Genomic DNA, 288358 nt, shown 5'->3' on the forward strand with positions numbered 1-288358 from the left:
TCATGTGATCGTTTAGTGAATGCACTTTGAATAACAAGCTATGGCAGAAAATGTTTCATATTCACAAGAATCAAAGTAAGTGGATTTATGGTCGTGCAGATTCCTCTTCTATCCTTAGATTAATCTACATCATGAAGGATTGCAGATTAATAATTGATTCCTTTTGGAGATGCACTAATTACCCAAACAAAAACGACTGACCAGCGTCGGCCTGAATTCCCTGTTTGCACCAGCCAGTGACTGATTGAGCTTTGGTGTTGCTTTATCCAATATATTTTTATGTGCTCCCACTGTGTTAATAACATGAAGTTTATGGAGTGTGCTCTGTAATTAAATAATGCAGGATGACTTTGAGGGGAGCACAGCGGATTTTTTTTTTCATGTGTCCTGCACCACGGCCCACTTGCGGCTCTAATGGGATGCAGATGGTGGCCAGAGTTTTGGCCGACAGGCGGTCGGCACCGCAGACTGCGACCAGCGGGGAGTGTCCTGAAACTTCTTCACCACATTACTGTGCCCCCACATGCCATGCCTGGAGCGTGTGTGTGTGTGTGTGTGTGTGTGTGTGTGCGTGTGCGTGTGTGTGTGTGTGTGTGAGAGACTTCTATTCTAACACCAGAATGTGGCCGAAGAAAAAAACATAGTGGCACAAAACCAAACCTTAATCTGAGAAAATAAAAAAATCAAGTGTCACATTATATGGATCAGTGTTCTTTATTGGTAAATATCATATAGTGGCACTCCATTAACCCTTCTTTAGTTCTGTCAAAGATAAAACAATTTCTTTCCATCACTAAATAATAACTGGTTCCCCTCGAGAAATGAATACCCTGGTCTCCCTCCACTTCCATCCCACCTCCCTGGCCTGGAGCGAGGCTAGACCATTAAAATATATTGCCACAGAAGCATCTGTTGGGTGGAAGGCATTAAACACAAACAACCTGACAGTAAAAGAGCCAATTTATCTTGAAATCCAGGCTACCTTGCTACTGGGACACAAACCTGAGCTCCAGCGGCGGAACACTCCCTAATTGTTAACCTATGACTCCCGCTGGTTATTCTGAGATTATCCAGACTGTGAGTTGGATTTTTTGACGAATGCCATGCAAGAAGCACATATATTGAACGAGGTATCATGAGTCTACTAAAGAGATTTAAATATTTCTTGCAGGATTTTGATTGATACGATTTGTACATGTTGCAGTATATTGTAGGATTTGCCTGCAATGACTGACTTTAATGGCAGAATGACTCATTATGATGATGTTTTTTTATCAGCAGCAGTAATTTGAGAAAACCCTACTCTACTTTTATTGTATTATTTTTGGTTTACGACACTGAAATCCCCACCAACTGTGTAGCTGAAGAATAATGTGATTGTTTCTGAAGCACCACAGGCCCCTAACAGCACCAGCACATGTAGGTGGTACTGTCTATGTGAAGGTTTATGAGGTTTCCCACTTATTTTCTCTCTGTCAGTGCCTACATTATTTAATAGCCCACAAGTGTTGTGGAGGCATGAAGTTAATTTGTCGCATCGAGTTGACTCACGGTGAGACGGTGCCTCGTTTTGGGGGACACAGCGGAGAGAGGGGAAAAGCCTCTTTGATTAATCATACAAATCCTCCTCCGAATGCTCCAGAGGACTGATGAGATGTGGCGTTTCAAAAGATCCCTGCAGGTCAGAGAGCCTTTGAACTTTGACCCCTTGCACTGTGGCTCTTCACAAAGGCCCGGGGGGACAAAGAGGGGGGGGAGCAAAAGTTGCACCTCCTGCGCTTGCACAGCAGGAGCCTCGTGGAAAACAAGAAATCAGACATTTGGTGCACGAGGAAATAAAAGCTTGGGAAGGTAGAGCGCCAAGAAACTAAAAGTGCTGCAGCATCAGATGCAACATTATAATTTTGACATTGAGGCTTTGATGGGATTATATCATTAACTGAAATGATGAAAACATATTTATTAGGTAAATCCTGTTCATGTCAATCGTTGGACATTGGATTTCTTAGGACTTTATCCTCGGAGGCCAGGTGGAGAAAGCCTGCAGAAACTGTTTTAACACATGCATCTTCTCCAGAGAAAATATGGAGGTACTGTGGAGTTCCGTGCATGTCTGAAAGCAGCTCTGGAGACAGCTCCTGTTTGATTGGCCATTAGCCTCTGGTGATGGAAGTCACAGTCGGAGCGTCACTCTCTTTGATTACAGCACAAGAGAGCGCGCTGGAAGAATACATCTCCCCAGCCAATACACATCACGTCAGGGGGCTGATTTGGCTTGTTGCTTTTTCACTCCTAGTCATGTTCTAATCAGATGTGCTGTCGTTGTGGAGGAAAAAAAAAATCCCCCAATGATTCATAATTATACATCAACACGATAAGTACAGTGAGAAGTTTTGAGAGGAAGGAGGATGAGAGATGCTGGATTCCAAAAAGCATCCTAATGAGCCAATAAATGCTCCAACTGTTTTTAGATGATGATGTGGAGAGAGGAAATTGACTGATAGCTTTACACACTGGGGGTCATTTTCATGTGGGGGGAGGCCAAGGCATAAATCAAAAAGTCGGGGTGTGAGAGTGGAAAAAAGAAGGCAGGCCTAAACAACAGAGCAGATGAGCTTTTAGGGACCTGCCCCTGCTTGATGCTACACGGCAAAGCAACATTTTTACGACGCCAAGGACTTTGTGTTGACTTAATAAAGCTTCCCCCGTCAAGTAAACAGAACACTTGTGCCAAAACAGACAGAAACGGCTGATTATTTTCAGTCGGGGCTGTTTTCAAGAACACTTTACTTTATCTCAAGGCTTCGCTCAGGATAACGACTACAAAAAATGCATCCACCCCCCTGACATGTTTTTGAAAAATGACAATAACTCCCAGCCACCTCCAGGGTCACTGCTCCATGCTCTCATCCTCCTGAACGAGAGAGAAAGAAGAAAATTCTCTTCAGGGCCTTGGTAGAGGAAGCTCATTGATATAGAAAACCATAATGAAAACATGTTGTAATTTTTTTTTTTGATTTTGACTGACAAGTGCAAATGAGAACACGGCAAATGGTTCGTAAATGATGCATCAATGTTGACGGCACCTGAGGTAAATCTTTGGCATGTGATCCCGTCCAAGATGGATTTTTTTCTTTCTTATTTGGCATTCTTTATACTTTGGGAGAAGTGCAGCGCTGAGCACAACAGCTGGCAGTTCATGCCCCCTGCTATTTTCTCTCCAACACACCCCTAATTTCTTTTTGGCTCCCCCACCCCTGTTTCATGCTTGACTTGCAGCAGCTTTTGTCCAGTGGCAGAGGGGCTCCTCGGTGAGGGAGGGGGGAGAGGATGGAGGTGGTGCTGGGGCCCACTAGCTGGACAGTGGAGGAGGTGGAGGAGGTGGAGGAGGCTTCCCGGTGCTACTCACACCACCTTCACATGTGCAATCGACACAAACATGCACATTTAATCTTGAGGCCTAGAAATCTAAACATCTGTTGGCAAACCCCTGAGGTGTTTCCCTCGGCCCCTCATGCTTTAACTTCTACCACTTCTTCCAACTCATCCTTTTTCCTTTAGGGGTACCCTCCTCTCTACATTTACCCTGTTACACACAGAGAAATACCGTCTTGACTGCAGTAAATTCCCAAATTAAATGGATGCAGAATCGTTGCTCCACGTCTGTTCCATCCACCATCTGCAGTCCCTACAGATTCCCTGGTGTGCATGCTTGTGTGTGTGTGTGTGTGTGTGTGTGTGTGTGTGTGTGTGTGTGTGTGTGTGTGTGTGTGTGTGTGTGTGTGTGTGTGTGTGTGTGTGTGAGAGAGTGTGTGAGTGTGTGACATGATAGCCTAAGGGCTACAAGGCTGACCATCAACTCACTAGATCTCCTGAGGCATTATCTTCCAGGGTTAAACAACCTGAGTCCTGAGGACCACTGTCAGTCTTTACTGGTGAGATGATCTCCCTGCCATGCTGCTCCACCTATTGCAGTGAATTAAACTTCCTAATTTAAATAAAAAATTCTATATTTGCTCTTATATGGAAATATCTTTTCATTAAGGGTGAAAATGCCCTGACATGTGATTGTTATAGGACAATATTGCTAAACATTTACTGAATATTGCTAAAGGTTAATAGTATTTGTCAGTAATCACAAAATAAGCTGTTACTAATGGAAATGTCTTTTCTTTTGCATGTATGTGTATGTGGGGCTCAACAAAGTCAGTAAGATGCATCGTCTGGGAACCACGAATGTCTGGACAAAATTCTGGGCTAAAAAATATAATTGTCGACGTAATTTAAATGTTGAAAACCATATTTTCAACAATTTCCTCCTCACAGAAATGATTATAATTATAATTATTGATAGGTTCATCCCTGGAAACATCCTGCATTGTTAATATTTTTCATGGTAAAAGACAAACACAGATGAAAACATCATCCGGTGGAGGTAATCAGTTGTTGAATCAATCATCATTACAATTTCAAATACCAATCAGATGGTGCTGCCAAAGAAAAAGTCAGACATTTACCAAAGAGCTGTCATCCTCTGGGGACCATGAACGCCTGTATCGAGTAGTTTGTGAGTAATTTCAGAGTGAAACCTGTCTGAGCGACTGACCAACTCTGACTTTCCCAAAGCCAGGCCACTATAATGGCTTTGAAAATGCATTAAAAGAAAAGCTGGCTACAAACGGGACGGGAGCGAGACAGAGGAAACGGTTGGGGCGTTTGTGACCTGCTCGTATCAGGGATCACGGAGTCAAACGAGACTGTAAAAGTGCCCGTCTTTAAAAGCTGGCGGCGGCAGCAGCAGGACGTGTGGCTGTTAAAGGAGAACAGCCAGGTACACACATGCAAAGCAGCACGCACGCAGATGTACTGACACACACTGAGAACGTGGACCGCATGCAAATGGGCCGACTTTACACCCCCTCCCCTCTACAGCAGGCCGGCCACGTGCTTCATCCCCACAGCATTGTGGCTAATTCCGCCATTGACAGCCAGCGCGGCATGCTAAGCCATTACTAGATGGTGGAAATTGATTAGTGTGCAGAAGACTCCCCCCATGGTAATGAAGTTAGAGCTCCATCAGCTAATTATAAAGCATGTGACATATGTGTGTGTGTTTACATGGATGCAGACAGATGTGTGGATATTGGCAAACATTACATGCGCAGACATGTTGATGTACACGTATGCTTGGACGTGCACGCACCTGAATGCAAATATAAAAAAAAGATTCCACAGCTACATGATAGCGGCTAAAAGAAATTCCATCGGGAGCAGAGCAGGAGGCTCAAAGTCACGTCCGCTCTCACGCTCCCCTCGCTGCGTCATTCACTGTATATCTGTCCACACATCTCTTTCCTTCCCTCCACTTCTTGTACCTGTTTCCCCCCCCCCCCCCTTCCTCTCCGCCTCGGCACAGGCCTGGCCGTCCGTCTCCAGTACTTTAAGCCAGTCAGCGAGGCGTTCCACACATCCTTAATGAGCTCACAGGGGACGTGACGTGACTATGGCGACAAGCGCCCACTGCAGCCCGAAAAATCAGCATCCAGCTGCTCGCGTCTAATTGTCAAGTAAGTGGCAAATCATTGTAATGTTGCAGACAGTGGGGAACCCAGAATTTTACAGGTACACACACAGGCTTTCACATTTAAAGGAGGAAAGGAAAATGACCTTGTTTCCTTGATTATTTAAAATGTATTTATAGGTTTTCCACATCAGGTGCTGCTTATTTGCCATAAATTAATAAAAAATAAAATCTTCCCCGGTGCAAATTACAACCAAAGCTCATTTCTTTTTCCCCCCGATTAAATCACAGTGAAGAAATCTGTCGTCACAATTCTAAGAGGCTTCTATAATAACTGAGACATGATTTGTAAGCTAAAACAAAAATCATAAATTTTTAACCCAATTCCAGAACAGCTCTGACACTGTACTGCTGCCTTAGTCTTGCTGCCCTGTTTCATTGAGGCTTTGTTTTTTGTTTTTTTCTGCTGGATGCTGGCTACGACTGGACTGGTCACCATGGCAACACAGTCATAATTTATCATAACCAAGTGGCTAATATGCCCATAAGCACTGGGTGATCTTTGACCCCACTCTTACTGGCTGAAACACTTAATATTCCCATTCCATTGTCTGCTAATTCTACTCCCCCCATCGCTCTCTCTCTCTCACTCACGGGCTCTCGTTAAACGCATGTAATTGCCTAATTCAACATGCATTAGAAATGTAGTGTTTAAATAATCATCTCAGATAAGATTGGGATAACATTTCAATTACCTTGTCGGTGCGTTATCTTTGCCGCAGTGTACATAACAATTAAATAATCAGCGCGGCTTGACAGCAACAGCTGTTCTGTACACATCGCATGTACTCGCATATTCATAAATCTCATTTTATGGGATGAACTTAGTAATTTTATCATTTTTTTCTTTAAAAAAAAAAGTAACAGGAGTGAAGTTTGAATATTAGAAGCCGTCGATCAGCTCGACTGAGAGAAGTGCACCAGATGCTGTGGAATTCGATTTTGACAAAATAACTGTCAAAACAAAGAAACAAGAAATAAACTTCCTACGTGGTTGAAATGAATAAATAAAAAAAATCTCAGACAAAGGAAGTCGTTGGATTTCGGTCGCAGTCCCTCGACAGGAAAACGTCCTGCTGTTGAAGACGATCTTTCCAGAATGTAGTTCCCCTTGAACTTGATGACTAAAAGCTGCACAGACGACTTGCAGAAACAGACGCAGATGTTTTCTGTTTAGCTGGGTTAACCCAAAATAAGCTTGGGTTGCCACTTCCACTCCTTCCCTGCCTCAGCTATACGTTTTATTAAAAGAACATGTGAGGAATGTTGGCTGATGACTCAAATCTTTCCTCTCGCGTCTATCTACAACCGGAGCTGAGCCACCTGCAGATGTTCATATGAACTGTTGCACTGCAATGGCATTTTGATAAGGCAGCAATTAAACCCCCACCTGTTGCACATACAGATGCGCACACACACACACACACACACACACACACACACACACTCTTTATGTGGCTCAAAAGCAGCTTACAGACATGCACTGAAGCCATTTTTCTGGCTGTATGTGAGAACGCAAACATGCGACTCAGTTGCTCCAGACATTTTCCAGAACTTTTACTACCAGCACTCTTAAGTGAAATGTAAGACGACAGCAGGACAATTCACAGCAAGCAAGTGGGCATGTTAATTATGTTTTTCTAAGATACAGAAAATGTCCAGACCCACTTTTCTTGCCTGAGTTCTTGCCTGAAAACAGCTAAAGAAAGTTCAGAAGATAGAGCAGGAGCGGTGCAGAAAGATGAAGGGATATAGATATGATGGTAAAAATCTTTATGCCAGTATGATAAAACCAGCACATCCTCTAAAATAATTGTTTTTGCCGAGCATGTGGGTCGGGACGGTTACAGCCAGACATCCACTTCGACTTCAAAACCTTTTCTTGTTTGTTTTTAACATGCCTGAGAGACAGATAGCGATCTGAAACTGTTCACTTACAACTTCAAAGACGCAGGAGATGGTTGGTATGAGACGCTTGTGATGTTTATTCTGAAAAGGTTCAGCCGCGTTGTCTGTGATCGCGGCATCAGCGCTGGAGTTATCAGGCAAAAAAAGCCCATGAAACCCAAACTGGAAATAGAGTGGAAGACTGGGTCAGCAGATGTGGGCAAAAACACTGGTTTTACTGTTGACTACAAATTGGTAAAAAGCCAGAGAGGAGGTTCTATTTCTGGATTGACAGAAACACACACATGCCCACGTGTTCACTCATTTAGATTGTATCAAAATGTGCTTGGTATTGTTATGTGTATGGGGAAATTAACAGACTTTCATAAGACACAACTGCACATGACTTCAGGGACATTTGGCACAATCGCAAAAAATTAGTCAAAAATAAATAAAACATCGTTTGCTTTACCTCTTTATAAATGAGTCGCTAATAGAGAAGAATGAATCATCACTTAATAAAACATACGATAATTATAGGAAACAGAGGATGTCCTGAGGAGGAGAATATGTAAATGTTTTCTCCTCTCAGAGGAATCTTTTCTTTTTTCTTAATTATGAAATCTAATTTGTTGCACTGTTATATTTAGATCATGATCATTTGCTCTTTGACTAGTCTTTATCTTTATATTTGACTCAGCCAAGCTTAGTGTGAATTTGAGATAAGTCAATTTCAGAACAGATAGCTGCAGGTTTAAAAAGGTGTCCCCGTATGTTCTCAGTGTTTTTATGTTTGGCTTCTTATGAGCGTCAGGCGCAGAGGAAAAAAACACACAGCAGTTAGTGGGTCCGACCACAAACTTATATTTAGATCAGGGAAACCACACTGTCTTGTTTCTCAACCGTCTCTTCTTCTCTCACATGCACCATGGAAAGAAATGTGCCCTTCGATACATCGCAGCGCTCTTTATCTCCCTCCATTTGCCACCCTCCCTCACTCCCTCTCTGTTTGTCTGTTTCCTTCTCAAACAATCCACCTCTTTTTGTTCTCTCACCTTCATGGACTCTGCGCGTCCTCCATCTTCACATCTTCGCTTCTCCCTCGCTCGTCGTTTCTCTTATTTCCTTCGCAGAGCCGTCTTTTCTTTACCCCTCAGGTCCCCTGTTCTTCCTCCATCTCGCTGGGCTTTGTCATCCTATCTTCTTCCTCTTCTTCCACAGCTGCGTCTGAAATGAGCTGAGGACATCTGCCTCCGGAGAAAACAGGAGAAAAGGAAAAAGAAAAAAAGAAAAAGGTACAATACTCGAGGGTCATAGCCCCTGAGGGTTCATCACAAACTAGACAGAAAGCATGAAGGGCCTTTGACTTGAAACCTACTGTTCTCTGGCCTGTTTGGGGGGGAAGCGTGTGTGTGTGTGTGCACCTTGGGCAGAAGCTGAAAGACAAAAGGATTTAAGGGAGCACATTACCTTAAAAGGAAGGAAATCAGACATGTTTGACCTGTGAGAAGGTGCAACGTCCACAACGCCTCCTTTCCCCATCTTTCAACCTGTTTTTGTAACATTTGCTCTCACTCTCACAGGCCTGAACGCAAATCACTAACAAATATGCAACTGTACAATGTAATGATTTTTCCAAAAGGGGGTGAGAGATGAGAAGAGAGTGAGAGAGGCAGAGATGGGGGAGGGAGGGAGGGAGGAATGCACATGCAGTGATCCCATGATTTGCTCGCAGACAAGCTCTCTATAGCTCTTTTCAATGCAGACACAATGAGCACTCTATCGAGGAGCTAACCAGCCATGTCAAACCATCGCCTGTTTGATTAAAGGGCAAGAAAGAGAGGCTTTATCTGCTAATGATCGGGGGGAGAACAAAACTTATTCTGTTTTCGACTGGTATGGATGGGAGGAGGACTTTCACTGTGCAGTTCTTTTTTTTTCTTCTTCTAGTCATGCATAAGGAGAAAAAAAATGTCAATGTTTGACCCGATGTTTTCGGTGGAAGGATATCGTGGCTTATCCGCACAGAGGTCAGCGCACGAGCCCAAGAAACGTCAATATGAGATACGGAGATGTATGCAGGCATTCAGCCTTAAGGAAACATGCTAGCGGAGATAAACACACACAGACCCCTCAGAGTGCACAGTCCAATTCTGCCTGGCTGCCCCCCCCCTTCAGTTTTCCCTTTTAAAATACTTAAACCAATGCATAATGTTTACACCACTTATGATGATCAGGTTTTCACAGGGTATTTCCACTCCAGACAGAACAGCCTGGCAGCATGAGGCTCCCATCAAGCCACGTAATGACACTTTATTATTATTTCTTTATGTATATTTTCGAAGATTAATAAATCGTTGTCCTGATCTCGATTTGTTAAAGGAATTTTTGCACTCTATGGCTCTGTATTACTAGGCCATGAAACGTACACCTGCCTCCGTAATTCAAAAGTGATGTGACAATGTCTTATCGTCAAAAGCTCTTAATTTTCCGAGTGAACAGCTTGCATGCGTCATCTTCTCTTTCTTTTTTTCCAGTATTGAATCCATTGCATGTTAGAAATGTCATCAGCTCACCCACCTGCTCGCTGTGAATTTTCTGTACATTTGAAATCTCACATCACTTCTGGACATTGCATCAGGGGACTGGCAGGAAAAGATGTGGAAAAATGTCCGGAGCAACTGACTCGGACGTTTATATATAATATAAAACCCCCTGAGAAATTCAGTGCAGCTTCACATTTGGGTTCCTCTTGTTGTGCATGCGGCTGCACTCTCTCCCTGTCATGGCTTACTGAACACTTCTGTAATTAGTCACATCTGATCTCTTCCTATTACAAGTCAAAATGTCAATTGCTCAAAGACACTGACACATCTTTTAATCTGTTATTACGAGCTGACATTTTGCCTCCCATGATGAGCGCTGAGTGTCTTTACTGCTCCGACAGAGACCTGAATCTTTGTAATTAATTACAAGCTCTCTAATCTTAATGGGACCTTTAACTAGAGCCTTGTTAAAGACAGGTGCAGTGGAAAGGTTGCTGGTCATTTAGATGGAGAGACAAATATATGGTATATTTGCTCTGGATAGATCAACTTCGAGGTCACTGCTGATTAAATCCATGTTATTTTGATTCAAATAATATGTTTTATTCCTCACCTAGTTTAGGTATTTACAAAATGCACATATACCTCCAATATTCAGAGTGAACAAGTTGCAAAAAGTATATTTTATTAAAACTTTTAATGTCCACAAATGCATGGGGTAGAAAATAAGCAGTGTCTTAATATAAAATGCAGACACACACTTTTCAAGAACAACCCATAGATCTCTGGACCTGAAGCGTGTTGCGACTGCATGCAATATTAAAACCACTCTTAACACAGCGATGCCCCTTTGCTCTGCAGTCAGACTCCTCTTCCTCTGCCATAGACTAAAATGCCATCTCCTCAGTCTATAAATCACGGTCTCCGACCTCCAGCCTTCCGACTCCTGCTGCATACATTTCCCTGTGCTCTTAAGTTCCCTCCACTCCTGCAACAAAAGCACTCTGTATGCTATGCACATAATTATCCTCGGGCTGTGTCAAAGCTTCTGCCTTGAAGATAAATGTCTCTAATGTTAGGTATGAAGTTCTCTAATGTTCATCAATACCAATGCAGAGACGCATCATATCAAACATTAGCTACAAGAACAGAGGAGCCGCTCAGATGTTAACAGTCGCTTTGACGATCCTCAAGCTGCGTTTTTAAAAAAACACCCAGGAATGAATTTTAAAATTTAGTCCGCAATGAGAATGGATGCATCGGCTTTCACTCCCGGGTCTAAAGACTCTTCTGTAAACGCAGCTACAGCTCTGAACGACAGTGATGGAAACATGTGACCCGAATGAATGCGCTAATTTCTTTTTCTTTATTGTGACAGTCTAGACACTCCCTCTGCTCCTTTTCCGCCATAATGTTATGATGCACGTTGAACTTCCAGGTGTTGGCACATAAATATACAACAGTTGTGTACTTACTGTTTTTTACATCTTGGGAACGTGTAACAGCTATTTTCTCTTTGTACTGTGCAAGATGCAATACTGGCAAGACAGTGTTGGTTTCTGACCATTTTTTCGACAGGTTTTATTTTGATGGGTTGTTTTTCGGCAGGATAGTTTCCGATCGGTTGTTTATTGTCGATGGGTGGGTGTCCTGGGGGAAAAAACCCGAAAGGCAGACTCCTCTTCTGACAATGGGAAAGGAGTCACCTGCCTTTATGAAGCATTTTTACCTGCAGTAAAAATAACCTTAAATATTTTTTACAATTTTGGTGTCAAAGAAGTTGTCAGCTAGTAGGAGCTCCCTGACCTGTGACATCAGTCACCTCAGAGTGTTTCTGTGGCCATTATGACAAGCTGTGATGCAGAGGTTTGACCTGAAGGTCAATCCTCGGGCAAAAGCCAAACAAAAAAAAAAGGACAACAGGCAGATTGATAGGTTTGTTTCGGTCTTCAGTTCACGTGAAGAAAACCCACCAACTTTCAGATTCTCTGTTTCATTGAAGTCACCACATTCCTGTCAAACGCTCCAGTAAGTGCGTGCATGCGAGAGAGAGTTTATATGTCGTGTGTGTATTTGTGTGCCTGGGCTATAATTCATAGTCTACTCACACGCATATATTTATGTCGGTGAGTCATAGAAATGTAAAGTCGTCAAACTTAATTCCTAAGAACAATAATATTTAATGGCATCATATAATGTCATGAAACAGTCAGGACGCATCAAGCTAGATGTGTGTGTGTGTGCGGTGCAGGTAGTCGCGCCTTGCATTTCATTTTCCTTCAGTTTATGTGTCGTGAGTGGCACGTTGAGGGAGTCCTATAAAGAAAGGCAGTTTTGAAAAAGCCTGTTGGCCTTCGGGCTGCTATCATAACCACGGTGGATGTGTAAACACTCCTCTGACTTCCTACTGAGTGTTAAATGCTGCGACGTCGCACCAGTGTGAGTAATGACACAACATCTGAACTGAACTTAGTGTGGTTTGGTAATTATGGAGGATAGATTAGAGGATCATGGGGGAAAGAGGAAATTGTTCTAAGAGGAGTGTAATTTAAATATATCTCTGATTCAAATGAAATCAACATGAACAGGTTTTAATACACATATTGAAAAACAACATGTCAGCAGAGGTCACATTAGCTATATATCTTCCTGAATTAATGTTTAATTTGTGATTTTTGTTTTCAATAATCAGAGAAGTTATAACAGATTGTCCACAGACATCCACTCTTATGGTTGTCCTGCTAACAAAGGACTAGTATTATCATAATTGCACTAATAATGCTTGATATAAAACCTCATCACGTCATGCAGCTAAAACATTAAGTAAACCTCGACTGCTGGGCTAATATGCCTCAGTGTATTCATGGACTAGCACCATTGAAAAAGAGCTCACTCTTCATGATATGGTTGAGTGATTTCAGGAGGCCACGTGGTTCTGCAGCCGCTGGTTTGTGGGTGTATCTTTTGAATGAAGCCATAGGGTGCTATATTTTACAAGCTGTGCCACTGGAGAAAGTTTTTTGTGAAGAACGGGGCCGCTCATTTGCATTTGAAACGGCTTTGCCCTGCCCCCTTTTTTCTGCCTCTCACCCTGCCTCCATGGCCCTGGGCTAATGCTCTCTTTTCTGTCCAGAGCAGGCCTGTGTGCACCTGTGGATCATACACACACACCCACACACACACACACACACCACACACACACACTCCACACACACCACACACACACACACACACACACACACACACACACACACACACACTCTCCAGGGTCCAGCTGTGGGCTGAAGTGCACCGCTCGGTTTAGCTAAGATAGTAGTCCAGGCCTAATGATGCACGACGGGCCATCTGTGATCCTCTGCCTCCGTGTGATAGGGAGGAGATGGAGGAGAGCAACTGGTCTTCCACTTTATTTAAGGAAGCTCCTCTAATAAGGCCTACAAAACAACTGGTGAATGTATGTCTCTTTGATACATTCACATTTGATAATGTCGGTAAGGACGCTATGTTTTCTTCGGCGTTTGTTAGTTAGCAGGATTACGCAAAAACTAGTTGATGGATTACCACAAAACTTAAGCTGTTTCTTACATGACCTCTGGGTAAAATCTGGAGAATTGCCTACAGACTTTTACCCACAGTTTGCCTTTCACACATGCACAACACAGCGGGAGGTTCTCTGCACAGACATGTTCACAACAGCATCAAATACTCACCTCCGCATTATTGAGGTGAGAGGTGGAGCAGCTGGGTGCAGCAGACAGAGGCAGGAAGTGACCTATTAACTCCGCTGCAGAGATCATGTGATCATGTTTTCATCACCCCGACACCGTCATCAGCTCTTATCACCACAAACTGAAATCTTATGACATCGTTAGAGTCATAAGATTTCGGTCATTTGCCTTCACACATGCAGCTCCTCCGAAATTCATGGATCTTGATGTGAAAAATCCAGATCTGGTGAATTTAACTGTGGTTTCATAAGGGGACTGTTGGGCCTTGGCGGAGGTGTGCACGCGTATCTCCAGTGGTTATAAATGCAATTGGTAGTTTGGAACTGAATAAAATCTGTGGGGTAGAAGTATCTCATTCATGACACATTGCAAAAAATCACGTTATAAACATCTGATTTTCACCATCATGATCATCTGAATCCCCTGGTCCAAAATGTACTGCAGCCTGAACACAGTCATCACTAATTATTTAAATCAGCCATAACTTTGGCAAAACTGCCCAAAGCCAGACTCATAGAGACCATTAAAACACAAGCTCTCCTGTCCACTCCATCAAAATGAACTCATTCACTTGAAGGGAAATGCTCTCTGTGTCACACGCCTGTACTTTTCCTCACTGACACTAATGTAATTCAGGAGACCACCTCACCGCGCCAGTTGTCTGAGCGCCAGGCAGATTGGCACTTAGGGCACTTAACCATTTAGGGCATTGGCATGGCACCTGTACAAAGGCCTCTCATCCATACGTCTTGGCGCTTGCTGCCACTTGATGAAGCCAAAACACAGGAGCCGGCTCCTTCAGGATGGTGTTTCTGCTCCAGTCCATTTAAGGAGAGATTTATTCAAAGCTTTCATCCACAAAAAAGAGGATCTGTCCTGTCCTTGCACTTTTCCCACTGAATCATTGAAGTGTCTTTATCACTATTATTCCTTCACCAGTCTATCTCCAATGAAATTGAGCTTCATGTATAGTTGTTAATTGAAATGCTGTATATTTTCTTTTCTAAATACACACGCTGCTTTCACAGCTTATTCTTTAAAAAAACTCATGAATGGAAGCGTCAAGCACTGAGAGAGAGTTCATGTACGGTAATTACTTTTAAAGAGATGATCTCACTACACCATCTTTTCTTTCACTTTAATGATTTCTTTAACTTACTGTTGCAAATCAATGGCTTTACATATGGGGTTTAAAGGAATGCTTGGCTAGATATGGGATCATCTACAAGAGCCCATGTGACAAAGATGTCAATTAAGAAAGACAACAAGATTCAAGAGCTTAAAACTTTTGTGGACAATTTCTGAAGTTCGTGTCTGAGAGCTGCTAATAAAACATGCAGAATTAATAAATTGATAAAAATACAGTCTGCACAGTGGCAGGATGATGGCTGTGGGCTGTGGGAAGGTCTGGCCTATATACACACAAGTGCCTGCTGACACACACACACACACACACACACACACACTACTCTACTTCATCTTTTCTCTGTCACTCTACACGGTGCTTCTACATTTCAGACAGTTGATATCCAAGTGCTTACACATTCTAGAGCAACAGGAGCAGGTCTGGACTGATGAATGCTGCAGAAAGTGCGAGAGAGCTGCTGCCATGTTGAGCTCCGGGCCCTGAGGGAACGTCAGGCCACTGCAGGGGGCAAGACAGGAATCTGCTGCTGCTTCACTCCGAGGCTTTTCTCCACTTTCTGTGAGTCTGCAAAGCATAGACAGCCAAAGTAAATGACCAGAACACGAATTTCTGCTTCCCCTGAAAAAGTGAAGCAAATTATGCTAAAATATCCCAAAAGATTTCTTAAGATTTATTGGCCTAAATAAACCTGAAAAGTACACGTCTCGTTTTAATAATGGGATTGGGGAATATGGGACAGGACTATGGGACAAGGAAATAAATATTTAAACATCTTTCATGCTGGTCTGGATGAAATATTATTTGAAGCATAAAGTTTACAGCAACTCAGCTGGACAGTTCTCTCAAGAGAAGTCCGAAATTCAGAAGTCTGAATTTCTACTTGTCGACTCGTAGCTGACTTGTCTTCCTGTCAAGTTAAGAGAACAAGCCAACTACTGCTCCCTTTCTCTCTGATCATTTTGGAACAATTATCCAGAGAAGTTGGAAGTGTAGTGGCACTATGATTTAAGCTGCCATCAGTCACCGGGTCTTAATCTGTTGAGTCCTGCTCAGTATTCCTGTGGGAGAGAAAGCATATTAGATTTCACTGATCTGATCTCTCACAGTTACAGGAATACCAATGAGCCGACTGGGATTTCCAAAGACCTCTCTCTTCTGCTAACACGTTAGAGCCCTGAAGTCTTTTACATTCCCAGACATATGCGCAAGAACACCTTCTCTCGTTCATACACATACATACATGTGTGCGACGGTGCTGTGAACACAGCCGAGCCGGCGTGTTATGGCTGAACAGCTGTACTGAAGTGACGGATTCTGACTCGTGTTTTACGGGCTCAAAACTCAGTGTGAAGGATTATTTCTGCTTTAATGATCTATGCACCGTGGCCTTACCAAGTGTATATGAAGTGCAGAGCTCTTATTGCAGTCATGCATGAAAAGCCGTCGCTTCAGATCTAAATGAGGGTCTGGTGTGTATCAGCTTACACTTCCTGGCTTCAGCGCAGTGGTCATCCAACCACCAACCTAATCCCAAAACCCCAAAAGCCTCAGCCGCTCCCTTCAGGGAAGGTCACAGGCCAGAAATCACTCATGCAAGACACAAACATGAGCAGTTTGCTTCCGCTTAACCACCACTTCTTCAGGCCAGACTTTTTTTTTTCTCATGTGAATGCGTTAATTTTTGAAAAAGAGAGAAACTGAACTTCCTGTCAGGAGAGTGTGCTTGATGAATTATTAAAATGAAAATATTTAGGGCTCCCCCTCTGAATGCTCTGTCACATTTGCATCACTCCCCCATTGGGCTGTCACAAAGACCAATGAAACTGAATGAGGGCGTGTCAGCGGGACAATGCCGACCCCAGTCCATTTATCTCCATACGTCAACAGGGCTGGTAGAAGAGAAGCTTTCAGTCAGCCACATTCTGGTCAGTTTAAAGAGTTGGCTCCAGCAGACATTAGTTAATGGGCTACTGATGGACATTGAAAAGCAGGTGTTGTTTTTGTTGGCTGGAGCTTTGGACAAAAAGCCAAAGACTACTTCCAGACTTAAAGCTGTAGCACTCGCAAAGAACTGTGCGATCTCAGGAGATCCACTGAGTGGTCCTGTTTTTCAAACATGTTATGGTGGCAAGAATTGATTTTTGAATGTAAGTAGCTAATGGTACATATGTTAACAAAACATCTTTTAAATGTTTTTAAATAAAACCAAAGAACATTTTCATCTGTAGCTTTGTTGTAAGGTGACGGCTGTAAGGGCGGGACAAGCTGGTGACGCAATAAGACGACCAGACCGCCTCATCTTGGTTTGGCCGACACGGTCTACCCAGCCGTTGGAGGATGCAGCCGACGTTTGCTGCGTAAACCGGGTCCTCTGAAGAATGCGGCCTCTGAATTGAGACACAGCTTAGCCATTAATTCAATTGAGAGACCCCTAGTGGCCAAAGTTACATATTTTATTGAAGTTTAAAGTGAAAAAAATCGTATCTTGATGGTTGACATGTAGAGCGAGATCAACGTGGCTATAAATATCACCACATGTTAAAACTGTAAAATGACTGTGAGGCAGTGGGAACAATTCCCCAAAAGTCTGATTGCACATCGCAATCATCACAGTTGATCACACAGTTACGCAATGCACTAAAACTCAATCCAAGATGAAACAAGGAAACTGCCAAGACAATTTGCTAACAAAGACCCGGGGAGACTAACAGACACTGATTTACAACAGAGAGAACAATTAGTGTTGAAAAGGCTCCAATTAAAATGACTCCCTTTGATCGGCAGAGGGAGAGGCTCCGCCGCACACACCATCTGCAATTGCGCAGTCAGATCAATCTGAAATGAAATAATTATGGCAAATTAATGGGTGTAAAAGTCACCAATTGATACGGCGAGGGTGATTTCATACGTCTAATTGGGCGAGGGAGGAGGACGTGCATGAGCAGTGAGACATTTTACAGGATTAAGGAGACGGAGGGGGAGAGACTTTCAAGAAATAAAGAGAAAAGGATAGATGGATAGACAGATAGATAGATGAGAGAAAGAAAGACCCCTCTCCTCCTCAGGATATGTCTGCAGACAGAACAGTGAAGGATACCAACCCTGTCACCGCAATATTCCATAAAGGTGCGATAAATTCATTATGTATTCAAGAGAGGCTGTAATGCTTTCAAATCATTCCCAATACTCCCGTGATCAAAACCAACAGCCGCAAATCAGATTTGGACCAAATAACTGTCAAGAGACGCAGATTAATGAACGCAATACGAGCCCTTTGACGTGAAACGATACAGCGCGAGAGTTAATGCTGGAAAAATATGTGTTCATATCTACTTTGGAAAACAAAGGAAAAAAAATACAGCAGCTGCCAAGGAGCGTTATTGGCTTGTATATTTCTGCTTGTGCGCTCACCTGAAAGCTGTGTGACAGTCCTGGTCGATATTCAAATGCAGACGCTCAAGCATTCTTCGAGGGAGAAAAAAGAGAATAACTGAATAGCTAATGCACCTGACAATGGTGTTGACTTGTTTTGTTGCTTGCTTTAGACACTGAGAAGAAAAAGAATCTGGAAAGTACGGCTGGGAAGAGAATGAATGCACGGTGAAATCAAACTGTTCAGACGAGGAATAATCAGCAAATGAAAACCAGATTTGTACAGTGTATTTACATTTAATGCATTCCTGTCATTTCTGATCAAATTACTTCAGTCTCAGAATTCCACGCTTCCTATTTCTGGAATTCTCTCTGCGTTTTCCCGCTCGGCAGAGATGTACGGGAACACCTGCTGACTGAACAGGTGTAGATCTTTTAGGAGAAAAGATAAATAAGTAAAATAAGCTCCAGCACGCTTCCTCTGAGGAAAACCCAAACACCCCGAGTAACTGAGGTGTTAATTAAATAGAAAAGGGAGACTGTTAAAACAGAAGGAAAAACACCCGCTTCCCCTCTTCAAGTTCAGCTTGGCTTGGCAGACGGCTGATTCGGGACGGGAGGTTCATGCTAATTGTCGCGGCCTTTCATTTTTTTCGGGGGGGGAGGCACGTCAGAATCCTCAGTGGAGGCTAATTTGTAACTTTCCCTCTGAGTACATTCAGTCTCTCCTGTTTTATGTCATGTCACTTTTTTTCCCTGCCTTTCTCGATTTCCACAAATAGCCCATAGAGAGCTGTGATCTATTACGTTTCTGAATAAATGGGAAATTCTAAGATGCAAAATCTTAAACCTCCTGGATTTTCTCAAAGTCAACAGTTTTTCTCTAGCTTCATCACTTCTACTCCTTTTACACTAAACTTAGCTCATATATTCAGCTTTATAAAAAACGGCCTTTATTTATCGTTGCCAAGAGATGAGATTTGCCTTCCTGTCGCAAACGTCGCAAATTTGTCAGAAAACATGACTGTGACTGTGCACAGTTTCTTCAGTCTCTTCAAACTCAACTCTGACTGAACGAAGTTAAAGCGCTGCATGAACAGAGAGGTTTAATCTGCTGGGGGCCGATGGGTAACAGTGGATTACATAATGATTTCTAACTAACTGCCGAAGATGAAAAGTCAGCGAAGCATTTTTTGTCACTCTGACAGTTTCTTCTTTAGAGTTCGGAGATGTGCCAATTGGAGCAAATTCGAAAAAGAGTAGGATCTGAGATTTTTTGACACTTTCTTAAGTGTCAAAAAATCATACATATTTAGAGGACTGGTATCTATCAGTGTGTACAATTCAGTGCAACTTAATTGAATATAAGGATTGAGGGATAGAGAGAATGTTGGGCCTTGGTGGAGGTTTGCACTGAGCACCATTCTGTCCATATCAATATCACATTCATGTATCTGGTGGTATCATGAACCACTATGATTAATAAGCACTTAGTTGCAAAACATTTAGCATTTTGTTGTCACTTAAACTTGCCTAAACTTGCCACTGTGGCGTCAGTGGTTACGTTACCTTCAGCTTCACAACGTGCACAACATAGGTGCGCTCCAGTGCTTTCACCAATAGCACTGCACCTCTGGAAAGGGGCTTTTGATAAATCACCACAGTGCTTCGTTTTCAAGCCAAAAATTCAGCATGTGCAACCGTGGAGACAATTATTTGCTTAGATGGAGAAAGAGCTTCATATGGTCGAGCCATGTCCAGCTGTCAGGTGATTCATCATAATGTTTGCAGGGTGGAATTTGGAAAAAGAAAAAGAAATAGTGCCAAGTAAAAAAAATGAGAAAAGTTTTTTTGGGGCAGCTGTGATGAAATAAGGCCCGTGAGTAAATGAGGCATATGCGTGAGTGTGAGTGTGTGTGTGTTGGAGAGGTGGGAGGTTGACATCATCAGCGTCACAGAGAGGTTACCACGTTACTCAGCAGCCGGACTCTGCATTTCATTCACTTGAGTACTCGGATCAAAACACACACACACACACACACACACACACACACACACACACACACACACACACACACACACACACACACAAGTCCTCCACTAAAGGAGTTCCATCATCAGCGATGTGGGAGGGTTGTGTGAGCGTGTATGTGAGTGGGTTTGTGGTGAGCTGAGTCACTCATGCTCACATGGAGGCAGGTACACACACACACGCGCGCACACACACACACACACACATAATGAGTGTTATAGCGTAGTTAAATTGTGGTCGTCATGCACCCCACCCCCCACCCCCCTCTCCTCTGTCTGCCTCCTGTTTACTTTAAGCTCATGTTTTCCTCTGTGGCTTGTTTGAAGGGGGGGAGGTCTGCCTGCAGAGCCTCTCTTTACCCCCAGGAGCATGCGTCTGATGTGGCCTGTCATCCATGTACATGTCCTCATGTGTGAGTGTGTGTGTGTGTGAATATGGTGGCTTTTAATGGAGGTTATAAACATCACCTCAAATGATTTTCCCCCCGCTGCTTTGGAGTGTGTTAACTCTGCCGTGTGTCTCTGTTTTCTGTCAACTTTGGAGAGCAGGCAGTCGATGTGTCATTTAATCCTCATGTATATTTCTGTTGTGTTTAACAACAGAGGACAAACACAGACATGGTGGCCAATCATCCCAGTGAAAGCCTGCTCACGCTTCATATATCCTAGAATAAAATTCGTTTTCAGCTACAAAACACAGGCAGATTTGTGTCTTTTCCTGACAAACTGCTCATGAATGACACCGCTCTTAAATATCAGTTGGATCAAATCATTCAAACTTAAAGAGAGAGAATAGTGTTTGTGGAAACTTCAGCCAGGTGGTGGCAGCTCAAGATGCGCCCTGCCAAACATTACCTTGCTCTATGTGTGCGTGTGTGTGTGAACCCAGAGAGTCACACAAGCCTGTCAACAAAATAATGTTCACACACAATTAACCTCTTTTCCAGAAGTCCACTGTGTTGGCAAATATTTATAGATTTAGCATTGACCTATATTTGTTAATGCAAGCAGAGTAACAAGGCTGTTGCGTGGGGGCTGCAGGAAGTACATCACACCAAAGATCAGGAATCACAGTTGGGTTTAGGCAGGAAATCACTTTCATTAAGGTGAGATAAACTATACCACCTTAAACCATACCACAACCGTATATAACCGAGTCTCTAAACAGACCCATAAAATGTGTAACAATGCTTTAGTCAGGATATTGTAAAGTAATATCACTGTCTACTGACTTCCCCGTTGGTTATTTCTCCAGTATAGAACATAACCATAAATCAATATATATATGCACAAAGAACTGTGTAACTATGTACAGATAGGTTGTTATTAGCTGTGGGTCCTTCCAGGATAAACAACATATCTTATCAGGGTTTTCTGAGGACTCATGTGGAAAAACAGGTGTTATCTGTCAATAATTACTGTGTACACCACTTCCTCTCACGTCTTTGTGTTTGTGTGTGTGTGTGTGTGAGTGTGTGTCTGTGTGTGTGGTCCAATATGGTTTTGATGGCCATTTGGATGAGTAATAACATGCCAAAAAACATAAAAGGAAAACAGCAGGCCTGATGCATTCCCTCATGGGCTGTTTTTTGCAAAGTGCAATTTTATCTCTCATCCAAACTAGTTTGTGTTGTTGCCCATTGTTGTTTGTATGTGTTTGATCATGTTGTGCATCTCTGGATTGTAAGAAGATGTCATGAGAAGAAGTCATGACCTCATCGCCTTAATTCCTTAATCCTATTTATCTAATACGATACAACTTATAAAATGCATTAGTTGGGAATGATTCACTATAAATCCTTTAATAACTTCACAAATACATGTTTCGGCTGGCAGCTGTAAAATTCTAATAAGGTAACCAACGTCAGGTCAGGCAGCTGAAATGTGAGCGCACCCGCTCAACAAGTGGAACCACAAGCATTCCAAAATGACACTAGGCTCTGAATGCAGCGCTCAGAGTTGAGTGCAACTTTTTTATGGTTTTGCATTGTGTTTGGACATGCACACTTCCTGTAGTAGTCTCTCCAAAACAAAGGCAACAATGCTGCTGCTGGTACAACCCCACCTCTGCCTTCCACGTGTAACAAATACTTCCCCTGGCGGACTCTCCCTCGGTGAACACAATCAAATAAACAATACAGCTTCTTTTACTGAAAACCAGAGTGCCTATTAGAGAGAGCAAACGACCTGATTGTTGATTGTGTTAGCATGTCTGAGTGCCTCGCTAAATTGCCCACAAGGGTTGAACGCAGGAGAGTGAGTAGGTACAGGAGGGAGCGGAGAAAGAAAGAAAAAAAAAACAACAAAACTCTTGACTTCTAGATGAGAGGGAATAAAACGAGTGCTCATTTTTCGAGACACAGGAATAGATTAGCCGGAGTTGCGGAGTTGGAGTGTGATTACAGAGCTATTGTTGTTGTTGTTGGAATATATCATATCGCAGCGTCTCCTGCAGCCTCGGCTAAATAAATCTGTCGTAATCCCCTCGGTGAGCCCCGGCGGCTTCGTGCGCGCCTACTTAACCAGGCTAATTAAAACTCTTCCCTGTCTCGCTCTCCCTCAAATTTACATGCCAGCTTCTGTCTGTGAGGTTGAGGAGGCTCCATTGGTGGGATGCATCTTATGAAGTGAAACCCCCCCCCCACACACTTCTTTGCTCGCTCTCACGCAGGAAAAAAATGAGGAGAAACAATGTGATGTGAAAACTTGCCAGGAAAATGTGCAGAGGAATCGTCCCTGTGTGATCTAAATATGGGGCATTTCATTGATGACCCACTTTATCAGGAGGCATGAGAAAGACACACACACACACACACAAGCACACTATCACTTCGACAATTATTGTCACCGGGCTAATTATGAAAGGCAATTAGTACTGCTTACATGGCAGGGGGGGGAGATGGAGGATGTAAGAGAGGCATGTTTTTTCATCCTCTGCACAACATTTAAAGACGTGCATCTTGACAATTGGATGGTGAGGAAGCGTCAGGGTTTCCTGGGAAATAACGCATCCTCACGTGGGAGTGCTTGTCACTTAATCATCTGGATTTGTTCAAGGTGACATGGCGACGCACTTGGGAGACCATGGTCCAATTCCTCCTCTGGGGGCCGAGGGGCTTAATGAATGGATGTGTCCTCCGGCGACCTGCGAGTTCCACTCCTCCCACTATGAAAGATGGATGAGGAATTTTATGACATTATTTTTTTTTCTTAACTTATTACATTGTATACAGTGGGGAGAGACGAGGAAAGTGGGGAGATAAAGAGGATGACATGTGGCCAAGGTTGTGTTTCAGGTCTAAACTCATTGGACTGAAAAGGAAACTATCTGTCGTCTCTCATCAAGCGATCCTGACCTGATGGGGGAAGGGATTTTGACCCCTTCAGTGAACATAATCAAATTTTTGGAATGTTTCTACTGTTAGAAAAAGCAATGTGTATGATTTTATTAAACACTAATATGGATTTTAAAAGTTGTGTTGCTGCCTGTAGGAAAACGGCACTCAACCTTCACACACTGTCAGGAGTGGTGAAGTTTTAAACTCCTGCTGCCGTCTGACAACAAAGTAGAAGAAGATGCAGCAGAGAAAAACTGTAAACGTGTGTTCAGCTTAACTGAAAGAGTGATCACAGACAGTTGAGGATTTAACCTGCTGAGAGTAAAAGCCTTTTTCTGACTGTGTTTAAACAAGGGGTGGCGTTAGGGTAGAGCATGCAAGAAGCAGGACATGACGTATAAGTTCCCCTGCAGCAAAACCTTTGACACCTCGTCTGTCCTTATCAGCAAAAGCTCTCAAACCTTTCGTCTTTTTAAGTTTGTCAGCTTCTTCTGCGTGTACGGCACCTTTTTTATCCTGAGATATATGTATGTTATTTGTTATTTGTCGCGTTCTAGAAACTTCATCAATACGTCCACTGGCTTGTGGTTATCTCTCCAGACATTTTATTGGGGGGCTAGCAGGAAAAACTCTGGAGAATGTCTGCAGCAATGGACTGAGTGATCAGCCCCTCCAGATAATTTCAGGAGACTGTCCAGAGTTCAGTGCATGGCTAAAAGCAGCTCAAGTGGATTACCCAGCCATGACCGTCACGATACTGTGTGCACAGCATATATTGTGTTACTCCACACAAACGTCCCACTAGAGGCTCTGTCTTGATGTTTTTTGTGAGCTTTATATTAATGGTGCTTACATGTCATCATAAAAGAGCCACAGGGAACAAATGAACACACATGAGCCGATTCTCTCTCTTCTTTTCTTCTATTAATCATCTGCACTCTTTATTTAAAAAGTGACTACGCAGCCTCAAGCTTTATAAATTCTGTTGATTTGTTATTGTGAGTGTACAGACAAAACAAATACTCACTGCCCCATTAGATCTACAGTTATTTACAGCTGCAGTCATGCTGCAGTCATGCTGCACATGTGTAAATGATTCCTTCATGCACAGAGGTATTAAATCTGGACACACAAGACAACTTTTTCTTTCTGTCTGTAATTTAAATCGTTAATCTTTAGCTGAATAACGTCTCTGCAGACGCCGGAGTATGTGTCGCTCTCCAGAACAGTAGCAGACAGTCCTCCTGCAGTGAAAGACAAGCACAGACTAAACATGACAATGTTGATTGATTGGACGATAGATCCTCAGCTCCCTGCCAGCTCTTCATCTGCCCGACCCCATTGTGTTGAGACCGAACAATGAACCATGATGCAAAAAACAGGGCAAAAACAACACCGTCACCACCTGATCTGAGCAGACATAAATAAATAAATAAAAGAAAGCTGGCCAGAGGAACTGCTGTGCCTCAGTGGAGCGCCTGGCCTAATTGGAGCAATTGGAAATGGACACTCTCCACCATCAATCACAACACCTCGGACGGGTTTCTGGAAGGATTTCAACGAGGGAAGAGCGACGGAGAGAGACTTAAAGGCGAAGCTCGGGCAGTCAGGTGTACGCGTTTAGTGTTTGCGTGTGCAGAATGTGCGGCGCAGTGGGGGCCGAATGTGATGCCTTGCCAAAGCAGGATTTTCCCTGGATGAAACCTGAGACATTTGAAACAGCGGGCTGCAGAGTCGGCAGGCCTGGAGGTTTTAGGGTCGTGGTGTGCGCGGAGGCTGGGGGGGGTGGGGGGGTGTAGAACTTGTCATCTGTAATGGAGGAATGTGGGGCCGTCTCGCTGGGGCAGGGTATTCCCTTTCACACTCGGGCTGGAAAGAAAAAGGAACAGGCAGTAGGAGAGGGAAGGGCTGGGTGGAGCTGGGCCTCTTCTCTCAGACATTTGAGGGGCGGACGTTGTGTTCCAGTGGCCTATTTTCAATTCCTAGAACCTCGCTGCAGACAAGCTGCGTCCGCTCAAGGATACACTGCTGAACAAACTCCTGACTAATGCAATCTGAGCCCCGACTACACATTCATTTAAATCTGTTATGGCAGATTTGGTAAATTAGACCCTGTTTGGTTTATTCAAGTCCAGTCAAGTTTAGTCAAACCTGATTAATCAGTTGCTATCCAATCAGTCAAATACAGACTACTGCAATGAATGTGGTCAACATTTGTACAATCTATCCAAAGCAAAGTGATTAGAAATGATGCTTTGACAATATTAATAGAGTAAGTTTGAAACAGGCAATCACTACATTATTTTTCATTTATTTCATCTGGTGCAACCCTTGAAAAACCTCTAAATATTTCAAAACCTTTGCAGAAAAAATGCAGCTCACTGCAGCGAGAGTAAAGCTACTGTCTGTGCTTTCTGGAAGAGGCAACTTCTAATTCCTCGATCGTTGCTTCAGAATCGTTCAAACACACACACGCACTCGGCCTCAGCTGCTGCTACGGGACAGTGAAAGTGCAGCTTGAGGTTTCACAAAAGATGTCCCGCAGATGTGAGCCCACATGTGTTTTTTGAAGGATGTGTAAGCGTCAACAGCTCGGGATCGGCTCCAAATGTGGAATGCCATTAACAAGATCAATGCCTTCCTCTGTGAATATGGCAGGTTTTCATGTTTTATGGTTACGGGTTTGAAGATGGAAGTGGCGATGTCAGGTTGAGTGCCAGGTTGTGGCGCGGGTTCATCTGTGGTTCATTTAATTTGAGGCTTCCTCCTGCGCCAGTGGCTCGGCATGACTCTCGTAGGTATGTGTGTGTGTGTGTGTGTTTGGCTGTGGGTGTGTGAAGGGTTCCAAGCATGATTCAGTGTTATCTGTTGAGCCTCTGTATCTCGATATGCCCACTCTTGCTTTGTATCCTGCGTCACACACACACTATCCTTATTAGGACTTTGCATTGACTTCCATTCATTGTTGATCAATGCCTTGTCCAGCCGATTTTCCTGTAACCTATATCTGCTCAACCTAGATGCCTAAACATTTTGGATCCACCTGAGAGGCTGATGAGGAATGATATATGTCGGCCAGCGCGTTGCCTTTGGCTCCACATTCCCACTGCCCAGTCAATGGATGAGGCAGGGGGAGTCATCAAGAAAACTGAACACTCCTTAAGTCTACCCCTAATGCTAACCTAACCTTATCCATGACCAATTCATGCCAAACTCCAACCGTAAGAAATTCAGTTTTGCCTCATTACGACCAAGCTCTGGTCCGCATGAGGTCTGCTGGTCCTGACAAGATCTGTGTATATACTGGAAAAGGAAAAGAGGTTACACAGTACACACACATACACACAAACACGCACCTCTCTCCTTTCACCGTGCTCTTTTAATTCTGCATGATTCCTTTTTAGATTAAGATAAAGATAAAATACACAATGAAATGATTAGAAACTGTTTTTAACATGTTTGGAAGAGCAAACAACAACAACAAACAAAGTGGATTGGAGACATTACAACCTTTGGACCTGGCATCTGTTTCCAAGATCAAATGAGAAACTTAAGAAAAATCCAAGCGAGTTGTATTTATTTTGGTGTAATCATTAGGATTAAGTCGGTGCAGAAACGCATTCATTCCTAATCCCTCCCGTGTCCCCTCTCCCTATATCCCATCCTCTCCCTTGTTCCCTCCTACTCTCCTTTCTCCTCCTCTTTCTTCCCTCCCTCTCTCGCCCGTGCTTTACAGCACCAAAAGCTTTTAATTTGTCAGGGAGGGATGGAGGAGCCGGGGTGGTGGGGGTCTAGTTAGAGGCACTCGTTCAGAGCAGCTTTGAGCCTCTGCCAAGCTCTCGTTCGCATTGTGCTGCTTACAGCTGGGCTTGCCCTCCTTCCCCTCTCTCTCTCTCCCTCCCTCTGTTCTTCCTCTCCCTTTCTTTTTTTTCCCCCTTTTCTTTTTGTCTGCTTTCCTTGATGGTTTCTGCTACAGCGAGTCGGGGAGAAGAAGGGGGTCACTTGTCATGGGGCCAACTTTCAGGGTTTCCATCCCCTGTGCACGGACAGACAAACACACACACTCTCATATACACACAGACCAGTGGCAATAAACATCGGGGAGGCAAGATGGGGAGGAGGGACACGGGCTGAGGAGAGAGACAGAAGGGGGGACGAGGGAGGTGAAGGGGGCAACATGGCACACTCTCTTTGAGACGGCAGCTCTTCTTTCACTTTCCTTACTTTCTCTCTTTCCTCTTTTGTTGCTTTCTCACTTCCCCATATTTTTAGAGAAGTTAAATGGACTGTGGGAAGCATAAAACCCAGAGAGGAACAATCTTAGACTCAGATTAAGTTTGAAAATTAGAGAAAGACAATTTCAGAAATGTCCAGAATATAGGACGAGATTGATTTTTTATTTTTTTTTACAGCAGATCGACACCTCCTCCGGCCCTTATTACCAGATGCTCTCGAGTCTTTTTGTGATTCGAAGTTTACATTTTTGTTGATGTCTTTGCATCCATCTTGTTAGAAGCGCCTTCAACAACTAATTTACTACATTGATTACACTGGTTATACCCTCTTGACAGTTCCCATATACACAGTACATTGGTAATTTCTTAAATAGTGCTGGGTATAGATTCTAAGGCCACATTGGCTGTTGTAAATTATTCCACATTTGGCCCAACTTTCCTTCAACACCCAACTGGGAAGCCATTGATTTTCATTTTCACTCTGGGGCTGGCAGGAGATGTTCCGGAAAATGTTCATTTGCTTTCTCACATATCTCTCCTCTAACTCCATTTCAGGAAAATGCCCAGAGTTTACTGCGTACATCCACCAATGACATGATCGGAGGATGAAATAAAGTGAGAGGATGAATGAAAGAGGCAGTTTATCAGAGACAGGAACGCTATGGTAGAAAAGACGAGATAGAGGGGGAGACGGATGAAATAAGAGAGATAAAGAGGGCAAAACGAGACAGGGAGGCAGCAGAGAAACTCCAATAAAGGCCCGGATCAGATAACAGTGTCTCTGAGGACTTCCAAATGTCCCTCTATCTCGGCAAGAAAATACTGATATTAAAAACCAGACGAAGATAGCACTCCGTCATTTACTGCCTTTACCAAGTACTGAGTTATTACTGTAAATTGGATCAGAGAAACACTCATCGGGCCTCATTCCCAACACAAGCAGTGACTAAAGTTTCCTCTGCTGACGTCTCATTGTGTCGTTGTAGCAACGTATTGTAGCTCCGGAGGAAAGAGGCCTGACACATTCGCGGGTTGAAAACCACACACTTAGTCAGGGTTTACTGACTCATTCTGTGGGCTGGTTTGTCAGTCAGGTTATCCCACTGTATCAGGTGTTTACTCTGTTGGATGTGACGACACGTTTAGATCTGTTGTTAGAGAGGAACAGAGGAAAATGTGTTATGTCAGAAGAGATTATGTCTGATTCAAAGCCCAATTTACTGGAAAATCTTTTGGCTCTACGGTTAGTTAATGGTCTAATAGGTGAGTAATGATTTAGCGCATGATGACCCAGGAACATTTGAATAGTCCAACGATGCACCAGTTTATCTTTTCTGTAAAGTCTGTGAGACTTTTAATGTCTTTAGTTTTCAGCTGTTTATTTTACTTCTATATCTTTACATGAACTTGTGTTGATTTAGAGAATACGTTTAAGCTCACATGACAATATATATCTCACTATAGCTGTTCAAACATGAACTCTGGAAAATTGGGTCCATACATTTGTTCAGAATTTTCCTTTCACTTATGAAGAAAGCAGCATTAGAAGATTGTCTGGGTCCGACACCTTCACATCAACAGTAGCATTTCTGGAACTTTCAGGAGAACCTGCAGGAGGCGGGATATGATGTATAATTTATGCTGCAGAAATCATTTGTTTTTGTTGATAGCACATTGATCTTCGTCAAAATGTTCTACTTTCATTCTTCCAGTTTTGTGTCTGTCGCATTTTGCAAATGTCGTGAAGATACACACTGAATTTTCGCAGTTTTCCTGCAGTATTTCTCACATGGGCTCATTCAGACATTTTACGAGGAGGCTGGCAGGAAAAGCTCTGAACAAAGTCCAGAGCAACTGACACCTCCGAAAAATTCAGGAAATTGCCCAGACTTCAGTTCTTGAAACACACAACATAGCCTGTGCCCTTTGTAAAGTAGAAATTCTATTTTACACAATCTTTAACATTTTCCTTTGCAAAAATCAGCAAAAACAGATGGCTACGAAACAGGAACAACATACCGTGGGAGTGACACAGTGGCACGCTGTCACTCAAAGTGATGAATTCCTAAATGTAATGTCTTTACACCAATCAGCTGGTGTAACACATGCAGCACAAGGTCTGACTGCCACAGCAGAGGAAGAAAAATCATGGATTCATTTGAATAACAAATGAATCAGTTTCGTGGGAGTGCAGCAATTTTCCTCAACATTTGTGGATAACCATCTGACTTCCAAAGGGGAGTCAGGTAAAGGTTGCATTACCATGACAACTTGAGGAGGCGGCAGTTAGAGTGTAGGTGCAGATTTCCCTGAACGCTCATGAAGACTCATGAGAATCAGCAACGCAGGACAGCGTGGCTTCACATGTAGACCAGTGTCAGTCCAGACATCGAAAACAAACAAGTTTACAAGTACACAAGTAAGAGAAACCTAACCTGACTTCTTTCTGCCTCACACTTTGTCTTACGACGTAGCCACAGCTCACACATGTAGCGGCACATAGGCCTAATCAACGACTTCACAAACACGCACCCAGCAACGCGTGGGGGGAGTCAAATGAAACAATGTGCTCAGCAGCTACTCGCATGTCAATTTTTGGCTCAGGTCAGCTCGGAACAGCTCAGAGAAGTCCGGCCCTTCTCCTCTCTGTCTCGCTCTCACTCTACTTCCAGCCTCTTAAAAGCGCAGGAGGAAACATGACCGTGCAGTGACTCCTCCAGGCTTACACTTCGCTCTAATCGCCTGGGAAAACAGGAAATTGCGGTCTTGGAAAATGTAATGTTTACACTTAGGTCACATCTATACGAGAGCCCCCCCACCCCCACCCGGAGCCTCCTTTTGTTATATTTCTTCGTCTTCTTGTTCTGGTTCTTCTCACTTTCTTTTTTTTTTTTTCGGGTGAAATATGCCCCATTTTTTTACTACCCTACAAAAGTTGTTAGAAACCAGATTTAAGGATGAAAGGACATAACTTTGATTGCAGCAGATGCATCTAACTACAGCAGTAACTTTGCAGAGGAAATCAAATAATCCCCTCTAGCTCTGCTTCTAAATGAACTAAAAACTTGCAAAGTGAAACCTTAGACTTCAGACATGATGCTTCACTGAGGTGCGAGAGGCTCAGCCTTTCATGCAAACGTATCATTATTCAGCAGAGCATGGTTCAAACCTGTTGCTCCGCTTTGCCATCATATTTTTCATCCTCTCAGGTTTTATGCTTCCACGAGAGGCTTCAGCTCCCATGGCCAGAGTTGGCACACACCCAGTCACAAGCTTGCACTGATTCTCTGGCTACCTCCACACAACTTCATTTTTAGTTTTTTAAACACATCAGTTTTTCGTCTGGCATCCTGAAAGCTCCTGAAACAAGAAATACTGCAGGTCTCGTTACAGCTTGAAAACTTGCATTCACTTCCTGACTGGTTCTTATCAGTCACATCTCAACTGAGAGTAAATGCAAAGCGTTGTTAACATTTAAGATGCTTTCAGACAAGAATTGAACTCTGAAAATGTTGGGAGAATGTGAGAATACAGTTGGAGATTATCCAGAGGATTCACCACGAGTGAGTGGGCATGTTGTTGATGTCTCTAAAATGCAACAGATGCCAAACTGAAAAGAACAAAAAGAAAGCAAATATCTCAGGATGAAAAAGAGGAGTCCACACGTAGAAGACCCCAATGAAGATGTCAACTTGGAAGGACAACGAAATTCAAGAGCTTTTGGTGATGAGGTCTGACTCGAGTGTCGATGTGTTGTAAACAAAAACACATGATCTCCGCTGCGGAATTTGTTCAGTATGCCCTGCCTCCTGTGTGCGGCGCCGCCCATCGCCTGAACACTCTGGAGATCTTGCTGTTGTTGTGAACACATCTGACTGAATCTACTGGTGCCTTCTTTTTACGTGAAAGGCAAACCCTGGACAAACTTTCTCGTGCTGACCTTTTCGGGACTTCATGTCTGAAAATGGCTTAATCAACCAACTGCAAATAGATCAGCTGCTTCCTGTTTACACCAGCACACGCTATTTATTTGCATATTTGGGTATGTAGCCTGTGGTTCTGCTGTTTCAACAATCTCCATTAATGTGTAATATTTTACTCTTACTTCTATTTTTTTTCTCTCAGCCAATACTTTCAATGAGCCTGTTTTCATTTCTTAATCCAGATATTGTTGCCCATCTCTGCCCATATCCCGCGGCTACCTGTAACACTACCTGCACCACTTCCTGATCCCTGTCATCAATCATGCCGCTCCCTTCCTCTCCACAGCTCTCACATTGGCCCAAAGCCCTTACTCCCCATTTCATGGATCATGGACCTTCTGCGTACTTGCATGCACTGTTGTGCGCGTGTACGTGTATTTGCATGAATGATGAGAAACAGAGAGAGAGATTGTGTAACGTGATCTGTGGACATCTTGAGTGCCTTGCCTCCGTTTTGTTTTCATTGAGGGGATTTGAATGGCAGACAGGTGAACACACCTGGAGCCCTGTGGCACGTCGTGCACGCACACACACACACCCTCCCTATTCCCAAGCCAGCTCTAAAGCCTCTCTTAAAGCCCTGCAGTTAAAGGGCCAGTCTCTTTGGTGTCTCTTTTACAGGGTTGTGAAGTGTTGACAGTTGCACATTATGGAGACAGATTGAGGCCCCGAGTTTGGTGTGTCTCCAGACGTCGTAGATGGATGTTTCAAAACACTCCGAGGATAATCTAGATGGAGCCTCAGACTTTTCGGAGGAATCTCTCTTGGCTCACAGAACGCTGGAATGACAAATGATGACATTGATATAAAAACATCCAAATGATTTTCTCAGAACAACAGAAAATACCGACAGTGATGTGGAGCCTACAAACAACAAGAGAGGGCAGAAAAAAAAGAGAAGAATCAGAGCGAGGGCGATGACAAAACTCAGAGTGAGACTGTAGAGCGGCAGTGAAAATACAAATCCTTTAGTTTGATATATTAATGTAGGATTGAGGGATTTTTTGGCACAGAAAACAGACTGTCTGGGTGTTATTTTTACTTGCATGGCTGAAATAAAGTGGGGCTGACTACATGGTGGTCAGGTGGTCCCCTCACATTTGCATAAAAATACAGAGAACATTTTTGTGTCAGTGGCAGGGGGTGGACGAGGGTTAAGTGGTCGCGCCGTGTTGGTTTACCCAGCGAGCCTTGATTTAGTCTGTGGCAAAGGACAAAGCTATCATTAGGAACTCACCAGGCTCACCACCACTACACACTGATAATACACCAGTCTGCAGGAGAAGAGCTCAGAGCGAGTGTGTTCAAACGCCACAGAATTTTACATTAGAGTCTGTTTTTACACAGAAGAAGAGAAGGTCACTAAATCTTCAGCGGTTTCACTGCTGGAGTTTTTTAATAGGCCTTGTGATGTTTATAGAATTTCTATTTTCACTTCTTTTTTATTTTTTCCCATAGTTATCATTTGAATCTGCTCATCCAACAGTAAAACTAATGATTTCTTTCCAGTATTTGCTCATAATCTACATTTTCAAAGTATACTTATTTTACAGGTTTACAGACAAGCAAATAAAAAGTAATGTGTTAAAAAATCAAATAATTAGATTTGTTACATTTGTTTGATCGTCTTTCATTTCTCAGATGGTTGTTTAAAAAAACTTCAAAGAAAGTTGTGTTAAATAATTTATTTTACTTTTGAACAGACAGAACTGGTTTCTAGATCTTTCTAATTGTGCCTCAGTGTCTGTGTGTGTGTTTTCATTAAAGATGTTAAAATCTAAGGGGGGTTGCACTTTCGTTAGTAACAAGTAACTATTTAAGGAAGAAACCAATAAGATTGAATGAACAGCAGTTAATTATTTGTCAATAAGTTTTATCTACAGTATTCAAAGCCAGAGCTGCGTGTGGATTACAATTAAAGCATTGCACCTACGTATGCGAGCAGCACATTGTGTGTGTGTGTGTGATGTGTCTGTGATGTGTCTGTGATGTGTGTCTGTGCATGTTAAAGGACATGGAAGAGCTTTTTCTCTGCCCTCTCGAGCACCTCTCTACCTTTGTCTTGCGTTTTTAGAGGGGTTCAACCTCATCGTCGACAATAAACACTGAAAGAGGGTCTCACCATGGCCCTCCCTCCCTCTCTCTCTCTCTCCCAAACACACACTCAAACACACACACACACACACACACACACACACACACACACACACACTGCTTCTCAAAAGGCATAATTTGAATTTAAATAGACGTGTACAGTATTGTGCACTGGTGAGTAAAGTGCATCATCCATTAGTGAGGACATCCTTAGGTCTCCTTTAAATAACCCTTTGCTCTGCCATCGCCTGCGCTCTCTCCCACTCCGGCTTTGTTAAGAGATGACAAGACAACAATGAGAAAATTATCACAAGCCTTATTCAGGGTCTTTTTCTTTCCCCTCTCTCTACTCCGCTCTCTTAATATTAGATTGTATTAAAATAATTAACCTGGGCTGGTAGAATTAAACAATAGTCCCTTTGGAAACAAACTCTGGCTTTGAACACGAGGCCCGAGCGTTGATTTGAGTGCTTTCACTCAAGCGTCACATGTGATTTACATCATCACTGACTCTAAACTCGACTGAAACATATGTGAAAAGCAGTAACATCACAACCTTAATTGCATATTTATTATTCAAATAATGATAAAGGTGGTGCCTCGAAGCTTCCATGTTGCCGTTTATATGGTCGGTACAAGTTGAACAGTATCCTCTTTGAAAATGAGATCCTGCTATTCTACATCGAGGCGGACCCCTCATTACACCACCTTTACTTGTTTACACTGAACCAAACAAAGCCAGCCCCCCTACGTGTAATTTTCGATAGCGTGCCAGCTTTAGGATTAAAGACGTATACTGCATCAGCATCTGTCCTGCCGTTTCTATACAATAGATGTATCTGGATCTGTGAAAACCATAGCTGGAATAAAAATGTCCTTTCCTACTGTGTTCATACTTTTTATACACAACGGCAAGGCAGAATAGAAGCAATCCATTCCCGTAAAAGGGGTGAGAGAGGCTGATATTCATAAAATAATATTACAAAAAAACACTGGATTATATTGCATGGATCATTGGCTGTGAATCCCCAGTGCACAGATAATTAAATTGAATCCATTTCACAGTTGGTGCGGACTCTGCCACTAAACCAAGTATGAAAACTATACCAGAGAGAAATAATCACAGGATTTAAGCACATTTAATGGGTATTGCTGATAAAATACTGAAACTCATGTAAAGTAGAAGGATTATAACTTTAAATATACATAATGAGGTAGTGGAATAAAGCATTGAGTTTAACTGCATGTTGTAGTCTATATGCTCAAAGTGTTTGGACCCTGTTCTTGTTATTTTCTATATGTTTTTTACTGTCACACTTCCAGGATGTTTTCAGTTCAGGGGCAAATGTTTTAAATCACCAGAGAGAGCACAGCTGTCTTTAACTAGAAATGAAAAAGACCAGAGTCTGTTTCTTACCCATCGGCCAAAAACCCAAACCAGAAAACTGTACATGCCTCTTTGTTTGAAGTGAATCACATCAATGCTCGGACAATATACTCCAGATTATAATCATTTGTTTAAAAGCCTACATGCACGTGTAATTTCTGCACTGCGCTTACTCCCCCCCCCCCCCAGCCGACCCAGATTGACGTTCTGTGGCTAAAATAATGTCAGGGACAGGAAAAAGCTGTTATGTTATCTTGTCAAAGCACAGGGGCCGTGCAACAATGGCGAAACGTGTCTGCTGCCAAAGGAAACGTTTTATACGTAAATTGGGGGTCGATGACACATATTTGATGACCGGAAACGGTTTGAACTATGAGCCTGACACTTCAAAGCGATCGGGTTTCCTCACAAGTTTATTTCCAGTTCCTCTCTGCAATGAGTCTTTTAGTAGCGTGGGCTTGGCTGAGGGAGAAAGGGAAGGAGAGGGAGATTTTGCACACGAGGATGGACAGATGTACGCTCACACACACACACACACACACTCAAACATGCATGAGAGCTTAGACAGAGTGCTTGCACTTCAAACAAATGGGACTTCATCAGTGTACATCAGTAATGGTTTCAAGCTGCACCAACAGCTCTAATCATTTCCAGAGGGAGACATTGAACGAGAGAGACAGAGATTTTTTTTTCTTTAGCTAAAACCTCTGTTGCGTGTACCTTGAGCGAATCAAAAATTAGAACATGTGATCGTAGGATGAATTGTAGCGAGCCAGCGGAGACATGTGAAGGACACTGTGAATAGAGTGTAAAGAGGTGTGATTTTTTTTTCAAGGCATGCACACTGCAGAGCATTTTCTCCATCTGCGTGTTGTGGTGTACTTTCAACCTGTGCAGGATGCAAGGTTTTAAAACATAATCATCCCGGTAACTACAAGTTAACCTCATGGTAAGTCAGGTAAGTCGTGCAAACAAAGAAGAGGTTACATTCAAGAAACCGCAAAGGAGCTCATTGCTGCGAGCAGCTGGCTGTGTGCGATTCGGAACAAAGTGCTGTCAGATTTCGCCTTGAATAGGGAATATTTGATCTAAATCCTACCAAGGCTGAGACGTCCTTTTCTTTATGTCCAAAACAAACACAGTGTTTGTCGTCCCTGGGAAAGTTAATGTAGTGTGACTATCCAGAGCAGGATCGCTGTATCTACAACCAAATGAAGCTATAAATGACCATGTGCTGTAAATACAAAAAAGACATGTCATCGCTCGAGTCAGTGTGGGCTGCAAACAAAGAATGTGATCGTGTTTGTGCACCTGTGTAAAATCTTTTATGAAGGACACACTGTGGTCTTGAGTTTTAGAAAAAGAGGAGAGTGGGATGTCCTCTCACTTTCATTCAGGCTGTTGGGAAGCAGAGAGGAAGGCACAGGAGAGATCTGGCAGGATTCGTCGCCATCAGGGGAGATTGTGCAGCTCGAGAAGCAGCAGATTGAACCACTTAAGCATCTGAGGCACAATATGTAGGTACACACAAAATGTGCATGCAGGATGAAAAGCAGGAAGAGGATTTGGCTCCTGTTAAAATCAACTTTTTAACTAGAGGAAGTAAAAAAAACTGCAGAGGATAAATGGATGCATTGTTTCGCAGACACAAATGGACAGATTTGAAAGAGAGAGAGAGACCATGTGTAGTGACAGTTGGTCCCGTCATGTGACGCCCCCCTTGGCAGAGCAGCGAGATGTGGGCGTGCTGGTTGGCTGGCATCACTGGTTCATGTCTGATTGGACAACAGTCAACGACACAGCCACACCCCTCTGGGAGAAGGCTAATTTGTAGGTAGCAGGTCCACGAGATAGAAGAGTGTGAGGATAACAAGAGAGAGAATAAGAAAGATAGGAGCAGTGGAAACTTTCTTATCTGCACACGCATACACGCACACAAATGTTTTATCTTCTACACCCCCCCACATTCCAGTTGTCATCCATCCACATGTTTGTGGTTACAGCTCCATCACCGTAAAAGTGACAACATAGAACAGTTCTTGACAGTAAGTTATTTTCTCAGCTTGACAGAAGAGGGAGCAGTGAGTGTCATCAAACAATGGCCGTGTACAGTGAGCTGTGTTTAAGGTGATGTACCACTCAACACAATGTCTCAGCCATCATGTCTCAGCTTGTTCCTCTATTTGGTTTCCAGGTTTGATTTCAGTCCAGCTCGTCTGTCCCCTTTTTATCCGTAAATCCTTTCTTTTACATTTCTCTATTCTCTGTCATGTCCTTTCTTTTCCTTAAAGAACCAGATGACAACGTGTGTACATTCCTTTTGTATATTGTACAAGGAAAACTGTATGTTTTTCACGTGTCACAGTTTTGTTATATACATTACGTTAGCGATGTTGAGATAAAGCCTTGAACGCCTAGAAAGCTATAGAGCCTTGAAAAACAGCAGGAAATTCACTGAAAGCATTTTTTTCTTTTCTTTTCTTTTCTTTTCTCTTCTCACTTTCTTTTGAGAACACAGAAAAACTAGAATGCCACTCATTAGAACTTATACCTCCACCAAGGCCCAACAGTCCCCTTCGATTCAATCAAGCTGCACCAAGTTTCTCATAGTTCCCCAAACATACATGAATTAGTCCCTGGAGAATTTTCAAAGTGAAAACATTTATTCTGGATCTGCATCAAAACTAAATGGTTTCTTTCCTAACACTTATTGGATCCTTCCCCCGAGTATCATGGTAATCCATCCAGCAGTTTCTGTATAATCTTGTTTACAAACAAACAAACAAACAGATGGGGCTGGAAACATAAGCTAATAAATCCTTGTTGAAGAGTTTAAAAAAATCCAAAGTTTACGGCCGTTAACTTTTGTTAATGTACAGTGGGCTGGTCATTTTGTTGACTGGCCTACATTGTGATTAAATTGATTGTTTCTTAACATCTGGAATGGATTCAATGGAAAACACAATATCCTATTTTATCTATTAAAGAAAACCTGACACACTGACTCACGCTGTATTTGAAGCCATCAGGTTTCATTTCGTATCTTCAAACTGAGAAACTCATGTCCAATCTCTTCCTCTTTCTCTGCCACAGCTCCTACTTTCTTCATCAATGCCACTTCCATCACAACCTCCAACTATATTGCTAGTGTGTGTGTCATGCTTGTCACACGCTCTCTGACACGTCGGGCACGGCTGCTTATCTGGCTCGCTCCTGAAATTGGCCACGATGCTCCGATGATGTGGTCGGACAAGCCGGCTGTGCAAAAGACAGGCAGGGGCAGAAGGCGAGAGAGACAAAGAATCAGAGTGAGGAGGCCTGTTTCCTGAGCGGAGTATTGATCTTATCGTCTCTGCCTCCGCTCCTCCAGCTCCAGCTCCTCTCCTTGGGCGGCCGGCGGAGGAGGAGGTTGAGTGACAAAGACAGGGGGAAGAGGATAGAGACTGAGAAAGAGTGGAGGAGACGGCGAGGAAGAGACAGATAAGGGGGTGACGGCGCCACAGCACTACTCTCTCTCTCTGTCGGGCCCACAGTTCTGCACTATGTGATGGCACAGGGAGGCAGATTAATAATATATCCGCACAATCTCTCAAGTGGTGTGGCTCCCAAGCACTCCATTACAACCACAAGTGCACAAGCTGCAGTAAAGCACTTTAGTCAGCAAGCCCTCAAAATTGCTCTATCTGTCCGTCTAAAATGCACACCCCTCCTGCTCAGGTTCATCTCTATCACTCACGAACTGGACCAGAGGAAACAAGAAGAAGAAAAAGAAAGAAGTGCATTTTAATTGATGCTTCCACATCCATCCTTCATATCCCCGCAGTGCAACTATGACGTGATGTACAATCTCATCGGGAGGAAATTAACCAACTCAACAGGCCCCGTTTGGTCCATCGAGACAGACCAAATGAATATCCTGAGCCATCTGACCGATCGAATTACAGCGGCCAGCCCACTTCCTCTCACTCTCTTCCCCTGTCCTCCGGGACGGGCAAACAATTTAGTGCTGCGAGGGAGGCAAGTGTACACTCTCAATCATCTTTATAGCAGCATTGTCAAAAGGATGAGTGTACGGCATTTGAATCATCAACTTTATTTTTCCTGAGATAAGTTTACATGCAGGACGGTGATAATGTGAAGTTTGCATGTTCTCCTCATCTTCTGTTAGATTACCTGGAGCAGACATGAACTCTGCCTTTCACGTATGAAGAACTTACCAGGAGATTGTCCAGGTCAGACAGGTTCACAACAATGACACCGGCATCAGCTCTTAGCATCAAAAGCTCTTGAATCTCGTGGTATTTCCAAGTTGACGTCTTCCTTGGGCGTGTTTCTACATATGTAGCAAATATGTCATGAACACGCTCTCTCACTTGCTGTGAATTCTTCGGACAATATCCTGCTCATGTGGACTCACTCAGACATTCTCTGACGTTTTCTTGGGGGAACTGGCTTGGACATTTGCCCCTTCTAATAATTTCAGGGGAAAATCAGGAGTTTTGTACATGTTCAAGTCTCCAAAAATATGTCTGGTAAAGATTTGCACACAGCAGAATTTTGCAGAACCGTCAACATATCATTATAGTTTATATTTACTTTCACAAAAATGAGTAGAATTAAACTGTCATATCGATTTGGAGAAAACACACTTGAGTCGCGCACCTTCCAGTAACTTGCTTTTTTACATTTCCTCCCAGAGGTCATGCAACAGTGGTCGGGCAAAAATGTAGTTTACATTTAAACTTATGTTTCACAGGAGGAAGAAAACATGTTGGTTGGACTAAAGTTTGAACATGAAAAACGACACCTAAAGCTGCAAATACTTGATTTTTTTAAACGAGAACTTACGATTTAAAGTTTTAGACATAAGATACAAGCGTGTATGACAACTTACATGTAACTACGTTGAATATTCTGGCTGAAAACAGGCTGCAGGCTGGGTTAATCAGACCCGACAGGTTTACCGGCACATTTGGTGGGGCCAGTCCTCCCTGCTATCAATGCCCCTCGCCCACTGCCGCCTCTCTGAAAACCTGAGCCTGTCCCCCTGCTGCTATTGGCATGCATGCTGCTAACCTGTAAACAATTCATGAGGGCCCTCTCCATATTTCATGGGGCGGAAATGGATGTTTCATGTCAGGAGTGAGGGGGAGAGACAAAGCAACGAGAACGACTGAGGGACCGGCGACAAGATCCTGAGCAAAGAAATGAGAGCTGAGAGAGAAAGACGGGAGGAATGAAATTGGAGGTGGGAGAAAAGGTTGGACAGAAAGAGAAAAGGAACTCGGGAATCTGTACAATCTGTGCCATTGATTCCCTCACAGCTCATCTCAGATCTCACTACAATTAACTTCCATCTCACCTCATTCATTCACCGGCCTACCCTTGACAAGTATGTGGAGCTCCATGGACTCGCTGACACTGGCATGGTGGAGGAGCGAGGACGGAGAAAAATAGCAAGAACGAAACAAAGGCAGAGAGGGAGGGGGAGAAAGAGAAGAAGAGAGACGGAGATGGAGAAGGAGTGGGACCCAATCACTCGGCTCAGCTAATGAATGTATGGCGGCGGGTGGCGGCGCCTCCACAGGGAGCTGCCCTCATAACCGACAGGGCCTGGCTGGGTGTAGTAATTGAAAGTAATGATAATTAATATCATCGGCATAATCACCATTCGTTATTACAGAGGGGATGTTTATGGCTTCTTCTCTGAACGGGAGGAATAAGGCACAGTTTGTTCAAAAGAAGGGAAGAATCTCATTAACCTTTCAGCCGTCCTAATCTTGTTTAATATCGGGAAGCGAGGAAAGAGGTGATGGTTTCTGCAGGAGCGGCGGGGTTGTTATTAATAAAGCTTAAAAAAATATAACATTAATTCATATCCAAGTACTTTTCCTCTCTGTTGAACTGAGAATTGATGTTAAATCTGGATAAATTGGGTTTGATGTCATGGATAACAAATTGGGATTAACACACTCAAAGATTCGCACCGGTGGAATATGCATTTCACAGATATAGGCGGGCGTAACATCACACAGCAGAGCATTTGAGAGGCAAATTATGGCAGTCAAATATAGGAGATAAGCAGCGGGCTGTGACCAGGAACAGAGAAGGTCCTCAATAACTGGTGGCTCCGTGGTTGGTGATGTATCAGCCTCACTAATGTTGTCGGAGTCTCCGCGGAGTCGGAAAGGAGAATGTCAAACTTAGTGCAGAATAAGCGAATGCATATCATGAATACATTTCCATTTGTTTGAGTCAGATATATTATGTATTGCCATGGGAAACATGAAGGCAGATTAGTAACATTATGAATTCAGGGGAATGTGATACTGGCCGTCAGTATAGTTAGCACATGTGAGCAATTAAGTCGACTCCACTCACTGTATTTTTCACTATTGCCAGGAACCACCCGAAGAGGAAATGCATTGTGATTGATATCCCACAGAGAGGATGGCACTCAGAGCTTGAATCCAGCATAGAAAAAAAAATCTCTCTCCCTCACGTACCCTAAAAAAAAAACCTATAGTTATTCAGTTAGTTCAAGTACAATTACGTGCCTTTCAATTGCAAATCAGAGCAGACCTGTGAATCCGAATAGACAATCAAGCGAGGTCGCTTCCAAAAACACAAACCTCGCGTTAAGCCAACTCCAGCCTATTAGGGAAGGGACATATGTAGCTAAATTACACCGTGCACCCCGGGGATATGCAAATGTGCAGGACCTCCCGCATGACTTACCTTCTTTTTCCTTTTTTTTTTTATCATGCAAACCACGTTGGCGTAATAAGCCTCCTATGAAAGCGCACAGGGATATTGCCGCACAGTCTGCAGGCGAACGTTTCTCTTTTGTGGGGTTATCAAATGTTTTCCTAATAACTGAGGCACGCTAACATTGGTGATGCCAAATTCAATTACATTGTTCAGATAACAGCAGCTTTTTAAATGGTCACTGCAAAAGCTGGGGAGAGGAGGTGACAGTGATTATAGGACTTTCAGTTTAGTTCATGTGAGCGTGTGGGGAATAGAAATAGTAAATTCTCTGTTCAAGCAAAACAGAAGAAGACAGCTTTTACAATCATCTTCCAATCTTTAGGTGTCGTCACTGATTTTAAATATTTAGCAATTTGTAAAGTGACTTCCTGTGCCTTTTGAATTACACCTCTTCCGCTAATGAGGCTACTGGAGCAAGAGCTTCTTGGAATAATTAGATATTGACAGGTATCGATTTGCCATAATTGCAGGGATAAAGGGAAAACTCACAAATAGCTTCTTTCCCTCAGCTGTTTGTCATGCCTCCTCCTTTTCTTCCTCCACTCTACTTCGCGGCCTCTATTTTCAATGTCGCTATCCTAACCCGAGCCCTCTCTGTGTCTTTCATTCGCACTCATTTCTCCTCAGTTCACACCCTCTCTCTCTGGCTCTCTCGCTCCCCCTCGGACCACCCAGACAGCCGTCCCTGTGTGCTCCAGCTGTTCCCCTGCTGTGGCTCCAGTTTGTGTTACTTTGTTTCCGCATGGCTACGATGGAGGCAGTGCACGCCCAACGCCCCCCCCCCACCTTCTCTCACCCATCCAACCCCATTTCTTTCTCCCCCTTTGCTCCTGTTCTCCCCACGTCCCTTTCCTCTCTCTCTCTCTCCGCTCATGCCCTCGAAGAATTGGAGAGCGATGGCTTTTGTGTCCGGTGCAGGTGTCCCCGGGCGGGTGAAAAGGGGCGCCGGGGCTGCGGCTGCCTACTGTCAGGGAGGGGAGGTTATTCAGCCCGGGATCCCCCACCTGTGGCAGGTCCTGACCCACATGAGTCAGCCAGTCTCTCCTGGGCTATTGAACCTTTGTGGCTGGACGCTATTACTCTCTGTGTGGCTAGATACACACAAGAGACCTGGCAACGCTGCAGCGCTGCCTGTTCCTCATGAGTGATTTATGCTTAGCTACTCATCCACGCCGTATACTCCAGTCCAGACTGGTTTTAGGTGAGAGAAAATGGAACGAGAGCGTTGAATGATGTCAAACTGAATGGTGAAACTGGAACTACAGTGGAATGGATGAATAAATGCAGATGGTAAAAAACATTGTGCGTGAACGAGAGCCACATGGTTTCAAAACACTGTATAAGTAAAACAATATTGAGGCATGAACTAAATTGATATAATAGAATCAGAAATTAGATTGTTTTTCTTTTTACGGCCCAGGAAAGTGTTTCTGACTGTCTGGCTCGTTGGCATTAATGTAGTAACATTACCTAGAGGTGTTGCTCATAAAGACAAGGACAAGGCCATGAAGACTTTGACAATGTTGTTGAAGAAAAAGCAACATATTATTCCTTTACACAACCTGATCAGCATTTTCCAAGAAGTATGCTAACTAATCCAAATCAGTTTATGTCGGCAGTTTACCAGGTTCGTCTTGTCCAGGTGTGCAGTCACAAGGTGAGCTTGTGGAGCGCCGCCTCATTAGTACACAACAGCAGCCTTGGAGACAGAAATAACAGCAAGTCGTCCCCTGACTCTGATCTTCACACAGTTTTTGCATTTAGCTTCCAGATGGGTCAACTTACGGTGCGGCGAAGTGCACGCTGAGCCTGGTAACGTGCCCCGAGGACAACTTCACCCTGGAGCCTGAGGGCGTGGATATTTCTCCTGCTGATCGCTCCCTGCCACACCACAGCCGCCGCAGCTCAGGAAGTACAGACGTTCAACATGTGAGCGGAATTAGAACGAACCACCGCCAAAGGGGTTTTAGTGTATCTTTCAAATCTGGAGCCTTGTAGTTGAGGTTCGACCGAGCCTCGGTCTGTCTCCTTCTCGTCCTCGCTCATATTTGACAAACTTGATGTGAGTCTACGTGGCTGGTGCCGGTTTTGTTTTGGCAGGGGATTTCTCATGCTGGAGGTGTCCAATTATCCATGGTAGTAGAGTGGGGACTCTCCAGTCCCTCCAGAAGGGGTGGTGTACATCATTGTGCGTGTGTGTGGGCGCAGGAGTTGTTGAAAATATAAATTGTGTTTGTGATCTCAATGAGTCCCTGAACACTGCATCAGGAGAGGTGGGTGGGTGTGAGGTGGGGGTGGCTGTGGAGAAGGTTAACCTTGCTTTAATGAGAGTACTTACGAGATTCAAATTTCAGCAGAGTAATTTAAAGCCACCATGACCCCCCAGTCTGTCTGCCTACCATCACCAACACTGCAAAAAAAAAGACATAAAAATTACTTAATGTGTTGATGCAAGGATAATATGAAGCCTCTGCAAAGCACAGACCAGAAAAGTTGTTTAAAATGCAGCTAGAAGTTTAGAAGTGTATTAAGAAGGATTCTCTTCCTCTAGATCTTCCTCTTAAAAAATGTATTTCCCAGAATTTGAAATGAGCCCATCATCTATTGGTAATAGCTCTGAATGGCAGAGTTTGTAGAGAAGCAGACAAACACGAAATATTTATTTCCATAAAATTTTTTGGACGGTTTTTATCAAAATACCCCTTGTATCTATTTTAAAAACCAAACAAAGAGTGACTTATGAAGTTAAATGTCTAACACCAGGCATGTACCTTTTATTCTCAAAACAAGTACGACATCAATTTAAATCTGAATATCCGCCTTACTTGGATGCATAGTTTTGCAGTGTAAAGCTTTATTCTCTCACTTTACATTTGCTCTCTCACTTTCTTTCACATATACGCAGTATTCAATATCCTCAGCGCTCGTATTACTTAAGAGTTTTAACAGGCGCCGTGAAAAGGAGAGTGTTCTTTAAGCCACGATTTTACTGCTTCCTTATCCACCCAACCTGCCCTGCCAACACTGAGGCTGGCTTGTCCCACAGTATCACACTCTGCAAGTTAATTCCATCGCCCACACATACACACACACGCACACATACACACATATACACACACACCTTTCCTGTTATTGAACAATAAACATAATTTTATGAACCCAGTAGACAATAAGTACACTGAAGAATAAAAATCAGGACTGGATTTCATGACCTCTCCCGTAAATGCTATATTCCATTTCATTTGAGTTGTTCTTTTATTCTATTGCTGTACTAACATCTATAGGAACATTTGAACTTCAAGAACTTTTGACTGCAATATAAAGATTTTCTTCTATTCACAGTGTTATAAAAATATCTTGAACAGCTTGATTCCGTAGAGTGAAGCTATTGTTTTTGCGGTGTAAGTTCATGGGAACTGATGAGTGATTAAAACATCAGGTCATTGTCAAACTAACCCAAAGGAAGCATCTTCTGAAAGAGGAAGCAGAATTTGCTGAAAAAAAAAAAAAAAAAGACACCAAACCCTGTTAATTACTGCAGAACATAACAATAGGTGACTGGGAATTTTCCTTTCTTTAATTCTCCTTTTATTCTTGGCAGATGTGATTACAATCGCTTGATTTTTTTTTTCTTTTGAAGGAAACTCCTTTGGGCTTATCAATGTGCAATATTTAACCATTCAATCTTTCAACATTAATTTGGGATTCGTTGTCCCCCTTCCCATCCATTCTGCTCAGTAAATCAACCCCACCCACCCACCGTCCCTCCCTCCCTCCCTCCAGCACACACACACACACACACACACGCCCTGACTCCCCCTCTTCTTGGCTATCGGACATCAATCTAGCCAGCACCGTCTGCTAAGCCTCACTGGGCAATTAACCACATTGAGAGTGAAAGCTCTAATCAATCCCTGGCCTTCTCCATCACACACATTTACGCACACAAACACACACACATACACTTAAATTCATTGGCGTAAATGTCTTCATCGCTTTTACACAAGTGTGCAGCAGTCTAAACAGCACTCGAGAAACCTGCTGTCCCTTCAAGGACACACATAAAGACGACAAGGTGAAAACCAGTAGTGTTCGGCTGGACCATGTATGGACATGTGAGAAATTGAAGATCAAACTATTTGTAAATTTGTCCTCATATGGGCATAAAGCTGTTATTGCTCAGTTATGATATTACAGAGCGTCTCTTCTGCCGGGGCTGCCGGAGGACACGTCACACTTCCTGATGATGTAATAGTAACTGCTCAGCTAGTCAATGCTGTATCATCCTCAGTTTCGGCAAAATACAAACACACACACATCAATCTTTTGTGGTTTTTACTTGCTTGGATTATGAATTAAAACAGGTCAGCCATGTAAATCCTCACCTCCAACATGTTTAAAGTTCATCATTTACTCCACACATCAGACTCTTAACATGCCCACTGAGTTATTTTACCCAGATACTTAAGCTATTTTGATGTAAAATTAAAATTTTAAAGGTTTCACTAATGGTTTTGATTTTGTCAGTGCAGAAAAACTGGTCCTCTCCTGTTATGTTTTACACCCTCTGCACAAGAGGGATTCAGGCTAAAATGTCTTTAATTCCCTGCTTTTCCCTGCACATGGTGTGGGCTATCTGTGAACCATGCAAGGGGGGTTATCTGCAGTGAAATTCCGGCATCCCTCCACAGCTTGTCTCATTGATTCATGTGGGCCTAAATGTCAGCACCAGCAGGGCAGAAGACCCTGGCAAACCCCCTGAGAGCACGGGGTGATGGGGGCTAAAGGCAGCGTGTTCCACTGCGTCGTCTCAAAATAGCCTCCCTGACTTCGACACCATCAGAGGACAAGACATCATTGATTAGAAGCAAAAAGAATATGCTCATATTAAAGGGGCTGCAGAGATTTTACAGTTTTTTGAAATACACTGCCCATGTATTTTACCACACATTAAACATGCAAAAGATATTGACCCGCCTATTGATTTGGTGCCTTTGTTCATGCATTCATGGGTAAGTTTAGTGCTTTGATCATTTGCCGCGTTATGCTAAATCTACATCAAACACAGGGGAGCGATCGATAGCTCTTCCTCGTTACAGGAATGATAATGAAATCAGCATGATTGTGCGGATGCTGGTGATTGATTGTAGGAGTCTAGCTTTGAGGGATTCAAGGTGATGCTGAAGCTGCTCTTAAAATTTCTCACTCATGCCTATGAGCTGGTTTCCTCAGAGCAAAGACGTGGGTGAAATAGCTGTGACTGTTGGATGTGAGTGTCCGGCCTCCGCCTCTCAGCCAGCGTGAGCTGCAGGGAAGCTTGAGGGGGCTAAACATCCTCAGACTAATAAAGAAGCAGACTCACATGAGAATGTGATTTCAAAAAACTAAGCTTATGATGTTCTAGAGGAAAAGTCAGGGACTCACCGAAACTCTGTAGGTTTGATTCTCTTTGGATCATGTCTGTACATTTAATTTATGGTGTATCCCCGTGGATTGACAGACAGACTGTCTGGTGTTTATGGATAGATTGAAAACTTAAATACAGTTTTTCACAACAACTTTGTAACACGCACACACACACACACACACACACACACACACACACACACACACTGCCATATCTCAATGACTTTATGTTTTGGGGACTTTTCTTTTTTGTCCCGGGAAGTACCACCAAGGATACACATGTCTTAAAGATGTCAGTTTGAGCTATGATATTCTAAAATATGTGAATATATAATTGCAGTTGAGTAAGGGAAATAATGCCAACAAGATTCTCCCACAGTCATTTATTCCTTGTTGGATGTGTGAGAACGTGGTGGGAGAGCAGATCAGTTCAATGGGAGTAAAGAGGACTGAAGGTGTGTAACTGAGCTGTGGATCAACATATTTAAATCAGATTTAACAGTTTGTTCATTTTGAAGCAAATTGGGGTGTAGATACCACTGGGTGTTCTCCTGTCAGCCTCCATAGGAAAGAGATTAATCAGATTCTTACTGAAACAGGAAACAAATGTATAAGAATTACTCTCAATTAATAATTAATTATATGGAATTCAGGCAAAACTATACCTAACTAATTTAAGTGTTCTATGGTGAAAGATCCCTGAAAGCACAGCCTTTCTCCAAATGCAAGTCTCTGCTGTAATGTGTAACCACATGGTTAAGGTTTGTGGGGGTGCATTGTGCGGGGGTTGGGATTGGACATTTACACAAGAAACCTCCACTTTTTGTATGCCTTTTGTGTTCCTATAGTTTCTTCTAGATATTCCTTAACTTTTTTACCTCTTCCAAGGAAGTTTTGTTTTTATCTGTTTGTCTGTTGGTTAGCAAGATTATACAAAAAGTACCACAAAACTTGGTGGAAGGAACAAGAACCCGTTAAATTTAGGTGCAGATTCGGATTTGGATAAATTAACATTATGAGATTTGTCAACATTATCGTCGATAGCTCATAGAATAATTCATGGAGCTTGATGAAAAAAAAATCCTTTTGAGTGTGTACAAATCAGAATCTAGTGTAATTAAATCTGGTTTCATCAGGGCCTTGGTGGAGGTATTTGCTCATAGGGTGCAAAGATATGTCCCTAACATCCGTTGGTGATCAGTAGCATCCGCTCACATCAACTGTTGGTATAGGTATTAATTAGCGCGGTAGAACATACAAGGGATATTCTTTATCTTGTCCTATGTTCTAAAAGGGGAGAGTGTTTACCACATGGCTTTCACAGTACTTTCATACCAGCCAGTCAGATTAACCTTTAACCTCAGCGTACCCTCAAATTTGGCCTGTATTGTTGATTACCAAAACACGGCCAAAACACTTTATGACGCTATGGTGCACAACTGAAGTTGTGTCCCTAACTTCTGCTGGGGGCCACTAACACCGGCTAACATCTACTGCTATAGTTAGTATTTTAAATTGTCCGGAAGAACTTTAAATTGCTGCGTGGCTCCAGAGGAGCAGTAGACATTTGTGTAAATTACACTGTTCTGTGTTTGAATGTAGGGGCTTCCAGACACTTGGATGACACCACAGGAGCAGTATGGAGCCATTTTATGTTGTTTTCTGTAGTTTTTTTCATCTTTTTTAGGTCATCATTATTTCAGTTGTATTGTATTTGGCTGCAGCACTGTTTACCCCTGAAACTCCAAAAGTGTTTTGTGGACTCAACCACTTTAACCACCCCTCTATTGACTTAGTGGTGAGTAGATAATAAGTGAATTTTCATTTCTGGGTGAACTATCCCTTTAACCTTAAAAGCTGATGTTATATCTATATTAAATCTGCTCTTTTCATGTGAGATCACTGTACTCAGTGTATTCCAGTTACCATACATTCAATATAAATGCATGAAGGAGCAGGGTGAGGGCAGATTATGTGGTGTTCAGTGTCAGACGGATTTTGAAGTTGCCGCTGAGTGGTGCAGGATGTGATAGGCTGATGGGGGCCGAGGCTGGGGAAGAAAGGAGCTGCTCTCCGTCAGTAGAGCAGTGCCGCTGGAGAGCTCTCTCCCGTCGACCGCAGGCTCCAGCCCCAGAAAAAAAACAGAGAGAAAGAAAGGAAGGAACGCAGAGACGCGAGCTTTTTATTTTTTAATTTTTATTTATTCGTTTCTCCTCGCAAGATGTAACTTGTTGACATCACGTCGCGCACATACATGCATTTGAAAAGAGCCGGGAGCGAGTGCGCAGCGACAAGGGGAAGAAGAAGAAGAAGCCGCCGACCGAGCCGCTGCTGCCCCGGCGCATGGAACTTATTGTTGTGCGTCCTGTTTTTGACTATGTTACCCCCGAGTGAGTTTGGGTCTGTGCTCGCCGTCGTCGATCCTTAAATTATTATTATTATCTATATTTTTGTGTGGGAATATAGTCGAAGGAGAGAAAAACGCCGAGGGAAGGACTGCGCGAAGCCAGCGAGCTTTTTTCCTACAGAGCCGGGGATTTAAATCGTCGCTTGTGGCTGGTGGTGCTCCGGGAGAGAAAAGGAAAAGACATTCATGTGGCCATTCTCTGTTTATTTTAAACTCCTGGGGATTGCATGATGAGCAAGGAAAGACCTAAGAGGAATATCATTCAAAAGAAATACGTAAGTACCCAACACCTATATCCGTGCAAATGCGCTCGCTCGATTCAACTTTGGCTTTTTCGCTCGCCTCGGTGAAAACGCGTAAACTTTGATCGGGGGGATGTGAAGGTGACCACCACCATCGCTTGTGCTCGATGTGGGTCGAATACCATTTTCTCTTAAAAAGACAAGTTCAACGTGCTTGCACTTACATGCCTTTGATTTAAAGGGACAGGAGTGTTTATCCAGTGCAGCGTTTCTTCGACACCAGACATGTTTTAGGCTATTTGAACATTAGGGGGGGGGGGGTTGATGAGGCTATTTTGACCCGTTTCTACAAGATGTGATGTCGGGGTGGGGGGTGTGTGGCCCATCGTGTATCTTGGCTGCGTGATAAAGCCACGCAAAGGGGGTTTGAAATGAAAGGACTTGGCAAAGTGTTAACAGGAAAAGGGGCTTTTGTTCGCTCCCCCGCCGGTCCCTTCCCTGTTCACGGCCGTGAAGACGAGCCCATGTCGGCCATGGCTCAGCGGCGTTTTCGGCTTCCACCTCGTCCCATTCCGGAGGTTTTCCTTCTACAGACACACGCATTAAAAACCCAGCCTCACGTTGCAGCTCACACCTCGAGTTCACGGGAGCGCTGCGTGTTCGTGTCTTTCCCCCGGTGCACCGACATGTTTCCCGGCTCCTGCAGGCAGAGCTGGGACGAAGGGGGTCAGGCGATTCAGCACATCCGTCCAGTTTCCACCACACGAGGGGGGCGGGTGGGTTCTGTTGTTGTGCGTTGTCTTTGCACCTTTTTAGCCCCACGAGGGTCCCTAAGATTTCTGTTTGCAGGTGACCGCTAGTGCAGCAGTCCTCTGAGGGGATAACTCCATCTTTTTTGGGGGGGAATTAGCTCTCACGCGTTTGGGTCTCGTCCCTAGTGAATTCACATGGTTGCGAGAGACAGAGCCACACGGTTTCTTAGTGATCAGTGTGCAGTCGCATTGCAGAGGCTCATGTATGAAGCGATAAGCCAGAAGAAGAAGAAGCGACCATTTTCTCTCTGCAGACACATTCACGAGGAAAGGGGTTTGTGAGATTAAGTAGTCCCGGCCTCATCCGGGTTTGAATTGTAGTCTCGGTTCAGGTTTTGGTCTGGTGAACACATTCATCCTCCGTCAGGAATTAAAGACAAATCAGCACATTGCTTCCACTAAGTTGCCATGTATCGTTTTTTTTTGTCACGAGGGGAGTGGGCTCCGTGCTGGGCCTTTAAAGTTTCTTGGACCCCTTTGATGTTCTTCTAAAATTGTTACCCTCACGCGCCCTCATGGACACATTGTTGTGTTTTTAATTGCAGGAGGCACCCCCCCCCCCCTTCACCAACACTACCTACACATGTAGAGCCTCTTTCAAAAAGTGTGCTTCTCCTTGTAGACACTTACAACTGAATTGTCCCAAAGCAGAACAATATATCTATCTATATATATCTATATATATTGCTAAAATTAAATTATAAAAAAGACAAAGGGAGCAACAGGTTTGCATGAGCAAGCAAACAATAAGAATTTATATAAAGAAGTTTGTCTTCATGTGTTTAATCTTAATTTGCCTGGATTTTTTTCTTTTTCTCTTGTAAGTCAATACATTGCGGACAAATGCAACCTAATCAGTACTTCTGCTAACAATAATCAACATAGCATTTGAAGTTTCCACATGGTTTCAGCCTATAATATTTTACCAGGTAAATTTACAGTATATCAACGGCATCAAAGCACATCATTGAGATTTTAATTGACCACTTTTGTATAGTTTCTCTGATTCACTTCCTATTATGGTATCATTTTATAACAGAAAAATCTGCTCCACTAACAGGAAGCAATTTAAATGCATCCCTCATGCTTCCAAATACACTCTGTGTATAAATAAATGTATGAGCATCAACATTTATTTGTTGGAGAGTGACACAAATGTAACTCACTCCAACAAAGACACTGAACACGGCACGCTGCATCTCTCCAGTCTCTCCATCAAGTGTCACTGGATATGTTCTGCTATAGACAAACATCCTATAGTGTTCCTAAGTCATCGTCAGCAATTAATTTTTTTGTTCAACCATGACAGTAATGTTTTTCTGGTCATGACCAAGAAGTTTCAGTTTAACCCAATATAATTTCCATGCATTGAAAAAGTGGATGGAAAACTGCAAAACTTTTGATCCTGTCAAGTTGTTTTTAAGTCTTCATCTGAATTGAGGAAACAGGATGTGCCATAGAAATAATGACTAACTGAGACAAAAGTCCCCATTTTAAATCGAGCCAGACTACGATGGACAACAATGTCACTCGCTAAAACTAGATGGTTTTTTTTTCTTTATTTGTTCTATTCATAACTTGGTTGTAAAATTAGAACTGGAGCCAGAGAATCAGGGTTGGGGAAACGATGTGTCTGTGTGCCCTATTGCAGGATGCACGTTTCTGTCATCTGTGTGTGTGTGTGTGTGTGTGTGTGTGTGTGTGTGTGTGTGTGTGTGTGTGTGTGTGTGTGTGTGTGTGTGTGTGTGTGTGTGTGTGTGTGTGTGTGTGTGTGTGTGTGTGTGTACGCATGTGTGTCACATCTGTCGTGTTTTCGGCAGCTGCAGCTGATGCATTACGTCTGTTCTGGACCAATAAGGCTCACAAATGTGCATTTCTACAACCAACCTGGAGGAGTCCAGATCCCCAAGCCCCCCCCTCCAGGCTTTGAGACAGGACTCTTGGCCCCTACTGATCCCCCCTCCCCCTCTCCTATCCCCCTTTAATTAGCGTAAGACAATTATACATGCTTGGCTTAACCATTTCCCCTGAAACATGGGTGTGAGTTGTTACCCCCTCCCCACCCCCACCTCATGCCCAACAAACACCTACTTTCTGCGAATGATATTAAAATCCATCAGTCATAAAATTATACAGAAGAAAGGGGGAGGGGGTCCTTAATAAAAGCAAACAAGGCGAGGCAATTGTCATTTTCCACTAGGATTGATTCATTGTGAACAGAAAGTAAAGCCAAATTGCTCTGTCAGGTATATTTTTCTCAAAAGATGCTTCGTCACTAACGTCCATTGAAGAGAAACTCTGAGCCCCTTTTTTGATATAATAAATAAATATATATTTTCGTCTTTTGTTGATATTGGTTAAGGGGAAGATGCTGTGTAATGGCTGAGGTACCATGAGCTAATGTGCAGCAGTGTTGTTCTGCCTAATGAAACATGACACAGTGTGTGTGTGTGTGTGTGTGTGTGTGTGTGTGTGTGTGTGTGTGTGTGTGTGTGTGTGTGTGTGTGTGTGTGTGTGTGTGTGTGTGTGTGTGTGTGTGTGTGTGTGTGTGTGTGTGTGTGTGTGTGAATGCGAATGCATGTAAGCGAGAATAGCAGAAGAGCACGGCAGAGTGCAGCCAGGGCCATTTTGTGCAGAGTCGGCTCTTCCTGTAGGCCCCAGCTGGGGCTAGGCCTCTGATTCAAAGGTTGTGTGAGTGTGTGTTTGTGTGCATGCATGGTGTGTGTGGGACAAGCACAGCTGCTGCAGGGGCCTTTACAAATGTAAAGAGGCTGTCAGTGTTTGTTTCATCAGGCGCACAACTGATGAGGGCCAAGTTGAAAATCCATTGCACTGCGAGTGTGTGCGTTGAGCATGCACAAAAAGAGGAAACAAAAACAGAGAGTGGGGGCAGAACGGGGAGTGCAAAAGCACAGACTCTCCCCCTCCACTCCTCCTTTTTCCTCTCTTTATCTCCCTCTCTCTCCCCCGTCTCTCTGTCTCGCTCTCTCGTTCTTGGGCTGTCCAAATGAAATGTGGGCCTCATGTAGGACCATGAAGAGAGGGTCACAGGGTTGTTTTTTCACCGTGCCTGGGCGTCAATGCGCTTCATTTAACCTTATGTTTCAATGCAAATTCGTCTTTCATAAGCTCCCCTCTCCTCACGTGTGCAACATGGCAGGGTTCACTTTTCAACCTCCCCGTCACTATGGCTACCAGGGCAAACCAAAGTGTACTGTGGCAAAAGCTCTGTTTTACTGCCTGTTTATTTGACTACGTCCATTACAGTTATGTTCCACGTGGCACCAGTGAAAGACACCATGGTAAAAGATAAAGTGCTTGTTTCTCAGTGAGAGTTTTTCCATGAATCCTCATGGAAAGTTTAAGGTGATGAGTGTATTTCAGGTTTTGAGAGACGCAGGATGAAGCGAGACAACAGGTTTTAATTTGAAAGAAACATCAGCCAGCTTCGTTGTTTTTATTTTACATTTCAATTGGTGGGGGGGGGAATCAAAGCAGAGCTACTTTGATTATGTTGCCAAACTGTATCGGTGAGTAACTGCCAAGAACATAAAAAGTCCTCATGAAGATTGCCAGCAGTTGAAACACAATGGAGCCGTTTCTGTGTCACACATACTGCAGAGAAAACATACTTAGTCCACACAGTGTGAAGTATAGTAACACACATAAGCAGATGTGTTCTGCTGCCTTACATCTCAAAGTACTGAAATTTGCCTAAGTAATTAATGATTGCCAGGCCTCAGTTAACGTCCCGACCTCACTGTTGTGTTAAAGCACGGAGGAAGCCGTCCTTCCCACGCTGCAGGCACAACCTCACGTCCCCCCGGCCTCATCTCTCCTCTCTCTGGGCCTGCCCACTTGACAAGCACTGCCTCTGCGAGCCCAGCTTCTTTTTAATTCAGCCGTATTTATGTATTTATTAAGTGCTCAAAGGATGAGATGGGAAAGCTCTTTTTTCCTAAATAATGTCTGCTTTGCCAACAGAAAGTTTACTGCATCATTACAAGCACTCTGAGAGCTGCCTGTTGCAATTTGGAACGCCGATGGATGTTCAGCGGCCAAATGCATCAGCGCGCAGCTTCTTTTTTCCCCTTATGACGTGAATACAGACTCTCTCCATGTTTACCCTTTACCGTCTCTGCCTCGCTGTTCTTCTCCAGAATTATGTCACATACATGCCACAAATTCCCTGTTATGCAATATGACCTTTTCCTTTATCAGCTGTTGGCACTGAGAAACCATCTCCGGCATTTTGCTGGCCCCAGCGCACGCTCACACACGGAGGCAAAGGTCTCTAGGTGTATACTTGCCGTCAGCAGGTGAGATAAACCGGTTTAAAGTCCAACCTCTTGAGCTGTCAGCAGCGTAGGTTCAGGACATAAAACGGGGGTGTGACTGTCTTTGTTGGACCCAGCGTGTGTTTCTGTCTTGAGCAGTTTGTGTGTAGGCCTGTGTAGGTGTGTTACAGCATATGCTCCTAATGTTGGACACAAGGCTTGGTTGGACCCAGTGCAGGAGTGGGCGGCCAAAGCAGGCGGATGTGAGTGTGTGTGTGTCACGTACACCACATGCGCTCCCTCCGCGCTCGTCTTAATTCTGCCGAGTGATTTATATCCTCCTGCTCCTGTGGGTTTGGATGGAGATGGGGGAGCAAGACAGCTGGTCAGGCTCTGTGTGTGTGTTTGTGCATGTGCATGTGTGTGTGCGCAGCTTATCCGTTCAGGATCCCTATGAAGCTGAATCAACACTTTAGCTTTGTCATTGGTTTGGCCTTGCAGGCTTTATAAGGTCCAATGAAGGACATTCAGAAGTAGAAGACAATTAACAGTCTCTTATTATTTACTGTATCTTTCTCCAGGCGTTTTGTAATATTTCTTTTTGTTCTGGAAATATACACAAAATAATCAGACCAACGTTTAGGTACTGTTGTTCGTAGCTCAAATAAAATTTCAGCTTAGCCCCTGGCTTTCCTCTAAGCTCTCTAAAGCTGGAATAGGAGGCATTAAGTTGTTTTTGTTTTTTTTCCACTCGTATTTTTTTTTTGAATCACCAACCTATTGTAGCTTAGACTGGCATTAGCTTTTAATGACCATTATGTACATGTTTGAGACAACCTCTTGACCGATCTGTGCTCGGCTTTCCCCCCACTCTTCATCTCGGCTACATCAGTTTAATAAACACTCCTTACATTTTCATCCTGTGGTCAATCCCATCTGATCCCCTATTGTGACACCATCGTCTGTACACATCCAGTGAATTAAGCCTCGAGGGATGAAGCAACAGCGCGGAGGCTCAGTCGGTATTGATCCTCCATTACTCCCTTTCTTTCTGCCTGGAATACCACAGTTTCATCGTCAAACGTATGCCGACAGGGCTTTGCAGGCAACATCCTTAAACATCTGGACTGTGCTGCTAAGATTAGTAAATCTTTCTGCCATTTGTCTTCTCTGGAAAAATACTGATTTATTTGGATTCTACCAGTCAGTGTACGTTCATAACTGTTCTTGTTATACATAAATCCTTCTTGTTATGATGCAGTGTTTCTCCCTGCCAACAAGCCACTGGCCACTCCTCAGGTCCTCTTGGCTGCCTCATTTAAAAGGGTATATTTTTATATATTTAACTCATTATCCCTCTTATTTTATTGCTGTCATTTGTTACTCTTTAACACTCATTGGCTAGTTGTGGAACAGTGACCTCCCTTCTGTAAAAGAGCTCTCGAACAAAACCTGTTTTTTTTTCACAGGGCATTTGGCCTCTTGTGAGTGAGACCCCCCCCCTCCCACTAACAACGGAGTAATGAGCCAGCGGAGTACAGTGGTTGGAGTGACCACTGTTGCTGCTGGAGTTCTACTTTTCATTCCCCTCAAAAAGTTAAAATGGTGTCATGGTGTAAATAGGTTATATGCAAAATTTGTTGATTCCAGGCGGCATGGCCATTGTAAATCTTGTAAATCTGAATACAGAGAAGGTGTTAACTGATTATGCATCCCAGACTGTATTTACAGGACTAGTCAGGAGCACGTTTTAATGCTGAAACATAGTACGGATGGGGGGGGGTGGGTTAGCACTACTGCTGCTGAGTTGTCGAATGCGCCGGTTCACATGTCAGCTTATATGTGAGAAAACAGGAGGTGGTGGTTGGTGGTTGTGAACTAAGAGGCAGAATAAAGGCTTTATTTGATTTGCAGGTCAATATATACGCGTTCTGTTTGCATCTATCCCACACCCCATCCTCCCTCTGCCATGAGAAATGCATCAACCCCCCACCCCAATCTTGTGTTGTAATAGAATACCAAGTTTTTTTTCCCTCTGTTGCACTCTATCTCTCTCACCTCCTCCCGCTCAGCTCTTTCACTCTATTACTCAGCGCAGCTACAAAGTGAGGCATAGGCGTTGGGGCTGTACTGTGGGATAGCGCTGGAAGGAAGGAAGAAGTGGGGCTATTTTCTCCTTGTTGAGCTGCAAAATTGACTCGGTTGCGGAGGTGGAGCTTGTGCGTGATCAGCACCTGTTCCCTTGTCTTTGCTTTAGTTTTTCCAAACGTGCGATAATTGTTTTTCTGAAAGATCAGACTGCTGAGCGACATGATTGCTAGTTTTACAGCTCTCTCTCCTCTCGGTCTCGTCGCACTCAGTGGGCATCTTTGATTCTTTCATCCGTTTTGTTTTGATTTTGTCCGCCAAAGGAAACTTTGGAATCTCTCTCCAGTTTGATCTTGCGCAGCTGTGTGAATTAACCCCCTCTGCCAACACCCTGCAAGACACACACACACACACACACACACACACACACACACACACACACACACACACACCAGAACATACTAACATGCACATGCATAATTTAGCCCTCTGTGGTCATTTTCCACATGGGAAACTACTCTCCGTTCTGATGCATCATTGCAGACATTCCATTTAGTGTTAAATGCCTATTTTCTTGACATTATCAAACATGGTTTGCTGTGATCTTCTTTTTCATCTTGTGTGATATACTTTGGTGGTATCCTTCCCTTTGTTCCTAATCTATTCATATAAATGGAAAGCAGTATTAAAAACAGTATGAGCTGACAAGAGTCAGTTCAGTAGTATTGATTTTTCTGTTCTTTTTTGCCTATCGATTTTTCTTTTTTTATGAGCAGTAGGTGCTTTTAAGTTTTTCCGTAGAGAGAAGCAGAGTGAGTCAAAGGTATTGTTCCCCCCGTTTTTAACCTCTGCTCTATGGATGAGGGCTTTCACTATTCTCCTGGCTGTGTGATTTCCTCCAGGCCTCACAGCAGGGGGCTAGAGTGCATGGTACACTGAGGGAAGGGCGCCATAGTCTGGGCTGAATGTCTGGCCGGCCTCCCCTGGCCCTGGATCAAACATCACAAGGCCCAAGGGGGGAAGAGGGGGCCAGGCCTAGAAATCACAACCTGGGATTCAAGAGGATAGAAATAATGAAATTAGGCCCCATCTCAACTGAAATATCCACGGTGACGGCAGTAAAGGCGAAGCCTGCCTGCTGATGATCTGTGGTTGTAACTCTCAGTATAGAAAGCAGCACATGCACATCTCAAAAAGCTCACAATGGGAATGTGGACAGGAAACAAGGTAACCACTGGTTGATTCAGAGCCAGTACACGCACGCTCACTTTCATATGTTTGAAATGGGTAATGCAGGTGTTGCGTAGCGATTGAGAGAAAATTGAAGCAAACTTACTGTAAAGCTTACTATAATTTGTAAGCCAACTAGCAAGAAGTTACCATGGTGACAAGAAAATACCCCCCCCCCCCTTCCCCATCCTCCAGCCACTTTACTCTCTCCTCTATGGCGATGTTGTGTATGTGGGATGTGAGTGTGTGTGAGATTGAGACTGACAACATGCTGTTGACAAGGTTTCTGAGCGAGTGGAACAGCTATTCCTTTTTGTTTCAGCTCATAAGGGTGTGTGCAAGCGGCAGATGAAGATTAAAGTTTTATTGTTGTTGGAGCATCTGGCTCCCGGCTGCTTTCTGGGGAAGTTACTAGATCTGATTTCAAATCACGCCAGTCAGAGAAGTCAGGTGTGAGGCAGTGAAAATGAAAACTGAGAGAAAGCAGAAAAGGACATTTTCATGTTCTAAAATTAACCTCCTGAATTTTAAATAGAAATGTACAGATTCAAGACTACATTAGAATAACAGAAAAAGGTTATTGCACTACTTCTTACATGTCATTCATTTCTAGAGTCTCTTCAGAGAAGAGAAAATTTGCCGTATGAGGCATTGATTGTGAATATTGACTGTAAAAACAAAATTGTATTGATTTAATGTGCATTTTTAATAATGTTGTTCTGTATTTAGCCACCAGGTCTCCTTGTATAACCTTGCTGTTGTGACCGCTCTTAATTTTTTTGTGAAAGCTTTTGTGATGGTCATCTTCATGTTTGGACTAACACCTCCACTACTCTGAAGTCAAGTTGTGGAATTTCATATTACTCAAACACTCAGTCAGAGATGACAGTTGATTTTAATCTGGGTTTTAATTCTTGTCTTGTGCCTGAGGAGGAGATGTGATGCATGAATTAATTACATGTCATCCACTAATGCATTAACAAATATGAATTGGAACTGAGTAGTTTAAAAGTCGTTCTAGTGATTAATTGTCGACTGGTTTTTAACTTTGGACTCAACCAACCTTACGGAGACTGCTTGGTCTAACTTTTCTGAACGTTTACTCTGAGTCAACTTCAAACTAATTGAAACCCTGTCAAAAAAGTCATCCTTGTGGCTGCAGTTACGATGCTGATATGTGTGAACATATCAGAACTGGAATATTTGTACACACTGTAAAAATGTGGTCATGAATAAAATGGCAGGCATTTGCAGGAACAGGTGCAAGCAGTAAACCTAAAGCAGTGACCACAACCAGGGTGGGCTGCAGGTCTGATGAGGAACCAGAGCGTTGACTTTTGAGGTTTATTATAATGCATGATAAACCGTTGATAACACAGAATGAATGAGACCAGTGTGATGTGTTTTGGTTTTAGACACTCATAGAGAATATGCACTTCCCTGTAATGATGTTAAGTAATTCGTAGATCTACCAGTAAGCCAAGTGACTCATTAACAAACCAGCGACTGCTACGTGTTGCTGTCATCAAAATATCTCAGAAGTAAAGATGAAGCTCTACCTGTCCGAGCCCTGCAGCTCCAGCTTCAGTTGTTCTGAGGTTGACGTGTTTTTTGGAGCAGCCTCTTTCTTCTCTGAGCTTGGACCTAAATTAATTTATTTCACTTCCAATCGTGCTGCCCTTTGTGGTCAATTACCAGTGATAGAAGTGCTATCGGCATGTGAGCACGTCTCTCTCATCTTTAGGTTGCTAGCTATACACGGACACCATCTAATTGCCCCTCATGCATCACCCTCATTCTTCATCCTCGATGAACTGAGGCCATTACTCACAGTTTTCTCATACTCTTTTGCTTTCCAATCCACTTCTCCATACACTGCATGTTTCTTCGCTTTTGCAATAAAACTTGTCTCCCTGCATTCATGCATCCAGCTCTCTTCTTGCCATCTCTCAATACCCTGTATCCCGTCAGTCTCGACCCCTGCCTTCTTTCTCCGGGCCCCTCAGGCACCAGAGACTTTGCTTTTGTGTGCAGTATAGTGGAGTGAGGTGGGGTGAAGGTACGAGGGTTTTGTCCCAAGCTGCGAGGTGAAAATCATTTCTTAATTGCCTCTTGTCTGTTTTTGTGCCGGTGGCTGTGCCAGGGAATGGACTCCTGCAGTACAAGTCCCTTAACAGAGGAAGTCCCTCGCCTAAGCCTTGGCTTTGTTTCATAATGTTCTCTGGCTACACTGTAATCTGCCGTCACACACACACACACACACACACACACACACACACACACACACACACAGAGCTTTCAAAAGGCTTAAGATGTTGGACACAACAGAATACAGAGAAAATAGGCTTTGGATGTAGCACTATGAGGTCTAGGTGAGATGTAAATGAACAGTTGTGCTGCTTTGTAAATGGACTCCAGTGGGAAGCACAGTGTTTATAGGTGTGTTAGATGTTGAGTTGGCAGTTTGAGTCTTTTGCATGGTACATTTCAATAATGTCTGGGATCCTGACTAACACTTGAGAACTGTTGCTGATGTTGTTTTGTGATATTTTGTTGCCTGTTTGATTCAAGAAGATGAATGTATATTGTACAGCAGCAGCAGCCTGGCTCTGACCACAACTTCTTTCAGATATCCAGTTATAGTATCTGCAGGTCTATTTGTCATGGCTTCCATCAGTGATTTCGTTCTCTGTGGACAATTGTAATCTGGTTTTAAATCTAGACTCAATGTTTTAGGCCCTGTCAACATGAATGTGGATATTTAGCAAAACTAACTTTTTCCTCTGCATTTGGGTCTCTTCATACTGCCAATGAAAGTCTGACGTGATTTGTTTCAACAGTTTTGAGCCATTGATATGTGACAGGTTTTATTTAAGGTAGTTTTACTTCATATTGTAATGTCCCTGAACCAAAGAGAAACTCACTGAAATGCTATTTAGCCGTTCCAACTCATATTCTCCCATGTCAGGCAGATGGTTGTCGCTGTTGCTCTTTCACATTGACTACAGAGGCAGGTTAAACTCTTGTCACTGTAATGTTCTAAAAGTGAGCATTTTTTGTGACCATGCTTTAGGCCCTGCTCCTGCTTTTCCTGTCAACTGTCAGTGCAGAGCCGCGGTGGCTTCTGTTAACCACCAAACTAACTTGTAATCTTATCTCTCTGACAAAATGCATTAGGCTCAGCCTGCTGCTGGTTAACCCTTTCTAGGCCACAACACGTACACAGTTTTTCCATTTCGTCCAGAGTGATGCAACAGCGAGAGGAAGCATTGTCGTTTTGAGTTTAAAGTTTAAGTCGTCGAAGCGACCCAAGCTTCCTTTGATTGACAGGTTGCGCTCTGCACAGGATCAGTCTGTCATAACTGCTTGGACATAGAACGACTTTATCTTTCTCCTGAGTCATCCTGCTGTCAATCCCATAAAGAGGGTGTATAAATTAAAGGCAGGCTACTTGCTAATTTCAGTGAGCAGCAATTTACTTTAACCACTTTATATTTAAGAAAATCACTTTAATTTCACTTGGCTGCAACGTGCCACCTAGACCCCGATTGTTGTTTTCTGAGCACAGAGGCAGTGTTGTTGAAACATAATCATTTAGTCTCCCTCCTGTTGTTCTGGCAAACTACACGGCGAAATCTACCCACTGCTCATTTTTATGGGGAGCAAATTCACCGCAGCTACTGTGACTACTGCTGGCTCGCCTTTTACGCCAGATTTTCCAGAGTAGATGGATATCTCCCCCCCTTGCAAAACATTTGAGAGACGACACATGTTATATACTCGTTTAATATTCCCCCAGAGGTCATGCTCGTGAATTAGATTACCCCGGCTGAAAAATGATGGTTGTGATATCGAGTGACTTGGCCTATATTTAATTTTTAATCTCAGTGTCAGCTTCAGCTTACGTGATGCGTCGTTTCTCCTGATCCGTGCAGCGAAAGGATTGTTTAGCAGCCTAATTTTTGTTGAATTAGTGTAGTTACACATGACAAGTCAAGCGTTGGCTTTTAAGGTTCACACGCAACTGTCGTGTGGTGTACATTGTGGTGTCGTGAGTGGAAACTACAAGAGGTTGTTGAGGTGATAATGTTTTTTTTCCCCCGCTCAGGTCAGACTTGTTGACCCTTGTTTGATTCAGCAGAGCAGTTTAGCCTTGTGACGCATCATCTCGAGTGGAACTAGTGGCCAAGGTGGTATCATGGGAAATGAAACTGCTTGAATACATTCGTCTGCTCGCTCCTTTTGTGTGCACATAAATCCAATCTGCCTTTTCCTTAATTTGTCTTTTCTTCCTATGAACATACAACCCCACGCAGTCGCCTTTCCGTTCCCTGTGCATGACACTAAACTTATGTCAATCATCCGACCGAACGCACACTTGCACGGCTCTAAATTTCTCATTCACTTGTCTTGTTATTGCGTCTGTAGCACAAGCTAAATCCCATTGATTACTCCTTTCACTCGTGTCACAGACGGGGGGCGCCGTGCGGAGAGAGGGGAAGCCTTGATCGATTCTGGGGGGCCCAGAGCTGCATGAGAGCCCTGTAACATGACAGGGATTAGATGTTTATTGTTTTAGACCTGGAGTGAGCTGTTGACATGAGGCCCAGAGATCCTAGTTGTGCCTGTGGTTACGAGATCATAAGAGTGTTTAAAATCTATTTTTCTCTAAACTCTGCTGCAGCGCAGAGAGTTAGATTCAGTTTATTTCAAGAAAAATTTAATGTCGGTTTGAAAGAGCGGGGGGGAACTCATGAGACCCCTGACAATGGGCACATGCTTTCTCCCCCTTAGTGGGCTTCCTGTGTCTTGGGCCGGTGTGTGTGAGTTGTGGTTGGAGCTCTGTGATAAGGCCTTTGTGTGTCTGGGAAGCACCCCTCTTCCTCGCTCATGTTCACCTGTGTTAGCTGCAGGTGTCATGGCACAAACAGTTGCCATCAACCAGCTTTGAATCCATGACGGTCGTAAACCGCAAGGCCATTGAAAACATAAAAACACACCACAGCTGCAAAGTAACACGACTCTACATTGATTTAGGTGGAGACTTCATAAATATCAAGTTTTATCTGGAAATTACCTGGAACTCCATGTTTAACCTTCAGAAGCAGAAGGTCCATCCAAATACCGCTTAACTTTAAACGATGAAACCTGACACATAGGTACTTTTCTCATGTTGTAAGTCAAGCCAATTTTCAAGGACTTTCCAAAAAGAAATATAACCATTGATCTGTGGGTTTCTTCTACAGCTCTGTATTAGAGAGCAGATAAAAATCATTTCAAAATAATATTCAGGTTCGGGTCGGGTAGTGCTACTTGCTTAGTCTTTTCTCAGTTGTGCTCTAAACCACGCTCTTCCCTGTATTGCCGCACATTTCCTGAAAGTTGATTCACAGAGTCCCAATTCAGTTTGACTGCTTGGATATGAAAGATCAGTTGAGAGTTGTTTGTGGAAAGACCATTTAGTACCTAAAATTTCAGTTTCCGGGTGTTAGTCAGAACCTGCAAACAAACAGACAAGTGGACCTGAGGCCCTGTACAAACCTGGTATTAACATGTGGTCGTCCTCTGAGCAGGTCGAATGTATTTTTTCACTTCTCGATGATTTGTTTGAAACCACCACCACAATATCAACACTGATCACCACATAATGATCAATCTTTTTCTTAAGACTTACCTGACTTGTCTTTCTACCGCTCTTTCGCTCGCTTGTGCCAACACACACACACACACACACACACACACACACACACACACACACACACACACACAGTGGACCTGTAAAACTTGAATTGCCTCAAAACAGCATTCTTTGTTCTTAACTAACACAAATGCCTTAGAGAGGTGAAAACAATGTTGTTCAAGCTTGAATCAATTTGAGCTTGATATCATTTGGTGAAGAAGAAGCAGGAGACATAGCGGCATTGGCAGCACTATAGCTCCTTCCATCAAGAACATTTTCTGTTTCTAAAGGGAATCCCTAAAGTATGGCAACAGAAAAAGCATGTCAAGGCCGTTTGTGGTCTCAAGCAGTCTGCAGTGGCAAAGAAAAGACTCTCGCAGTAATTGGAAGATCATAAGATAGAATTAAAGATGAACTCCTTAGAAAATGACAAAATGGTGACATTCATTCAGATTAGCTGAAAGTTTAAAAGGTGCCTGTGTGATAATATTAACACACTCAACTCCAGACGTCTTACTGCCTCATTTTTAAAACTCGTATCCTTCCATTCTCACTAGCAGACAAGATGGCTGCTGGAGGCTGTAGCTGGCTGTTAACACCTCCAGTCGAGAGAGGGGGGGGCTCTTTTTGTTGCTGACTCCTCGCCACAGGTTAAAAAGGGGGGGTGGGGCTGTGAGGTTAGGAGGCCCCTCTTGATCCTAAACATTCACACAATACACACAGTGGTCTTTAAAGCAGAGTTCGCGTTGAATGTGAGTTTGCCCAGTGTTTGCCCCTGAGTGACAGTAAAGAAGTAGGTCAGCGAAGAGACGCCGCTCAACTCGAGCTGAGCCGCTTGTGAGCGACTGCATATATATGTGTGTGTGTGTGTGTGGGCATGTGTACTGCAGTGTGTAATTTGCTTCCTTCCGCCAGGAACCAACCTGACCTCCCCCAGCTTCCAGTGTTTGTGTGTGTGTGTGTCTGTATGTGACGGCTGAAGCCCCGGCAGAGCTCTGTTCAGTGTCCCTGTGAGAAGCGGAGTCAGCAGTCATATGCCGACTGACAGCTGAGGGAGCAAGGGGGCAGAAGACGCTGGGCTAGGGAAGCTCTATGTTTGCGTCAGAGCGAGTATGCATGAGAGAAATGCAGAGAAACACAGCAGGTCTCTGGCACAAGCGGCGAGTGAAGAAGTAAAATACTGTTGGAGGCTAAACTGGACGAGCAAATTCTCTCCGTCTCTCGCTCACTTTCACAGCACGCTGCTGTTGTTAGGGGATGGCTGAGCTGCTCCACCCCTTTCCCCCCCACGAGCCAATCCACTATCCTATTCCTCCCCATCCTGCCATTTCATTGGTGGGCTGTTGGAGCCTTTGGAATAAAATGGGATTGATGGGTAATCTGGGACCGGAGCAGGGGAAAGAAGGGCAGAGGCTCGGGGCAGGGGTATGGTAACACTGACTTGGGTTAAGGAAAACAGGGATAAGACCACATGTGCAAAGACACTGTAATACAAGATTAAAAAATAGCACGAGTTAAATCTATAACATTAATTTAAGGGTTTTATTTTCATTCAGTAAAAGCGTATGATCCCTCTGCCCTCGTGTTTTCCACAGGGTCACTAAGGTTGGAGGTTGAATGCTTCCTTTCACACATTCTTTAAAGAGCGAAGAGAATGTATGGTAATTAATTTAAGTAAGACATTTAGTGAAGAATATCATCGTCCTGCAAAGCATGCACGTTGTGGAGGAGTTGGTGGGGTGTATATAAAGAGAAATGACTTCTGCGACGGCCTTTACAGAAGTAAAAAGCCAGGGCTGCACTGTCTTCCCCCCTGGGTATTGTCATGGCTCTGAATGGCTAATGGGAAGTGAAACCAGAGCTGGAGATTGCCCCGTAATGGCTGCTGAGCGTTCCTTGGGTATGTTGTACACTCTGCCAGAGCTACATTTTGTTTAGCTGTGTTTATTAAAGCAGAACAGCGTATAAACATAAGCAAACATTGTGTAAATGCACGGTGGATATATGCTGGAATTAAAAAAATATTTTGTTTTCGTACACTAGAAGAGGTTTCCATCTTTGTAGAAGTTGGTTTGTTTCTCTAAGTGTTTCTGAGTGCAGCTGTGACCACAACATTTTTTCTCCTTAAGATGCTTTAAGCGTCCAAATGAATATAGATGAGCACGTATCGAAATCAATAGTCCGCTAAATACAATAAAAAACTGCTGTTCTTGTGTCAATAAAACATAGATTTGGAAATGCTGGTGCTTTGCTGCAGCTCTTTACTCTCACCTCCACTTAGTGACTGAGGGTTAGGAAAAATTTGAATTTGTTTGCTTTCACTTACTTGAATGGAATTTGCTATGCTTTGACAACAATGAGGCAAGGCAGTGTCTCAGGCCTTCACTGAATCTTGAGTGTTGTCTGTCTGTCACCAATTTTAACAAATATTGAAGGTAGAAAAGATTTCCATAACTGCACGTCTGCTTATGTATATTTGTCATCATATATGTATAATTCTCTTTGCCTATACCTTGATCTCAAAAAGCACATTTAGTGGAAATCCCCATGTTTTGTGTTATAACAGATTAGAGAAGCTGTGCATCATCTTGTCTTGCAGAGGGAGCCTTTTCTCCTTTTAGTTTCTTTCTGAAATGACCACAAACCGCAAACTTTCACACCCTGCAGACGAGAAAGTGTGTGGTGTGCACAGTCCCATAAGAGCTGGCACCGTTTCCACCCTGTTTTTAGCCAAGAACCTGGAGGAATTAAAAAGGGTGAGTCAACGGTCCAGCAACTCTGAATGAGCCCAGAGGATAAACAGGCCCCAAGTTAATTATTCAAACCAGCAGGAGAGATGCCTGGCACGCAAACATGCACAGGGTTTCCCCACTAATGGGGCAGGGGCCTCCTGCTCGGCCTCCTGTGGTTTGGTCATGCAAAAAAGTGCTGTGGTAACCCAACAATGCACATGTTGTATCTTGATCCCTCCTTTTAAGGGTAAACCACGTGACAGATGTTTTCAAAGGGAAAACCTCTCGCAAAAATTATTATTTTCAGATTTTTTTTGTCTGAGTCATCTTTACGCTTCCACTGAACCACCTCCTCCTCGGCTGTATTGACAGTAAGACTGCCTGATTTCAGAGGAGTTTCATTATGACACGACTGGCAAGAAAAGTCTCCATCACCCAAAAACATCAAGAGATTAGTGAGGGGAAATACTGCAACACGTCAATGCTGGTTTTCCAAAAATCGTCATATCCACGGTCCACTCATCTCTTCTACCCTCAGGTTCCGGGAAAAGGATCCCGCACTACTTTTAATTTTGGCCACTTTTCACAGTTCTTATCAAATAAAATGAAAACTGACTGTGACAGCCTGTTTTTAACAGATAGTACTGTACATCCTCACACTGTTTTTGGGCAGTAGCTTATAACGGAACCCAGCATTTTCCCCAGTATGGTTCTCCTGTCTTTGATCTTACCCATTCATAACAAAGGAGAAATGGCACCATGCTGGTTCCATACAGCACACAACATCATTATGTCTTGTTGATGGTAATTTCAGAGGACTGCTGTTTGTGCGTGTGAGACGGAGTGAGTGACAGTGTGTGCGTAGGTGTGTGCGAGCAGGGGGACTGGTGTTTCTTCACTGTATAGGCCTCGCTATGACTTTGGGAGCTATTCGCTTTACTGGGAAAGTGGCGGATGTAATGGGTGGTGTACCGAGGTGTGGGAACATGCGAATGCACTGACACGTACTCCTCCACTGTGATGAGTAAAGCTGAGATGATCATAGCCACACACTCGCACGTACTTCTCCATTGTGATGAGCTGTACTGATACAATTCAAAGAATCACAGCAGAGACGCTGGGGAGTTTGTGTAGGTGCTAATGTGATGAAATGCTTGTTTACACAGGAAAAAACACACCAATCTGGTGTTGCATCTAGAAAGTACAGCTTCTCAGCTTGACAGTCATTAAATTGAAGCATATTTTTTTTCATTGCTTCCCAGTACTGCAGCATATTTGCAAAGTACCTCCTAAGCTGCGTCTCAGTTCCATATTGTATAGTATTTCTAAGCAGGTTTTAAGCCTGTCATTCATCCTTGTGTCCAAAATGCAAATATGCAAAATCCAACGATGCATAATTTCCCAGATTGTTGAGTCTGCTGCTGATTAAAACAGTTGTCTCATGATGCAGTGCACAAAATAGATGAAGAAACTCGGCTCACAGCTGGAAGAACAAAAACAGACTGTGGTCCGCTCCAGAAACAAATAAAGTGATAAATCTTTCAAAAATTGTGCTTTCTCTTAAGTTTAATTGGCTTAATTGCTGTTTGTTTGACATGCATCTGTGCCATAGCTGCAAAACACCAATACTTAAATAGCGTGTTTTTTATATATATAATGTGGATTCAGGACACGGCTCTTGTCCCCCCAGTCATAAGAGCGTATCTGTATCTGCTGGCCTAGAAGCACGTGTGGGTGGCTGGCTGCCTCACAATGGCTTCAGTGTACCGGCCTCTTTTTCCCCTACTGAGTTCTTACTGTACTGAGCGCTCACACAGAGAATTTCTGGCTCTGTCTGACAGGATACCATCCTCCCCCACACTCTGCAGCGTTAGTGGGAAAAACGAGAGATCGCAAAACTTGGGGGGGAAGCCCTGACGATCGTCAAAATTCCTGCGTCTCCCACTTGACGGTCACACGGAGGAAAAAGAAAACACAGGTCTCCTGCGATTCGCATCATTCTGCCGAAGCGCACAGGGATCGACTGTGTGGGAAAACAATCTTGGGAAGTGGAGCAGAGGACAAAATGGGGCCTTTTCATGTTGTGCATGTGGTTTGTGTGGCTATCAGTAACACAGTGTCAAGGCTACACAGAGTCAAATAGGCTTCCTCACCACACATACCCACCACTTACAGGGGGAAGGAGGGAGGTGAGGAAGAAGAGAGGACTTTTAATTCAGCGTGGAGTAATTTTTTTTTTCTTTGCCCAGTGGTTGAGCTGCTGACTGACGTAGCTTGGCAAAGACAGACGGGGGGGCAGAGTGAGTGGTGTGGCAGAGGGGAGAAGGTGAGAGAGAGAGGGAGCAGGTGTGAGGAAAGGGAGGGAGAGAGAGGGAACAGATGTAGAGAGGGAAGGAGTAAGAGAGGAGGGGAGGGAGAAAGAGGGAGATCAATGGCTGTTCCCTAAATAACGGATGTTTGGGGCGGCAGTCTTCCGTTGTGTGCAGACACTGGCAGTTAACCTGTCTCCACTGCACAGGAACACACACACACACACACACACACACACACACACACACACACACACACACACACACACACACACACACTAACAGACACTCCCTTGTGGCCTTTCCTGTACTAATTCTGCTTCGCTCCCCTGGTTGGTCTGGTTTGAGACCGTGTCAGCTCCCGACTCCCAGCCTGCCCCTGTGGTCAATAAATCCCCAGAGACTCCTGGGAGTTGTGGTTTTAAAAGGCCAGAGTCACAGTGCCCCCCCCTCCTTAAGCCTAGTTTATGCTTCTGCGTCACGTCGACGCCGTAGCTACGGCGTAGACGCAGACCCCTACGCCGTAGCTTGACGTGCGCCTCCCAAAAATCCTAACTACGCGGACGTCGACGGGGACCGTAAGCGCTGTGATTGGTCCGCTCAGAACGTAAGTTCCGGCAGTTGCTTTTCCGGTCTTTCTTCCTCGTCGTAAAAACCAACTCCGCAAACGTTTTCTTTGTAGCTTACGCTTCAACATTTGCAATATAAGCATTTGTTCTTCGTTTTTGATGAGCTCCAACAACAAATACAGCTGCTCCACCTCGGCCGCCATTGTTTACTGTTGTTTACTTTACGGAAGAAAAAGCGAGGATTCGGCTATAACCACACAAACACACCGCTACACCCCCTAGCGGCATGGCGGTGAATTGCAGAGCAACGCGTTCCCTCGACGCAGAATTTCGAATGCTCAACGACCTACGGCGTAGGTACGGCGTCGACGTGACGCAGAAGCATAAACTAGGCTTCACCCTCACCCCTCTACTCAGAGGGTGTGTAGAGTTGATCCCCAGCCCAGCAACATTGCCTATAGCGGATGTGTCACAAACAGATTACTGGTACGTCATTGCTTGTTTTTATTGGCTGCCATCTCGTGAAATACCTTCCTGCTCACCTATTCTTACTCTCCACTGTCGGGTTTCTCAGGTCAAAACCAACGCTTAGCCTCAGGAATCACAGGAATGCGGGCGTGCAGACGTTGACAGCGCTGCGCAAACACACGCTAATGCCACGTCATTGTCGCCACAACACATCTCTCTCCTATTGATTCAGTGCTCCTCCCTCTCCCTCCGTCAATGTGAAATGAAAGGGACACGATAGATTAAGATTGATTATTTTTTTTCGCAGAGATGAGGAGTGTGAGCATTTTCCTTTCAGTGCCACGCTATGATTGATTGCTGTCTGTGACCCCCCCCCCCCCCACTTTCGAGGTGCGAGTGGGTGTGTGTTGTGTGTAAAGGTGTTAAGTTTTCAGGACGGGATAAATGCGTCGCAAATCACCGTGAACTTGTTACTCCTGTCCAGCCGAGATAAGGATGTGCACAACGAAAAGTCATCCAGGCGCACGTTTGATTGTTTTATTACGTGCTCTTTGCTTCTTTTTGCGTAAGATGTATGAATGGCAATGTGAAGTTGACCCCCTCCATGACGAGAAGAGTCATGGCGGGGGGGGGGGGGGGGGGTTACATCTGGGATGTCTTACTTCTTGGGGGAGAGCAGGACAAAACTGGAATGAAAGTGCTCTGTCTCTTCTAGCTATCATAACCTGCTTTCAGACATTTTCCGCAGGGGCTGTATGTAAAAATGTGAAAAGCCAAAGTAAGTTGTTCCAGAATTTTTTGGAACTTTCCCTTACAGCATCCGAGTATAAACTCATGTGACAGACGCATAACAAAAACATCATACAATACAAATATCACAGGATGGAAAGAGGTGTCATAAACATAGAGGATGCCGACAAATATTTCAGCTTTGAAAGATGACAGGATACGAGAGCTTTTGGAGATCAAGGCCAACATCAGTTTACTGTCAACAAAAACACACGATTTCCAGAGTTCATGTCTGAGAACAGTTAGAGAGTACAGTAAAATCTAAAGCAGAATTGACTACAACCTGTCTACTGTGGTTTTAGTCCTGTCTTAGTCATTATCTACAATAATCTGGCAGCAGTGTGCATGACCAGTGGAATATCTTCTCTGCACTGAAACCTGTCAGCTCTGTTTCTCATAGCTTGATGACGACATGCCCACACAGCAGATATTAGCACAACTTTTTTTCCCCAGCCTTCTTGATGCAGTTCTTTTCTCATGTTATTTTTGCTTATTCCATCATCATCATACCCCGACTCGACCGCACACAAATATTTCCTTGTGATAAACCTCCTCTGGGTTTCATTAAATAATGACGCTGACATGAAAGAGTGACTCAGGGGATTCTGACTCAGACCTGGATTCTCCTATAACCCAAAACTGCAAGTCGTTTTCTCTGTGACTTTTTTTTTTTTTTTTTTTTTTTTTTTTAAATAACCGGAACAGGTCACTGTGCCATGTCCCTGACCCAGATTTGAGTCAGTTAAACAATTTCCTGCATGTGCCGCAGCAGCTCCTTATCCACACTTCAGACATCAGGCTTTGTTGTAGTCGTGGTAATGGCGTCATGTTCCTGAGACGAAACGCGAGGAAACCCCTGGAGGTATTTCCCCGACGCTGCATTGGGTCGATGACGTAATGGTGACACACTGTGACGTTGTTAGACAGAAAGTTGCGCTGAGACAAAACACGAAACTCTGGCTTCGGTTTTCAAAATGTGTTTTCTGTTTTCATTATTATTAGCTCTGCAGTTTGTCATTGTGGTTTGACCCATCCTCCTGAGTATACAGTTTCCCAGCTGAAGACAGTAAAAAGGCCCGTCATGGGGTGGGCTGCACCAGTGGGGACAGAGCGGGGTAGAATTTCAGTGGAAGCACAAACACAGCCAAGTTTTTTTGGATATTATACAGACTGTTTTAGCTCGGTCTGTGGTGAATATCAAAATCTCACTTGTGGTTCGGAAGGCTTCTGTCTCTCATAGCTTGTCTGAGTCACAGCAACAACTTTGTTTCAAAGTTGAAGGCGGAGATGACACCCACTATTAATCCTTCATGGAAAGATTTTGTTCCTCCCTTTAAACAGTGATACAAAGTATGTGAGAGAGGCAAAGAGACTGAGCGGAGTCAGGACACCTTGCATATTGAACTATCGCAGACTTAAACCAGACACTTCATTCACCCTGTGACACGAACCTGACCTCACACACCCTCCTCTCCCCTTCCCCGGCTGGTGTTTCTCTCAGCCATATCAAAGCACGGCCTCATCTTACTCACCAGTGACACCGCAGACATCACATAAGGCCTCTCTCTGCCGTTTCATTAAGAGCTCATTTGGCTGGAGTCATTTTGGAGGCCCAATAAATTGTCCACATAAATTGAGGGGGGTTTAATGTGGTTAGGACGCCATTTGAAGTGTTTTTATGACAATACGCAGACAGCCAGGGGTTGAACTGGTGAGCTGCCCTCTCTGTTACTAGTGTGCTCTCCTCGTCTTCCTCATTTATCCCCCCCAGTGCTTACACATCACTCACCCGACCGTGCTCGTCCAGTTATTTAGGTTCGTCTATGAGCTTGCTTTGATCCTGCCGCGTAAACCCCCACCCGCTGCACATGGCCGATGATTAAATCAAGGGTCACAGAGTTTGGTCGAGGAAGTTGTCTCTGTTTGTCTAAGAGTGTTTGTGAGCACGAATTTGTGTCAATGCAGGGGTTTGAGGCGGATGATGTTTTCTAATAATAGCCTTTGTAAATCTGTTTCAACAAGCCAGTCGGGCAGTAAACAGAGATTTGCAGATATCTGGTGAATATGCCCTTCCCAACAGACCGTTGAACAAGATAGAAATATCTCGACACTGATTCCATACCGGGGGGGTAAAGTGGAGATGGATGGCCACAGCTGGAGCCAGTGTGTCTTGTCCACGTTTTGTAAAGTGGGGACACTCTGAGGTCGGGGCTGGAATGCAGTTTACACTATGGTGCGGAAGCGCTGATGCTCTTATATGGATTTATAGCAGGCAGGGGAGCATTGAGTGCAAAGAAGGGAGGATTATTTTAAAGCTTTTTTTTGGCTTTGGAATGTAAAATGTTTGGATCACCTTCTCTCTGAGCTGCAGGGGAGTTTGGAGTGTCCTTTAAAACATGCATCTTTCTTCAAGGATGGTAAATCAGGTAGTTGCAGAAAGTTAGTCTGCTTTGAGAAAAGAGTTTTGTGAAACAGATATGAGTCTTTGACTGAAGCCAGGAATACAACAGGGACAATGAAACTGATAGGTCTGACATTTTTTATGCAGCTGCTCCCAAAGTTTACAGCTGGAAAACAGTCTGTACCATATGATATTAAAGTGTTTATAGTGTTTCAAAGAGATCTGGTGAAATAGACCAATAAATGACAAGAATTCATGGGGAGCCATCTCTGTATTTGTTACTATATATATACTAATGTCATTATCAAGCCCTTATGACAGAGAAATGTAATTTTATTTCTTTTACCATCAACTGTGATATAAATAACACAACTATTATAAAAAAACCACAAATACAACAAAATATATAGAAGAAAAATAAACATAATATATATTACGGTCAAATGTGCCAGCTATACTGAACTAAGGTGTACAAGATTAAAAGAGTAATACGATCAGAAGAGATAATCTGGTGTGTGTGTTTTAGTGTGGCTATCCGAAGAGTTGTGTACTTGCTCAGTTCTGTTGTGAAGAAGCCACATTTACTGGCTGCACATCAAGATCACTTCTCCCTCGCTCAGACCCGATTCCTCTCTGTCTGTCTGCTTGTCAGCCTGACTCACACGGGTCCCCAGCACAGATGCCTTGGCCCACTATGCATGTGTGCGAGCATGTTTGTGTGTGTATGTGCGAATGTGAGTGTGTGTGAGTGCACCTCCTGCTAGCTCTCAGCAGGACTGCCAGTCAGTTTGTGACTACACTCCCACACATCTTTATCTCTTCTGCTTTCTCACCATTCCTCTCCCTGCCTTGCTTCCTTCTTCCCGCCTGTCCTCTCGCCGTCTTTAATATCCCAATGAAAGCCATGAATCACGCCTTCCACGCTGACAAATGAGGTTATAATTACAACGTTCTCCATCTCGTCTTCATTTGCATGACTTCTAACTGCAGCCTAATCCATGTGGGTTGTTGTTTATACTCCAGTGAAGGGACGGGAGTTTGGGATTTGGATGAGGGCCGGACAGAAATGTGTGAACCGTTCCTTTCTCAGGCCGCGCCTCATGATGTAATGTCTGCCACACTTACGAAGAAGCTGTGAGATTGTGTCTGTATCAACTCGAGCTGGTGTTTTTGGGAAGTTGATGCAGATATGAATGTCTCTCTGAAGCCACATCGTGAGCACAGCGTAGGTCAGCTATTCAGTCCGCCGCCTCCTGTCAAACCAGTGCATCCACACTCTTGACACTGGCGGGTGTCTCCCAGTAGAGACACTGTCTCTGCTACTGCTACTGAGTACAAATAGACCGGCAGGACCTTGCCCACTCACACACACATGCAGCATTCTCTCTCTCCCTCCCTCTCTCACTTTGTCTCAGTAATGCACTATCGACCTCTCCTCTACTTTGCAGACCTTGGGCTCTCCAGTGGCCTCAACCTGTTAAGTACACAGGCGCGCACACATGCACGCCATGACCACACTGACCTTTCAGCTCGCAGAACGAGACTTGATTTCCAATATGGGTTTGTCTTACAGCACTCCGCTCCCTCCATCCGTCCTCCAGTCACTGTTAATGTGATTAGGCTTGTGCGCCTGCTTCCGCCATGTTCTTTCCTTTTGTCTTTCTGTCTCTCTCTCTGTCACTTTGTCTCCTTCTGCCTCAGCCGCGTTCCTCCCTTTTGCCGATAAAGCTGAGGTAATGCCACACTGGGGTTCTTTGCTGTGCACCTCTGCTGTGTGCTAATTCACTAATTCACTTTATCAATCCCTCTCTTCATGGTGGACCATTCCCTCCGTTCTTAATCTAATCTTGTTCTTCCCTCTCCCCCTGTGGTCACTCCCTTTCTCTCTCAACACTCCTCCACTACTGGTAACGCTAACACAATGTAATTTCCTGTCTGAATTCGGTAAACGTGGCAGGGCCAAAGGAAACGCAGCATGCTCAATGAAGCTTAGAGGCCACTTTACCTGATAGAAGCCTGAGCTCTTTATCCAAGCGTTATGTGTATGTGTATGTACATGTACATTATATTATTGCTTTACAACCTCGTATTCCCCTTTGTTTACTTACCAATGTGATATATACGAGTCTATTATAAGTTAAGAGTGCTGCTGAACATGTGATGTGAGGTGTGAGGGCCCTGCGAAAGCGGCTCACCAATTCTAGTCCTCGCACTGTTTGGCCGCACAGTTGTCGTGACCTTTAAAAAGGCACTTGCAGGAGGCCCGCTCCCAAGTGTGGCTCATTTGTGATTTTGCTGAATATTTCCTTTTTCCGCCACACATGAAATACTACCAGCAGTCGGTCGACACCTAATTTATCAAAAAAAAAGAAAACCCACGGCTAAGATTTTCAAAAGCGGAAAAGAAGTTTATTGAAACCAAAATGGTCGCTTTGGCTTCTGAGCTCATTCATCGCCTCCAGCATTCCCAAATCTCATTAAGCAGCCGAGGCCCCCCATGGTTGGTGGGAGTAGTAGTAGCATATCCAGCTTTGACACGCAGAGAGGAAGGTTTCTTTTTTAAAGGGGAGCCTTGTCAGGAATCGCCTTAGCTCATGTTAAGCCGCCGTTATCTTGATGTGCCGAGTGGGAATAGGAAGAGGACATTAAATGTAAGGTGGGACCGACCGAGATACGGTGAGAAATGACAACTGGGGGGGAAAGGTGACCTCACTTAGGACTTAGGCCACTGTGGCTGGCGCCTCCTTGATGTTTCTGTTTGTTCATCTCCCTTTTCCTCTGCTTCCTCGCTCCAACCTCTGGCAGCAGGCGCCAGGCTGGCAGACTTTGTGTGTGTGTGTGTGTGTGTGTGTGTGTGTGTGTGTGTGTGTGTGTGTGTGTGTGTAACACTGTACCTATATTCAGTCACAGGACAGGAAATTGTGGGCAACTGGAATCCCCTGCATCTCCTGGACCCAGGGGGGGGGCGAAGGTAATAGCGAGAGCCTGGCAAGAGATGGAAATTTCTTGCTGTATTTTCATTTGGCGGCTTGATCATTTACCGGCATTGTTACTGCAGGTAGCACGGTTGTATGTGTTTGTGCTCCCTGCCAGAGTGCATGTCAGAGAGAGTGGAGTCAGATGGGGAAGGGCATGTGTCTGGGTTGGAGAGGGTGAGGGAGAAACAACCCCTTGCTCTGTGAGGGCCAACAGCCTATTTGGCCCGAGAGCTTCAGGCTGTTCCTCGGCCAGCCGCGCCTGCCTACAGCAATATTTACAACCTTTTTTTGGCAGGTGAGAATAATTGAACAAGCATTTGTTATTTGGCAAACAAGCATCTGGCTGCCACGCCGTGCTCAGGAGAACGCCCCTCATGTTGTAGTTTTTAACACTCCGCTAATTGGGCCGCGTTCAAACAGTGGATGTAATGTGTTTTAAATGATCAGATGTAATGTTTTACTGCTGAATGTTTTGCTACTGGTGGAAATGTGACACTTACGGCCCTTTTAAATATGCAATTTGTCACATTTGAGTTCTCTCATATTTCATTTAAACTGACAGCTGATGTTGTTATTAATATGCAGGAATTGTTTTATGTCGGATGTGGTCGATTCATGAGTTTCAACGTGACTTTCTTGGATAAAATTTCTTCTTCTGGAGACGATGGAATTGCAGAAACAAGCGTTTCCTGAGAAAAGAATCTAGGTCAACTTTTCCACTTCTTGCCTTATTCTCATCAAATGCATGAATGACTCAGCTGAAATATTTTTAGGAGAAGTGGCAGGGAGTTATACCTGCACGAGAGCCTGCCAATATTTCCTTGTCGTTGTAGATATTAGTAATGATTGCAAGGCTTGTGCACAGTAGGGCTTTGCTTTGACTCACATGTAATAGCTTAAGGCACCACACACATATGGAACAGGTTTAAATGTTTTTTAATGCCATATTATGACTTAATTCCTTTTTCTTCTGCACAAATTTAAAGTTGTGGTGTGTAATTTTGCCTTGTCATTCCTTTGCTTCTCTGCAGCGCTCCCTTCTCTCTCACTCCCTCTTCTCCTTTTTCAATCCACACTTAAAAACGACAGAAGAATTAAAACCATTGACGGCTCCTCACTTAGCTAATACAGGAAAACGATTGTGAGCATTTGCTAACAGAACACGGGCTTAAATTAAATGGCACATTTTATGAGAGCTCAGTAAATCACGCAACCAGAGCTCCGGAGATGTAAAAACACAAGCTTTCGTTTAAATGGTACATTGGGCACAATTAAAGGTACTTAACTCTGATGGCACCTTCATTCTGGGAAAGGTGGTGGATGGAAAACTGCTCTTTATGGCCAGTCAGCCAGAAGTGAAGTATATTGTGACTCTGTGTGTTGTTAACAGGAGCCTTGTCCCTCGTAACGTGTCTTCGCTGTTGTGACGGTGAATGGGCCGTTTTATCATAAGCTCCGTTTGTGAGAGAAAGAGGGAGACGGGGACGTGAGGACAGGGTGTCACTGTGCCGTGAAGCCACCAGGCTGTGCGGGTGAACCGGGCCAAGAGCAACAGCTGACCCACATACAGCTCACAAAGAACCACACACACACTCTCTTTCACCAGCTCGAGAGGAGCGTGGTTTTCTGCTGACATAATTTTCACGTGCGGACCCACATCAGCTGCAACTGTCTGTCCTCTTATACCCGAATGCTTTGTGCACTTCTTTCTCGCTCTTGCATCTGTGTGTGTCGGCCACTGTGGCACTGGGTCTTCAAAGCCCTGCATTGTTCTCGCTGCTCGTCGGCTGATTTCATGTAACAGGTGCATTCCTCCGGGTGGGGTAGAGCTAGAGCGTTTTTATTAAAACACATTAATCAGTTAAGAGGCACCGCGCTGTGGGGCACAGGGACGTATGCACACTCTTTCCTCCTATGTTGAATCCTGACAGGAAATGAGCCAGTGTCAATAATGAGCAGAGCAGGGGCTGGTGAGTATCGAGACTGGGCGTGTCGTGCATGGCTGGGTGTCAGTTACCAGCCTGTCCAGTGATAAGTGAGGTTGCCATGGTTGATACTGTGGGTCTGAGTCATAAAATGAGGTTTGGCAAGATGAACAGGTGATACAGGAAGGCTCATGTCTACATAACGCCATTATCTTGTGAGAATTCATGGTCGGTTACTAGCAGAGGCGTTCCAGGGAAACTGAGGTGTTGTTGGCAGTTTCTACTTTCTAAGAGCTGCAGTTGTGCCCGTGTGAAAAACGATATCGAAAAGAAAAGAAAATTGCAGTTTTATCTAGGTGAAACTAATATACTTTAAAGATGTGGTATCGGATCATTACATAGATTTTCGGTTATATCTGAGGTATAGCACAAATGCATAGTCAGGAATTTTTTGTCACAGTTGTGTTTCCATCTGGACACAGTCAAAAACATCAATCTGAAACACTTTCCTACTGAGAAACACATGCACTCGATGCAGCGCTGTCGACTGCGAAGAGGGAAACGTTTTAAAATCTAAGGAGAGATTAGCACGCGGCCTAAAATCTTTGACTTAAACAGATATTTATTTCAAGGAATATGTACTTTTACAGGTCACAGCGTGCACGCAGACATTTAGTCCTTTCTCCTTCTCTTCCCTCCCTCCCTCCCTCTCTCCTCTCCCCTCCCCTCCTCCTGCTGGGTCTGTGGCAGGTTAATAAAATAAACATACATCCACCAGTGGCGGTGGCAGGCATGTCAGACTCCCTTAGCTGTCATCAGCCGTGTGCGTGTGTGTGCATGTGTGTGTTATTTGATGTTTGTGTGTGAATCTATTTTCAACACAGACTGTCACTTTTAGCCGGGGCTTGTCTGTCAAAGCCTTCTCTCAGTTAGCGCCCCTCCCTTGGTGCAGCGGAGCCCATATGGGACCGGGCATTAGCTTTAGCACACTGTGTACCAGTCCAGTTAATGGCTGTTCATCTGGGTTCACTGCTGTAATTCTATCCTGGTGGGTTAAAGACAGTAAATCTTCCTGTTGGAAAATGATGTGTTCCCTGTCATTTGATAGCTCTGACTTGGAGTCGTCTACTATCGTGCCTTTTCGATGAGTGTTTTTACAAATCTTGTACATTATGCTTCAAATTGAATATCCTGAGTGTATACACATGGGGTATGAAATGAAAAACTACCTGCAATATGTGTGTGAAGCTTAAATGTGTTAAAGTCTTGTGTTTTTTAAGGTAGATGCCGAATTCTTCCTGAATATTTTCTAGTTTTCTTGGTTTTCTGTGACGGGTGATTTAATAATTTGTGGGCTTTTGAACTCTCAAAGCTCACCTTGGGCATTTTCCCCCAATTTTATTTCATTCCACGGACCAATAGGGAGATTATTCAGTAATGGAAATAAGTGTTAGTGGCAGCCCCGGTGTGTATTGCTTTGCACAGTGTCGGATTTGTTGTAAATTGATCAGGTCTTACTGTACCTAGTTACTCTTTCTTTGGAGATTAACTGCGGAGAGCATGGTGAGGATTTGAAAGAGTAGTGTATTTATGTGTGTGTGTGTGGGCCCTTGTCCTCTAAAGGCTTTATGGTGTGGGCCAAGCACAACACAGCTGCCCACCCACCCAATCTGTCTCTCACACACACACACACACACACACACACACACACACACACACCACCTCTCTCTCTCCCTCGCTCTCTTTGAAGTTCGTCCCAGTCCAGTAGAGTGGTACAGGGTCAGGATGGAGAGGAGGATTAACGAGGCCCCTGGTATAGACGGATGAAAGGATGGCGGGATGAATGGTCTTTTTAAAGTGTTAGATGAGAGGAGCGAAGGCCAGGTGATGACGGCCAAGAGACTTTGGTTCTAAAGCAGACATGGCGATAGAGAGCCCACATCTGAGGTTCAGATTAGAGGTGGGATCAGTCCCGACAGAGCTGATATCAGCACAGAAGCCTGATGTACTTCTCTGTGGTCATATTTACAGTAATGTTTAACACTTCTGTTTCACCTCCGGCTATCAGTGGATGTCACAGGTTTCTTTGTAGGGTAACATCTATCATTGAAACTTTTTTTTCCTGCTGCCTTTTAAGGTGATGGACTCAAATATCCAATTAGTTTGGATGAAGATGACATGATTGTGTCTTGTCACCAAATACAACAGTGAAGTAGTCCTATTCATACTTTTTCTCAGAGAAGCTGCGGTGTGGTTTTCACTGTCTGTTGGGTTAGATTCCTTTCTTCTGGCGTCCGTTTCTTTCTGTCTTTCATACGCTCAAAAACAATATGCAAGCCGCAAACTTGAACGAGCACACATTCCTCAGTGCCACGCCGCCACTCGCCTGCGCGGCATTAAACAGACAGTGATTGATCTACGGTATGATTGTTTATTTTGCAGTGCTGTCAGTGATGGATGAAGATTTGCACGCGTTTCATATGGAGCAAGGAGAGCGGGGGGGTGGGGGTTGGGGTTCAAATTCGACTTCCCCCAAGGAGAAATCCCAGCGGGCCTGTGGGACAACCTGCCATCGTACCCTCACCTCTTTCTCAAATGAAATGCCCCCCATAGTGCAGCGGTAAATCAGCAATTGTTATTTTAATAACTGTAAAGGATTGTAAACGGGTATTTGTCTTGTGGTGTAAATTGTCACAGAGTGTCAGAGAAACCAGCTGAGTCTGTGGGCGTATATAGTTTGTCATAAAAGCTCAGCGATAAGTCAGCCTGAGTCTTAATTTCATACCAATAGTCTTTCATTCCAATATCAGACTATAGGCAAATGTGACGGCATCCTCATCACCAAAGGACTCAGTTGTTCCCCTTCTCTACTGCTCAAAAAACCTGCTGACACTCGCTAACATCTGGCTTTAATCTGCAATGAGAATGGATTCAATCGCCATTCACTCCCAGGTCATATGACTCTAGAGTGGACATAGGTTTTTATTGGCTCCAGCTCTGAACGCTGTGATGGAAACGTGACACCTGAATGAACGCGCTAATTTGGCAAGACGGCGAGGTGAGAGAGTGCCTCAGGTTTCTGTGCATTCGTGACATTGAACAAGACCCATCAGGGAAAACAGAAAGGCGACTCGTTAATTGGCCATGGGATTGGAGTCAATCGCTTTTATGTTGCTGGTTTGCCCAGAAATTTAAAATCCCCATGTACACCCGTTAAATTTAGTGTGAAAGAGGTATTTTTGTCTGTTTATATCATAATGCAGCCCTGGGTTTTTCAAACTAAAACAGGGCCAGGAAAATGTCCAAACTTCTCCTTTTTGGTTGCTCCAAAACTCCAGAGTAATGGAGGTTGGGCCTAAACATAGCAACAGTGATGTGCTTCAAAACTAAAATGTATTGTTGTGATGTTGCCTATATGTGTATTGGAATTGCTGCAGCATTTTAACATACACTCAGCAAGCACCCCATGTCTCTTTAAGTCCTCTGTCTATTGATATTCAGTGGGCCCTGTTGTCTTCGACAGATGCCAGTTGATTGCATTCCTTCATCCCTACACAGAGCACAGCAGACAAAACGTCCCTGTCCACAGACGAGAGCCTCCAAGCAACAAGACATTTCTAACACCCTCTTCAGTTACCTTCCCCCAAGAGGCCAAAAAGGAACCAGGGTGAATGAATAGAAAGGGGAACTCGAGGCACAATGCTTACCTGTCCTCCCTCCCTCTCTTCCTCTTACCAACTCCCCTGTGACAACCCTTCTTTTCTTCTTTTGCTGGCAGAAAATGTCGGACTCCTCTGATTCCTTGGCTAAGGTTTGGCAGATGGCTAGCTCAGGAGTTTCTCCAGCCCAGACTCAACAACAAAATCAAACCCCAAATCCTCCCTTCTCTCTATATTGATATATTTCTTTTTTTTTTGTCTCCCATATTTTACTCATAACAGACGCCTCATTTGTCTGCCAGTTTTTGTAAACCATGGAAACCAGGCTTTCCCTTTTCTCACATTTTGTTTCTCCCTTTTGCAAAAATGTCCGCTTTCACGTGCCAAAACATCTCTCTGAATCCAAGCTCATATGAAGACAAAAGGAAGATGGTTTGCGTCTGTTTTCCTGCCTTGTTTTTTGAAGCACCAACAACTTTTAACACATTTCACATCATTAGCGAGGGTGAGGTTCAGAGCGAGGTGAGTGCGCCTGCAACTGCGAGCTAAATTTGTAACACGCTATAGAAGGAGCTCTGAGTTGGATGTTTACAGGGACTTGGTGTAATTGGTATCTAGTGTCCTGAATGTTTGCTGTTCCAATGATCGACTCAGATTTTTCAAACCTTAACTGCCTGAAAACTAAAGAAATAAAAGAATAGTTTTAAGGACATTGTTTTCACAGCTTTAAAGATTAGAACCAATGATGCAGGACAACGTTGCTACTTTCTGATTTAGACACTTGATACGATGCTGAGCCATGAAAACCAAAGTTCCCATTCCACCTTTCAGTTTAAAATGAGAACCATGTGACCATAACCTCTTGTGGGCAGAGGATTTGCGCCCCATCAGCAACTGAAAGGAGCCTCTTTCTTTTCTCCGTGCGGGTCTTCGACTGCACTTTGTCATGTAAAGAGGCCCTTATCTGGCTCCGGTTGGGGGTAAAGAGGCCAGGGAGAAATAGCTAACTGGATCCCCGGGGCCAGCAGAGATCGACGCATGATAAATAAGTGACTGTGATTGACGGGTCCTTTTGGCAGAGTTGCTCAGGCCCGCCCACCCCTGTGTCTGCTGGGAGGTCAACTTTGACCCCCCCTCCGGCCACCTGCTTGCCCCTGACCCCTGACCTTTAGCTGGACTTCTCTGCTGAAAGAGCCAGGATATCCTTTGATGAGACATTGGGCAGTTGATTTGCAAGTAAAATTTGCTTTGTTTTACCATATATACATTGACCATTATAAAGCATAATCCATACCTGAATTCAGCTTATTTGTATTTCATTCCTTCTCCTCTCAATCCACTCCTAAGTTATATACTTTTTCCACCTGGAAATATTCACATGATCTAATTTTGCTGCTAAAAACACTGATCCATTTCATTGATTTTTCTTATTCGGCTCAGGTACCCCACCTCACCCCCACCCAGTGTGCTGCTATTTCCGCCCATGTCCTCTGGCTTTCCGCTGTGCTCCTCCAGCGCTAACATTTGTTTCGCTGCGTCTCATGAATAGCCGGCCAACAATGACAATTTAATGGATGAAACGAGGGCCGGGAAGCGTAGTGATTTCACACGGCTTTGATTTAATTTCCCTCATTCGGGCTAAATTGGGCCACAGTGATGGGGTAAATAAACAGAATGCGTCTGGACTGCAATAAAGGGGCTCAAACGGTGAGACGCTCTGTGAGTAAGAGGTTGTGCCTCAAATGTAGCTTTTTCCATTCCCCTGTGAACGGCTATTGCTTTATTACATAGTGCTTGTCTTGCACTTTGCTCGTGGACCAGCTTAGCCTTTTTGAATGGCGCAGTAAATAAAACTGTATGTGCTGGTGTGTGTGTGTGGAATTGCTTGTGAGCATGCTTGTGTATCACTACCTCTCATTACTCATTGTGGTTTGCAGCTTCATCTAACTTCATTGGCTGTGATTGGTAATTTTGGAAAGCTTGAAGTACATGAGATTATTTTGGCTGCGCGCCACTTTAACACACTCGATATATATTACCTCTCATTTAAGATTTTGCACACCAGTCACAGCTGCCTTTTTATAATGTTTAATACTGAGAAGACATGAGGTGGTCTTTGCTGCCAGTTTGTAAGAAACCCTCATTGTTTGTAGTAAGGATTGCAGAGGTCATAAAGCAGCCATTTTGTTGAATAAAACACTCGGTCATGTGTCTGTGTTCACGTGTGTGTATACACTCCTGCACTCGATTGTACTGTTTGCACCCATTCAGGATGAGTGATATTTCCATACTGGGGCATTAAAGACAGGATGAGAAACATTGTGTGGAGACGTCACAGAACTAGCGACATAAAACAAAAGAGCATTACGACACTCACACCCTCCCTCCCTCCCTCTCCTCTCTTCCCTTTGATATTAAATTAGCTGAATGACCATGAGAAGGAACAAAGTAATAACAGGCTTTTTACATTTGACCCTCCCCAGAGTGTCCCTGTAGTTCCTTCCCTGAATAACTCCGCAGACGTCAGCTCCCCCTAGTTCAATGCAATGCTCAATGTCCACATGGAGTCTCATTTCCATAGGGACACGTTCAGTAGACTCAGAGCCAGAGAATAATTATTTGCTGTGTTAGATTAAGATAATTAACTTGTCACCCAAAGTGAAATTTGTGGCTTGTTTGCAACAGTTTGATTCAGCCCACCCACCCCCATGTTTAGCAATGGCAGATAATTGCGTTGTCTATGAAATAATAGTTATGTTGCCCAATTATTGCTTTGTTGAAATGCTCCCATCAATCTGGCATGTTTCAGAAAACATTGAATTGTTAAATGCATTTCATCAACTTGCCAAGATTTTCAAGAAACATATAACACATATTCTGAAATAGAGTGTGCACTTTGAGTTTCTTGGACCCGGTTTCAGACCTGGTTTTAACATCTGTACTGCTTGATCGGATCTCCAGTGGTCAGTACAGGTCTTAATGCACACAAAGGCGTCCCCAGATCCGATCACAAACACCACATTCCCAGGTGGTCTGGGACATGTGTGGCCACATTCTTTGCTTGTAAACGCCACATGCGAGGGACCGCCTACTCAATGGATGTCCATTTTAAAGCCAGGTGTGAAAATAATACTTAGCGCAGACTTCTTGTGATCAGATATCTCAGAAGGGATTTTAATACCAGGTCTGACTGACGCCTTGGTGGATGAGGTATCTTTGGAAATATTCCTCTTCGTTGCAGTTAAAAACAATGTTGTGTAGGAGGCACACATTCTCGTCTCAGGTCTTTTGTCTCGGGTTTGATTCAAATAGAAGGTATATACAACCCAAAGCTATAAGTGTGTGTTCACTTTCAGACGTTTACGCACATGTATAGCACTGAATTGTCAGAAGTAGCTGTAAGGAGCAGGGATGGATATGCACCGCTTGGCCCTGACTGTGTGTGTACATGTGTACGTAACGGTGCACAGTCTGCCTGTAATGATCCAGACAAGCACTTGTATAGCTTGAGCCTTTAAGTCCTTCAGTGAGAGCTTGTTGTATCTTTGTGTAATATGTGTGTGTGCAGTGTAGAAAGAGCTCCGTGTTTTGATGTGCTTGTTAGTGAGATCGTCAGCCAGAGAGAGACTTGACCTTACATGGGCTCTACAAGCTACCCTGTTGTTGCTGTCATCAGCCCGAGTCACACTGGTGGGAAATGGGTCTCTTTGCTTTTAAACTAAGTTGTAACATTGCTATTGTGTTTTTTTGGAGGATTACATTAATTATATGCCAGTGTGGGATGTCAGGATTTAAGTATCAGTGCCCAGAACGACTCAAATTCAATTTTAAATAGACAAACTAGCTTTGACTAACTGATATTGGAAGGAATTAAAGTTTCTGTGAACTCAGAAGTCAGTTATGCACTAGTTTTTACCTTCATTCAAACAAAGCTTGAATGTTGAAATAGAGCCTGGGTGTCTGGCCTTTTGGGAGATAATATCTTCCATTCCAAGGTTATCCACAGGCTTGGATTTTTGCACTCAGTTTTTAAATGGGATTTCTGGAGGGCCAGCCAATATTTTGTCATGTTCTCATCTGGGCTCGGTTTTGGTTTGTTTATGGTCTGTATCGTCACACCATCTTCCACTGAAATAAGCTGCATTTAGACACACACACGCAGCTGGAGCATGTGCGAACAGTTGCACAAAGTCAGACTAACCCTCAAATGACTTACCCACAAGTGTGCACATGTATCATGGCCAACAGAGGGCATCTCGGGACACACACACACACACACACACACACACACACACACACACACACACACACACACACACACACACACACACACACACACACACACACACACACACACACACAGCACTGCCCCACCTCCAGCCTGGCTAGTTGTCACCCGCATGCCCCCACCAGCCGTCTGCCAACAGGCGGGTTAATATTGCCACCAGCTGCAGAGGGGGTGATGCCAACCATTGCCAAGTGGGAACCAGTGCCAGTGTGGCCACACAGGAGCCACTGTCTCTTCTCTTCTCCATGACGTTGCCTTTTTCTGCTTGTTCACTTTTTTTTCTGCTATAACATACATCACTGTGTTTCATATATGGGGCAATGTGAATGCATGGATCCAGGTCATCTGAGGGCAGTCATCCATCTCATTGAACAACACTGGACAAGTGTATTGCTTGTGTGTGTGTGAGAGAAAGAGGTGCATTAACAGAGAGGCAGGTCCTCCATTTCTCTGTGTATGTGGATGAGCTGCTCTTGGTTTTTGTTTGGGAGATTTCTCTTGTGCTTTTCTTGAAAATGTGTGTTTTTCTGCCTCGTCATTGTTCTCATGTATTTGTGTAAAAACCACAATATCTTGTTGTGTTATATTTATCCGTTGCGGAGGTTGAGACATGCTTCTGTTTAACAGTGCTGAAATATCATTGAGTGGGTTGCAGATGAATAAATATGCACACACCCAATATTTCAGTAACAAGGATAAGGATGTACTGAGGTTAGGCCAACACCCAACATAAGCAAAAGCCCACAGATAAGACATTTCTCAATCTGTTCTAGTTCAACATTCACATCCATGTACAGATCAAATATGTGGAAGTGGTCTTGTGCTGACAGTTTATATTGAGGATGTATTATAGCTGATTTGAGTGGATGCTAAGTGTAAAAGTAGTTGGCTGACACTTCACACACACCTCCAAGTCAGAAAGTGTCTGTGAGGAAGTTCTCATTCATGGTCAGTTTATCCAAATGACGTCTGTTGTTCTCAGGGATTTTCAGACGTGAGGACCCACCTGTAAAATCGGCAGAGCAAGAGAGAAAGAGAGATTTGATGGGGGTATAAAGAGAGGGATTATTTTGTTTATACAAAAACAATATATAACTTTGCTCAGTGGCCTGGCCAAGACTTCTGCTAAAGTGCTGCAGCAGCTCACACACTCACACCGGTTCTTATAAATCTTTTAAACCCATAATTGCCCTTGCATCAAGAGACGCTACCACTCAGTGTATCTGAAAAGGATTGCACCGAGATTGAACTTTCATTAGGATGTGAGCGATGTGAGGAGGGTGCAGGAGATGAGAGAGGGAGGTGCAGAGGCCAGAGTTCCTCCCCTCTGCGTTTGTTAAATCTCAACAGAGGCGAAGGGAGGATCTAAACATTCACGACAACATTTTAGTCATCTCTGCGGAGAGATGCTGCTGAAGTGGCTCATTTGCGTTGCTCTAACTAGTGTCTCCCAGTGCTCCGTTATTTAGCTCTTCTCTTGTGTGGGCAAGGGGTGGCCTCTTTCACACCATCACTATTTTTTTTTTGTTGTGGAAAGGAGGAATTAATGAGTCTTTCTAGGAAAGAAGCTTTGTCTGCGCTCGTGCAAACGTCTGCAAGGGGTAAATGAGTTTCAAGCCTCAGGCGATGCGTTGTTGTTATTGTTTGAGTGTGTGCTGGTGCTCGTGCGCTTCTTCCTGTCTGATTGTTTACAGCTTCACCTAACTGCATTCCACATGTAATCCTACAGTCAGTGTGATGAGTCTGACTATCCAAGGCTAACAAGGAGACTGTCTAGAAGCCCCTCTGAGGCGTTTACCCTCACCACAGCTCCACATCCATACAAATGGCACCTTCCTCTTGTAGCACACTCGAGATGCTGCATAAACTGACCAAGTGGTTTTCTGTATATTCGTACGAGCCTGCAGGCGGTTCCTGTCAGACGAGGCACGAGGCTAATGAGGTTACTCTGTTTCCTGTTTCTACTTTCCTGTCCCCCTTGTGTTTGTGGGAGGGGGAGGGATTTAGTTCTGTGCTGCATTATGTGTACACAATACATAAGTTGGACATGTTTTGGATATCCTCCTCAGCATGCCCCTTTCGTTCTCTTTCTATAACTCTAGAATGATATACTGTATTTTCCAGTCTTATTAACCGGTCAAAGCACTTTTACAGTACAAGTTGCCTTCACCCATTCAAACACACATTCCTTCAGCTCTTCTATACACAGCACATCCTTCACGCACTGTCAGAACAGCTGTCAGGGGTTTAGTTCCTTGCCCAAGGACTTGAGACTGGAGGTGCAACGGATCGAACGATCAAACCGTTTGTCGATGTAGAAGACCAAAGCTTTCAGCTAGAAAAGTTATAGTATAGTTTCCACCTATTTATCACTGCTGGCAGGAAGTAAACTGGGGGAGCCCAGTTTCTTTGTTTTTCACATTCAATATTTCATTCTTCTACACAGCTCATAGATTTTACATACTAGTAATAAATATGAATATGACAGATTTAAATTTGACTACCGTAACTTTCTTAAGTTGTATTAATCTACTGATGTTTGAAGTCCTATGTTATATTGGTCTTTATAGAGCAAGAAGGTTAGAGAAGCAGTTGTGTTAAGAAGGAGCACCAGTCCACAGCTGCTGAGGGAATCATAGAGAGGCGTATGAGCCATGATGAATGATAGCATAGTCAATCAGAATGTACTGTGCACATGACCATGGTCAGTGAGTGTGTGTGTGTGTGTGAGTCAGCCCTCTGGTGAGCGGCAAGCAGCCAAAGTAAAGATGACGGGGTTTGAATCACAGTGTAACTCACAATATGATACAATACGATATCACAATACAGTGATGTAATCGATGTATTTCGATGCAGTTATACAATTATACATTATTTGTCTAACTGAAGAACAATTAAAAACAACACAAAGAGGTAAAGTTCAGGATTTGTCATCATATTGAGACCTTCATGTCAGTCTCTTGTAAAACCAGACGTGGCCCCGAACTCTCAACCTGCCAAATGTTACAATAGAATATGAAGATTTTCCCTCAGCTGAGCCCTAAAAACCATGGCAACGAGGCTGCGAAACTTGACTGAGACACCGTTGCAAAGCTAATGCTGCACTGTTACATTTAACATTTGACTTCATGAGAGAAAATTCCCTCAACAACAATCCACCATCGTCTCCTCGCCTCCGTTGCACAGAATGAACAGTTGCTTTGAGCTCTGGGTCTTTTTGCTGTAACACTCTGGTGCTGTGCGCCCTGAGAAACCTTCTGAAACTCCTTCTCCGTACTGTTAGATAATCTGTAAATGCTGCTATAAATGCAGCCAGTGTTCCAGCTGTGTGATAAAGTCCAGCCGCTCAGATCAGGAAGGGTTTCAAAAACAAATTGTAATCAGTCTGGGTTTCATTCCCTTCTTTGTTCTCTTATTTTTTGATTCACAAATTGAGTCTGTTTTTGAATTCTCAAAATGAATAATAGTTTTGGTTTAAATTTGATTAATAGATGACTCAAGTTATCAACCGAAGTTAACCAAAGTTAATCCGGGAAGTTTGTAGTGTTATAGTGGCCTTTTTAAGTGGTTTGCTGCACATTCCTGTGGTTGTGGAAAGGTCAGGGTTAGGTTGATGTCTTTCAAAGTGATGGCGAACCATTGATTTGATTTATTAAAAATTAAACAGAAAATACAAAATACTCAGGATGAAATTCTTTAGTTGGCGGAGAATGAGAGCCTGTGTGTGTGTGTGTGTGTGTGTGTGTGTGTGTGTGTGTGTGTGTGTGTGTGTGTGTGTGTGTGTGTGTCAAAGGTCAGAGCTGAGGTCAGTTGGTCACACAGCCAGTGTGGGTGGGCAACCCAGTCAATTTAAATCCCTAATTATGCAGCCAGCTGGACCTGTTCTGCACATACACACACACTGGATCTTCAAAGCATTGTGACATTTATTTATCTCAGTCAAAATAAACTCGGTCACCGTTTTAATTTAAAAGCTCTCTCTCTCTGTCTATCTCTCTCTCACTTCCTCTCTCTCACACTCTCTTTGTCTCTCTCTCCACGCTCCACTTTTACCAGGCTGGTAGCGTTTTATGCTCCACGGGGCTGAATGGCGCTGGCAGTCTGTCACTTGTGTACGCTCAGATAGATTCAGACGGCGTGTGTGCGTGTGCAAAAGCAGACAGCTGATATGATTGACAGCGGAGACACGGGAGGAAGTGTGTGTGTGTCTGCGTGTCTGTGTGACTGAGCTCGGCAGGAGAGACCATCATGGCCAGGTTGCAGACAGACGGCATTGTTCTGAGAAACATTTATCTGCCTCAAGTAAAGAGGTTAAAAGTGAACATGTGGAATGTTAAAACATTACTTGTTTGAGATGGAGTATCCAGAAAACATCACTGTCTGGTTCCATCATTTTTTTAAGTTCTGCTATATCACTGTTACTCTGAGGAAGTTGTGCTCAGCAGTATTTCCGCTTATGGAAAGTTTGGCTGCATGAAGGTACCTTCAGCCCATGTGGCGTTCCTCTCCTCTCCTGCACATGGAAATGCTCTGGAGCTGTTGGGGCTATCCCAGCATGTCTCGTTCAAAGGGAAGGCCCTGTGGCTGCACATGCACACATGCAGTCCAATGCACTGAGCTTTCGGTGTAATGAGGAGATTATATAGGGCCCCTTGTCCCTGGCAACCCCACAAACCCCTTTTCTCTTCGGCTTGTCTCTTGAGCTGAGCATCCGGTCTATACTCAAGGCTGTAAGGGACATGGGACCAGGATGTAGTTAGGATTGGAATGTGAGATTTGTTGGGCAAACCCGTGCTTCATGGTCGAGGAAGTTTGGCCTTGTTTTACCTCGGTGCTCAGCAAAAAGCATGGTCCTGTTTGTGCTGCTAAAAGCATTTGTCTCTTGTTGATACTTGTTACACCAGTGTGGTTTCTAGGGAGCAGTAAACCATCATTTCACCAAAAGTGGGCGTTGAATTTGGAGATACTTTGTTCTTTACTCTTTAGTTTTACATGCACAGCTGTGAAAAAGTTCCTGTCAGAATTCTATTCTATTTGTGGGCATGTTCTCGTGTGTTTAAAACCTGCATTTACCCACTAATTGTGGTGTATAAGAGGTATTAAATGTAATTGTTTGCATTTCAACCCTCAAGTTGCGTTGAAAAGCCCTCCCTCATTGTTGTGGGCATAAGTTGGACCTCTTCAAGGCTTTCTTTAATACATTGCAGTTGTTTTTGTCTCCGCAGCACCATAATAAAGCTGTCTTACATGTTTCTAATCCACAAACGGCCGGTCATGACCCAACGAGAGGGTACACATATTTGGCAATTAAATAATTGTTATCACTGTCATGTGCAGCACTTGGGAACCCTGAGAAGTCATATCCTCACAGCCAGTCATCTGGGACCCATGTGTCGGTGAGACCGAGTGAGCGAGGGATCGAGTGTGGAAGGAGGAGGAGAGGGGGTAGTAGTGGGATAGAGAGCGTCCTGACCACTGGGTACAATAACCCAGGCTTTATTAAAACAACATCTCTCCATCCGTCCCTCTCTCCATCCCTCCTCTGAAGGGAAATGTGTGTTAGAATAACAGATTTTGGGCCGGTTTTGTAGAGCAGATCGCAGCTGGCGCGTGGCCCACATTCCTCTGCCATGACATCCTCTCAGTCGGCAGCAGCGCGGCGCTATTTTTAGAGCAGCTAGTGTGAACGCTCACATAGACGTATATACACACAAAAGTATGTATATGCAGACGTGTGTGAATCTGTATGTATACGTGCGTTTGCTTGAAGGATTTGCTTTACATACGTTTGTTAATACCACAGCAGTGATAGACACATACCAATATTTCAACGAGTTGCTGCTTTGTCATATTTGTGCCAATACCAAATTTAATATATCGGACAATTAAGAGAAGTACACAAACTGAAACACAACAAAACAAATGTGCAGTTCACTCAATGGATTATCTTGCACTGTAAACAACAGCACGTACACGAGCTGCAAAGCTGATGCTAGCGTGCTTTCTGTCACGCACACACACACACACACACACACACACTCTGATGTTCTTAAAGGCACAGTGTGTGTGTTTTGACTGAATGCTGTTCAAAGCAGTTTCACACATATTTTCACAGTTTGTATTTTACAAAATGCTGCAGCAGTACAGCTTTAGATTTTCAGTACGTAGGTGTTTTTATACTATAACCTTGGAAATTGATGTGGAAATCAAACCTATTGTGCATGATATTCTACGATGGGACTTTAACTTAGTTTTAGAGGGGCGTTGTGTTTTTTATTATTTCCAGTGGTCAGATCTGATTTTGATGGTAGCTTCTTTGTCTCAAAGTTTTAATAACTCTATATCACCCCCTTTCCCTTCTTCCCTTAGTTCTAATCCTACTTTCAGGATCTTTTTTTCAGCATCCACTGTTTCACACAGCCAGCGCAATCCACTTGTTTCTTCATCAACCATCAGGGTTATTGGATTTGCCTGCTTTGCAGAGAGGAATGTTTGAACAAGGCGGGGGGTTATGAAGTGGAACCAGCCCCACTTTTCATCCAGCAAGATGAACAGATACAGATGCAATGATGGATTTAATCCTGCTCAGACTCTAGACCTTGTTTTTCTTTATCATCTGCACATGGAAGCGAGCTGCTCAAATTTTTATTTACTCCTTTGTGCTGTTTTTCATTGATGGCAAAACTCTAGCTGAGATTAGATGTTTTTCTGGGTTTTTATTCGGCTCTTTACTTAATCTGTTGTGTATAGTCTCTATGTCATCTAGGAAAGGACTCATTAAGAGAGATGACATTTATTTTGAAGCACTAAAGCCTTGCTATGAATGATCCAGTAAAATGTAAAAAAAATTTGAAATGTAAGAATAAATAGAAGCTGTGATGAAGTTTTTCTCCCCTTTTAGATCATGGCTTTTTAGCTGATCATTTATTGGGGAAAAGTTTTTTTTTAGAAGCCCTCTGGGAATGATATAATGCAATTTACTGCACATTTTAGATTTATTGAAATGTGTTTGACAGACACAGTATACCTATAGATGTCTGTATGTATTTATGTGGTTTTTGCAGGTTGATTTAAGAGGAATTTGTAGGTTTCTGCTGGGGTCTGCAAGCATTTGCCCAAAATGCAGCACCTCTGACTGTACGCATCAACTGCACATGCTCCAGGTACAATATATTCACCTGCTGGAATGGAATGTGGGATCAAGTACCATGAGCATGTGACAGGAACAAATAAGCAACTCTCGGCAGACGCGGAATGCGGAAAGTATGATTAACCCTTTACCTGTGTAGTCAGGTGGAGTTGGGGGGATGGGTTTTTATAGGAGACAATGCAGCCACACAGCGTTCCTGATCCATCTCTTGGTTACATACACAGAAATGGTTCTTGCACTCATTAGTGGAATTCCACCAGCCCGATGGAAGCTGCTGTCGATGTGTGTGCGTGTTGGTGCCAGGTAGTGCTCGGCTTGTATTGCTCTCTTTCCAAGAGCTCTGGCAACATCTCAAAAAAACACACACAAATATAGACACACACACTGCAGCGACGGTATGAGAAACTGAGACGCAACCCAATTTGGTTTTATTGCTTATTTGAGTAGATGTTTCCCTTCCTCTGTCATGCTACACTTACCCTCTGGCAGGCAGAGAGATACAGTGGGAAATTGCACGCTGCCGCTGTCCATCGCCGCTCAGTTTTACACCTTGAATCTTCAGACCCATTCAGAGGAAGGAGCCTGGCTTTTGTGACCGAAAATCCAGTGAAAGGAGCAGAACGCCTCGGCCAAAAACAGATTTCAATCCACCTCTTAGGTCAAAGAAACGGTTAACCTGCAGTTGAGCAAAGGTTGTGAAAACCCATTTAAACGATCTTCTGAAGAATGGAGGACTATTGAGGCGGTATAAAGGTGCAGCAGCTGTAAATGGAGCACGGCTTTAGTGCTCACTCTTTTTCTCTCAGCTGATGAAAAGTCGGTCAGCATTTTTTTTTTTTTAACTTCCCAGACCTTGTTGCTGTGTGTGTGTGTACACAGCTCAGGAAATATCTGTGGCACGCAGCCAACGACTGGGAGAGAACCAGAGAGAAAGTGAGAGAAGTGAAATGTAGATGAACTTTAAGGTCTGCATTCGGAGGGAAGAAAATGTTCAACTTGTTTTCACTCTCAATACGGTTATGTGTTGTGTCTGTGTGTGTCAGGTAGAGATATGGATACCATAGAAGCTGGACGTGTGAGGGTTTGTAACCCTTGTGTGTGTGTTGGTGTGCGTGCGTGTGTTGCTGTGCTGTTGGCCTTGTGCCACACCACGAGGGAAAGAATGCCAGTGAACTGTCTAGGTAATTGGTTCTTACCTGGCAGGCTTGCACGCACGCACGCACGCACGCACGCACGCCCGCCCGCCCGCACAGAATGGATTAGATGACATTAACTACAGGAGAAAATGGCATAATTGTACACTTGCTCTCTCTCTCTCTCTCTCTCTCTCTCTCTCTCTCTCTGTCTCTCTGTGTGTGTGTGTCTGTGTGTCTGTGTGTGTGTGTGTGTGTGTGTGTGTGTGTGTGTGTGGTCATATGTGACAGTGTAATGAGGGACTGCATACTACACACAAAAAACACACCCTATCAACCTCTGTCAGAGGCTGCAAAGCACCGCTGCACCGAACAGTCCGCTCGCTTGAGTGTGTATGTGTGTGTGTGTGTGCCAGCACCAGCATGCCGGCTGCATGCAGGCAGATGTGGCTGTCACCTGTCAGCTCCATCATGTGCAGACACCCAGTGTTTAATCTTGCCCCACCCCCCTTTTTTTTTGGTGAGTGCTGAGGAGACCTGGGAAATCAAAAGCTTATTCTGCAAAAGCTTATTTTTATCTGTTAAAGAGACGAAAATAAGAAAAATACAATAAACAAGCAAAATGTCCAGCCTTGTCAATATTGTCAGAACAAATTAAGAGTTATAAACTGATTCCAGTGAGTGAATGAGGTCGTGCCAGTTTTGTTGTAATTACTGAAGTGTTTCATTTACATTAGCTGCTTCCAGACATTTTGCTGAAATTTTCCTGAAGGGCTGCACATGCTTTCTGAAACTTTTTCTGCCAGGCCCCTTGTAAAATATTTGGGAAAATGTCAGAGTAAGGTCATGTGAGAATACAGCAGGAAAACTGAAGAAAACAAAAATACAAATACCTCGAGATGAAAAAGAGGAGCCATACACATAGAAGGAGCTGATGAAGATGTCGACTTGGAAAGACGAGGACATTTGAGAGCTTATAGTGATAAGAAATTACACAATGTTTCTGACATTTTCCTGATGGTGTGAACGTTTCGGACTTGGACAAAATCCTGCTCCGTTCTTTCTATGTGAAACTCTAGGAAATATCCAGACCCTCATAAATAATCCACTGACCTTTCACTATATAGCTTATACCCAACACACTGTCAACTTTGAAATGCAACTGAGAAACATTTGCACACACCTTGTGTTGATGCTGCTATAATTATCAGTGGGTTGTCTGCACTGCTCGTAACGGATACTTCATGCATCATAACATCTTTACTGTTTGACTGGGTGTGAGCAGAAAATTCAAGACAGGAGGGGATCGACAGCACCAGCAGAGAGAAGACGTTTATGAAGTGCAGTCATTTCTGTAGCATTACTCTCACTGGCTGTGGGAAGATGCATAATATTAGGATGAGATTAAGTTTCTCTCTTTCATACACTCAGAGAAAAAATACCGGCTGACACACTAAGTTTCTATGATACCCCGACCGCAGTCATCTGAACTCCTCTCTTATTTATTTATTTTCAAGAGCTCACTCGTGCACTCTTATTGGAACGCTGTGACTGTTATCTTGTTGTTACAACTGCGATAAAAACGTCTTGTTGTAATTTCTTAAGCGTGAGGTGGAGATTTCTTATTTAAAAAAATACCTCCAGCCCGCGCAGATGTCACCGAGATGTCTGCCAGCCACTTAGCCCGAGCCAACTCAAGTGATCTCAGTCAGCTGGATGATCAGAACGCGCTCCCACTCAGGTCGCCTCTTACATTTCGCTTGACTCAGACTGAAGGAAGCACGCTGCCTGGGATGAGTCAACAGGATCAGAAATGTGTTTTTAATTCACATCATTAGCATACATTAACTTTTTTGCACAAATCCTCAAAGTGTTTTCTTCTCTCAAAACCTTACAGCTGAGATCGACTCGCCTCGTGGCGTGATGAGAGAAAAGCATCGTTCAGTTTCCATTATTTATTAATACCTCTTTGTTGTTGCTCATGTCCTAATCTCATTTCCTTTAGTCATTAGTGTTGTTCGACATCAAACACAGCTGCCAGAGCAGTGAGTGCAGGCAGCGAGGGGGGGAGAGAAGTATGGTTATTGCAGTTGGACGCACTCTAAAGACCCTTTTAACAATGCATGTTGCAGCGGAATATTTCTCTTCTTCTATTAAGCTGTTTAAACTCTTTATTAGTAGTATATAGCAGCTTTGATGTGTTATGCATTGTGCCATCTCGTGCTTGCTGCCTCGGATAGAAACCGACCGGGGACGTGTCTTGGAAAAGGGATGTGTTGTGCGTATGTGACTTCTGTTGACCCCCTCCGACAATAACGTCCTCTGTCTCAGTCTCGCTGGGAGAGATTAGCAACACATGAACTTGCAGTCCCATGATGCTTTTTTCATTTGCTTCCTACCTATTCAGCACCATAACACTCTGCTATCACGGCATTGTGCCGAGATGCCGTCCGTCGCGCATTGTCATGCTAATGCATTGCCTTGTGTCTATAGCTGCAAGCTAATGCTATGTTATGCTAATGTTGTGTCATGCTAATGTCACGATGGTGGGAGAAATGGAGGGATGAAACCGTAACAATGCACATGGAGATTCCTCTTATATTAAAACTTTTGTTTGTTTCACTAAAGCTTTCTTTGGTTTTCATGCATTGAACAAAACATTTTTGTGTTTCCCAGATTGACTTGTTATTCTGAAAGAAAATTATACAAAATAAAAATCACCCATTAAATTCCACAGTGCTCTGCTCGGCGCAGTTATTGATGTTATACATAAATATAGTTCTAGGCTGTTTTTAGAGGGGATGCATAACACAGAGTTTGAATTTACAGGCCATGCTGACATGAGCCTGAAAGGTTTTGTTTTGACTTGGACGTCTCAACAAAAGTGTTTTGTAAACATTTCCTGACTTTGACCTCAACTCAAACATTTATTGTGTGACGATAGAAACAAAGTAAAACCCTCAACATAAACAATCATCAAACTTCCAAAGCTGCCGTGCATATTAACAGACTGTTGATTGTCTTGTATGCTAGGTTAGATTTTTTTTTTAGATTTGAATGTCTGGTGATTTTAGAAACTCAATGTTATTTAAAAAAAAAAAAAAAAAAAATTCTGTCTGTGATAATGCCCTGAACTCATGTGTTCTCTCTCTGTTGGATGTTTTCACAGGATGACAGTGATGGGATCCCATGGTCGGAGGAGCGGGTGATGCGAAAGGTGCTTTACCTTTCCCTAAAGGAGTTTAGGAGTGCACAGAAAAGGCAGCTGGATGGCGATGGAACCACAAACTCCAATGGTGAGTTCATCCACATCCTGCACATGTACTCAACTGGACAGTTCTGAGTTTGTCAGTTCACACCTGACATTAGAAGGCATCGAATAAGATACGATCACATCTCACTTCCTTGCTCCATCTTCAAATGCTCTTGGATTTAATTTCTTCTTGCAAAAAACAAAACAATGCTTTTTTTATGCGGCCCGATTTCTCAGATGGATCTGTTGTTGATTTGCTCTTGTGTTATTCTGTGAGAGGACAAGGATGGGCTGAGTGAATCAATGTGCGATTATTTTACCAAAATGAAATCATAGAAAAACCCATAGGAAATCAATACCTGGTGGTATCGATATGTGGCAGTCAGTGTTAATATTGATTGTGGTGACCGCAAATAAATCAATGTATTGGCAGAGAGAAGTGTGAAAACATTTGAAACTGTGGTGGCTTAGAGTAGTTAGCTGAGCAGGCGGTTCTCCGATGTGACCCAGCATGCATTGAGTTGACACTGCTATAAGAATATGGCAGCATATTTGATCCGATCTCAAATGCATCTAGCCTGCATTCATACAGTTCTTCCAGTTGTCCATTAGTGATCATATCACTTGAGATGGGTGTTAATCATGGCCTATGACATCATCTTCCCATCTGTTTGTTTGACTGGGTAAACATTGTTTTCTCCATTTTTCCACAGTATGATATCTTTGGTATTTTAGTGGATTAATTTTCACATTGTGAACGACAGGAAATAAAGAATCAAATTTCATTTAAAGGAAACATTCCCTTGTTTTTGTATTTAGCTGAAATAAGGACTTTGCAAACAGTGTCTCGTGAACAGCCCTACAGTAATGAAAGGCTTTCAACAAATGCAATAATTTGACATGTTGAAAACGTTCATGCTGTTAAGACAAAATGAAAGAAGCATGGGATTTGCTCCACTAGCATTTTGTGGACTAAATGTCAGCGTTGCCAATTCTGTCTGGCTTTGCTGAGGTTAGTGTCTCAGTTTAGCTTTTCATCCCCTTTATTGCGAGCGACAGTTTTATTAGTTTGTTTGCAAGTGAAAACTAAGCAAGTTTTCCTTTGCTCGGGGCAACCTGATCTCACTCACTTTACATAGAAGGAATCCAATGAGAACAAATGATCAAGGACCCTCCGTCGCCTTTTGTTGTGGGTCAGCGGGCTGCAGTCTTCTGGCTCCGCTTGTTCAGTGTCACATCCTCAAAGGGACCCTCAAACTGAAAGCGTTTCCCACTTGTTTCCAAATGTTTACACTTCGCACAGAGGGACTCTGATGAGGTCTTCCACAGTATCACGCACAAGAAAAACACGTGTGGACGCGATGTTAATCTTTTCCAGCTCTGGTGTTTCACTCTGGGATCCAGGCTCATTAAAACACAGACTAATAGAAACCCACCTGATATGAATTAATACTTGAAGTTGCTTAGATAGACAGAAATACAATTCCAGGTGGAAGTCGGCTCCAGGAACAGTTGAGGGATTTTGCGGTTGTAAACCTGAAACAACACGGGAAGAGTGAGAGCATAGGGGGAAAGATGAACGGCTTGTTTTGAACTGAGCTGCCATCGTGTCTTTTGTTTGACACCGGTGCTCCCACCCATAAAAAACCCTCAGCCAGCCAACAGCGGAGATTTGAACTTCACACGTGCCTCAGAAGCTATTCTCAGCTGACATTAACACAAACCAGACACTGGAAGAAAGGAAACAGGAGGAAAAAAGAGAGCCTCTGAAAGTTCACGCCCAGCCGAGGAAGCCAGCCAGTCACCCAGCGAGGCAGAGAGAGAGAGAGACAGGCAGACAGAGAGTAGAGGGAAATCTCTTTTGAAATGTATCTTACCTTTTTTTTTTTTTTTTTTTTTAATATATATTTTTCACACCTTCCTTCCTTCCTTTCTTCTCTCTGTGCCGAGGGCCCCTCCCCTCTCTGTATCTCCGTGTGTCTGTCTGGCATCTCGCGGCTGCCACTCCACAACTCCTCAGGGCCTTTTAAGCCACCGCGGGTAGCTGACCTTATCGCCTGAATAAAAATGACTCATTAGAAAGCATCGGCGGCCCGTCGCACCGGGGGTAACGACAGCAGCCCGCGCTGACACAAAAGGGAGCCGGGGCTGAATAGACGGGTCCTGCTGTTTTAGAGCACCGTGGGTTAGCGAGGCTTTGGAGGCTGTGCGAGCGGCACGGTTTCCTGTTCTCGCGTAAAGACGCCGCGGTGAAACTGTCAGCCATTTTGGAGGATCACACTCAGCGTGCGCTTCATCCTGAATGGGCAACCCTGCTGTTTTAGAGGACTGCGGGTTATAGAGTCTGGGCTTATGTTAAAGGCAGACATGTGCCACAGTTTGCAGGCTCACGCAGACATTACTGTGAAACTATCGGCCATTTTGGAGAGTCAGGCCATGCATGTACATAATCATCACGTGTAAGACAGAGTTGTAGCAAATGACAGATTAGAGATTATTTTCATTTGTCAGTTAACGAGTCACTTACCAGCAGAAAATGAATCAAGGAAAATGTTGATAATTAATTCATAGTTAAACCAAAAACAGCAGAAGTTTAGAAATGAGGTTTTATTGCTTTTCTGTGTTAAAGTCAATTTCAAGGCACCACCTTGGGAAAGTAAAACTAATAATGTGTTTTACTCTTCTATGAAAAACAGTTGACATTTAACAATTTTGTTTTCAAATTGTAATTCTCAGTTAATAAATATAAAAAATGTCCATCATCATACTCCCAAGTGATGTATTTCGAAACTTAAAGCCTGAATCCAAGTATATTCAGCAAACAATGATCTAAGAAGAGTACTTTAATTATCTAGAGTTCCCACTTAATCTTCTGTCAGTATTTTCTTCATCTGCTCCTCGTTAGACAAGGTCATCTATTTCAAGATGATTGTCCACCATTTTGAGAAAAAGGTATCATCTGATTGAAGGAGTTATAAAGCGATACCTGGCTGTAATCCTCAGCGGAGCGGCGTTTGTCTCCCTCCCCAGGTGGCTGCCTCTCCATCTTTTCCTCCCCACATACCTCCATCCATCCCCGGCCACCACCTCTTTCCTCTCTCTGTGACTGCGTGACAGCGGTGGCTATCTGTTTTCGAGGGGGTGTGGTGCTCTGTCAGTCAGCTGTATGTGTATGTCCGTGCATGTCAGTCCATCTCCCCCACCCACCCAGCCTTTCTTTCTGCCCATAACCAGCAATCATGCCGTCTCCCCATGCCACTTTACCCCCCTCTCCGCTGGCAGCCATCCATCTCCGCGTCCATCACACTTCCTGTCTCTCGTGCTCGTTCGGTGCATTATTTACCAAATGACAATATGCCCTTCTGCATGCCAGCTTCCGCTCAGCCACCGCACTCCCTCTCCATCGTGGCCATGTTTCTTCCTCTTCCTCTCCTTTTCTTATCCCTATCTCCCTCCATCCATCTGTCCTTCCGGTCCCCCCCATGCAGGGTTTCATTACACATCAATAGGACTCTGGTCCTTTTCTCCTTCCTGCTCCCTCCATCCATCTCTGTCTCCCTCTTTCTCACCCTCTCCCTCTTTTCCGCTTTGTCCTTCCTGTCCTCTGCCCTGTCTGTCTCAACTATCTACAGTATCTGTCACCCAAACCCTCCCTCTCTCCCTCCGTTTCCATCACCACCCCTCTTTTCCTTCCCCCTGTCCTTTCCCACCCATCCTCTCCAGCTCTCCGTATCGTTAAAGCTGCATCTTCTTCCTGTGCCTCCTTACTTCGCCATCTCCCTCCGCTGCACTCGTCTGTCCCGCTTCTCTCCCCTCCCGTTCTTTCCTTTCCTCCCTCTCCATTTCCCTGAGTGCTATTGATGGAGGATCTGGCTGCCGGCCAAAACCCTGGAGGGGCTGAGGAGAGGGTTTGCCCATTTCTCCGACTGTCCCCTCTCTTTCTCTTGCCGTCTGTCTGGACCTGCCGTTCCCACCCATTTTTATGCATGTCGTCCTCTTTCCTTCAGAAGTCTGTAACTGTAACTCTGCTGTCAGTCTGTATTCCCACACGCCACTCGCTCCTTGCGTGGCCAGAGTGGCAGCCGTGGCAGCTAAAGCCTCTGCGCCTGTGGAGAGATGAAGGAGTACCAGCTGAGAGAAAGATAGAAGGAGGGATGAAAGGTGGTGAATGAAAGAAACTCAGCCAAAAGAGGAAGAGTTTAGGTATTGAATCAAGTGAGTGAAGGAGATTGCATCTGTTCCGTCCCCATGTGCTCCTTCTACACAGCAGCTCAGACCATTACCCAATACCATCTTTGATGCTGTGGATTTACAGCCTTGAGCTGCACAAAGCAGATGCCATGTTTCTAACTGCACATTGCTGCTTGCTTTTGTTCTGGCTTGTGGTGAGTGTCATGCAGTGTTGTGGGGTCCAATTTTGGGAGGAAGAACAATATATTTCTGGCTTTTTTCAAATCCTTTTTCCAGGCGGTCAATTTTAGTATCTGCTTCTACTTCTAGTATCAAACAGAATAGTTATACTCTTGGGGATTTCACCAAAATAAAAGTACCCATTGTTTCTTTTTATACTTCCATCTTTTTTAATTATATACAGGCACAGGGGATTGCTTGCACAAAGAACATGATAAAATTTTAGTGCTCATGTTTACATGAGAGAAAATAAGAATAAAATCTTGTATAACATAAGAGTTTCAACTGCAGATCGTACAGAATTGTTTATTAATGAGAGGGGTATTAAAAGGAAGATTATTACCATATATCTGCCAACCTAGAAACAAGTAAGCATTTTATCATGGCTGTATCCACAGCCTTTATACCATTCTCTGTCCATTATGTTTGGCAGAGCACTCATTTTCACACTTCAATCTTTAAGGGCACACTCTGCCCCGATGATTGTCTTTCCTATGCCATGACTGCTCTGCCATACCTCCACTTATTACCGAAGCTCACACTAATAAGCTCCTCTCAGCCCTGTGATGTGCCGTGTTACGGTATGTACCTCTGCTCTCCCCTCCTGCTCTCCCGGGACTCTGAGGTGAACGTAGCGAGGCGATGGGCTTAGTTAAGCATGCGTAAATCTGATTAGAAACCCACCCCCAATGGAGCAGCAATTGGGATGGCACACCAGCACATCCCTCTGCACCCCCCTCAGGTTTTACGCAGCCAGTTGTCGTAGTCCTCCACCACCACCAGGATGGCTGAGTTACGGGCACAGGACCCTTGGCTCCCCGCCTGTCTCCCCCATCCCCAGGCCTCTCTGCCTTTCCAAAGATTCCCCGCTCTGCCCCTCAGAAGAGCACTCATGTGCAACCAGCATATGTCAGACAACTCTTCGGAGGGATGGTAGGGGGGAGGCAAAGAGGAGGGGGGCGGTGAAATGGGCCTCGGCATGTTTGTTTGCGTCCTGTGGGGACATCATGCGTCAGTCATTTTCTGAGCACAATTAAAGTTAATTAGCTACTTTGCTTTTTTATTTTTTCCTCTGGTGGAAGTTTCACTGACAAAACACATTGTCCTGCAGGTGTGATTAGAGTCTTTGCTCCGTCTCCCCCTTTGTAGTGCCTCCACTAATTATCATTTTGGAAATCTTCTTCTCCAGGAAACATATTTTTCATCGTCCCACATTAAGTAATGAAATGTCTTAATGAGTCTTAATCTTTGGAATTTATCTTTTTTTATGAAATGAAAGAAATGCTGATTAATTGAATTTTCCATTTGATTTTTTTCCCTCTTCTTTGTGCAATAGCACTTTGATTGAAACTTCAAAGTACTTTTAGTGAAACTCATGATTGATTTAAGATGTACAGATGTAAGCCTTTCGTGCAAACCAAGGCATTTTAAGGCAGTGATTCACCCATAGCATATAGACTGAGTGGCTCTCCAACTGCAACTTTAAACATTGACAAAAGTGCGATGGCGTTAGTCACCGTGCCGGCACTTGTTAACTCTCTGACCGCAATGATGTGTATCCTATGACTGTACCTCTGCGTTCAGGTACTGACGTGCCGTGCGTGTGAGAGAACCCAACATCCTGTCTTTGCAGTGATTAGAATTTGATGGCGTGTGAGCTCGTTCAGCTCATATCAGCACATATCTGTTAAATCTAAAAAAAGATCTCTTACCTGCTCCACAATTTCTCATCTTCATCCTGTCTCCTACACTATCATTTAATCTTACTACTCCTCTCCTCATCCCAATGGTTTTTTTTCTCGGATGACGCAATGCCTGGGCTTGTTCAACAGTAGCGTCTTTGCAAGCGGGATATCATTCAAGTTGCCTGTTATCCTAACCTTTGCACCACTGTCCTTATTATCGTAATTTATTTTCCTTCTGACACCCACTATTAGGCGTGTGCGGTGCAGTTTGAGTGGCACTTCCCTGTGAACCTTCAGTCAAATGGAATTTCACTGGGTGTGCCGGGTAGGCAATGAATGCTCATGCAGCAAGAAAGAGGGGATAGTAGTGGGAAGGTGTTGATAGAGGAAAAGATACAAGGCAGCAGAACTTTTAACCTACTTTCAGACAGTCACTGAAGCCCAGATGTTTTCCTGAAAATTTCCAGTATGTGAGAATGCAAATGTGAGGGCCAGTTCCCCTAGACATTTCCTGGCAGCCCCTAAGTAAAATGAGATAAATAGGCATGCGGCAGGAAGTGAAAGCCAAACTCTGGAAAATGTCGGGATCCAATTGTCCGGACATTTCCCCAGAGTTCATGTCTGAAAACGGCTTTAGTTGAACAAACCACTGGGAGGTTGAAGGTTCAGTAAGTTATTATTAGTTTTTTTCCCAAAAAAACTAATAAATAATTTAACAACCTGCAAAACCAAAACTCAAGTCGGGTAAGGATACTTTTCAAATAAGGTAAAATTGTTGAATACCGTTAATGTCAAATCGTGACATAATCATATAAATCTGATGTTATCTAATCAGTGTGATTAAATCATGTGACTGACCCTTTGTCTCTGGTTGGTTCACACTCTATTTTTTAATTGGACCTATATGACACGTTCCAAAAAGAATTGCCGATACCACCTTGTGCAACTTATTTGATTTTCTTGTCTCCCTTAATTACCATTGACTTGCACCCCTCTGTTTGACCTAATTTGAATTCTCGGAGCACGTTGTTGCTTTTGATTTAAGAATCTGTCCGGGGGCTGATTTTGTTTGTGTGTTGCTTGCTAAATATTTAATTAGGTCTCTGTCAATTGGGCTCGCTGAGAATGTCAAGTCCAGCAAAATGCCTTCACTTCCCCCGCTGCCTGGGGCTTTTTTTTTATCAATTCATTGTCAAGGGACGCACATCCATACGTCAGCAGCATTGGCATTCAACAAGAGAAAATGTGGATGGGTAACTCTCCGATCACCCTGAAACTAACCTCCATGATGCTCATTGTTAATGTCATTGTATTTTTCAGTCTAGATTCTTGAATAATTTGTTTTCACTCTGTATTTTTCCTCTTCACTCTGACTGTCTTTCCAATTTCTCCTGTATTCTCTACGCTCTACTGTCGGATAAAACATAGCTAACCTTATCAATAGAAATGTATCTCCACTAAATCAAAGGCAAAAACAGAAGGCTTTATAAACACTGTCAGATAAAAACCTTGTATACTCCCCAAATATTTAAGCCATATATCAAGACACAGGGAATGCTCACTGACAAAGGGCCATGCCAGATATCCGGAGGCGGAAGGTTTCAGATGAGTGGTCTGTAAAATATATGTTGGCCTTGACTCTAAGCCTTTTTGGCGCTTTGTGTTTTCCAGGTTCCCTCGCCAATGGGCAGCTGAACAGCTCGGGATCAAAGGGCAGCCACAAAGAAGATGGGTCCTTGCGCTCTCAGGGCCTGGACGGGAGCAGCGAGTACTGCGAGGACGGTCCTGCAAAGAAGAGGTGAGGCGAGATGCTTATAAGGTTTTCTAATCCTGTTTGTGAGTCAATGGGTCATTAAAGAGCTTTATAGAGCCCTGGCTCTTGTATAAGTGGAGATGTGTGTGTGTCTGTTGGCATCTGTGTGTGTGAATTCATGCCAAAGACGGCTGCTGCTGTTACTGTGAGTGTGAACAGATGAGTTTACAAGTGAGATGAGGAACTTAGGACACATGTTGCAAACTGTAAGTGCATCTTAAGATCATACTCCTCAAAGGTCATAGGATCACAGAGCAGTACGACACAACTGACTGGCATCAGCAAACACTGCACGATCTTTCCCCGGGTAAAACCCCTGACTAGTTTGTCTGGCCTCCAAACCAGACATCCTCCTGCTCTTATATGTCACCCTGCTCACAGAATGACACATCGAGCTGGAGGAAAGGTGAAACACTTTAGTGATGTCACAGTTCGAAACAGTTGAGAGAGTGGCTGAGGCCATATTTTTCAGCGGAGTCTGACACCAACCCTTTGACAGGCTTTCAGTTTTTTCCACCTGAACCAGGACTGCACTGTCTTTCACAAGCATGTTATTGCTGGTTTTTCCTAATTACAGATGTGTGCAGTATAAAAGGTCACGGGGCATCTCACCTCTTAATATACCTTCACCCTATTCACCCCATCCTGCGCTCTGATTGGCTATAGTTGTCATAGACTCATCCAGATATTTAGCATCCTAGAAATCTAGTCAGAGTCTGCGACGCACCATCCGGCCTCTCAAGTCACAACTTTGAAGGCATTTGCTGATCAAATATTTCCTCCAATCTGGGAATTTTGTTGACAACTTGTGAAACTCATCAGCAACTTGAAAATTGTGCGCAAATCGTAAAGTGTGAACTTGGTTATAGTGGCGATGAATTGAGGTTAAGGTTTAAGAAGCTGCCACCTAGTACAAACTCCTTTAAACAGTTTATTGACCTTTTTTTCTGTTATCCATTGTCTCTCCATGCTTCCCATTTATCCTGTTTGCAAAATCTCCCGTAACAATCCTCCTTTCCCTCATTCTTAAGTGTGCTTGCAGTGAATTGTTTGGAGAAGAGCAAGTTGCCCATTAGCTCCGTAATAGAAGATGACAGTCAACAGAGAAGTGTAAATAGTATCACCATTTAAAGAGCACTGAGTCCTTTTAATGAGAACACCCCCTCAGCTTTCAACACAAATGCTGTTTCAGTCATTTATAATCAACCACTTAAATGAATGTTGCCATGAATTTCTTAAATCAATTATTTAAAAAAAAGTTGCTGCACAGTACAATAAACCACTAATTTCTGGCCGCCATAATTTTTTCATGAAGTCGTTTAGATCAAGAGTGAATTATTCAAACAGATTTTTTTTTGTGAGAAATAGCAATTTTGGCTACAGAGACGCTGCTCTCTTAGACAAATGTTCTCGAAAAATGGAATAAAGGAAAATTGGGAAAATATGACACTTCTGATGCATTCAGCGCCAAGCTGGTTTTGAAATAACAAGCTGGAAAATATGATTTAGCTGCAAATACACGCGCTCTATAGTGTGAGCAGATTGAAATGGATGTTACGTGTGTTTCAGAGCTTATGGTTTTTCCTCTGCCTCAGCACCACATGCAAACACACACATAGAGTGCACGACTGCATTCATGCTCGTATTTTTAGTTTGCAAGCCAGCAGCCCTAAACCTTCTTTCCTTGTAATTTTATTTTTATTTTCAAACAGCGGGCTCCTGTAGGTGGCAGGTGTGTTTGTGTGTGTGCCTGTGTGTTTGAGAGTGTGGGTGCGAGCCTGTGTGTTGTTTTGTTCTGCTCACACACACATTGACAGGGCATCAAAGCATCAGTGTAAAGCTAGGGGCGGAGCCTGGGAGCGCGGACAGCAGCAGATGTCCCTCTGTAATGAGCGGCCCATACAGGCTCCATTCACTGCGCGTCAAGCACCTGCCTACGTCTCATCCGAGCCGTCATTCGATACTGTAACCTCCAAATCTGAGCTCGGTCATTACCAGCTTTCATCTACCTGGCTTTGAAACAGAAGGCCAATCGGAAGAGATAAGAAATAGAACAATTTTGCAGGAGGTTGTTCCAGAGACGTTACATTTTGTACATCTTGTCTCTTCTTCTTTCTGCTACTTGCTAAGAGATGAACTCGAAGTCAGAAAGTGCAGGATTAAAACCAAGTGACCTTGTTCATTGTAGTAAAGCATAAATACGAGTCTACTCTTTAGCAGCTGGGGAAGAAAAACACTGACGGACTAAGGTAAAACGAGGACTGTCTCACTCTTTATATTCTCTCTTGCTCCGATGGCCAGCAGTGCTGTTGAGTGGAGTTTAGTGAGGGGCCAGCCTGCTCCATGGTTTTCATTAGTTCACTACACACACACACACACTCGCTGAATGAAGAAAGGCTTTCTATCTGATGCTAATGAAACACAAGCCTAGCCAGTACTTGGCAATACCTCATGCCCTCTTAAAGAGCTTATTTTGTGTGTGTGTGTGTGAGTGTGTGTGTGTTTTGTGTGTGAAGGCTGACTCCGGTGCCCTGGCATGAGTGCCCGAACAGGACCAACTAAACACGATGCCAGGAGCTGTTACACCTGGCACTGGCCGAAACAGAAGGGAGGAGCGGTGGAGTAGAGAAAAGAAAAAGTTTCACACTGTGGAGAGGGGAAGACTGGGAGGAGCAGGGAGAGGAAGGGAGGCAGAGACAGAAGGACAGGTGCAAGTGATTTTTGGCAGGAAGCGACCTCCTTTAGAAGTCTTTGAGATCAACTCTGTGTTTGCCTTCCCATGCTCCTGAGATCGGTGGATATACTGGCAGCACATCCCCTCCAACATGCCAGCTCATTGTAGTCGCCCTTTATCATGACCATATTCTCCAAACGGGGTTCCCCTGCCAAGTGTAGGCCCTGCACACACACACACTCACACAAACTTGCATTTACAACCTAAGTCTCGTCGTCACTGCCATGGTTTACTGACCTAGTTATTTTCCTGTACCTCTGTGCATGAATACCGCCTGTGTATTCACCAGTGACTTCAAGGCTGTTCCCAGAAAAAAGCTCTCAAACCGTCTTTACCAGGAAGTTGTTGTTTTGGCTCTGAAATACAACAGGTCATGTTTATTTGAATGTGTGATATATTTATTTTTCGCAATTTTCCCTTGGTTGTTTTGCAGATGACAATATTTTTTGGTTATCCACAAAGGAAGTCGAGTTCGGTCATAAAACAAATTGCTGATACAGATGCGTCTTCATTAAGTCAGCGTCTCGTAAATCTTTTAAATCTCATTAATGAAATTCATCGGTATTTTAATTTTGTATTATGGCTGTCATGGGTGCAATCTAAGCATGAATCCAGCGTGGTTTTCTTTTAAACAAGCAGGAAATCGTTGCAGCTACAAAGAAGAATGTTATTGTGGAATTTAGCTTTTAAAATGTGTCAAACAATGTGCTATACATTTAGTAGCCTCTACAATCCTGAGCACTCTATCTGATGAAACAAGAAGAGTGAGATCAATATGCATCTCACTTCAGCTCATCTGATTAATGCTTGCGAGAGGTTTTAATGGTCCCTGGCAACTCAGCTCGCTGTTCTGTGTGAGTGTAAAAAAAGAAAAGAAAGAAAAGAAGTGAATACAAACTTCTGAGGCGCTGTGAAAGTGTGTGTAGAGTGTGTCTGGATCAGAAGTTGAGTGCCCCTCTCAGACAGACTTCTTAACTTAATTTCTTTGTTCTCTCTCTCTCTCTCTTTCTCTGTCCCTCTTTTCTTTTCGTCTTTCTTTTTTTCCTCGCTTTTTGTTTTTTACTGAACCCCACTTTTGGCTCTCTCAGAATCTGTTCTCTCTGTTGTCTCAGCCAAGACACACATTCAAACACTCAGCTGCTGCCGCTTGTTTTGTTTTGACTTAATGAATTCCAAGTGTGCACGCTCTCTCACTCTCTCACACACACACACACACACACACACACACACACACACACACACACACACACACACACACTTGTCTTGTCTAGCGTAACCAATGACTCTTGTCAGTAATGCATAATCACCATTCCCATTTATGAGGGATTAGGTGCTGCCTGCACACACACACACACTGCGAGTGTGTTTTAATAGAGGGCCATGATGTGTGTATTGATTTTCTTTAGACGCTATTACAAGGGAACCTATATGCAGTGCAACACCACGCAGTACTACTAACACCTAATGATTAGATGAATACAAAGTGGAGTACTTATATAAACAAGCTCATGGTCACACATGGACCTTTGACTGACTGTTAGAATGCTGGACAGTATAACAAGCTTTTAGCCACTTAATCAGACCAGCATTTCTAACTCTGCAGTTATGTTTTGGTCTGCGTTTGTTTGCTTACGTAAAACTACATGACTGATTTCCATTACATTTTGTGGAGGGGTGAGGGCGTGATCCAAGAAAGAACATGTTGGATTTTTGTATCAGGATCTGCATCAGGGGGCAGATACAAGAATTTTTTATTCCCTCTTTTGTCAACATTGCGAAATTTTTTAACGTTTTCTTCGATTTCTAAGAGAATAATTCATAAATCTTGATGAAAGAAATATTAAGGGGATTGATATCAATGAGTCTTTGCAATTTGTTGCAGCTTGATTGAATTTAAGGCGTCTGTTGGGCCTTGGCGCTCCACTGAGTGTCATTCCAGTTGGTTTTGCAGCCAAAGGAAGGCTCTGGAACACCAGTAAATACTGTTAAGTACAATACTCTCGCTCTCTTTATTTTACTGTCAGTCTGTCAGTGACTCACCCCTCCTCTGCTTGTCAGAGTATCAGTCTGCAAAATCTTCTCTAAACTCTCTCTTCATTGTTGCTGCCTTGCCGCGGCTTTATGAAAGCCTCCCGCTCGGCTGAAATGGAAGGGGCGAAGGAGCATTAACCACCCAGCACAGTGTGTAATGTCTCTCAGCGCACAAACCCGCTCCCATAATCGCTGTCAAATACAAGTGTTGGCACTGTGATTGTAGCGCAGATTAGCCACGTTACAACTTGTGTGCATGGAGCCTTTACGGCACAATGCAAAAGGGAAATTCTAAATGCTTCAAGGGGGTTTGCTGTTTCATTGTTAGAATACCTGTTGTTAGCCGAGGGCAAGTCGAGTCAAAGCTTATTTATATTGCACAATATCACAAATTAGCCTCAAGGGGCCTTAACAGCTGTACACCCTCTGCCCTTCGACCCTCGAGTCAGATAAGAAAGAATTTCCCAGGTGTTAAGATGCCTGTGATAACTGTAATATCAGTATTTCATTGTGTCAGTATGTGGAAAACAGTGCATGATCTCATTTTGAGGTGTTCCCTTAAACAGGAGGCATAACTTCACATATTATGTTTTCAGGGGGTTAGTTAAAGCTAATCCTGCTGTGCTATTATAGGCGGCTCAGCTGGTGGTTATGTGTGAAGAAAAAAATAGTTTCAGAGGTGTAGCAAGAGGAGCTCCACTGCACAGAGCAGTGACCCATTATAAAGGTCTCGTGTTGTCATCGCAACCTGGATCTTCACTGAATTGGAAATACACAGAAGAAGGATTGATCAATTCGGGAAAATGTGTGTGTGTGTTCTAATTTCTGTTATGGCGACCAAAGTCTGGTCCTAATGAGGCAAAACCTTATATCTGAAGTCTTGGTTAAAGTTAGGGGTAAGATGTGAAATGTGGTTAAAGTTAAGGTCAGACATGAATTGGTTAAGGTTAGAGAGGTGGCTTTGGTTACGCTGTTCACATGAATACAAGTCAGTGAAGGTCCTTATAAGGATATCTGTGTAAACCTGTGTTTGAGTTTAAAGGGCTTAGATCACATGTGCACCTCAGTGACTCATGGATCCCAAGATACTTTCAACGTGTCATGAAACAGAACTTTTGTAGGAATAGTTTGACCAATAAGAAAATCAATGTTAACTATTCATTTTATCTACCCTCCTTTAATTTAGAGGAAACACTGCACACTATCTACTGGCTGATCCTTTGTCTGAGCCACAGCCCTCTGCCTCTGCAGCCTCAAGGCCTCAGTCGAGTCCAGGTCTGTGAAGGTCAGCATATGGGACTGGAGCTTAATTAGACTGATTGCTAAACAGAAATAGCACCATCCCTGATGTTTATCGACCTAACCTGGTTGTGGTCAGTGGCTCCCAAGGGTGATTTAAGGTGGACTGCAAGGTCAGAGGTCATAAGGTTTTAAGTTAGGGCCGGCAAATAGCCCGGAGCAGTGGACCTTGAGTAACAAAGCCTCCATTTTATGGTTTTGTTTTATTTTACTTTTTGGCCTTAACGGAAGAAAATCATGAAGCACTTTAGAAATTCACAAATTAAAAATGTATCACTACATTTAATGTTGGAAATCATTTTAGTGACATTTAGCTTTAGTGCGGTGCCACTCTTGTTTGACGCACATTAGCATTTTTAAGGCGACAAAGGGGACAATGGGTGACTTCCATCCAACCTAATATAGCATGTATATATTCACAGAAATACAGCTAAGCTCGATCTATTGTCAAGATGTCTTTTCTCTCCACATCTGCCTATCAGGCCATCTCCCCATCTCTTTGTTTCATTCATTCATTCATTCAAAAAAGTGTCCGAGCCCGTAGCCAAGGTTATATTTAAATGCGCACTCAGACTCGGCTGTATCTTTTATCTCAAATGAATATCAGCCATATTGTGACGGCTTGAAGTATATAACTGTCACGGCTGAACTTGGACAAACACTATCACACCTCTGAATAACACAGAGTCACATTAATCTTCATGTCAAAGCAGTTTAGCATTAAAACCAAATGCTGACAGATCATACAGAATGATTTGCTTCTATACCTTACTCTCAGGGCAATGAAAGCTTGAAAAGAAAACTACTGGCTGTCCTTTGAATATAGTGAGTAAAAAGAGGAATACTGTGTGCATACGGATTTGTTCTTGACACACTGACTAATGACTGGTGTGTATTTGTGTTTGGGGTGCATGTATTTGCTGTGTATATGCAACTGGGGTCTAAGGAGGTGCTGTTTGCATATGTGAAGGTCACACGGGTCAGCAGGTCAGTTCACTGCAGGGACATATCTCTCTTCTAAATGCCGGGAGACAGAAAAGCAATAAACACATCGAGTAAAGTGAGCAACCACTTACGACTGTTTGCACTGAACACGCATCGGCCATTTTAGTGTTTTATGTTGGGAAACAGAAGGTTTTGCAAGCTCAAGTTGAATATGTCATCGTGGACTTTTAACCCTGGCAGAGTGGGAAGTCTGGAGTAGACCAGTTTCTACGTTTGAGACACAGGCTTAATCTGCTATCATTTCTGACTTGTCAAAACAAAAGGTAAAAGTCTGGGTTGCTGCTAAACACAATACAAGAAAAGTTTTTTTCTTGCTCAAACAGTAACCATGGAGCTTAGACTCATGCATTAGCACACATGGTGTCAATTACAGCACGATCATTGCTTTCAACATCACATTTTAAAGACTGAAAAATCTTATGGGCTCAAGAAATTGTGCAAACAGAATTTCTTCTCATTTATGTGCTGATGGATTTGATCTGAACACACTGCCAGACACACAAACGTAAACACACAAACACAGAAAGAAATATAAACAGATGAGAATGTATGAAGACATGGATAAAACACACACACACACACACACACACACACACACAGTGTTGTGCAGAATAATCTTTTTAACATTGATACACATTTCGCTCTTATCTATGTAAACATGTACATTAAGGTTGCCCTATTAAAATACACGTGCACGTAAAGACAGACAAACATGCACATGCATACACACTTGCATATGCAGAGCCAGATGCAGTGAGGTAGACTTTTATGAGGACCATGTGGGCCATCTGGAGCCAATTAATACAGTCCCCAAGGAACAGACTCTGGATCAGTGCTCTTCGCCTCACACAATAACCTTTACCATGGGAAGGAACACAGTGTCTGACTGGAGCTCAGCCCGATGCCAACATTTCTCAAACCTGGAACACGTTGCGGACACACTCAAGGCTCCGCTTGATTCACATGTGCCATTTTTGAGCAAAAGGCTGAAAAGAAGGAGCCAGGTTTTGAAAGTCTGACATGGCTCGAGGATTACTTAGACTGGTGAAGGGATGTATTTGCTAAATTCCTGAAAGTTCAGATTACAAAAATACACCCATGTTAAGTATATGTCTTTTTTGTTGTATCTTTTGGAAAGTGCTCCCTGTCTAATGTGACAGTTAAGTAATGCAGTGATTTATTTGGATATCGTAACTGTTTATTCTTCATCAAAACTCCACCAATGAGGTGGTGTTTCTCTGGATTTGTTTGTAGACAAGATTTCCTAAAAAGTGCTGGATGGATTAAAGCAAAACTTGGTGGGAGGATGAAGTATGGGTCAGGGAAGAACACATTCAATTTGTGTGGATTTGTGTGGATCCAGGATTTTTTTTGATCTTTTAGCGTTTTTTCAAAAATAATTTGTGGATCTTGATGAAAGATTTCGCAATTTTTAGGGAACTGATATATTTATAAGTGCAATTTGGTGCTGATCTGGATCTAGTGAGCTTGAATGTGGTTTCATAAGGGGGGTGTTCTAATTTCAAATGCCTTACTGTCTGTATTTCTTTCTCGTGGGCTATGTAGAGTTTTGGAAATAATGCATTTAAAATACTCAATTAATTTTCCATCTTGTATTTTTGACATCGTTAGTGTCTGTTTGCATGCAAAGAACTTAACAGTATTAAGAATGCAGAGAGCTATTAGTCAGAGGCTGACACATTCACACAAATCAACACCGGCTCTACTGGCTCATGTTCCACTCGCCAGCCGGAGTGGACAGTTCAGGTTTCAATGGTGAAGCAAATGTCTGAAACCAAACCAGACAGCAACTGGCTCGCACACATAACAGCCAAGGAACCGGGTGTCGTCTACAAGGGACACAGTGTACAGTACGTGACCCCTCGACCTCCGACACATGTCTTTAAAGGTCCTCTCACATTAAGCTGCTCGCTTGTACATTGTGGAATTTTACACAGTAATTCATTACAGGATTAGTTCTGATGCTGCATCAAAGCTATGACATCCAACAACGACTAAACTTTTTTAGTTTATCCAAAATGTTTTTAACGTTCTACAAACCGAAAGAAATCTCTGATCTTATTCAAGGTAATGCAGCCTTTCATTTGAGTTGCCTTTTAATTGCGTCATATCTGCTTTACCCGTGACATGGCTTGGCTCTGCTGAAACCTCCAGGTATGACGAAGGAGACAACACTGCTAGCCCTTCAGCTAGTTGGCTGTGTTTTTCCTTCCACTGGTTCCGTCGGTCACACATAATGGGTCACGATTTTATTTTGCTGTTTGCTGAGAAACATGAAAAAACTTTACCTCCTCCATGAAGATCATTTCTACCCATTAGGCAGTTATCTCCCATGATCCACACTGTTTTTACCATGTCATCTTACTAGGTCTTTTGTTATTGTTTTAATTGAAAGACTCCTAGTGGCCTAAGTGACAAATGTCTCAGTAAATATTAAATATTGGTTTGAATGTGCATTTAATCAAATAATTGGCTTCACATTCAATTAAAGGCTGAGTATCAGGCTCCAGGTCAAAGGTTAGAATCAGAAACATGTTTGCATGTTTGGTGTTTTGATGTTAGTTAAAGTGAATCATGTGTCTTGTCTCTTTACTGTCCCCTCAGCTGCACTAAATTGTATATTACTTGTACTTGCACATATTGGACTTCATTCATCAATATTTTATAAACATAAAGTATTGAAAGATGCTGAGCCAGCAGCTAATTCAATAAATCAAACATGCATGGGAGGCCACTGTTCCAAACAATAAATGTTGCCTAATTGGCCTTTAAAGTTTTTTTTCCTGTTGTAATTATTATGTAATTATTGTCAGTATTGTATGCACAAATTGATTGATGTGCGGTTTCATAAATCAGTTGTTGTCAGCTGCACAAATATACATATGCTGACTCATCTGCACCCTGCAGTTGTGTTTTTGCCAACACGAGCCATGTTGAGGAGGAGGTTTCTCTTCATGATGTTCTTCTACACTTATTGAGTTATTGACCAAGCGCAGAGGAGAAATTCCGTATTTACCTCCACGGACAGGGGTCAGAGATACGGGTCAGCTACCGATCAAACATCTGGAGCTGGTGGAGAGTGTAGGAAGGTTTTGCTCAGTGACACCTCAGCAGGCAGGATGCTTACAAAGATCTGTGTAGGTCAAATCAAGATGTCCACACAGGGAAGTCCTGCCATCGTCGAAGTTCCCATGGAAACGGTCATTGCTGGAAAGGTGTTGAGAGGATGGAGACTTTGATTGACAGGATGCATGTGTGTGAGTGCAGTACGTTATCTTTGCTGTAGCTCATCTTCCTCTCGTCCCCGTGTCTCCATCATCAGCTCCACCCCATTTTTAATCTGACTTCACTTTATATGTTAGAGGGAAATAACAAATTGCCCTTCATCGTCTTCCGATACTCTCCTTTTCATCTTCCGTTCCCAGGATCGCCGGCTGACGGGACTGTCAGATTTCCTCCCTCCGTCTCTCTCGGAGATAATCAATGCTCTCGCAGCTACGGTGGCATGTGTAATATTAGACATTAGAGGAGCTCTTTGAAGGGTAGATGGCTGGGGGGTGGCAGTTAAGGGATGGAGGGAGGAAGGGATGGATGAAAGGTGGATTAGAAAGGGATGAATGGGGACATCCTGTTGTAATCTCTTTGCTTTTTCTGCCGCTGTTGGATCTTGGTTTCTTCTTTTCTCTCCCTCGTGTCTCCGCAGCTCTCTACTCCCATTCTCCTTCAATCAGGGCGATCACTCTAATTTTAACTTGTATAAGCCTTGCTTGCTTTCCTACACTGGAACCGAACCAGTGAGTATTCTATAGCTTGACACACTTGGGAACATAGTGTACCATGGGTTACACACACACACACACACACACACACACACACACACACACACAGAGCAGACGGGGCTAAACCAGAGGCTCGGGTTACTTCAGCCTGTTACTTTGTGGCAGTACTTACAAAAACACTCATGTCTCTGCAAATTGTTCCCATGCTGATTTCCCAATATTTACCTGGTCTTTTGCACTCTGAGGTGTGTGTGTGTGTGTGTGTGTGTGTGTGTGTATTACACTCTCATGCATGCCTGTTTGTCTCTATGATAGAAATAAATGATAAATGTGGCTCAGCCATGAAAGAAGATCTTTGGCGGATGATCCAGAGTTTTAGAGGAAGTGTTATAACAATTGGCTTAATTTCCTTGTGCCTTTTAATAATGATGGACAACACTAATTCTGCTTTGCCACCTGAGGACTATATTTCCAAAGAACTGAGCCATCTGTCATCTTTAAAATAATTTCTTATTTCTGAAGTTGTTGTCTTTTGTAATGTTAGATGCTCTGGTTTTACTTATCTCTTCCCCTGCTTATATGTTTCCTGCCAAAATCTAAATTTTCACATCATCAGTGAAGCAGATCTGTTTTTATCACATCTCTTTTGGACTCTGCTGTTTGCATACCCTTATAAAAGGAAAAGTAAGTTGACACCTGAAAATACATAATGGAAACAGAATCAAATCTAATCACTAGAGTTGGAGTTTGGGAAAAGCCCTGCAGCGTATCTCCCATGTAAGTTAATAGGTAACAGATAACAGAGGATTGTCCCAGGAAGACTCTGCTGAAGAAGCTCTCTGTGACTGTCTAGACAGGATGTAGTAAGCACATCACTTTATTAGCTCATCTCTCTCTGTCCTCATTCTTCTACACAATTGCTTTTGCTGTATTTCTGTCGCCATCCTCCTTTTTCATGTGTGTGTGAATCATTTATCCCCTCAGTCTCTCTTTCTTTAAACAGTTAAATAGGGCCCTATTCATCTACGGCCCGGGCAATAAAAGCTATCCAGGGTTTGGCTTTTATGGAGAGAGTCTCCCCTCTCTCTGCTCACTGTTTCATGAGCGTTGTGTTCATTGCACAGTTTAGTCTGCGTCCCTTCCTCCTCTGCGATGCTAAATCTCAGTCGATTGAATTTAGAGGGATGACAGGACAAGGTCGGGTGGCTGCACATTTTAACTGTGCATAAGCAACAACTGCACACTTGCAGTGTGCACACATGTCCATGGTGAAGTCCACTGAGGGATTTTATTCATTTAAAAGTGCTATTTTTTATGAAGGCTCAGGGAGGAGAGAGTGTGGTGTGACGTTTGGTGAGTACAACAAATAACTGCCCTGTCAGGGTTCATTTGAGTCTACAAGCATGCATGCACTCAAACAGCAAACACACTCTGACACTCTGAATGGTTTTCTGTCTCCAGGCAAAGTATGAACAGAGGAGGGGGAAAGCAAGAGGTTAGGTGAAAGACAGAATTATATTACAAGGGAAAAGACGATGAAGAATGCACCAGAACAAGAGAAGTTGGCTGGGCAGCAAGAGAGAGTAAGCTTGAGTTGAAGAATCTCAGTCGACTGAGGGGGGTTCAACAATTTTAATACCTGGAAAACACAGAATGGCTTTAGTGGTGCAGTAGTTAATATCGGTTGTTATAGGGAGTACTAAAATAAAGAAGTTGAATTTGGATTTTTCATAGATCTAATGTTTGATAAAGCTTTGTACCTATAGTGTGTATATATGATAAACTCAGTTAATATAACTTTATAATATCTTTGCAGTATAAATTCTCAATTTGCTTTGCCTGTGGTTATGCTGGTTTCAGCTTTTTTCTAAAAATGGAAAAGTGGTCTGCAGTAATTTTGTACGTAAAAACCAGCTGCAGGTTTCAGTCTGCAAAACCCTGAAGCTGCTCTTCCGCTGCTGCACAAAGAGCTGTTCACCAGTTTGTCCAGAAATTTCTGGAGAAGCTCGACTGAGACCCAGAAACCCAGAACTGGAGAATCAGCCATGGAATTAATAGATGATACAAATTGGATTGAAATTTTGAATTTTCACGTTGTTTTAAGGTTGTGCTTGTTTGCATCTTAGCCTATATGTGCAAATATATATATAAGTTATCAGAATGTGGCCTGTCGAAATCCTTCAAGGGATGTAGTGTTACATTTGTGGTAAAACTTACCCCACTGCAGCTGTAGTATAGCATATCATCTTCTCACACACTGTATCTCTCCCATCCTTCTAGTCACGCAATTCTCCCTCCTGCTTTCAACTTCCCTTTGCACATCACCCATCTTCCCTCTCCCTCCCTCTCTCTCAATTCCTTCATCTCACTTTCTGGCTTCGGCCTCATCCCGCTGTACACCCCTCTCCATCAGTATCTCCATCCTCCATCCCCAGTGGTCACAGAGTTTTTTATTACTGTGTGCGTGCCAACCAAGAAAAGTAAAAGTTTCATGAGGATAGGCTTAAAATCGAGAGGCGAGAGCATAACTATGTATTTCGTCTCACTTCTGTGTTTGTATCTGTGAACTTGTTCGATCTCTGCAGTCAGGCAACAACTAAAGGCCAGCCTTGCAGACATAATGTGGATGTGTGAAATCAAGAGGGTGTGTTCTACCTCTCTACCTGTTTATCACACCTTTCTTCTGTAACTTACTTCAGATGTGTGACTCTCACTCGTTCATTTGCTAGGTCTCCTGAGTTTTTGATCATTTTTCTTGTTGTTTCTTTTTCCCTCTTCACACCCTCCTCTATCTTTGTCATTCTGTGCCTCTTCCTCTCTTCTCTTCCACAATCCACAACTGTTTTTATGCTTTGCTGCCCTATTTCTTTATTCTTCTTATTTTCCAAATAAAGCACAGCATTGCATGAAGTGGCACCCACCTCATGTTACTCATGTTCTTTGTTCTCTCATACCAGGGGAAAACTTTGCTCCTCTACACACCTAGCCTTTAATGTTGAAATAAAGCGGCTTTATAATTCCTTGTATTCAGTAAAATTTATGACTAATCTCTTCACTGTGACGTTTGTTTGGGGACCAAAAGTCTGTACTATGTGTGTGTCGAGGGAAAGTGCTTTAAATGATGTATGTGCAACTTAAAAGCTGATTAGATTTGTGCAATCTAACCCAAGCTGATCAGTCATGTGATTTTGTTTACCAAGCGTCTGACTTTAAACAGACTGGGCTCGTGCAAACAGTTGTTTGTTCAGTTTTCTCACACATCACGTCCGAATGCATCGCTTTGGCAAATGTGTGTGCAATCATCTCTCAATTTCTCACATATTGAGCTTACACCCATGTAGCGGCAGGAAATTGACACGTTTTGACATTGGTGCTGTTCCCTGATTGAAGTGTAATCGCAACTCTGCACCTTTCAGGCGGCTGCGCCAAATCCATTGTGGGTGTTCTCCAGACATGATTCTATCTTCCCTTATACTTCAATCCTGTCCGCGGCAAATTGACAAATAATACCAGGATATCACATTGCATTTAGAGCGTAACTCCTGTGCACGCACACACACACATTCTCACAGCAGCACTGATCGATTGAGGCCACTTGCTGGTTCATGTGGCCCCTGACGAGTCTAGAACTTTTATGGCTTGTGTATCTGCGTGCATGTGTCTCCATGCCAACGGTGTGCGAGACTGAAATGTGTGCATGTATGTTGTGTGTGTGAGGGAGGCGGTGTGGCAAGTTCGACCATCTCCTTCTCTCAGGCATCTGCTTCTTTAATATTCTCCTCTGTCCCTCGCCTGCTCTGCTGCACGTTGTGAAATAAAGAGAGGAAAGCGACAAGCGGAGTGAAAAATGAGAGGGACGTCTCAAAGGCTTTGTGGACGGCGGAGGAAAGCAAGCACAACGTCAGGGGAAAATAAAATGGTCGAAAGTGAGAAAGCGACAGGAGTAATGGAGAAAAAATGAAGCGAGGCCGAAATATAGAAACAACTCTGCAAGTTGTTCTCGGGGGCAGTTTGTGGTTGTTTTTGGCAGATGGTTCCTGTTTGTTTGGTTATTATCAGCCGTCACTGACAGCTCCAGCTCTGCCTTATACACAGCTTAATTATCTCTCAGCAACTGCCACGTGTGTGTGTGTGTGTGTGTGTATCTGTGACTATGCAAATTACAATTTTATTGCGTAATTTACTCAATGTCAATATACACATTGAACGCACACACTCACCGGCTGGCACGGTCGTTCAATGAGTGTGTGGGTGCCCGTGATGTGCTCACACTTGATCTCTATCTTCACTACAGGATAATTGTTTCACTGATCCACTCTGAAGAGAGACAATAGTCATAGGGCCACAGGAAGTGTGAGTGTGTAAAAGTGCACAATTGTGGTTTTAATCAGCTGCAGACAGCTTCCTCACTCTGACATGTATATGTTAAAGTGTTAGAATAAATGATATCAGCACCACGTGCCTCATACGACATACTGGGAACATGAAATCTTTTGTAATTACCCAAGGCTTGATTAGACTTCTGTCATGTATTTCATAATGTATAACAGTTGAAATCAGTGATTTATTACACTACTAAGTCCATAGTGTGTATTTTCATGTGAACGTTGAGCATAAAATCTGATGAACTCTATCTTTTATCTCAAGTAGTCATGGCCGCCCATGCTCTCAGTTGAAGGCTGCTATGCCCATTTGTAATTAAATGCCACTCATCACATCCTTCACACTCTCACTCCGTGTTTCTTTTCTCCCCCTCAGACCTCGGCTCCAGGCTCAGCGGAAGTTTGCCCAGTCGCAGCCCAATTCGCCGAGCACGACGCCCGTCAAGGTGGCCGACCCGGTCAGCCTGAACGCCGGCCTGGCCGCCGCGCCCTCCTCCTCGTCCCTCTCGCTGCTCACGTCCTCATCACTATCCTCCATACACGACCTGTCCCGGCGCAAGCCCAAGACGGAGGACTTCCTCACCTTCCTCTGCCTCAGAGGTAAGACGCGGCGGAGCAGATGGAGACATAATTACATGCACACTTACGGGCGGCGGTAGTGCTGGGGGGGATGTTGTTGAACAAGAAAGCAGCAGATATGTCTTGTTCGAACATTAGATGGTTTTATAAAGGTCCCTGCTTCTTATTTCCTCTGAGGCTGGACAGCATTTTGCTACTGTTTAGCTGTCTTTGGATAGGCCTGCAATATGTAAGCATCTAATAGCAAGTGTAATAACTGGCAAACATCAGGTGGAAGCCTTCCCAAGACCTGTCATAACCGTATGTGCAGCTCAGTGCTGATAGTAATCTGCATTTTCTCATATTAGAATCTAAAAGGAAACCTGAACTGTGGTTAAGCACTTTGCTCTCTTTTATTTCAGACGTGCACAAAAAGATGCACACATCAGCATCCAAGAGAGTATATATATAATAACTTTTATTAAGTCTGGATTTAATCACCCTCCACTCGCTCTTGCACCCACACACACACACACACACAAAACCACACATACATACTACAAATAACTGTCTACTTGCCCAAGGCTAAGATTATCCTGCATTTCATCAGCTCGCACCTTTCAACAACTATCTGTCTCTTTAACACTCTGCCTATCACCTTCTACCACAGCAGCTGTTAATGCATAGTGTAGTGGCACAGTTGCACACTCTACACTACAAACACTAGGTTCATCGACACAATGTAGCACCTTGGATATCAAATGAACTGTAAAAGCCATAGCCGAGCAATTAGCAGTTATTTCTGTGTGTGCTCTACAGGCTGCAACATTGTGTATTGGGATTTTGTCTTAACAGGGAAAACAATTTGGATTAAATGACACTATCACACTCCTAAATAAACACATGCACATATATATACACAGCAACCACACAAATCCTGTTCTCTTTACTTCTGATTTTAATTAAGTTCTCATGTTTCTTATGATCACTGCTTTGCTGGCTGGGACACACAGAAGGCTTGTCCACTGCCAAAAGTTTCACTTCTATTACAGCTCCCTAACTTCTGCTTATCAGAAAGCTTTAAGACCAAAGACACATCAATCCCCCTGTCTGAGAACTTGTAATGGAATTTTTATAAACTTAAGCTTGGATAATACCTATTTAAAACAGTTTCATCAGTAAAGCTGTTTTCGCATATGAAGAAGTCAGCTTGAGATTGTCCAGGTCAGACGCAAAAAACAAGAGGTGGAACATGACGTATAAATTTGACATATTCATCAAGGTCCTCTTCATGTATGACACCTTTCTTTTTTTTTTTGGGAAGGTCATCAACGAGCCCACTCACTCGCTGTGCATTTTCCTGCAGAAAAAGTTCCATAAAACGTGTAGACTCAGTTCTCACTCACAGCCCCGAATGAACATTTCAGGAAAATGTGCTTGTCTGAAAGCAGCTTAAGAGACTGTCGTATATACAGAGTCAAATTCCTGCTTGTCTATGTTGCAGAAATTTGAAACAATTCAGCTGTAAAATCTCTGATAAAACTTTTGCTCCTTTGTTAGATTGTTCACAGTGATGTACACATGACTGGCTTTGAAAATAATCTTGCACAGTGCACATAAGATGTAAGGTAGCGCACTGACTCTATACGTTTTTTATTTCCATTCATGCCTGTTTTTTTTAAACGTCCTCTTTCTTGTGGAATACAAAAGATGAGGGAGTTTCATATTCAAGGCCTGAATAGTAAAAAGTTTTGGCAATTTCTCAGACAACCTTGGCTGTGACTTCTCTCTGCTATCTTAATATTATCCCTTTATTCAACGTCCCACTCACCTTTTTCTTCAACATGTCCTCGCAACCAGAATTAACTCATTTGAAATGACAAAACCCCCCTTTGCTTCAGATTAATTTGCTGTTATCATTATTAACCTCTGCCCATCGTACAAAGTAGGCTAAAGATTCAGGGGAGGCAAATTTAGATTCCAGTCTGTTGGGACGTGATGGCTATACGTCGACTTCCCATCATGGAATGTCATTTAAACCTGTCACGGCTCATTCAGGAACATTTTAATTGGAGGTTTCTAAAAGTGACTGAAGCCTTCGTTGAGACGGGTTTAGATTTGCATATATAGGCCAGGATGTTACATAGGTTAATGATAAAATGTACCATATTCTTTGAAGTTGAGATTATTCTAAGCTCAGGGTGCTAAACTAACCCCACCCCTTGCACGCGGGGCGGTAGACTAATGAGGTGCAGGTGACTGGTCCTGACTCAGTTTCGCTGCTTTCTTTCTTTATAATTAAGGTCGGGAACGGTGCTTTGCGATCCTGTTTCTGGTCCCTGTGTGTAAGATCAGCTGTACCCCACCGCAATGCTACTGCTAAATTTAGAGCTATGCTGCTAAGCTAATGATTGGACAGTTTTCCACTGGGCTTTTTCCACTCTGCTGCTCCCTGGTTTACTGCCTATTTATAGACTCTGTGTGTGTGTGTGTGTGTGTGTCTATATCTATCTATAGTTATGAGAGCCAATTTTGATGTTGGCAGGATATTTGGCCCGTCTTCAAACATTCCAAAGCCTTTTTTAAGGGTCAAGACTTATTTTTAAGGTTGGGTTTGAATAAAGTTTAGGGTTAGGCATATAGCTACGATCTTTAAGGTTAGGGAATGCATTACGTCAATGAGTGTCCTCACAACTATAGAGAGACAAGTCTAATTATTGTTAAAATAAGCCTGGCCCTAATTTGGCAAACATGCATTTCTGAGGTCCTCGTTAACGTCAGGGGTAAAATGGTTTAGGTTAGATTAGGTTAAGTACAGGGGGAGGCATTAATTGGTCACAGCTTAAGTTTGGGATAAGGTTGTGGTTAGTCTGTCCACAATGAATGGAAGTCAGTGCAAAGTCCTAATAAGAATAGCTGTGTAAGGCTGAGTGTGTTTGTGTGATCCATGCTGTGAGGATGACATTTTCCTGTGCGGGCTGCTCTGTTTTTATCCCTTGGCCTCTTATATGACCCATATGCTGGGACCTTTACCAAGACAGGGACATGGGAGAATGTCAGGAGAGCCCTTGAGGTTGTGTGTCTGTGTGTGTCTGTGTGTGTATTCAAGCGTGTGCATGAGCAAAAGTCCACGCTGATCACTGATGTTGCCTGAGTGCGTGTTAGTGTGTTCTTGTGTACCTGCACACACTCTGTATCCAGGGGTGTATGAGGCGACGCAGCCCGTGAGGACCCATTACCCTGGTTAATCTTTTCAAAGAGGTTCAGGTCTTTGATAACGTCTGAAACCCCAAACCCCTCCTCTAGGTTTCTTGTGCTCTGACCCCCTCACTCATCAGGCTCCTTCATGTCTACTCCCTAAAATACCTCTGACAGATTTACTAGCTCTATTACAGAAATGTCAAATCCATTATGTCCCTAATTCTCTTTTCTTTTTAATTTGATTATGACTATTTATAGCTAAAATGGGGAATTCAGCAACATGTCAACCCCGAAACCCCATCGGTGGTGATTTCAGGTTTTCGTCCCAGGTCAAACGTTCACCATGTTTAAACACATACTTCCACACCCCCACACAACTCACACACCCACTGCAGTGTTTGCTTATCTTATCTGGTAAACATTACGCATCCACCCCAAAGGCTTCTATCATTCTGACAGCCACATAAATGCACTTAAAACATGACCGATTTGAGCATTAAGGTGAGCAGCAAGACAATAAAAACTAAATCAGGACTCTTATGTCTCAGTTTGTATCGTGCTCCTGCATCCAATTGATCTTGTAATTGATGGCATTTTATTAATTTGGGTTGATTTGGCTGCTGCTGATGGTGGAAGCATTGTTACTGTATCTGAACAGAAGTTATTTTGAATTCCTTCAGGGGGGAGCAGGGGTGCCAGATTATTCTGATGCAACGTGGGAGTAACCGGAAAGAAAAGTGAAAAACAAGACTTCTGTCTGTATAGAAGGATGCAAACACATATATGCTCACCACCCACACTGTCTAGGGTTTTTAATCTGTATTTATCTCACTGCTTATCTCTTTTTCTTGCACACACACACAAACACACACACACACCCAAACCAGAGTGCTCAGTCCTCGCCAGCGTGCTCAGAATGGTGTTTATGTGTGGTCCAGGCCTGTAGTTGGGCTGTTTATATCCATGGAGAAAGCCATTTGGGTGGTAGCCAGACAGTCTGCCTCTGGCCCTGTCTGCCTCTGGTAACCTACAGGGTGCAGTGCTGCTGCTGGCAGGCTGAGGGCAGCACTGAGAGGAGCAATAGAGTCAGATTGAAGTGTTCGATATGTGCCACTGCCTCCTCCTGACGTTGTCTCTGTTATTTAAGGGTTTCATTTCAAAGTGAGAAACCTACTAATTAATAATATTTAAAGCACAATCTTTCCATAACAAGTATCTCTCTTAAAAATATTTGACTCAGAATATCAGTAATCTTTGTTTTCTACTATTTGATTCATGCATTTGAAAAATTTGTTACAAAAACACATTCTGCATGCATTCCCACACTCCCACAGAGTATACACACTGACATAGATAAGAATAGATAAGGGAGTCGATAAGCAAATGTCTGCACACACACACTCCTGGAAATGGGTCTGTAAGTAAGACTCTTTTCCTGCAGTGTGATATATTTTTTCCTGCTTGTGTCTGTGTGCCACTTTACCAGTGTACATGTTGCACCACTGCTGTGTTTACCTCTTTGCCCTCCGGGTCTTCGATCGTGCCTGCCAGACCCAGCGTGGTGCCTCTCTATCTCAGGTTCAGCGAGGGCAGCCTCTCTGCTCTGCTTACATAACCCCTAAAGCTCTGACCTAGTGAACCAAAGACCTCGGATTCCTGGTTCGTGATCACACGTGTGTGAAACAAATGGAGAATAAAGTGAATCATGCTTGTGACTTCTATCTTTGCTCCTTGAATGTGTAATTAGATCTTTGTTTGATGATATTTGTATTGGCTTAGAATCCTGCTAAACTAGAAACACATTCGCACTCCTAGGAGTAGAATTTAAAATCTAACAGCTACGCGTGTGTCTTTCAAGTGTGTTCCTGCTGTGACAAGTGAATTTCCCTCAGGCATGAGGTTCTCTCCCTCAAATGTATGATTGCAGTTTGATTAAAACGTGGAAACTGTTTGTGGGGAGGTATGACATCCTTGCCAACGATAATGCCCCATGGAAACCAGTAGCGCAACAACAACTGATTCTGCATTCTCCTCCAAGAGCAGAGCCGCTGTTTGTGGGGTTAATGGTTTTGCTGACATCTAGGAATGTCAATTGGTAGATGTAATCCCTAATCCCCTCCCATCCTCTCTCTCTGTTTCTCTGCTTAAAGACTGATGAAGAGTTGTTGGCACGACTTGGCTGTACGAGATAACTGTTCCTCCCCGAGCCAGAAAACCTACATTTGCACTCACGCTTCCTGCAGCAATTTGTACCAAGTCAACACGTCCATATGTCCCAGTGACAGCAAAACCCTCTTGATTGAGTATTCAAATTGTCCTCATTGTTTCAGTTCCAGTTAAGGGGACAAAAGAAGGGTAGCCAGAGAATGGAGGGTTTCTAATTATGCCCCCTCCCCATCCAGTGCTGTTAAAAATGACAATCCTAATAGACTCTTTCAGACCTAATTATTTGTCTGCGGTCGGAATGAGGTGGATGAAAAGACGGTGTAATTGGGGTTTGGGCTCAAGCCCTGTTGGAGATCTGGGTGGAGGAGAGAGTTGTGTTATTTCAGTATGTATGTGTGTAGCTGATGGATTTCATGTCTCTGTGCCAGAGATGGGTTCTGTAAATTGTTTGTATGGGCCCCAGAAGTATCGCTGCCACCCCTGTTGTAGGCAGTATTGGACCAATAGATCTGTTGGACAGGGTTGCGCTCGCTCTCTCTCTCTCTCTCTCTCTCTCTCTCTCCCACTGTTCTCCTCTCTCGCCCTCTCCAGACTCCAAGACAGTCTTATTCTGGAGGTTTTAAAATTTGTAGCTGGATACATTTGTGCTCACCTCACGTCTTCCTCTTTTCAGTTTTTGGTCCGTATGAATACTTTTCTGTCCAAACGTCTGAAGACCTTATATTGAACGCATTCATCCCAAACCCCCAACCTTCCCCTAGATGGACATAACTTCCTCTGCTGTGTTTGTACCTTCTCATATATCCACGCTCCTGCAGCCCTAAATAACACACATCTACTTCCCTTTCTGCCCCAGGGTACCCCTGAGGTCTGTTTGCCATTTGCCCACTGACCCCTGTTCAGGGCAGTAAATTACAGCCATTTAGCTAATGATGCGAGTCATTAGATGCTGATTGGGCCAGTGTGTGTGTGTGTGTGTGTGTGTGTGTGTGTGTGTGTGTGTGTGTGTGTGTGTGTGTGTGTGTGTGTGTGTGTGTGTGTGTGTGTGTGTGTGTGTGTGTGTGTGTGTTTGGTCTAAGAGAGGAGTGTTTGCACTGTTGCCAAAGATAAATGAGGTGTCTCTGCTCTGTGTTTGTGGGTGTGTTTGCTCATCTTTAGGTGCATGAAACATCGGGACAAATTAGGCTGTGGTTGCCCACCACAATTTGTCCGGCCACAGTTTTACAACGAAGCAACATTTTCTGCACTTCAAAATACCATAAAAGATCTCAGGTGATTTCCACACAGCTCATCACCAATTTCCTTAGTCTCTCCTTTTCTCACTGGCACATTGACGACAGACCTTTCTGTAACAGTCGGACTGACCATTAGGAACACTGGGAGTATCACGTTGCATCCTTAGCCCGTCAGAAAATCCTTCAAGTTTTTACCATTCTCTGCAGAAAGAACGCGCCATAAAATTGCTCCTTTGGGCAGACACCAGCCCTCTCTCTGTACTGGTAATCTGGATGCATAACCCATAACTGGTTTGTGTGTGTCACCCACCCCTCAAGACCTGATCCACTGAAAACCGGAAAATTAGAGTGATTCAAAGTGATGCTGTCATGTGCACTTTTTCTGATTCCTATTTGAGAACAGCACAAGACTGATGTCAGAGCTACTTACTTGCCAGGTGCAGTGAGAGAATCTTTCTCTTCCTGCGGAGGAATAGCCCCGACCATGTGGGTTACAGTGGCTATATAAAAGCCGTATTTCACAGGTATTAAATGGCGACTTCTTGCCCTCTAGACCTCCTTTAGAAGTTAAAGAGCGCAGGTAAAACTCTATTATTATCGGCTCAGGGAATCTGCTGTAGCTACAGATTTTTTCTCTCTCTCCCGCTCTCTGAGGAGACATTAGAAACTGGCAGAGCTGCTGTGTGAAAAGTGTGATCTAAGGTACAACAAGATTTATTATAACCACGCTCTACTTTTGAGTGTTTGTAAAGCCTTTATTTGACTATGATATTATAAGCTCAGCTTGCAAAATAAATGTGAAGTGACATGTGGTTACCACAGGTTCCACGACTGGCCAATAATAGTTGTATGCAAGTTTGAAAAGGAAAATGAATAAACGTTCAAAGATGCAGTTTTTTCTTTAGAAAAGAAAAGAATTTCGGAGTGATGATTTCGATTTGTTTATTGTTTGATGTTCTCATCTCAAAAGTAGAAAGCCATTAAACACAATAATGAACAACAGTTTGTTGGTGCAGAGAGAACAGGGATTTTCCAGCCTTTGCACCTCTGTATTCTCTTAAATTGTATTTAGCAGTAGAGGCTATTTAAAGTCCAGCGTTTCAGTATTAAACAGCAGTGTTGTCTGTGGGGTGTTGGTTAACAGCAGTTAAGCCTTGCATCCTTTCTTCCTTTATCATTAGAAGGCCCCGGCTTAGTCAGGGTGTCATTTAGGTGCTGAGAGTATCCTCTCTCACACACACACACAGGTTTATTATATCCAAGCCAAGTTCTGTACTGCAAATGTCTGTTATTCACATTGCACCGATATTGATTACACAGGGTTGGTTCCTAAACAGTTATTTGTCTCACAGCCGCTTCAGTGCAAGGCTGCATTATTGTCACTCGTGGCCTAATGAATGGGTGTATTCTCTTTACGATAAAACACGTGCGCGGAACCTTTTTCTTCCCCTTTCCTTCACAGGTCATAATTATTATTGAATATATTTATTACACTAACCTCTGTTATGTAGTGACTGGAACTCTTTGGTGAGGCGTCTGATGGCAGATGGTAGTGCTGATGAACCTTTGATTAGTGCCAAACACAGATTACTCTTCGATCAAACTCAGAAGTAATGGCTAGTTCAGTTCGAGCCTCTGTGCCATATCAATAATCTGCTCTGCGGTGGTTCTGCAATATTAACTTTGGACTCAATGTTAACTCTTTTCATCTTCATATGTTTGTCCCTTCATCTCATCCAGTTGAGGATGTTTCTGGCTGTAGTGATGCTCCAGATTGGCCCTTTTCATCACAGGCTTGTCTTTTATTTATTCAGCATCCACTTTTCTTGACAATTGCCATGATTCTTGTCAGCAATGACATGTAATGTGTTTTCGTTAACCCTTACTGTGACCTGACAGGCCTGCAGCTGGAAGACACCACCCTGAAGGACATTTTAATCTGCTGATTTATGTCATCTTCATTGATCATTGAAAGAATTTATAGCTGACAAGACATTTTGTTTGTATTTATGAGTTGTCTCCAGAGCTGGCTTAATGTGTCTCGTAGGCTTAAGGCTGAAGGTTCCTTGCCCCTGATCCAAAACTCAATGTCCAAATAGAAACCTTGTGAATTACTTGTGTAGTTTGGCTGCTAATTGTGTTGCAATCATGAATATACCTTGTGTAAGTCAAAAATTAAATTATTTTGATGTCCTCATACTTGTTATCTCTATATTTTAATTAGGGTACTTCATAATTTATTGAGTGTGTAAAATCTTAAGATAAGTATCCAGCAGCCCCCATATCCAGCGCACTAATTAAATAATTGGCTCATCTAATTCTTATTTCACTCTGTGTAATTTTACATACTCTGTAAAGCTCCATGGAGGCTAACTGAATTCAGCCTGTTTTTCAGAAGCTTAACGTTATTGTAACTGACATATAATCACACATTGCTTCTCATTAATGCCCTTTAAACACTGTACCCCCCTAAAAGGGTCATAAAAACCACAGTAGTTGCTCAGGCCATGCAACTGATTCAGTCATAAAGGTCTCACAACTTCATAAAATCCACTGTTTCCTCCTCATAAACAGCCAGATTTAATCAAAGATATGAAGATGTTGCAGAACCACACACTCAATTATAAACTAACGATCACAAACACACAGTTAGACATTTACAAATCCTAATTGTACAAATTAAAAATAATTGCATTCTATTTTGACGACCGTACCGACCTTTTATGAGTCGCTCAATGTCTCAAACACATAGATTTCTGTTTTGAGGAAAAGTTTATGCCCTTCATTTATTTCTCAGCGGTACATGGCCAACGATAAAGAATATGCAGTGTTTGTAACAAGCTGCTTTTCTTTCTAAATGTGTTTGTGGCAAAGATTAGCATTGCTGAAAAGTTTATGGTGTTTTTGGAAGCACACAGAATTTAATAGAAAACATGGAGCTTTATATGACTCTGCCCATGTGTATATGTGTAAATACTGGGGTCCAAAAGTCTGATGGGAAAGTGGCCTCAGACTTTTGGACTCCACTGTACATAAATCTGCTTCCTAGTGCCAGTCTCTACTGCCGCTCTCCACAAGGCCGCCTCAGTGTTTTTCATATTCCTGCATCTGCATGGCTGGACCAGCTGTTTGCACGCTGATTTACGGGTGCAACATTATGAGATTTAATAACACAGCTTTGGGCTTTATGACCTTTTACGAGAGCGTGTGTCTACATTCAGCTAACTGAGGTAACATTATAGGCCATCCACTGCCAAACACCATTCACCTCCTCCCAGCACGTATCGCTCTGGATCTCCCAGCAATGACAATGAAAGTGATTGAGTGCGGCAGAAAAAGGGAAGAGCGAGAACATCCGTTTTCTTCTCCAATAGGGGCAGAGACTGACAGTAATCCTGTTTAGGAAGAGTGAAAGCGACAGATTTGGGATTAGCTCAACAGCAAGAGGGAGTCAGACTCTTTGGATTCTTAAGTGTAACTCTGAAACAGTTTGATATTTGAGCACATGTACACTATATATATATGTCTCAATAAAGCTGTCAACATGGAGAGCTCTGTGGAATGACTCCTAATGCTCTGGCTTCAGCTCTACCTATCAGAATGTGCTGCGGAGTCACCCCCCCACTTCCCAATCACCACTGATACAGGTGGAACCAGCGCTACTAATAATAAAGAAACCAAAAACAGGAGAAGGGACTGGATGAGGGGATAACAGGATTAGAAACAATAAAAAAAAGCTCTGTGTAATATTGAAGACATGTTGGAAGATTAGCCTGATTCAGACAAAGTACAAATTCTGCGTTGCTTTGTAAATCTTTCTAACATTGTGTGTGAGTGCGTCAATGATGCTGTGATGTGCAGAGCAGTTTACAAAGCATCAGTAGGCCACCAACTGGGATAATAACATGAGAAAAAGGTGCACAATCACCATTATTCGTAAACACTTCAGCAACTTCTATTTTTGCATGAATATTTCAAGACGTACATGTTGAAGTGTAATGTCTCAGATTGAAATAAAAAAGGGATTCATGTGGTTTTTACTTTTGCATATGCAAACAACCGGGGGTCCCAGAAAAGGTTCATTGTGTAAAAGTCATTGATGATGACTTAATCTTTGGTGAATTTGTGTTTTAACTTTGTCTTTTTGTCCTTTTCTTTCCCCATCCTTCCTCTTCCCCCAACCCACTTCATGATTATTCATCTCCCCCATTTCCTCCCTGTCCCTTTCCCCTCCCGCTTTTCTCCACCTCTGCACTCAGGTTCATCGGCCCTGCCCAATAACATGGCCTACTTTGGAAGCTCCCAGGAGGAGGACGACCTGGAGGAAGAGGAGGAGGAAGAGGAGGAGGAGGTGAAGAACGGCGGTGGTATCCACTCTCACAGCGGCGGCGGAAGCAGCAGCCAAGCCTCGGCCTCCTCTTCCTGCCACTCAACGCCTCGCAAGGGCAAGCTCCCCACTAGGCAGCCGCTCAATGGGCATGGTAAGGACGGGACTAGCGCCTGGAGCAAAGCGTGTCATATTTTTACCACTAACACATTTCTGCTTTCGTCACAAACTGGACAAGGGAATTAGTGACTAAGTCACCACAGGGATTGTCGGTATTTATTGTTTGAGGATAAGGGGAGGAGATGGAACAGTTTAGGGAGCAGAGAAAGAGAAAAATACGAAATCTTTGTGAAGGGGATGAAGATGAGGGAAGAAGAGGGAGAGGTTATGAAGAAGGAGGTGAGGGCAAAGGAAGTAGAGGAGTGAATGATGATGCACTAGTAGAGGAGCTCCAGAGGAATGGAAAGAGTGGAAGGAGCGAGTGAAAGATGGGAGAAAAAAAAACTGAGGATGAGAACAACTTGGGATAAGCAGGAGCAGAGAATGAATCATGGGACACGAGGCAGAGTAGTAGTAGCACTTGTCTGTGTGTGCGTGCATGTGTATCCCCATTTGTGCGTGCATGTGTGTAGTTTCCTCGGATTGCACTCTCTGTTTTCCACTGCAGCGACGGGGTAAGTCACATGGGATGGCAGAGCAGCTCATCGAGTCTTTCCACCCCAATTAACACTTAGCTAGCTAAGCCCTAACAAGGTGTTTATGCACACTCTGCAACAGCTGTCCGGGGCCCTCTGCGCACACACACACACACACACACACACACACACACACACACACACACACACACACACAATGCAGTGACAGCATATGTACACCCCTTGGGCCACATAGACATTCGGATGAATACACACATGAACAACATTTAGGAAATTGCCCGCATGCAGCTGAGCCTGTGCCAACAGACACAATCCTAACATTGACAACTACACCAACATCAGCCATATATCGTTAAAACCAATGGCTACTGGTTTGGCCAGTATGCTGCAAGAATGTAACCAGGAAACACTTAATTCAAGATGATCTATAAAACAAATAACCTTAGTGCACTAAGAGTTACACATGCAAGGCTTAGTCAAGGATAAAAAAATGTTTTTTTGTAGCATATAAAGTAAAATGTAAATTATTTTATTCGATGTAAAAATATGTATTCGATGCCAACATATTTCTCCTGTGTCACTTTTTTATTTTTAGTGGCACATCACATGTCTCCGATATGTGTTGTAGAGTTGAATCTATGGAGCATTAAAGAAAACATTTTAACCTGGAGGCCCTCCCTCCCTGGCAGATTTAAGAGACACACAATCCTTCCGGCCTGGCGTCCCCCCAACAAGGGTTGGGTTTCATAGTTCCTGCTCTCCGCCCTCCCTGACTCTCTCCCTCCCTCCTCCCCAGTCTGCACAATCACCGCTAGAAAGGTTCAAAAGGTGAACGCTTTGCTCAGCTCTTTCCTCTGTCATCCTCAAGTGGAATGTGGAGGAGGAGACTGAGACTGGTGGGATTAAAAGAGGAAGACTGAGAGAGGTCCATAGATTTGCTTGCATTGAACTGTCTCTATAGCAGAACTGCTTTCGTGTAGTTCACTCGAGAGTGAACTGCTTATTCTCTCATTCTCATAAGAACATATGTAGCTGCGGCATGAAACATAATCTTTACATTTGCACATTTCTGCACAAGGTGCACAGACAGCAAGACGGTGAGACCTGTTTGAACAAACCTAGGCTTGTTGTGCCAACGAGGACGAAATATTCTTCCCCTTATCTCGTTCAGCAATGCTGTTTGCAAAGCAGCTCGGCGCCTTCACTGTGATATGCTAAATAAATAGATAAGAGGGAAATAAGCAGATATACTGTGTTGGAGGACAATAAGAGACAAGGGGGTTAAGGACACAAAATCAGATGTTTGTGTACATAAGTAGGTGTGCACACGCCATCAAGACTGGGTCATCACTGCAGTGTTGAGACTGTATTTATACTGTGTTGGATATCAGGTACGCACACACACCTAGCTTAGTACATTTTGCTTTATTAAGATTGGTGTCAAATGTGACACTTTAATATGCAGCTTTGGGCCGCTCTCCAGCAGAAGCACAGGTTGTGTGGGGTCGGAGGGAGGGTGAGGGGGTGAGGCAGTTGAGGAAAAGCAGAAATATAATTAGCAATGAAGAGAGAAACATTTTATTCTGGGAGGTAAAGAGAGACAGGAAGGGCCCCGGATTGTAGGCCATTCATCAGTGCTCCGTCTCTCCGCTTCTCTCCCCGTCTCTCTTTCTCGGCCATGTGCCATGTTGACAGAGCTAAATTAAACAGCTTTTATTGAGCTCACTTTCTTGCTTAGCTCACTTATCAAAATGTCCAGCTTTCTCCCATTTTTCATTGAGCCCGGGGCCGGGGAGACCCACAGACGCTCCCTCGCTGTTGTGACTGGATACACACATATAGTATAACACACACGTGAAAGGTTTTGTAGACACAAACATGCACTGATGCTCCGAAACGTTATACAGACGGTCTAACACATTTACTGTATATGCTGTGTATTGCACTGTATGTGTGTGTGTGTGTGTGTTTGCGTGTGTGTGCTTGTGCCGTGGCCTCCTTGTCATTCTTTCCACTCGGCCTGTTGCCTGTTGATATTAAAATGCCATGAAACTCCAAATTGACCCTCATAAAATCTGAGGAGAGAGAGCTGCCGAATGTGAATGTTAATTGCCTCGCTGCTGTTCGACTCGCTTAGCATCTTCCCTGGGGGGTTGATGTAGTCCACGTCCATTTTTGAACAGGTTCATTGACATGTAGCATAAAGGCGTTTTCATGCACGCCTTAAGTCATGCATATTTTACTGATTGGGGGACTATATGTCAGCCAAGAGCTTGTCACTCCAATGTTTGTGTGGGCTTTTCCACTTGGTCGTTTGTGGTTTGGTGCCAAGGGTTTATAAGCCATTCTACACAGTGGGGTGGGGGGGTTGAGACTGTCTACACACTGGCGTTGGCACAGGTACACAGTAGCCTGAAAAAACATAGCATATGTATAAAGTGTAATATTCCATAGTGTCTTATTTTCTTGAGAGCATAAGTGTATTATTGTATTTATTTATTTCAGCCCAGTTGCAAACATTAAGAGTTTTATCAGGGGTTGAATAACTTGTAAAAGCTGTTTATTTATATATATATATATATATAATTAGCATAAATACCCACATTTTAATATTGAATCATGCAAAGCTTTGCTGCAGAGATTGTGCTAAATGGTAAATCGTCTTTACAGTACAAGTCCCATTCACACACGTTCACACAGCGATTCTATATGTAGTTTTTTCTGTCACATCATTCACACACTGTCAGCCCTCAGGGTCAAGTTGGGGTTCAGTATCTTTGCCAGTGACACGTGGGAATGCAGACTGGAGGAGCCAGGGATCCAACCACCGACCATGTGATTAGTGGACGATCCTCTCTACCTCCATAGCCCCAGTGTTGTTGACTCTATACTCCTAGAGCCCTGTAATATGAGGAGACACATGATCTTCATACTGAAAACATGTCTGCTTCGTATACTAAGGGAAGTTTTAGAGAATCTTCATCCTCACTGATGCTTGTTCAATGTTACTACCTCCACTGCAGTTTCTACTCAACATCTTCTGATTTCACTTTGCTCCTTGAATTAATTAGAAATCACAAAGGCAGCCTTCTTGATTCCTCTGTTTCTCTCTCCCCCTCCAGTGTTTAACAGCTACAGTAAAGCAGGGACCAGGGAGAGTCCGAGGCCCAAGGCGGGAACCCACGGCAGGGACGCGCCTGCCCCGCCGCTGCCTCCCCCTCCACCTCCGCCTCCGCCCCTACTGAGGGAGCGCAGCGAGCGGGCGGAGGCACGGGAGCACACCAGGGAGCTGCAGGCCATGGCCAGCAGTCGAGGCTTGGCCAACGGGCTGCCACCGAGGAGAGCTGCTGAGGAGCTGCGCAAGCAGGTACTTACCAGGAGAACCTATACTGCGCTTTCAGAGAGAAAAGAGAAGTGCTTTTAAATGCTGCCCTATAAGGGCTTGTAAAATGTGATGGTAGCATGTGGGAAAGACGTGAGGATGTTTCTATGGCAGGTCAAAGGTTTGCATTAGTGTTGATACAACTGGAGAAATTTAGAGTGCAGCATGCTTGTTTGGCTCATCTGAAATCCTCCTCTCTTTTTACTCCTTGTACCATTTACTCAACTGCCACATCCTCTCTTTTTATCTTCCTCCACTTCTGTGCCTGTCTCGTCTCCCTCCTATACTTCCTTTTTATTGCTCATTTCCTCCTTCTTCACATTCTCCCTTTTTACTTTCCTCTTTCCGTGCTGCTCCTATCCTCTTGTCTAGCCCATTTTTATCTCCTCTCCTCTCTTCTCTTCTCCTCTTCTGTCCTCTCCTCTCTTCACTTCTCCTCCTCGCTTCTCTTCTCCTCTCCACCGAGTCTGGGAGAGTAATGATTGTGTTTTGTCCTGCCGAGTCTGCAGCTATATTTAGTCATGCTGGCTAGGGGCTGTAAAAGCCTGCCTCCCTCTATGGCACTTAGCAGGTTTCAAGGAACCCCACAAAGGGGATGAGGAGGAGGAGAATGGGGTAGATGTAGTCAGAAAACTGGCATTGTTATCATCACATTAGTTAATTAAAAGAATTGTCTGCTGAGGCAGAATGTTTTATTCTGTCTTTCTCTCTCTTATAATCCCCTACTTTTCTCCTTTTTCCTCTTTTCTGCCTTTTTTTCCACTTGCCTCTTCCTTCTTGTTGACTGCCAGCCTCTCTGCAGTGTTGTTGTTGTTGCCGGTGCAGACTCAGGCATGTGTTTCGGGTTTTTAAAGTGGCTGGAATTGTCCAGTAAAACCAACAATGAATCTCAATGAGAGCAGCCGCCTGCCAAGACAAACTTAAGCCTCGCTTACTCTCTAGTCTTTGTTCGGCAGCTCTTCCTCTACACTCGCTCTCCTTCCTTTTCAATCCATGGTTGGCACCATGCGCGATTCTTTTGACTCCTCTCCCGCTGTGTGTTTTGTTTTTCCTCCTGCACTCTCGTTCCACTTTTCTTTCTTAATATATCTGTCTCCTTCGGTCTCTTTCACTCATTTTCTCTTCACGCTCCTCTCTCTCTCTTTCTCTCTCTCTGTTCCTGTCTCTCTCTCTCTCTCTCTCTCTCTCTGTCGCTCTCTCTGTTCCCGTGTCAAACAGACGGATCTTGCCCTTGACAACATGGCTCCAATCATTTGGAAGGATTAGTGCTTTTACTCTCCCTTCAATTAGCATGAACAGTAGGTGTGTGTGTTCACGACATGCACACACACACATTCACATTCACACACACGACCAACTGTGAAAATACAGACCTAGCCATATAAAAGGTTAAGTGATTATGTAGCTGTAAAATAAACTATGGGTTGTGTGTGTGTACGTAAAACCGAAGGATAAAGACATTATCATAATTTAATTCACTGTGATCCATTTCTCCCTTATTTAATAGTAGCTTGTATCAACAACTTGCATGCACTGGAACGGGACTTTTTACTATAAAACAATGTGATTTTATCCATTTTAATTAGATAACAGAAGTGGGGGTGTCTGCATCACAGCTGTGAGTACAGGTGGGCTGTGCAGGACCAAAGCATTTAGCCGACTCGGCTTCATTTCAAAAGAACTCTGCACTTTTCTTGTTTAGTTCTTTATCCTCAGACTCCCCCCCCCCCCAGACATGTATGAATATATAGATGACTAACAAACCTATAAGAAGGAACTGCATTTTGCTGTGTATCGTTCCCTTTAAGGAGTTTTTGCACTGTGTTTCATAAGTACCAGCCTATAATGACCTTTCTCTAGCTGCTTTAAAGTCAACTTGCTCAGGGCATAATGTGATCCTGCCCTAATAAAGCAGCGGAGGGGACTGAGGACTTTCTTCCTCATCGTTGAAGTGTTCTGGTCTCACCTTTAATATGTTTTTAGTAAGAATGGATGCACATGATAGAGGCTTTGGATGCGATCAACTGTCCCTGACAGCTGAATGCACCATTTAAAGAAACCAAAAGCAAACAGACACAATGCATGCAAATGGCAAACGAGCTGCAGCTACAAAACAACCCAAAAATATCACAACACAACAAAATACTCACAACACACAAAGTGAATTTCAGAGTTTCTATTTGATATTATCACTGTCGGCATCTGAAAGCTCTTGAAGGAAACACAAGGCCGTGCATCAGAGGCAGCGTCCGTGTGGTGTCTTTGTCATCCTGATGTGAAGTTAGACTTTTAAGAAGGAGCTTGTCAGAACTGTCAATGAAAGCCTTCATTTACTACATCCTCACAAAGGACTTAGAAATGTGGCCGTGATCACCTGTGAAAGTTGGAGTCCTCTCCAGTCATCATAATGATGTAGTTAACAGAAAAATGCCACGTGTGCCATCTCTTCCTTCATCTCTGCAGGATTTTCAAGGGTTAAACTTCCTCCTGTCGTCTTCTATCCTCTGGCTGGCCTTCTCTCTCTCCGTCTCTCCTCCCCCCCTCCTGTTCTCCTCAGGGCCAGCTCCTGCAGACGTTGCCTGTTAAAAATCTTCCTGCCAGGCCTCAGCTGGGCTATAGCAACACATGATGTCATCTAGACCCACCTCCCTCTCCCTCCCCTTTCCCCGCTCACGTGCGACCGAAATCCACTCCAGAACAGTCTCTGGCTGCCTGCCTGTGTGTGTGTGTGTGTGTGTTCTATTTTTTGTCTTTGGCTTCATTGTCTTTCTTGTTCTGTTCATCGTCCTCATCATATCTTTTTCTCGCTCTCATTCTTTCTCTCTCATTCTTTCTCTCTCTGTCTTTCCCTCTTTTTTTCTCTTATTTCTCCCTTTCTCCTTCTCAACCCCTGCCTTCCTCCCTTCCTTTATATCTTCCTTCCCGAGCACACTAAACTGCTACCTCCTCACCTTTTTATTCCATCCCCTTCTCTCTTCATCCCTCTCTTCATCCATCCTTCTTTCCACCAGACCAAATAATCTAGCAGAGAGAAATGAGGCTTCCCCAAACACAGTCAGTTCACTGAGCCCCCCGGTGGCCATAAGTGGCCACGACAGCGTGTCTCTCGGACTCAGCGCTTTGTCAGCAAACTGTGGGTTGGACAAATATAGCAGCGGTGTGGACAAGTGCTGCTTTAGTTACTATGTCAGCATCAGTGTGACACTAAATAAAGACACACATAGAACTTTGTGTTGATCTGAGTGACGTGACATTATGAGCAGATCTTTTTTTAAATCTTAAAGTCAAATCACAATGACACAGTTGTTCTTTTCAGGCAGTGTAGCCTTCCTTATTCCAATCATATCATTGCTGCATTTTCTCTTTCACCCCTTTCCTCTCCTCACACTGTCGAGAATACCCCCCTTTTCTCTCTCTGGGCTAGTCACCTTTTGTTTTTCTATTGTGTGTGTATGTGAGTGTGTGGTGTTGGGGGAGTGATTGACGGAGGCAGGGTTAGGTTTCAGTTCCCCCTTATCTTTTAATGGCCTGGTCTTTGTGTCAGCCCCCGCCACCTGAGACGAACACAATACAGTACATGCACATTGTGCGCACACACACACACACACACACACACACACACACACACACACACACACACACACACACACACACACACACACACACACAGCGACACGAGAGCCCTTCAAAGGCAAAACTGTCAATGGGCCGGCTGTCACCTCCCTCCTGTGGCGCCCTGACTGTGATTGATAACTCTCTCTCCCATCCTCGCTCATTTCTTACGTCTGTGATTCACTTCTAGCTTCTCTTGCACAGGAAGTCACACAAATACTCACAATAGATAGATTGTGATTTTGAAATTGGAGAAAATAAGCCATCGATTCCATAAAATACCAATTCATGTTAAAACTAATTCAGAAAAGTGACCCCCAGCTTGGCCTCTTCAGATATTGGAAGCCAAATACTAAACTTTAACTTTACTACAACTCTGGGTTGGGCCATCTCTCAAAAAGGAAAGGAGAGAAGGCGAGGACAGACGGAAGGAAAAAACTCCTGGCACCATTGAAACTGGGCCATGGGCGAGACAGAAGAGGATGGAGAGAGGGAAACTTGTGGTCTTATAAATGCAAGTATAGGTGAATAAAAGGAGAAGCAGGGAATAAAGTGATGGTTAGAAATGAGAGTGAAGAGTGAGTTTGTAAGAAAACTCCAGACTTTAAGACCGACACAAATGGAAAGACAGAAATACACAATGGTTTTTAACATGTGGCTCTAAAGCGAGTGGGTGACCACGTTTCTTGCCACAGCTGTAGCCGAGGAGCCGACCACGGAACCAAACACCACTGTCCCAAAGCTGTGATCTACAGCTGGGGGCCTCAAAGGCTTCACACACACACACACACACACACACACACACACACACACACACACACACACACACTAACACACATGTACACACACACCCATGCACACTGAACCTTTAATTCATAGCACAGAAATTGAATTATAGCATTTAAGGAAACCGATAGCAAATAAAAGGCCGTTTTTATGTTCTCAGATGGGATTTAATTCCACCTCAATGACCCCACCTCCTACCTCATACTGTCCAGCCATCTGCTGACGGAAACCACAGAGCCAACAATCCTGCCTCCCCTCTCATGTCGACCAGCTCCTCTTCTTTACCCTCCTCATTCTAAAGTGTTGTTTATCTCGGGATGTAGTGGTTTTGACAGCAGTTTACAAAAGTGTTCTGCATTTGAGAGGATAGTAATCTTGACAGTTGATTTGTTCCCTAATGAGCAGCGTAGGTTTCCATAAATAGCTTTGGTCAAATGTTTTACTGCAGAGCTACAGTCTGAATGTGGAGTGTGGGTGTGTCTATGTGTGTATTGTGTAATTTGATCTGTGTGGGTGGATTTTTATTATATTCTTTGTATAATATAATGCTACAATCTGATCAGACAGGATTATTTTCTGAGATTTAGGCTTTCATAATTTATTATTCAATTTTGCTTGCATAGTATTTCCTATCACATTCATGTATAAAATTATTTATTCTGGTCATTTAATGTGTCCCATCTCTCCTTTCTCCCACCCACAGGTCTCTAAAGTGAACGGGCTGACGCGGACGGGCTCCGCACAAGGTGTCGGTGGTGCCAGAAAGAGCCGCGACTTCCGGCTGCCGTCCAAAACTGTGAAGAAGTACACAGCCACCGTGTCCAAGGGCCACGTCACTTACACCAAAGCCAAACAGAAAGAACTGGGCAAGAAAACCAAACTCAGCAGCAGCAACAAACACAACAGCGCCGCCTCGGCACCGTCGTCAGCGAACAATCACAATCAGCACAGCCAGTCAGCAGCCAGCAACGGGCTGGCCAACTCAGGAAAAGCAGCGGCACCAGCCCACCACAGCAATGCAAAAACCCGCAAACAGGTGCTACTATCCAATGGGCTGCACAGCGTTGCCACCGGCGTCCGCCTCAACGGGAGGCTTAACGGGCTGCGGCACAACACCCCGGCCAAGGAGGACGGGCAGAGACAGTGCCAGCAGAGCCACGGGGAGTACACAGGTCGAGAGGGACTGCGTAACTCCAAGCGGCGTCTTGAGGTTGTGCTCAGCTCAGCGGGGACAGGTGTTGTAGAGCAGAAAGCCAAAACCACTGGCACTGAGGCCAAGAAGGCCAAACTTCAGTCGGCTCCTCTGGAGACGCGCAGCAGCAGCAAGAAGGTGGCCAATCATGAGAAATTCGCCACACATGCTACCACCCCTACCACTCCAGTTTCTAATGGACATGAATCAGAAATGCCCCCTTCTCCCAAACAAGCTCCACCTGTTACCCCTCCTCCGACTCCCCCTCCTTCATCTACACCAGCAGCCAATACGGAGCCGGTGAACCAGCGACCCAAGCGGGCATCGGCTGGCAAGCTGATGTTGATACGACAAGCACAGCAGCAGCAGAGCAGGTTTTACAGTCGCAACTCCTCCTCCTCGTCCCCCTCAGCCGGCCAGAATCAACCACAGAACCCCAGTCGTGCCAGCACTACCTCAGACCCCCAGCAAACCTCTGTGTCCGCCTCCTCCACCACCACTTCTCTGCTTGCAACCACCAACAGCCCCGGACAGCTCAAACCAGCAGCGATGCGGCCCGCTGAGCGCGACAAAGAGTGGGAATGCGAGAAAGAGATGGCGCGCCAGAAAGAACACGAGCAGGAGAAAGAATGGGAGCGCCAGAGGAGCAGGCCAGAGGGCTGGGCGGCGCTCGGCGAAGTTCCCGTCTTCCGGCCAGCCCCGAGGGAGTTCCAGGACCCCTTGGTGTACTTGGACGCGGTGAGGGAACAGGCCGAGGCATCTGGCATGTGCCGCGTGGTGCCGCCCACAGACTGGCGGCCCGAGTGCAAGCTCAGCGAGGAGATGCGTTTTGTTACACAGGTGCAGAGGGTCCACATGCTGGGCCGGCGCTGGGGCCCCAACGTGCAGCGTCTGGCCTGCATCCGCAAGCACCTCAAATCTCAGGGCATTACCATGGACGAGCCACCGGTCATTGGTGAGTGAGACACTGAGACACGTATATGCATGTGTACAACACATTTGAGACAACAAAACTGAAAAACTGGACTGAATTGACTTGAGAATAAACCAAAGAGCAGTAAATCAAACACCTCATTCAAACTGAGTCGTCATCTCACGCCTGTTTACAGTGTTAAAACTTTAGTCAAATGTAAATAACAGTGATATTGCACATCAGAAGAAGGTAAATCACATAAGCTCCTCAATATCCAGCAGTTTTAAATGTTTTATAAATCTTTCCAGGTTTTATAGATTCACGGAAGAAAGCAACCAGCCAACAAATATATCATGTCCATTTGTATCAGGGGCGTTTTCCTGATTTTATCTTCCACTTTATAGACGACAATAACAGTGTGGAACAACTTGGCTGCTAAAAGCAATATTTCCCCCAGTTTACCTCTTCACCTTCCATTAGTCATAGAGACCACATTTTATGATCATTTTCTAAAAGTTGAATAGATACTTTGTTGTTGAATTTTAGAGTTTTACACTGCCTGGTGTTGTGTGTGTGTGTGTGTTGGGAGCTCTGTATACAGCGGTGTGCAGATTAGCTCAGTGTGAGAACAGCTATGTGGCTGTCGGCCAGACAGACCTGGCAGCCAGTGACCCACAGCGGAGTGGCTTCAGCCAACCAGGAGGCCCGGTTCCAAATGACTTCCTTTACTGTGCCCAGCAGATCAGATCTGCATTAACAGTAATTTGTGTCTCTGTGTGGCGCAGTGATGGTCCAGATCATTTTGAAAGCTGATAGCTCAACTGGCCGTTTCAGATGAAATGAAGTGGGCTGGAGGAAATGGCATATTTAGCCACAGGAGCAGATGCTCCAAGATGGCAGGCCTCTTCATTTGATTTGATTTGAAAATTGAAAACTTCCTGTGCACATTTTTCTCTGAAGTAACCTCGTCTTTGTGTTTCTGTTTCACACAGGTGGCTGTGAAGTGGACCTGTCACGTTTTTTCCAGCTCATCAACGACATGGGCGGCATGCAGCAGGTGATGGACCTGAAGAAGTGGACCAAGCTGGCCGACCTCCTGCGCATCCCTAAGTCAGCGCAGGACCGGCTCGCCAAGCTGCAGGAGGCGTACCTCCAGTACATCCTCTCCTATGACTCGCTCAGCGCTGACGAGCGCCTCGGACTGCAGGCCGAGGTGCTGCAGGAGAAAAAGAAGCTGGAGGGACGCCGGGGGCCTCTAGAGGGTCTTTTGGACTCCTCGGCACCTAGTGCCCTGGTCTTGCCACGCTACGAGCCCAAGAACGGGCTAGCAGGTGGGATAGTGGGAGGGCCCACGGGGAACCAGCGCACCAATGGAGTGTATCACCATCTGAAGGAGCTGGAGGCTCAGGTCAAAGCGGGCCGGCGCCGGCTCTTCGCTCAGGAAAAACAAGGCAAAGAGGACAAGCAGCATGGAGAGGAGCAGGAGGAGGAGGACAGGGGCGTTCTCAATGACCAGCACAAATGTATTTACAAGGTGAGGATGGAGAAGACTTTTGCTGTTACACATCAGAAACATACACACGAGACACATGTAAGTGGATCCTTGTTATGTTTCTGTTCTTTTCCTGCTATAAAAAGCTTCTTGACATGAACCCTGAGACACTCTCTAGAGTTTACCTTTTACAGCAGGAGATCATCTGCTGAGATAAATTCACAAAAACACTGAATGTTAAACCCTGAAGTCCGGAGCTTCTCACTCCAAAAACTCCATTCTCACACACAGCCTCTGCAGAGAATGTCAGACAGGACTGCAGAGTTAAGTGCACGTCTGAGTGCAGCTTTACTTGCTGTAGCTTTTGCTGTGAAGTTTACAGTTAGTCATTGTTACATCAGCAGCGGCACTGAGTTATAATGCCCACATACTGATGTGTCTGCCTTCTCGTCATGGTTGCCCTTCTTCTCATTACAGCGAATAGATGAGTCATCAGAAAAACACCTACACGCTTGTTTGACTTTGTTTGTGTCAGGTTTTGTTTTTGTCAGGTTTGTCATTAACAGCTTTAGCTGTCACTTCATTAGTGACTACATCTGCATCCTGTCTTTAAAAGGAGCTGAGCTGTTCTAGCTATAATGGGCCTTCTCTTGGGGACAATGTTACTCTGCTGCAAGTTGTTGATGCCCAATTGAAATTCTTCTGCAGTTTTCTTAGTAACATTATCGTGGTTTTTAATCGTAGTCGTTTTATGGCCTATTGAAGCAAACCTAAAAGATTTGCACACCTGTTTAATGCAGCAGCACTTGTAAATGTGTCATGCAGCTGTTAAGACCTAGTTTGTGGTGATTAGTCTGAGGGACAGCAGTTTCTGTACCTTGCACATATTGTGGTTTTGTTGGATTGTGTGTGTGTGTGTGTGTGTGTGTGTGTGTGTGTGTGTGTGTGTGTGTGTGTGTGTGTGTGTGTGTGTGTGTGTGTGTGTGTGTGTGTGTATATGTGTGTGTTGTAAGGTGGTCACTAGTCTCGCCTACGTGTGTGTGTGTGCGCAATCAAGCACATTCGATGTGCTCCCGCCCATCCAGCCTGCGAGCAGCTGTGTTGATTCTGGCTGGCTGAAATGTAGGTCAAAGAAAAGGCAGCCCTGCTCCGCCACGCCTCCCCCCGGCTTCAAACCCCACCTTTCTCCAGCTCTCTCCACCCCCTAATCCAGCTCTCTCCCCACGGCTCCTCTGCCGTCGCTCGTAGCCATTTCCTCAAATCTCTGGTCCTCTCGCCACAAACCCTCCCCCCCCCCCCCTCCCCTCGAGCTCTGTCCACGTGCCAAACCCTCGATGGAGCCCCTCTCTCTCTGGACATAGACGCACATGTATGCATGTAAGGCCAGCAGTTCTTAGTCTACATGTACATCCCAACATGATCATTTTTTGTGTGCATGTTTGCCACAAAAACTTGACAAGTAATGATTTCCGTCAAAACTTTTTCTCTGTCTCTTACACATATTTCATAACTCTGCTCCCATTTTCAATTTGGATCCAATTATATTTTCCCCCTCCTGTTCCTTTGGAGTCTAAATCCGTCTGAAAAGCTTAGATTATTCTGAACAGACTCGTACAGTCCATAGACGTCTGATTTATAGAAGCACCATTCAGCGTGGTGACAGGTGAATGGCTGTCACTGTGCCGACAGGACGAGCCTGTCTAAATACGACCCATCACTCCTCTGCTGAACTCAGATTTGTATGCATTTTTCATCAGCAGTGCTCCCCGAGAGGAGCTTATATTTCATTTTCTTGTATCCAGAGAACAAAGTGCACGTCAGGGGTGTAATTATCTCTAATTACAGCAGGAAAGGCTCAGATAAGTGAACCTCTCACTGGCCCAAATAACAGCTTGTCCGAGCTCACCAGGTCACTGCCACACTGTTTTATTTAACTGCTGTATTTTACACCCCTGTGGTTTATTAAATATCAAAAAATATATCAGTTATTTTTAAAAATCTCTTCTCTGCCTCTGCTCATATGAGAAGAAAAAAAAAAGAAAGACAAAGAGTCGCTGTGAGGATGAAATGACAAGGTCATCATTCAGCAGGGTCCATTCATCCCCAGAGCCGGAGCAGGCAGATTTATGGTCACCTTCGGAGACTACACCTCCTCTGTAGCATTGGGAATATATGTGGGACCTATAGAGGAGGCACAGAGGTGGAAACATATTGAGAGACGTGTAGAGATGATACATTTCTGTGCAGGGACATGCATTCTTTTGACCTTAATGCTTTCCTGACTTTTGTAAACTTCATGTCCTGCACTATTTTCTTTGTGTATTTTTATTCACTCTCTCGATTCATATCCCCTACAGTTGTTTTTCCGTGAGGGAAGCCCATAAATCATAAATCATAAAAAAGTCCAGACTCCAGTTTTATCTTTTTTCCTTCATGATGTTTAATGTCTTTCTGTTTCAGGGGAAATCTGTGTCTTTGACGAACTTCTTCAGGATAGCCCGGAACACCATGACCATGTGCTTTAACAAGGAACCGGGCGCTGCTGAGGTTGAGGTTAGCACGCTTTTTTTTTTATCCAATCGCAGTTATGAAGATGGCCTGTAGGGGCTTGGCTTGAAATGTATGACGTCGCTTCTCCAATGAATTATCACCTGAAACCTGTAACGTGTTTCATGCATTCTTCAGCTAATCACCTTTCCTTTTTTTTTTTTCCTTGCAGCAAGAGTACTGGAGTATTGTGGAGCATAGAGACAGCCACGTGGCAGTGCATTGTGGGAAGGTGGACACCAGTACACACGGAAGTGGTTTCCCCACAGGAAAGTCAGAGCCATTTTCAAAGTAAGTCGCCCATTGACCTTCCACTTCTGTCACTGTTGACTCATCTATCTTGTCACGGTACTGTTTTGAATCATAGAAATAATTGTTTGTCTTCTCTCTACCTCAGACATGGATGGAACCTCACTGTCCTCCCCAATAACTCTGGATCCATTCTGAGGCATCTGGGAGCTGTGCCTGGTAAGGACACATGGAAATAAACACGCAATACTAAAAACCAAAGTTACTATTAGCTGCATCTCCTCAGTCTGTGTCATCTACAGTGAGTAATAACCAATGCTCTGTCTCCGCAGGGGTGACTATTCCCTGGCTAAACATTGGCATGGTATTTTCTACCTCATGCTGGTCTCGAGACCAAAATCGCCTTCCATATATCGATTATTTACACACTGGTGCTGATTGCATTTGGTGAGTATCCTCTCTTCTCTGCTTCACTGGGTTTTTTTGTGTAAGATCACAATGAAAAATCTGCCTCAAACTCTCATGTATTGTTTTTAATGCATCAAGAGCTAGTTTCTGACTTTGTTTTCTTTATGCATCTTCCTCCCACAGGTATTCTGTCCCTGCTGAGGAGAAGGCTAAGCTGGACAAGGTGGTCCATACACTGCTTCAGGCCAATGGTACCCCAGGACTAGAGATGTTGGAGAAGAACATCATGGTCAGTGTTCTCTGTTTATGCCTATTTTAGTATTTTGTCATCTACAATCCATCTCTATTTGTCATGCATTGACCACGAGTTTGGACCGCTGTGCTAAAAAATGAGCAACCCAACCTGGCCTCTTGCTGTATGTCAGTCCCCATTTCACTCTTGCACTGTCCTTTCAGTGAAAATACCTAAAAATATAAAACTAATTTCCAGAAATGTACAGTCGCAGAGAAGTAAAACCTTTCTCTTCCTCCTCCAGATCTCTCCAGAGGTGCTGTGCCGTGAAGGTATCAAGGTTCACCGTACGGTCCAGCGGAGCGGCCAGTTTGTGGTCTGCTTCCCCGGTGCCTTCGTCTCTAAGGTGTGCTGTGGCTACAGCGTGTCGGAGACCGTACACTTTGCCACGCCGCACTGGATGAACCTGGGTTACCAGGCTTCAAAGGTCAGCATGTGAATAAAGGAACATGTGCACAAAACAAAATGTGTATTTATAAATGTAATATCTAAAATCAAATGTGTTCATACAGTATTGTTCCAAATAATGAGCATTTTCATGACTGGTGACAGCTGTGGGTGATGCCTCCATCATTTTAATTTACACACTACTACAAGAAACAAAGCTGAAGAAAGTCAAGTCCAATCCGTTTTATTTATATGTCCCTCTATCGCAAATTAAGAAATACACTTTAATTCCTTCAATACATATGATTCTCGACAGACGTGGATGTAAACTGCAACTTCACTGGTTTAAGGAAGTGCACGATCATGAGGCAGTAAAACTAGTGAACAGGAGAGGTCAGGAAATATTGATCGGAGCGATGAGAGTCCACAGTTACACTGCAAACACACTTGAAGATATTATCAGCACAGTTGGAGCATATCTGGCTTTAAACCAGTGAAACATTGAGACCAATTTGTTTTCATCACACGACTTATGCTGGGGGAGAAAAAAGCTGTTTCTGTAATAAAAAAGAAAAGAGCACAATGTAAATACACCAGGAAATCGTCTGTTGGTCAGAATCAGAATTTGTGATCTGTTCTGATTTTTTTTTTGTGCAGGACCTGAAATGTCGTCGCATAGCCAAACCCTTCTCCATGGAGAAGCTACTGTACCAGATCGCCACGGCCGAGTCGAAGAGGGACAACGGCCTTCTCCTCACCACCATCTCCTCCCTACTCAAAGATCTCAGGTAGGATCCAGGAGTGCTCATCTACCCACTATTGAAAAATATATATAAAATCCTATTACTGTTCAAAAGACTATAATTTAAAAACTTGTCATTTCCACATCCTCCACAGAAGAAATCAAAAGTTGTAGCCGCCCTGTATATTCATGTTTTCTCTTCCTCTTTGTTTTGTATTATCGACACATCCTGTCTGACACAACAACAGCAAAGGTTTTATTTTGGATGCTCTAACCTGGCGTGCACGTTTTTGTCCAACAGGAACATAGAGATGCATCAACGGCAGGAACTTTACAAGGCAGGTTTGCTCTCCTCCGCTCGCTACGGCACGCACGACGGCAGCCTCGGGCCTGGCGAGGGACGCAAGAAGCCCCGCGGGAAGTGGCTGGCACTGGAATCTTCAGAGAGACGCTGCCAGATCTGTCAGCATCTCTGCTACTTGTCCATGGTGAGAGCAGAGAGTGGAGGAGTTTAACACACCACGGTTATAAGATGTGACGACTTGTATTCTTAATTGCTGTAATGTCAGTTTGGATACATGTTGGTGTTTTACTTCAGTCTCACCAGTAACCAACAGTCTGATTTTATCTTCAAGGAAAGTTTGTGACTTATATTACTTACTAGGTTTTACCTTAGGATGAACTTTGTTCCGTCACACTTTCTTTTTAAGAAAAAAGTTTTGATGGCATGCAGCTTTTACTGTTTCTGGGAATTTTAGTTTCTTCCCTAAGATGCAGACATTAACACATTGTAATAAATCTAATAACAAGACCAATTTGAAACTGTTACATGAAACTGACAAGTTATATATTTAACTTGTTCAAACCCTGAAACATTATTGATAAAATCATTCATATCATTTTTTTTTATGTTTGCAATATGCCCTTTAATAACACGTAACGAACGCAAAAACATACATCTTATTTATTGCACATTACTATATTGCCAAGTTTTTCTTCTGCACTTTCTTTTAGTTTTTGTGGCTAAGTATTTGAAAACTAAATGATAGAATTAGAAATTAGAAACACCATAACATTGTATTATATGGAAACTTACACACTAACTTGCTGTTGGTATAATACAGTAGGAGTATAGAACATAGATAAATAATTGATCAGGTTCCCCCCACAGAATCTCAGTAGTAGGAGTGTCTGGTTTCTATAATAAATGTCTGTGTCTCGCTTTGTGTCTCCAGGTGGTTCAGGAGACGGAGAACGTGGTGTTCTGTCTGGAGTGTGCGCTGCGCTATGTGGAGAAGCACAAGTCCTGCAGAGGCCTTAAGATGATGTACCGATACGATGAGGTGAGCTGCTGCCGTTTGGGTTCTGCTGTGGTGCAGTTCTGTCTGCGTCCAGCTGGGGGAGACGTCAGACAGGTTTACACTGCTCCAGGAAGTAATTTATTCACCATGACAGAGTTCATGTACTCTCATGTAACGAAGCTGAACCAGGCAAAACCATTGCAAATGTGTGTTTATAAAATAAACTGCACATTATTAATTTTTTAACTGGTGTCTTTCCCTTCCAGGAGCAAATCAACAGTTTGGTGAACCAGGTGTGCGGCCGGGCCCTGTTAAAAAACAGCAGAGGCGTCGGTGGGGGGGTCGTGGTCAGCGGAGTAGGAGGGGACCCCTGTCTCGGCTTGAGCCCCGCCAAAGCATCGCCGGCCAAGCGCGGCCCCAGGAAGCGCGCCACTGTGGAGGTCTCCCTATCTCGTCTGTCCTCCAGCCACATACCCAAGGCTGCAGCCGTGTCCTGAGGCGGGCGCCTACGACATGGCCGCCCCGTGCGCTGTGTCCACGCCCTGCCCCTTTACACCCTTTTTTTTAAAACCTAAAGCAGGATCACTATCAATCCCTCCTCCACCGCTCCGATATTTAAATCGATTGTTTTTGAGCTTTGGAAATCCCCTCATCCCAAAAAAAAATTCACCTCCCCCCTTAGTACGACAGGCTTGTTTATATAAAAGAAAAGAGAGAAAAGAAAAAAAAGAATAACAAGTTGTCTTTTTTGCACTAGTGTGAAAGAAGAATTTGTTTTTATTCTGGATGATTTTATCCCCCCTCCCCCGCCCCGCCTGAACTCGTCCTCAGCTGCATCACGAGCATTAAGTTCACAAGAAGACTCGATGCGTCCCCTCACCCTCCCTTCACCTTTTTCCTGCATCCCCTCTTTTCCTCCGGAGACGGAACCCTCCGGAGGCCCCATCCCTTCTCATCGCGCATCACTCGACTGTGAACGTGGGACGAATGATAAGGTGGCCTTTTTTTTTTTCCCTCCCTGGTTTTTTCTGATATGAAAATGATATCAAGTAGTTGCCCAAAGTTTCTCTCTGTCCTCGCTCTGAGGAAGAAGAGTCCTTTCTTCATTGATTTTAGTCGTGATGCAGCTCCTGCATTGTGTGTTTTTGTTTTTAAAGGGGTGTTGGTGACGCGAGGTCAAAACTTGAAAGACGATGATGTTGGTTTATTGTTGGTCGGCTTTTGTTTTTTCCAGTTCTATTTTGAATTTTAGCTTTGTTTTCTCTAGTTTTTTTTGCGAGAAGTCTTCTGTGTTTTTTTTTTTTTTTTGTCGTCATTGTGGATGTTTCTCTTCGTTGGTGGACGTTAGAGAGGGGGGGGGCAGAGCTACAGCTGCTTTGACCTGTGAAGGGTCACCGCTCACCTCACTTCCTGGTCGCATGGAGGGATCCCTCCTTCGCTAGCGAGTGAAAACCGTGCCTGATACTTAGCGAGGAGATCCATTTTTATTGGTGCTGTTGGTTATCATTACTGTATAACAACACAAAAATTTAAAATCTGGGGGTCGGCGACGCCTGCTGTCGGCAAACGGCTCGCTCACGCACCCCCGCCCCACAGGGCAGGAAAGCTTTTCAGGCTTTTCTGGTTCTAGATGTGCAATCGTGTTAACATTCCATTCTTCCAGTCCTCTTGTTTCATCTGTACCAGTAAACATTAATTATTATATTATATTATTATTATTATTGTGTTCTTTTTTTTCTACTTTTGTTGAATCTGATGTGTTATCTCAAGTAGAGCCACTAGTCAACGAGTGTTAAATGTGAAATATCGAATCCAAGTTTTTTTTTTTTCTTTAATTGTCTTTTTTTGGGGTTTTTTTGGCTTTTGAATTTGTTCCCTTTTCCAGATATATTCTGAGTGATTTTTTCTTTTTTTAGAGAGAGAAGAGAAAGTCCAACACAAACAAAACATCAACTTTTTTTGTACATAATCCTGTAAATTTCTTTAAATACTTGAGCCTTTTTCTGGGGTTAAGGAAGAAAGAAAAGAAGGAAGGAAGGAAGGAATAAAAGAGGAGACAAAGTTCCAGAGGAGTGCGCTCGATGAAGAAAAAGCCTTACATTTTCCCTTTCTTCATCCGTGTGAGTTTGATGCTTACAGGGTTGCTCTGGTAAACGTGTATAAAATTTTTAAGTGCTGCTTATATCACTAAGAAAGAAGATATTGAGTAGCCGACGACTGCCCCCCCAACCTAGTTTTGTTTGTTTAGCTTTACTTTTTTAAAGAAAAGGGAAAAAAAGATATGTTCACTAAAAAAAAAATGGGTTTTTACATTTTCATTACTGAAAATTCAACAAAAATGTAGTAGCTACTCATGTTGCACTGAGCTTGCCAGTGGTGACTGTCAAGGAAAAATCCTATAATCCAGTTTGTTGGTTGTCGTTCCCTCGCAGAAGACTGAACTGTTTTAGGACTATTTAATGAAATACCAAGTCGGGTGTTTTCAACATAAAAAAGTGGTTGTCAAGTTTTTATGGCCTTACAATATATTTTATTCTGGGATTTTCTTTTTTTTTGTTTGTTTCTCAGTTTTTATTGATTTTTTTGGTTTCTTCCATTTTCTACAGTATAAAATACTTGCTCACAGTGGGGTCTCTGGTGACTTAATTTATTAGTGCCGCATCTCGGCCTTTCCCTCCACTCGGAAAGAGAGTCTCATGTTGGTTATATTGACAGTTTTTTACTTTTGCAGTTTGTACTTAAGGTTTAATAAAAACTTACAGACAATTCACTGTCATTTCTTTCCAACCTGTTGTGTTTCTTTGTGCGGACGATGAGATCGTTAGATTTCACCATCTCACATGGGGAAGGGGAATTAAAGGATCAGTTCAGCTTAATAGAAAAATCTCTTGTGATCAAAATCCAGCAGTTTTTTCTGAATTTACAAGATTAAATGTTTTCATGAGAGAAAATCTGTTTTATTTTTATGAATTAACGAAAATAAAATTCTATTGAGAAAATAATTCATCCATTAGCTCTAAACAAAAAAAAAAGTGCATCGCTGTTGGATTAGATCTTTTTCACGCTGTGATTGTTTTGGGATCTGCGTGTGTCAAACAGATCCATGGAGGCAAGTGAGAAAACGTGTTGTTGTAATTTGGGTGAATTAGCCCTCTTACAACAAGACAAATGTCAGGACCCTGCAAAGCGACTGAACCGTGACATTATCATGTTCCACAGGAAGCAGCAGGAGGTGCAGGATACTGGAGGTGCTCCTCTCACACACTAACATAGAAACTATTACTATCAGAGGGTCCTGCAGTTCTTCATCAGCTTAATTAAAGTGCATTTACTCTTAACAATGAACCAACACACTCAGCCTTTAAAATCCATTTACTCTCATTGTGACACTAGTATTGCTTTTCCTTATTTTTCAGTTTAAAAAAAAAGCATTTAACTGTAATGATGAATATATATACAGTGAAATATTCTCCCCACAGAGAAAACAGTTGTATTTCAAACCCCCTCTCCACTCCGACTGAAAACTCCATCCATCTATCCGCTCGCTGTGTGTGTGTGTGTGTGTGTGTGTGTGTGTGTGTGTGTCAGCTGAAAGAGCTCGAGCAGGATGATAAATCAAGAGTGAGCGCTCAGGGACTGTTAACGTGCTCAAACCCTAAATCCTGCTCCACATTTCATTCTTTAACTTGTTTTTGAAACGCTCAGATGAAAATTAAACAATGCCGGGGGAGAAACATTTATTACCAACTAGTCAGAAGTTGTAGAGGAAAAAAGGAAAGGAAAGAGAAACGCTGTCACATTGTACAAATGTCAACATTTCTGTACAAAAACAAAGATCTGGATACAGTTAAACCTTCTGTGTTTTCCAGTGCATAGAGCACAGTCCGTGCATTGATTTGGTCCCTCTTCAAAAAGAAATATTTCGGTTTCAAGGAATGGCAAAGGGGAACTCTCCTGCATATGTGTGTGTGTGTGTGTGTGGTAAAATGTGGTAAATCATCACTATCCTGGCACCTGACGACCCGTCACCTTTAAAATACTGTAGGTGACTGCCTGCCGTGTTTATCAATTCCATTGGCACAGAAGTTTCATCTAATTTGTGGTGCACATTTCAAATATTGCAGAATGTTGCACATGAACCACTCAGAGGAAATACAAGAAACTTTGGGGATTCAGCTTATCCATAAAGTCAGGGAAAGAAAAATCATCCATGTGGCCCTTGCAGATAATGTCCTGTGCTAACTGTTCAGCCATTGACCCAAACGATGATCATATAGCCCAGGGTTTGAAATATCTAAAAGAAAAATAGATCTGTACATTATTTGGCGTAAACAGGAAACTGTATCTAGAAAGAAAGACGACAGAAATCGCACAGGGATACGTCAAAACCTGGGCCGCTATGTGCAGTGGCTAGATGTTTTTTTAATTTGGGTGAATGGATCCTTTAAGTGATCACAGGCATATAACTTACTACAAGTCCAGAATATAATAATTTGTTAGCGATTTGATAACTTTTACAATGTGTGGTAATTAAAAGAATAAAATGTCTTAGAGCTGGCAGGGTTGTTTTCATTGGCGTTTTTTTATCCGTCTGTTATTTGGCAGCATTTCACAAAAACTGCAGGATAAATTAATTTTACATTTCCACAGATTTCCCAGGAAATGATTCCTGGAACATACACTAAAGGAACTGAGCAGCTGGAGTGAGTTTAAGGGGACGGTCCATTCTTATATTAAATACTATATAATAATAAAGAGGACATGTATACTGAAGTATTCACAGAGCGCGACAGGGCACTACCTGATAAGGACACATGGAGGATTCTTATTTTTCCCTGTACTCATAAGTCAGAGGCGTCTCCTGCTCTCAACTTGCACAAACACAGAAACAGAATATTAGAGCATTCTCTGAATAATGCCAAACTATTCATGTGCTTGTTAAATCCTATTATTCTTAAGGAAACTCAAACCATTTTTACAAGATTCAATTCAAATTGAAACCCCAGTGGTCTTTTAAGGCAGTTCAGTTTGTGGCAGTTGGTGCAACCTCAACGTATTTTCCTTTGTAAGGTTTTTCCTCTAATGTGAAAGGGATTTGAGAAGGAAGCCAATGTTGTGCAGTATGTGATTTGGCAGCTCTGCATGTTTGTGTGTTTGGGTTTGAATCCAGTCCAGCGCTCCTCAAACCTTCAGCCTGCTCTCCTCACAGTCTTTGCTGGTCTGCTCCTCTTGGTCGGCCCTGTCCACCAGCGTCATGTCAGGGTGCACCTCCTCTTCATCCCGGGTCACCATCACCGGCAGCCTTCTTCTCCTTCCTCCCCCACCTCCTCCTCCTCCTCCACCGCCTCCTCCTTGCTCGGCCTCCTCCTCATCGTCGTCCTCGTCCTCCTCCCCGGCCTCCGTGTCCTGGCTGGCTGAGTCGGTGCAGGTAGACGACAGGGAGGAAAGCTTGTGGCGGAGCTCAGCCTGGGTGGGAACCTGAAGACTGATCTCTGTGGTGAAGGACTCCACATCTGGACCTGAGAGAAACAGGAGTCGCTCAGATAAAATCTATTGTTATTCATTTGCTATCTCAGGCCAACTGTGAAGAAGGGCAGAGAGCTCTGGATTTAAATGTTCTCCCTGTGTGTCTGTGTTTCTCCATCTTCCTCCCACAGTGCAGAGACGTGCAGATTGATGTTAACTGGAGACTCTAAATTGACCATATGTGAATGGTTGTTTGTTTCTGTATGTTGGCCGTGTAGTGAGTCTGTGACCTGTCTGACGTGAACCCTGCCTCTCAGCTAATGTCAGCTGGGATCGGCTCCATTCTTCCCAACATCCCTTTGAAGATAAGTGTTATAGATAATGACTGGAGGGTGTCTTCTCCTGTGTGCGTCCACCTACCTGTGACAGGCGAAGCAGCGCTGTTATCCTCCCCGCCCGAGTGCAGAAACACATCCAGGGCCTCGTGGTCAGACATGTCCATCAAATCCATCTGCTCCAGCATGTCCACGTTCACCTCCATGGAGGACATGCTTCCTATTGGCTCTGGATACAACACGGGACAACAGGTTAGGAGCCTCATGCACGGCTGGAGCGTTCACTGTTCAGCAGCAAGGAGCTGAGTCCAGGAGGGGAGGTGCTTTGGGAGCTTTTCTTTTTTTAATTCCAGAAATTAACCAAGCAGAAGCAAATGAGCACATTCAAGCTGGATGGCATTTGACATGGATACACTTGTGCACATATAACATTTTGTTCACCAAAGCATTGACACGGGAAATGGTTTGGCAGGTGTCGTGTGTAGGAATAAACTTCAAAATATGTTTTTCTTTTTCAAACATGTTCACAGAAAGAGTAACAAGTCACCATGTGTCCTCAGCTCGACTAACTTCTACTGGAGATTCATGTTAGACCTCCATGTGTACATCAACAGAAGACAGACATGGAAAGTTGGACAGATTTCAGTGAATTAAAATGTGCATATCTGCTCTTTGCAGGTTAAAAATCATAGGACGAGCCTTAAGAAGTGTTTTAAGAGTCTGGACCCACCATAGACAGGCCACCAATAGGTGAACAGATCAAACATATGAATCTTTCTGTCTGTTAGTCAGATTAATCACAAACTACTGGACGGACCACCATAAAACTTGGTGGAAGGATGGAATACAGGTCAGGAAAGGACACATTCAATTAAGGCTTGGATCTGGATCAGGGGGTGGATCCAGGATTTTATTTTATTTTTTACATTATATAGGGCATTTCTCAACATGTTCATGGATCTTGATGTAAAAAAAAATCTCTCTATAAGGGGGTCTAATATATGTATGTACCATGTATATGTATATGTATATGAATATAAGCAGCATATTCGACAAAATCATTAGAAACTCCCCTTATACACAGTCACCACATGAACTACTACAGTCCTGGATTCACCACCTTGCACAGGCAGCAGAGACCCCCCCCCATGTTCACCATCATGATGAGCTGCATGCGTCACAAACAGCCAGTCAGTGTGACAGTGGGGATGGAAGCAGAGGGGGATGGTGGATGGAGTGGGGGGGTCGGGGTGGGTGGCAGATTTGGAAGCACAAGAGGAAGGAGGGAGATGATTGGCCGGCGCATCGCAGGGAGAATAGATGCTATTGGCTACCGTACCTCAAGGAAATGAGGAGAGCAGAGGAGGGCAGCACGAGGAGGGAGAGCAGAGTTAAGAGAGCGAGAGAAAAGAAGGGGAAGATTATTTCAAATGGACACTGCCCCCGCCCTTTACATAGCAACACACTCAAACAAAGTGGAGATACACACACACACACACACACACACACACACACACACACACTCACACACACAAACACACACACACAAGTTTCAGATGCAACAACCTTGAGAATTCATCTGAATGTGCAGATGAGTATTTTATACATATTTAAAAAAAACACAAATAAATAAACACAAAACCCTGAACAAAAACGAAATGTACGTCAATTAAGAAATGGAGATGATGATGTGCATTTAACAAACAGACACATACACATACACACACACACACACACACACTCTCTTCTCCTCCCTTCTCTTTCTCTGCGGAGTCAGCTGTGGTGTTTTCTGCGACACATCTTACAGGAACTTGGGTCTAATGCTCGTTAATGACTTCCCAGTGTGCAGCATCCTCGTCTTGTGTGCGTTTCCACATCTCTCCTGTCAGCTTCGCAATTACCACCGCACAGCAGCAGCTACTCACACTCATGAAACATTGTGTGGAGGGATGTTGATTTTTCAGTTTTCAGCTGCAGATGAAGCTGCGTTCCCAGCATGTGAACAAAAATAAAGACACACACAGACGCACACGCACGCACACACACACACACACACACACACACACACACACACACACACTCACACACTATGGTTGTGTTGTGAGAGCCTGGCTTCAGAAAGCACTGCATTGAGAGCATCTTTTCCATGTGACTGCCTCCAACATGTTCTTCTTTTAGCCCAACTGTGACCTTGTCTAAAAGGTTCCCCTGCTGGGAAGGACTGTTTTTGCCCACAGTGATATTGCAAAGAGTATACATATGTGTGTGTGTGTGTGTGTGTGTGTGTGTGTGTGTGTGTGTATAAGACCCTTGGGACTGGCTTCAGATCGTTCAGTGGCTTCTGACATCCACAGCTTTTTCTCTACTTTCAGTGGATTCTCTCTTACCTGGTGCTTCAGGGATGGTTCAACTTCTGAACCTTTTAAAGCTGTGGATCTTCTCATGGAGTAATGGTTCCATAATAACCTTTCACTATAATGTACAGTAAATCAAGTGATCTGACAGAAAACTAGACTGTGCTTCCTCTGGGCTCTGTTTCACTTCTCTGATTGGTCAGGCTCCTATCGTGCCTGCTGTGTTATTCAGCTCTCACACAATATGCACATTTTCAGATATGTTTCATCGCAGTAACAATGTTAGCAGCCTCCTCTGGAAATCATTTCAAACATTCACACATTTATAAGTGATTCATTTTCATTTGCCTGCTGTGGATGTTGCTTTCATCCTGTGAATCACATCACTTCAAGTGTGAAATCTGAACGTAAACATTCCACTGTGTGTTTTTACTATGAATGGATGGGTGGCCACACATGATTCTGAGACGTCTTTGGATAATGACGCTTGAAAATTTTATTCATTGCACCTCAGTCCTTGTTCTTGCTGTGGGCGTTAATTTAGGAAAAATGTGAGACTGCTTACTGCTCCACAATCCGCTCTAATAAGCCATTTCCAGAGGATTAAGGGAGGAAGATAGATGAGTCAAAGGAGAAGAGGAATCACATTACAAATGCTGGAGTCCAGTACGTCTCTCCTGCAGACTCTCTTTTCAGAACATCCTTAAAGGAATTTCAGCACAAGACATTTGGCAGAAATGCATGAAGTAAACTGCAAAAGGATTCTATTAAGATCCCAGTGGAAGAAAAATGCATCTGTATGGAAATACATTGGCACGGCAGTATTTTTCAAAGTAATGGCTCTGGCTCCTGCGTTTAGCGACAGGCACTGGGCGTGTGGATCCTCGCTGCAGAAAGCTATTATGGCTCAATCTAGTGATATGCAGTTGAAGTGTGAAGGTTTCAGTTGATGGTATCAAGACTCTGGAATTAATTTGTTTGGCATTCACCCTTGAATAACTCCTCAACGTTTCCCCTCTCTGCAGGAACGAGATCACAAGAAATGCTACATTTCAAGCAGATTAACTTCCATCAAAGAGCAAGAATACAATCACTGCGAAGAGCCTCCTCCCCCGTCTCACCTCTCCTCTCAGCGATCTGCAGGTAGCCGGTGGACAGGTACTGCTCCATGTCTTGCTGGAAGGCCTCCTCGAAGAACTTCTGCCTCTCCTTCAGCTTCACCTGGGGTGGTGGGACCCCTCCCTGTTCTGCCCCCGGCACTCTCTGAGGGTGTTCTGCTTCCAGCTCCACTGCAAACCACAAAAGAAGAAAGTTTTTTTAACGCAAGACTATGCAACTTTCGCTAAACAGCAGCCCATGTGGCCACAGGGGGTATGCAAATATGCAATAAAAGGTAATGCTGTAACAAAGTGCAGCAGTGGTGTTAATAGAAAGTCATAAAGTCAAAGAATTCAACTCATTTTGAAAGATTTCTACAAACACTCTAAATCTGGAATCCAATTTATATTCATAGTTACATCCAAAATAAATGAAGAACATTGACAAATTTGTCTTTGGCTCAAGTTCTAACTCTGTCCAAACACTTTTACTGAAAGCAACAGGAAAATAAAGTAAAAACTAATTTAATTTAGACAATTTTTAATGAAGCAGCAACTATTTTGATTTAATAAAAATTAATGCAAATGCTGGTTCTATCAAATGCATCGTGGTCTGATATTAATAACTCCGACATCAGACATAAGGACAAACTTCTCGTCAACAACCTTTACTGAAGCAGAATTATGATGAGCTCAATGCAAATACATATTCCCACATTGTGTGATTCTCCTTTACATTTTCATGTAATGTAACATGGTCTATTTGATGTTCATGCTTTTATTTAAGTATTTAAAATATGCAATTATTTTAGAAAACCTCTGCCAATCATCCATTAGTTGCATATAAAAATAAGAAGATGATTCAATACGCTGAACATCTTGATGTGACTTGTGGCCATGACAAGTTATCTGCTGGATTCTGATTGGTCCAGACACAACTTTGGGGCAGACTGTGTTGGTCAGTTTAAAGTGTCTGTGCGGAGGGTCAGCAGAGGGAGGAGCTGAAAAGACGGGCGACAGAAACAACCCTTCAGTTTGTGTGCATGCTTCTTCTTGTTCTTGTGTGCGTGTGCAGCCTGGAGTCTCGGAGAGGCTGTCTCTTTAGTTCTTTCAGCTCCCTCTGATAGATGACAGCCTTATATAAGACCACTCGCTGACACTAACTACTGTGGCAAGAGCCAGGCCACTACATATAAAATGTCTGATGGGACCTGTATCTTGGTTTAATAAGGACAAAATGGACAAAACTTCTTCTCTCCGGCAATACTATGCGAATTAAAGGGAAAATGCATTTGATTCTTGATAATATGGCAGCATGCTATAGTATGAAAAGGAACAATCCCAGTAACAGTGGTCAGTCAGTATATGGTCAACAATGTCTGAGCCAAACCAGAACCTCTACACCATCTCTGCGTTTTCTCCATGAACACCAGCTCCTCTAAAATCAATATCAAGGTTCAATATAAAAAGAAATTAAATATAAAACACTGCTCAAGAAGTGTTAACTACAGCAGGATCAGAGAGCGGGCGTCTTCACACACACACACACACACACGCAGGGCGAGAGAAAGTGAGAGAGCTTTTATTTTCCAAGTCTCCAAGGGCTGTAAGTGACGTTTATCATTAGTGAGCTGTGTGTGTGTGTGTGTGTGTGTGTGTGTGTGTGTGTGTGTGTATGTGCCACTCCTCACTCAGTGTCCAATTTATCTTCTTAATTTGACTACCCATCTTTTTCTCATCTTTCCCTCCTAATGCTCTCCTTCCCTCGCTGTTGGCTGGTGTGTATGTGTGATAGTCAGAGTGTGTTTGTGTCTTGTAGAGACTGCTCTTCTAGATTACAGACCTCAGGGAAGCTTTGTTCAGATCGTGACGAGTTAGTAACAGGGGATCCAGACAGCGTGAGGAAGAAAGATTGGCAGTGCGTTAGGTTATAATTAGAGCTTGTGGACAGACAGCAACAACGACAGAGCTGGATCCTGTGTCTTTTTATGTTCTTCTCTAATCTAATTCTCTAATTCAATACTAGCCGGCACTGTCTATTTGTTTAGACTATGAACCCACTGAATGTTTGTGTCATCTGGGTGCATGTCTGCTCGTCTCAATGAAAACCTGTCCCTCTTTTCTCCATCAAATCTACATAAAAAAGCTCAGAGATCCACATGCCTCAACCACATGGTTCATATAAGAAAAGAAAGAGTGTATACCTCCGCCAAGGCCCCTTATATCCGATCGAGCTGCACCAAATTGCACACACACTCATTGATATCAGTTCCATAAATGTGCCTGGTTTTTTTCAGCTAGATCCATGAATTATGGTAGATTGGTGAAAATGGCCAAAAAAATCAGCCCCTTCCAAAATTCTCCAGAGTTCTCCACATCCCATCCTGGCACCAAGTTTTGTGGATATCCTCTTGGTAGTTTTTGCATTAGGGCAAAGTTAAAAATACGCAAATGGGAAGAAATATCGTAGTTTGGGCCCTAATCCTGCTGAAACAAATAAACAAGCAAACTGACAGGGGTGAAAACAGAACATCCTCAATCTTTTCAAAATAAATCCCAAATGATCATAAAACCAAAAAACTTTTTAACATTCACATTACAGGAATAGTTTCAGGTCCCCTTCAATCACTCAGATAAATTTCACTTTCTATGTTTAAAACTGAGCTTTTTTATCTTTCCTGTCTTCTTTGGAACATAAAACCACCAGCCATAAATGCATTTCTCTCCGTGCTTCCTCTTTTATTCATTAATCTCTCCTCCCTTCCTTCTCTTGGTCTTTTCTTCTTCGTCATCATCTACCAGATAACCATATCCTGCTACGCACTTTACTGCAGCTTCAGGTTCTATTTTTAGCTCTCACTCATCATTTAGCCTGCAGGATTAAGTTTGTGTGGATGTCTTCAGTCATTAGCTCCAACACTTTCTACCCACTTGCTATACAGATTTAAACCTACCTTAAGATTCACATGTAAAGTTGTAAAGACACATCAACACACAAATACTCACACTACTTCACCCATTCAACTGCACACTTGTGCGATAATTCATAATATGCACAGTTGCGAGCACAAGCTTTGAGGCACATCTGGCGATGATTCATAGGAGCTATGGAAACTGGATTGTAACATAATTTCATTTTTTACTCCTTCAAATAGACGACGCATGAATGAAGGTCACAAAAATGAAATATTTTCAACTGAAAAACACGAAATTCTAGTGCATTACCTGAGTTTGTATTTGTAGTCTTACTCACTGCATCTGCTCCTGCAATCATCATGTAGGTAAAAGAATTTAAAAGCCAACGTCTCCTCACAGATTTTTGTCAGTAGACATCATGTACTCACAAAGTGTTGTGTCTCCTCCTCACCTCTCGACTGTGTGACTCAAAAACCCAGCGGGACATAAATGAAAACATCAATAATATGAGATAATCCTGTTCTGCTCGTTCAGACGACTGTTTGTTCAGACGGATCGATATGAAATGAGACTGTTGATGTGCTTACTCTCGTATTTATTTTCAGCGGCACAGAAAGATATGTGAGATACTTAGTCTACAAACACAGGAAGTAGAACCCACAGTAAAAAGGCTGGTGTGTGTGTGTGGGGGTGTGTCTGGGGTTATGTGGTGTGTGTGTGTGTGTGTGTGTGTGTGTGTGTGTGTGTGTGTGTGTGTGAGACAGAACGATGTGTGGATCATCGTGCACCTGGTTCCTATACAAGTTTCATATCAGGGCACCATAAACAGGCAGAGAAGCATTTACCTGCAGATGAACTCTGTCATTAAACTGCAGTTTGCATTTGATTTGCCGACTTTACAAGTGAGAGTTTCTGTGCGTGTGTGAAGACTAAACAGAAGCAGAACTGTGAATGCTCTTTCATACGCTATGTAAATGTATGTCTATATAGAGAAGCACAGAGACCAACCCAAAAGAAGTGTCTGCAGCTGAAAAGTAGCGAGGAAAGTCCGCCACCCAGGCCAATTCAAGTCTCAACGATTCAGCTTTAGAGCTTTAGATTTGACTAAATGGAGTCATTTCTCACAGCTCTGCTCCCACAGCCAAAATGCAAATCTTAGCGTTAAGTGTTAGTCATACAAGATTGGTCACCGCATTTCTTTTGTGAGTGCAACGCTAATTGGAGGCTTACTCACAACAGCAACTCATTTTATGTCATTGAAGCCTTTTGAAACTCCGTCTCAGGCAGGAAGTGCTGATTAGAGCTCTTTCAGGATTTTGTTTGGTAAGATCCGTTAAGTACAGAGAATATTTCGTTTTTTGAGAACTGACAGTTCATTTAAGTGACCGTAAATAACAAGCAACACTAACAGCCTCCTTTTCCAACCGAAATACATACTGTATTTGTCATCAGCAGCTAATTCAACTTACTGAAGCTCATAGTTAAGGCTGGCACAGGCCGGGACAAGCTCTGAGGCTACATGATACTACAATGTTTTAATTTGGAAACTAAAATGATCTCTGTCCACAAAAGTGTTTTGGCTGCTTATCAGTTTTAATCCAAGTCCTAACATGCCTGAAAACGCATATCACATGACCACTCACATACACAAGTGTCCTTCTGGACGCAGAAATTGTCGCAGATTGCTTGAATAATAGCTCGTCTCCTATGTTAGCACAACAGCTGCAAAGACAACAGTTCCACATGTTGCATTCTACACTTTAAAATGAAAATGTAGTTGTGTGGCTGCAGCCTTAGTTATGCTGCTACAGGCTTAGATTGTCAGGGGACACATGACACATGCAACTTCTCTTCCCTCCTCTACCTCTTCATCACATTCATGTCTCATCAATACATGTCACTGACTTGACTTCTTCCCTTGAGTCTCTATCATTGCAGATTGCCACATTGTGATTATTATTATGATGACAACAAGATTGCTTTTACAGTATGACACTGTCTTTTCTCATGAATGTTTTAGATATTGTTATTTTGTTGATGTGCTCAGTTGCACACCGTTGCTCCTCTGTTCATCCTGGGAGAGGGATCCATCACATGCGGCTCTCTCTAAGGTTTCCAAGTTTATTTTTCCCTGCTAAAAAGTTTCTTTTAGGAGTTTTTCCTCACTTTGTGAAGCACTATGAGGCAATTTCTTTGTGAATATGGGCCACACAAATTAAATGTTGTTGATTGATTGGTTGACTTGGTAGTAGTAGTGGTACTTTACTTTGACGCTTTGATAGCTGGATGGATGGATGAATAGATGAATAGATTGATGGTTGGATCAGTGGACTCCCTGACCAGTTTGCCATTAATGTCTGCCAAAGGCCCAGGAATAGAGCCAGTGTTTGTGTGCAGACAGTGCTGGATGGGTAATGGTCCTCGGAGACTGTTTGTATATGCGAGAGAAAAAGACAGAGCAGTGCACAGTAAAGTGAAAAGCAGTATGTTTATGTTCAGGGTCTGAACGCTGCTCAGCATTTCAATTTATTTTAATTTGTCAACAAAACAGTTTGTGGCATTTTTCAAGCCAGGATCAAACTATAATACTAATCCCTCATGAGCCCAAATGATCTTTGTTTTTTCTTCTATTTTGATTACGTCTCAAACAATCCATCCACAATCTCATTATAACTGTTTCACACACTTTACATCACACTGACTCACCAAAGAGATCAAATGTTCGATATCTGATATAAAATTCCCCTTGTTCGAGTCGTCACTTTAAATTAGCTGTCTGGTCTCAGATGGATTTGTTTCCGTTTGCTTATAAAGACCTAATGTTTCATTCTGAGACGGCAGCGCCAAGCCCCAAGACCAAGAGGCAGCCCTGACAGAGGAGACAGACCCTGCTCCTTCTTCTTTTTAAGCCCTGCTCACTCAGCCGTGGCATTTTTAGATTCTGTCCGCCTCGCTATAACTCTCGAGTACTCAGGTTTCTGCTAAAGGCAGCCCCCGTGCTGTAAATAGCACACACACAATCACTTCTCTGGCAGTCCATCACAAACACACACACATCAGTTACTGGCACATTAGGTGACAAATGATACGCAAACTGTGTGTTCCAGGAGGACTGAATTAAGTAGTTGTGTACAAATAGACACTCAAGCATGTACCGGCACATCACACATAAAACAAAGGAGTGTAACTAGAGTGTAGAATGACCCATCCAGTCATTTATCTGCATCCCTACTTTCCTGTAATGGCTTTCTGGCTGCTGTGAGTTCCAACAGGCACTTTGCAGGATAAACTACATGTGCACATAGCAAACACATGCATGCATCCACTCTGCTGGTGTTATAATCACACATTCATCCTCAAACTGATCAAGATAGAAAAAAGGAAAGAAACAAAAAAGAAACCAAAAAGACAAAAACACAGAACCCAATAAAGGCTGGGAAACATAGAACATAGAATAATGTCATCTGCATTAAAGATATTTGATCAAGTATTGCATTCATGTATGTCAGGATGACATTGAATAAGCCCTGCAAGTGGCTCCAGAACTAAACAATAAAGGTCTTTGCACACCAAGTCAGTATTTTCCATTCAACTTTGTCATACATTTAAAAATATATACAACCTCAAGTTGTGTCAGTCATGTTTATCTGTTGACCTTCATTTAAGTTTTCAGATCAGTGGATGAGATTTGTCTCTGAAGGCTTCTCAGGATTGGATGAACCCAATGTTTCCCCGTTTTTATCCAAGGGTGAAAAGACCACAAAATCCTCCTCGCTGCTCGACTCCATTTAATTTTCTACATTTCTCTGAAATGTGGGATTTAATACAGAATATGATTTTGAATATTTCTAAATTATCAACATTTGCACTTGTAAAAATACACGACTTCTGCTTCAGAAATATCTTGTGAATTGTGGTTAGACTGCAGCATCTAATACTGTATATAATATAGTTCTGTGTTGCCGAGACTATACAAAGTGAAATGTGCTTTGCACTACACACAGTGTGGGTGTCAGTTTACTACAAACTTTGTTTTATATGACTGCACAGCAGCTACAGATGGAAACTAATCTCTCTGTGGTTTGTGGTTTTTCTTTACCCTCTTCCGTTTGGTTTAACTGATTAACATTCTACCCAAGAGTGAAACCAAAGCATCTTGATCACCCCCTGGTGGCTGACTGATGTTTGGTCATACATATTACCTCCTCCATGTTAAGTGATGGGTAATGGACAAAACTAAAAATCAAAATAAACAACACATTTTTTTTCAAAGATGGTTTCTGGGATTTTTGGGAGCAGTTATGTTACAAGTATTAATTTTTTTTAAAATGTGGTTTTAATTTATTATTTAATTTAAGTTATTTGATGCTATAAAAACACTTGCGATGGGTTGAATGTGTGTGTGCATCAGCGGGACTTTGCTAACCTGGCTCGCTCCCCAGATCTTGGAAATGAAAACCAATTAAAAGAGTGCTTGTAAGCTTTGACTATTATTGATTGAAACACCACCAAAATGTATAAAATATAATCTGTTTCATATTATGATTTGAAAAGTTAACTAATCTGCTTTATTGGCTTATTTTGTTAATATTTGTGCGGCTGTGTTATTTCCAGTTGTCCCAAAACCAGCACAGTCTGCAGCACAGAGAAATTGTCCACTTATGTGTAATCACAACTGTAACTATGTGCCAAGCATCCACAGCTGCCAACAGACAAACTAGTTATCAGTGGTTTGTGATGAAATGTTTGCAGTGACACAGCAGGTACTGATGAGTATCTAATGGGGGGGGGGGGGGGGGGGGGCTACGTCACGGGGAAAGTAACATAATAAAACACAGAGAAAACTGCAGTAACGTGTTTTACTGCTGATCAATGGGATTGATTCCAAGATATTATTGAGTCATATATCTGGTCTGTTGGAACTGGTGAGTGGCGATCTTCAGTTACACTTCTCATGCTTGAAGCTGTCTTTTGAAGATTAAGATGCAGACACACTGAGAAAAGAGTTACAGTCAGGAGCTTGTTAAATATTTGCCTGGTCCACATGATTCCTGATGGCAGACATTCTCTCTCTTTCATTCTGTCCCCCAGTATCCATCCTCTAATTTGAGTGGGAGTCAAACATGCACACATTAAACCAGCTCTGCTAGTTACACATGTAACCAGGCAACTGTACACCAGCATGTTGGGCAAAGCTCAGTAGGAGGGCTGCTCTTCTCTCTTCCTGCTAAGTCACGCACAGTCTGAACCCCAGAGGGTACAACATCACACATAATGACTTATAACATATTAAAAGACGCCATATGGTTTATGAGACTCCATACAAAAGGAAATACCCAATTACACAGCCTTGAGTGATCGCATAAATTAATTTCGACTGGTTCCATATATGAAGGCATCTTGGGTTAGGGTTAGTGTCAAAAGTGTCAAAACAACACGCTGCCATGTTGTTTACCTGCCTGCCAATTAGTTCAAGAGAAAGAACAGAGCGATAGAAAGACAAATTGCTTAGACAAGCTTGAACGTACGCACTCACACTCACACACACGTAAATGGATAAAGTGGATGGATCACGACGGGGCCTAGCAGCAAGTCAGAGGTGTCAGCTAACTGCTCGACCATCCACAGTGGACGACTGTACAGGGGAATTAGGACTGTACCAATTAGATGTGAGAGGGGTGAAGGTCTGAACCTCACTGGACATGTTTAGTCAAAGCTGAACATGTGCTGAGTTCTTCAGAGTGTCCTTGATATCTATTATACCAGTTAAAATGTTTTCTAATAATATTATGTTTGTACTATTAATTAAAGCTATTATATTAACTGTTATTATATATATATATATAAAATATATAACATCCAGAGAAAGAAAAAAAATACTGACATTTCTGCTTATAAAGTAAATCCTAAATATTAATTTGGGATTAATTCAAACAGGTGCTCCTACTTGCCATTACAGACCCTTGTTACTGACCCACTGATGGTTATAGTTATATATTTATAAATATCTATCTATATTTAATTATACTTGATATTGTCTACTTCATGATTGTTATTGTTATTTGATTTTTAGATTTTTGGCTAATATTTACAGTGTGTTATTAGTATGCACTGCTCCTGAAAATAAGCTTCATAATTAGACATTTGCCCTCATCAGCTAATGTTGTGGATCTTTGAACCCTGAGGAGATTCTGTCAATTAAAGAGTTAATGCACTGCAGGGGATTTAAATTCAGCCTCAGTCTGTATCATCTGCAGAGCTTAAAGCTATAGATTTTATAAAAACCCAAGAGGCTAACTGAGCATTTCAGCTTTGAAGTAATAAAAGCACTGGAAATATCAAACGTTTAGGCCTCATGAGGCAGGAAATAAATAAATACAGAATATTTTGCAGGACAAAGATAACCGAGTCTTAAATGACCTCAGGAAAGAATAGCTCATTTGACTTTACTGGCTCTATTTTAATGATCTAAGTGCATGTAGCATGTACATTGAAGCCCTATGTCCCAACAATGCAACTGAACACACCTCCCTTGCCCATAGGTGCTGGGATTGTCTGAGTGCATTTCCTATTTAAAAATATACACCCTTGCTTCCTGATTCTCATGAATGCATTTATCATTTTACTATTTCTAAATCAGATTTTAATCAACAGTGATGCAAGAGAGTCTGTATTATACTTTCAAATGCTTTTGAGACATTCATCCTTGTTTAACCAGAACTTACTTGTTGATGCATATAGACACAATGAGTAGCTGTACTATCTCAGCCATATCTGCCGGGGTGTTTTGTTTCCAAAGTGAATGAGTTCTAAATCAAAATATTGTTGGTATGGAGCCTGAAGCAGAGGTGATGGAGGAGGAATGTGAGCAAAATATTTTCTATGTAGCAAATGTGAATATACAGTATTCTGTTCTAGCTTTCTGCTTCCTACCGCTCACTGACATTTACCTCAAAACATTTACATTGCTGTGAGGCATTTGGCCTTTTAAAACGTGTATTTTCAAGCGTAGAATATGTGTTTGTACGTTAGCATGCTGTCACACAACACACAGGATAGGAGAAACAAGTTTACACCAGCAGGGGCCAGATGGTTAGAAAGATGAGGAGCACACGAGACAAAGGGTATGGAGCACATAGAGTGTATATGCATGGTAATATTGCATTGTATAGTATAGTTTAGTTTAGCTTTATTTCAATTGCCATTGACACAAAGCTGGAAAGTTTGTTCTTGGATGCACAGCTTAGCGACCAGACAGGAAGATGAAAAGATAAAACACGCTCAGCAACTGATTTGTAGACAAGTTATAAAATCTTGTTTGGTGCAAAAAATGTGCACTTTTTATATAAGCCATTGATTTTTTGGTGGTTAGTGTGACGCCATGTCTCAAATGCCTCATATATATATATATATTTATTATATATCGTGTATTTTAACACCAAAACATTAAATTCTGGTTCAGTGAAAGGTTTTATATACAGTATAAAGATTTGAACCAGTATCTTGATAACTGGCAACAGAGAGAGACAGAGAGAGTGACAGAGGGATAGAGTGGCTTGTTTTATCTGACAGCCCCAGACAGCACATTGTCAAACAGAGACTCCATCCATGAAGGAGACAGAGAATGAGGGGGGGGGGGTCTACATGATCTCAGAGGTCTCTCAGCTCGTCACAACCGTTCAAACCACCCAACCTGCACAATCTGCTCGAACATAACTTTAAAATTTGCCAGAAAGAATTGTACTCTTCACTTTTCAGGATATCGTTTTATCCAACTGAATCCGGCTTCCCTCATAGTGAATATGCCACACGTGAAGGTTCCAGAGTTTGCATGCTCTCCTCGTGTCTTCAGGGGTGAGTAAATCCTTTCCTAACCACTAGTCTTCTACACCGATGGAAAAAATGAAGGGATGAAGGAAATACCACATACATTTTTATGTAAACGTAACATATGTCATATATAGTAAATATGTATGTAAGAAATTGTTATTAAAGTATTCCTTTTTCACCGTCTAAATATCTTTGTCTGCTCCTCATTTTTAAAATTTCTTGCAGTGCAACTAATATTTGCGGCCTGGGTGATAAGTCATTTCACCTCATCATTGAAAATTGAATTCTTGCTAATCAAAATTTTTGATTAATTCGTCATTCAAATGCAGCTGAACTGGTCCTCTCAAACAGGGATTAAATGTTTTATATTGAACAATGACAAACTCGCTCCTGCGCTCTGAGATAAATGTGAGAGAAAAAGAATCCCTGCGCTGCCAAATAAATCAAGAGTTCAACCTCAGCATCAGACAACAAGGAATCGAACTATGGCGGGGCTGGATACAATTTATTACCACTATGAAGACCTTTACTATATGCACATATAATGTAGTACAGTTATGTCATCATGTATTAGAGGAAAGAGATTTAAAAAAATGTCCCTGCTCCCCAAGAGACAATTAAAAATGCTTACATCAGCAAAGATCTGTGCGAACTCTTAATCAAGGCTGAATGAGGAGTAAAAGGAGGAGGAGGAGGGGGAGAAAAGTGTGGATAAGAGGCAGGTTAATTAGATGCCTTGAAGGGGTTTTACTCACACCGATAAGGCTGATGTCTTGTTTCACGATGGCCGACGTAGTAATGACTGTGCATTAGACTATAAATTAGGAAACCTGGCCAAAATTAACCTTGAGTCAGAGGAAGGCAGTTATAAAACAAAAACTGTGAAACTACACACACACCCTCCAGTATTTTGTAGATGTTACTGAGGCAATGCAGTTGCTTTAAAATGGGCATCTTCATGTGGATGTATATGTTTTTGAATTATTTTGATTTTGCATGTATACTGTAAACACCAAATTAAAAAGGTTTACTATGGCACAACATGGACTTTATGACGACACAATTTTGCTTTCACTTTTTGCTTTGTTTTACCTTTTGAGGTCTTTAGAACCCCATGGTTTGATCATGCCGGCATTATTAGGACCACGTTATGGTCCCATGTGGTGTACTGCTCCTGACATGGTCAGTGTTTAAGAGGTAACAAAAATGAGTACACACACACTTTTGTTGGGGATAAAAATAATATTTCAGATTTCTCAAACATTCAGGCTTTTGATGCTTTATGCAGGAAATCTCTTTTTCTCTCCACCTCACAACAAATACAGCCTTAAATCAGCAAAACCCAGTGCGAGTCATCTGTGAAGACATCGCTCAAGAATGACCTGCTCACTCTTTTCCTTTATTTTACTTGGTGAGGAGAGTGAAGAGAGCGGGAGAGATAGAGGAGACATAGACATGAGATGACATCCATCTGAGGCTGTGGGCAAAAACTCAGCTGCCTCCCCTCTACACTGACGTGTGCAGACAGAACACTGGGCAGAATACTGTATGTGGTAAATAACAATACATGGCAAATTATTAAAGACTGGTTTAAGAACCTTGAACATCCCCTGTCTGATAAGAATGTGTTTAAATATGAACAACTTCTGTAACAAACTTTTATATGTAGTGAGAGACTGTGGGGTTACATAAGTACAATGAAGTGTTGGGCCAAGAGCATATAGATGTATTCCTCTCCTTGGAAAAAGCTCAAATAGAGCCAGTATATATTATTCTAACCGTTGTTTTCAGTCTCGGAACGTACTGTTTGTATATTCTCTGAAAGATCTAGTCTTCGTCTATGAACTTTTAATAAGGAAAATGATCTGATTGCAATGAGTCTCTTCATGTATAAATATCCCTCCCCCAGAACAGGCCCACACACGTTACCTTTGATCATTCAATCATTCGTACTCATGTTGGATGTACAAGTTTCCTCTGCAGGTCTGTTCACATAAGGAAGCTGATAAATGATAGATTAGTTTACATGCACAATATCCTGCTCAACCAGAGTAAAAATCTCAAGCAGGTGTTCTGAAATATGTGCAACATGGTTGTTTTATTATTTAAACATAATTCAGTCAGACAGATGTCTGACTGAATTATGTTTAGGGATCACCTAGGGATCACCTTGAAGGAGTGTATGGGCCTTTTGAGAATATGCAAACTCCACACGGCTGCAGGTTCAAAACCACAAAATTCTCCTTCTGAGGTGACAGTGCTATTCACCGCAACACCAAAAATGTATTCCTCAGGCTTGCCATCTCACGGCTGACACATCTGATTGTTTTTTCTTTCTGGGCCCCGTACCATCCCCAACCTGTGCCTTTATTTAGCAGCCTCATTTCCCACTGACACAGCTCAACAATAACAGACAAGCTTCCAGCTGCTGCTGGGAATGTGTGTGTGTGCGTGTGTGTGTGTGTGTGTGTGTCTGTGTGTGTCTGTGTGTGTGTATAAGCTTATGGGTTAAGAGGCAGCCAACTGAGATAATGGAACTATTGTATGAGTCTACAATTGTCATTCCTTCATATCCCAAAGAGCTGATCTGCTGTCATCCTGTAGCAACCTAGGGAGAGAGGGAGATATTGTGTGTGTGTGTGTGTGTGTGTGTGTGTGTGTGTGTGTGTGTGACTACATTATTCTCTTTCAAATAGCTACTTCCAGCAGGACAATGACACAACATTTGCTCTTTTCCAGTCGGTTCTTGGAACATGAATTTACTCCAATGACCTGCACAGTTACCAGATCTCAATTTATTTCTCATATAGCTGAATTATTCACAACAGCAACACTGAGAGAGCTCTGTGGACTTTAGAGACAATCTGGAGATAAAGGTGCCAACCTCAGTTTTCTAAACTAAATGTCTCTTTTTAAGAGTGGAACAATAAACGTAATATTACCACAATAAACCAAGAAACAAAAAGTACTGGCTGGCTGCAGTGTGGGTCATAAATCCTGCCTCCTCCGTTTTAATGGATTGGACAAGGACCAAACTAAAACATCAAATAAATATCTCTGTCATTTTAGGTAGATACCACTAATGTGTGACCAAGTCGCCATGCAAGCCGACCCCTAAACAGAGATGATTGTTTCTACACAAAACCTTTTTTATTCAGCCTAAACGACTGTTATTTTAAACAAAGTAGTTACAATGTCTTTTCCAGGTATTGACATCAAGGTGCCATGGTTATGGCAAATTCTTCTTTTAAAAACTAAACACTCCCAGCTCTCTTCCAGATGGTTCCATCAGACAGAAAGCTCTTCAAAAGTGCTGAACTCTAACACTAAATATTTCACGGCAGGTTTTGTTCCGTCTTGACTGAGATATCAAAATCCATGCGCCAAATCTCTTTGTTTTGTCAAGCTCTGTATCTGTGTATGTTTCTCACACACCCCCTTTGTTGCCTCTCTTCTCCCTCTTTTCGCTCCATCATCTATCTGCAGTCATAGTGCGCCCTCCTGTTTCGCCCCAGCATGAATTGTTAAAAGCCTAATCTTGGCCGGGGGAGGGAACGTTACACAGAGCGCTCGCAGAGAGATGAGGCAACATTGCACAAAACTGCACACGCATGCACACACAACCTCTCTCTTGCACACACACACAACCCCTCTGGGTATGACTTAACATATATTCTCCTCTTTGATATCATCTCCCCTGTATTATTTCCCTATTTCACTTTCTTTCTCTAAAGCCCTATGTGTACTTATGTCCTGGAGCATCACTGCATTATTGGACAGCTGTGCATTATGATGTGGTTTAGTGCTGTTGTCCAAAAATATATACATATATATCTATGTCCTTGTAGCTTCATGTTATGCATACTCACCTTTAAATTGTAATGTTTTTTTCACAGAATATTTTGCCAGTTAGAACCAGTATACAAGAGAGAAATGTGCCGATTAGACCAATTTCTTACAAAGAATTAAAGAGATTTTCTATATTTACATATATTGCAAATGTTATTACAGCCTTTTATATAATAGTTTAAATATTTAAGCATATTTGAGGTAGGGTGCAGGTTTTCATACCACAAGACGGATAGGTTTTAACAGTATCATATCTTGGGTAGAAAAAAAACACTTGATTGGTGGCCCAGTGATGAAGCTGTGTTGTCTAACCATCTGTTGTTTTGTTGTACCTGACTTCTAGATGGGCCACACACAGTCACCTGGCACACAACAGGAAAGCCTTCCCTCCCCCACACCAACCTGTTCTGCCATCTCCTTTGTTTTTTTTGTGATGCACACACTCGCACCAGTGACAAATCTGTGAAAACACAATAGCTGGGAAAATGACTAAGAACAGACACAATTGCTGATGTCCTCACACACAATACAGATGCACACTTCCTGCTTCCTCTGGGGAACGTATGGAACGTTAGAGACAAGAAAGAAAAACGAGGAAAGAGAAGAGGGGGAAGATGTGTGTTCTGTGACCCCAAGTCCAAACGATAGGACCTTGAGAGGTTTATCTGTCTCTGCCTGACCTGAGTTATAAACCCTTACATAAGGCAGCAGGCAGGGGGCTGGAGGACAGAGACAGGGGGGTGCAGGCAAAGGATAGAAAGCTGCAGGAACTTGAACAGCACGTCGCAGAAGCAGGAAGAAAATCACAGCATGTAGACAAGCATGAAAAACTCATTTTACAGTACATGAGGCAAAGACACAGACATACAAGGACACGCATAAGCCTGATGGTGATGTGGCTACATGCAAAAGCATTAACTCAGAGGAGCTGGCAGTATTAACTCTAACAGACTCCCTCTGTGTCTGAGTCTGTAAATACTGTCTGTTCAACCATGGACCTAATTAGAGCAAATCTCTGGCTGTCTGACCACACTGTTACTTTTCTCCCCATCCTCTCTTTCTCCATTTCCCAGAAGAGTGGGAGGAGAGGAGAGGAAAAAAGCGATAACCCACCTGCTGTGCGTCTCATCACACAGAAAATACAGTTTCTCCGACCAGGACGAAACGCAGATTATAACTGCTTCTTTTTAAACTAGAAAACAGATTTTGAATTTTGATCTGTTGAGATGTTTATGAAAATACGCTGGGGTTTTTGTTAATCCATGTGTGCAGTATGGTTTCAGACACCATCAGTTCATCCCTCCAGTTTTAGATGCTCCCCAGGCTCATTTGAGGGGGTGTTTGAAATTGTATGAAATCTTCATTTCAGATCCATCTCTCTCACTCTCACTTACCACTGAAGTAACTGGAACACACAGTTAAAACAAATACACTTCAATAACCGTGTGTGTGACATCATACACCCATCACTGTTCTCCCTTTAATTGCTTGTAGATCTGTCCAAGTATTTATTTCTTCATCATTGTCTCTGAGAACATTTATCAGCATTATCTCATGATAATGTGCAAAAAGAAAAAAACCTGGATCCCCCCCATTTTTCAGCATTTTCCAGCCATAGTGATTTCAATGTAGATAGATACAAAGTTTTACTGGCCTATGGTTAAATGCAGATTTGTTACCTGCACATTTGTGCCGTGATTCTCCCGTTCTACCACGTCTTAAAAGTTTGAGACGAGTTTTGCCAGTAACATCAGTAATATTATCTTGCTTTAAGTATCCGTTATAAGATGTGTTTGTGGCCATAGAGTGCACATGATCAGTAAAAACACGAAGATAGGCTGTGGCATTCAAATAACGACTTATTACAACACCTGCACCAGCCTGGACTGCCAACATGAGGCAGGTTTGGTTCATGGATTTTGAGTCACATTTGAGTTTGTTTTCACTTCCACTAAAGATTTCTGTAATTGAACACAGGTGAACTGAAAAGAGGTGAACTCAACATGGTCTTCTGCTGCTGTAGCCCATCCACCTCAAGATGTAATGTGTATATTCTGAGATTTTCTCACAAGAGTTGCTTCTGTCAGATACAACCAGTCTGGCTATTCTCCTCTGACCTTCATCAACAAGGAGCTTGTGTCCAAAGATCTGCCCCTCACTAGATGTTCTCTTTTTTATTACAGCATTCAGAGTTAACTCTAGAGGCTGTTGTGCATGAAAAGGAAATCAGCAGTTTCAGAAATGCTCAAAGCAAAAGGCATTCCACGATCGACATCGCTGAGATCATGAGTATGCATGTGTACATGTGTTACTAATAAATGTAGAATAAAAGCATCCTGTCGTTCCCTCTTTTGTTTGGCTCAGTCCTCTTAATTCCTCATCCATATCCTCTGTCTATTATTCTCTGCTCAGTCTGTCCTTTCACCCACTCTCCTTCAGCCTCCACCTGTTTATCTCAGCTCTTTCTATTTTACCCTTTCTCAGCTGCACTGCTCCCTTCATCTGCTCGCTTTGCTCTCATCCTCTTTCCTTCTTCATTGTTCATTTCCTCCCTCTCTCCCTCTGCTTTTCTCCTACCCAACAATTTCCTCTACATCTCCCCCTTGCTCAGTCTCACATCGTCCCCCTTCCTCCCTTTGTGTCCTCTCTTCCCTTCTCCTTCTGTTGCACTCTTTGTGACACTGTGAATGCAACAATCATCTTTGCCGCGAGACAGTTCCTCCTGATCTAATTAAACGAAGATGATCTCAGTGTGAAGACATCATGGGAAACCCAGACAGAAGCGGAGTAAACAGTGTGAGGTTTAGGAGGGGACATTACATAATTTGGGGTTTGCCAACGACACCTGTTCAGCCAGGTGGACGCTGCTTGAAGAAAGGAAAAGAGGGACTGATGGAGGGAGGGAAGGAAACACTGTAAATTTCTATTTTAAAGCTGACATGTCTGTGATCCTGAAGAACAAGTGAGTAACAAAAACAAAAATTCGGATAATTAGCATCACTATCATAGTAAACCACTGCAGCTAAAAATATAGCGTTTACAATTCTTGCACTTCTGTGTGTACATATTTGTGGGCATGTGCATGAGCAGACTCCGGATTTATGCAACTGCACACATGCATCGGTTATGTAACAGCGGATGCTACACAAAGACTAGATTTTCACACGGAACTGAAATAATGACACTTAATCCAACAGATCGAATTACTGTTTCATGTCACATGCAACAAAAAGGAAAAATCGTGGAGTCAGTCAAGGTTAAAATGCGATTATTGTGTCTCGTGAAAATCAAGTCATGCTCTGTCCTTGACTTTATCCTTTGACAGCAGAGATTCTTTCATCTCTTGAACCAGACCTAATTTTAAACATAATTAATACCATCACACTCAGCCTTAACCTTCTCCAGTTGTTTTCCAGACAAGATGAACAAGCAAATTATCACACAGCGTCTGTGTTTACCATCTATATGTGCAATGTTTGAGAATGTTAATTAGCAGCAGAATGCCATTTAATTTACATGAGAGTGAGGTGCATGGAGAAATGTGTGCATAAAAATATACAAGCAAGCATACACACACTGTGAGGGAGATCTTGTAGGGTGGAGATGAGTTTTTTCTGGAGAACGATGAAGTTAAGCAGAAGTCTCAAGTACAAGAACGCTGAAAGTCAACAGTTCTATTGCCATCACCAAATCTTGTCCTTGCAAAAAAAAGTATAATCTTCCCATATAGCATTATTCTTCATGTTGGACAAATACATTTCAACCCTGACTCATCTGACCAAATCTTGGTTTTATCTTCTCTATTTGTGCCCTCTCGCAGAAATATTATCTCCTCCAGTTGTTACCACTCTATCTTACTAACTCAGCCTTGGGTCCTCTGAATACTGCAAATATAGAAAAGAGGACTCAGTAATATAACACAAATATGTGGCGGATTTAGATAATCTTCTTCTGACTTCTCTCTTACTGTCAGAGAGGCCCCAAAATAAGACAGTGAACATTAAGTGAAAAAGAAAAAAACTTAATTAACGAAATGTCCATAACAAACACATACAACACACGCAGGAGACACTAGTCACGTTTACATCAACACCAATATGCTGATATTAACCAGATCCAGATCCAATAGTCTGAATTAGACTCTGCCATGTAAACAGCAAGTTCTGATTAATTTAAATGAGGCAAACTGTGAATTGGGAATATGGGCTCTGTAACATGTAAACAGGAAATTAATAGAATATTCTAATGGAAACTCATGTAAACATCATAATCAATGACTTATTCCTAATAAGGTCAAGAACTGGGAAATTGCTGTTTATGTTAACATAGTCACTGGTTAAAAGATCAACACTGGAATTGAATATTTCCTCTTGACAGCCATCAAGTCTCTTACACAGTAAGTGCCGTACAGCACAAACAAATATTAGCTTGAACATAAAAAACTTGAGCACCGTCTGTGCTGCTGCCTCTAAATGTCACATATTAGAAACTCCCACCTTTCCTGTTTATCCACTACTTGGCAATTTGTTATCAGAATAACTCCACTGCATGCTAATTACCATTTTAAAATGCTCTGGATATATCAGCCATAACCAACAAACACATATACATTTAATGATATTGTTGTAATGACCATCAAACAGTGTTTTCTTAATAGATTATATAGAATGTTAAATACTGAGTAAAGAGAAAGCTTCAAGACTAACAGTCCTCCAACATATTTTGGTTAATCCCTGAAAACTTTATTTCTTGGAGTAAAGACAGATTTCTTCTGGTAGCATTAAAAGTTGAGTTTGGCTTTAGCCATCAGAGACAGTGCAGGAGCAAGCAACTGTACCCTCTTTCAATAGTCCAGACTCCCTTCATTAAAGCAGCACAAAAGCCTAATCACATCTGCAGCGTTTTGATTTACATGCAATTAAAGTTTCATGTGAACCCAGATAAACCAGACGAGAGGAGAGGAGGAGGAGGAGAGGAGAGGAACAAATGAGACCACCGGCAGAGAAAGAGAGCAGGTGTGTGCAGCAACCAGGCACAAAATGAAAGGAAGGTTGGGATACAGGCGGAGAGGGAGGGAGAGGGAGAGGGAGAGAGGGAGAGGGAGAGGGAGAGGGAGAGGGAGAGGGAGAGGGATGTGTGGGTGAGAATAGGGGTGAGGAGCAGAAAGGTGAGGTGAGACAGGAAATCATTTGGCAGGAGAAGTGATGACAAAGCACATCCATCTCGGTGGCAGGTGCCTGCTGTTGCTCCTTTACAGAGGACACAAACTACCAGGGGGAGCGAGCTCTGCACCAGCATTACATTGTGATAACACCACTCTGAGCCAGCCTGCCAGATTAATAATGCCACTGATCATTTTTAGCTAAAAATATTACTGCTTTACAAATAAAAGGTCCAGAAATAGTTCATAGCTATGGTTTATTTTTGTCTCAATTGGTGTGGTATTATGCAATTACACTATTATAATCTTATTTACTGCGTTGTCAAAAACAAAAGGACCATTCTCAACTCATCAAATTATTTTAAAAGTGAATCTAATATTCAACGCATCTCCATTTTACTTTTCAGCTGTTGTTTAGCTGGGTCTGACTTTCCTCAGATGGTATATTTGGTTATGTAACTCTATGGTTAGTAGCTCAGTAATCAGAGCCCACGGCCACTTGATATTTCCATGTGAAGGCACCGCTCTATAAGAAGACAATGTGATGGATATATCTTGACAAGGAACAAACAGGTCAAGCGCAGAGCAGAGCAGCCAAGAAGCACAGATAATTGTGTGAAATGTGAGTTATAAAACAATAAGCTTGTGTTCAATGATGTAATTACAAAAGAAAATTCTGTTGTAAATACACGGGAGGCTTTTGCTGTGGGTGTGTAAGTGTGTGATTATTAACACATCACCCAGACACACAGAAGGTTTCCAGGCGGGTTGTATGAAAGGTAGTAAAGGGGGGAGAAAAAAGGGGGAATGAAAGCAAGAGGAGGGGGATGGTGCAATATTAATGAAAGCAATAAAAGGAGACCCATTTTCCTAGATGTGATCTGTGCCTCAGTCACGGCCGTCAGCGTGTGGACGCATGTGTGTGTGGAAGAGAATTGCTGTATGTGTATGTTCCCACATCGAGCTCTCAGAGGAGTTCAAATGAGTCACATCATCTTATCAATCACCCACTTACAGTACAGTAATGTGACCGTGTGTGTGTGTGTGACTGTGTGTGTGTGTTTGCAAAGCTTCAGGCCAAAATGAAGTCAAACACTGAAACTGCAAAGTAGTCCCACACACTCTCACTCACAGAATAACTAATAGACATCATCATCATATCATAACGATAGAGCCAGGTTCCATTATCACAATCATTGCACTGTCTTGTCCCACACTTAATCAATAACACGACAGACACAGAAACAGACAAACTGAAAGACCTGAAAGACCCCCCCCCCAGATTTCATTCTGTGTTGTCTTTTCCAGATATAAACTAGAATGACAAGCACATAATATAAAGCACATATATAATAAATAGTCCCTTTAAATTATAACAAGCTGCACCAAATTTTATACCTTGTTTTCGTTCACTAAATATGTCTGATCCATGAATTATCCCTCGGATATTAGTGCTTTGAAGGGTGAAAATAGAACCTCTTTGATAGAGGTTATATAGAATACAAAATGTAAAACACAGGGAGTAATTCATGGATCCTGATGACAAGAATTAGACATTTTTAAAGAACTGATATCTATGTGTGAGTAAACCAGCCAACAAACCAACGGACCGGGGTGAAAACATAACCTCCTTGGCGGAGGTAATTAAATAGTGATCAGTTTGACACTCGTGACTGACATCCTCTCACTGAGAAGACACAGCTGGCTTGGTTGTCGATTGCGTCCAACAGATCGACAGCTGGAGAAGCTCCAGGGACGATGTCAACAAACTCATGCACGATCCAACAGACGCCCACGATACACACCCCCTCATGTGCTCGTACCTTCTTGAGCCGATTGCAAGTATGCACACACAAGAATACATTTATACCCCCCCCCCCCCCCCCCCGTACTTTTACTACGATGTTCTCTTAAACCAACTGTGCAGTGTTACACAATCACGTCCTTGGCATCCGCACTCCTACACACACACAACTTCACATTCCTACTACCAACAACATACATTCTTTATTTCACTTGTGACCTCATGTAATGAATGATAAAACGTGTTTGCTGTTATATTGCCTTGAACTGTATGTCACCCATACTGAAACCCACACACATCACCACTCCCAATCACAGGAGAAGATAAAAAGTCACTTACAGGAGTTCCTTTGGCTCCCGTCTGTTGCACCAGGCGAGGTGGACATCCCAGCAGGATGCTTTCTGCCCTAACAGGACACCGCCAAATGGGAGGAAAAGGGGGGAGGCAGACAGAACGACGATTGTACACCGAAAACTCCGCCGATCACAACAGCACCTGCCCACCATGCATCCTCACACTGACACTCACTCTGCACACATGCCCCTTCACACAAGAGATGCTCCAGGGATAATCACACGCACATTCTCCTGCAGATCAACTTGCGCACTCTGAATACCGAGCGTCCTCAGGAATCCAGCAGCCAAGAAACACACACGTGCATGTACGAATCGTTGCTGAACCAGTGTCGAGCTCCGGTGTGAAGACTGCTGAGGCTGACCGTGGAGAGAGAGAGGGTGGGAGTAGAGAAGGAGAGAGAGAGAGAGAGAGAGACGGGGGAGAGTGAAGATGAGTGGAGCATACCACTGGCTGCTGCTGAGCGAGGGAGGAGGGGGACGGGAGGAGAGAGTATGGAGAGGGGGTGTGAAAGAGGATGTGTGCGTGAGGAGGAAGGGAAATAAGGAGCACAGATCATTATGAGTTTGTGTGCATGTGGCAGTGCAGGTTTCTATGACCCAAGAACATTTGCATCTGACTTTAGAAGCCACACTAATGCCTCTGAACCCAGTCTGCATACTTTCTACACCTCTGCTGTTTATTTGAATCAGTGGCTGAACTCTGTTGTCATAAACAGGGATGAGTACCTAATAAAGTGGATGGAGTCCATTTACAAACACACACACACACACACACACACACGTCACACAGTCGGAACAAGCTTGCTGCAACACACCACCCCTCTGCCTCCATTGCCTGAGAGTGGGGGTGGGGTGGGGTGTGGGGGAGATAGGGGGCATAATAATCCTCCTCATTAGCATGACGGTTTGAAGAGCATCACATTTCCACCACCTCCTGTCCTTCCCTAATGCCCTTCACTAACTCCTCCCCTCTCCTTCTGAGATGCACACTTTTAAAAATTGCGTGGAATTGATGGGAAGGCACTTATTATAATGCATTTATTATAAAGTATGAGTTTCCTATGTCACCAAAAGGTTAGAATCAGTGCGGTGGTAATGTATTAAATACCTACAATCAAACAACATATGAGTAAAAGTCACAAAAGTCTAGTGAGTCACTCTGAAGAGAAATTAAACCCTCGAGCTTGTACAGACACACAAACACACTGTCTGAGACGCACACACTCTAAATCCACATAATGTCAACTCTAGCCTTCATCTTTATGACACATCATAGTCCTCAATGCCTGAGGGGCTGTTGTGCAGGAGGAAGAAATAACAGAAGATACAAACACCAGCAGCCACAATCAATAGCATTTGGATACAGCTGTACAAGTCACACTGCAGGGAGCTGAGCAGAAATATCATAAGCTCCTTAATTAGCTATGGCTGATTATAAGTACGTCACAGAATGGGCTGTGGGAGGGTTGAAAAGTGCACCAGCCGGACTTTAGGGTGGAATCCTGGAACATGACATCAGCACAAGAACACAAATCCTTAAACAGATAATTGGAAGCTTTTGCTCACATCATGAACCAGCAAAAAATACTGCACTCAACAATACTACCACAAGTATGTGTTGCTTAGCAACTCCTTTTTTTTAACTATTAAATACAATATAACTGTTTATATGGATTTTACTGATGCATTAAAAACCTGTCAAATATCCTCTTTTTTACTTTGAAATTACATTCTGCAGAGAGAGTGCAATATGTGGTTGCATGCAGTATGCATACATGAGATCTGGATTAAAGAAACATTTCAAGGTTTTAACCGAGGATTTCTTTCACATCTCTCACAAAGCCAGCAACATCCGACCGTGACAATCTCCACATTCACTGCCTGAGTCCCGCGCTGAAATGTGAGAGATGGCAGCAAACATCCAATCCCCTTTATCCACAGCACTCCAAACCACCGACTAATGATAAAGCCAACCAGTACATAAACACAATTGTCCAGCGAAGATGTGGGTGACAAATGTCTGATTCATCAGCCATGTGTTTTTAGTTTAGTTTTTGTTTTAAACTTTGTCTGACAATTATGAGGAGAGAGAATAGTGAATTTCCCGGGAGAGTAATCTTTCATATTTGCTTGCCAAGTGGATTGATAATAGAGAGACAGGGACAGCATCTGCTATCATCTGACAAATCTTGGTGTTAGCAGTGCAGCTATGTTACCTGCAGTCATTAATTAAAACAGAATATCATTTTTTAATCATGAGTCAGTGGTCAAAGAATATACAGCAGAATATTTTTAAATGGTCCATGTATTTCTTACTATCACTAATGGTTATAATGATGATCTAAGCTGTGCTATTTAGTGTAGTGTTATAGTGCAGCCAACTTACAAATGTGTCAGCTAAATGCTTTAAATGTAAAATAAATATATTATTATATGGATCTTTTTCCTCCATTTTGAGTGCATCAATCCTTTAAGCTAATCCACAAACAATACTTTATTATTTCAGCGCTTTCGCTTTCATGACTTTCTTTTATCACGTTTTCAATTTGCCCCTTAACCAAGCATCACTGGGACTTACCAACACGAGAGGCCTCTATTGATAAAAAAGTGCCAAGAGTACTGTGGGAACCTACAGATGAGAATGAGAACAAAGACACAAAAATACAGTCGCCTTGGAAACTGACATTCTGCATTCCGGCTTTATGTAATCTATGCAGAGACGTTCCAAATTCTCCAGGCTGTCCATAAACTTTCAACTTTTTTGTCCAAAAGCCTAAAAGACTTGGGACGGTACATGTAATAGCTTATTCGAAAATTAAACTGACAGACGTGTAAAAAAGGACTAAGATGTTACTTTAACTGATGCAGCCTTGCCAACTCTTTTTCTACCAAGTGGGACACACTGAAATCCCTGATACTTAAACTACATCTCAGAGGCTGACATGAACAGTTGTTCTATTATGTGAACATTAAGACTGAAGTTATGATTATTATTACAACCACCTTCACCCCCACTCCCAGTTTTTTTCCTTTTCTTTCCTCAAGAGCGTGTTGTACCATTTTGACAGTATTATCTTATTTCATGTTCAGATTTTGGACCCCCCCCCCCCCTCTGGATTTCAGTGACATCTCCCTGCAGCAGCAGAGCAAATTTGCACACAGGAGCAAGTTTGCAACTGGTCGTCCTAACAAGTGGGCGGCCTGCTGCCATTTGTACACTCATCTGTGAGAGTTTAAATGGGTAAAATAGAGTGCAGTGATGCAAAAAATCGCTTAGGATTAACGAAAAAAGAAACTGACCAGAAGACATGAAAGCCATTGTCCACATCCAATTGTTAGTTGGTCACTGCATGTGGTTATTCTGCAATTACTCTGCAGCAGTTTATTTTGTCCTTCAGTTTGTGCAAACTAACTTTTATGCTCTAAATGTCTTTGCTGCAATCTGACGAAGGCCAGCTCCTACAAAAGGTGGGAAGTTGTTGCCAGGCAACTCTACACCTCAGCCAGTTCTCTTTATTTTCCTTTTTTCCCCTGTTGGATCACACTTTCTTTGACATCATCACAAAATAAGAGCAGTGTTGTGCTGCTTCATAGTCCCAGAGTATCTCATTGCCAGTGAAGTCAAACATAAAAAGACAGAGGGTTTTTGCAGGGGAGAAGCCTGAAGGGTTGGCAGCGACCGCAGGGATTGGATCCAGGGGAAAGTGAGTGGAACAAGCAACTAGGGAGAGTTAAGAGAGGCGATAGAAAACTTATAGTGTCATATAATGTAAAAAAATATAATATTTATATATATATACATATATGTATATAATATATGAGTCCAGGAGAAAACCTTGATAGCCTCCTTCCTTCATTGCCTTAAAATTAGATGTAACTTGACACTCTTCCCTCATTGAGTATTCAGGAAATTTATAGATATGTTAATTAGCGCCATATTTATCTCCACCCATCTCTCAGCTGCTTTGCTCCATCTGTATGCTACAGAATGGCAAGTGTAAATATAAACCAGTAAGTGACTGTGAAGTTGGATTTTAGTGAATTACACAAGTCTATGTATTAAAGTTAAATATCATTTTAAAAAGTACTGTGCGTTTGCTCCAGCATTATGTTTAAAAACAATATTAGACTTAATTTTTTCTTTGTGTTGACTGTGGCTAATTAGTTTCTTCTCTCTGAACAGCAATTCTGTGAACATTTTCCTTCCGAATTTTGCCTTTTTTGATACGTCATCCTTCTCTCCTCCTCTGAAAGTCTCTGTTCTTCACTTTTGCATGCATGTATTTTCTCATCTCAATGCACACATTGCACTTGACAGAGTTGAGAAAATATGTGCACAAGGCAACTTCTCAACATTTTAGCTTCTGTCATCTCGTCTGACATCTCTCACGTCATCAAGTCCCATCTGCGGGGGTTGCTGAGCTAGAAGGCTGACTGACACATTTTACGACACCTGTAACTGTTTCTACCACAGTCCTGTCAAAAACAGGACAGTGACAAGACAGCTGTGAGAAAAAGAGCAGTAGAAGTGATGTAGACAGAGACCTTTACGCCTCCTAGCCTGCATTTGATGTACAGAATATAGAAGGGAATCTATGCTGACAAGAAATGCACATATCCTCCCAAGACCCAAGGTAAACTCCAAAGATAATGTATGTTTTAATGTTGCCTTACAAATACACAACTCCTGAAACATGCAAACACACACTGGTTCTTCTTCTTCTTATGTAACCACAATTGCTGACTGAGAGCACATTCTTATTTAGAGCAATGGCCTGCAGGAGCGAATGCTGGAAAAGAAATACAACACATGGAGAACATTCATTCACATATACACTAATGTTGAGACATAATCTGACTCACACACACACACACACACACACACAGACACACACAATTTTTAAAGTTGTCACAGGCACAGTGAGCGTGTCTAGATTCCCCCTGTGGGGCCATCTGTTCTTGCTCTGGCCAATTTGAGGACACACTAACTCAGGAATCATTAAGGATGCATTATGGCTTCCATGTTAATCACCAGCCTTCATCTTTTCAATTGAGAGTGAGTCAGTGAGTAAACCAGGGAAGATATTTACAATCTGTTCAGGAAAGCAAAATGATATCGAACACTGTCAGAACAGTGGATGTAATGAAACTGACAGGACTGGTAGAAACTGCTTCACATTGAACAAAGAATAAGTCTGTGATCCAAACTGCAACACTGAGATATTAATAACCCCACATCTACTGATGCAAAGTGTACAATCTGACATTTGTTGTAGAACAACTGACACACATGACCAGTGGACAAGGTCACATGTATACAAATGTGAAGTGAATGTCGTGGGCCAGAGTCCACCAGAGCTGAACTCCACGCTGCGATTTGATTTGCCAAAGTAAGCAAATGTTGTACTTGCCCGCTCACTCTGTGATTGGTAGTAAACTGGGAGGTGAAGGTTCGCCACTGATACAAACATGACCTGGCCCTCAGAGTGGTGCAGCAGTACAATCAAAACTGTGTAAAATCCACAGTGGGTGCTATGATTTTGGTCTTCCGAGTACTATTGATTGCTGGAAATTTGGATCGATGGAGCTCATGACATACAGTATAATGCTCAAGCATGAGCATTATTCCATATGTCTAAAAATGTAAAAAGCATGACATTAATTTAGATTTGTATTACTCTGTATTAAATGTCTTCTTGGCCTCATGGTTTGCAGGGAGAACAGATTGTGACTGAAGTTTTTCTCATTAGTTTCTCCCACTCAACACCTCCCTGCTGCCACCTCCCTACAAAACCACATCCTGAACTCAATCCTACACATTTAATCTCCTCCCCTCATGGTTTTTTACAGTGACACCATCTCTCTCTACAGCTACTTGTGCCACTACCCTCGTTATCACTTTTCTCCATTCCATGCCAAAGAGAACCTCTTCGACTATTAGACTTTGTGCTATTAACTAGTTGAGTAATGGCTAATTTTCTCTTGTAAAGACTTGATAAGATATTTAAATACATGACCAGCTCAGTTATCATGGTAATGTTCATAAAGCACCAGCAGCAAATGTAATGCACATGTGAGTGACATCAATTACATTTGGAAATCAAAGCATCAATTCATTTTGAATTTCCAGACAGAGCTGCAACTATAAGCCCAGTGCCTTATCTGAAAATTATTTCAGGCCGATCACAGCACAACGCAAAGAATCACCGCTAATTTATTTTAAGTAGGTACAAAAAATAGTGGAAAATGTGACTATACCGTGAGAAAATGATAATTGCTCATGAAAAATGCATAACCTGCAGTTTCCTCTTTGTCCCGGCTGCTGATAACAACCTGAATAGGCCAATTAAATCAGCGCAGATATCACAATCCAAACAATGCTGTGCGATATCTCTAAATTTGCTCTTTAACACAAGTCCCAGGTCACAGAAAGAGCAGGAAAAGAAAAAAGGGATTTGTTAATTGCCCTTGTCGCACAGCTCTATGATTTGTGGGAAATGAGCCCTCTAGGTGCAAAGTTGAAAGTTTCCACTGAAAAACGGAACCTGAGAATTATCGTGTGGAATTACTCCACTTCTTCCACCTGATGCTTTTGTGATGCTGCAAAAAACAATATTCTGACCTCCAGCTCACACAACCAGAAGAGAATTGGTTTGCCCGATCTACTGTTAGATGCTGGGTTTTTTGTCGCCTCACTTTTAATTGGGTTCTGACTTGTGCAGCCACTGAACATGTTTAATTAGAAGTTAATGTCATTAGTTCTGGATGGCTTGAAGCTCTGGATTAATTGCACCGAGTTGGTCAGCAACATGTTGCATTTTTGTTTTCCTATTCGGTTCAGCAATATCACACTGAACGGCCACACAACAGAGAAGAGAGTGTGTGTGTTTACATGGAAAAGACGAGTCTCATGCTGCCACAGGTCTGTTTATCGCAGAGATCTGAACAGCTGGAGCAGGTGTTTTCTCTAAGAAGTGCGTGCTCGGTATAAAGAACACACTGTATGGTAGCACACAGTGTAACAGTACTGAGCAGAAACTTCAAGATGCCCTGAGAAAGATAATCCATCACACGTCCACTTTCATTACTGTCAAATGTGTAATCATTGTGCTGTAATGCAGTGAAGCGCATTTAAATCAGACAAACTCTCACTGCATGACTGTGATAATAGGTTTACTCTTGACAAAAATAAAAGCAGACAGGAATCTTGACTAGTTTTGATTTGCTTGCAAAGTTCATCTTTGATTTTTTTAAGCTATTATGAAATCAATAGAAACCCTTATCTTTCATAAACAATACAAGTGTCCTGTAGAAAATGTTTTAAATTCTTACAAACATGCACAATTTTCAGTTGATCATCTAATGACTTTACTAAAATGCTACTTTGCTACCTGGCTATGACACTTATTGTCACAGGACAGCGCCATCTAGTGGAGGAAAAAGAAAACACTTGCTGTGACAGGGCGTCAGCCATTGAAAACATGTATCACGACCTCCACGCTACATAGACAAATATTAAACTAACAATTAACTAACAATACTCAGGGTTATGTAAAATGTCTTATATTTAACATGTAGCAGTGGGTTTGTCGATTAAAACCTGCGTGTACAATAACATCTCATATTTTTAGAGTAAGGGGCAGTGATTGATTCATGTTATAGGTCTACTACTAAACAACAGTTTGTAGGTGCAGATGAAAGCATACTTCTTTTTTCTGAGAGGAGAAATGACAGTGAGTCCAATTCGGGCAAACTGAAATCATCTGGTTCTCTTCTTGACAGAAACCGATAAACACATGACACAGTCTCTGCATGTGACATGTGACAAGACGCCCAGTAAAGTGTCAGATCTGGTGTCGGTGACATGTCGCTGGTGAGACGAATCGCCCACGTCAAGAAGCTGCATCGCCCCCACCACATTCACACAGTGACAGATAGAATTACATAATGGATGCTTTGATAGTCATTCCAATTTGAATCAAGGGTTACATAACTTCCAGTTTCTTATCTATCTCTATGCTGATCAAACATGATGAAGATCTATTTCACTTGTCAGTTATTAAAATCAAATCATAGTAAGGACAATAGGAGACATGTGACCACCCTGCTGTTGTATGCCTCCACCAACCAGAGCAGTTTCAGTCTACATACATGACCTTCGAACCCCACAAATCTGACGGGCAGACAACCCAAAAACATGAAGCCTCCTGCCACTGCCTGTCCCTGGCTGTCGCCTCTCCTGATTCCATACCTCCCCTGACAGCGGGCCTCAGGAAAAGCCTGCCTAGGACTGCTCTCTATTGAGGATTTATTAATCTGTATGGTTCAATGGTATTAACAAAGTGTAAATCAACCTGTCTGAAAAAAGTTATTTTGATCCATTTCAAGATTAATGTATGAACACATCTGAAAAAGCAGGATGTTGGAGGTTTTGGAATCAGATCCATGGATTCATGTCGGGTTTATTGAAGCATCACATCCACAGGCAGCAAATACACTACACTCTGTGGAAGGCTCACAGGGAAGTCAACTCTTTCCTATTAACATCCCCATAGACTGTGTGCAAAGAAGCTGTATAAAGATTCACTCAGTCAGCTGGGATAAAGTCTGCACTCAAAGCAGGAGAGATTAGGAACAAAAGAATGTGTCTCTCTCGCTCAGTGTGTGTATCTGTCTGTCTGTGTGTGTGTGTGTGTGTGTGTGTGTGTGTGTGAGCATGTGTGCCTGTGCATGTTCCCATATTAGCGAGGGAGAGAGCGTGTTTTCCAACAGACTCCAGCAGAGTGTGTGAGTGATGTGACGAAGCAAAATGAAAGGAGAAGAAAAGTTGTCCCTCGGGCTCGCTCTCTCCATGCGAGCAATTCCCAGCTTTTCTTCAGCCAGAGAGGGTCTGTCACAGCGTATTCCACTGAGTCTGCCCTGACACAGCCGGAATCAAAAGCCCTGCTTGTCTGTTCCACTGGGCATCACACACCATGCGACACACACACACACACGTGTATGCTAACATGGAAGAAACAAAGTGAAGGGAAAAGGAAGAGGGAGTCTGGGGACGTACAACCACACGTTACACGAGTGATGTACATTTACTGATGCACAGGTGAGAAAGGCCTGTTTGAGGGTACACATGTGTGTGCACACAGACACACACACACACACACACACAAAAGTTAATTCAATCCACAATTCACCCATCACATTTGAGAAGTATATTGTAACATGAATTTTTAATTGGTGCAATACAATATCACTATCTGACTAAACTAAACTATATGATATTTAGCCTGGATTTCTATCTGGAGACAGAGTTTCAGCTCAGCTCTTTAGAAACTAAATTAACTTTATTTTTGTGACATTAAGCCCTTAGATCAAATTGGTGGTAATCACTTTTCTGGGTGTATTTTGCAGTAGCTGTGAATTTAAGGGCACCAAAAAACAATGGAACAATTTGTTGGAGTTAAATACAAAACCTCTGTTCAAAATAGAAATAACAGGTTTTCAAAAGACAACGTTGGACCGCTGAATTTAAATAGCTCAATGGCTCCATCTAGTGGCTTGATGTCTTAGGAGGGAGGGGGATTTGACAGTCTGAGATTTCAGCAGTTAAGGTGTAAAAAGTTCTATATAAGCATTTCCCAGTTCCATACACATATCTATATACATCTCATCAGAGGAGGTGACAAACATAACTAAAACTAAAAACGGCATTGTATTATCCAGCAACTATTTGGAGACACAGACCAAATGTTAAAAAAAAATTAACGATTTAAACTGAGGGTTTTCTTTAAAAGGACAAAACCTAAATTTAATGATGGAAGAAAGTAAACAAAATGTTGACAACTGCAGCGCCACCTGCTGTAGCTCAATTGTGAAATTTTAATTGATTTTGCCTTTTGTCCTGCACTGATTTGCTGCATGGTTAAAAAACATAAAAGAGTAAAATATTCACACCACCAGGTATTAAACCACAATTATGATTAATATGCTTGTTAAACTCTCAACTGCACTAATTCATTCAGATACATCAGAAGTTGGCTGAAGGTTGTTGACTTCAGCAATGTTCTTGCCCTGAACAAAGCTTTTTTTTTCAACCATGTTTCAGCAGTTAACTGAACATAACCACCAGTCGGATAATGTGAATGCAGCTCAGTCTTTCCTTCTTTCAAACAAACCAGGTCTTTTCTCTGATTCCCTGATGAGGGCAGTATAGCTTCATAACAAAGTTCTCTTCTATCACATCATCAGTGCTTCTCCCTCTATAACTCTCTTACCTCCATATAATCCGGGTCTATTAATCATAATAATCCATTCACATGTTTCTGTTCAGAGCTGTTTGCAAATAAATTAATTGATGTAAATGTGGTTTTTTTGAAAGTCACTGCCTCACTGTTACACCCTGCAGCCTTTTAATGAATTTTAATGCAAACATAACATATTCTTGTTCTTGACTCCCCTCACTACAGGAAACATATTTAAACACAAACATTTTGAAAAACTGTGTTTCCCTTGTTTTACTGTAACTAAAAATAGAGTTAATTCTAAATGTATCATTTAAAGAATTAAACATTTACCACTGGCACGCTGGTTTCCTCATGAATAAGCGATGGAATGTGAAACAAGGAGAAAGACCGCTCCAATGAGCTGACAGATGACCCAGCTAAATAAAGCATTAACACACTTTCGCTCCCTGAGAGAAATGTGGAATCTACAGTGCATCTGAAATGTGTACTACTGCTTGTCTGTTTCACTGACCTAGAAACATCCTCCTGACTCAGTGAACTCACGCAAAGTGAAGCGAACGCTGCTTCTGTCGGAGAGGACTTGTGTTCCATGTTCATTCTGGGGAATGTGGAGCAGGTGTTATCTACTCAACTGCAATTACGCATGCTGTGTAAAGAAAACCTCACGATAGCAATGGTGAGGACGCTGGTGGAGACACACAGCTCATGTGGCAGCTGCCTCATGTGCTCAACAAAAAAGGTGGGTGGGAAGAAGTCCAAAAGTTTGTTGTCGGGCAGAAGTACACTCTACTTGGTGCCATTCCAGTGTTTTCATTGCTGTTTGTCGAATAGAGATTTTTCTTTTATAAGCATATGAGGATTTTTGACATTTTTGTGAATTTCTCAAGAAATACTGATGAAATCTTGATGACACATGATTGACATCCGTGTACTGATATCTGTGTACTCATATCTGTGTACAATTCAGTGCAGCTTGGTTGAATTTAAAGGGACTGTTGGTGGAGGTGTGTGCTCTACTGAGTTCCATTCTAGTTAGTTAGTTTTATTGTCCCTGGAGGAGACATTCAGTTTCACAACGCTGTGCATCCACCACGAATCACAACCAAATGAGAAACACCAAGCAAACAATACAGATCATAGAGCAGCAACAATAACAAACAAAGACATCCCATAAACATTAAACATTGACTGACGGCAAAAAATTCTAGCGGTGTCATCAAGTTCTGCTGCGGCTGCAGGTACGAGGCTTTTGCCGAAGCGTGTGCCATGGTATGTTAATGAGCAATCCTTCTGTGTTTTCCTAGTAAGAACATGTCCAGTGCCTTTAACAGTCATCAGAGACAGGTCACATAGAACATGCATTCACTGCCAGAGCTGATCATCCGTAGTTAGTTTTGTTCTGCACGACTTAGCATCAGACTGAAACAAGGAATTCCAATTATATACACAAAAAGTATACAGCACAGATTGGCTAGTGTTCTCCAACTACTCTTCATCACCTGCTCTTGATCTAATTTATTGACATCTCTAATTCCATAGTTTATTTGATTGATGGTCTATACCCTCTAATTACCAATTAAGGTCACGGGGCCTTTCCCATCATGCACTGGGGGAATGGCAGCTAAACATAGACCACCCATTCATTACATCCCTTCTACAAGTCCTTACAGTTATAAATGCCGAGTTAGGTTATAAAGCCATCAGTCTGAAATAAGGCAGGGTTCACTCGCCATCTCATTAGGCTTCTTTCATTCATTCCTTAATTGCCAGTGAATCAAGTGCAGCCTCTCCACTTCAATTTGTAGCTGTGATCTGTCAAACAATAATGAACTGCAGAGGGAGCTGTGCCCCGGGACTTTAACACAATGTGAGGAGATTGATATGTGGCCGTATGCTTTGTTGAAGTCCACACTGCGCGTCTCATACCCCTATGGGCAGCAGCGTTGGCAGCTGTCACCAGGAAGTGTGCCAGTTTGGGTCTGAGCCAACGCCATGCATCAGACACAGCACAGCAAAGTATAGTTTAATCCCTTCCCCCCAAACACAAGGCGATACATCCCAAATACATCTGGTTAGTCACACAGGAAGTAAAAGCTGTGTCTGAATTCAGGGGCTTCATCCTTCAGAGGCTGCATTGCTGATTGTGTCAAAATCAGTGCAACTACTCTGTCCAAGTTCAAGGGCTCCTTCAAATGTGTCCTTTAACCTTCAAGAAACCAAGACTCCAAAGGCTGGCCCAACCTGGTGAATTGAGACACAGCTATAGACTTACTATACTATGCTATAGTGTTTTATATGATGTAATTTCACATTATTGTCCTATCCAACAGCATAATTCATTAGCTCTAAATGAACCTTCGGGAATATCAGGGTTACACCCTCCTTTTAGTGAAGTGGTAATAATGCAACTGACCTCAGCTTCAATAGCAATCTTCATTTTAATTTAACTTCATTGTTCAAAACACTCTTCAGGAAGTGGATTGTGGAGCTCATTCGTTTTCCTCTCACACAGATGAGATATATTGTTAATTAAAATGGCCGTCAGCTCAGGCTTTATGAAGATTGGCAGCAGTACCTGGAATTATAATAAACTTTAAGAAACTATCCAACATTTTTTTGTCCATTATGATGAATGTCAGTTCAATTTATTAGTGCACGGTTTTAGTTTGAAGAAATGTCAAGCAGTCATATTCTTTGAACACTTTCATTTACATTAAAATAAAATAAAAAGAGACTTCCTCAGACGTTTTCCCTTTAGTTTTCATGTATTGAATTTAAACAGCAGTTTCTCAACCACTCATTTACAAAATTCTTGTCTAAACTTGCATGAATGAATGCATGAATGCACTTTTGGCTTAATATTCCCCAACAAACACAGACAGACAGGCACACAACTAGACAGAAGCAGAGCCTTTGTGTTTCCATCTTATTTTTCTATCTGCTTTCTTTGGTATTCAAAAGATGCAGTGTAGTGAAATACAATGTTAAGAGAGGCCACACAGAGTCAAAACCCTATTGGTCTCTATTTTAAGATAGAACACAGCTTTGGACAAACATTAATACATTTGAGCTCACTTGCTTGATGAGGAAAGTTATTTTGCATCCTGACCGTACCGACCTTTAAGGAAGGGAAAGAAGAGTCTGAAATAAAGATATTAAGAAAACATGTGCAAAGTAAGAAAACTACTTAAACAATTCGACCACCATAACTTACTCTGTCTGTAAGCAGACTATGATAATTTCACAGTTCTCATTGATGTCCAAAATATAAAGGTTGTTGTTTTGAGCCACCTATAACAATTCTATTAAGCCACCTAATATATGTTCCTGGTTTAAAAACATCAAACCAAGGTGTGTAAGCATAAAAAAATTACATTCATGGTTATCAGACAGCAGACACATTAAAATGTTTTATAGGAGTGTGGAGGTTAGTGCCTCTATCACCCAGCATGTCTAATTCCTGCTCCATTTCTCCCCGATACTCACTGACTCATGAATATTTCTCCCTCTCCATCTCTCTCCCTCTCTGTCCTAAGGCAAGGTGACACAGAATGCACTGAATAAGCTTTAATGTGTATCCAGACACAGCTTGTCAGCTTTGAACTATACTTGTCGGACCATCTTTTTCATGCCCATCAGTCAGTGTTAGAGGACTCTTATCCTAAATTGATTCTGCGCAGCAAAGATCTATGGCAAAGAGCGTAGGCAACAAAGCAGCAACTGACAGCAAACTTGAGAAGTACTGAGGGCATGTGAAAAGAGGCTAGAGAAGGGTGGTAGCCAGATAAAATGGATGAGATATGACAGTGATGTCTTGTTTAGCCGCAGGGCAGAGGCTCAGATTGTGGATTTTCCAATGTGTCTTTGCACCTTAGCCAGTGTAAAGGCAGCTCTTATGCCCATGTGCCTTTCTCCTGATCCTGCTGCTGGAAAAGCAAGTGATGATTCTGCTTTGGTTTGAGACCTGTGACCAAAGGTTCTCTAATGCTTATATAAACTAATATGATATGTCAAGCTCCCGGAGCAATACACTGAACTATCACACACTGAGCAGTGTCAGGTGAACAGAAGATTAACTGTAAACGTGATATTCTGAAGTTTATTTACCTTAATCCACTTTTCATTGGTTATCCCAGCTTTACTCTAGCTAATATGTTTTAATGGATTTATGTTTATCGATTAACCTCTTTTATAAAGCAGTTTAATATAGTTTCTGTCTGGTGCAAAACAACCATCAAAATACCAATACTAATTCACCATCTGAACCGTTATTAAGTTCCTGTAGTATGGGTTGATACTAATCATGTTGATTTCTACTAGTTAATTAGGATTATTTTTTGAAATGTGGATAATGAGCATGGTGTGAAACATCTTAAATCAGGGGTTTTCAAAGAGTGGGAGAGTTAGCCCCCCCTCGGAGAGCAAATAAACAACTGCCGCCCCCCTTTTTTTTTGCTGTTGCTATACTTAATGTTCTATTCATACTTAAAAAATGGTTGTTGAACACATTTTTACACATTTTAAACATCTTTAATTTTTTAACACATCTCATTTTCTTTTTTAACACATCACATCAACACAATAGAGCCCCCCCTGAAGAACTCTGGTGCCCCCTAGGGGAGGTGCGCCCCACACTTTGAAAAGCCCTGGTTCAGAGGAAAGCAAATTCTTGTATCAATCTATCTATCTTGTAATTGTTTTTTTAGATTTGGTGGTTTCACCATTTCTGAAGGTCGTAGAAGCTCGGGGATGGTCCCAATGGATCGGGCATAGCCACATTAATGGAGATGGAACCAACTTCCAAGTCTCTATGACCTTCAGAAAAAAAGTTATTGAAGAATATCTTGATCTCCAATGGGTTTTCATCCCTAACCCTAACCCTAATCACAGCCCAAAAACCAAACACTAATCACAACCCTAACCCTTCCAAAGGTCGTAGAAGCTTGGGGGTGGTACCAATGGATCGGGCATACCCACATTAGTGGAGATGGAACCAATTTCCAAGTCTCTATGACCTTCAGAAAGAAAGTTATGGAAGAATATCTTGACCTCCAATTGGGTGTTCATCCCTAACCCTAATCACAACCCTAACCCTAATCACAACCCTAACCCTAATCACAACCCTAACCCTAATCACAACCCTAACCCTAATCACAACCCTAACCCTAACCCTAACCCTAACCCTCATTGCAACACTAACCCTAATTCACCATAGGGTGAATAACTCAGCGCTGCTTGCTCGAAACGTGCTGAAATTCGCTGTGGTTGCGTGGCAGGTGACCCTTTATTGATCCTGAAATGCCCAAGTCTCTATGACTTTCAGAAAAAAAGTTATTCAAAAATATCTCGTACTTTTTTTTTAGATTTGGTGGTTTCACCATTTCTGAAGGTCGTAGATGCTCGGGGATGGTCCCAATGGATCGGGCATAGCCACATTAGTGGAGATGGAACCAACTTCCAAGTCTCTATGACCTTCTGAAAAAAAGTTATTGAAGAATATCTTGATCTCCAATGGGTTTTCATCCCTAACCCTAACCCTAATCACAGCCCAAAAACCAAACACTAATCACAACCCTAACACTAACCCTTCCAAAGGTCGTAGAAGCTTGGGGGTGGTACCAATGGATCGGGCATACCCACATTAGTGGAGATGGAACCAATTTCCAAGTCTCTATGACCTTCAGAAAGAAAGTTATGGAAGAATATCTTGACCTCCAATGGGTGTTCATCCCTAACCCTAATCACAACCCTAACCCTAATCACAACCCTAACCCTAACCCTAACCCTCATTGCAACCCTAACCCTAATTCACCATAGGGTGAATAACTCCGCGCTGCTTGCTCGAAACGTGCTGAAATTCGCTGTGGTTGCGTGGCAGGTGACCCTTTATTGATCCTGAAATGCCCAAGTCTCTATGACTTTCAGAAAAAAAGTTATTCAAAAATATCTCGTACTTTTTTTTTTAGATTTGGTGGTTTCACCATTTCCGAAGGTAGTAGATGCTCGGGGATGGTCCCAATGGATCGGGCATAGCCACATTAGTGGAGATGGAACCAACTTCGAAGTCTCTATGACCTTCAGAAAAAAAGTTATTGAAGAATATCTTGATCTCCAATGGGTTTTCATCCCTAACCCTAACCCTAATCACAGCCCAAAAATCAAACACTAATCACAACCCTAACCCTAACCCTTCCAAAGGTCGTAGAAGCTTGGGGGTGGTACCAATGGATCGGGCATACCCACATTAATGGAGATGGAACCAATTTCCAAGTCTCTATGACCTTCAGAAAGAAAGTTATGGAAGAATATCTTGACCTCCAATGGGTGTTCATCCCTAACCATAATCACAACCCTAACCCTAATCACAACCCTAACCCTAACCCTAATCACAACCCTAACCCTCATTGCAACCCTAACCCTAATTCACCATAGGGTGAATAACTCCGCGCTGCTTGCTCGAAACGTGCTGAAATTCGCTGTGGTTGCGTGGCAGGTGACCCTTTATTGATCCTGAAATGCCCAAGTCTCTATGACTTTCAGAAAAAAAGTTATTCAAAAATATCTCGTACTTTTTTTTTTAGATTTGGTGGTTTCACCATTTCCGAAGGTCGTAGATGCTCGGGGATGGTCCCAATGGATCGGGCATAGCCACATTAGTGGAGATGGAACCAACTTCCAAGTCTCTATGACCTTCTGAAAAAAAGTTATTGAAGAATATCTTGATCTCCAATGGGTTTTCATCCCTAACCCTAACCCTAATCACAGCCCAAAAATCAAACACTAATCACAACCCTAACCCTAACCCTTCCAAAGGTCGTAGAAGCTTGGGGGTGGTACCAATGGATCGGGCATACCCACATTAGTGGAGATGGAACCAATTTCCAAGTCTCTATGACCTTCAGAAAGAAAGTTATGGAAGAATATCTTGACCTCCAATGGGTGTTCATCCCTAACCCTAATCACAACCCTAACCCTAATCACAACCCTAACCCTAACCCTAATCACAACCCTAACCCTAACCCTAACCCTCATTGCAACCCTAACCCTAATTCACCATAGGGTGAATAACTCCGCGCTGCTTGCTCGAAACGTGCTGAAATTCGCTGTGGTTGCGTGGCAGGTGACCCTTTATTGATCCTGAAATGCCCAAGTCTCTATGACTTTCAGAAAAAAAGTTATTCAAAAATATCTCGTACTTTTTTTTTTAGATTTGGTGGTTTCACCATTTCCGAAGGTCGTAGATGCTCGGGGATGGTCCCAATGGATCGGGCATAGCCACATTAGTGGAGATGGAACCAACTTCCAAGTCTCTATGACCTTCAGAAAAAAAGTTATTGAAGAATATCTTGATCTCCAATGGGTTTTCATCCCTAACCCTAACCCTAATCACAGCCCAAAAATCAAACACTAATCACAACCCTAACCCTAACCCTTCCAAAGGTCGTAGAAGCTTGGGGGTGGTACCAATGGATCGGGCATACCCACATTAGTGGAGATGGAACCAATTTCCAAGTCTCTATGACCTTCAGAAAGAAAGTTATGGAAGAATATCTTGACCTCCAATGGGTGTTCATCCCTAACCCTAATCACAACCCTAACCCTAACCCTAATCACAACCCTAACCCTAACCCTAACCCTCATTGCAACCCTAACCCTAATTCACCATAGGGTGAATAACTCCGCGCTGCTTGCTCGAAACGTGCTGAAATTTGCTGTGGTTGCGTGGCAGGTGACCCTTTATTGATCCTGAAATGCCCAAGTCTCTATGACTTTCAGAAAAAAAGTTATTCAAAAATATCTCGTACTTTTTTTTTTAGATTTGGTGGTTTCACCATTTCTGAAGGTAGTAGATGCTCGGGGATGGTCCCAATGGATCGGGCATAGCCACATTAGTGGAGATGGAACCAACTTCGAAGTCTCTATGACCTTCAGAAAAAAAGTTATTGAAGAATATCTTGATCTCCAATGGGTTTTCATCCCTAACCCTAACCCTAATCACAGCCCAAAAATCAAACACTAATCACAACCCTAACCCTAACCCTTCCAAAGGTCGTAGAAGCTTGGGGGTGGTACCAATGGATCGGGCATACCCACATTAGTGGAGATGGAACCAATTTCCAAGTCTCTATGACCTTCAGAAAGAAAGTTATGGAAGAATATCTTGACCTCCAATGGGTGTTCATCCCTAACCCTAATCACAACCCTAACCCTAATCACAACCCTAACCCTAACCCTAATCACAACCCTAACCCTAACCCTAACCCTCATTGCAACCCTAACCCTAATTCACCATAGGGTGAATAACTCCGCGCTGCTTGCTCGAAACGTGCTGAAATTCGCTGTGGTTGCGTGGCAGGTGACCCTTTATTGATCCTGAAATGCCCAAGTCTCTATGACTTTCAGAAAAAAAGTTATTCAAAAATATCTCGTACTTTTTTTTTTAGATTTGGTGGTTTCACCATTTCCGAAGGTCGTAGATGCTCGGGGATGGTCCCAATGGATCGGGCATAGCCACATTAGTGGAGATGGAACCAACTTCCAAGTCTCTATGACCTTCTGAAAAAAAGTTATTGAAGAATATCTTGATCTCCAATGGGTTTTCATCCCTAACCCTAACCCTAATCACAGCCCAAAAATCAAACACTAATCACAACCCTAACCCTAACCCTTCCAAAGGTCGTAGAAGCTTGGGGGTGGTACCAATGGATCGGGCATACCCACATTAGTGGAGATGGAACCAATTTCCAAGTCTCTATGACCTTCAGAAAGAAAGTTATGGAAGAATATCTTGACCTCCAATGGGTGTTCATCCCTAACCCTAATCACAACCCTAAACCTAATCACAACCCTAACCCTAACCCTAATCACAACCCTAACCCTAACCCTAACCCTCATTGCAACCCTAACCCTAATTCACCATAGGGTGAATAACTCCGCGCTGCTTGCTCGAAACGTGCTGAAATTCGCTGTGGTTGCGTGGCAGGTGACCCTTTATTGATCCTGAAATGCCCAAGTCTCTATGACTTTCAGAAAAAAAGTTATTCAAAAATATCTCGTACTTTTTTTTTTAGATTTGGTGGTTTCACCATTTCCGAAGGTCGTAGATGCTCGGGGATGGTCCCAATGGATCGGGCATAGCCACATTAGTGGAGATGGAACCAACTTCCAAGTCTCTATGACCTTCAGAAAAAAAGTTATTGAAGAATATCTTGATCTCCAATGGGTTTTCATCCCTAACCCTAACCCTAATCACAGCCCAAAAATCAAACACTAATCACAACCCTAACCCTAACCCTTCCAAAGGTCGTAGAAGCTTGGGGGTGGTACCAATGGATCGGGCATACCCACATTAGTGGAGATGGAACCAATTTCCAAGTCTCTATGACCTTCAGAAAGAAAGTTATGGAAGAATATCTTGACCTCCAATGGGTGTTCATCCCTAACCCTAATCACAACCCTAACCCTAACCCTAATCACAACCCTAACCCTAACCCTAACCCTCATTGCAACCCTAACCCTAATTCACCATAGGGTGAATAACTCCGCGCTGCTTGCTCGAAACGTGCTGAAATTTGCTGTGGTTGCGTGGCAGGTGACCCTTTATTGATCCTGAAATGCCCAAGTCTCTATGACTTTCAGAAAAAAAGTTATTCAAAAATATCTCGTACTTTTTTTTTTAGATTTGGTGGTTTCACCATTTCCGAAGGTAGTAGATGCTCGGGGATGGTCCCAATGGATCGGGCATAGCCACATTAGTGGAGATGGAACCAACTTCGAAGTCTCTATGACCTTCAGAAAAAAAGTTATTGAAGAATATCTTGATCTCCAATGGGTTTTCATCCCTAACCCTAACCCTAATCACAGCCCAAAAATCAAACACTAATCACAACCCTAACCCTAACCCTTCCAAAGGTCGTAGAAGCTTGGGGGTGGTACCAATGGATCGGGCATACCCACATTAGTGGAGATGGAACCAATTTCCAAGTCTCTATGACCTTCAGAAAGAAAGTTATGGAAGAATATCTTGACCTCCAATGGGTGTTCATCCCTAACCCTAATCACAACCCTAACCCTAATCACAACCCTAACCCTAATCACAACCCTAACCCTAACCCTAACCCTCATTGCAACCCTAACCCTAATTCACCATAGGGTGAATAACTCCGCGCTGCTTGCTCGAAACGTGCTGAAATTCGCTGTGGTTGCGTGGCAGGTGACCCTTTATTGATCCTGAAATGCCCAAGTCTCTATGACTTTCAGAAAAAAAGTTATTCAAAAATATCTCGTACTTTTTTTTTTAGATTTGGTGGTTTCACCATTTCCGAAGGTCGTAGATGCTCGGGGATGGTCCCAATGGATCGGGCATAGCCACATTAGTGGAGATGGAACCAACTTCCAAGTCTCTATGACCTTCTGAAAAAAAGTTATTGAAGAATATCTTGATCTCCAATGGGTTTTCATCCCTAACCCTAACCCTAATCACAGCCCAAAAATCAAACACTAATCACAACCCTAACCCTAACCCTTCCAAAGGTCGTAGAAGCTTGGGGGTGGTACCAATGGATCGGGCATACCCACATTAGTGGAGATGGAACCAATTTCCAAGTCTCTATGACCTTCAGAAAGAAAGTTATGGAAGAATATCTTGACCTCCAATGGGTGTTCATCCCTAACCCTAATCACAACCCTAACCCTAACCCTAATCACAACCCTAACCCTAACCCTAACCCTCATTGCAACCCTAACCCTAATTCACCATAGGGTGAATAACTCCGCGCTGCTTGCTCGAAACGTGCTGAAATTTGCTGTGGTTGCGTGGCAGGTGACCCTTTATTGATCCTGAAATGCCCAAGTCTCTATGACTTTCAGAAAAAAAGTTATTCAAAAATATCTCGTACTTTTTTTTTTAGATTTGGTGGTTTCACCATTTCCGAAGGTAGTAGATGCTCGGGGATGGTCCCAATGGATCGGGCATAGCCACATTAGTGGAGATGGAACCAACTTCGAAGTCTCTATGACCTTCAGAAAAAAAGTTATTGAAGAATATCTTGATCTCCAATGGGTTTTCATCCCTAACCCTAACCCTAATCACAGCCCAAAAATCAAACACTAATCACAACCCTAACCCTAACCCTTCCAAAGGTCGTAGAAGCTTGGGGGTGGTACCAATGGATCGGGCATACCCACATTAGTGGAGATGGAACCAATTTCCAAGTCTCTATGACCTTCAGAAAGAAAGTTATGGAAGAATATCTTGACCTCCAATGGGTGTTCATCCCTAACCCTAATCACAACCCTAACCCTAATCACAACCCTAACCCTAACCCTAATCACAACCCTAACCCTAACCCTAACCCTCATTGCAACCCTAACCCTAATTCACCATAGGGTGAATAACTCCGCGCTGCTTGCTCGAAACGTGCTGAAATTCGCTGTGGTTGCGTGGCAGGTGACCCTTTATTGATCCTGAAATGCCCAAGTCTCTATGACTTTCAGAAAAAAAGTTATTCAAAAATATCTCGTACTTTTTTTTTTAGATTTGGTGGTTTCACCATTTCCGAAGGTCGTAGATGCTCGGGGATGGTCCCAATGGATCGGGCATAGCCACATTAGTGGAGATGGAACCAACTTCCAAGTCTCTATGACCTTCTGAAAAAAAGTTATTGAAGAATATCTTGATCTCCAATGGGTTTTCATCCCTAACCCTAACCCTAATCACAGCCCAAAAATCAAACACTAATCACAACCCTAACCCTAACCCTTCCAAAGGTCGTAGAAGCTTGGGGGTGGTACCAATGGATCGGGCATACCCACATTAGTGGAGATGGAACCAATTTCCAAGTCTCTATGACCTTCAGAAAGAAAGTTATGGAAGAATATCTTGACCTCCAATGGGTGTTCATCCCTAACCCTAATCACAACCCTAAACCTAATCACAACCCTAACCCTAACCCTAATCACAACCCTAACCCTAACCCTAACCCTCATTGCAACCCTAACCCTAATTCACCATAGGGTGAATAACTCCGCGCTGCTTGCTCGAAACGTGCTGAAATTCGCTGTGGTTGCGTGGCAGGTGACCCTTTATTGATCCTGAAATGCCCAAGTCTCTATGACTTTCAGAAAAAAAGTTATTCAAAAATATCTCGTACTTTTTTTTTTAGATTTGGTGGTTTCACCATTTCCGAAGGTCGTAGATGCTCGGGGATGGTCCCAATGGATCGGGCATAGCCACATTAGTGGAGATGGAACCAACTTCGAAGTCTCTATGACCTTCAGAAAAAAAGTTATTGAAGAATATCTTGATCTCCAATGGGTTTTCATCCCTAACCCTAACCCTAATCACAGCCCAAAAATCAAACACTAATCACAACCCTAACCCTAACCCTTCCAAAGGTCGTAGAAGCTTGGGGGTGGTACCAATGGATCGGGCATACCCACATTAGTGGAGATGGAACCAATTTCCAAGTCTCTATGACCTTCAGAAAGAAAGTTATGGAAGAATATCTTGACCTCCAATGGGTGTTCATCCCTAACCCTAATCACAACCCTAACCCTAATCACAACCCTAACCCTAATCACAACCCTAACCCTAACCCTAACCCTCATTGCAACCCTAACCCTAATTCACCATAGGGTGAATAACTCCGCGCTGCTTGCTCGAAACGTGCTGAAATTCGCTGTGGTTGCGTGGCAGGTGACCCTTTATTGATCCTGAAATGCCCAAGTCTCTATGACTTTCAGAAAAAAAGTTATTCAAAAATATCTCGTACTTTTTTTTTTAGATTTGGTGGTTTCACCATTTCCGAAGGTCGTAGATGCTCGGGGATGGTCCCAATGGATCGGGCATAGCCACATTAGTGGAGATGGAACCAACTTCCAAGTCTCTATGACCTTCTGAAAAAAAGTTATTGAAGAATATCTTGATCTCCAATGGGTTTTCATCCCTAACCCTAACCCTAATCACAGCCCAAAAATCAAACACTAATCACAACCCTAACCCTAACCCTTCCAAAGGTCGTAGAAGCTTGGGGGTGGTACCAATGGATCGGGCATACCCACATTAGTGGAGATGGAACCAATTTCCAAGTCTCTATGACCTTCAGAAAGAAAGTTATGGAAGAATATCTTGACCTCCAATGGGTGTTCATCCCTAACCCTAATCACAACCCTAACCCTAACCCTAATCACAACCCTAACCCTAACCCTAACCCTCATTGCAACCCTAACCCTAATTCACCATAGGGTGAATAACTCCGCGCTGCTTGCTCGAAACGTGCTGAAATTCGCTGTGGTTGCGTGGCAGGTGACCCTTTATTGATCCTGAAATGCCCAAGTCTCTATGACTTTCAGAAAAAAAGTTATTCAAAAATATCTCGTACTTTTTTTTTTAGATTTGGTGGTTTCACCATTTCCGAAGGTAGTAGATGCTCGGGGATGGTCCCAATGGATCGGGCATAGCCACATTAGTGGAGATGGAACCAACTTCGAAGTCTCTATGACCTTCAGAAAAAAAGTTATTGAAGAATATCTTGATCTCCAATGGGTTTTCATCCCTAACCCTAACCCTAATCACAGCCCAAAAATCAAACACTAATCACAACCCTAACCCTAACCCTTCCAAAGGTCGTAGAAGCTTGGGGGTGGTACCAATGGATCGGGCATACCCACATTAGTGGAGATGGAACCAATTTCCAAGTCTCTATGACCTTCAGAAAGAAAGTTATGGAAGAATATCTTGACCTCCAATGGGTGTTCATCCCTAACCCTAATCACAACCCTAACCCTAATCACAACCCTAACCCTAACCCTAATCACAACCCTAACCCTAACCCTAACCCTCATTGCAACCCTAACCCTAATTCACCATAGGGTGAATAACTCCGCGCTGCTTGCTCGAAACGTGCTGAAATTCGCTGTGGTTGCGTGGCAGGTGACCCTTTATTGATCCTGAAATGCCCAAGTCTCTATGACTTTCAGAAAAAAAGTTATTCAAAAATATCTCGTACTTTTTTTTTTAGATTTGGTGGTTTCACCATTTCCGAAGGTCGTAGATGCTCGGGGATGGTCCCAATGGATCGGGCATAGCCACATTAGTGGAGATGGAACCAACTTCCAAGTCTCTATGACCTTCTGAAAAAAAGTTATTGAAGAATATCTTGATCTCCAATGGGTTTTCATCCCTAACCCTAACCCTAATCACAGCCCAAAAATCAAACACTAATCACAACCCTAACCCTAACCCTTCCAAAGGTCGTAGAAGCTTGGGGGTGGTACCAATGGATCGGGCATACCCACATTAGTGGAGATGGAACCAATTTCCAAGTCTCTATGACCTTCAGAAAGAAAGTTATGGAAGAATATCTTGACCTCCAATGGGTGTTCATCCCTAACCCTAATCACAACCCTAACCCTAACCCTAATCACAACCCTAACCCTAACCCTAACCCTCATTGCAACCCTAACCCTAACCCTAATCACAACCCTAACCCTAACCCTAACCCTCATTGCAACCCTAACCCTAATTCACCATAGGGTGAATAACTCCGCGCTGCTTGCTCGAAACGTGCTGAAATTCGCTGTGGTTGCGTGGCAGGTGACCCTTTATTGATCCTGAAATGCCCAAGTCTCTATGACTTTCAGAAAAAAAGTTATTCAAAAATATCTCGTACTTTTTTTTTTAGATTTGGTGGTTTCACCATTTCCGAAGGTCGTAGATGCTCGGGGATGGTCCCAATGGATCGGGCATAGCCACATTAGTGGAGATGGAACCAACTTCCAAGTCTCTATGACCTTCTGAAAAAAAGTTATTGAAGAATATCTTGATCTCCAATGGGTTTTCATCCCTAACCCTAACCCTAATCACAGCCCAAAAATCAAACACTAATCACAACCCTAACCCTAACCCTTCCAAAGGTCGTAGAAGCTTGGGGGTGGTACCAATGGATCGGGCATACCCACATTAGTGGAGATGGAACCAATTTCCAAGTCTCTATGACCTTCAGAAAGAAAGTTATGGAAGAATATCTTGACCTCCAATGGGTGTTCATCCCTAACCCTAATCACAACCCTAACCCTAACCCTAATCACAACCCTAACCCTAACCCTAACCCTCATTGCAACCCTAACCCTAATTCACCATAGGGTGAATAACTCCGCGCTGCTTGCTCGAAACGTGCTGAAATTCGCTGTGGTTGCGTGGCAGGTGACCCTTTATTGATCCTGAAATGCCCAAGTCTCTATGACTTTCAGAAAAAAAGTTATTCAAAAATATCTCGTACTTTTTTTTTTAGATTTGGTGGTTTCACCATTTCCGAAGGTAGTAGATGCTCGGGGATGGTCCCAATGGATCGGGCATAGCCACATTAGTGGAGATGGAACCAACTTCGAAGTCTCTATGACCTTCAGAAAAAAAGTTATTGAAGAATATCTTGATCTCCAATGGGTTTTCATCCCTAACCCTAACCCTAATCACAGCCCAAAAATCAAACACTAATCACAACCCTAACCCTAACCCTTCCAAAGGTCGTAGAAGCTTGGGGGTGGTACCAATGGATCGGGCATACCCACATTAGTGGAGATGGAACCAATTTCCAAGTCTCTATGACCTTCAGAAAGAAAGTTATGGAAGAATATCTTGACCTCCAATGGGTGTTCATCCCTAACCCTAATCACAACCCTAACCCTAATCACAACCCTAACCCTAACCCTAATCACAACCCTAACCCTAACCCTAACCCTCATTGCAACCCTAACCCTAATTCACCATAGGGTGAATAACTCCGCGCTGCTTGCTCGAAACGTGCTGAAATTCGCTGTGGTTGCGTGGCAGGTGACCCTTTATTGATCCTGAAATGCCCAAGTCTCTATGACTTTCAGAAAAAAAGTTATTCAAAAATATCTCGTACTTTTTTTTTTAGATTTGGTGGTTTCACCATTTCCGAAGGTTGTAGATGCTCGGGGATGGTCCCAATGGATCGGGCATAGCCACATTAGTGGAGATGGAACCAACTTCCAAGTCTCTATGACCTTCAGAAAAAAAGTTATTGAAGAATATCTTGATCTCCAATGGGTTTTCATCCCTAACCCTAACCCTAATCACAGCCCAAAAATCAAACACTAATCACAACCCTAACCCTAACCCTTCCAAAGGTCGTAGAAGCTTGGGGGTGGTACCAATGGATCGGGCATACCCACATTAGTGGAGATGGAACCAATTTCCAAGTCTCTATGACCTTCAGAAAGAAAGTTATGGAAGAATATCTTGACCTCCAATGGGTGTTCATCCCTAACCCTAATCACAACCCTAACCCTAATCACAACCCTAACCCTAACCCTAATCACAACCCTAACCCTAATTCACCATAGGGTGAATAACTCCGCGCTGCTTGCTCGAAACGTGCTGAAATTCGCTGTGGTTGCGTGGCAGGTGACCCTTTATTGATCCTGAAATGCCCAAGTCTCTATGACTTTCAGAAAAAAAGTTATTCAAAAATATCTCGTACTTTTTTTTTTAGATTTGGTGGTTTCACCATTTCCGAAGGTCGTAGATGCTCGGGGATGGTCCCAATGGATCGGGCATAGCCACATTAGTGGAGATGGAACCAACTTCCAAGTCTCTATGACCTTCAGAAAAAAAGTTATTGAACAATATCTTGATCTCCAATGGGTTTTCATCCCTAACCCTAACCCTAATCACAGCCCAAAAATCAAACACTAATCACAACCCTAACCCTAACCCTTCCAAAGGTCGTAGAAGCTTGGGGGTGGTACCAATGGATCGGGCATACCCACATTAGTGGAGATGGAACCAATTTCCAAGTCTCTATGACCTTCAGAAAGAAAGTTATGGAAGAATATCTTGACCTCCAATGGGTGTTCATCCCTAACCCTAATCACAACCCTAACCCTAATCACAACCCTAACCCTAACCCTAATCACAACCCTAACCCTAACCCTAACCCTCATTGCAACCCTAACCCTAATTCACCATAGGGTGAATAACTCCGCGCTGCTTGCTCGAAACGTGCTGAAATTCGCTGTGGTTGCGTGGCAGGTGACCCTTTATTGATCCTGAAATGCCCAAGTCTCTATGACTTTCAGAAAAAAAGTTATTCAAAAATATCTCGTACTTTTTTTTTAGATTTGGTGGTTTCACCATTTCCGAAGGTCGTAGATGCTCGGGGATGGTCCCAATGGATCGGGCATAGCCACATTAGTGGAGATGGAACCAACTTCCAAGTCTCTATGACCTTCAGAAAAAAAGTTATTGAAGAATATCTTGATCTCCAATGGGTTTTCATCCCTAACCCTAACCCTAATCACAGCCCAAAAATCAAACACTAATCACAACCCTAACCCTAACCCTTCCAAAGGTCGTAGAAGCTTGGGGGTGGTACCAATGGATCGGGCATACCCACATTAGTGGAGATGGAACCAATTTCCAAGTCTCTATGACCTTCAGAAAGAAAGTTATGGAAGAATATCTTGACCTCCAATGGGTGTTCATCCCTAACCCTAATCACAACCCTAACCCTAACCCTAATCACAACCCTAACCCTAACCCTAACCCTCATTGCAACCCTAACCCTAATTCACCATAGGGTGAATAACTCCGCGCTGCTTGCTCGAAACGTGCTGAAATTTGCTGTGGTTGCGTGGCAGGTGACCCTTTATTGATCCTGAAATGCCCAAGTCTCTATGACTTTCAGAAAAAAAGTTATTCAAAAATATCTCGTACTTTTTTTTTTAGATTTGGTGGTTTCACCATTTCCGAAGGTAGTAGATGCTCGGGGATGGTCCCAATGGATCGGGCATAGCCACATTAGTGGAGATGGAACCAACTTCGAAGTCTCTATGACCTTCAGAAAAAAAGTTATTGAAGAATATCTTGATCTCCAATGGGTTTTCATCCCTAACCCTAACCCTAATCACAGCCCAAAAATCAAACACTAATCACAACCCTAACCCTAACCCTTCCAAAGGTCGTAGAAGCTTGGGGGTGGTACCAATGGATCGGGCATACCCACATTAGTGGAGATGGAACCAATTTCCAAGTCTCTATGACCTTCAGAAAGAAAGTTATGGAAGAATATCTTGACCTCCAATGGGTGTTCATCCCTAACCCTAATCACAACCCTAACCCTAATCACAACCCTAACCCTAACCCTAATCACAACCCTAACCCTAACCCTAACCCTCATTGCAACCCTAACCCTAATTCACCATAGGGTGAATAACTCCGCGCTGCTTGCTCGAAACGTGCTGAAATTCGCTGTGGTTGCGTGGCAGGTGACCCTTTATTGATCCTGAAATGCCCAAGTCTCTATGACTTTCAGAAAAAAAGTTATTCAAAAATATCTCGTACTTTTTTTTTTAGATTTGGTGGTTTCACCATTTCCGAAGGTCGTAGATGCTCGGGGATGGTCCCAATGGATCGGGCATAGCCACATTAGTGGAGATGGAACCAACTTCCAAGTCTCTATGACCTTCTGAAAAAAAGTTATTGAAGAATATCTTGACCTCCAATGGGTGTTCATCCCTAACCCTAATCACAACCCTAACCCTAACCCTAATCACAACCCTAACCCTAACCCTAACCCTCATTGCAACCCTAACCCTAATTCACCATAGGGTGAATAACTCCGCGCTGCTTGCTCGAAACGTGCTGAAATTTGCTGTGGTTGCGTGGCAGGTGACCCTTTATTGATCCTGAAATGCCCAAGTCTCTATGACTTTCAGAAAAAAAGTTATTCAAAAATATCTCGTACTTTTTTTTTTAGATTTGGTGGTTTCACCATTTCCGAAGGTCGTAGATGCTCGGGGATGGTCCCAATGGATCGGGCATAGCCACATTAGTGGAGATGGAACCAACTTCCAAGTCTCTATGACCTTCTGAAAAAAAGTTATTGAAGAATATCTTGATCTCCAATGGGTTTTCATCCCTAACCCTAACCCTAATCACAGCCCAAAAATCAAACACTAATCACAACCCTAACCCTAACCCTTCCAAAGGTCGTAGAAGCTTGGGGGTGGTACCAATGGATCGGGCATACCCACATTAGTGGAGATGGAACCAATTTCCAAGTCTCTATGACCTTCAGAAAGAAAGTTATGGAAGAATATCTTGACCTCCAATGGGTGTTCATCCCTAACCCTAATCACAACCCTAACCCTAATCACAACCCTAACCCTAACCCTAATCACAACCCTAACCCTCATTGCAACCCTAACCCTAATTCACCATAGGGTGAATAACTCCGCGCTGCTTGCTCGAAACGTGCTGAAATTCGCTGTGGTTGCGTGGCAGGTGACCCTTTATTGATCCTGAAATGCCCAAGTCTCTATGACTTTCAGAAAAAAAGTTATTCAAAAATATCTCGTACTTTTTTTTTTAGATTTGGTGGTTTCACCATTTCCGAAGGTCGTAGATGCTCGGGGATGGTCCCAATGGATCGGGCATAGCCACATTAGTGGAGATGGAACCAACTTCCAAGTCTCTATGACCTTCAGAAAAAAAGTTATTGAACAATATCTTGATCTCCAATGGGTTTTCATCCCTAACCCTAACCCTAATCACAGCCCAAAAATCAAACACTAATCACAACCCTAACCCTAACCCTTCCAAAGGTCGTAGAAGCTTGGGGGTGGTACCAATGGATCGGGCATACCCACATTAGTGGAGATGGAACCAATTTCCAAGTCTCTATGACCTTCAGAAAGAAAGTTATGGAAGAATATCTTGACCTCCAATGGGTGTTCATCCCTAACCCTAATCACAACCCTAACCCTAATCACAACCCTAACCCTAACCCTAATCACAACCCTAACCCTAACCCTAACCCTCATTGCAACCCTAACCCTAATTCACCATAGGGTGAATAACTCCGCGCTGCTTGCTCGAAACGTGCTGGAATTTGCTGTGGTTGCGTGGCAGGTGACCCTTTATTGATCCTGAAATGCCCAAGTCTCTATGACTTTCAGAAAAAAAGTTATTCAAAAATATCTCGTACTTTTTTTTTTAGATTTGGTGGTTTCACCATTTCCGAAGGTCGTAGATGCTCGGGGATGGTCCCAATGGATCGGGCATAGTCACATTAGTGGAGATGGAACCAACTTCCAAGTCTCTATGACCTTCAGAAAAAAAGTTATTGAACAATATCTTGATCTCCAATGGGTTTTCATCCCTAACCCTAACCCTAATCACAGCCCAAAAATCAAACACTAATCACAACCCTAACCCTAACCCTTCCAAAGGTCGTAGAAGCTTGGGGGTGTTACCAATGGATCGGGCATACCCACATTAGTGGAGATGGAACCAATTTCCAAGTCTCTATGACCTTCAGAAAGAAAGTTATGGAAGAATATCTTGACCTCCAATGGGTGTTCATCCCTAACCCTAATCACAACCCTAACCCTAATCACAACCCTAACCCTAACCCTAATCACAACCCTAACCCTAACCCTAACCCTCATTGCAACCCTAACCCTAATTCACCATAGGGTGAATAACTCCGCGCTGCTTGCTCGAAACGTGCTGAAATTCGCTGTGGTTGCGTGGCAGGTGACCCTTTATTGATCCTGAAATGCCCAAGTCTCTATGACTTTCAGAAAAAAAGTTATTCAAAAATATCTCGTACTTTTTTTTTTAGATTTGGTGGTTTCACCATTTCCGAAGGTCGTAGATGCTCGGGGATGGTCCCAATGGATCGGGCATAGCCACATTAGTGGAGATGGAACCAACTTCCAAGTCTCTATGACCTTCAGAAAAAAAGTTATTGAACAATATCTTGATCTCCAATGGGTTTTCATCCCTAACCCTAACCCTAATCACAGCCCAAAAATCAAACACTAATCACAACCCTAACCCTAACCCTTCCAAAGGTCGTAGAAGCTTGGGGGTGGTACCAATGGATCGGGCATACCCACATTAGTGGAGATGGAACCAATTTCCAAGTCTCTATGACCTTCAGAAAGAAAGTTATGGAAGAATATCTTGACCTCCAATGGGTGTTCATCCCTAACCCTAATCACAACCCTAACCCTAATCACAACCCTAACCCTAACCCTAATCACAACCCTAACCCTAACCCTAACCCTCATTGCAACCCTAACCCTAATTCACCATAGGGTGAATAACTCCGCGCTGCTTGCTCGAAACGTGCTGAAATTCGCTGTGGTTGCGTGGCAGGTGACCCTTTATTGATCCTGAAATGCCCAAGTCTCTATGACTTTCAGAAAAAAAGTTATTCAAAAATATCTTGTACTTTTTTTTTTAGATTTGGTGGTTTCACCATTTCCGAAGGTCGTAGATGCTCGGGGATGGTCCCAATGGATCGGGCATAGCCACATTAGTGGAGATGGAACCAATTTCCAAGTCTCTATGACCTTCAGAAAGAAAGTTATGGAAGAATATCTTGACCTCCAATGGGTGTTCATCCCTAACCCTAATCACAACCCTAACCCTAATCACAACCCTAACCCTAACCCTAATTCACCATAGGGTGAATAACTCAGCGCTGCTTGCTCGAAACGTGCTGAAATTCGCTGTGGTTGCGTGGCAGGTGACCCTTTATTGATCCTGAAATGCCCAAGTCTCTATGACTTTCAGAAAAAAAGTTATTCAAAAATATCTCGTACTTTTTTTTTTAGATTTGGTGGTTTCACCATTTCCGAAGGTCGTAGATGCTCGGGGATGGTCCCAATGGATCGGGCATAGCCACATTAGTGGAGATGGAACCAACTTCCAAGTCTCTATGACCTTCAGAAAAAAAGTTATTGAACAATATCTTGATCTCCAATGGGTTTTCATCCCTAACCCTAACCCTAATCACAGCCCAAAAATCAAACACTAATCACAACCCTAACCCTAACCCTTCCAAAGGTCGTAGAAGCTTGGGGGTGTTACCAATGGATCGGGCATACCCACATTAGTGGAGATGGAACCAATTTCCAAGTCTCTATGACCTTCAGAAAGAAAGTTATGGAAGAATATCTTGACCTCCAATGGGTGTTCATCCCTAACCCTAATCACAACCCTAACCCTAATCACAACCCTAACCCTAACCCTAACCCTCATTGCAACCCTAACCCTAATTCACCATAGGGTGAATAACTCCGCGCTGCTTGCTCGAAACGTGCTGAAATTCGCTGTGGTTGCGTGGCAGGTGACCCTTTATTGATCCTGAAATGCCCAAGTCTCTATGACTTTCAGAAAAAAAGTTATTCAAAAATATCTTGTACTTTTTTTTTTAGATTTGGTGGTTTCACCATTTCCGAAGGTCGTAGATGCTCGGGGATGGTCCCAATGGATCGGGCATAGCCACATTAGTGGAGATGGAACCAATTTCCAAGTCTCTATGACCTTCAGAAAGAAAGTTATGGAAGAATATCTTGACCTCCAATGGGTGTTCATCCCTAACCCTAATCACAACCCTAACCCTAACCCTAACCCTAATTCACCATAGGGTGAATAACTCAGCGCTGCTTGCTCGAAACGTGCTGAAATTCGCTGTGGTTGCGTGGCAGGTGACCCTTTATTGATCCTGAAATGCCCAAGTCTCTATGACTTTCAGAAAAAAAGTTATTCAAAAATATCTCGTACTTTTTTTTTTAGATTTGGTGGTTTCACCATTTCCGAAGGTCGTAGATGCTCGGGGATGGTCCCAATGGATCGGGCATAGCCACATTAGTGGAGATGGAACCAACTTCCAAGTCTCTATGACCTTCAGAAAAAAAGTTATTGAAGAATATCTTGATCTCCAATGGGTTTTCATCCCTAACCCTAACCCTAATCACAGCCCAAAAATCAAACACTAATCACAACCCTAACCCTAACCCTTCCAAAGGTCGTAGAAGCTTGGGGGTGTTACCAATGGATCGGGCATACCCACATTAGTGGAGATGGAACCAATTTCCAAGTCTCTATGACCTTCAGAAAGAAAGTTATGGAAGAATATCTTGACCTCCAATGGGTGTTCATCCCTAACCCTAATCACAACCCTAACCCTAATCACAACCCTAACCCTAACCCTAACCCTCATTGCAACCCTAACCCTAATTCACCATAGGGTGAATAACTCCGCGCTGCTTGCTCGAAACGTGCTGAAATTCGCTGTGGTTGCGTGGCAGGTGACCCTTTATTGATCCTGAAATGCCCAAGTCTCTATGACTTTCAGAAAAAAAGTTATTCAAAAATATCTCGTACTTTTTTTTTTAGATTTGGTGGTTTCACCATTTCCGAAGGTCGTAGATGCTCGGGGATGGTCCCAATGGATCGGGCATAGCCACATTAGTGGAGATGGAACCAACTTCCAAGTCTCTATGACCTTCAGAAAAAAAGTTATTGAACAATATCTTGATCTCCAATGGGTTTTCATCCCTAACCCTAACCCTAATCACAGCCCAAAAATCAAACACTAATCACAACCCTAACCCTAACCCTTCCAAAGGTCGTAGAAGCTTGGGGGTGTTACCAATGGATCGGGCATACCCACATTAGTGGAGATGGAACCAATTTCCAAGTCTCTATGACCTTCAGAAAGAAAGTTATGGAAGAATATCTTGACCTCCAATGGGTGTTCATCCCTAACCCTAATCACAACCCTAACCCTAATCACAACCCTAACCCTAACCCTAACCCTCATTGCAACCCTAACCCTAATTCACCATAGGGTGAATAACTCCGCGCTGCTTGCTCGAAACGTGCTGAAATTCGCTGTGGTTGCGTGGCAGGTGACCCTTTATTGATCCTGAAATGCCCAAGTCTCTATGACTTTCAGAAAAAAAGTTATTCAAAAATATCTCGTACTTTTTTTTTTAGATTTGGTGGTTTCACCATTTCCGAAGGTCGTAGATGCTCGGGGATGGTCCCAATGGATCGGGCATAGCCACATTAGTTGAGGTGGAACCAACTTCCAAGTCTCTATGACCTTCAGAAAAAAAGTTATTGAAGAATATCTTGATCTCCAATGGGTTTTCATCCCTAACCCTAATCACAGCCCAAAAATCAAACACTAATCACAACCCTAACCCTAACCCTTCCAAAGGTCGTAGAAGCTTGGGGGTGTTACCAATGGATCGGGCATACCCACATTAGTGGAGATGGAACCAATTTCCAAGTCTCTATGACCTTCAGAAAGAAAGTTATGGAAGAATATCTTGACCTCCAATGGGTGTTCATCCCTAACCCTAATCACAACCCTAACCCTAATCACAACCCTAACCCTAACCCTAACCCTCATTGCAACCCTAACCCTAATTCACCATAGGGTGAATAACTCCGCGCTGCTTGCTCGAAACGTGCTGAAATTCGCTGTGGTTGCGTGGCAGGTGACCCTTTATTGATCCTGAAATGCCCAAGTCTCTATGACTTTCAGAAAAAAAGTTATTCAAAAATATCTCGTACTTTTTTTTTTAGATTTGGTGGTTTCACCATTTCCGAAGGTCGTAGATGCTCGGGGATGGTCCCAATGGATCGGGCATAGCCACATTAGTGGAGATGGAACCAACTTCCAAGTCTCTATGACCTTCAGAAAAAAAGTTATTGAACAATATCTTGATCTCCAATGGGTTTTCATCCCTAACCCTAACCCTAATCACAGCCCAAAAATCAAACACTAATCACAACCCTAACCCTAACCCTTCCAAAGGTCGTAGAAGCTTGGGGGTGGTACCAATGGATCGGGCATACCCACATTAGTGGAGATGGAACCAATTTCCAAGTCTCTATGACCTTCAGAAAGAAAGTTATGGAAGAATATCTTGACCTCCAATGGGTGTTCATCCCTAACCCTAATCACAACCCTAACCCTAATCACAACCCTAACCCTAACCCTAACCCTCATTGCAACCCTAACCCTAATTCACCATAGGGTGAATAACTCCGCGCTGCTTGCTCGAAACGTGCTGAAATTCGCTGTGGTTGCGTGGCAGGTGACCCTTTATTGATCCTGAAATGCCCAAGTCTCTATGACTTTCAGAAAAAAAGTTATTCAAAAATATCTTGTACTTTTTTTTTTAGATTTGGTGGTTTCACCATTTCCGAAGGTCGTAGATGCTCGGGGATGGTCCCAATGGATCGGGCATAGCCACATTAGTGGAGATGGAACCAATTTCCAAGTCTCTATGACCTTCAGAAAGAAAGTTATGGAAGAATATCTTGACCTCCAATGGGTGTTCATCCCTAACCCTAATCACAACCCTAACCCTAATCACAACCCTAACCCTAACCCTAACCCTCATTGCAACCCTAACCCTAATTCACCATAGGGTGAATAACTCCGCGCTGCTTGCTCGAAACGTGCTGAAATTCGCTATGGTTGCGTGGCAGGTGACCCTTTATTGATCCTGAAATGCCCAAGTCTCTATGACTTTCAGAAAAAAAGTTATTCAAAAATATCTCGTACTTTTTTTTTTAGATTTGGTGGTTTCACCATTTCCGAAGGTCGTAGATGCTCGGGGATGGTCCCAATGGATCGGGCATAGCCACATTAGTGGAGATGGAACCAACTTCCAAGTCTCTATGACTTTCAGAAAAAAAGTTATTCAAAAATATCTCGTACTTTTTTTTTTAGATTTGGTGGTTTCACCATTTCCGAAGGTCGTAGATGCTCGGGGATGGTCCCAATGGATCGGGCATAGCCACATTAGTGGAGGTGGAACCAACTTCCAAGTCTCTATGACCTTCAGAAAAAAAGTTATTGAAGAATATCTTGATCTCCAATGGGTTTTCATCCCTAACCCTAATCACAGCCCAAAAATCAAACACTAATCACAACCCTAACCCTAACCCTTCCAAAGGTCGTAGAAGCTTGGGGGTGTTACCAATGGATCGGGCATACCCACATTAGTGGAGATGGAACCAATTTCCAAGTCTCTATGACCTTCAGAAAGAAAGTTATGGAAGAATATCTTGACCTCCAATGGGTGTTCATCCCTAACCCTAATCACAACCCTAACCCTAATCACAACCCTAACCCTAACCCTAACCCTCATTGCAACCCTAACCCTAATTCACCATAGGGTGAATAACTCCGCGCTGCTTGCTCGAAACGTGCTGAAATTCGCTGTGGTTGCGTGGCAGGTGACCCTTTATTGATCCTGAAATGCCCAAGTCTCTATGACTTTCAGAAAAAAAGTTATTCAAAAATATCTCGTACTTTTTTTTTTAGATTTGGTGGTTTCACCATTTCCGAAGGTCGTAGATGCTCGGGGATGGTCCCAATGGATCGGGCATAGCCACATTAGTGGAGATGGAACCAACTTCCAAGTCTCTATGACCTTCAGAAAAAAAGTTATTGAACAATATCTTGATCTCCAATGGGTTTTCATCCCTAACCCTAACCCTAATCACAGCCCAAAAATCAAACACTAATCACAACCCTAACCCTAACCCTTCCAAAGGTCGTAGAAGCTTGGGGGTGGTACCAATGGATCGGGCATACCCACATTAGTGGAGATGGAACCAATTTCCAAGTCTCTATGACCTTCAGAAAGAAAGTTATGGAAGAATATCTTGACCTCCAATGGGTGTTCATCCCTAACCCTAATCACAACCCTAACCCTAATCACAACCCTAATCACAACCCTAATCACAACCCTAACCCTAACCCTAACCCTCATTGCAACCCTAACCCTAATTCACCATAGGGTGAATAACTCCGCGCTGCTTGCTCGAAACGTGCTGAAATTCGCTGTGGTTGCGTGGCAGGTGACCCTTTATTGATCCTGAAATGCCCAAGTCTCTATGACTTTCAGAAAAAAAGTTATTCAAAAATATCTCGTACTTTTTTTTTTAGATTTGGTGGTTTCACCATTTCCGAAGGTCGTAGATGCTCGGGGATGGTCCCAATGGATCGGGCATAGCCACATTAGTGGAGATGGAACCAACTTCCAAGTCTCTATGACCTTCAGAAAAAAAGTTATTGAACAATATCTTGATCTCCAATGGGTTTTCATCCCTAACCCTAACCCTAATCACAGCCCAAAAATCAAACACTAATCACAACCCTAACCCTAACCCTTCCAAAGGTCGTAGAAGCTTGGGGGTGGTACCAATGGATCGGGCATACCCACATTAGTGGAGATGGAACCAATTTCCAAGTCTCTATGACCTTCAGAAAGAAAGTTATGGAAGAATATCTTGACCTCCAATGGGTGTTCATCCCTAACCCTAATCACAACCCTAACCCTAATCACAACCCTAACCCTAACCCTAACCCTCATTGCAACCCTAACCCTAATTCACCATAGGGTGAATAACTCCGCGCTGCTTGCTCGAAACGTGCTGAAATTCGCTGTGGTTGCGTGGCAGGTGACCCTTTATTGATCCTGAAATGCCCAAGTCTCTATGACTTTCAGAAAAAAAGTTATTCAAAAATATCTTGTACTTTTTTTTTTAGATTTGGTGGTTTCACCATTTCCGAAGGTCGTAGATGCTCGGGGATGGTCCCAATGGATCGGGCATAGCCACATTAGTGGAGATGGAACCAACTTCCAAGTCTCTATGACCTTCAGAAAAAAAGTTATTGAACAATATCTTGATCTCCAATGGGTTTTCATCCCTAACCCTAACCCTAATCACAGCCCAAAAATCAAACACTAATCACAACCCTAACCCTAACCCTTCCAAAGGTCGTAGAAGCTTGGGGGTGGTACCAATGGATCGGGCATACCCACATTAGTGGAGATGGAACCAATTTCCAAGTCTCTATGACCTTCAGAAAGAAAGTTATGGAAGAATATCTTGACCTCCAATGGGTGTTCATCCCTAACCCTAATCACAACCCTAACCCTAACCCTAATCACAACCCTAACCCTAACCCTAACCCTCATTGCAACCCTAACCCTAATTCACCATAGGGTGAATAACTCCGCGCTGCTTGCTCGAAACGTGCTGAAATTCGCTGTGGTTGCGTGGCAGGTGACCCTTTATTGATCCTGAAATGCCCAAGTCTCTATGACTTTCAGAAAAAAAGTTATTCAAAAATATCTCGTACTTTTTTTTTTAGATTTGGTGGTTTCACCATTTCCGAAGGTAGTAGATGCTCGGGGATGGTCCCAATGGATCGGGCATAGCCACATTAGTGGAGATGGAACCAACTTCGAAGTCTCTATGACCTTCAGAAAAAAAGTTATTGAAGAATATCTTGATCTCCAATGGGTTTTCATCCCTAACCCTAACCCTAATCACAGCCCAAAAATCAAACACTAATCACAACCCTAACCCTAACCCTTCCAAAGGTCGTAGAAGCTTGGGGGTGGTACCAATGGATCGGGCATACCCACATTAGTGGAGATGGAACCAATTTCCAAGTCTCTATGACCTTCAGAAAGAAAGTTATGGAAGAATATCTTGACCTCCAATGGGTGTTCATCCCTAACCCTAATCACAACCCTAACCCTAATCACAACCCTAACCCTAACCCTAATCACAACCCTAACCCTAACCCTAACCCTCATTGCAACCCTAACCCTAATTCACCATAGGGTGAATAACTCCGCGCTGCTTGCTCGAAACGTGCTGAAATTCGCTGTGGTTGCGTGGCAGGTGACCCTTTATTGATCCTGAAATGCCCAAGTCTCTATGACTTTCAGAAAAAAAGTTATTCAAAAATATCTCGTACTTTTTTTTTTAGATTTGGTGGTTTCACCATTTCCGAAGGTCGTAGATGCTCGGGGATGGTCCCAATGGATCGGGCATAGCCACATTAGTGGAGATGGAACCAACTTCCAAGTCTCTATGACCTTCTGAAAAAAAGTTATTGAAGAATATCTTGATCTCCAATGGGTTTTCATCCCTAACCCTAACCCTAATCACAGCCCAAAAATCAAACACTAATCACAACCCTAACCCTAACCCTTCCAAAGGTCGTAGAAGCTTGGGGGTGGTACCAATGGATCGGGCATACCCACATTAGTGGAGATGGAACCAATTTCCAAGTCTCTATGACCTTCAGAAAGAAAGTTATGGAAGAATATCTTGACCTCCAATGGGTGTTCATCCCTAACCCTAATCACAACCCTAACCCTAACCCTAATCACAACCCTAACCCTAACCCTAACCCTCATTGCAACCCTAACCCTAACCCTAATCACAACCCTAACCCTAACCCTAACCCTCATTGCAACCCTAACCCTAATTCACCATAGGGTGAATAACTCCGCGCTGCTTGCTCGAAACGTGCTGAAATTCGCTGTGGTTGCGTGGCAGGTGACCCTTTATTGATCCTGAAATGCCCAAGTCTCTATGACTTTCAGAAAAAAAGTTATTCAAAAATATCTCGTACTTTTTTTTTTAGATTTGGTGGTTTCACCATTTCCGAAGGTCGTAGATGCTCGGGGATGGTCCCAATGGATCGGGCATAGCCACATTAGTGGAGATGGAACCAACTTCCAAGTCTCTATGACCTTCTGAAAAAAAGTTATTGAAGAATATCTTGATCTCCAATGGGTTTTCATCCCTAACCCTAACCCTAATCACAGCCCAAAAATCAAACACTAATCACAACCCTAACCCTAACCCTTCCAAAGGTCGTAGAAGCTTGGGGGTGGTACCAATGGATCGGGCATACCCACATTAGTGGAGATGGAACCAATTTCCAAGTCTCTATGACCTTCAGAAAGAAAGTTATGGAAGAATATCTTGACCTCCAATGGGTGTTCATCCCTAACCCTAATCACAACCCTAACCCTAACCCTAATCACAACCCTAACCCTAACCCTAACCCTCATTGCAACCCTAACCCTAATTCACCATAGGGTGAATAACTCCGCGCTGCTTGCTCGAAACGTGCTGAAATTCGCTGTGGTTGCGTGGCAGGTGACCCTTTATTGATCCTGAAATGCCCAAGTCTCTATGACTTTCAGAAAAAAAGTTATTCAAAAATATCTCGTACTTTTTTTTTTAGATTTGGTGGTTTCACCATTTCCGAAGGTAGTAGATGCTCGGGGATGGTCCCAATGGATCGGGCATAGCCACATTAGTGGAGATGGAACCAACTTCGAAGTCTCTATGACCTTCAGAAAAAAAGTTATTGAAGAATATCTTGATCTCCAATGGGTTTTCATCCCTAACCCTAACCCTAATCACAGCCCAAAAATCAAACACTAATCACAACCCTAACCCTAACCCTTCCAAAGGTCGTAGAAGCTTGGGGGTGGTACCAATGGATCGGGCATACCCACATTAGTGGAGATGGAACCAATTTCCAAGTCTCTATGACCTTCAGAAAGAAAGTTATGGAAGAATATCTTGACCTCCAATGGGTGTTCATCCCTAACCCTAATCACAACCCTAACCCTAATCACAACCCTAACCCTAACCCTAATCACAACCCTAACCCTAACCCTAACCCTCATTGCAACCCTAACCCTAATTCACCATAGGGTGAATAACTCCGCGCTGCTTGCTCGAAACGTGCTGAAATTCGCTGTGGTTGCGTGGCAGGTGACCCTTTATTGATCCTGAAATGCCCAAGTCTCTATGACTTTCAGAAAAAAAGTTATTCAAAAATATCTCGTACTTTTTTTTTTAGATTTGGTGGTTTCACCATTTCCGAAGGTCGTAGATGCTCGGGGATGGTCCCAATGGATCGGGCATAGCCACATTAGTGGAGATGGAACCAACTTCCAAGTCTCTATGACCTTCAGAAAAAAAGTTATTGAAGAATATCTTGATCTCCAATGGGTTTTCATCCCTAACCCTAACCCTAATCACAGCCCAAAAATCAAACACTAATCACAACCCTAACCCTAACCCTTCCAAAGGTCGTAGAAGCTTGGGGGTGGTACCAATGGATCGGGCATACCCACATTAGTGGAGATGGAACCAATTTCCAAGTCTCTATGACCTTCAGAAAGAAAGTTATGGAAGAATATCTTGACCTCCAATGGGTGTTCATCCCTAACCCTAATCACAACCCTAACCCTAATCACAACCCTAACCCTAACCCTAATCACAACCCTAACCCTAATTCACCATAGGGTGAATAACTCCGCGCTGCTTGCTCGAAACGTGCTGAAATTCGCTGTGGTTGCGTGGCAGGTGACCCTTTATTGATCCTGAAATGCCCAAGTCTCTATGACTTTCAGAAAAAAAGTTATTCAAAAATATCTCGTACTTTTTTTTTTAGATTTGGTGGTTTCACCATTTCCGAAGGTCGTAGATGCTCGGGGATGGTCCCAATGGATCGGGCATAGCCACATTAGTGGAGATGGAACCAACTTCCAAGTCTCTATGACCTTCAGAAAAAAAGTTATTGAACAATATCTTGATCTCCAATGGGTTTTCATCCCTAACCCTAACCCTAATCACAGCCCAAAAATCAAACACTAATCACAACCCTAACCCTAACCCTTCCAAAGGTCGTAGAAGCTTGGGGGTGGTACCAATGGATCGGGCATACCCACATTAGTGGAGATGGAACCAATTTCCAAGTCTCTATGACCTTCAGAAAGAAAGTTATGGAAGAATATCTTGACCTCCAATGGGTGTTCATCCCTAACCCTAATCACAACCCTAACCCTAATCACAACCCTAACCCTAACCCTAATCACAACCCTAACCCTAACCCTAACCCTCATTGCAACCCTAACCCTAATTCACCATAGGGTGAATAACTCCGCGCTGCTTGCTCGAAACGTGCTGAAATTCGCTGTGGTTGCGTGGCAGGTGACCCTTTATTGATCCTGAAATGCCCAAGTCTCTATGACTTTCAGAAAAAAAGTTATTCAAAAATATCTCGTACTTTTTTTTTAGATTTGGTGGTTTCACCATTTCCGAAGGTCGTAGATGCTCGGGGATGGTCCCAATGGATCGGGCATAGCCACATTAGTGGAGATGGAACCAACTTCCAAGTCTCTATGACCTTCAGAAAAAAAGTTATTGAAGAATATCTTGATCTCCAATGGGTTTTCATCCCTAACCCTAACCCTAATCACAGCCCAAAAATCAAACACTAATCACAACCCTAACCCTAACCCTTCCAAAGGTCGTAGAAGCTTGGGGGTGGTACCAATGGATCGGGCATACCCACATTAGTGGAGATGGAACCAATTTCCAAGTCTCTATGACCTTCAGAAAGAAAGTTATGGAAGAATATCTTGACCTCCAATGGGTGTTCATCCCTAACCCTAATCACAACCCTAACCCTAACCCTAATCACAACCCTAACCCTAACCCTAACCCTCATTGCAACCCTAACCCTAATTCACCATAGGGTGAATAACTCCGCGCTGCTTGCTCGAAACGTGCTGAAATTTGCTGTGGTTGCGTGGCAGGTGACCCTTTATTGATCCTGAAATGCCCAAGTCTCTATGACTTTCAGAAAAAAAGTTATTCAAAAATATCTCGTACTTTTTTTTTTAGATTTGGTGGTTTCACCATTTCCGAAGGTAGTAGATGCTCGGGGATGGTCCCAATGGATCGGGCATAGCCACATTAGTGGAGATGGAACCAACTTCGAAGTCTCTATGACCTTCAGAAAAAAAGTTATTGAACAATATCTTGATCTCCAATGGGTTTTCATCCCTAACCCTAACCCTAATCACAGCCCAAAAATCAAACACTAATCACAACCCTAACCCTAACCCTTCCAAAGGTCGTAGAAGCTTGGGGGTGGTACCAATGGATCGGGCATACCCACATTAGTGGAGATGGAACCAATTTCCAAGTCTCTATGACCTTCAGAAAGAAAGTTATGGAAGAATATCTTGACCTCCAATGGGTGTTCATCCCTAACCCTAATCACAACCCTAACCCTAATCACAACCCTAACCCTAACCCTAATCACAACCCTAACCCTAACCCTAACCCTCATTGCAACCCTAACCCTAATTCACCATAGGGTGAATAACTCCGCGCTGCTTGCTCGAAACGTGCTGAAATTCGCTGTGGTTGCGTGGCAGGTGACCCTTTATTGATCCTGAAATGCCCAAGTCTCTATGACTTTCAGAAAAAAAGTTATTCAAAAATATCTCGTACTTTTTTTTTAGATTTGGTGGTTTCACCATTTCCGAAGGTCGTAGATGCTCGGGGATGGTCCCAATGGATCGGGCATAGCCACATTAGTGGAGATGGAACCAACTTCCAAGTCTCTATGACCTTCAGAAAAAAAGTTATTGAAGAATATCTTGATCTCCAATGGGTTTTCATCCCTAACCCTAACCCTAATCACAGCCCAAAAATCAAACACTAATCACAACCCTAACCCTAACCCTTCCAAAGGTCGTAGAAGCTTGGGGGTGGTACCAATGGATCGGGCATACCCACATTAGTGGAGATGGAACCAATTTCCAAGTCTCTATGACCTTCAGAAAGAAAGTTATGGAAGAATATCTTGACCTCCAATGGGTGTTCATCCCTAACCCTAATCACAACCCTAACCCTAACCCTAATCACAACCCTAACCCTAACCCTAACCCTCATTGCAACCCTAACCCTAATTCACCATAGGGTGAATAACTCCGCGCTGCTTGCTCGAAACGTGCTGAAATTTGCTGTGGTTGCGTGGCAGGTGACCCTTTATTGATCCTGAAATGCCCAAGTCTCTATGACTTTCAGAAAAAAAGTTATTCAAAAATATCTCGTACTTTTTTTTTTAGATTTGGTGGTTTCACCATTTCCGAAGGTAGTAGATGCTCGGGGATGGTCCCAATGGATCGGGCATAGCCACATTAGTGGAGATGGAACCAACTTCGAAGTCTCTATGACCTTCAGAAAAAAAGTTATTGAAGAATATCTTGATCTCCAATGGGTTTTCATCCCTAACCCTAACCCTAATCACAGCCCAAAAATCAAACACTAATCACAACCCTAACCCTAACCCTTCCAAAGGTCGTAGAAGCTTGGGGGTGGTACCAATGGATCGGGCATACCCACATTAGTGGAGATGGAACCAATTTCCAAGTCTCTATGACCTTCAGAAAGAAAGTTATGGAAGAATATCTTGACCTCCAATGGGTGTTCATCCCTAACCCTAATCACAACCCTAACCCTAATCACAACCCTAACCCTAACCCTAATCACAACCCTAACCCTAACCCTAACCCTCATTGCAACCCTAACCCTAATTCACCATAGGGTGAATAACTCCGCGCTGCTTGCTCGAAACGTGCTGAAATTCGCTGTGGTTGCGTGGCAGGTGACCCTTTATTGATCCTGAAATGCCCAAGTCTCTATGACTTTCAGAAAAAAAGTTATTCAAAAATATCTCGTACTTTTTTTTTTAGATTTGGTGGTTTCACCATTTCCGAAGGTCGTAGATGCTCGGGGATGGTCCCAATGGATCGGGCATAGCCACATTAGTGGAGATGGAACCAACTTCCAAGTCTCTATGACCTTCTGAAAAAAAGTTATTGAAGAATATCTTGACCTCCAATGGGTGTTCATCCCTAACCCTAATCACAACCCTAACCCTAACCCTAATCACAACCCTAACCCTAACCCTAACCCTCATTGCAACCCTAACCCTAATTCACCATAGGGTGAATAACTCCGCGCTGCTTGCTCGAAACGTGCTGAAATTTGCTGTGGTTGCGTGGCAGGTGACCCTTTATTGATCCTGAAATGCCCAAGTCTCTATGACTTTCAGAAAAAAAGTTATTCAAAAATATCTCGTACTTTTTTTTTTAGATTTGGTGGTTTCACCATTTCCGAAGGTCGTAGATGCTCGGGGATGGTCCCAATGGATCGGGCATAGCCACATTAGTGGAGATGGAACCAACTTCCAAGTCTCTATGACCTTCTGAAAAAAAGTTATTGAAGAATATCTTGATCTCCAATGGGTTTTCATCCCTAACCCTAACCCTAATCACAGCCCAAAAATCAAACACTAATCACAACCCTAACCCTAACCCTTCCAAAGGTCGTAGAAGCTTGGGGGTGGTACCAATGGATCGGGCATACCCACATTAGTGGAGATGGAACCAATTTCCAAGTCTCTATGACCTTCAGAAAGAAAGTTATGGAAGAATATCTTGACCTCCAATGGGTGTTCATCCCTAACCCTAATCACAACCCTAACCCTAATCACAACCCTAACCCTAACCCTAATCACAACCCTAACCCTCATTGCAACCCTAACCCTAATTCACCATAGGGTGAATAACTCCGCGCTGCTTGCTCGAAACGTGCTGAAATTCGCTGTGGTTGCGTGGCAGGTGACCCTTTATTGATCCTGAAATGCCCAAGTCTCTATGACTTTCAGAAAAAAAGTTATTCAAAAATATCTCGTACTTTTTTTTTTAGATTTGGTGGTTTCACCATTTCCGAAGGTCGTAGATGCTCGGGGATGGTCCCAATGGATCGGGCATAGCCACATTAGTGGAGATGGAACCAACTTCCAAGTCTCTATGACCTTCAGAAAAAAAGTTATTGAACAATATCTTGATCTCCAATGGGTTTTCATCCCTAACCCTAACCCTAATCACAGCCCAAAAATCAAACACTAATCACAACCCTAACCCTAACCCTTCCAAAGGTCGTAGAAGCTTGGGGGTGGTACCAATGGATCGGGCATACCCACATTAGTGGAGATGGAACCAATTTCCAAGTCTCTATGACCTTCAGAAAGAAAGTTATGGAAGAATATCTTGACCTCCAATGGGTGTTCATCCCTAACCCTAATCACAACCCTAACCCTAATCACAACCCTAACCCTAACCCTAATCACAACCCTAACCCTAACCCTAACCCTCATTGCAACCCTAACCCTAATTCACCATAGGGTGAATAACTCCGCGCTGCTTGCTCGAAACGTGCTGGAATTTGCTGTGGTTGCGTGGCAGGTGACCCTTTATTGATCCTGAAATGCCCAAGTCTCTATGACTTTCAGAAAAAAAGTTATTCAAAAATATCTCGTACTTTTTTTTTTAGATTTGGTGGTTTCACCATTTCCGAAGGTCGTAGATGCTCGGGGATGGTCCCAATGGATCGGGCATAGTCACATTAGTGGAGATGGAACCAACTTCCAAGTCTCTATGACCTTCAGAAAAAAAGTTATTGAACAATATCTTGATCTCCAATGGGTTTTCATCCCTAACCCTAACCCTAATCACAGCCCAAAAATCAAACACTAATCACAACCCTAACCCTAACCCTTCCAAAGGTCGTAGAAGCTTGGGGGTGTTACCAATGGATCGGGCATACCCACATTAGTGGAGATGGAACCAATTTCCAAGTCTCTATGACCTTCAGAAAGAAAGTTATGGAAGAATATCTTGACCTCCAATGGGTGTTCATCCCTAACCCTAATCACAACCCTAACCCTAATCACAACCCTAACCCTAACCCTAATCACAACCCTAACCCTAACCCTAACCCTCATTGCAACCCTAACCCTAATTCACCATAGGGTGAATAACTCCGCGCTGCTTGCTCGAAACGTGCTGAAATTCGCTGTGGTTGCGTGGCAGGTGACCCTTTATTGATCCTGAAATGCCCAAGTCTCTATGACTTTCAGAAAAAAAGTTATTCAAAAATATCTCGTACTTTTTTTTTTAGATTTGGTGGTTTCACCATTTCCGAAGGTCGTAGATGCTCGGGGATGGTCCCAATGGATCGGGCATAGCCACATTAGTGGAGATGGAACCAACTTCCAAGTCTCTATGACCTTCAGAAAAAAAGTTATTGAACAATATCTTGATCTCCAATGGGTTTTCATCCCTAACCCTAACCCTAATCACAGCCCAAAAATCAAACACTAATCACAACCCTAACCCTAACCCTTCCAAAGGTCGTAGAAGCTTGGGGGTGGTACCAATGGATCGGGCATACCCACATTAGTGGAGATGGAACCAATTTCCAAGTCTCTATGACCTTCAGAAAGAAAGTTATGGAAGAATATCTTGACCTCCAATGGGTGTTCATCCCTAACCCTAATCACAACCCTAACCCTAATCACAACCCTAACCCTAACCCTAATCACAACCCTAACCCTAACCCTAACCCTCATTGCAACCCTAACCCTAATTCACCATAGGGTGAATAACTCCGCGCTGCTTGCTCGAAACGTGCTGAAATTCGCTGTGGTTGCGTGGCAGGTGACCCTTTATTGATCCTGAAATGCCCAAGTCTCTATGACTTTCAGAAAAAAAGTTATTCAAAAATATCTTGTACTTTTTTTTTTAGATTTGGTGGTTTCACCATTTCCGAAGGTCGTAGATGCTCGGGGATGGTCCCAATGGATCGGGCATAGCCACATTAGTGGAGATGGAACCAATTTCCAAGTCTCTATGACCTTCAGAAAGAAAGTTATGGAAGAATATCTTGACCTCCAATGGGTGTTCATCCCTAACCCTAATCACAACCCTAACCCTAATCACAACCCTAACCCTAACCCTAATTCACCATAGGGTGAATAACTCAGCGCTGCTTGCTCGAAACGTGCTGAAATTCGCTGTGGTTGCGTGGCAGGTGACCCTTTATTGATCCTGAAATGCCCAAGTCTCTATGACTTTCAGAAAAAAAGTTATTCAAAAATATCTCGTACTTTTTTTTTTAGATTTGGTGGTTTCACCATTTCCGAAGGTCGTAGATGCTCGGGGATGGTCCCAATGGATCGGGCATAGCCACATTAGTGGAGATGGAACCAACTTCCAAGTCTCTATGACCTTCAGAAAAAAAGTTATTGAACAATATCTTGATCTCCAATGGGTTTTCATCCCTAACCCTAACCCTAATCACAGCCCAAAAATCAAACACTAATCACAACCCTAACCCTAACCCTTCCAAAGGTCGTAGAAGCTTGGGGGTGTTACCAATGGATCGGGCATACCCACATTAGTGGAGATGGAACCAATTTCCAAGTCTCTATGACCTTCAGAAAGAAAGTTATGGAAGAATATCTTGACCTCCAATGGGTGTTCATCCCTAACCCTAATCACAACCCTAACCCTAATCACAACCCTAACCCTAACCCTAACCCTCATTGCAACCCTAACCCTAATTCACCATAGGGTGAATAACTCCGCGCTGCTTGCTCGAAACGTGCTGAAATTCGCTGTGGTTGCGTGGCAGGTGACCCTTTATTGATCCTGAAATGCCCAAGTCTCTATGACTTTCAGAAAAAAAGTTATTCAAAAATATCTTGTACTTTTTTTTTTAGATTTGGTGGTTTCACCATTTCCGAAGGTCGTAGATGCTCGGGGATGGTCCCAATGGATCGGGCATAGCCACATTAGTGGAGATGGAACCAATTTCCAAGTCTCTATGACCTTCAGAAAGAAAGTTATGGAAGAATATCTTGACCTCCAATGGGTGTTCATCCCTAACCCTAATCACAACCCTAACCCTAACCCTAACCCTAATTCACCATAGGGTGAATAACTCAGCGCTGCTTGCTCGAAACGTGCTGAAATTTGCTGTGGTTGCGTGGCAGGTGACCCTTTATTGATCCTGAAATGCCCAAGTCTCTATGACTTTCAGAAAAAAAGTTATTCAAAAATATCTCGTACTTTTTTTTTTAGATTTGGTGGTTTCACCATTTCCGAAGGTCGTAGATGCTCGGGGATGGTCCCAATGGATCGGGCATAGCCACATTAGTGGAGATGGAACCAACTTCCAAGTCTCTATGACCTTCAGAAAAAAAGTTATTGAAGAATATCTTGATCTCCAATGGGTTTTCATCCCTAACCCTAACCCTAATCACAGCCCAAAAATCAAACACTAATCACAACCCTAACCCTAACCCTTCCAAAGGTCGTAGAAGCTTGGGGGTGTTACCAATGGATCGGGCATACCCACATTAGTGGAGATGGAACCAATTTCCAAGTCTCTATGACCTTCAGAAAGAAAGTTATGGAAGAATATCTTGACCTCCAATGGGTGTTCATCCCTAACCCTAATCACAACCCTAACCCTAATCACAACCCTAACCCTAACCCTAACCCTCATTGCAACCCTAACCCTAATTCACCATAGGGTGAATAACTCCGCGCTGCTTGCTCGAAACGTGCTGAAATTCGCTGTGGTTGCGTGGCAGGTGACCCTTTATTGATCCTGAAATGCCCAAGTCTCTATGACTTTCAGAAAAAAAGTTATTCAAAAATATCTCGTACTTTTTTTTTTAGATTTGGTGGTTTCACCATTTCCGAAGGTCGTAGATGCTCGGGGATGGTCCCAATGGATCGGGCATAGCCACATTAGTGGAGATGGAACCAACTTCCAAGTCTCTATGACCTTCAGAAAAAAAGTTATTGAACAATATCTTGATCTCCAATGGGTTTTCATCCCTAACCCTAACCCTAATCACAGCCCAAAAATCAAACACTAATCACAACCCTAACCCTAACCCTTCCAAAGGTCGTAGAAGCTTGGGGGTGTTACCAATGGATCGGGCATACCCACATTAGTGGAGATGGAACCAATTTCCAAGTCTCTATGACCTTCAGAAAGAAAGTTATGGAAGAATATCTTGACCTCCAATGGGTGTTCATCCCTAACCCTAATCACAACCCTAACCCTAATCACAACCCTAACCCTAACCCTAACCCTCATTGCAACCCTAACCCTAATTCACCATAGGGTGAATAACTCCGCGCTGCTTGCTCGAAACGTGCTGAAATTCGCTGTGGTTGCGTGGCAGGTGACCCTTTATTGATCCTGAAATGCCCAAGTCTCTATGACTTTCAGAAAAAAAGTTATTCAAAAATATCTCGTACTTTTTTTTTTAGATTTGGTGGTTTCACCATTTCCGAAGGTCGTAGATGCTCGGGGATGGTCCCAATGGATCGGGCATAGCCACATTAGTTGAGGTGGAACCAACTTCCAAGTCTCTATGACCTTCAGAAAAAAAGTTATTGAAGAATATCTTGATCTCCAATGGGTTTTCATCCCTAACCCTAATCACAGCCCAAAAATCAAACACTAATCACAACCCTAACCCTAACCCTTCCAAAGGTCGTAGAAGCTTGGGGGTGTTACCAATGGATCGGGCATACCCACATTAGTGGAGATGGAACCAATTTCCAAGTCTCTATGACCTTCAGAAAGAAAGTTATGGAAGAATATCTTGACCTCCAATGGGTGTTCATCCCTAACCCTAATCACAACCCTAACCCTAATCACAACCCTAACCCTAACCCTAACCCTCATTGCAACCCTAACCCTAATTCACCATAGGGTGAATAACTCCGCGCTGCTTGCTCGAAACGTGCTGAAATTCGCTGTGGTTGCGTGGCAGGTGACCCTTTATTGATCCTGAAATGCCCAAGTCTCTATGACTTTCAGAAAAAAAGTTATTCAAAAATATCTCGTACTTTTTTTTTTAGATTTGGTGGTTTCACCATTTCCGAAGGTCGTAGATGCTCGGGGATGGTCCCAATGGATCGGGCATAGCCACATTAGTGGAGATGGAACCAACTTCCAAGTCTCTATGACCTTCAGAAAAAAAGTTATTGAACAATATCTTGATCTCCAATGGGTTTTCATCCCTAACCCTAACCCTAATCACAGCCCAAAAATCAAACACTAATCACAACCCTAACCCTAACCCTTCCAAAGGTCGTAGAAGCTTGGGGGTGGTACCAATGGATCGGGCATACCCACATTAGTGGAGATGGAACCAATTTCCAAGTCTCTATGACCTTCAGAAAGAAAGTTATGGAAGAATATCTTGACCTCCAATGGGTGTTCATCCCTAACCCTAATCACAACCCTAACCCTAATCACAACCCTAACCCTAACCCTAACCCTCATTGCAACCCTAACCCTAATTCACCATAGGGTGAATAACTCCGCGCTGCTTGCTCGAAACGTGCTGAAATTCGCTGTGGTTGCGTGGCAGGTGACCCTTTATTGATCCTGAAATGCCCAAGTCTCTATGACTTTCAGAAAAAAAGTTATTCAAAAATATCTTGTACTTTTTTTTTTAGATTTGGTGGTTTCACCATTTCCGAAGGTCGTAGATGCTCGGGGATGGTCCCAATGGATCGGGCATAGCCACATTAGTGGAGATGGAACCAATTTCCAAGTCTCTATGACCTTCAGAAAGAAAGTTATGGAAGAATATCTTGACCTCCAATGGGTGTTCATCCCTAACCCTAATCACAACCCTAACCCTAATCACAACCCTAACCCTAACCCTAACCCTCATTGCAACCCTAACCCTAATTCACCATAGGGTGAATAACTCCGCGCTGCTTGCTCGAAACGTGCTGAAATTCGCTATGGTTGCGTGGCAGGTGACCCTTTATTGATCCTGAAATGCCCAAGTCTCTATGACTTTCAGAAAAAAAGTTATTCAAAAATATCTCGTACTTTTTTTTTTAGATTTGGTGGTTTCACCATTTCCGAAGGTCGTAGATGCTCGGGGATGGTCCCAATGGATCGGGCATAGCCACATTAGTGGAGATGGAACCAACTTCCAAGTCTCTATGACTTTCAGAAAAAAAGTTATTCAAAAATATCTCGTACTTTTTTTTTTAGATTTGGTGGTTTCACCATTTCCGAAGGTCGTAGATGCTCGGGGATGGTCCCAATGGATCGGGCATAGCCACATTAGTGGAGGTGGAACCAACTTCCAAGTCTCTATGACCTTCAGAAAAAAAGTTATTGAAGAATATCTTGATCTCCAATGGGTTTTCATCCCTAACCCTAATCACAGCCCAAAAATCAAACACTAATCACAACCCTAACCCTAACCCTTCCAAAGGTCGTAGAAGCTTGGGGGTGTTACCAATGGATCGGGCATACCCACATTAGTGGAGATGGAACCAATTTCCAAGTCTCTATGACCTTCAGAAAGAAAGTTATGGAAGAATATCTTGACCTCCAATGGGTGTTCATCCCTAACCCTAATCACAACCCTAACCCTAATCACAACCCTAACCCTAACCCTAACCCTCATTGCAACCCTAACCCTAATTCACCATAGGGTGAATAACTCCGCGCTGCTTGCTCGAAACGTGCTGAAATTCGCTGTGGTTGCGTGGCAGGTGACCCTTTATTGATCCTGAAATGCCCAAGTCTCTATGACTTTCAGAAAAAAAGTTATTCAAAAATATCTCGTACTTTTTTTTTTAGATTTGGTGGTTTCACCATTTCCGAAGGTCGTAGATGCTCGGGGATGGTCCCAATGGATCGGGCATAGCCACATTAGTGGAGATGGAACCAACTTCCAAGTCTCTATGACCTTCAGAAAAAAAGTTATTGAACAATATCTTGATCTCCAATGGGTTTTCATCCCTAACCCTAACCCTAATCACAGCCCAAAAATCAAACACTAATCACAACCCTAACCCTAACCCTTCCAAAGGTCGTAGAAGCTTGGGGGTGGTACCAATGGATCGGGCATACCCACATTAGTGGAGATGGAACCAATTTCCAAGTCTCTATGACCTTCAGAAAGAAAGTTATGGAAGAATATCTTGACCTCCAATGGGTGTTCATCCCTAACCCTAATCACAACCCTAACCCTAATCACAACCCTAATCACAACCCTAATCACAACCCTAACCCTAACCCTAACCCTCATTGCAACCCTAACCCTAATTCACCATAGGGTGAATAACTCCGCGCTGCTTGCTCGAAACGTGCTGAAATTCGCTGTGGTTGCGTGGCAGGTGACCCTTTATTGATCCTGAAATGCCCAAGTCTCTATGACTTTCAGAAAAAAAGTTATTCAAAAATATCTCGTACTTTTTTTTTTAGATTTGGTGGTTTCACCATTTCCGAAGGTCGTAGATGCTCGGGGATGGTCCCAATGGATCGGGCATAGCCACATTAGTGGAGATGGAACCAACTTCCAAGTCTCTATGACCTTCAGAAAAAAAGTTATTGAACAATATCTTGATCTCCAATGGGTTTTCATCCCTAACCCTAACCCTAATCACAGCCCAAAAATCAAACACTAATCACAACCCTAACCCTAACCCTTCCAAAGGTCGTAGAAGCTTGGGGGTGGTACCAATGGATCGGGCATACCCACATTAGTGGAGATGGAACCAATTTCCAAGTCTCTATGACCTTCAGAAAGAAAGTTATGGAAGAATATCTTGACCTCCAATGGGTGTTCATCCCTAACCCTAATCACAACCCTAACCCTAATCACAACCCTAACCCTAACCCTAACCCTCATTGCAACCCTAACCCTAATTCACCATAGGGTGAATAACTCCGCGCTGCTTGCTCGAAACGTGCTGAAATTCGCTGTGGTTGCGTGGCAGGTGACCCTTTATTGATCCTGAAATGCCCAAGTCTCTATGACTTTCAGAAAAAAAGTTATTCAAAAATATCTTGTACTTTTTTTTTTAGATTTGGTGGTTTCACCATTTCCGAAGGTCGTAGATGCTCGGGGATGGTCCCAATGGATCGGGCATAGCCACATTAGTGGAGATGGAACCAACTTCCAAGTCTCTATGACCTTCAGAAAAAAAGTTATTGAACAATATCTTGATCTCCAATGGGTTTTCATCCCTAACCCTAACCCTAATCACAGCCCAAAAATCAAACACTAATCACAACCCTAACCCTAACCCTTCCAAAGGTCGTAGAAGCTTGGGGGTGGTACCAATGGATCGGGCATACCCACATTAGTGGAGATGGAACCAATTTCCAAGTCTCTATGACCTTCAGAAAGAAAGTTATGGAAGAATATCTTGACCTCCAATGGGTGTTCATCCCTAACCCTAATCACAACCCTAACCCTAATCACAACCCTAACCCTAACCCTAATCACAACCCTAACCCTAACCCTAACCCTCATTGCAACCCTAACCCTAATTCACCATAGGGTGAATAACTCCGCGCTGCTTGCTCGAAACGTGCTGAAATTCGCTGTGGTTGCGTGGCAGGTGACCCTTTATTGATCCTGAAATGCCCAAGTCTCTATGACTTTCAGAAAAAAAGTTATTCAAAAATATCTCGTACTTTTTTTTTTAGATTTGGTGGTTTCACCATTTCCGAAGGTCGTAGATGCTCGGGGATGGTCCCAATGGATCGGGCATAGCCACATTAGTGGAGATGGAACCAACTTCCAAGTCTCTATGACCTTCAGAAAAAAAGTTATTGAACAATATCTTGATCTCCAATGGGTTTTCATCCCTAACCCTAACCCTAATCACAGCCCAAAAATCAAACACTAATCACAACCCTAACCCTAACCCTTCCAAAGGTCGTAGAAGCTTGGGGGTGGTACCAATGGATCGGGCATACCCACATTAGTGGAGATGGAACCAATTTCCAAGTCTCTATGACCTTCAGAAAGAAAGTTATGGAAGAATATCTTGACCTCCAATGGGTGTTCATCCCTAACCCTAATCACAACCCTAACCCTAATCACAACCCTAACCCTAACCCTAATCACAACCCTAACCCTAACCCTAACCCTCATTGCAACCCTAACCCTAATTCACCATAGGCTGAATAACTCCGCGCTGCTTGCTCGAAACGTGCTGAAATTCGCTGTGGTTGCGTGGCAGGTGACCCTTTATTGATCCTGAAATGCCCAAGTCTCTATGACTTTCAGAAAAAAAGTTATTCAAAAATATCTTGTACTTTTTTTTTTAGATTTGGTGGTTTCACCATTTCCGAAGGTCGTAGATGCTCGGGGATGGTCCCAATGGATCGGGCATAGCCACATTAGTGGAGATGGAACCAATTTCCAAGTCTCTATGACCTTCAGAAAGAAAGTTATGGAAGAATATCTTGACCTCCAATGGGTGTTCATCCCTAACCCTAACCCTAATCACAACCCTAACCCTAATCACAACCCTAACCCTAACCCTAACCCTCATTGCAACCCTAACCCTAATTCACCATAGGGTGAATAACTCCGCGCTGCTTGCTCGAAACGTGCTGAAATTCGCTATGGTTGCGTGGCAGGTGACCCTTTATTGATCCTGAAATGCCCAAGTCTCTATGACTTTCAGAAAAAAAGTTATTCAAAAATATCTCGTACTTTTTTTTTTAGATTTGGTGGTTTCACCATTTCCGAAGGTCGTAGATGCTCGGGGATGGTCCCAATGGATCGGGCATAGCCACATTAGTGGAGATGGAACCAACTTCCAAGTCTCTATGACCTTCAGAAAAAAAGTTATTGAACAATATCTTGATCTCCAATGGGTTTTCATCCCTAACCCTAACCCTAATCACAGCCCAAAAATCAAACACTAATCACAACCCTAACCCTAACCCTTCCAAAGGTCGTAGAAGCTTGGGGGTGGTACCAATGGATCGGGCATACCCACATTAGTGGAGATGGAACCAATTTCCAAGTCTCTATGACCTTCAGAAAGAAAGTTATGGAAGAATATCTTGACCTCCAATGGGTGTTCATCCCTAACCCTAATCACAACCCTAACCCTAATCACAACCCTAACCCTAACCCTAATCACAACCCTAACCCTAACCCTAACCCTCATTGCAACCCTAACCCTAATTCACCATAGGGTGAATAACTCCGCGCTGCTTGCTCGAAACGTGCTGAAATTCGCTGTGGTTGCGTGGCAGGTGACCCTTTATTGATCCTGAAATGCCCAAGTCTCTATGACTTTCAGAAAAAAAGTTATTCAAAAATATCTCGTACTTTTTTTTTTAGATTTGGTGGTTTCACCATTTCCGAAGGTCGTAGATGCTCGGGGATGGTCCCAATGGATCGGGCATAGCCACATTAGTGGAGATGGAACCAACTTCCAAGTCTCTATGACCTTCAGAAAAAAAGTTATTGAACAATATCTTGATCTCCAATGGGTTTTCATCCCTAACCCTAACCCTAATCACAGCCCAAAAATCAAACACTAATCACAACCCTAACCCTAACCCTTCCAAAGGTCGTAGAAGCTTGGGGGTGGTACCAATGGATCGGGCATACCCACATTAGTGGAGATGGAACCAATTTCCAAGTCTCTATGACCTTCAGAAAGAAAGTTATGGAAGAATATCTTGACCTCCAATGGGTGTTCATCCCTAACCCTAATCACAACCCTAACCCTAATCACAACCCTAACCCTAACCCTAATCACAACCCTAACCCTAACCCTAACCCTCATTGCAACCCTAACCCTAATTCACCATAGGGTGAATAACTCCGCGCTGCTTGCTCGAAACGTGCTGAAATTCGCTGTGGTTGCGTGGCAGGTGACCCTTTATTGATCCTGAAATGCCCAAGTCTCTATGACTTTCAGAAAAAAAGTTATTCAAAAATATCTCGTACTTTTTTTTTTAGATTTGGTGGTTTCACCATTTCCGAAGGTCGTAGATGCTCGGGGATGGTCCCAATGGATCGGGCATAGCCACATTAGTGGAGATGGAACCAACTTCCAAGTCTCTATGACCTTCAGAAAAAAAGTTATTGAACAATATCTTGATCTCCAATGGGTTTTCATCCCTAACCCTAACCCTAATCACAGCCCAAAAATCAAACACTAATCACAACCCTAACCCTAACCCTTCCAAAGGTCGTAGAAGCTTGGGGGTGGTACCAATGGATCGGGCATACCCACATTAGTGGAGATGGAACCAATTTCCAAGTCTCTATGACCTTCAGAAAGAAAGTTATGGAAGAATATCTTGACCTCCAATGGGTGTTCATCCCTAACCCTAATCACAACCCTAACCCTAATCACAACCCTAACCCTAACCCTAATCACAACCCTAACCCTAACCCTAACCCTCATTGCAACCCTAACCCTAATTCACCATAGGGTGAATAACTCCGCGCTGCTTGCTCGAAACGTGCTGAAATTCGCTGTGGTTGCGTGGCAGGTGACCCTTTATTGATCCTGAAATGCCCAAGTCTCTATGACTTTCAGAAAAAAAGTTATTCAAAAATATCTCGTACTTTTTTTTTTAGATTTGGTGGTTTCACCATTTCCGAAGGTCGTAGATGCTCGGGGATGGTCCCAATGGATCGGGCATAGCCACATTAGTGGAGATGGAACCAACTTCCAAGTCTCTATGACCTTCAGAAAAAAAGTTATTGAACAATATCTTGATCTCCAATGGGTTTTCATCCCTAACCCTAACCCTAATCACAGCCCAAAAATCAAACACTAATCACAACCCTAACCCTAACCCTTCCAAAGGTCGTAGAAGCTTGGGGGTGGTACCAATGGATCGGGCATACCCACATTAGTGGAGATGGAACCAATTTCCAAGTCTCTATGACCTTCAGAAAGAAAGTTATGGAAGAATATCTTGACCTCCAATGGGTGTTCATCCCTAACCCTAATCACAACCCTAACCCTAATCACATACCTAACCCTAACCCTAATCACAACCCTAACCCTAACCCTAACCCTCATTGCAACCCTAACCCTAATTCACCATAGGGTGAATAACTCCGCGCTGCTTGCTCGAAACGTGCTGAAATTCGCTGTGGTTGCGTGGCAGGTGACCCTTTATTGATCCTGAAATGCCCAAGTCTCTATGACTTTCAGAAAAAAAGTTATTCAAAAATATCTCGTACTTTTTTTTTTAGATTTGGTGGTTTCACCATTTCCGAAGGTCGTAGATGCTCGGGGATGGTCCCAATGGATCGGGCATAGCCACATTAGTGGAGATGGAACCAATTTCCAAGTCTCTATGACCTTCAGAAAGAAAGTTATGGAAGAATATCTTGACCTCCAATGGGTGTTCATCCCTAACCCTAATCACAACCCTAACCCTAATCACATACCTAACCCTAACCCTAATCACAACCCTAACCCTAACCCTAACCCTCATTGCAACCCTAACCCTAATTCACCATAGGGTGAATAACTCCGCGCTGCTTGCTCGAAACGTGCTGAAATTCGCTGTGGTTGCGTGGCAGGTGACCCTTTATTGATCCTGAAATGCCCAAGTCTCTATGACTTTCAGAAAAAAAGTTATTCAAAAATATCTCGTACTTTTTTTTTTAGATTTGGTGGTTTCACCATTTCCGAAGGTCGTAGATGCTCGGGGATGGTCCCAATGGATCGGGCATAGCCACATTAGTGGAGATGGAACCAATTTCCAAGTCTCTATGACCTTCAGAAAGAAAGTTATGGAAGAATATCTTGACCTCCAATGGGTGTTCATCCCTAACCCTAATCACAACCCTAACCCTAATCACAACCCTAACCCTAACCCTAACCCTAACCCTAATTCACCATAGGGTGAATAACTCAGCGCTGCTTGCTCGAAACGTGCTGAAATTCGCTGTGGTTGCGTGGCAGGTGACCCTTTATTGATCCTGAAATGCCCAAGTCTCTATGACTTTCAGAAAAAAAGTTATTCAAAAATATCTCGTACTTTTTTTTTTAGATTTGGTGGTTTCACCATTTCCGAAGGTCGTAGATGCTCGGGGATGGTCCCAATGGATCGGGCATAGCCACATTAGTGGAGATGGAACCAACTTCCAAGTCTCTATGACCTTCAGAAAAAAAGTTATTGAAGAATATCTTGATCTCCAATGGGTTTTCATCCCTAACCCTAACCCTAATCACAGCCCAAAAATCAAACACTAATCACAACCCTAACCCTAACCCTTCCAAAGGTCGTAGAAGCTTGGGGGTGGTACCAATGGATCGGGCATACCCACATTAGTGGAGATGGAACCAATTTCCAAGTCTCTATGACCTTCAGAAAGAAAGTTATGGAAGAATATCTTGACCTCCAATGGGTGTTCATCCCTAACCCTAATCACAACCCTAACCCTAATCACAACCCTAACCCTAACCCTAATCACAACCCTAACCCTAACCCTAACCCTCATTGCAACCCTAACCCTAATTCACCATAGGGTGAATAACTCCGCGCTGCTTGCTCGAAACGTGCTGAAATTCGCTGTGGTTGCGTGGCAGGTGACCCTTTATTGATCCTGAAATGCCCAAGTCTCTATGACTTTCAGAAAAAAAGTTATTCAAAAATATCTCGTACTTTTTTTTTTAGATTTGGTGGTTTCACCATTTCCGAAGGTCGTAGATGCTCGGGGATGGTCCCAATGGATCGGGCATAGCCACATTAGTGGAGATGGAACCAACTTCCAAGTCTCTATGACCTTCAGAAAAAAAGTTATTGAACAATATCTTGATCTCCAATGGGTTTTCATCCCTAACCCTAACCCTAATCACAGCCCAAAAATCAAACACTAATCACAACCCTAACCCTAACCCTTCCAAAGGTCGTAGAAGCTTGGGGGTGGTACCAATGGATCGGGCATACCCACATTAGTGGAGATGGAACCAATTTCCAAGTCTCTATGACCTTCAGAAAGAAAGTTATGGAAGAATATCTTGACCTCCAATGGGTGTTCATCCCTAACCCTAATCACAACCCTAACCCTAATCACAACCCTAACCCTAACCCTAATCACAACCCTAACCCTAACCCTAACCCTCATTGCAACCCTAACCCTAATTCACCATAGGGTGAATAACTCCGCGCTGCTTGCTCGAAACGTGCTGAAATTCGCTGTGGTTGCGTGGCAGGTGACCCTTTATTGATCATGAAATGCCCAAGTCTCTATGACTTTCAGAAAAAAAGTTATTCAAAAATATCTCGTACTTTTTTTTTTAGATTTGGTGGTTTCACCATTTCCGAAGGTCGTAGATGCTCGGGGATGGTCCCAATGGATCGGGCATAGCCACATTAGTGGAGATGGAACCAACTTCCAAGTCTCTATGACCTTCAGAAAAAAAGTTATTGAACAATATCTTGATCTCCAATGGGTTTTCATCCCTAACCCTAACCCTAATCACAGCCCAAAAATCAAACACTAATCACAACCCTAACCCTAACCCTTCCAAAGGTCGTAGAAGCTTGGGGGTGGTACCAATGGATCGGGCATACCCACATTAGTGGAGATGGAACCAATTTCCAAGTCTCTATGACCTTCAGAAAGAAAGTTATGGAAGAATATCTTGACCTCCAATGGGTGTTCATCCCTAACCCTAATCACAACCCTAACCCTAATCACATACCTAACCCTAACCCTAATCACAACCCTAACCCTAACCCTAACCCTCATTGCAACCCTAACCCTAATTCACCATAGGGTGAATAACTCCGCGCTGCTTGCTCGAAACGTGCTGAAATTCGCTGTGGTTGCGTGGCAGGTGACCCTTTATTGATCCTGAAATGCCCAAGTCTCTATGACTTTCAGAAAAAAAGTTATTCAAAAATATCTCGTACTTTTTTTTTTAGATTTGGTGGTTTCACCATTTCCGAAGGTCGTAGATGCTCGGGGATGGTCCCAATGGATCGGGCATAGCCACATTAGTGGAGATGGAACCAATTTCCAAGTCTCTATGACCTTCAGAAAGAAAGTTATGGAAGAATATCTTGACCTCCAATGGGTGTTCATCCCTAACCCTAATCACAACCCTAACCCTAATCACAACCCTAACCCTAACCCTAACCCTAACCCTAATTCACCATAGGGTGAATAACTCAGCGCTGCTTGCTCGAAACGTGCTGAAATTCGCTGTGGTTGCGTGGCAGGTGACCCTTTATTGATCCTGAAATGCCCAAGTCTCTATGACTTTCAGAAAAAAAGTTATTCAAAAATATCTCGTACTTTTTTTTTTAGATTTGGTGGTTTCACCATTTCCGAAGGTCGTAGATGCTCGGGGATGGTCCCAATGGATCGGGCATAGCCACATTAGTGGAGATGGAACCAACTTCCAAGTCTCTATGACCTTCAGAAAAAAAGTTATTGAAGAATATCTTGATCTCCAATGGGTTTTCATCCCTAACCCTAACCCTAATCACAGCCCAAAAATCAAACACTAATCACAACCCTAACCCTAACCCTTCCAAAGGTCGTAGAAGCTTGGGGGTGGTACCAATGGATCGGGCATACCCACATTAGTGGAGATGGAACCAATTTCCAAGTCTCTATGACCTTCAGAAAGAAAGTTATGGAAGAATATCTTGACCTCCAATGGGTGTTCATCCCTAACCCTAATCACAACCCTAACCCTAATCACAACCCTAACCCTAACCCTAATCACAACCCTAACCCTAACCCTAACCCTCATTGCAACCCTAACCCTAATTCACCATAGGGTGAATAACTCCGCGCTGCTTGCTCGAAACGTGCTGAAATTCGCTGTGGTTGCGTGGCAGGTGACCCTTTATTGATCCTGAAATGCCCAAGTCTCTATGACTTTCAGAAAAAAAGTTATTCAAAAATATCTCGTACTTTTTTTTTTAGATTTGGTGGTTTCACCATTTCCGAAGGTCGTAGATGCTCGGGGATGGTCCCAATGGATCGGGCATAGCCACATTAGTGGAGATGGAACCAACTTCCAAGTCTCTATGACCTTCAGAAAAAAAGTTATTGAACAATATCTTGATCTCCAATGGGTTTTCATCCCTAACCCTAACCCTAATCACAGCCCAAAAATCAAACACTAATCACAACCCTAACCCTAACCCTTCCAAAGGTCGTAGAAGCTTGGGGGTGGTACCAATGGATCGGGCATACCCACATTAGTGGAGATGGAACCAATTTCCAAGTCTCTATGACCTTCAGAAAGAAAGTTATGGAAGAATATCTTGACCTCCAATGGGTGTTCATCCCTAACCCTAATCACAACCCTAACCCTAATCACAACCCTAACCCTAACCCTAATCACAACCCTAACCCTAACCCTAACCCTCATTGCAACCCTAACCCTAATTCACCATAGGGTGAATAACTCCGCGCTGCTTGCTCGAAACGTGCTGAAATTCGCTGTGGTTGCGTGGCAGGTGACCCTTTATTGATCATGAAATGCCCAAGTCTCTATGACTTTCAGAAAAAAAGTTATTCAAAAATATCTCGTACTTTTTTTTTTAGATTTGGTGGTTTCACCATTTCCGAAGGTCGTAGATGCTCGGGGATGGTCCCAATGGATCGGGCATAGCCACATTAGTGGAGATGGAACCAACTTCCAAGTCTCTATGACCTTCAGAAAAAAAGTTATTGAACAATATCTTGATCTCCAATGGGTTTTCATCCCTAACCCTAACCCTAATCACAGCCCAAAAATCAAACACTAATCACAACCCTAACCCTAACCCTTCCAAAGGTCGTAGAAGCTTGGGGGTGGTACCAATGGATCGGGCATACCCACATTAGTGGAGATGGAACCAATTTCCAAGTCTCTATGACCTTCAGAAAGAAAGTTATGGAAGAATATCTTGACCTCCAATGGGTGTTCATCCCTAACCCTAATCACAACCCTAACCCTAATCACATACCTAACCCTAACCCTAATCACAACCCTAACCCTAACCCTAACCCTCATTGCAACCCTAACCCTAATTCACCATAGGGTGAATAACTCCGCGCTGCTTGCTCGAAACGTGCTGAAATTCGCTGTGGTTGCGTGGCAGGTGACCCTTTATTGATCCTGAAATGCCCAAGTCTCTATGACTTTCAGAAAAAAAGTTATTCAAAAATATCTCGTACTTTTTTTTTTAGATTTGGTGGTTTCACCATTTCCGAAGGTCGTAGATGCTCGGGGATGGTCCCAATGGATCGGGCATAGCCACATTAGTGGAGATGGAACCAATTTCCAAGTCTCTATGACCTTCAGAAAGAAAGTTATGGAAGAATATCTTGACCTCCAATGGGTGTTCATCCCTAACCCTAATCACAACCCTAACCCTAATCACAACCCTAACCCTAACCCTAACCCTAACCCTAATTCACCATAGGGTGAATAACTCAGCGCTGCTTGCTCGAAACGTGCTGAAATTCGCTGTGGTTGCGTGGCAGGTGACCCTTTATTGATCCTGAAATGCCCAAGTCTCTATGACTTTCAGAAAAAAAGTTATTCAAAAATATCTCGTACTTTTTTTTTTAGATTTGGTGGTTTCACCATTTCCGAAGGTCGTAGATGCTCGGGGATGGTCCCAATGGATCGGGCATAGCCACATTAGTGGAGATGGAACCAACTTCCAAGTCTCTATGACCTTCAGAAAAAAAGTTATTGAAGAATATCTTGATCTCCAATGGGTTTTCATCCCTAACCCTAACCCTAATCACAGCCCAAAAATCAAACACTAATCACAACCCTAACCCTAACCCTTCCAAAGGTCGTAGAAGCTTGGGGGTGGTACCAATGGATCGGGCATACCCACATTAGTGGAGATGGAACCAATTTCCAAGTCTCTATGACCTTCAGAAAGAAAGTTATGGAAGAATATCTTGACCTCCAATGGGTGTTCATCCCTAACCCTAATCACAACCCTAACCCTAATCACAACCCTAACCCTAACCCTAATCACAACCCTAACCCTAACCCTAACCCTCATTGCAACCCTAACCCTAATTCACCATAGGGTGAATAACTCCGCGCTGCTTGCTCGAAACGTGCTGAAATTCGCTGTGGTTGCGTGGCAGGTGACCCTTTATTGATCCTGAAATGCCCAAGTCTCTATGACTTTCAGAAAAAAAGTTATTCAAAAATATCTCGTACTTTTTTTTTTAGATTTGGTGGTTTCACCATTTCCGAAGGTCGTAGATGCTCGGGGATGGTCCCAATGGATCGGGCATAGCCACATTAGTGGAGATGGAACCAACTTCCAAGTCTCTATGACCTTCAGAAAAAAAGTTATTGAACAATATCTTGATCTCCAATGGGTTTTCATCCCTAACCCTAACCCTAATCACAGCCCAAAAATCAAACACTAATCACAACCCTAACCCTAACCCTTCCAAAGGTCGTAGAAGCTTGGGGGTGGTACCAATGGATCGGGCATACCCACATTAGTGGAGATGGAACCAATTTCCAAGTCTCTATGACCTTCAGAAAGAAAGTTATGGAAGAATATCTTGACCTCCAATGGGTGTTCATCCCTAACCCTAATCACAACCCTAACCCTAATCACAACCCTAACCCTAACCCTAATCACAACCCTAACCCTAACCCTAACCCTCATTGCAACCCTAACCCTAATTCACCATAGGGTGAATAACTCCGCGCTGCTTGCTCGAAACGTGCTGAAATTCGCTGTGGTTGCGTGGCAGGTGATCCTTTATTGATCCTGAAATGCCCAAGTCTCTATGACTTTCAGAAAAAAAGTTATTCAAAAATATCTCGTACTTTTTTTTTTAGATTTGGTGGTTTCACCATTTCCGAAGGTCGTAGATGCTCGGGGATGGTCCCAATGGATCGGGCATAGCCACATTAGTGGAGATGGAACCAACTTCCAAGTCTCTATGACCTTCAGAAAAAAAGTTATTGAACAATATCTTGATCTCCAATGGGTTTTCATCCCTAACCCTAACCCTAATCACAGCCCAAAAATCAAACACTAATCACAACCCTAACCCTAACCCTTCCAAAGGTCGTAGAAGCTTGGGGGTGTTACCAATGGATCGGGCATACCCACATTAGTGGAGATGGAACCAATTTCCAAGTCTCTATGACCTTCAGAAAGAAAGTTATGGAAGAATATCTTGACCTCCAATGGGTGTTCATCCCTAACCCTAATCACAACCCTAACCCTAATCACAACCCTAACCCTAACCCTAATCACAACCCTAACCCTAACCCTAACCCTCATTGCAACCCTAACCCTAATTCACCATAGGGTGAATAACTCCGCGCTGCTTGCTCGAAACGTGCTGAAATTCGCTGTGGTTGCGTGGCAGGTGACCCTTTATTGATCCTGAAATGCCCAAGTCTCTATGACTTTCAGAAAAAAAGTTATTCAAAAATATCTCGTACTTTTTTTTTTAGATTTGGTGGTTTCACCATTTCCGAAGGTCGTAGATGCTCGGGGATGGTCCCAATGGATCGGGCATAGCCACATTAGTGGAGATGGAACCAACTTCCAAGTCTCTATGACCTTCAGAAAAAAAGTTATTGAAGAATATCTTGATCTCCAATGGGTTTTCATCCCTAACCCTAACCCTAATCACAGCCCAAAAATCAAACACTAATCACAACCCTAACCCTAACCCTTCCAAAGGTCGTAGAAGCTTGGGGGTGGTACCAATGGATCGGGCATACCCACATTAGTGGAGATGGAACCAATTTCCAAGTCTCTATGACCTTCAGAAAGAAAGTTATGGAAGAATATCTTGACCTCCAATGGGTGTTCATCCCTAACCCTAATCACAACCCTAACCCTAATCACAACCCTAACCCTAACCCTAATCACAACCCTAACCCTAACCCTAACCCTCATTGCAACCCTAACCCTAATTCACCATAGGGTGAATAACTCCGCGCTGCTTGCTCGAAACGTGCTGAAATTCGCTGTGGTTGCGTGGCAGGTGACCCTTTATTGATCCTGAAATGCCCAAGTCTCTATGACTTTCAGAAAAAAAGTTATTCAAAAATATCTCGTACTTTTTTTTTTAGATTTGGTGGTTTCACCATTTCCGAAGGTCGTAGATGCTCGGGGATGGTCCCAATGGATCGGGCATAGCCACATTAGTGGAGATGGAACCAACTTCCAAGTCTCTATGACCTTCAGAAAAAAAGTTATTGAAGAATATCTTGATCTCCAATGGGTTTTCATCCCTAACCCTAACCCTAATCACAGCCCAAAAATCAAACACTAATCACAACCCTAACCCTAACCCTTCCAAAGGTCGTAGAAGCTTGGGGGTGGTACCAATGGATCGGGCATACCCACATTAGTGGAGATGGAACCAATTTCCAAGTCTCTATGACCTTCAGAAAGAAAGTTATGGAAGAATATCTTGACCTCCAATGGGTGTTCATCCCTAACCCTAATCACAACCCTAACCCTAATCACAACCCTAACCCTAACCCTAATCACAACCCTAACCCTAACCCTAACCCTCATTGCAACCCTAACCCTAATTCACCATAGGGTGAATAACTCCGCGCTGCTTGCTCGAAACGTGCTGAAATTCGCTGTGGTTGCGTGGCAGGTGACCCTTTATTGATCCTGAAATGCCCAAGTCTCTATGACTTTCAGAAAAAAAGTTATTCAAAAATATCTCGTACTTTTTTTTTTAGATTTGGTGGTTTCACCATTTCCGAAGGTCGTAGATGCTCGGGGATGGTCCCAATGGATCGGGCATAGCCACATTAGTTGAGATGGAACCAACTTCCAAGTCTCTATGACCTTCAGAAAAAAAGTTATTGAACAATATCTTGATCTCCAATGGGTTTTCATCCCTAACCCTAACCCTAATCACAGCCCAAAAATCAAACACTAATCACAACCCTAACCCTAACCCTTCCAAAGGTCGTAGAAGCTTGGGGGTGGTACCAATGGATCGGGCATACCCACATTAGTGGAGATGGAACCAATTTCCAAGTCTCTATGACCTTCAGAAAGAAAGTTATGGAAGAATATCTTGACCTCCAATGGGTGTTCATCCCTAACCCTAATCACAACCCTAACCCTAATCACAACCCTAACCCTAACCCTAACCCTCATTGCAACCCTAACCCTAATTCACCATAGGGTGAATAACTCCGCGCTGCTTGCTCGAAACGTGCTGAAATTCGCTGTGGTTGCGTGGCAGGTGACCCTTTATTGATCCTGAAATGCCCAAGTCTCTATGACTTTCAGAAAAAAAGTTATTCAAAAATATCTCGTACTTTTTTTTTTAGATTTGGTGGTTTCACCATTTCCGAAGGTCGTAGATGCTCGGGGATGGTCCCAATGGATCGGGCATAGCCACATTAGTGGAGATGGAACCAACTTCCAAGTCTCTATGACCTTCAGAAAAAAAGTTATTGAAGAATATCTTGATCTCCAATGGGTTTTCATCCCTAACCCTAACCCTAATCACAGCCCAAAAATCAAACACTAATCACAACCCTAACCCTAACCCTTCCAAAGGTCGTAGAAGCTTGGGGGTGGTACCAATGGATCGGGCATACCCACATTAGTGGAGATGGAACCAATTTCCAAGTCTCTATGACCTTCAGAAAGAAAGTTATGGAAGAATATCTTGACCTCCAATGGGTGTTCATCCCTAACCCTAATCACAACCCTAACCCTAACCCTAATCACAACCCTAACCCTAACCCTAACCCTCATTGCAACCCTAACCCTAATTCACCATAGGGTGAATAACTCCGCGCTGCTTGCTCGAAACGTGCTGAAATTCGCTGTGGTTGCGTGGCAGGTGACCCTTTATTGATCCTGAAATGCCCAAGTCTCTATGACTTTCAGAAAAAAAGTTATTCAAAAATATCTCGTACTTTTTTTTTTAGATTTGGTGGTTTCACCATTTCCGAAGGTCGTAGATGCTCGGGGATGGTCCCAATGGATCGGGCATAGCCACATTAGTGGAGATGGAACCAACTTCCAAGTCTCTATGACCTTCAGAAAAAAAGTTATTGAAGAATATCTTGATCTCCAATGGGTTTTCATCCCTAACCCTAACCCTAATCACAGCCCAAAAATCAAACACTAATCACAACCCTAACCCTAACCCTTCCAAAGGTCGTAGAAGCTTGGGGGTGGTACCAATGGATCGGGCATACCCACATTAGTGGAGATGGAACCAATTTCCAAGTCTCTATGACCTTCAGAAAGAAAGTTATGGAAGAATATCTTGACCTCCAATGGGTGTTCATCCCTAACCCTAATCACAACCCTAACCCTAATCACAACCCTAACCCTAACCCTAATCACAACCCTAACCCTAACCCTAACCCTCATTGCAACCCTAACCCTAATTCACCATAGGGTGAATAACTCCGCGCTGCTTGCTCGAAACGTGCTGAAATTCGCTGTGGTTGCGTGGCAGGTGACCCTTTATTGATCCTGAAATGCCCAAGTCTCTATGACTTTCAGAAAAAAAGTTATTCAAAAATATCTCGTACTTTTTTTTTTAGATTTGGTGGTTTCACCATTTCCGAAGGTCGTAGATGCTCGGGGATGGTCCCAATGGATCGGGCATAGCCACATTAGTGGAGATGGAACCAACTTCCAAGTCTCTATGACCTTCAGAAAAAAAGTTATTGAACAATATCTTGATCTCCAATGGGTTTTCATCCCTAACCCTAACCCTAATCACAGCCCAAAAATCAAACACTAATCACAACCCTAACCCTAACCCTTCCAAAGGTCGTAGAAGCTTGGGGGTGGTACCAATGGATCGGGCATACCCACATTAGTGGAGATGGAACCAATTTCCAAGTCTCTATGACCTTCAGAAAGAAAGTTATGGAAGAATATCTTGACCTCCAATGGGTGTTCATCCCTAACCCTAATCACAACCCTAACCCTAATCACATACCTAACCCTAACCCTAATCACAACCCTAACCCTAACCCTAACCCTCATTGCAACCCTAACCCTAATTCACCATAGGGTGAATAACTCCGCGCTGCTTGCTCGAAACGTGCTGAAATTCGCTGTGGTTGCGTGGCAGGTGACCCTTTATTGATCCTGAAATGCCCAAGTCTCTATGACTTTCAGAAAAAAAGTTATTCAAAAATATCTCGTACTTTTTTTTTTAGATTTGGTGGTTTCACCATTTCCGAAGGTCGTAGATGCTCGGGGATGGTCCCAATGGATCGGGCATAGCCACATTAGTGGAGATGGAACCAACTTCCAAGTCTCTATGACCTTCAGAAAAAAAGTTATTGAAGAATATCTTGATCTCCAATGGGTTTTCATCCCTAACCCTAACCCTAATCACAGCCCAAAAATCAAACACTAATCACAACCCTAACCCTAACCCTTCCAAAGGTCGTAGAAGCTTGGGGGTGTTACCAATGGATCGGGCATACCCACATTAGTGGAGATGGAACCAATTTCCAAGTCTCTATGACCTTCAGAAAGAAAGTTATGGAAGAATATCTTGACCTCCAATGGGTGTTCATCCCTAACCCTAATCACAACCCTAACCCTAATCACAACCCTAACCCTAACCCTAACCCTCATTGCAACCCTAACCCTAATTCACCATAGGGTGAATAACTCCGCGCTGCTTGCTCGAAACGTGCTGAAATTCGCTGTGGTTGCGTGGCACGTGACCCTTTATTGATCCTGAAATGCCCAAGTCTCTATGACTTTCAGAAAAAAAGTTATTCAAAAATATCTCGTACTTTTTTTTTTAGATTTGGTGGTTTCACCATTTCCGAAGGTCGTAGATGCCCGGGGATGGTCCCAATGGATCGGGCATAGCCACATTAGTGGAGATGGAACCAACTTCCAAGTCTCTATGACCTTCAGAAAAAAAGTTATTGAACAATATCTTGATCTCCAATGGGTTTTCATCCCTAACCCTAACCCTAATCACAGCCCAAAAATCAAACACTAATCACAACCCTAACCCTAACCCTTCCAAAGGTTGTAGAAGCTTGGGGGTGGTACCAATGGATCGGGCATACCCACATTAGTGGAGATGGAACCAATTTCCAAGTCTCTATGACCTTCAGAAAGAAAGTTATGGAAGAATATCTTGACCTCCAATGGGTGTTCATCCCTAACCCTAATCACAACCCTAACCCTAATCACAACCCTAACCCTAACCCTAACCCTCATTGCAACCCTAACCCTAATTCACCATAGGGTGAATAACTCCGCGCTGCTTGCTCGAAACGTGCTGAAATTCGCTGTGGTTGCGTGGCAGGTGACCCTTTATTGATCCTGAAATGCCCAAGTCTCTATGACTTTCAGAAAAAAAGTTATTCAAAAATATCTCGTACTTTTTTTTTTAGATTTGGTGGTTTCACCATTTCCGAAGGTCGTAGATGCTCGGGGATGGTCCCAATGGATCGGGCATAGCCACATTAGTGGAGATGGAACCAACTTCCAAGTCTCTATGACCTTCAGAAAAAAAGTTATTGAAGAATATCTTGATCTCCAATGGGTTTTCATCCCTAACCCTAACCCTAATCACAGCCCAAAAATCAAACACTAATCACAACCCTAACCCTAACCCTTCCAAAGGTCGTAGAAGCTTGGGGGTGGTACCAATGGATCGGGCATACCCACATTAGTGGAGATGGAACCAATTTCCAAGTCTCTATGACCTTCAGAAAGAAAGTTATGGAAGAATATCTTGACCTCCAATGGGTGTTCATCCCTAACCCTAATCACAACCCTAACCCTAATCACAACCCTAACCCTAACCCTAATCACAACCCTAACCCTAACCCTAACCCTCATTGCAACCCTAACCCTAATTCACCATAGGGTGAATAACTCCGCGCTGCTTGCTCGAAACGTGCTGAAATTCGCTGTGGTTGCGTGGCAGGTGACCCTTTATTGATCCTGAAATGCTCAAGTCTCTATAACTTTCAGAAAAAAAGTTATTCAAAGATATCTCGTACTTTTTTTTTTAGATTTGGTGGTTTCACCATTTCCGAAGGTCGTAGATGCTCGGGGATGGTCCCAATGGATCGGGCATAGCCACATTAGTGGAGATGGAACCAACTTCCAAGTCTCTATGACCTTCAGAAAAAAAGTTATTGAAGAATATCTTGATCTCCAATGGGTTTTCATCCCTAACCCTAACCCTAATCACAGCCCAAAAATCAAACACTAATCACAACCCTAACCCTAACCCTTCCAAAGGTCGTAGAAGCTTGGGGGTGTTACCAATGGATCGGGCATACCCACATTAGTGGAGATGGAACCAATTTCCAAGTCTCTATGACCTTCAGAAAGAAAGTTATGGAAGAATATCTTGACCTCCAATGGGTGTTCATCCCTAACCCTAATCACAACCCTAACCCTAATCACAACCCTAACCCTAACCCTAACCCTCATTGCAACCCTAACCCTAATTCACCATAGGGTGAATAACTCCGCGCTGCTTGCTCGAAACGTGCTGAAATTCGCTGTGGTTGCGTGGCAGGTGACCCTTTATTGATCCTGAAATGCCCAAGTCTCTATGACTTTCAGAAAAAAAGTTATTCAAAAATATCTCGTACTTTTTTTTTTAGATTTGGTGGTTTCACCATTTCCGAAGGTCGTAGATGCTCGGGGATGGTCCCAATGGATCGGGCATAGCCACATTAGTGGAGATGGAACCAACTTCCAAGTCTCTATGACCTTCAGAAAAAAAGTTATTGAAGAATATCTTGATCTCCAATGGGTTTTCATCCCTAACCCTAACCCTAATCACAGCCCAAAAATCAAACACTAATCACAACCCTAACCCTAACCCTTCCAAAGGTCGTAGAAGCTTGGGGGTGGTACCAATGGATCGGGCATACCCACATTAGTGGAGATGGAACCAATTTCCAAGTCTCTATGACCTTCAGAAAGAAAGTTATGGAAGAATATCTTGACCTCCAATGGGTGTTCATCCCTAACCCTAATCACAACCCTAACCCTAACCCTAATCACAACCCTAACCCTAACCCTAACCCTCATTGCAACCCTAACCCTAATTCACCATAGGGTGAATAACTCCGCGCTGCTTGCTCGAAACGTGCTGAAATTCGCTGTGGTTGCGTGGCAGGTGACCCTTTATTGATCCTGAAATGCCCAAGTCTCTATGACTTTCAGAAAAAAAGTTATTCAAAAATATCTCGTACTTTTTTTTTAGATTTGGTGGTTTCACCATTTCCGAAGGTCGTAGATGCTCGGGGATGGTCCCAATGGATCGGGCATAGCCACATTAGTGGAGATGGAACCAACTTCCAAGTCTCTATGACCTTCAGAAAAAAAGTTATTGAAGAATATCTTGATCTCCAATGGGTTTTCATCCCTAACCCTAACCCTAATCACAGCCCAAAAATCAAACACTAATCACAACCCTAACCCTAACCCTTCCAAAGGTCGTAGAAGCTTGGGGGTGGTACCAATGGATCGGGCATACCCACATTAGTGGAGATGGAACCAATTTCCAAGTCTCTATGACCTTCAGAAAGAAAGTTATGGAAGAATATCTTGACCTCCAATGGGTGTTCATCCCTAACCCTAATCACAACCCTAACCCTAATCACAACCCTAACCCTAACCCTAATCACAACCCTAACCCTAACCCTAACCCTCATTGCAACCCTAACCCTAATTCACCATAGGGTGAATAACTCCGCGCTGCTTGCTCGAAACGTGCTGAAATTCGCTGTGGTTGCGTGGCAGGTGACCCTTTATTGATCCTGAAATGCCCAAGTCTCTATGACTTTCAGAAAAAAAGTTATTCAAAGATATCTCGTACTTTTTTTTTTAGATTTGGTGGTTTCACCATTTCCGAAGGTCGTAGATGCTCGGGGATGGTCCCAATGGATCGGGCATAGCCACATTAGTGGAGATGGAACCAACTTCCAAGTCTCTATGACCTTCAGAAAAAAAGTTATTGAAGAATATCTTGATCTCCAATGGGTTTTCATCCCTAACCCTAACCCTAATCACAGCCCAAAAATCAAACACTAATCACAACCCTAACCCTAACCCTTCCAAAGGTCGTAGAAGCTTGGGGGTGGTACCAATGGATCGGGCATACCCACATTAGTGGAGATGGAACCAATTTCCAAGTCTCTATGACCTTCAGAAAGAAAGTTATGGAAGAATATCTTGACCTCCAATGGGTGTTCATCCCTAACCCTAATCACAACCCTAACCCTAATCACAACCCTAACCCTAACCCTAATCACAACCCTAACCCTAACCCTCATTGCAACCCTAACCCTAATTCACCATAGGGTGAATAACTCCGCGCTGCTTGCTCGAAACGTGCTGAAATTCGCTGTGGTTGCGTGGCAGGTGACCCTTTATTGATCCTGAAATGCCCAAGTCTCTATGACTTTCAGAAAAAAAGTTATTCAAAGATATCTCGTACTTTTTTTTTTAGATTTGGTGGTTTCACCATTTCCGAAGGTCGTAGATGCTCGGGGATGGTCCCAATGGATCGGGCATAGCCACATTAGTGGAGATGGAACCAACTTCCAAGTCTCTATGACCTTCAGAAAAAAAGTTATTGAAGAATATCTTGATCTCCAATGGGTTTTCATCCCTAACCCTAACCCTAATCACAGCCCAAAAATCAAACACTAATCACAACCCTAACCCTAACCCTTCCAAAGGTCGTAGAAGCTTGGGGGTGGTACCAATGGATCGGGCATACCCACATTAGTGGAGATGGAACCAATTTCCAAGTCTCTATGACCTTCAGAAAGAAAGTTATGGAAGAATATCTTGACCTCCAATGGGTGTTCATCCCTAACCCTAATCACAACCCTAACCCTAATCACAACCCTAACCCTAACCCTCATTGCAACCCTAACCCTAATTCACCATAGGGTGAATAACTCCGCGCTGCTTGCTCGAAACGTGCTGAAATTCGCTGTGGTTGCGTGGCAGGTGACCCTTTATTGATCCTGAAATGCCCAAGTCTCTATGACTTTCAGAAAAAAAGTTATTCAAAAATATCTCGTACTTTTTTTTTTAGATTTGGTGGTTTCACCATTTCCGAAGGTCGTAGATGCTCGGGGATGGTCCCAATGGATCGGGCATAGCCACATTAGTGGAGATGGAACCAACTTCCAAGTCTCTATGACCTTCAGAAAAAAAGTTATTGAACAATATCTTGATCTCCAATGGGTTTTCATCCCTAACCCTAACCCTAATCACAGCCCAAAAATCAAACACTAATCACAACCCTAACCCTAACCCTTCCAAAGGTCGTAGAAGCTTGGGGGTGGTACCAATGGATCGGGCATACCCACATTAGTGGAGATGGAACCAATTTCCAAGTCTCTATGACCTTCAGAAAGAAAGTTATGGAAGAATATCTTGACCTCCAATGGGTGTTCATCCCTAACCCTAATCACAACCCTAACCCTAATCACAACCCTAACCCTAACCCTAATCACAACCCTAACCCTAACCCTCATTGCAACCCTAACCCTAATTCACCATAGGGTGAATAACTCCGCGCTGCTTGCTCGAAACGTGCTGAAATTCGCTGTGGTTGCGTGGCAGGTGACCCTTTATTGATCCTGAAATGCCCAAGTCTCTATGACTTTCAGAAAAAAAGTTATTCAAAGATATCTCGTACTTTTTTTTTTAGATTTGGTGGTTTCACCATTTCCGAAGGTCGTAGATGCTCGGGGATGGTCCCAATGGATCGGGCATAGCCACATTAGTGGAGATGGAACCAACTTCCAAGTCTCTATGACCTTCAGAAAAAAAGTTATTGAAGAATATCTTGATCTCCAATGGGTTTTCATCCCTAACCCTAACCCTAATCACAGCCCAAAAATCAAACACTAATCACAACCCTAACCCTAACCCTTCCAAAGGTCGTAGAAGCTTGGGGGTGTTACCAATGGATCGGGCATACCCACATTAGTGGAGATGGAACCAATTTCCAAGTCTCTATGACCTTCAGAAAGAAAGTTATGGAAGAATATCTTGACCTCCAATGGGTGTTCATCCCTAACCCTAATCACAACCCTAACCCTAATCACAACCCTAACCCTAACCCTAACCCTCATTGCAACCCTAACCCTAATTCACCATAGGGTGAATAACTCCGCGCTGCTTGCTCGAAACGTGCTGAAATTCGCTGTGGTTGCGTGGCACGTGACCCTTTATTGATCCTGAAATGCCCAAGTCTCTATGACTTTCAGAAAAAAAGTTATTCAAAAATATCTCGTACTTTTTTTTTTAGATTTGGTGGTTTCACCATTTCCGAAGGTCGTAGATGCTCGGGGATGGTCCCAATGGATCGGGCATAGCCACATTAGTGGAGATGGAACCAACTTCCAAGTCTCTATGACCTTCAGAAAAAAAGTTATTGAACAATATCTTGATCTCCAATGGGTTTTCATCCCTAACCCTAACCCTAATCACAGCCCAAAAATCAAACACTAATCACAACCCTAACCCTAACCCTTCCAAAGGTTGTAGAAGCTTGGGGGTGGTACCAATGGATCGGGCATACCCACATTAGTGGAGATGGAACCAATTTCCAAGTCTCTATGACCTTCAGAAAGAAAGTTATGGAAGAATATCTTGACCTCCAATGGGTGTTCATCCCTAACCCTAATCACAACCCTAACCCTAATCACAACCCTAACCCTAACCCTAACCCTCATTGCAACCCTAACCCTAATTCACCATAGGGTGAATAACTCCGCGCTGCTTGCTCGAAACGTGCTGAAATTCGCTGTGGTTGCGTGGCAGGTGACCCTTTATTGATCCTGAAATGCCCAAGTCTCTATGACTTTCAGAAAAAAAGTTATTCAAAAATATCTCGTACTTTTTTTTTTAGATTTGGTGGTTTCACCATTTCCGAAGGTCGTAGATGCTCGGGGATGGTCCCAATGGATCGGGCATAGCCACATTAGTGGAGATGGAACCAACTTCCAAGTCTCTATGACCTTCAGAAAAAAAGTTATTGAACAATATCTTGATCTCCAATGGGTTTTCATCCCTAACCCTAACCCTAATCACAGCCCAAAAATCAAACACTAATCACAACCCTAACCCTAACCCTTCCAAAGGTCGTAGAAGCTTGGGGGTGGTACCAATGGATCGGGCATACCCACATTAGTGGAGATGGAACCAATTTCCAAGTCTCTATGACCTTCAGAAAGAAAGTTATGGAAGAATATCTTGACCTCCAATGGGTGTTCATCCCTAACCCTAATCACAACCCTAACCCTAATCACAACCCTAACCCTAACCCTAATCACAACCCTAACCCTAACCCTAACCCTCATTGCAACCCTAACCCTAATTCACCATAGGGTGAATAACTCCGCGCTGCTTGCTCGAAACGTGCTGAAATTCGCTGTGGTTGCGTGGCAGGTGACCCTTTATTGATCCTGAAATGCTCAAGTCTCTATGACTTTCAGAAAAAAAGTTATTCAAAGATATCTCGTACTTTTTTTTTTAGATTTGGTGGTTTCACCATTTCCGAAGGTCGTAGATGCTCGGGGATGGTCCCAATGGATCGGGCATAGCCACATTAGTGGAGATGGAACCAACTTCCAAGTCTCTATGACCTTCAGAAAAAAAGTTATTGAAGAATATCTTGATCTCCAATGGGTTTTCATCCCTAACCCTAACCCTAATCACAGCCCAAAAATCAAACACTAATCACAACCCTAACCCTAACCCTTCCAAAGGTCGTAGAAGCTTGGGGGTGTTACCAATGGATCGGGCATACCCACATTAGTGGAGATGGAACCAATTTCCAAGTCTCTATGACCTTCAGAAAGAAAGTTATGGAAGAATATCTTGACCTCCAATGGGTGTTCATCCCTAACCCTAATCACAACCCTAACCCTAATCACAACCCTAACCCTAACCCTAACCCTCATTGCAACCCTAACCCTAATTCACCATAGGGTGAATAACTCCGCGCTGCTTGCTCGGAACGTGCTGAAATTCGCTGTGGTTGCGTGGCAGGTGACCCTTTATTGATCCTGAAATGCCCAAGTCTCTATGACTTTCAGAAAAAAGTTATTCAAAAATATCTCGTACTTTTTTTTTTAGATTTGGTGGTTTCACCATTTCCGAAGGTCGTAGATGCTCGGGGATGGTCCCAATGGATCGGGCATAGCCACATTAGTGGAGATGGAACCAACTTCCAAGTCTCTATGACCTTCAGAAAAAAAGTTATTGAACAATATCTTGATCTCCAATGGGTTTTCATCCCTAACCCTAACCCTAATCACAGCCCAAAAATCAAACACTAATCACAACCCTAACCCTAACCCTTCCAAAGGTCGTAGAAGCTTGGGGGTGGTACCAATGGATCGGGCATACCCACATTAGTGGAGATGGAACCAATTTCCAAGTCTCTATGACCTTCAGAAAGAAAGTTATGGAAGAATATCTTGACCTCCAATGGGTGTTCATCCCTAACCCTAATCACAACCCTAACCCTAATCACAACCCTAACCCTAACCCTAATCACAACCCTAACCCTAACCCTAACCCTCATTGCAACCCTAACCCTAATTCACCATAGGGTGAATAACTCCGCGCTGCTTGCTCGAAACGTGCTGAAATTCGCTGTGGTTGCGTGGCAGGTGACCCTTTATTGATCCTGAAATGCCCAAGTCTCTATGACTTTCAGAAAAAAAGTTATTCAAAGATATCTCGTACTTTTTTTTTTAGATTTGGTGGTTTCACCATTTCCGAAGGTCGTAGATGCTCGGGGATGGTCCCAATGGATCGGGCATAGCCACATTAGTGGAGATGGAACCAACTTCCAAGTCTCTATGACCTTCAGAAAAAAAGTTATTGAAGAATATCTTGATCTCCAATGGGTTTTCATCCCTAACCCTAACCCTAATCACAGCCCAAAAATCAAACACTAATCACAACCCTAACCCTAACCCTTCCAAAGGTCGTAGAAGCTTGGGGGTGGTACCAATGGATCGGGCATACCCACATTAGTGGAGATGGAACCAATTTCCAAGTCTCTATGACCTTCAGAAAGAAAGTTATGGAAGAATATCTTGACCTCCAATGGGTGTTCATCCCTAACCCTAATCACAACCCTAACCCTAATCACAACCCTAACCCTAACCCTCATTGCAACCCTAACCCTAATTCACCATAGGGTGAATAACTCCGCGCTGCTTGCTCGAAATGTGCTGAAATTCGCTGTGGTTGCGTGGCAGGTGACCCTTTATTGATCCTGAAATGCCCAAGTCTCTATGACTTTCAGAAAAAAAGTTATTCAAAAATATCTCGTACTTTTTTTTTTAGATTTGGTGGTTTCACCATTTCCGAAGGTCGTAGATGCTCGGGGATGGTCCCAATGGATCGGGCATAGCCACATTAGTGGAGATGGAACCAACTTCCAAGTCTCTATGACCTTCAGAAAAAAAGTTATTGAAGAATATCTTGATCTCCAATGGGTTTTCATCCCTAACCCTAACCCTAATCACAGCCCAAAAATCAAACACTAATCACAACCCTAACCCTAACCCTTCCAAAGGTCGTAGAAGCTTGGGGGTGGTACCAATGGATCGGGCATACCCACATTAGTGGAGATGGAACCAATTTCCAAGTCTCTATGACCTTCAGAAAGAAAGTTATGGAAGAATATCTTGACCTCCAATGGGTGTTCATCCCTAACCCTAATCACAACCCTAACCCTAATCACAACCCTAACCCTAACCCTAATCACAACCCTAACCCTAACCCTAACCCTCATTGCAACCCTAACCCTAATTCACCATAGGGTGAATAACTCCGCGCTGCTTGCTCGAAACGTGCTGAAATTCGCTGTGGTTGCGTGGCAGGTGACCCTTTATTGATCCTGAAATGCCCAAGTCTCTATGACTTTCAGAAAAAAAGTTATTCAAAGATATCTCGTACTTTTTTTTTTAGATTTGGTGGTTTCACCATTTCCGAAGGTCGTAGATGCTCGGGGATGGTCCCAATGGATCGGGCATAGCCACATTAGTGGAGATGGAACCAACTTCCAAGTCTCTATGACCTTCAGAAAAAAAGTTATTGAAGAATATCTTGATCTCCAATGGGTTTTCATCCCTAACCCTAACCCTAATCACAGCCCAAAAATCAAACACTAATCACAACCCTAACCCTAACCCTTCCAAAGGTCGTAGAAGCTTGGGGGTGTTACCAATGGATCGGGCATACCCACATTAGTGGAGATGGAACCAATTTCCAAGTCTCTATGACCTTCAGAAAGAAAGTTATGGAAGAATATCTTGACCTCCAATGGGTGTTCATCCCTAACCCTAATCACAACCCTAACCCTAATCACAACCCTAACCCTAACCCTAACCCTCATTGCAACCCTAACCCTAATTCACCATAGGGTGAATAACTCCGCGCTGCTTGCTCGAAACGTGCTGAAATTCGCTGTGGTTGCGTGGCAGGTGACCCTTTATTGATCCTGAAATGCCCAAGTCTCTATGACTTTCAGAAAAAAAGTTATTCAAAAATATCTCGTACTTTTTTTTTTAGATTTGGTGGTTTCACCATTTCCGAAGGTCGTAGATGCTCGGGGATGGTCCCAATGGATCGGGCATAGCCACATTAGTGGAGATGGCTCCAACTTCCAAGTCTCTATGACCTTCAGAAAAAAAGTTATTGAAGAATATCTTGATCTCCAATGGGTTTTCATCCCTAACCCTAACCCTAATCACAGCCCAAAAATCAAACACTAATCACAACCCTAACCCTAACCCTTCCAAAGGTCGTAGAAGCTTGGGGGTGGTACCAATGGATCGGGCATACCCACATTAGTGGAGATGGAACCAATTTCCAAGTCTCTATGACCTTCAGAAAGAAAGTTATGGAAGAATATCTTGACCTCCAATGGGTGTTCATCCCTAACCCTAATCACAACCCTAACCCTAATCACAACCCTAACCCTAACCCTAATCACAACCCTAACCCTAACCCTAACCCTCATTGCAACCCTAACCCTAATTCACCATAGGGTGAATAACTCCGCGCTGCTTGCTCGAAACGTGCTGAAATTCGCTGTGGTTGCGTGGCAGGTGACCCTTTATTGATCCTGAAATGCCCAAGTCTCTATGACTTTCAGAAAAAAAGTTATTCAAAGATATCTCGTACTTTTTTTTTTAGATTTGGTGGTTTCACCATTTCCGAAGGTCGTAGATGCTCGGGGATGGTCCCAATGGATCGGGCATAGCCACATTAGTGGAGATGGAACCAACTTCCAAGTCTCTATGACCTTCAGAAAAAAAGTTATTGAAGAATATCTTGATCTCCAATGGGTTTTCATCCCTAACCCTAACCCTAATCACAGCCCAAAAATCAAACACTAATCACAACCCTAACCCTAACCCTTCCAAAGGTCGTAGAAGCTTGGGGGTGGTACCAATGGATCGGGCATACCCACATTAGTGGAGATGGAACCAATTTCCAAGTCTCTATGACCTTCAGAAAGAAAGTTATGGAAGAATATCTTGACCTCCAATGGGTGTTCATCCCTAACCCTAATCACAACCCTAACCCTAATCACAACCCTAACCCTAACCCTAATCACAACCCTAACCCTAACCCTAACCCTCATTGCAACCCTAACCCTAATTCACCATAGGGTGAATAACTCCGCGCTGCTTGCTCGAAACGTGCTGAAATTCGCTGTGGTTGCGTGGCAGGTGACCCTTTATTGATCCTGAAATGCCCAAGTCTCTATGACTTTCAGAAAAAAAGTTATTCAAAAATATCTCGTACTTTTTTTTTTAGATTTGGTGGTTTCACCATTTCCGAAGGTCGTAGATGCTCGGGGATGGTCCCAATGGATCGGGCATAGCCACATTAGTGGAGATGGAACCAACTTCCAAGTCTCTATGACCTTCAGAAAAAAAGTTATTGAAGAATATCTTGATCTCCAATGGGTTTTCATCCCTAACCCTAACCCTAATCACAGCCCAAAAATCAAACACTAATCACAACCCTAACCCTAACCCTTCCAAAGGTCGTAGAAGCTTGGGGGTGGTACCAATGGATCGGGCATACCCACATTAGTGGAGATGGAACCAATTTCCAAGTCTCTATGACCTTCAGAAAGAAAGTTATGGAAGAATATCTTGACCTCCAATGGGTGTTCATCCCTAACCCTAATCACAACCCTAACCCTAATCACAACCCTAACCCTAACCCTAATCACAACCCTAACCCTAACCCTAACCCTCATTGCAACCCTAACCCTAATTCACCATAGGGTGAATAACTCCGCGCTGCTTGCTCGAAACGTGCTGAAATTCGCTGTGGTTGCGTGGCAGGTGACCCTTTATTGATCCTGAAATGCCCAAGTCTCTATGACTTTCAGAAAAAAAGTTATTCAAAAATATCTCGTACTTTTTTTTTTAGATTTGGTGGTTTCACCATTTCCGAAGGTCGTAGATGCTCGGGGATGGTCCCAATGGATCGGGCATAGCCACATTAGTGGAGATGGAACCAACTTCCAAGTCTCTATGACCTTCAGAAAAAAAGTTATTGAACAATATCTTGATCTCCAATGGGTTTTCATCCCTAACCCTAACCCTAATCACAGCCCAAAAATCAAACACTAATCACAACCCTAACCCTAACCCTTCCAAAGGTCGTAGAAGCTTGGGGGTGGTACCAATGGATCGGGCATACCCACATTAGTGGAGATGGAACCAATTTCCAAGTCTCTATGACCTTCAGAAAGAAAGTTATGGAAGAATATCTTGACCTCCAATGGGTGTTCATCCCTAACCCTAATCACAACCCTAACCCTAATCACAACCCTAACCCTAACCCTAATCACAACCCTAACCCTAACCCTCATTGCAACCCTAACCCTAATTCACCATAGGGTGAATAACTCCGCGCTGCTTGCTCGAAACGTGCTGAAATTCGCTGTGGTTGCGTGGCAGGTGACCCTTTATTGATCCTGAAATGCCCAAGTCTCTATGACTTTCAGAAAAAAAGTTATTCAAAAATATCTCGTACTTTTTTTTTTAGATTTGGTGGTTTCACCATTTCCGAAGGTCGTAGATGCTCGGGGATGGTCCCAATGGATCGGGCATAGCCACATTAGTGGAGATGGAACCAACTTCCAAGTCTCTATGACCTTCAGAAAAAAAGTTATTGAAGAATATCTTGATCTCCAATGGGTTTTCATCCCTAACCCTAACCCTAATCACAGCCCAAAAATCAAACACTAATCACAACCCTAACCCTAACCCTTCCAAAGGTCGTAGAAGCTTGGGGGTGGTACCAATGGATCGGGCATACCCACATTAGTGGAGATGGAACCAATTTCCAAGTCTCTATGACCTTCAGAAAGAAAGTTATGGAAGAATATCTTGACCTCCAATGGGTGTTCATCCCTAACCCTAATCACAACCCTAACCCTAATCACAACCCTAACCCTAACCCTAATCACAACCCTAACCCTAACCCTAACCCTCATTGCAACCCTAACCCTAATTCACCATAGGGTGAATAACTCCGCGCTGCTTGCTCGAAACGTGCTGAAATTCGCTGTGGTTGCGTGGCAGGTGACCCTTTATTGATCCTGAAATGCCCAAGTCTCTATGACTTTCAGAAAAAAAGTTATTCAAAAATATCTCGTACTTTTTTTTTTAGATTTGGTGGTTTCACCATTTCCGAAGGTCGTAGATGCTCGGGGATGGTCCCAATGGATCGGGCATAGCCACATTAGTGGAGATGGAACCAACTTCCAAGTCTCTATGACCTTCAGAAAAAAAGTTATTGAACAATATCTTGATCTCCAATGGGTTTTCATCCCTAACCCTAACCCTAATCACAGCCCAAAAATCAAACACTAATCACAACCCTAACCCTAACCCTTCCAAAGGTCGTAGAAGCTTGGGGGTGGTACCAATGGATCGGGCATACCCACATTAGTGGAGATGGAACCAATTTCCAAGTCTCTATGACCTTCAGAAAGAAAGTTATGGAAGAATATCTTGACCTCCAATGGGTGTTCATCCCTAACCCTAATCACAACCCTAACCCTAATCACATACCTAACCCTAACCCTAATCACAACCCTAACCCTAACCCTAACCCTCATTGCAACCCTAACCCTAATTCACCATAGGGTGAATAACTCCGCGCTGCTTGCTCGAAACGTGCTGAAATTCGCTGTGGTTGCGTGGCAGGTGACCCTTTATTGATCCTGAAATGCCCAAGTCTCTATGACTTTCAGAAAAAAAGTTATTCAAAAATATCTCGTACTTTTTTTTTTAGATTTGGTGGTTTCACCATTTCCGAAGGTCGTAGATGCTCGGGGATGGTCCCAATGGATCGGGCATAGCCACATTAGTGGAGATGGAACCAACTTCCAAGTCTCTATGACCTTCAGAAAAAAAGTTATTGAAGAATATCTTGATCTCCAATGGGTTTTCATCCCTAACCCTAACCCTAATCACAGCCCAAAAATCAAACACTAATCACAACCCTAACCCTAACCCTTCCAAAGGTCGTAGAAGCTTGGGGGTGTTACCAATGGATCGGGCATACCCACATTAGTGGAGATGGAACCAATTTCCAAGTCTCTATGACCTTCAGAAAGAAAGTTATGGAAGAATATCTTGACCTCCAATGGGTGTTCATCCCTAACCCTAATCACAACCCTAACCCTAATCACAACCCTAACCCTAACCCTAATCACAACCCTAACCCTAACCCTAACCCTCATTGCAACCCTAACCCTAATTCACCATAGGGTGAATAACTCCGCGCTGCTTGCTCGAAACGTGCTGAAATTCGCTGTGGTTGCGTGGCAGGTGACCCTTTATTGATCCTGAAATGCCCAAGTCTCTATGACTTTCAGAAAAAAAGTTATTCAAAGATATCTCGTACTTTTTTTTTTAGATTTGGTGGTTTCACCATTTCCGAAGGTCGTAGATGCTCGGGGATGGTCCCAATGGATCGGGCATAGCCACATTAGTGGAGATGGAACCAACTTCCAAGTCTCTATGACCTTCAGAAAAAAAGTTATTGAAGAATATCTTGATCTCCAATGGGTTTTCATCCCTAACCCTAACCCTAATCACAGCCCAAAAATCAAACACTAATCACAACCCTAACCCTAACCCTTCCAAAGGTCGTAGAAGCTTGGGGGTGGTACCAATGGATCGGGCATACCCACATTAGTGGAGATGGAACCAATTTCCAAGTCTCTATGACCTTCAGAAAGAAAGTTATGGAAGAATATCTTGACCTCCAATGGGTGTTCATCCCTAACCCTAATCACAACCCTAACCCTAATCACAACCCTAACCCTAACCCTAATCACAACCCTAACCCTAACCCTAACCCTCATTGCAACCCCAACCCTAATTCACCATAGGGTGAATAACTCCGCGCTGCTTGCTCGAAACGTGCTGAAATTCGCTGTGGTTGCGTGGCAGGTGACCCTTTATTGATCCTGAAATGCCCAAGTCTCTATGACTTTCAGAAAAAAAGTTATTCAAAAATATCTCGTACTTTTTTTTTTAGATTTGGTGGTTTCACCATTTCCGAAGGTCGTAGATGCTCGGGGATGGTCCCAATGGATCGGGCATAGCCACATTAGTGGAGATGGAACCAACTTCCAAGTCTCTATGACCTTCAGAAAAAAAGTTATTGAAGAATATCTTGATCTCCAATGGGTTTTCATCCCTAACCCTAACCCTAATCACAGCCCAAAAATCAAACACTAATCACAACCCTAACCCTAACCCTTCCAAAGGTCGTAGAAGCTTGGGGGTGGTACCAATGGATCGGGCATACCCACATTAGTGGAGATGGAACCAATTTCCAAGTCTCTATGACCTTCAGAAAGAAAGTTATGGAAGAATATCTTGACCTCCAATGGGTGTTCATCCCTAACCCTAATCACAACCCTAACCCTAATCACAACCCTAACCCTAACCCTAATCACAACCCTAACCCTAACCCTAACCCTCATTGCAACCCTAACCCTAATTCACCATAGGGTGAATAACTCCGCGCTGCTTGCTCGAAACGTGCTGAAATTCGCTGTGGTTGCGTGGCAGGTGACCCTTTATTGATCCTGAAATGCCCAAGTCTCTATGACTTTCAGAAAAAAAGTTATTCAAAGATATCTCGTACTTTTTTTTTTAGATTTGGTGGTTTCACCATTTCCGAAGGTCGTAGATGCTCGGGGATGGTCCCAATGGATCGGGCATAGCCACATTAGTGGAGATGGAACCAACTTCCAAGTCTCTATGACCTTCAGAAAAAAAGTTATTGAAGAATATCTTGATCTCCAATGGGTTTTCATCCCTAACCCTAACCCTAATCACAGCCCAAAAATCAAACACTAATCACAACCCTAACCCTAACCCTTCCAAAGGTCGTAGAAGCTTGGGGGTGTTACCAATGGATCGGGCATACCCACATTAGTGGAGATGGAACCAATTTCCAAGTCTCTATGACCTTCAGAAAGAAAGTTATGGAAGAATATCTTGACCTCCAATGGGTGTTCATCCCTAACCCTAATCACAACCCTAACCCTAATCACAACCCTAACCCTAACCCTAATCACAACCCTAACCCTAACCCTAACCCTCATTGCAACCCTAACCCTAATTCACCATAGGGTGAATAACTCCGCGCTGCTTGCTCGAAACGTGCTGAAATTCGCTGTGGTTGCGTGGCAGGTGACCCTTTATTGATCCTGAAATGCCCAAGTCTCTATGACTTTCAGAAAAAAAGTTATTCAAAGATATCTCGTACTTTTTTTTTTAGATTTGGTGGTTTCACCATTTCCGAAGGTCGTAGATGCTCGGGGATGGTCCCAATGGATCGGGCATAGCCACATTAGTGGAGATGGAACCAACTTCCAAGTCTCTATGACCTTCAGAAAAAAAGTTATTGAAGAATATCTTGATCTCCAATGGGTTTTCATCCCTAACCCTAACCCTAATCACAGCCCAAAAATCAAACACTAATCACAACCCTAACCCTAACCCTTCCAAAGGTCGTAGAAGCTTGGGGGTGTTACCAATGGATCGGGCATACCCACATTAGTGGAGATGGAACCAATTTCCAAGTCTCTATGACCTTCAGAAAGAAAGTTATGGAAGAATATCTTGACCTCCAATGGGTGTTCATCCCTAACCCTAATCACAACCCTAACCCTAATCACAACCCTAACCCTAACCCTAACCCTCATTGCAACCCTAACCCTAATTCACCATAGGGTGAATAACTCCGCGCTGCTTGCTCGAAACGTGCTGAAATTCGCTGTGGTTGCGTGGCAGGTGACCCTTTATTGATCCTGAAATGCCCAAGTCTCTATGACTTTCAGAAAAAAAGTTATTCAAAAATATCTCGTACTTTTTTTTTTAGATTTGGTGGTTTCACCATTTCCGAAGGTCGTAGATGCTCGGGGATGGTCCCAATGGATCGGGCATAGCCACATTAGTGGAGATGGAACCAACTTCCAAGTCTCTATGACCTTCAGAAAAAAAGTTATTGAAGAATATCTTGATCTCCAATGGGTTTTCATCCCTAACCCTAACCCTAATCACAGCCCAAAAATCAAACACTAATCACAACCCTAACCCTAACCCTTCCAAAGGTCGTAGAAGCTTGGGGGTGGTACCAATGGATCGGGCATACCCACATTAGTGGAGATGGAACCAATTTCCAAGTCTCTATGACCTTCAGAAAGAAAGTTATGGAAGAATATCTTGACCTCCAATGGGTGTTCATCCCTAACCCTAATCACAACCCTAACCCTAATCACAACCCTAACCCTAACCCTAATCACAACCCTAACCCTAACCCTAACCCTCATTGCAACCCCAACCCTAATTCACCATAGGGTGAATAACTCCGCGCTGCTTGCTCGAAACGTGCTGAAATTCGCTGTGGTTGCGTGGCAGGTGACCCTTTATTGATCCTGAAATGCCCAAGTCTCTATGACTTTCAGAAAAAAAGTTATTCAAAAATATCTCGTACTTTTTTTTTTAGATTTGGTGGTTTCACCATTTCCGAAGGTCGTAGATGCTCGGGGATGGTCCCAATGGATCGGGCATAGCCACATTAGTGGAGATGGAACCAACTTCCAAGTCTCTATGACCTTCAGAAAAAAAGTTATTGAAGAATATCTTGATCTCCAATGGGTTTTCATCCCTAACCCTAACCCTAATCACAGCCCAAAAATCAAACACTAATCACAACCCTAACCCTAACCCTTCCAAAGGTCGTAGAAGCTTGGGGGTGGTACCAATGGATCGGGCATACCCACATTAGTGGAGATGGAACCAATTTCCAAGTCTCTATGACCTTCAGAAAGAAAGTTATGGAAGAATATCTTGACCTCCAATGGGTGTTCATCCCTAACCCTAATCACAACCCTAACCCTAATCACAACCCTAACCCTAACCCTAATCACAACCCTAACCCTAACCCTAACCCTCATTGCAACCCTAACCCTAATTCACCATAGGGTGAATAACTCCGCGCTGCTTGCTCGAAACGTGCTGAAATTCGCTGTGGTTGCGTGGCAGGTGACCCTTTATTGATCCTGAAATGCCCAAGTCTCTATGACTTTCAGAAAAAAAGTTATTCAAAGATATCTCGTACTTTTTTTTTTAGATTTGGTGGTTTCACCATTTCCGAAGGTCGTAGATGCTCGGGGATGGTCCCAATGGATCGGGCATAGCCACATTAGTGGAGATGGAACCAACTTCCAAGTCTCTATGACCTTCAGAAAAAAAGTTATTGAAGAATATCTTGATCTCCAATGGGTTTTCATCCCTAACCCTAACCCTAATCACAGCCCAAAAATCAAACACTAATCACAACCCTAACCCTAACCCTTCCAAAGGTCGTAGAAGCTTGGGGGTGTTACCAATGGATCGGGCATACCCACATTAGTGGAGATGGAACCAATTTCCAAGTCTCTATGACCTTCAGAAAGAAAGTTATGGAAGAATATCTTGACCTCCAATGGGTGTTCATCCCTAACCCTAATCACAACCCTAACCCTAATCACAACCCTAACCCTAACCCTAACCCTCATTGCAACCCTAACCCTAATTCACCATAGGGTGAATAACTCCGCGCTGCTTGCTCGAAACGTGCTGAAATTCGCTGTGGTTGCGTGGCAGGTGACCCTTTATTGATCCTGAAATGCCCAAGTCTCTATGACTTTCAGAAAAAAAGTTATTCAAAAATATCTCGTACTTTTTTTTTTAGATTTGGTGGTTTCACCATTTCCGAAGGTCGTAGATGCTCGGGGATGGTCCCAATGGATCGGGCATAGCCACATTAGTGGAGATGGAACCAACTTCCAAGTCTCTATGACCTTCAGAAAAAAAGTTATTGAAGAATATCTTGATCTCCAATGGGTTTTCATCCCTAACCCTAACCCTAATCACAGCCCAAAAATCAAACACTAATCACAACCCTAACCCTAACCCTTCCAAAGGTCGTAGAAGCTTGGGGGTGGTACCAATGGATCGGGCATACCCACATTAGTGGAGATGGAACCAATTTCCAAGTCTCTATGACCTTCAGAAAGAAAGTTATGGAAGAATATCTTGACCTCCAATGGGTGTTCATCCCTAACCCTAATCACAACCCTAACCCTAATCACAACCCTAACCCTAATCACAACCCTAACCCTAACCCTAATCACAACCCTAACCCTAACCCTAACCCTCATTGCAACCCTAACCCTAATTCACCATAGGGTGAATAACTCCGCGCTGCTTGCTCGAAACGTGCTGAAATTCGCTGTGGTTGCGTGGCAGGTGACCCTTTATTGATCCTGAAATGCCCAAGTCTCTATGACTTTCAGAAAAAAAGTTATTCAAAGATATCTCGTACTTTTTTTTTTAGATTTGGTGGTTTCACCATTTCCGAAGGTCGTAGATGCTCGGGGATGGTCCCAATGGATCGGGCATAGCCACATTAGTGGAGATGGAACCAACTTCCAAGTCTCTATGACCTTCAGAAAAAAAGTTATTGAAGAATATCTTGATCTCCAATGGGTTTTCATCCCTAACCCTAACCCTAATCACAGCCCAAAAATCAAACACTAATCACAACCCTAACCCTAACCCTTCCAAAGGTCGTAGAAGCTTGGGGGTGTTACCAATGGATCGGGCATACCCACATTAGTGGAGATGGAACCAATTTCCAAGTCTCTATGACCTTCAGAAAGAAAGTTATGGAAGAATATCTTGACCTCCAATGGGTGTTCATCCCTAACCCTAATCACAACCCTAACCCTAATCACAACCCTAACCCTAACCCTAATCACAACCCTAACCCTAACCCTAATCACAACCCTAACCCTAACCCTAACCCTCATTGCAACCCTAACCCTAATTCACCATAGGGTGAATAACTCCGCGCTGCTTGCTCGAAACGTGCTGAAATTCGCTGTGGTTGCGTGGCAGGTGACCCTTTATTGATCCTGAAATGCCCAAGTCTCTATGACTTTCAGAAAAAAAGTTATTCAAAAATATCTCGTACTTTTTTTTTTAGATTTGGTGGTTTCACCATTTCCGAAGGTCGTAGATGCTCGGGGATGGTCCCAATGGATCGGGCATAGCCACATTAGTGGAGATGGAACCAACTTCCAAGTCTCTATGACCTTCAGAAAAAAAGTTATTGAAGAATATCTTGATCTCCAATGGGTTTTCATCCCTAACCCTAACCCTAATCACAGCCCAAAAATCAAACACTAATCACAACCCTAACCCTTCCAAAGGTCGTAGAAGCTTGGGGGTGGTACCAATGGATCGGGCATACCCACATTAGTGGAGATGGAACCAATTTCCAAGTCTCTATGACCTTCAGAAAGAAAGTTATGGAAGAATATCTTGACCTCCAATGGGTGTTCATCCCTAACCCTAATCACAACCCTAACCCTAATCACAACCCTAACCCTAACCCTAATCACAACCCTAACCCTAACCCTCATTGCAACCCTAACCCTAATTCACCATAGGGTGTATAACTCCGCGCTGCTTGCTCGAAACGTGCTGAAATTCGCTGTGGTTGCGTGGCAGGTGACCCTTTATTGATCCTGAAATGCCCAAGTCTCTATGACTTTCAGAAAAAAAGTTATTCAAAAATATCTCGTACTTTTTTTTTTAGATTTGGTGGTTTCACCATTTCCGAAGGTCGTAGATGCTCGGGGATGGTCCCAATGGATCGGGCATAGCCACATTAGTGGAGATGGAACCAACTTCCAAGTCTCTATGACCTTCAGAAAAAAAGTTATTGAAGAATATCTTGATCTCCAATGGGTTTTCATCCCTAACCCTAACCCTAATCACAGCCCAAAAATCAAACACTAATCACAACCCTAACCCTAACCCTTCCAAAGGTCGTAGAAGCTTGGGGGTGGTACCAATGGATCGGGCATACCCACATTAGTGGAGATGGAACCAATTTCCAAGTCTCTATGACCTTCAGAAAGAAAGTTATGGAAGAATATCTTGACCTCCAATGGGTGTTCATCCCTAACCCTAATCACAACCCTAACCCTAATCACAACCCTAACCCTAACCCTAATCACAACCCTAACCCTAACCCTAATCACAACCCTAACCCTAACCCTAACCCTCATTGCAACCCTAACCCTAATTCACCATAGGGTGAATAACTCCGCGCTGCTTGCTCGAAACGTGCTGAAATTCGCTGTGGTTGCGTGGCAGGTGACCCTTTATTGATCCTGAAATGCCCAAGTCTCTATGACTTTCAGAAAAAAAGTTATTCAAAAATATCTCGTACTTTTTTTTTTAGATTTGGTGGTTTCACCATTTCCGAAGGTCGTAGATGCTCGGGGATGGTCCCAATGGATCGGGCATAGCCACATTAGTGGAGATGGAACCAACTTCCAAGTCTCTATGACCTTCAGAAAAAAAGTTATTGAAGAATATCTTGATCTCCAATGGGTTTTCATCCCTAACCCTAACCCTAATCACAGCCCAAAAATCAAACACTAATCACAACCCTAACCCTAACCCTTCCAAAGGTCGTAGAAGCTTGGGGGTGGTACCAATGGATCGGGCATACCCACATTAGTGGAGATGGAACCAATTTCCAAGTCTCTATGACCTTCAGAAAGAAAGTTATGGAAGAATATCTTGACCTCCAATGGGTGTTCATCCCTAACCCTAATCACAACCCTAACCCTAATCACAACCCTAACCCTAACCCTAATCACAACCCTAACCCTAACCCTCATTGCAACCCTAACCCTAATTCACCATAGGGTGTATAACTCCGCGCTGCTTGCTCGAAACGTGCTGAAATTCGCTGTGGTTGCGTGGCAGGTGACCCTTTATTGATCCTGAAATGCCCAAGTCTCTATGACTTTCAGAAAAAAAGTTATTCAAAAATATCTCGTACTTTTTTTTTTAGATTTGGTGGTTTCACCATTTCCGAAGGTCGTAGATGCTCGGGGATGGTCCCAATGGATCGGGCATAGCCACATTAGTGGAGATGGAACCAACTTCCAAGTCTCTATGACCTTCAGAAAAAAAGTTATTGAACAATATCTTGATCTCCAATGGGTTTTCATCCCTAACCCTAACCCTAATCACAGCCCAAAAATCAAACACTAATCACAACCCTAACCCTAACCCTTCCAAAGGTCGTAGAAGCTTGGGGGTGGTACCAATGGATCGGGCATACCCACATTAGTGGAGATGGAACCAATTTCCAAGTCTCTATGACCTTCAGAAAGAAAGTTATGGAAGAATATCTTGACCTCCAATGGGTGTTCATCCCTAACCCTAATCACAACCCTAACCCTAATCACAACCCTAACCCTAACCCTAACCCTCATTGCAACCCTAACCCTAATTCACCATAGGGTGAATAACTCCGCGCTGCTTGCTCGAAACGTGCTGAAATTCGCTGTGGTTGCGTGGCAGGTGACCCTTTATTGATCCTGAAATGCCCAAGTCTCTATGACTTTCAGAAAAAAAGTTATTCAAAAATATCTCGTACTTTTTTTTTTAGATTTGGTGGTTTCACCATTTCCGAAGGTCGTAGATGCTCGGGGATGGTCCCAATGGATCGGGCATAGCCACATTAGTGGAGATGGAACCAACTTCCAAGTCTCTATGACCTTCAGAAAAAAAGTTATTGAACAATATCTTGATCTCCAATGGGTTTTCATCCCTAACCCTAACCCTAATCACAGCCCAAAAATCAAACACTAATCACAACCCTAACCCTAACCCTTCCAAAGGTCGTAGAAGCTTGGGGGTGGTACCAATGGATCGGGCATACCCACATTAGTGGAGATGGAACCAATTTCCAAGTCTCTATGACCTTCAGAAAGAAAGTTATGGAAGAATATCTTGACCTCCAATGGGTGTTCATCCCTAACCCTAATCACAACCCTAACCCTAATCACAACCCTAACCCTAACCCTAATCACAACCCTAACCCTAACCCTAACCCTCATTGCAACCCTAACCCTAATTCACCATAGGGTGAATAACTCCGCGCTGCTTGCTCGAAACGTGCTGAAATTCGCTGTGGTTGCGTGGCAGGTGACCCTTTATTGATCCTGAAATGCCCAAGTCTCTATGACTTTCAGAAAAAAAGTTATTCAAAAATATCTCGTACTTTTTTTTTTAGATTTGGTGGTTTCACCATTTCCGAAGGTCGTAGATGCTCGGGGATGGTCCCAATGGATCGGGCATAGCCACATTAGTGGAGATGGAACCAACTTCCAAGTCTCTATGACCTTCAGAAAAAAAGTTATTGAAGAATATCTTGATCTCCAATGGGTTTTCATCCCTAACCCTAACCCTAATCACAGCCCAAAAATCAAACACTAATCACAACCCTAACCCTAACCCTTCCAAAGGTCGTAGAAGCTTGGGGGTGGTACCAATGGATCGGGCATACCCACATTAGTGGAGATGGAACCAATTTCCAAGTCTCTATGACCTTCAGAAAGAAAGTTATGGAAGAATATCTTGACCTCCAATGGGTGTTCATCCCTAACCCTAATCACAACCCTAACCCTAATCACAACCCTAACCCTAACCCTAATCACAACCCTAACCCTAACCCTCATTGCAACCCTAACCCTAATTCACCATAGGGTGAATAACTCCGCGCTGCTTGCTCGAAACGTGCTGAAATTCGCTGTGGTTGCGTGGCAGGTGACCCTTTATTGATCCTGAAATGCCCAAGTCTCTATGACTTTCAGAAAAAAAGTTATTCAAAAATATCTCGTACTTTTTTTTTTAGATTTGGTGGTTTCACCATTTCCGAAGGTCGTAGATGCTCGGGGATGGTCCCAATGGATCGGGCATAGCCACATTAGTGGAGATGGAACCAACTTCCAAGTCTCTATGACCTTCAGAAAAAAAGTTATTGAACAATATCTTGATCTCCAATGGGTTTTCATCCCTAACCCTAACCCTAATCACAGCCCAAAAATCAAACACTAATCACAACCCTAACCCTAACCCTTCCAAAGGTCGTAGAAGCTTGGGGGTGGTACCAATGGATCGGGCATACCCACATTAGTGGAGATGGAACCAATTTCCAAGTCTCTATGACCTTCAGAAAGAAAGTTATGGAAGAATATCTTGACCTCCAATGGGTGTTCATCCCTAACCCTAATCACAACCCTAACCCTAATCACAACCCTAACCCTAACCCTAATCACAACCCTAACCCTAACCCTAACCCTCATTGCAACCCTAACCCTAATTCACCATAGGGTGAATAACTCCGCGCTGCTTGCTCGAAACGTGCTGAAATTCGCTGTGGTTGCATGGCAGGTGACCCTTTATTGATCCTGAAATGCCCAAGTCTCTATGACTTTCAGAAAAAAAGTTATTCAAAAATATCTCGTACTTTTTTTTTTAGATTTGGTGGTTTCACCATTTCCGAAGGTCGTAGATGCTCGGGGATGGTCCCAATGGATCGGGCATAGCCACATTAGTGGAGATGGAACCAACTTCCAAGTCTCTATGACCTTCAGAAAAAAAGTTATTGAACAATATCTTGATCTCCAATGGGTTTTCATCCCTAACCCTAACCCTAATCACAGCCCAAAAATCAAACACTAATCACAACCCTAACCCTAACCCTTCCAAAGGTCGTAGAAGCTTGGGGGTGTTACCAATGGATCGGGCATACCCACATTAGTGGAGATGGAACCAATTTCCAAGTCTCTATGACCTTCAGAAAGAAAGTTATGGAAGAATATCTTGACCTCCAATGGGTGTTCATCCCTAACCCTAATCACAACCCTAACCCTAATCACAACCCTAACCCTAATCACAACCCTAACCCTCATTGCAACCCTAACCCTAATTCACCATAGGGTGAATAACTCCGCGCTGCTTGCTCGAAACGTGCTGAAATTCGCTGTGGTTGCGTGGCAGGTGACCCTTTATTGATCCTGAAATGCCCAAGTCTCTATGACTTTCAGAAAAAAAGTTATGGAAGAATATCTTGACCTCCAATGGGTGTTCATCCCTAACCCTAATCACAACCCTAACCCTAATCACAACCCTAACCCTAACCCTAATCACAACCCTAACCCTAACCCTAACCCTCATTGCAACCCCAACCCTAATTCACCATAGGGTGAATAACTCCGCGCTGCTTGCTCGAAACGTGCTGAAATTCGCTGTGGTTGCATGGCAGGTGACCCTTTATTGATCCTGAAATGCCCAAGTCTCTATGACTTTCAGAAAAAAAGTTATTCAAAAATATCTCGTACTTTTTTTTTTAGATTTGGTGGTTTCACCATTTCCGAAGGTCGTAGATGCTCGGGGATGGTCCCAATGGATCGGGCATAGCCACATTAGTGGAGATGGAACCAACTTCCAAGTCTCTATGACCTTCAGAAAAAAAGTTATTGAACAATATCTTGATCTCCAATGGGTTTTCATCCCTAACCCTAACCCTAATCACAGCCCAAAAATCAAACACTAATCACAACCCTAACCCTAACCCTTCCAAAGGTCGTAGAAGCTTGGGGGTGTTACCAATGGATCGGGCATACCCACATTAGTGGAGATGGAACCAATTTCCAAGTCTCTATGACCTTCAGAAAGAAAGTTATGGAAGAATATCTTGACCTCCAATGGGTGTTCATCCCTAACCCTAATCACAACCCTAACCCTAATCACAACCCTAACCCTAACCCTAATCACAACCCTAACCCTAACCCTAACCCTCATTGCAACCCTAACCCTAATTCACCATAGGGTGAATAACTCCGCGCTGCTTGCTCGAAACGTGCTGAAATTCGCTGTGGTTGCGTGGCAGGTGACCCTTTATTGATCCTGAAATGCCCAAGTCTCTATGACTTTCAGAAAAAAAGTTATTCAAAGATATCTCGTACTTTTTTTTTTAGATTTGGTGGTTTCACCATTTCCGAAGGTCGTAGATGCTCGGGGATGGTCCCAATGGATCGGGCATAGCCACATTAGTGGAGATGGAACCAACTTCCAAGTCTCTATGACCTTCAGAAAAAAAGTTATTGAAGAATATCTTGATCTCCAATGGGTTTTCATCCCTAACCCTAACCCTAATCACAGCCCAAAAATCAAACACTAATCACAACCCTAACCCTAACCCTTCCAAAGGTCGTAGAAGCTTGGGGGTGTTACCAATGGATCGGGCATACCCACATTAGTGGAGATGGAACCAATTTCCAAGTCTCTATGACCTTCAGAAAGAAAGTTATGGAAGAATATCTTGACCTCCAATGGGTGTTCATCCCTAACCCTAATCACAACCCTAACCCTAATCACAACCCTAACCCTAACCCTAATCACAACCCTAACCCTAACCCTAATCACAACCCTAACCCTAACCCTAACCCTCATTGCAACCCTAACCCTAATTCACCATAGGGTGAATAACTCCGCGCTGCTTGCTCGAAACGTGCTGAAATTCGCTGTGGTTGCGTGGCAGGTGACCCTTTATTGATCCTGAAATGCCCAAGTCTCTATGACTTTCAGAAAAAAAGTTATTCAAAAATATCTCGTACTTTTTTTTTTAGATTTGGTGGTTTCACCATTTCCGAAGGTCGTAGATGCTCGGGGATGGTCCCAATGGATCGGGCATAGCCACATTAGTGGAGATGGAACCAACTTCCAAGTCTCTATGACCTTCAGAAAAAAAGTTATTGAAGAATATCTTGATCTCCAATGGGTTTTCATCCCTAACCCTAACCCTAATCACAGCCCAAAAATCAAACACTAATCACAACCCTAACCCTAACCCTTCCAAAGGTCGTAGAAGCTTGGGGGTGGTACCAATGGATCGGGCATACCCACATTAGTGGAGATGGAACCAATTTCCAAGTCTCTATGACCTTCAGAAAGAAAGTTATGGAAGAATATCTTGACCTCCAATGGGTGTTCATCCCTAACCCTAATCACAACCCTAACCCTAATCACAACCCTAACCCTAACCCTAATCACAACCCTAACCCTAACCCTCATTGCAACCCTAACCCTAATTCACCATAGGGTGTATAACTCCGCGCTGCTTGCTCGAAACGTGCTGAAATTCGCTGTGGTTGCGTGGCAGGTGACCCTTTATTGATCCTGAAATGCCCAAGTCTCTATGACTTTCAGAAAAAAAGTTATTCAAAAATATCTCGTACTTTTTTTTTTAGATTTGGTGGTTTCACCATTTCCGAAGGTCGTAGATGCTCGGGGATGGTCCCAATGGATCGGGCATAGCCACATTAGTGGAGATGGAACCAACTTCCAAGTCTCTATGACCTTCAGAAAAAAAGTTATTGAAGAATATCTTGATCTCCAATGGGTTTTCATCCCTAACCCTAACCCTAATCACAGCCCAAAAATCAAACACTAATCACAACCCTAACCCTAACCCTTCCAAAGGTCGTAGAAGCTTGGGGGTGGTACCAATGGATCGGGCATACCCACATTAGTGGAGATGGAACCAATTTCCAAGTCTCTATGACCTTCAGAAAGAAAGTTATGGAAGAATATCTTGACCTCCAATGGGTGTTCATCCCTAACCCTAATCACAACCCTAACCCTAATCACAACCCTAACCCTAACCCTAATCACAACCCTAACCCTAACCCTAACCCTCATTGCAACCCTAACCCTAATTCACCATAGGGTGAATAACTCCGCGCTGCTTGCTCGAAACGTGCTGAAATTCGCTGTGGTTGCGTGGCAGGTGACCCTTTATTGATCCTGAAATGCCCAAGTCTCTATGACTTTCAGAAAAAAAGTTATTCAAAAATATCTCGTACTTTTTTTTTTAGATTTGGTGGTTTCACCATTTCCGAAGGTCGTAGATGCTCGGGGATGGTCCCAATGGATCGGGCATAGCCACATTAGTGGAGATGGAACCAACTTCCAAGTCTCTATGACCTTCAGAAAAAAAGTTATTGAAGAATATCTTGATCTCCAATGGGTTTTCATCCCTAACCCTAACCCTAATCACAGCCCAAAAATCAAACACTAATCACAACCCTAACCCTAACCCTTCCAAAGGTCGTAGAAGCTTGGGGGTGGTACCAATGGATCGGGCATACCCACATTAGTGGAGATGGAACCAATTTCCAAGTCTCTATGACCTTCAGAAAGAAAGTTATGGAAGAATATCTTGACCTCCAATGGGTGTTCATCCCTAACCCTAATCACAACCCTAACCCTAATCACAACCCTAACCCTAACCCTAATCACAACCCTAACCCTAACCCTCATTGCAACCCTAACCCTAATTCACCATAGGGTGTATAACTCCGCGCTGCTTGCTCGAAACGTGCTGAAATTCGCTGTGGTTGCGTGGCAGGTGACCCTTTATTGATCCTGAAATGCCCAAGTCTCTATGACTTTCAGAAAAAAAGTTATTCAAAAATATCTCGTACTTTTTTTTTTAGATTTGGTGGTTTCACCATTTCCGAAGGTCGTAGATGCTCGGGGATGGTCCCAATGGATCGGGCATAGCCACATTAGTGGAGATGGAACCAACTTCCAAGTCTCTATGACCTTCAGAAAAAAAGTTATTGAACAATATCTTGATCTCCAATGGGTTTTCATCCCTAACCCTAACCCTAATCACAGCCCAAAAATCAAACACTAATCACAACCCTAACCCTAACCCTTCCAAAGGTCGTAGAAGCTTGGGGGTGGTACCAATGGATCGGGCATACCCACATTAGTGGAGATGGAACCAATTTCCAAGTCTCTATGACCTTCAGAAAGAAAGTTATGGAAGAATATCTTGACCTCCAATGGGTGTTCATCCCTAACCCTAATCACAACCCTAACCCTAATCACAACCCTAACCCTAACCCTAACCCTCATTGCAACCCTAACCCTAATTCACCATAGGGTGAATAACTCCGCGCTGCTTGCTCGAAACGTGCTGAAATTCGCTGTGGTTGCGTGGCAGGTGACCCTTTATTGATCCTGAAATGCCCAAGTCTCTATGACTTTCAGAAAAAAAGTTATTCAAAAATATCTCGTACTTTTTTTTTTAGATTTGGTGGTTTCACCATTTCCGAAGGTCGTAGATGCTCGGGGATGGTCCCAATGGATCGGGCATAGCCACATTAGTGGAGATGGAACCAACTTCCAAGTCTCTATGACCTTCAGAAAAAAAGTTATTGAACAATATCTTGATCTCCAATGGGTTTTCATCCCTAACCCTAACCCTAATCACAGCCCAAAAATCAAACACTAATCACAACCCTAACCCTAACCCTTCCAAAGGTCGTAGAAGCTTGGGGGTGGTACCAATGGATCGGGCATACCCACATTAGTGGAGATGGAACCAATTTCCAAGTCTCTATGACCTTCAGAAAGAAAGTTATGGAAGAATATCTTGACCTCCAATGGGTGTTCATCCCTAACCCTAATCACAACCCTAACCCTAATCACAACCCTAACCCTAACCCTAATCACAACCCTAACCCTAACCCTAACCCTCATTGCAACCCTAACCCTAATTCACCATAGGGTGAATAACTCCGCGCTGCTTGCTCGAAACGTGCTGAAATTCGCTGTGGTTGCGTGGCAGGTGACCCTTTATTGATCCTGAAATGCCCAAGTCTCTATGACTTTCAGAAAAAAAGTTATTCAAAAATATCTCGTACTTTTTTTTTTAGATTTGGTGGTTTCACCATTTCCGAAGGTCGTAGATGCTCGGGGATGGTCCCAATGGATCGGGCATAGCCACATTAGTGGAGATGGAACCAACTTCCAAGTCTCTATGACCTTCAGAAAAAAAGTTATTGAACAATATCTTGATCTCCAATGGGTTTTCATCCCTAACCCTAACCCTAATCACAGCCCAAAAATCAAACACTAATCACAACCCTAACCCTAACCCTTCCAAAGGTCGTAGAAGCTTGGGGGTGGTACCAATGGATCGGGCATACCCACATTAGTGGAGATGGAACCAATTTCCAAGTCTCTATGACCTTCAGAAAGAAAGTTATGGAAGAATATCTTGACCTCCAATGGGTGTTCATCCCTAACCCTAATCACAACCCTAACCCTAATCACAACCCTAACCCTAACCCTAACCCTCATTGCAACCCTAACCCTAATTCACCATAGGGTGAATAACTCCGCGCTGCTTGCTCGAAACGTGCTGAAATTCGCTGTGGTTGCGTGGCAGGTGACCCTTTATTGATCCTGAAATGCCCAAGTCTCTATGACTTTCAGAAAAAAAGTTATTCAAAAATATCTCGTACTTTTTTTTTTAGATTTGGTGGTTTCACCATTTCCGAAGGTCGTAGATGCTCGGGGATGGTCCCAATGGATCGGGCATAGCCACATTAGTGGAGATGGAACCAACTTCCAAGTCTCTATGACCTTCAGAAAAAAAGTTATTGAACAATATCTTGATCTCCAATGGGTTTTCATCCCTAACCCTAACCCTAATCACAGCCCAAAAATCAAACACTAATCACAACCCTAACCCTAACCCTTCCAAAGGTCGTAGAAGCTTGGGGGTGGTACCAATGGATCGGGCATACCCACATTAGTGGAGATGGAACCAATTTCCAAGTCTCTATGACCTTCAGAAAGAAAGTTATGGAAGAATATCTTGACCTCCAATGGGTGTTCATCCCTAACCCTAATCACAACCCTAACCCTAATCACAACCCTAACCCTAATCACAACCCTAACCCTCATTGCAACCCTAACCCTAATTCACCATAGGGTGAATAACTCCGCGCTGCTTGCTCGAAACGTGCTGAAATTCGCTGTGGTTGCGTGGCAGGTGACCCTTTATTGATCCTGAAATGCCCAAGTCTCTATGACTTTCAGAAAAAAAGTTATGGAAGAATATCTTGACCTCCAATGGGTGTTCATCCCTAACCCTAATCACAACCCTAACCCTAATCACAACCCTAACCCTAACCCTAATCACAACCCTAACCCTAACCCTAACCCTCATTGCAACCCCAACCCTAATTCACCATAGGGTGAATAACTCCGCGCTGCTTGCTCGAAACGTGCTGAAATTCGCTGTGGTTGCATGGCAGGTGACCCTTTATTGATCCTGAAATGCCCAAGTCTCTATGACTTTCAGAAAAAAAGTTATTCAAAAATATCTCGTACTTTTTTTTTTAGATTTGGTGGTTTCACCATTTCCGAAGGTCGTAGATGCTCGGGGATGGTCCCAATGGATCGGGCATAGCCACATTAGTGGAGATGGAACCAACTTCCAAGTCTCTATGACCTTCAGAAAAAAAGTTATTGAACAATATCTTGATCTCCAATGGGTTTTCATCCCTAACCCTAACCCTAATCACAGCCCAAAAATCAAACACTAATCACAACCCTAACCCTAACCCTTCCAAAGGTCGTAGAAGCTTGGGGGTGGTACCAATGGATCGGGCATACCCACATTAGTGGAGATGGAACCAATTTCCAAGTCTCTATGACCTTCAGAAAGAAAGTTATGGAAGAATATCTTGACCTCCAATGGGTGTTCATCCCTAACCCTAATCACAACCCTAACCCTAATCACAACCCTAACCCTAATCACAACCCTAACCCTCATTGCAACCCTAACCCTAATTCACCATAGGGTGAATAACTCCGCGCTGCTTGCTCGAAACGTGCTGAAATTCGCTGTGGTTGCGTGGCAGGTGACCCTTTATTGATCCTGAAATGCCCAAGTCTCTATGACTTTCAGAAAAAAAGTTATGGAAGAATATCTTGACCTCCAATGGGTGTTCATCCCTAACCCTAATCACAACCCTAACCCTAATCACAACCCTAACCCTAACCCTAATCACAACCCTAACCCTAACCCTAACCCTCATTGCAACCCCAACCCTAATTCACCATAGGGTGAATAACTCCGCGCTGCTTGCTCGAAACGTGCTGAAATTCGCTGTGGTTGCATGGCAGGTGACCCTTTATTGATCCTGAAATGCCCAAGTCTCTATGACTTTCAGAAAAAAAGTTATTCAAAAATATCTCGTACTTTTTTTTTTAGATTTGGTGGTTTCACCATTTCCGAAGGTCGTAGATGCTCGGGGATGGTCCCAATGGATCGGGCATAGCCACATTAGTGGAGATGGAACCAACTTCCAAGTCTCTATGACCTTCAGAAAAAAAGTTATTGAACAATATCTTGATCTCCAATGGGTTTTCATCCCTAACCCTAACCCTAATCACAGCCCAAAAATCAAACACTAATCACAACCCTAACCCTAACCCTTCCAAAGGTCGTAGAAGCTTGGGGGTGTTACCAATGGATCGGGCATACCCACATTAGTGGAGATGGAACCAATTTCCAAGTCTCTATGACCTTCAGAAAGAAAGTTATGGAAGAATATCTTGACCTCCAATGGGTGTTCATCCCTAACCCTAATCACAACCCTAACCCTAATCACAACCCTAACCCTAATCACAACCCTAACCCTCATTGCAACCCTAACCCTAATTCACCATAGGGTGAATAACTCCGCGCTGCTTGCTCGAAACGTGCTGAAATTCGCTGTGGTTGCGTGGCAGGTGACCCTTTATTGATCCTGAAATGCCCAAGTCTCTATGACTTTCAGAAAAAAAGTTATTCAAAAATATCTCGTACTTTTTTTTTTAGATTTGGTGGTTTCACCATTTCCGAAGGTCGTAGATGCTCGGGGATGGTCCCAATGGATCGGGCATAGCCACATTAGTGGAGATGGAACCAACTTCCAAGTCTCTATGACCTTCAGAAAAAAAGTTATTGAACAATATCTTGATCTCCAATGGGTTTTCATCCCTAACCCTAACCCTAATCACAGCCCAAAAATCAAACACTAATCACAACCCTAACCCTAACCCTTCCAAAGGTCGTAGAAGCTTGGGGGTGGTACCAATGGATCGGGCATACCCACATTAGTGGAGATGGAACCAATTTCCAAGTCTCTATGACCTTCAGAAAGAAAGTTATGGAAGAATATCTTGACCTCCAATGGGTGTTCATCCCTAACCCTAATCACAACCCTAACCCTAATCACAACCCTAACCCTAACCCTAATCACAACCCTAACCCTAACCCTAACCCTCATTGCAACCCCAACCCTAATTCACCATAGGGTGAATAACTCCGCGCTGCTTGCTCGAAACGTGCTGAAATTCGCTGTGGTTGCGTGGCAGGTGACCCTTTATTGATCCTGAAATGCCCAAGTCTCTATGACTTTCAGAAAAAAAGTTATTCAAAAATATCTCATACTTTTTTTTTTAGATTTGGTGGTTTCACCATTTCCGAAGGTCGTAGATGCTCGGGGATGGTCCCAATGGATCGGGCATAGCCACATTAGTGGAGATGGAACCAACTTCCAAGTCTCTATGACCTTCAGAAAAAAAGTTATTGAACAATATCTTGATCTCCAATGGGTTTTCATCCCTAACCCTAACCCTAATCACAGCCCAAAAATCAAACACTAATCACAACCCTAACCCTAACCCTTCCAAAGGTCGTAGAAGCTTGGGGGTGGTACCAATGGATCGGGCATACCCACATTAGTGGAGATGGAACCAATTTCCAAGTCTCTATGACCTTCAGAAAGAAAGTTATGGAAGAATATCTTGACCTCCAATGGGTGTTCATCCCTAACCCTAATCACAACCCTAACCCTAATCACAACCCTAACCCTAACCCTAATCACAACCCTAACCCTAACCCTAACCCTCATTGCAACCCTAACCCTAATTCACCATAGGGTGAATAACTCCGCGCTGCTTGCTCGAAACGTGCTGAAATTCGCTGTGGTTGCGTGGCAGGTGACCCTTTATTGATCCTGAAATGCCCAAGTCTCTATGACTTTCAGAAAAAAAGTTATTCAAAAATATCTCGTACTTTTTTTTTTAGATTTGGTGGTTTCACCATTTCCGAAGGTCGTAGATGCTCGGGGATGGTCCCAATGGATCGGGCATAGCCACATTAGTGGAGATGGAACCAACTTCCAAGTCTCTATGACCTTCAGAAAAAAAGTTATTGAACAATATCTTGATCTCCAATGGGTTTTCATCCCTAACCCTAACCCTAATCACAGCCCAAAAATCAAACACTAATCACAACCCTAACCCTAACCCTTCCAAAGGTCGTAGAAGCTTGGGGGTGGTACCAATGGATCGGGCATACCCACATTAGTGGAGATGGAACCAATTTCCAAGTCTCTATGACCTTCAGAAAGAAAGTTATGGAAGAATATCTTGACCTCCAATGGGTGTTCATCCCTAACCCTAATCACAACCCTAACCCTAATCACAACCCTAACCCTAACCCTAATCACAACCCTAACCCTAACCCTAACCCTCATTGCAACCCCAACCCTAATTCACCATAGGGTGAATAACTCCGCGCTGCTTGCTCGAAACGTGCTGAAATTCGCTGTGGTTGCATGGCAGGTGACCCTTTATTGATCCTGAAATGCCCAAGTCTCTATGACTTTCAGAAAAAAAGTTATTCAAAAATATCTCGTACTTTTTTTTTTAGATTTGGTGGTTTCACCATTTCCGAAGGTCGTAGATGCTCGGGGATGGTCCCAATGGATCGGGCATAGCCACATTAGTGGAGATGGAACCAACTTCCAAGTCTCTATGACCTTCAGAAAAAAAGTTATTGAACAATATCTTGATCTCCAATGGGTTTTCATCCCTAACCCTAACCCTAATCACAGCCCAAAAATCAAACACTAATCACAACCCTAACCCTAACCCTTCCAAAGGTCGTAGAAGCTTGGGGGTGGTACCAATGGATCGGGCATACCCACATTAGTGGAGATGGAACCAATTTCCAAGTCTCTATGACCTTCAGAAAGAAAGTTATGGAAGAATATCTTGACCTCCAATGGGTGTTCATCCCTAACCCTAATCACAACCCTAACCCTAATCACAACCCTAACCCTAACCCTAATCACAACCCTAACCCTAACCCTAACCCTCATTGCAACCCTAACCCTAATTCACCATAGGGTGAATAACTCCGCGCTGCTTGCTCGAAACGTGCTGAAATTCGCTGTGGTTGCGTGGCAGGTGACCCTTTATTGATCCTGAAATGCCCAAGTCTCTATGACTTTCAGAAAAAAAGTTATTCAAAAATATCTCGTACTTTTTTTTTTAGATTTGGTGGTTTCACCATTTCCGAAGGTCGTAGATGCTCGGGGATGGTCCCAATGGATCGGGCATAGCCACATTAGTGGAGATGGAACCAACTTCCAAGTCTCTATGACCTTCAGAAAAAAAGTTATTGAAGAATATCTTGATCTCCAATGGGTTTTCATCCCTAACCCTAACCCTAATCACAGCCCAAAAATCAAACACTAATCACAACCCTAACCCTAACCCTTCCAAAGGTCGTAGAAGCTTGGGGGTGTTACCAATGGATCGGGCATACCCACATTAGTGGAGATGGAACCAATTTCCAAGTCTCTATGACCTTCAGAAAGAAAGTTATGGAAGAATATCTTGACCTCCAATGGGTGTTCATCCCTAACCCTAATCACAACCCTAACCCTAACCCTAATCACAACCCTAACCCTAACCCTAATCACAACCCTAACCCTAACCCTAACCCTCATTGCAACCCTAACCCTAATTCACCATAGGGTGAATAACTCCGCGCTGCTTGCTCGAAACGTGCTGAAATTCGCTGTGGTTGCGTGGCAGGTGACCCTTTATTGATCCTGAAATGCCCAAGTCTCTATGACTTTCAGAAAAAAAGTTATTCAAAAATATCTCGTACTTTTTTTTTTAGATTTGGTGGTTTCACCATTTCCGAAGGTCGTAGATGCTCGGGGATGGTCCCAATGGATCGGGCATAGCCACATTAGTGGAGATGGAACCAACTTCCAAGTCTCTATGACCTTCAGAAAAAAAGTTATTGAACAATATCTTGATCTCCAATGGGTTTTCATCCCTAACCCTAACCCTAATCACAGCCCAAAAATCAAACACTAATCACAACCCTAACCCTAACCCTTCCAAAGGTCGTAGAAGCTTGGGGGTGTTACCAATGGATCGGGCATACCCACATTAGTGGAGATGGAACCAATTTCCAAGTCTCTATGACCTTCAGAAAGAAAGTTATGGAAGAATATCTTGACCTCCAATGGGTGTTCATCCCTAACCCTAATCACAACCCTAACCCTAATCACAACCCTAACCCTAACCCTAACCCTCATTGCAACCCTAACCCTAATTCACCATAGGGTGAATAACTCCGCGCTGCTTGCTCGAAACGTGCTGAAATTCGCTGTGGTTGCGTGGCAGGTGACCCTTTATTGATCCTGAAATGCCCAAGTCTCTATGACTTTCAGAAAAAAAGTTATTCAAAAATATCTCGTACTTTTTTTTTTAGATTTGGTGGTTACACCATTTCCGAAGGTCGTAGATGCTCGGGGATGGTCCCAATGGATCGGGCATAGCCACATTAGTGGAGATGGAACCAACTTCCAAGTCTCTATGACCTTCAGAAAAAAAGTTATTGAAGAATATCTTGATCTCCAATGGGTTTTCATCCCTAACCCTAACCCTAATCACAGCCCAAAAATCAAACACTAATCACAACCCTAACCCTAACCCTTCCAAAGGTCGTAGAAGCTTGGGGGTGTTACCAATGGATCGGGCATACCCACATTAGTGGAGATGGAACCAATTTCCAAGTCTCTATGACCTTCAGAAAGAAAGTTATGGAAGAATATCTTGACCTCCAATGGGTGTTCATCCCTAACCCTAATCACAACCCTAACCCTAACCCTAATCACAACCCTAACCCTAATCACAACCCTAACCCTAATCACAACCCTAACCCTAACCCTCATTGCAACCCTAACCCTAATTCACCATAGGGTGAATAACTCCGCGCTGCTTGCTCGAAACGTGCTGAAATTCGCTGTGGTTGCGTGGCAGGTGACCCTTTATTGATCCTGAAATGCCCAAGTCTCTATGACTTTCAGAAAAAAAGTTATTCAAAAATATCTCGTACTTTTTTTTTTAGATTTGGTGGTTTCACCATTTCCGAAGGTCGTAGATGCTCGGGGATGGTCCCAATGGATCGGGCATAGCCACATTAGTGGAGATGGAACCAACTTCCAAGTCTCTATGACCTTCAGAAAAAAAGTTATTGAACAATATCTTGATCTCCAATGGGTTTTCATCCCTAACCCTAACCCTAATCACAGCCCAAAAATCAAACACTAATCACAACCCTAACCCTAACCCTTCCAAAGGTCGTAGAAGCTTGGGGGTGGTACCAATGGATCGGGCATACCCACATTAGTGGAGATGGAACCAATTTCCAAGTCTCTATGACCTTCAGAAAGAAAGTTATGGAAGAATATCTTGACCTCCAATGGGTGTTCATCCCTAACCCTAATCACAACCCTAACCCTAATCACAACCCTAACCCTAACCCTAATCACAACCCTAACCCTAACCCTAACCCTCATTGCAACCCTAACCCTAATTCACCATAGGGTGAATAACTCCGCGCTGCTTGCTCGAAACGTGCTGAAATTCGCTGTGGTTGCGTGGCAGGTGACCCTTTATTGATCCTGAAATGCCCAAGTCTCTATGACTTTCAGAAAAAAAGTTATTCAAAAATATCTCGTACTTTTTTTTTTAGATTTGGTGGTTTCACCATTTCCGAAGGTCGTAGATGCTCGGGGATGGTCCCAATGGATCGGGCATAGCCACATTAGTGGAGATGGAA

General features: G+C 43.2%; 2 protein-coding genes across 4 annotated transcripts; one reads left to right on the plus strand and one right to left on the minus strand.

The window, feature by feature from the left end:
* The first annotated feature begins 49550 nt into the window (after nt 1-49550).
* On the plus strand, nt 49551-153277 carry jarid2b (jumonji and AT-rich interaction domain containing 2b). The gene is made up of 18 exons (XM_069515977.1): nt 49551-50188; nt 97813-97939; nt 105663-105789; nt 121432-121655; nt 132475-132696; nt 136321-136565; nt 141682-143125; nt 144076-144617; nt 147036-147128; nt 147295-147413; nt 147520-147590; nt 147704-147818; nt 147963-148068; nt 148316-148498; nt 149116-149246; nt 149502-149688; nt 150436-150543; nt 150768-153277. The coding sequence occupies exons 1-18, from the start codon at nt 50141-50143 to the stop codon at nt 150996-150998; spliced, it is 4323 nt and encodes a 1440-aa protein (XP_069372078.1). The 5' UTR covers nt 49551-50140; the 3' UTR covers nt 150999-153277.
* Nucleotides 153278-154223: 946 nt separating this feature from the next.
* On the minus strand, nt 154224-182131 carry dtnbp1b (dystrobrevin binding protein 1b). Of its 3 annotated transcripts, none has more exons than XM_020107038.2 (4): nt 181653-182131; nt 159778-159945; nt 156388-156531; nt 154224-156020 (listed from the first exon to the last, which is right to left on the minus strand). In XM_020107038.2, the coding sequence occupies exons 1-4, from the start codon at nt 181696-181698 to the stop codon at nt 155683-155685; spliced, it is 696 nt and encodes a 231-aa protein (XP_019962597.2). In that variant the 5' UTR covers nt 181699-182131; the 3' UTR covers nt 154224-155682. The 3 variants fall into 3 exon arrangements, with proteins under 3 accessions (XP_019962597.2, XP_019962598.2, XP_019962596.2); XM_020107039.2 differs by lacking the exon at nt 181653-182131 and adding an exon at nt 162979-163118 and having other exon boundaries at nt 156388-156522; XM_020107037.2 differs by lacking the exon at nt 181653-182131 and adding an exon at nt 162979-163118.
* Nucleotides 182132-288358: the final 106227 nt, after the last annotated feature.

Source organism: Paralichthys olivaceus, chromosome 20, assembly GCF_024713975.1.
Source record: "Paralichthys olivaceus isolate ysfri-2021 chromosome 20, ASM2471397v2, whole genome shotgun sequence".
Lineage (NCBI taxonomy): Eukaryota > Metazoa > Chordata > Actinopteri > Pleuronectiformes > Paralichthyidae > Paralichthys > Paralichthys olivaceus.

What these genes read in the sequence shown, in the direction of transcription:
- jarid2b (XM_069515977.1), top strand. Translation starts at nt 50,141, where the DNA reads ATGATGAGCAAGGAAAGACCTAAGAGGAATATCATTCAAAAGAAATAC. An exon ending in GACGGTCCTGCAAAGAAGAG is followed by an intron (nt 105,790 to 121,431) that starts GTGAGGCGAGAT and finishes TCTCCCCCTCAG; the next exon opens with ACCTCGGCTCCAGGCTCAGC. An exon ending in TCCCTACTCAAAGATCTCAG is followed by an intron (nt 149,247 to 149,501) that starts GTAGGATCCAGG and finishes TTTGTCCAACAG; the next exon opens with GAACATAGAGATGCATCAAC.
- dtnbp1b (XM_020107037.2), bottom strand. Translation starts at nt 163,030, where the DNA reads ATGATGATTGCAGGAGCAGATGCAGTGAGTAAGACTACAAATACAAAC. An exon ending in GACTACAAATACAAACTCAG is followed by an intron (nt 159,946 to 162,978) that starts GTAATGCACTAG and finishes TGTGGTTTGCAG; the next exon opens with TGGAGCTGGAAGCAGAACAC. An exon ending in GCAGATCGCTGAGAGGAGAG is followed by an intron (nt 156,532 to 159,777) that starts GTGAGACGGGGG and finishes TGTTGTATCCAG; the next exon opens with AGCCAATAGGAAGCATGTCC.